Source organism: Trachypithecus francoisi, unplaced genomic scaffold, assembly GCF_009764315.1.
Source record: "Trachypithecus francoisi isolate TF-2019V2 unplaced genomic scaffold, Tfra_2.0 Lachesis_group10, whole genome shotgun sequence".
In the NCBI taxonomy this organism is placed as follows: Eukaryota; Metazoa; Chordata; class Mammalia; order Primates; family Cercopithecidae; genus Trachypithecus; species Trachypithecus francoisi.
In genome coordinates, this window is record NW_022681455.1 from 11,221,605 (window position 1) to 11,509,962 (window position 288,358).

The window sequence follows — 288,358 nt, forward strand, 5'->3', positions numbered from 1 at the left end:
CACCATTTCTCTCTAGACAAGCACTTATGTACTTTTTGTCCCTATAGATTAGTTTGAATTTTCTAAAATTTTGTATAAGTGGAAACATAGCATATGTATTCTTTTTGTCTTGTTTCTTTTTTGCATCATAATGATTTTGAAGTTCATTCATGTTGGCTATTTGTTGCAATATTTTTCCTTTTGATTTCTGTGTAGTATTCCATTGTGTGGATATACCACAGTGATTTTATTCATTCGCATAGACGAACAAACATTTGGGTTCTTTCTAGCTTTTGCTATTACAAAAAGAGCTGCTATAAATATTCTTACGTAAGTCTTTGTGTGGACATATGCTTTTATTTCTTTGGGGTAAATACCTAGAAGAGAAATTGCTAGGTCATAGGGTAGACATAGATATAACTTTTCAGGAAATTGCCAATCTGTTTTCCATAGTGTTTGTATCATTTAACATTCTTACCAGTAATGTACAAGAGCTACATTTGCTCCCCTTTCTTGCACCAACACAGGGTATCATTAGTCTTTTTAATTTTAGTGATTCTATTTGGTGTGGTGTTTATTTACTTTTTCCATTTACCTACATATGTCTTCTTTTTTTTTTTTTTTTGGAGACGGAGTCTCGCTCTGTCGCCCGGGCTGGAGTGCAGTGGCCGGATCTCAGCTCACTGCAAGCTCCGCCTCCCGGGTTTACGCCATTCTCCTGCCTCAGCCTCCCGAGTAGCTGGGACTACAGGCGCCCACCACCTCGCCCGGCTAGTTTTTTGTATTTTTTTTTTAGTAGAGACGGGCTTTCACCGGGTTAGCCAGGATGGTCTCGATCTCCTGACCTCGTGATCCGCCCACCTCGGCCTCCCAAAGTACTGGGATTACAGGCTTGAGCCACCGCGCCCGGCCTACATATGTCTTCTTTTATGAAGTTTCTTCTCCAAATTTTTGCCGAGTTAAAAAAATTTAGTTTTTTTGTCTCCTAAGTCTGATATAAGTCCTTGGCTGATAGATGTGATGTATTTTCTTTCATTCTCTGGCTTGACTTTTGGTTTTTTTAATGGTATCCTCAGAAGAATAAAAGTTTTAAATTCTGACGGAGTCCAATATATGATTTTTTTTCTGTGTTAAGTTTTTAAAGTGTTTCAAATATGGAACTTTTGTCTACTTAAGATAACAAAGATTTTCTCCTATGTTTTCTTCTAGGAGTTTTAAGTTTTACATTTAGGTCTGTGATCCATTTGGGTTAATTTTTTGGGTAGAACTTAAGGCACGTATTCATTTTATTTCATAGATGTAGTTGTTCCAGCACCATTTTTTTTTTCAGAAGACTTTCATTCCCTTATTGAAGTGCCTTGACATTTTGTAAAAAATAAGTTAATGCTTATATGTGTGAGCAAAATGGTACATGTTACATTTAAATAATTTGTCTGTAAATCTCAGTGGGATACCTGAATGAGTGAGCAACCATTAAAAATGATAATTACATGGTTACAAATCTCGTTTTCATTAAATACAGTTTGCTTTAAATTATTTCTTTATGACTATTCCAAAATAAATAGAAAAATTTTCTTTGATTCTAAAAACCACGTGACTGGTAACATCCATATTATGAAAACAAATCATCCTACATGTTACTGAATGTGTGGGTTTTTTGGGGAAACACAAGCCTTGTTCCAGATATTTGAATTAGATAGTGTTCACAGGTTCCAGAATTTTCTTTGAATGCAAATACACTTGGAAGTGATACATATATGACAAAAAAAAAAAAAAACCCTCAGTTTTCCTTAAAAAATCCAGACCTATAGCATTGCTAAAATAATCATAATTTAACTTTTTATATTAGGAGTACCAAAGTAAGCCAATATTTAATTCTGTGACAGAGGGGTATGAAAAAGAAAACCCAGTGGCTATGAAAACAAAGATCTAAAAATTTAATGGTTTAAAAATAGCCTCTACATACAAGATGGCAAAGAGTAATACAGATTGAACATTTTGGTTTTAAAAATGTGAAATGTCTCTACTTAGCGTAGATCAATCGAGTCAGCCATCTCCTAAGAAATGCACATTATACAATGAAATCTACAAAGACGCACTTTTAAACTTCAAGTGTTGTTGATTTTCAGCAACCCTCTTCCCACATAAACATTTCCTTGTCGTGTAACTTATGACTTTTAATCTTCTTTTGGCAGAGTAGGACTTTGAGAATTGTAATAGCAGTGGTTTTGAAAAGCACCTGCTATGATCATTTATTTCCACTGATTTTTTTTTAATCACTCTGAGATGCATTCTTGTTTTTTAAATCCTTTTCTGTTCCAATGATTTGGTTGTTTAAAACAAGCAAGCCTAATTCAGCCAGGCATATATTGCAAATAAAAACATGTTTCCAAATAGGCTGGAATAAAAATGCTCAATAAGAATTGGACCAAAAGATCATAGATAATGTGCTTTTTCTCTCGGTAATATGTAAATACGTTTACCCATGGTGTGGAAGTATTTCGCTTGCCCCATGAAGAACATGATGGCTTGTGGTGTTTGTGCTGTGTCAATACTAACAGGTGTGAGGAGACAGACTATAGAATGGATGCTGTGACTACCTGTGAGATAGTGGTAGGGGTTATACAAATCGGCCACAGGAAATTGTAAAAATTAGATGGACGCTGTGTAGCTAGCCACTCTTGAGTGTCAGGTCTGCATATGTGAGTTTTAAAGAAGGTGCAAGACAGCAATAAATTCCCTTAGACAGCAGGATACATCCTGGTAGCTCTGTAGTTCCATGATCAAGGACCTGGCCAGTTTCCCTCAGGTAATGGGGGTAGTAGCACCAAAGTGAATATTAAGAGTCAGAAAGGCCTCTACTTGTAACTGGGGGATCAAAGCATTCCCCTGTTTTGGTGAACAATCATAGTCTGATACGCCTTTGTGAATCCTTGCTGCAAATATGGTTTTTACAACTCTAAAAACATCTTTTGGAAAACCTCATGACTGAATCACTCACAAATGCAGAAGATCGAACAGCCCCAGGGAGGCAATTGCTCTCCTTTTATTGTAGCTGTCTCTCAGTATTAAAACAATCCAATCCTAACTGTGGTCCTGGCCTCTAAACACACAGGTTTCTCCTCCCTCCAGCACCTGAACTGTCAGAGCTTGGATTCACATATATATTCTGAAATTTGCTCTGCAAAAGGGCTTTTGGGCACTTGGCCATCATGTGTTTAAGATGATCAATTTTGAAAAGAGTTTTCAAAACAAGAATAAGTCGTGCTATGTCTCATGATTTGGAAGGTGAACATTTGCAAATATACTATACTTTTCAGATTTGGGAGTGCCAGGCTCAGAATCACAAGGACATGGAGAACAATATTATAACCGGCTGGTATGTTTTTTTTTTTTTTTTTTTTTTTTTGAGACGGAGTCTCGCTCTGTCGCCGGGGCTGGAGTGCAGTGGCCGGATCTCAGCTCACTGCAAGCTCCGCCTCCCGGGTTCCTGCCATTCTCCTGCCTCAGCCTCCCGAGTAGCTGGGACTACAGGCGCCGCCACCTCGCCCGGCTAGTTTTTTGTATTTTTTAGTAGAGACGGGGTTTCACCATGTTAGCCAGGATGGTCTCGATCTCCTGACCTCGTGATCCGCCCGCCTCGGCCTCCCAAAGTGCTGGGATTACAGGCTTGAGCCACCGCGCCCGGCCCCGGCTGGTATGTTTTTAACAACAACAAAAAAATGCAGCATTAGAAGGTGCTTACTAAGGTGCTTCTTAATTCATTTTTTTTTTTTTAATGAAATGCATCAGACAAACATCTACAAACAAACATGAATACACAGGCATACAAAAGCACGTGGACAAGTCTCTGTACAGTTTATGTCTTAGATACTTCTATGTATACATAAGAACCACTCAGGGGGGAAAAAAAGATTTCCCTCTCCAGCTCCCTGAATTTCTGAAAGTTGTCTAACCCTTAAAATGTTAAAATATTCCATTTTCATATAAAATATCTACAAAAATAGATAATTTACAAAAACCAGATAGTATTTCCAGTTTTCCTTAGTAACCATTAACGCAGTCCCCTTCCTCTTTTTTTCTTCTCAGAACGTTGCCATCTCCAGCAAAGAGCGCTTGAACAGCTGGGCATTTCTAGAAAGGTCTGTCACTTGGTGCACCATTTCCTGCAGGGCCGTGGTACTGGGGTAATGGAGGGCGGCCATCTTGGTGGCCATGACTATAGTCTTGAGCTGCTCGCAGAGCTGGTTGCTGGAGTTCATCACTTTGTTGCGAATGTCCTGGGCAGTCACCTGCCGTGTCAGCGTGTCTCCAATGAACACCAGTTTGTGTGCACTAAGGATGACAAACTTGCTGTGTGCCACGAAGATTCGCGGGGGCTGGGCTGAGCTGACACAACTGAAGAGGGCGTCAATGGCGTTGAGAAGGGAAATGAAATGGGTCTCACATTGGTCATAGTAGAAGCACAGCAACTGTCGATCCTGCGCACTCACGCCGCCGTTTGTGGTGGGTAGGCTCTGAGAGGGCTTCCACTTCGAGATGTCATTCTCCACGGGCTTTGTAATCTCTTGTTCCAACAGCTGGAACTGGCTCAGCTGCCAGGAAGACGAAAGTAGATCTCATTAGAGCAATGGAATGTGTTGCAGTGGAAATTAACCAGGGCTTGGAGTTAAAAGACAGGGATTTTAGTCCCTAATAACTGTTAGAGGCATGTGAGCTGTGCAGACTGGGTCAAGCTGCCTGCTTTCCTAAATTGTAAAATGTACACGTTGGGAAAGATGATCCTCAAGCTCAGACCTTTTATGATTGGACCACTGGTCTCTTATAACCTCTGGCTAGAAGGCAGCGTAGGGTTTAAACCGCAGCCCTGTTACCCATAACCTTTATGGAGGTAAAATAGTTAACGTTCACAAAGTGCTTAGAATAGTTTGGTCTGTAATAGGCTCTATGTAAATGTTTATTAATGTTGAGTGGTGGCAAGGGAAAACCATATGTAGTGACCTCCTTGTCAAGTAAGTCCCTGACAGTTTGCTCCTTCTCGGGGAAAGCCTCGACTATCTCAGGATGCTCAGATGAAATGGCCATTCATGACCCCTTTCTGTTTATCCTACTCTTTCTGTCAAGATTGATAGACATGATCCAGCGCTACAGGAAGATTAATACATATAAATATATGAGCACTTGAGGGAAAAAAAATTTTCTAAAGAAGTCTGAATGGGAATTGTGCATCATAATATTTAGTCCTGCAGAGCTGTTAAAACAAGGGGGTCTCACCCAGAGTCAGATGCATCAGGTGCTGGCTTTCTTCCTTCTTTCCTCATTGCTCCCAAATGGTGTATTATTTAAATTGCAATTATAATAATTTCTGGGGATTCCACTAAGACTCAGGAGAGAGCTCTCTTCTGCAGGTAAGGACTATCTGTGACCTGAGCGTAGGACTCAGTTAATCTCCCACCTGGAGGTAGGGATGAGCTGGAGCAGTGATCACCTCACTCAGCTTCTCTGAGAAATGCATAGCCAGCTTTACTTCTCTAGAATCCGTTTTCTTCTTAGGGATTGTTGTGGTTTCAACAAGTTCCCCAAAGCCCTGCAGTCTTACCTTGCCAGATGCCAAGGCAAACATAAACAGGTACAAGGTGATATTCCAAGATATTTAATCATAATGGATTATATTTTATATATCTTAGGCTTTATGCAAATGTGTTCATCAATATATCATGCCATCAGATGGGCGGGGGTACTTTCCCGTTTTATAGAGTAGTAACCGAAGCTTGGGGAGGTTACCTCACTTGACATAGTTGGTTGGCCAGAAATGATTAGAACTCAGATTTCCTAAATACAGCATGCCATTTAATGTCATTACATGCCATGTCACTCCATTTCATCTTGAAAGGCTTGTAAATAAATCCGCAATCCATCTCTCTTTATTTTTATGCCCTTGTCCTACCAATACTTATCATTATCTGCCCTACTCATATCCAACTTTTGAATGAACATGCCCTGCCCAAAGTCCTTAGTAGATGGGCCTGGATATATGTTGAAAACATTGAATTCTGCTCTCATACCCTTAGACTGGACCAAGGCCAGCCAAACCATAGGCTTGTGTTGTTGGCGAGAGAGAGGTAGAGACACATACGCACAGAGAGAGAGAGAGAGAGAGAAATGGCCCAATCAAAATGGCCCAATCAGACTCTTCCTTAGGAATCTGATGAACAAGAGACGGGAGCTAAACCACCAGAAGGGGAAGCTGAGATGAGAAGCCATCTATAGAAGCTCTGAGTGGCCATTTATGGGTTCCGCAAAGTTACAGGACAGCCAAATGAGTAGATAAGCAGAGAAAACCAGAAAATAGGGGAGAGTGAACAGATTTATAGAAAAAAAGCAAAGGAAGTACAAGAAGGAGAGAGAATTTACAGTTCTAGTTCTCACCAGACCGGGCTATATCTTCATTTTCTGTTACTGAATTCCCCTCCTATGACTCTACTGTAAACCTGCTTGCTTAGGCTAGCTTGAATGGGTCTTGTTTCTTGAGACCAAATGCCTTAACCCAAGTAGTCCTCATATGTTAGATACACAGGTTTAGCCTTTAAAAAATTGCTGTTTAGATGTAACCCAGGTACACCCAGATGAACTAGCAAGGTCATAAACCTTCTCTTTGCTTTTAAACCCCATTCCGTGCTTTAGAGCTGACCCTTGCCAGTGAGCTGGAAGAATTGAAATCATAATCTCTTGAAGTTACAACTCTCCTTAGTACTAGGTGGGAAATCTTTCCAACGCCAGGCAGCTTTTGCTCTGATTGAACTTACCTGATGATGTTCCAGCTGCATCTTGTTCTGTTTCATGATATTCTCTTTTTCCAATAGCTCTTTCTGTTGCCTCTCAAACTCCTCCTTACCCTGTTAATTTTCAACATAAAGAACATATTATGTCATCACTGTGATTCACTTATGCTAACAATTTCATTGACAGATGAGTAAATATTCTTTATTTTCCACTGCCTTGGCAACATCTCAAATGCTCAGTGAGGCACTGTGAACCCTAGACAGGGGTGGCAGAAAAATAAAGCCCATTGCCATATAGGGTGCCAGCTTTCTGGGGCACCTTACAGTTTTCAGAGAGCTACTCATGATTCCCTTAAAATCTCCTATATAAATGTACTACTTCTCTGAGTTCTTTTCTGATAGATTATATGTGAACCTGTAAACCCCTAAACGCAGGTCTAAATGTGGTCCAGCTCTCACTCCTAGTTCCCTCAAATCATCTATAGATTTCTGCTCCAAGGCAGTATTTCCCACTGTGCAGAGTCAGACAACGAGTAAGACGAATGTTCAATGCCTCCATCCTCTCTCTCCACTCCCTTCCTCAGCACCAGGTGAGGCCCAGTTCTCCTTGCCACACTTTCTTGCGCTCAAGGGAATTTGGCATAATAGTTACATAGTTCTCAGTATAAACTGTGACTCTCAGTCAAATTAAAAGAATGGCAGAATAAGATAGTAAGTCTAGTCCTAAATAATGGGTCTTGGTAGTTTTTTGTTTTTTTTTGTTTGTTTGTTTGAGGCGGAATCTCACTGTGTCGCCCAGGCTGAAGTCTAGTGGCGCAATCTTAGCTCACTGCAACCTCCGCCACCCGGGTTCAAGCGATTCTTCTGCCTCAGCCTCCCAAGTAGCTGGGACTACAGGCATGCACCACCACGCCTGGCTAATCTTTGTATTTTCAGTAGAGACGGGGTTTCACCATATTGGCCAGGCTGGTCTTGAACTCCTGACCTTGTGATCCACCTGCCTCAGCCTCCCAAAGTGCTGGGATTACAGGTGTGAGCCACCGCCCCTGGGCCACCGCGCCTGGCCAGTAGAATGTTTTAATCCCTCAAAGTGGAAGGGAAAGCTGGTGGAATCCCAGGTCAGCTTGGAGCTTGGTGGAATTCCCAATTGTAGGAGGCCAACTGTGATTGTCCAATGTCCCATACACAGATTAAGCTCCTAAGACAACTAGCTAATGCCCAGTGGTCCTCTAGGTAAGTCTGAGATGGGGCTAAGTTTTAAAGCAATTACACACACACACACACACAGAGTAGGGCTAGCAGGGGCCTTAGAAATTCTCCAGTGCAAAGGTTTTCTATTCTTTTTCTTAATGATGAAAACTTTTTTTTCAAAGAAAATATTATATGGAACTATACCTAAAACACAAATAGAAGTGGAGGTGGTAATATCATTAGAGGGCCTATTATCCTACTTGGTGAGTCTCCTCTTACCTGAGGTATCAATGGGATCTAATCCAGCCTCTTACACCATTCATTTTGCAAATGAGGAAATTAAGGCCCAAGGAGGTTGAATAAGTTGGTCACACAGTAAATGTCAGAGAAAGGGCTAGAGATGAGTGAGTACTCAGGACTCTCAGTCCAGCGTTCTTCCTACTCTACAACACTCCCTCCAATTTGTGAACCATGTGGATTAACATTAATCATGTTCTCTCCTTTGGTAGTCCAACCCAACATCCTTACAGGCATCTGTCTTAGGCTCCCTGCATGTGAGTGAGCGTAGGTGTTTTATGAGTTCGGCTGTTTTACCTGTAGGTGGACATAATCATAGTCATCCATCCAGCTCCTCTCAGAACCATCACTGCTGCTACAGTCAGGGGCCTGCTCCTTGCTCAGGCCTGGGGGCAGTGCCTTGTTGTGGGCCTGGGCCTTGTGGTCACCAGGATGCAGCGGCTGCCCCTGGGATCCACCGTGTGGGTACTCCGTTGAGTTCATGATGCTCTCCGGCCCGTTCTTCAGATGCAAGCTGCCAGGGCTGGGTCTGAAGAGGGTCTCTGCGTTGGTGTTGATGGTTGTGGTGAGCTGCTTGGCGTCATCGGGCACCGTCTTTGCCACCATCACAAACCGGTCCAGATCATCACACTTGTTTTGGGGCTTGTTGATGGCCAAGATATTCAGGGACCAGCTGCACTCATTTAAGTCGTGGCTGGTTTGACTCAGGATCTGGTGGGAATCTTCGACTCGTTGCAGCTCCCGCTTCATCTTGTTGTGCAGGATGAGTTCCGGGAGGCAGGCAGCATTTGCAACAGCTCCCTTAACAAAGTGGAGGTACTCCTTCAGGAACAGCTCCACCTTGTCCACTGCCGTGCGTATCTCGTTGATGTGTCTTTCCATATATCCATAACACCGCCAGTCGGTGGTGACCAGTGCCATTAGGCTGGAGACACCCGTCTCCAGGGCCTGCTGAAGCCGCTGAAGTCTCTCGATAGCTGTGTCTGGATCCAGTAAGAGCCTTTTGTCCTGAGCTGGGGAGGCTGACAGTGAGGACTCCTTGGAGGAGGTGGAAGACGTGGACATGTTACTCCGGGTGCTGCCTGTACTGGAGAAAGACAATCGGTTGATCCCATCCACCAAGTCCCGAGAGCCTTTAGCGTCCGGCGGGTTATGCAGAGGGACATCATAAACACCATCCCTTTCTTGGGGGTTTGCTTTCTCACTGGTTTCTGCTGGTGGCTCAAGAAACTGAACACCTCGGGGGACATCATATGCGTCATTGTGAGAGCCCACTGACTGTCCCAGTTGCGGGGGTGGGTGATTCGGGGACAGGCTCTGGTGCCGTCGAGCTACGGGTTCTGCAGCTCCTGGAATGTCACAGTTGTATTTTACATGAAGGTCCTTTCCTGCTGGCTTGGCGCTGGTTGGGGGAATGTCATAAACCCCCTCAGGTCTGAGGTCTGCCCTTCCAGCTTGTCTCATGGGAGGGGGGAAGTCATAGTCCTTTTCCCTAAGCCCTGCTTCATCCCGGCAAGCAGAGGGTGGAATGGCATATACCTGAAAAGCGAGTAGAAAGCGAAATGCTATTGATTGAGTTGGCTCGTGGGAGCACGCGGTCCCATGTGCTCAGTCCTATTTGCTGGCACTTTTTCGGTCGCCTTCCCCCGCCCCCAATGTTAGGCACTTCCAAGGTTCCCTGCTATTCTGCTGCCACTTCCCTTGTCCTTTGACAAGTGTGTCCACCCACATGTTCTTGGTGTAGACTTGCATGTGCAACCCTGCTGGTTAAATTGCTCACCCCTGTGTTTCAGTCCTACATTTCTGACCACTTCCTGGGTATCCTTTCTCTGCTAATCTGTGCCGAGCAGCAGAGTAAGACCGGAGGTCTCCCCCTGGTCTCTTCGGTTATTACATCAGCTGTGTGATGCTGAATGGGCTGCATAGGTGTCTGAAACACAGTCCCCTTGTCTGTAAAGTAGGCATTACCATGCTCTGTGCAGGCATACCCCAGAGGGTAACAGAGTGAGTCAAACGAGTTCACCCAAACATACAGACTGAGAAAACTGTCAAACCCTCTACAGGCCAGGCGTGGTGGCTCATGCCTGTAATCCCAGCACTTTGGGAGGCCAAAGTAATAGGATCACTTAAGCCCATGTGTTCAAAAACAGCCTGAGCAGCATAGGGAGATGCTGTCTCCACAAAAAATAAAATTTAGCCAGGCATGGTGGCATGCACCTGAGGTCACAGCTACTTGGGACACTGAGGTAGGAGGCAGCTACTTGGGAGACTGAAGTGGGAGGATTGCTTGAGCCTGGGAAGTCAAGGTTGCAATGAGCTGTGATTGCACCACTGCACTCCAGCCTGGGTGACAGAGCGACACCCTGTCTCAAGCAAAACATAACAAAACAAAACAAACCCTCTACAAATATATATTAGTACTTGCCAAACTGAACTAATTATCTTCCCTGCCAAAAGGTTCTCCTTATTGGCCTCCCAATGTTTTTTAGTTGCGGCTCCTCAATATGAAATCCCTAGAGCTATCTTTAATTAGTGCCTTTCCTTTTTTGCTTCCTTCCTTTACTCTCACCAAGACTACATTTTCCCCTTTTGGGTTTGCCTTTCTTGCTTTATTCCAATAAACTACTTACCCACCCTCCTCCCAACCCCATGCCCCTTGACACACAGATACACACACACTCACATTCCTTTTTGCTGCTTTGTAGTCACTCACTTACCCCTTTTGTAGGCGGGATGTCATATACCCCTTGAGGTTTTATCTCTCCCACTGGAACTGAAAACACAGGGCCTTTCACTGATGAGGGAGGGATGTCGTATACCTGGAGAGAAACCCATTAGTTAGCTAGAATGGAAATGTCTTATACTTGTCATTTTTTATGCTCCTAAGCACTTAATTATGCATTTATTTACCAGGTTGTGGACAAGCTTGATCTTTAGCAGTGATCTATGTTATAACAAATTGATTACCTTTTTTTTTCTTTATACATTTTGTGGTTTTTAACTTAGACTGAATATAAAAATGATTTTGGCCAGGCACGGTGGCTCACACCTGTAATCCCAGCACTTTGGGAGGCTGAGGGGAGCAGATCATGAGGTCAAGAGATCGAGACCATCCTGGCCAACATGGTAAAACCCCATCTCTACTAAAAATACAAAAATTAGCTGGGTGTGGTGGCTCGCGCACCCATAGTCCCAGCTACTCGGGAGGCTGAGACAGGAGAATTGCTTGAACCCCGGAGGCGGAGGTTGCAGTGAGTCAAGATCGTGCCACTGTACTCCAGCTTCATGACAGAACGAGACTCTGTCTCAAAACAAAACAAAACAAGAAAAAAAAAAAAAAGATGATCTTATGTGAAATATCTACACTGCCTGTACTTTAAAGTGTGTAGTTTAAATTTTCTACTTTCTGGCTGGGCGCGGTGGCTCACGCCTGTAATCCCAGTACTTTGGAAGGCTGAGGTGGGCAGAACACTTGCGGTCAGGAGTTCAAAACCAGCCTGGCCAACATGGTGAAACCCTGTCTCTATAAAAATACAAAAACTAGTCAGCTATGGTGGTGTGTGCACCTGTAGTCCCAGCTACTCGAGAGGCTGAGGCAGGGGCAGGAGAATTGCTTGAGGCTGGGTGATGGAGGTTGCAGTGAGCTGAGATCGAGCCACTACACTCCAGCCTGAGCAACAAAGTAAGACTTTGTCTTAAAAAAAAAATTCTACTTTCTGAAGTAAAACTGTAGAACATAAGCTCTCTTGGGTGAAATACTAGGATTTCCTGATAAAGCAAATCCAGAAAACATAATTTAAATAGCATTGGCAAAGGGGCTACTGGATAGAAAACCTAAATAAAGCTTTATATGACATATACATACATAATTTGTGAACTCCCTTTTCTCTACAGCCCTGGAGGAACACTACCCTTAGAAGCTCTTCTCCTCTTGTGACCTTGTTCTGGTACGCACCCCTTGAGTGGTATGGGAAGGAGGGATATCGTAGACGTCCTTTTGGTATCTGGATGGGTACTCGTATACGTAGCCATGGCCTGTCCTTACGGGGGTTATCACCTGTGGGAGAGAAGACACAAAGTTGTAAATTTCCAAGCCTGAGTCATTGAATCTCCTTGCCTCCTAACCAAGTACTCATCCCCCAACTCTCCCTCATAAAAAGATAGAAAGAAACTGAAGAAAGAAGACACAACAGGAAGGAGACAAGTAGACACCAGGTCAGTAAACTTTTTTCTTTTTTTTGAGATGGAATTTTGCTCTTGCTGCCCAGGCTGGAGTGCAGTGGCATGATCTCAGCTCACTGCAACCTCTGCCTCCCTGGTTCAAGTGATTTTCCTGCTTCAGCCTCCTGAGTAGTTGAGATTACAGGTGTGCGCCAACACGCTCAGCTAATTTTTTTGTATTTTTAGTAGAGACAGGGTTTCACCATGTTGGTCAGGCTGGTCTCGAACTCCTGACCTCAGGTGATCTGCCCACCTCGGCCTCCCAAAGTGCAGGGATTATAGGTGTGAGCCACTGCGTCTGGCCCAGGTTAGTAAAATTTTAAATCCCCCTTGAATCTCAATGAGAAACATATCCCTAAAATATCTCTATCACCCTTCCTTGTGATCATCTCAGAGTTCATCAGATAGAGTTGATGCACTGTAAGCATATTTCTAAAATATACTTTAAGGGATACTTGCGTGTAGCTTATGAAAGTCCTACAGGAGCATTTTGCATGTTAAGTACAGCATACTGAAATTTGCTTTAAGGTTCTAAAACGATTTGTAAAATGAATAATGCAAATAGAGTTCAGCCACTTAAAATTCCTCTCATGCCTTCCTCAGTATGCTTCTTCATTGGACATTATTATGATGACTGTAACTGTAATTCCACGGCTCACCAGAGTACTTTTACAAAGCCAATGCTCAAACTGTGCTATCCTTAGAAACCTCTGGGAGCTTTCAATCTAACTTATCAAACAAACAAAATACTGAGCCAGGGAGGCACCGGGAACAGAGTTCAGATCTCCTGACCTCTGGTCTCTAATCATTTTCCCATTTCCACCAGGAAAGAAAACATCCCCAACAGTACCTACGTCAAGGGATGTCAGAAGTCAAATAGCGTTCATCACGATGCTGGCATCTGGAACCAGTGCCAACAAAATGAATCTTACCTAACAGCCTCCTGTTTTTCGTATCTACATACTTCATTGGTGTGCTAAGCACCAGCAAAAAATTATTTGAACTTAACTCATTTTGAAACATAAGTAATCCTCCAAGGGCTTCTAAATGCTCAGGGTCTTGTTTCTGCCTAACCCCCACCCCTCAAGTCATTAACAGTGCCCGTGTCAAGCATTGCCCACGACATCTTTGAGGAGACCAGACATTGCAAATTAGGAAGAGTTGGTTGTTCCCTAAGAAACCATCAACTTGTTATCCTTTCTCTGAAGTGAAAACTCTGGCGTCAGGCTGCCTACAAAACTATGTGAAAAATGCTCCACGACCGTCTTATGCTGAAATGGGTGGAACTCAGCCAAATGCACCAATGCCCTTCTCCCCAGGGGCTCTAAAAATGCCTGAGTTCAATTTGGCTTTAAATCCCTACTGCTTACAACTGATTATTTCTTGCAGTGAAGGTAAAGGAGATTAGTATGCACTCAAAATTTCCATTAAGTCTCTCCACTGTCTTGGGTTTAAAAAAGGAACCTATTGCTTTGAGGTCTGTTGGCATGGACCTCATGGAGCATACAGAACCACTTTATAGAGTGGCCACTGTATTGTGCATAGCAAACTTTCCTTTTTAAAGCAGGATGCCCTTTGCTAAAGAAAAACACACTGTGTTCCTAATGCCCTTATATGATTGTTTTTTTTTTTTTTTTTTTACTCACTATTGTCCAGGAGAGAAATGAAGATTTCCCCTTAGTCTATTTCATCAACCCCTCTCCTTAGAGGACTGTTTTGGCTTTATCATAGCACCTGCTCATAGTGCAGCTTTTTTCAGCTTAAAAGTTTCCAAGAGTGGATTTTATCCAAGGTTGCCAACTTAGCAATAATGCTAATGGAAAACCAAGGCTGGTTATGCTGAAGTCCAACTTAACTGTTCCTCTTTTGTTTAAAAAACAGAAGGGGGCATGTCGGGCGCAGTGGCTCATGCCTGTAATCCCAGCATTTTGGGAGGCTGAGGCAGGAGAATCACTTGAATCCGAGAGGCGGAGGTTGCAGTGAGCTGAGATCGCACCACTGCACTCCAGACCTGGGCAAAAAGAGTGAAACTCCATCTCAATAAACAAACAAACATGCCAGGTGCGCTGGCTCACACCTGTAATCCCAGCACTTTGGGAGGCCAAGGCGCATGGATCACGAAGTCAGGAGATTGAGACCATCCTGGCTAACACAGTGAAACCCCATCTCTACTAAAAATACACAAAATTACCCGGGCGTGGTGGCGGGCGCCTGTAGGGGAGGCTGAGGCAGGAGAATGGCATGAACTTGGGAGGTGGAGCTTGCAGTAAGCCAAGATTGCGCCACTGCACTCCAGCCTGGGCGACAGAGAGAGACTGTCTCAAAACAAAACAAACAAACAAACAAACAAAAAACCCAGAAGGGGGCTGGGAGCTAGAGTGGGTGGCATTGGTGTCTGAAAATAGCACTAGGTGACATATAAACACATAGCACGATCTCAGAAAAGGAAGGCAGGGTCACCACCAAAGTGCTTCCTTGCCTTTGTGGATCCTCCCTGGCAGAGAGCGCTAATGCTTCCCGGTATTTAACATTTCACTTCCTGACAAATGTCACAGAACCCCAACTTGCTCTCTCTTTCTCATTTAGAGGATGCCTGTGGTCATCTGGTTTTTTAAAACTCTGCATTCCAAACCAGTCATTTTCCTTGTTTATGCATTCAAAGAAACAGATGGTGAAAACCACAGGGGGAAAAGCCAACTAGATACAGCAGCCCCTGCCCCCCTCCAGCCTTCCTGACATTACCATCTAATTCACGTTGGTCCACAAATGGCATTTAAATGGGACCAGCGTTTTGCATCTGGTCAGGCAAGGCCAGTGCAGCAATCCGCATTGTGACGTATGGAAGATCAGGGAGCTGGAAGTAGTCTACTTTTGGACATTCTCTGCCTCGACCTGTTGCTTAGGTCACTTTCATGCCAATTGTGTGTTCTCTCCTCAGAGGAAAAGTGCTGACTGAGCTGTACCTTACAAAGTCTCCAGTTTTGTGGTTCATTAAGGCTTTTTCTTGCTGCTTGACTTAAGTACACAAAAACCTTCCTACGATCTCTCCTCATTCCACCTCCCAGAACTGCCGAACTTCAGTCTAAGAGGCACGCCAAGGTCTGGTTAAGGGGACCTCAAGTTTGGAAGAATTCTCCTAGGCATTTGTTCGGTGAGGCATTAAAGGAATTGCTACACAAAGGGCATTTTTAAACTAATTTTCTCAATGAAATCAAGTCAGGTTTTCATTTCCTTTCCCCCTCTGTTTGCTTTTTTTTTTTTCTACATTCCTTTCATTCTATGTATTTATTTATAGTTACAAAGGCTTAGCCTTTGGAATTACCAAACTGACCTCTTAATTCATTAGTGTTGCCAGGAAGGGGGCTAAATTGTGAGGTCTCCTGGGGCTCTATGACCCAAAGCTACTGCAACTACTTTAGTGATTACTCGGCACAGGATTTGCACTTTCCATATGTGGATTTTCTGTCCCTAGGAGGAATTCAACCTTTCTCAGATATTAGTATGCCATTCTCAGTAACTAACGGGAGGGTCCAAGACAGAGACTTTGAGAAGAGCTATGAAGTCAAGAAGGGCAGATTGCAGACATTTAGAAAAGGAAGAATCCATTTAATACATCTCCAAGTCTGGGTCCCGGCAGGATAGGATCAAAAGCCCAAAGACTGGCGTTATGTTAGTTTTCTAATTAATCTGCTTACATAAAAACAAGAAAACAAACTCGGATTGCCCTGCCCCACACTTTGATGGTGTTTGATCCACACTGTTTTGAGTCTCAGATCCTGGCGGCATGAGTTTTTGGAGATGCTTTTGACACTTGCATGCCTCATAACTTTGAAAGCCATGTGTGCTGAAATTTTAAAGAAGAGGGTCTGTGTTTGGGTAGCAGAGAGAGATAGGGTGGTCTGAGAACCAACATGATGACAGTCAGCAAGCTGGATGAGAGGCCCTTAAGGGTTCTTTCTGATGTTTCTGCATCTGTGTTCCCTGAGCTGGTACCTATAGCAGAGCAAGGGTCCTATACTCATGCTCGAGGACCGAGCAAGTAGGGTGTAGGGAAGAAACAAGCCAGGCTGTGGTGCTGGGGAGACAGAACCCCCTGCTACCGAAAGGAGGATGACATTGTGCCTTGTGTTGCCAGATCTTTCATGTTTTCAGGAGAAGCCAGAATTTTGGAATTTTATGTGAAACCTGGTTTTCAAAATTGGCTTAAATTTTAAAAACAGTGTCTTGGCCAAACTAAACATGTCTTTGCCCTCTGGGCTGCCAGTCTTTGCCTTCATCTGTGTATTTTTGCCCTCCTTCCTCTTGGAAATCCTCTGAAGGCAGGGTCCCCATGCTCTGCACCAACTCCCTTCCTTGGCGAGAACTGAGCTGTCCATTTCCACAGATGCCCTGCACGCCCACACCTCTGTGTCTTCATCCATGCCATGTCCTTGTCTGAGACTCTCTTCTTTCTTTCCTCATATTCAAACTTTAATTGATTTTCAAGGCCTGGCTGAATGCCTTTCCCCCATCAAGCCCTTCTCAAACAGATAATATGTCTCTGTCCTTGGAACTCCGTGAGCCAGTGATCCATACATCTCTAATGGCACTTAATCACTTGTGGTTTGAGGGTCTCGATGCATCTCATCTCTTCTTCCAGCATTTTAAAGTCAAAGATCATTCCTTCTTCATTTAAATATAAACCACAGGGCCTAGTACAGTGTCTAGCACAGTAGATCTTGCAAAACTCTATTGAGTGATACATTAATCAACTAAAGGAAAACTGAAGGCTATTAAGCAAGATGGCATGAGGTCTGCCAGTATAGAATAAGCTTGATTTCCAGGTAAGCCAGCTCTGGGTTAAGTAGAACCCATGGGATATGGGGCAGAACGGTGCTCTATCAGCCATGTATGGTAGTGTTGGGCAAGAGAGGGAGCCAAGAAGGCAAGGGAAAGTTAGGTGAAGTTGAGAAATCAGAAACTGTAGAAGAATGCACCTCAAATTGGGTGAAGCCACTATTGGAGGGCAAGGAGGGCTGCCGGATGGTTTCCTTTTCCCCAGTTGAGCTCGTATGTGACATGAACACCTGGGTTCTTCTTAACCACAAACCAGAAACATGTGGAGGAGTGTTTTGGAAAAGAAAAACCAAAACAAACCCTGCTTTTTACCTTGACATCGGAAGGAACATACGTTTGCTTTAGTTCTGGGGATGTGTGATAGGCTCGTTCATGAGAAGCTGTGTGCCAGAGGCCATGGTCCCACTGTGTCTTTTTCTGTTGCTTATTGGAAGAATTAGGTCTGAAGAGGGAAGTGATTGACAAACAGAAGCTGGACTCAGGCAGAGCTGGATCTAAATCCCGGTTCTACCACTCACAAGCTATGAGAACCAAGGTTCCATTCTAAGCCTATTTTCTCATAAGTAAAATAGAAACTATACTTCCCTCATAGGCTCTATGAGTATTAAATGAGATCAAGTACATAAAGTACCTGGCATAAAGCCATAATAAGCCTTAGCTATTGTTATTGTAATTGTTACCTAGGCTATATAGGTTTTACCTTTCAACTTTGACTTCCAGAAATCATGAACTAGGTAATTGAATTAACCATCTTGCTGAAGACAATTTAGAAAAATGAAGAAAAGCTAGAAAAGATCTTCTTAATAGTGTCAAGAGTTAAAGGATAATAACTAGGTCAAACTTTGGGAGAAGAATTAATAGAGGTTAGACTGCTTTTCCTTGGGGGCATTTGCTGTTTTTTGCTGATCTGAAACAGGTTCCTGGGAGACTGTGCTGGGTTTTCTACAGCTTCTTTGGGTAAGGGGGAACATTGAACTATAGGGCTCACCAAAGTAGGGGCCCCAAACCACCCCCGACTTTGGGTTGGAACCCTAAGGACCGTATCCAAAATAAGGATTAACTGGAAGTAAACCCACCCTTGCACAGGCTGAAGACATCAGGGTTGCCAGAACATCTCAAAGCATGGAATCAGATGTATGCTTGCCTATGAGGCTGGCAGAAGGAAACAAAATTCTCTCTGGAGGCAGAAAACATCTTTATAGGCTTCACATTATTTCTACAAATGTATTAAAAATGCAACGTCCCACATACAATCAAAGATAAACAGGAATTCAGGGGACAAGACAAGAGGAACAAGACAAGCAACAGTCAATTCTTGCTTTCTAATGCAATAAGAATGTTATGTATATCTTAGTAATCACAGATCTCAAGGCTGTTTCCTTTCAAAATGTTTTATGATCAAATCATGGGAGAAAACATTAATCATGTTTTAATCATTCCTAAATTTAAGTCAGATAGAAAGAAATTAATCTTTAGGAATGTATAGCGCTCAAAGTGAGATCTAAGAGGCCGTGAGAATTTCAAACCGAAGCAGCAAATGGTAAGAGACAGTGGTCCTTGATGATCATCTGTAGAGTTCTTTGGGTTACTGTTTTCTGCTGTTCATATCAGTATTAGCATTATTACGGTTATCATCAGAGCAGTTCAAGATACACCAATGGGAAACCCTAGGAGAATATGCGTTTTTCCAAGTCTAGGAGATAAAGATATTTATCCAAGAGAAAGATGGCAAGGCTCCAAACTCAGGACACTTTATTAAAATGCTCATCAGATGAGATCTTTTCAGTGGAGGTTCACAAGCTGGGTTTGTTTAGAGGATTTCACCAACAAGTAGGACACTTGCCCATCTCTCTGGAATGCCTAAAAACAAAGCATTTTCTATCAAGACAACTTCTGCTCACATTGTGTCACTTGCTCAAGGTCTCAGCAAGTCTCCTTGGGGGCACTTCTTTTCTTGGGCATCCACTTCACCTCCTTAATACAGAGCTGGCTAGGTGCCTGGGATAGGGGCAGAGCAGTGGCAGCAAAGGCCATGTGGTCAGGAGCACTTCAACTTCTCAGCTGCGTGCTGCTAGCTCAATGGAGCACTAAGGGAAGTGGGAAGGGAGCAGACAGCTGTCACTCACAAAGGCCAATCCTTCTCCCCACAGCAATCCTCATATCTACGATGTTTTGCTATGTTTCCTTCTGATGCCAGCCCTGTGGGTCACCCACCTACTTATCATGACTTCTCATCGCTTCCAGCAACCCTAAGTAAGAACAAAGCAGTAAAAAAATGAAGCAGAAAAATCCTACTCTTTGAAAGGAAGAATTGGGTGGAGTGGATGAGAGACAGAGAGATGGGATGGAGAGGAGACTGGGTAAGTTCGCTAGTTGGTCATGCTCTAGTGACTTCTTATTTATACTTCTACATTATCTATCTATCTGTGTCTATCTTTGTATGCATCAAAAATTTAAAAATTATAAAAATATATACATTTTGTCATTTTAACAAGATTTTAAAAAACAATAAGAAATAGTACTTGAAAGGTTTTCTTCTAAGAGAATGATGGGACACAGACCTGTTCTAGAGTCTATGTCCCATGATTCTCTAAGTCTCTACAATCCAAAGCAACATTACAAATAGCCTGAATTGTGCAATTGTTTGCCTCCAATATAGATAATGCCTTGATTATTGGCAGTGGAGTTTACCCACGAATTTAGTAGGGCAGTAATGTGTGGAATCAGCTTCTTGTGTCCTTCCCTAAGGCCTAGTCAGAAGCTAGGTAACCCAGGAGGTGCTCAGGAAATAACAATGGGTAATTGGTGAGAAGTTAAAAAGTGTCCATGTGCCATAATGATTACAGATTTAGAACCTCACCATTCATAGTACCTATGATTCTCTGAATTTAAAAGTATGTTTTACTGATTAACAGTCATGTATTTGCACTTTTCTTGGCATATGTGCGAAGTAAAATTTGACTCCTTCCTGTCTATCTCTAATTCCTCCCCAGCCCCTGATTTATTTATATTATCTCTCTTTGTGTTTCATGAATTAACAAGAGTGTTTAGCTTTCCAAAACTGCCTGTTGGAAAGGACTTCTTTCACTTAAATGCCCTTGAAAAGCATTAACAGAGCTACCACAGTATTTATTAGACTTTATAATAACCTCTTTGTCTTAAATGAACTATTTGATCCCTTTCCTTTAAAGAAAACCCGAGGAAAAGAAACATTACCATTATCACTGCCTGCCCATAAGAACTGGGATCCAGTTTTCAGAAACTGTAAAGCTACAGAGGTTTGCCTGTTTAAAATCCGAGAGTACTAGTTGCTTTTCTATGACCAGAGGAAAAGCCAAATGTTGCCTACCCTGGATTTATTAATTCTCTGTAAATTTGTTCTGCCCAGCTTGGGTGTAGCGGTGAGCTCATTTATTTACTTGCATAGCAACAATATAATGAAACTGAGTCTGGCCTTAAAAATACACTCTCGTAAGCCGTGTCCATGGTTAACCCTTCCAAATGCTTCCCTTGTGCTCATGAAGTTTTTTTCCCATGTATTTTGGGGAGGTGATTTACTTTCTTTCAAAGTCGTTCTGACGCCTGATTTTATGCCAGAACCAAACCTTTTGCTAGCCACATCTAAATCACAGCCAGCTTCTTTCCCCAGCGAGGAAAAAGTCACAACTGGAAGCTCAGAAGTGGAGCAGTGGCGCTCTTGGGTCACTTTCATTTGACACAGCATTGGGCAGCAAACCCGCTCAATGGAAACAGTGCCCCGATTGTTAAGCCCCTAGCATGTCTCCCCTGCTGCTTTCAGGAAGCTCTTTGTGTAGCAAGTGCTAAAGCAATATTTAGTTATAGAGTGACCAAGCACCAGTGAGCAGCTAGGAGCATTTAACATGAAAGAACACGACGGGAAATGACGTCTGGGTTTCACAAGTGGTTGAGGTCTTTCTCAGAACAATGCCAAATACAAGCCTGTGACAAGCTGGATACAGCAAAGCCATTTTTTTTTTTTCTGTCTCATGGACTGAAATGTTCTTTGAATGAAAACTATGAAAAAGCACAGGTATTTTGGCTCTTCTGATGTCCAAATAAATTCAACAGGACACTGAGCACTACATCTACACTGGGAAATGGATTTTAGAGAGATGCCCGCAGACTGCCCTAATGGGAATGGGACTACGGAGAGGAGGTGAGAGATGAGAATTTGGGGATCCACATACCGATTGGTATCATTTCCTCCTAAATAGGAGAACTCTCATGGTTTCGCTGGAAGAAGAGAGGCAGTAGCTGATGAGCCCAACCACTCATGAGGCAGAACTTGGTGCCTGCTCTGAAGGTGGTTGTCGTGTCCAGAGACACCAGGCCTAAAATGTCTTCTGCAAAATCCAATAGGATTAAATAGGGGAAAATGGGCAGAAAACAATGAGTTCCAGGATGAAGTGCTTTCTTAGCTCTCGGTAACAAAACAGGGATGAGGGTGCTCCTTAGTGGGGAACTCTGGAAGTTTTTTTGGGTCCAGGACCTGGGTCTGTCAAAGACTGATTCTCACTGGCTCAGCACACTCCAGCCCCTGCCTCCTTGTGTCCCTGCCTGCTCCCGCTGTCTTTTGGCACAGCTCTGTCTTCCAAAGTGCACTGTGGTTCTGGATGGGATGGTGGGCTGGATCCTAAAGGAAGAGTGGGAAAAACCTGCAAAAACTTAAGGGTCAAGTTGAAATTTATAATCAATGCTTGAGTATCTTTTCTTTAAAAAAAAAAAAAGACTCTTGATGTCAGGCCATTTTTATTAAACTGTTAAAGTGATTCTGAGAAAGAATCAGATAAGGATATCTGCATCATAAAATTTTAGCAAAGATCATTAGAGATAATCGAGCGTCACTTGCTATTTCACAGTTGAGGGAACTCAAGTGGAGTTAGTTACTCGGGCTATTAATGACAGAGAAGTGAAGGAGATCGTTGGTTAGCTGGGCCAGCAGTGCTGCGGTATACCTTTCTCGATGCCCTGCGGCCTACACTAGCAATACATGTTAGACATTTTCCAGAAACCTACTACTTTTCTAATTTCACAAGTAAATTCTCTTTAAAAAAGGTACTTCCCTATATGACAGCCACAACTTGAAAACTGGGTAACTTGTGTTTTGGGAGGTGCCTCCACCTGGTTAAATGAAGTTACCCATTTGGAGGAATTTGAAGTCATTTGGAAAGACAGTCTTAGGCTAGGCGTGGTGGCTCATGCCTATAATCCCAGCACTTTGGGAGGCCGAGGTGGGTAGATCACGAGGTCAGGAGCTTGAAACCAGCCTGGCCAACGTGGTGAAACTTCATTTCTAATAAAAATACAAAAATTAGCCAGGCATGGTGGTGCACATCCATAGTCCCAGCTACTCGGGAGGCTAAGGCAGGAGAATCACTTGAACCCAGGAGGTGGAGGTTGTGGTGAGCCGAGATCGCGCCACTGCACTCCAGCCTGGGCAACAGAGCGAGGCTCTGTCTCAAAAAGAAAAAAAAAGAAAAAAAAAAGAAAAGAAAAGACAATCTTTCCATGTGGCAGAGAAAGCCAACATAGCAACATTCTCAGTGGTACTGGAGTCTAGACATCACCCTAGTGACCTTCTCGGGACTCCTGGATCAGCCCACTCTGAAACTGCCCACTACAGCTGGGTGGGAGGAGCTTCCATGCTCCTTAATTCAGATTCCCTCAGCATTGAGGCTACTCCCTGGACCTGAGGTGGGAGCCCTGGGCAGCAACTTTAATTCATCCTGCCAACAGGGTATGATTTAGCACCCAAATTGCTTATGAGGTGTCCAAATATGCCTTCTTCTTTAAGGGCTTGGCAACATCATCCTTCAGCCGGGATGTAAAAATCATTAGCATTGGAGTCAGACAGACGTGGGCTCAAATATCAATCCTCTCACTGGAGGCAGCAAGTTAACTTCAGCAAGTGAATTTCCTTCTCAGACCTCAGTTCCCTCCTCTGAACAGTGAATGCTTGTGAGGTGCACCTCACGAGGCTGTGGAGAGGATCAGGTGGTAGTACTTCTCTAGGATCCCTAACATGGAGCCAAGGCTCGAGCTGCCTTGGGGTCACCCCCACTCTGGTTCTAAAACTATCTTGCAAAATGAGACGGAAGCATGGGGTAATGACACCACTGAAGGCTGCACATTCAATTGATGGTGACTTTGAAAACAAAAACTCTTTCAACAAATAACTGGTTTAAGTGTGCCATGCTTTAAGAAAACCAAGTATTAAAAAAATTAATCAAATAAATCAGAGATGATTGTGGCATTGCTAAAGGCTTCTTTGCTTCAAAAAACTAATATACTGTGGGATCCCTTTAAAGAGAGGACTCCTTGGTACTCTTCAAATGTTAGTGGAGTTACATCCTATTTTTTTTTTTTTTTTGACAAGGAGTTTTGCTCTTGCTGCCCAGGCTGGTGTGCAATGGCGTGATCTCAGCTCACTGCAACCTCTGCCTCCCAGGTACAAGCGATTCTCCTGTCTCAGCCTCCCAAGTAACTCGGATTAACAGGCATGCACCACCATGCCCGGCTAATTTTTTTGTATTTAGTGGAGACGGGGTTTCATGATATTGGTCAGGCTGGTTGCGAACTCCTGACCTCAGGTGATCCACCCACCTCGGCCTTCCAAAGTGCTGGAATTACAGGCATGGGCCACCGCGCCCGGCCTACATCCGACTTTTGAAGAACACACATTGTCCTATGTGAGTGGCATTGACACACTTTAAACAGGAGCAGCACGTCTCTCTAGAAGTTATCTTGACAACGTTTAAGGCACAGCTAGTTAGAATGAAGTGCTTTTGATTGCTGACAGTTTCTAGTTCTGCATTTGCACGATGTATTCAAGCAAGTCTTTTTTTAAAGATTTGTACAACCAGGCTGGGCGCGGTGGCTCATGTCCGTAATCCCAGCACTTTGGGAGGCCGACGTGGGCAGATCACCTGAGGTCAGGAGTTTAAGACCGGCCTGACCAATATGATGAAACCCCATCTCTACTAAAAATACAAAAATTAGCTGGCGTGGTGGTGGGCACCTGTAATCCCAGTTACTCAGGAGGCTGAGACAGGAGAATCACTTGAACCCGGGAGGCAGAAATTGCAGTGAGCCGAGATTGCACCATTGCACTCCAGCCTGGACAACAAGAGTGAAACTCTGTTTCAAAAAAAGATGTGTTCAACCAATATTGTTTGTTTTATCATGAAATTAAATAAATAAATTTATTCTGTTCTCTCTCTCTCACACAAATACAGTGTTCTCCTACTTAGCCAGACGTCATATTAAAGCAGTCTCTTACCTCTTCACTCTGATAAGCACAGTCACTTAGCATGAAATCATTAAAAAAGCATGGTTAACCTCTGTTTGCTTTGGTGTGGGTTTATAAGAAGTTACTAATGCACTCTTAGAAATATGCATTATCTATAAACTTTAGAACGAAGTGCAATTGAGTTTGAAGGCTTTGGCACTGGCCAAACAAAAAGGACCTTTGTTAATTTTTAAGGAGGGGTGTTACAGTTTGCTCATTGCTTTGGCTTTGGTGACTTGTTTGAGAAAAGATACTTCTCATTTTCAAAGTGAGCTCATAAAGTCCTGCCCTTCAAGTGCTGAATGACCTCCAGTTTTGTGTAATATTAAAATATATCTTGAAACTTCAGGGGTGACATTTTAGATGGCAAGTTCAGTTCTCTGCATAGCCCTGTAAACCATGTATCGAGGCAAACAATTCATTTAAATTAGGATTATCTTTATGTAGAAACGTACAATTCTGGAACATAGTTGTATTTTATTGATTTACAAATGAAGAAACTGAAGTACCCTCTGCCCTAGAAGTATTTTTTGGGTGTGTATGTATTTTGTGTGTGTATAGGCAGGGAATAGGAGAAAGTGAGGTGAAGTCAGGGTTTAACTTTTCTGGAAGCTTTCATTTCCTCTAAACCTATTTTTTGCTTGTTGTTAGACAAGTCATGCTGCTAATATATAGCACTTAGTTGCCTAGTATCTGAGTGTCGCTCTGGGCAACCAGATTTCACAATGCCTCAAATTCCAATAAGGGAAGTCCTTGTTCCTTAGCCAACAGCTTACGGGTGTCTGCGTGTGTGTGTGTGTATGTGTATGTACGTGTATGTGTGTAATTTGTGATGACTCAGTGTCTAGGAAGGTACAAACATTGTAGCTAATCTATTTCTGTTTCTTACATTACCTTTCAGGAATGAGCCTGGAAGACCTGGCTAAAACCTTCGAATCATTTCCTGCCAACATTTGGCTGTGACCCATTTTGGAAGGTAGAAAATGGTCCTTAAAGATGATGTCATAGGATCTTGGTAAATCTCAATACTACTTGAGTTTTCCAAGTGCCACCTCAAAGCAATACTTACCCCAGTCTAGACCATCACACGCATTGCTATGTCAGACCATTCCATTTTTAAGAAGCTCTTGAGATCAGTGAAATATACAACATATTCTGGGACCATAGAGAAGGGAGAAACTGCTGGGTTGCTGGGAGGAAGCTTCATGAAGGGGATGAACCTTGGAGTGGGTTTTAAAGAACGGATAGGAGTTCACTGGGAGAATAGATGGGAAAGGCATTTTAGGTAAATCATCACATATGGAAAGGAAGTTCTGCTCCTCAGAGGAAAGAGTCAGGCCGGGCACAGTGGCTTATGCCTATTAATCCCAGCACTCTGGGAACCTGAATTGGGCATATCACTTGAGGTCAGGAGTTCAAGAACAGCCTGGCCAACGTGGCTAAACCCCGTCTCTACTAAAAGCACAAAAATTAGCCAGGCTTGGTAGCGCATGCCTGTAGTCCCAGCTACTGGGCAGGCTGAGGCATGAGAATTGCTTGAACCCGGGAACCGGAAGTTTCAGTAAGCCAAGATGGCGCCACCGCACTTCAGCCTGAGTGACAAAGCGAGACCCTGATTCAAAAAAAAAAAAAAAAAGGCTAGTTTTCCCCCTTAGGTGACCACAGAGGAGTTAACTAATCTTGTCTAAATTGGGCAAAATGCACAGAAGTTAAACTCTCAGATAAGCCCAACTTTATATCACTCATGCTTTGCCTCAAGGTACTCATTTATTGTGTATGAATAATTACGCTTACAGCACACAGGCAGTGACATTCTGAAAGGTCCTTCAGCGAGGGGAAGTGACTGTATATAATCTGACACCTCTCATACCAGATAGTAATGAGCTGGACCATGGGATTGGAGCAGCAGCGTGTGAGGGTGGATGTGTGATAAGATCAGAACCACCTTTCAGTTAATTAAAGGTTAACTCTAATTTAACACTTTGATTCTCGCTTCCACCTTGTTCGTTGGTTCACTGGGCTGCTATCTGTGGGCTGATGCTCTACCAAGTGCTCAGCCTATAAGCAGTCAGGAGGTAGCCATGGCCCCTGCATTGATGGAGCTTGTAATTTAGCCCCAAACTGATCTTCAGAAAGAGGTACAACAAATAGTTCCAGCAGTTAGAATAAAAGCGACACATCCAAAGAATAATCAGAGAAGCACACATAATTTCCCATGCAGATCAACCGTGAAATGAATAAGCTCAGGTGACAATTTCACTGATCTTTGAAGCAGAGAAACGAGACGATTTTAGATCTTTTTAGGCCTTTGGGTTTGAACATTTGTAGGTTTCATTTACCCCAAACCATAATCCCATAGTAAGTAGAACTTTTGCTGTTAAAAATTGAAAACTTTTTTCTTCTTTTATAATTCAGCTTTTCAAATTATTCGACTATGAGTAACTCATTTAATTTAGGATTGCCTATGGGTTCTTGGCAATCACGATGCATATTTAGAAATCTTTGCTAAGTGAGAAAAATATAACCTACATATTATTTTCTAATATGATGAAATAGTTATGAGCCCTAAATAGAAGAATTAATGGGGTAGACATGCTATGGTTTCCTAGACATTGGCTTAAATGTTTATTAATTTCTGTTTTGCAGTTTTTGTGTTTCATATTTTAGAGCCAAAAGATCTTTTATTCAGCTCTCAAACATTCTTATAGGCATTGGGCATGTTGCCTACAATGTCTAATGGATAAAACGGCCCTGTGCACAAAACCCAGAGTGAAAACGACCAATGAAATTAAGTAAAGGTGTCAGCGTATATGGTTTTCAGATAACTTGGAGAGTTTTTTTCCACCCTTTGCAGAATTCTTGTAGAACCAAAGAGAAAGCCACACACTCAAAAAGCACAGCATTATGTGTTAGCAAGAAAGCACTTGTACCTTCGGTGTGTAGTAAGAAACACAACAGGGCTGATGTAGTAGAAAATAAACTCTGAGAAAGGAAGCGCAAGGTGAGGGGAATGCATTCTTTTAAGCCCCTGCCATGCTAAGCACTGAGTCAGGGACTTTCTATGTATACTTCCATTTAATTCTCATGACAGCCCTATGAAGTAGTTAGGATCGTTCCCATAACACAGATGAAGAAACCAAGGCTTAGAGATGGTCGGTAACTTACCAAAGGATATACAGCTATGGAGAAACAACCCAGCATCAGCTGAACCCTGAAGGCCTTACTCTCTCCACAGTTCTCATACTGTCTGCTTGTTTCCTAAAAGGATGGGGATTTTATGACATATTTCTTTCTCTAAATGCTGATTTAATAAGTGATGAATGTCAGTTAGTGTGGAGGGGATAAAAGAGGGTGGGTAGAGGTTGGAGTTTCCAAGAGAGCAAAGCTGAAGTGATAGAAGGCAGAATTCACTGTCTTTTTTTTTTTTTTTTTTTTTTGAGACGGAGTGTCGCTCTGTTGCCCAGGCTGGAGCGCGGTGGCCGGATCTCAGCTCACTGCAAGCTCCGCCTCCCGGGTTCACGCCATTCTCCTGCCTCAGCCTCCTGAGTAGCTGGGACTGCTGGCGCCCGCCACCTCGCCCGGCTAGTTTTTTCTATTTATTTTTAGTAGAGACGGGGTTTCACCGTGTTAGCCAGGATGGTCTCTATCTCCTGACCTCGTGATCCGCCCGTCTCGGCCTCCCAAAGTGCTGGGATTACAGGCTTGAGCCACCGCGCCCGGCCCACTGTCTCTTTTGTTTGTTTGTTTCTTTTTTTTCCTTAAGTGATTCATTAGTAGAAAAAAGCAGTGCTGGATAAAACTTCCAAAGCCCACAGTCTGTAGCAAAATCAAGAGAATTTTGAACTATGGAAAGTCCCACATCATAATCAGATTGGAACATGTCCCAGCTCCTTCATGGTCCCTTTACAGTGTTTCTCGAGATCTAGTCCTAGGCCACCACCCCCAAAACTATGCAAGGAGCTCAACGATCCAGATTCCTGGGCCCCAAACCAGACCTACTGGATTAGCTTCTCTGAGGGAAAGACCTGGGAATCTGCATTTAAACTCACTGTCCCTACCTCTAGGGGTGATTCTATGCCCATTAACATTTTTAAACCCCACCCCGGTGGTTCAGAATAAGATTCCACTGCCTCCTCATTTTCTTATTCAAGAGCTTTTAAAGACCATAGCTTAAACTATCAAGCATATCTAGTTCTGGGCTCACTATTATCTTACAGATGAAATATTTAAAGAGAAAATGAGCAAATGGCTTCATTAAGCAAGTCAGTAAAACTGCTAAAATGCAAACTCAGAAAAATGAATAAGCCACGCCTGATCCCCAGTGCGCTGGGATTATCGCCTAGGGCCTAGGCTTAAGTCATTAGAATGATTCCCACCCACTGAGAATATCCTATACTCAGGAAGATGTTGACAGATGTTTTTTAAAGCAGTTGCAATTGCCAGGAAGGCTAAAATCACCTCCTAGCAGATAAGCCATCTCCACTATGAAAGAAAGGAAGGAACGGAGGAAAGGAGGAAAGAAGGAAGAGGGAAGGAGGGAAAGAGGAGAGGGGAGAGAGAGAGAGAAGAGAAGTGAGGAAGAGTGAAAAGAAAGGAAGAGGCTGCCACACTCCCATGGGTGTGAACCACTGGTCTAGGGTACATGGAGAGAGGCAGCCTAGAGACCCAGGATCAGGATACTGTGGAGAAGCCATTGGTATTTGGCAGGGAAGGTGCCAGGGCCACCCTCTTGCTCTCCCCATCCTGGCCATGTCACTACCCCAGACCCTGACTGTGCGATGCTTCAGGCATGACCTACTCTTCAGCCCTGGCTGCAACTCCTGGAAGGGCTGGCACAGGTCATTTTCAGAAGCTGATTTCCTCCTGCAGGACTCATCTACCTTTTGCTAAACAGAAAATGTTCTACTGAGTGTAGACTTAAAGAAAGTAAAACAAAACATGGAATGTGAGTGCCTGAGGGTCACCCCAGCACCCAAGCCCTTTGACATCAATCCAAGGGAAGATGAGTCAAAATTTCTGCCCTCTAGAAGGACAGGGAGCCATGGGGGAAGCCTGCAGGGCAGTCCCAGCAGATGCAAGGGGAAGAAATCTCAAGGCGTAGGCTTCTCCCACTTGGAGCTGAAAAGGTTGGGTCTGAAAAGGAAAACACGCTACCTTCCTGCCAAAGTCAACCGTGATGCAAGTTTAGAGCCCACCACCTCTCTGCCAAGCATTTCCTGTTCTGGCCTCCCCATCTGCCTCACACTGGCTCAGATGTGGGAGAGCTATTTTTAAGGTGCAAACAACCAGGACTAAGAATGAGAGAAGTTATTTATTTATAGTTACACTTTTCAACTGTTTTTTCCCCTCTGGAGATAGAGGCCAGGTTTCGTTTTCCCTTTGAATGTACAATTCCTAGGACAAAGAAGACTGAAAAGCCACAGGTCAGTTTATCACCTATAGGCAGGCATCATTGTCATGGGCAGTACAAGTCTAAAAGCTGTGAACCACCCTTGAGGAATCCCTCTTAAGGAACATACACTCAGCTCATGCCACATGCGTGCTCTTGAGAATTATTTTGTAAAACATGCTTTTTATATAAAAAGGTGATTCAAAAATGCATTAGTGCTTTTGTTGTTTAAAGGAATCCACCCGCACAGTCAGGGTCTGGGGTGGTGACATGGCCAGCATGGGGAAGGCAGGAGGGTGGTGGCCCTGGCACATCCCCTGCCAAACACCAAGGGCTTTCTGCACTATCCTGATCCTGGGTCTCTAGGCTGCCTCTCTCCATGTACCCAAAAATGCATTAGTGCTTTCGTTGTTAAAGGAATCCTTTTTTTCAACCGAGGATTCTTATAGCATCAAATAGATACTCCCTAATTTACAGAGGTTTGTAAAATCAGATTTCATATTAGATTTACTTGGGACAGGGCAGATCTATAGCTAGTGTTCTAAGGGTCAACAAGCTCTTTCTGGTATGTAATTGCATCTTTCCTCTTGTAATTCAGGGATATCTTCTTATCCAGTTAAAGTGGTTCATTCCTAATATCAAACCTTGCAGGACCCACTGGCATTTGCCAGTAAATGAAAGAGGAAATCCCTCCCTTGTGATGTTCACATAAGCATTATCTTGGTTGTGGATATTACCCCGATCAGTCCACTGACATTATTTTCCTGATAACACATGTCCCTACCTAGCATTCTCTTGGTTGCTTCTGTCTCCCCCACAGCAATGTAAGCATCACCAGGGCTTTATCTTTAATTAATCACTGTATCACAAGCATCAAAAATATATTAGATGCTCAACATTCATTGTTCAATTAGTGAATTTCTATTGACCTCAAATTGCTAAAGTATTTGGGATTATACAGGGTGTTGCAGAGCCCCCCCCCACACTGTATTTTTAAGTTAATTCCTTCTTAAATATCCAGGTTCCACTGTTTTCACCCACTACCTCAGGCATTATTATAAGAATGACTTGAAGGACAGGAGGATGGCTTCATTCCAATTGCACTAGTATCTATGCATTTTAAATGAGTCAAACTAAGCTGACAACTCTACAGAATGAGTTGGTCAGCATGACCTACTCCCAGTTTCCTCACTCTCACTACTTTGGGTGGGTTCCTTGTTCAGCCAGGCCACCGAGGTCATGATTCAGCTTTTGGCCAAGGAAGTATCCTTGTTGCATCATCAGGCTTGTACGAGATTTGGTGTCTGTTCCACTCCATGAAGAAACAGAAAAGATAGGAAACTATTTGAGCACAGACTGAAGGCTTAGAAGCTAATGTATGAGAAAGATGGAGAGAAACAGTTTAACAACCAATGTAACCCAGGATGACACAGGAACTTAGGAGGGCTGGAAATCAACCATACTCAGCACATGGTAGTTCAAAGAGGTTTTGCTGAATGATGGATGAATGGCAAAATCATGCATACATGATACCTGAGCTAAGGTATTGGTTATATCTACTTCTTGGCAGCTTCAAGTTATTATTTTGGGAACATTTCCAAATGCTCCAAGTGCAATGGGAAAAAAAATAAGTAGGAACAAAGATTTAGTTAGTCACTTACTCACCTTTTTACCCACGTGGGGCCCACTGGTTCCCCCAATGCTTCTCTGCACTGATGGTGGCACCTGATATACCTCTTGTTCTTGGGTGCCATGGCCAGTGGGGACTTGGTAAATTCCCTGATTTTGGTAGGAAGGTGGCACTTGGTAGATTGTGTCTCGGGGAGCAGCCTGCGGGTTTGGCACTTGATAGAGCTTCTGTTGGCCAAAGGTCTGCTGCATCAGTCCAGAGGCAGGCTGGTCGTGACTGGAGGTGGTCTCCTGCACGGGACCAATCAGAAGCTTCACCCGGTTGCCTGGGACAATGCCTTGTCGACCGTGTAAGGAGCACAGCCACCATCCTTCCAGTCCCCCTGTGTTCTGCTCTATGACGGTCAGGATGTCTCCCTTGCGAAAGGCCAGTTCCTCGGCACACTCTGGGACATTGTCATATAAGGCCCTTGCCATAAGATTCTAGGAAAGAAGGAAGAGAAGGAAACCGTGTTAGAAAATTGGATCGATCCCTTTAGCACCTAAGGCCCATGCTCTTATGGAAAGGCACACTTCCTGGAAAGAGAGAAGCATAAATCTAAACAATAGACTGTAAGGAGAAAAACAGATGGTGCAGACAAAAGACAGATACATACACACTGCGTCTGCCACCAGTGACATCAGACTGCCTCCTTGGAAAAGCTCAAAACACCAGAAGAGTTCTTTCCTCTAGCAGGAGATGCCGTGCCAAGGAATTATGAGTAGCACTGTTACAGAGTTAGAGCATGGTTCACTATAAAAAATGGTTTTCTTCCTTTTTTAAAGTGAGCTTAAGGAAAAAAAAATCCCAAGATATTCAGATGTACAACAATGAACATTTCTCAATATTGTTCTATACTGGAGGTGAAAAGAGTAAAAGAAATATCCCAAATAACACAGTACAAATAGCATTTATATTTGGAGTTGAAAAATCAACAGAAGTCCACATATATATGCCTTGGCAGGGCTTAGAAATTTTTGTTCTCAGATGACAGCAGCCTCGGATCCAGAGAGAATCTACGAGCAAGGCATATAGACATGCCATCAAGCATGGAGCATAGGCCGGCAGTCATCTACATCTCCAGCTTTGACAACGAATTTATTAACACGTAGGAGGATGCCAACTCTTCTCTTTCGGTCTTTTATGCATACCTTTCCTGAGGGCCCCTCCTCGCCCTCCCCTTTCGTCACCTACTTCTTGAATCTCGCCATTCACATTGGAAAAGCTGTGCCTTCCCCTTTCATGGGTCCAACACACTCTCCGTCTTTGTATGAAGGCCTGTCTGGCACATTCAGTACTAAGCAGACAGCCAAAGTAGGCATTCAGCAGAGAGTGGGCAGGCGGTACGTGCTCACATTCTTGGAGGCCTTTCAAAGGCTGGGAAGATTTCATTTCTTGGCGTTAGTAAAGTTTCCCAGCACGCGGGCAGCCATTCCCGCATGTCTGCCCCCTTCCCAGAGCACAGAGAAGTCGGGGACGTTGTTGATTCAGCACAAGCCCTTGGAACACTAAAAGTGATCTCTAGTGCTTTGTTAAGATGTTTGGATGCACTTGATGTCATTGAGGTGGAGCTCATTTATGGAAGAAGGGATTGCGGATTGGATGGGGCAGGTTCGTGACTTTATTTCATACCATGACATATTCGTGGGATTTTCGGCTGAGGTTGTCTGGACTTTTGCCCTCTGTTTTCTTCTCTAGCGACGTGGACTTGATCATTCAGCCTCGAGCTTTTCATTTCTTGGAGGCTGACTTGCACCACTCGCACCCCCCTGTGCCAGCCCCATTGCCACGGGTTCTGCGCATTTCCCACTCTGCAGGGCTGTGCAATGGAAGGGATCTACCCTCTACTCAGTAGTTGGGAAGGTCCAGTTCCGCTGCTGTGAGCCAGGTTTCTCTTAGCCAGGGCAATGAAAGGAGATAAAGCCATAGAGGACAGTCCTCAGGAAGCTTTGTGATACTCTTCAAGAATAAGGTTGAAGTCCTTGTTCTTGCTAGTTATGAGATCCAGGAATTGTGGGACACAGAGAGGTGCGTGGCCAGGGAAGCTAAAGGGAAACTGAGGACTGTGTGTTTCAGGGGAAGGATTCACTGGGTGGTTAATATTCCAGGAGGCGCTGGGTTTCATCTAACAATTAAAAGTTCACATACATAAAGATAAAATCAGGCAGCAGTTTATCCTGTTCATGGAACCACTTAAGGATGGTGTCATAATCCTAAAATTGCCTCTGTTTCTCTTCTCCCATCTTTTGGGTGTTCTGTATTTCACAAGAGAAATCATAGAGTTACAGAGGACAAGATTCTGGTCCTTTTACTAAAATGACCTCCAGGAAGTGATTCCACCAGAGTTGTACTGAGATTATTAAGCGGGGAGAGAGCTGACCACTCTGGCCTCTGTCTGTCCCTTTATTCTGGGCCCATTCAGCAATCGGGAAGCCCCGACATGAAATCAGAAGTAACAGAGTCGGACCAGTTGTATGAGAGCTGGGGGTTGGTAGCTGTGCAATTATATTGGCTATAAAGAAGGGAAAGAAGAGAAACAGAAAACAGTAGAAAGGCAAAGGGCTACAGATCTCATCAGCGTAAATCAGCTCAAAGCATTCGGAATTGGGCCACTTCCAACTCCAAGAGCACCATGAGGTACTGAAGTGGATCACCGGAGCATGACTGATCAGAGGCAGATAGAAATCCCCGTGCGAGAGTCGTCCTGGGCGTTCTTTGTCTCCCGTCCCAGTAACCTTCTTACCACCTGGTGAGCAGCCGGCTAATCTTTCTACACTGGCCCGTGAGCTGCTTTTCGGGGAAAACTCTCAGAGCCCCACAGTCTGGGCTGATGTAGGCACCGCAGGTGAGTCCTCCAGACGGGTTGTCAGGACTTCCCAGCGGTCCTCCTCAGTGCCCACAGAGATTAGGTTTCAGGCACCGCTTGACACTGCTGTTAGTAGCCAGGACCCCGGCACTAGTCTCACACCTGTTCACACACTGATACATATTCTCAGCCTTGGCTGAACAGGAGTATGAGTTGCTTAATATCTGTGCAAGCTACAGAGAGCCAATGTCTACATCAAACCACTCTCCTAAACTGAAGCTTACAGCTCCAGAGACCTTTAGAGATCACCTGGACACAATGCCCTTGAGTCACAGATGATGAAATGGGTCTGGGGAGGCCTATCATTTGCCCACGGCCACACTGTTGGCAGCGATGGAAAGAGAATTGCGCTCTTTCAGTTTAATCCTCTTTCCAGAACTTGAAGCCACCTTAGCTCAGCCACACAGCATCCTTGTTACTGGGCTCAGTTCCATTATATGATAACGTACTGAAGAGGACCGGTTCTTCTTTTCGTGTCTATGGAATAAATTGGGTATTTGGGGTCTTTGGTTCTAGCTGTGTTACTTTGTCAGGCAACAGCTCCCCTTTGGGCCTCAGTTTCCTGGTCCTTGGTAAGCTATGGTGATGTTTTAATTAATTTGCTAGATGGCCCTTGGGCTTCAGGCTCCCTCCCCGCCTTGCCTCCTCTCCATTCGCAGTCCAGGCTTGGTCCTATTCTAATGATGCTATTATGTATGTTTTATACCTATCTAATATTTATCTCACTCACGATTACATTTCAGAAGAACTGTTATCTCAAAGCAGTATATTTCTGAATTATGAATGAGTTCTTGTCACTGCAACCTCTTTGTTGAGTATCTGCGTACAAACAGCAATAGTGAAACCATTGGTTGCATTCAAGGGAACTTCTAAGACAACATATTAATAATGATACTACTTGATAAATTATGGATAAATCTCATCAGATTCCAACACAGATAATACATCAGCAAGCAGGGAAAGGCATGGGGCAGGAGTTGGGCTTTCGAAAAGATTTGGTGTTGGCGCAAGGTTTCAGTAAGACCTTAACAGCCAAATGAATTTCAGCTGGACCATAAACCATCTCATTCAAAAGTGCACATCACTCGTAAGTAGGAAAATCAAGAATGAATTCTTCTGTCAAGGAGGTGAAGGGACCCTCTCCTTCAGTGCAAAGGTGTGATTCTTTGAGGCCATAAAGTCAGAAACTGATGATCTGCTATCTTAGAAAAACTCCAGAGAAGCAGTTTCGTCTACTCAAGATCTACCCTTTCTCCTGCCTGCCCCACCACCTTGGATATTTATCTCCAGGGTAGGGAAGGTCAACACAGAAACAAATCAAGGAGAGATAAGAGAACTATGTAACTCTATATTCAGTTGGATGGTTAGTCTCCAGCCGCTGGCAGTTAGCAGTGCAGCTAGAGCTTGGCAAAATGCCAAAACAGTTAGGGCACAGAACTTGAAAGCCAGAAGGAACTTTAAACAATTACCGTCCAACCCTTTTACTTTACAAAAGAAAAAAATGAGCCTCAAGAAGTTAATGATTTGCCAAGTCACCTGGCAAGAAAGTCTTAAAGCTGAGACAGGAATTCAGGCCTTTTGTCTTGAGGTCCAGAATTAGGACAGAATTTAGTCAAGTGAAATGCAGGTGCAACACAAGCTAGCTGTGGCACTAATCAGGATTGGAAACCAGCATTTGGGATCGTGAGTCCTATCTGAGGGAACCCTGATTGCAGCAGCCTCTAGCCTTGATCCCCACCCCAAGCTTCCTTGAAACCGTCTTCTTCTGACCTCCACGATACCACTTTTTAGTTCTCGCTCTTCTCTTGACCACTCTCATCCTTATTCTCCATCAGAGACTAAATCTTTTTCCCATCCGTAAAGTGACCATGTTCCAAAGAGATTTGTCCTTTGCACTTTCCTCTTCTCAACTATGTGCTTACTCTCTACAGGAAATCTCATCTATGGGATGGCATCTGAACACACAAATATTTCCTAAAGCCATAGTTTTTGCTGGATATTTCTTCTGCACTCCAGTCCCTTATATCCAGTCTAATGGGCATTTTCCTCTCTAAAAGCAAGTGCAAACACCTTTTTCTCCTGCTTTGCTTTGCTTGGTTAACAGCATGCACACAGCTGTCCAGAAGGAGCCGCAGAGGTTTGTTATGTCTCTTCATGAGCTGCAATCCATCAGTGGGGCCCTGCTTTCCACCTCACTGCCACCCTTCATTCAGGTTCTTACCAACTTTTTTTTTTTGTTTTTTTTCTATAGCACAGAGATTGCTTCCCAATTGGCTTTCCTGCATTAAACTTCTTCCTCCCTCAAAACCCATCTTCCATTTAACCAGACTGGGTATCTATCCAAAGGCTGTTTCCCTTCCCAGTTCTCGATCATACTGTTTCTTTACAGTACAACTTGGATTGCCCTGTTCAAGACTGTGAACTCCTTAAGTTCAGAGATGCAAATTCCTTTTGCATTTCCAGAACTTTACCCCCGTATCCAAAACGAAATATAGACTCATTAAATGTTTGCTAAGTTAAAATGGATTCTGGACTCTGATTTCCTCATTGCCTGCAGGGAGGGTGAAATTGTTTTACTTAAAGAATTCAGCAAGACATTTGGTTAGAATTTTCAGATGGAAGTGGGGACAATGAATGAACCAGAAAGAGAAATGTCATGTCCAAGTCACTCAAGCCTCACAGCCAGAGACTATGCGAGACAGACAGCAGGAAAGCGCCTGCCCCTCCCTATTAAAACAGGATAATGACGCAGATCGGGAGCCTGACCCCCCTGAAACTAGTGTTTGCAACTACGGAGCAAACAGGAAGGCCAAGAGGAACTGACCATCCCAGTGAGATTAAGCACAATGGTCTCTTTTAAGAGCTTTTCTCCCTTCAGTGTAGCAATCTGCTTTTGGCACTAGGTGACAGAGCACCATTCAGACACTTTGCCAGACCACTTGGGTTCTGCTGTTCCTGGTTCCCAAGCTATGCCTGAGGAGAAGGAAGAAAATACTGTACAGTTGACCAGAACGCGGGTACAGAGAGCTCTAGGTCACATGACGACTTCCACCACTCACCCCACCTCCAACTGCTCCCTGCCTTTTTTTCCTTCCCTCACTGCTATCAAAATGTCAAGAAAGCTTATTACTCCTGTGTCAGAGAAACAATCTGCTTTTCCATATATGGAGAGGTGTGACTTGTAGTTTCCATGACCACTCATGCGGTCCTTTTAAGAGAAATGAGACACTATGTCTGGTGTATCAGCCCACTAAGACCGATAGCATCATCAATGGCCCAGCTTCCTCTGATTATTTTTACTTCATTCTATATTTGTCATGCAGGAGATCCTGCCATGGTCTCAGGGTTGCCCCATTCTCAATTACATTATTTTCCTGTACCCAATCCCCCAAAATTTTAGCCTGGACTCTTGTGGGTTTGTGTGCCTGCACACACAAATGCATGCAGAGGACAGACCCTGAGAAACAGACACATTCAAGGAAATGGCCATCGTCAAGGAAGTCAATCCTAAGGCAGGCGGCTGAGGGATGAACATTGTCAAGGTCAGTCTCGGGGCACAACGGGGAAGAGAAAGGCTCACGTGCTTTTGTGCATACTGAAGAAAACCAGCTTTGGTCTGAGGACTGCAAACCATTTTGGCTACATTTCTCCTCTCCTTCCCATCATTACCTTTGGGATAGAGGGGGATGTGGGCTTTCCCCAAAGAAGGAAACAGCCATAGTCAGAAAACATGGATATCTATAAGTATCAGGATTTTAATTCTCAGAATACTTGGTTTACACTTAGGTTCTTGCATCTGAAGATCTGGAATGTTGAATTTTTTGAGTTGGTTCCTCTTGAGATTATGAAGTCGCAGACATGAAGCTTTCACATTCAGGAGACAGAAGATATGATAAGTTATGATATGATATAAGATATGCTATGATATGCTAATTTTTTCCCAGTACTATTTGCTGAATGTGTTCTGACACACTTTTCACTAGATGAGCTGAACGAGCTCACAGAAAGGCAAGAGCAGGATCCCACTTTGTCCCACTAATCCCCGTCATCCTTCTGCCCACTGGTGAGGGGTGTTCAGCATTTCCCACCAAGGACTCCTCTGTCACCCAGACTGCATTTCAGGCAGTAATTTTTATTTTCTGTAAAGTACTTCTTTTAGACCCCTACGATGGTTACAAAGCTTACGTGAGTATCTTGGACCCTCTCTGAATCATGACATCATTCGCTTTGTCCTGAGTTCTCAAGTTTTCTTAGAGTTTCCAGCTTTGTGAACTTTAGCCATAGATTTCTCTTTTGAGCATGTCTGAGTAGGAGAAGGTTTGAGAAATGTGACATTAGATACCTGCCTCCCGAAGGTACTCTTTGGCATGGCAAGAGATGCTGTTAATACTCCCTGGATGTGCTATGGGGCAGTGCCCTGTGTGTGGTTGTGGATCCAGGGCTTGGGAATCTTAACATCTCTTCCACACTGGCCAATCCAATCTGATGAGGGATCATTTGGAACCCAGCACTATTTTGGTGGCTGATATACCAAAGTGAAGTTACTTTTTGAGAGCTGATGAAAAGATCCAATGCTCATTGCAAATTTGGATATTTGGATCTCAGAAAGAAATCTCTATCTGACGAGATTTGGTAACATGATATGGACAACATAGCTGTGCATTTAAAAAGGGTTTCCTCAAAAGCTGGGTTTCTCTCCTTCCCCACACTTGAATGAATGCCATGTATTCTTGCTTGATTTAGGGTTCATGCTAGACAGACACATTCATATGCTAGGATTTGTTTACTATGTAACCAACAAAATCTTAGGGCAAAAAGTTGGTAGGCAGATTGCATATATGTGTGTGTATGTGCAATGTTATAGTCAACTTCTATTATTTCCTGGCCCATGGTGGAAGATTCATTTGACTGCTGAGTTCTATTTTTCACTCGTCTTTGGGTTTACCGAAGCAACTCCTGAGAGTCTTAAAGAAGGTGGAGGCCAGGCATGGTGGCTCACGCCTGTAATCCCAGCACTTTGGGAGGCCAAAGCAGGCAGATTGCCTGAGCTCAGGAGTTTGAGATCAGCCTGGGCAACATGATGAAACTCCGTCTCTGCTAAAATACAAAAAATTAGCCGGGCATGGCGACGTGCACCTGTAATCTCAGTTACTCGGGAGGCTGAGGCAGGAGAACTGCTTGAACCCAGGAGGCGGAGGTTGCAGTGAGCCGAGATCGCACCATTGCACTCCAGCCTGGGTGACAGAGCGACACTCCGTCTCAAAAAAAAAAAAAAAAAAAGGTGGAAGAACACCTAGGTTTTTCATAGGTATTAGAACCAGAAGTCACCCATATCTTGAGCAGAGTTGATTAGTAAGAAGGAACCATTCTAACCCAGTCTCCTTATTTTACAGCCCAAAGGGTCTCTTATTAGATTAGCAGCAGAGCCAGAGCTAGCATCTTGCTCACCTCTTAATCTAGAATTTTTTCCCGCCAGACAAGGATGCCCTTCCTGAGAATCTTCTCCATCGTAGAAGTCAGCTCTGTTGCTATTAAGCCTTGGAATTTTGAAGCATTTGTCCTAGGTTGCCCAGTTTTGATAGATTTCAGTACAGTATCTTGGCAAGGGGTCAAAAATGCGAGGCAGGCACAAACTCTTTTCAGGGTTCCGTCCATAGATAAATCTGACAGGCACCATATAATGATGAAGGCCTGACACCCACCCACCCCCAAGATAGATTTTATTAACAATAAAACAACCATCTGGATTCCAGCCAGCATTACAGTATTGGCACTGGATCATATCTATCTGCCTGTCTAGACAAATCCCTCTAACATCCAGGTACTAAGGGAAGAGAAATAAGAATTAAGTTTTAATGGAGTAGGAAACTGCAATCCATACTTCCAAAAATAATGTCATTTCTCAAAGTCAAAATGCACAAGTTATAACATCTGATAAGGTGTTTGAAAGAAGAGAAAGAGGTTCCTATTTTCCATTCCCATCTATCTTATCTTCCTTCACCAAGCTATGCAGCCCAAGGTTATACCTAAATCCACCAATACAGATGCATACACATCCTGGCAACTCTTGTCCATCTTCCAGCCAGAACCGAGCTGATGGATATGGGATGCCACCCTCCCTGGAACTCTTTTAGATGCCACCTGACCTGGGTTTGGTGCCTGACTGGTATTATCTGCTTCACTTGTGAGGTCCTCAGAGAGTTTTAGAAAATAGATTCACACACTTGGCTGAGAGGTGTGTACAGTCATACACTGTCAACAATGCAGCCTCTAAGCTCTCTCCAGGAAGAATGTTCGAAGCTGCAGTTTCTCAGAAGACAGGGGAAAGGTGGCAGGAGCAAAGGGAACAAACAACCCTCATTGTGAAACTGTTCAGCGCCGAGGTGCAGAGACAAGCTCTTACACGCACATGTTTTACACCAGTTTATGAGAATAAAATAGCTTTCTTAAAGACCCAGCTCTAAATGCATGTTCCATGATGAGGTACATATTGTAGAGAGAGATGCCAGAGAAATACTTTAAAGTTGCCTTAGAGATGGTTTGATGGGTTTTACATTTGACTTGAATGAAACTCTGCACTTCTTAGTATTTTGTGGTATTCACTGAAACAAACTGGGGCTAGGCCTGTAAGAGGAAGTTGCTTTTTGGTTAGGACCTGTTACATTAAGCTCAACATCAGTAATGATAAAATTGTGGCAATCAGTTCTACAGGGGTATTTTTGTTCTTCTGTCACATAAAACCAGTAGGACAGTTATTTTTTAAGCAGAAGGAGTAGAAGAGATTAGACCACTGCTTCTCAACTAGGAGATTTTTGTCCCGTCTGGGTACAGGCAATGTTTAGTGGCATTTTTTAGTTGTCACCATGTGTGTGTGTGTGCGTGTGCATGTGCATGCACACGTGTGTTACTGGCCTCTAGTGGGTAGAATGGCCAGGGATGTTGCTAAACATCCTACGGTGCACAGGACAGCCCCTACCACAAAGAATGACCTGGCCCTCAATGTCAATAGTGCCAAAGTTGAGAAACCCTGGATAGAGGAATGGACACCAGACTGAATTAGGAGGGTCTAGCTTCAGACTTCACGTTTTAAGACTAAGGGACCACCAAATCTCTGCTTTTTGTGTCTCTGTTTCCCTGTCTGCAAAATAAATATTAATAGACATGTTCTTCTTTATACAAATATGAGGAATCATGAAATTATATACTCCAAATGCTGTGATTTCTTCAGAAAAAAGGGTCTCTATGAAATCAAAGCACAGTTATTATTAGTGTGCCAAGATGAGCTCATGAAATTGTGTCTTAAGAACTGTATTCCTCTCCCTGGAAAAAAAAATTCCTCCAGGAAAAAAAAAAAAACAAAAAAACCAGAAATGATCTCATCATGATTACACCTGCCACACCAAAAAACAGACACACTTCAGAGAAATGAAATTCTTTCCCTTCAGCAATGAACTAAGCTGAGTCTGTAATTAAGATCTTAATAAGGGAGGCAGAAGGCTCGATTCAGGTGCCGCGGGCTATGAGGCAAGAGCGCCCATGCCAGATTTAAAGCAAGAACAATTGGATGCAAATCCCCCGCACTGCTTGACACTCTCAGGTGTTCCAAACAAGTTTTCAAAATAGGCATGCCTTTATTTCTAAAGATGCCTATTTCTGTAAAGAAAAGGAAAGGGAGCACCTTGTTATTTACAAGTCAACGTCTAAAAAAAAAAAACCCCACAACATCTTAGATAGTTTCCTGCAAAAGGCTGCTGTAAGGGAGATGGGATAATGCCTTCGACAGTGGGTTAATCTCAGGAGCAGCTCTTGATGACAGTCTCTAGAGTGACTATGTGTTTCCGGACTCTTCCAGGCAGTCCCCAGGTTCAAATATCCTTTCCTTTGTCAGACCATATGTCCCATTTTTTTTGGTTTGTAAAACATGGATACATACTCACAAAAAACAAATATTTTTGAAACCAACAATAAAGGATGGGAATGCAAGTATTTTTCTTGATTATGGATCTGCCATGGTTGAATTTCCGATTTGGGAGAAAAAGAGCTAGGCACTGATAAGAATCTTAGATTCCATCAACGTATGTGTTCTCTAATTGACAAGGTGATCTTGTAAGGAAATGAGATCTATTCCAGGGCCTCTGGGCCTCTGTGAGATTGCCTGGAAGTCCAGCTCCACAGTGACAGGGGTTATTAAGAGAAAGGAGGCTGTCCGGTTGCGTGCATTTCTGCTATTCCCTTCCTCGAGACCATTTAAAGGTGCGCTTGTCATGCTGGGCTCTGAGTGGAGAGGGTCAGGGAAGCAGTGATAACACTGGACTTCTTCCCCAGGGGAGCACGCAGGGGAAAGAGGGCTCGACATGTTTCTAGGCCCATGCTGCTGTGCTAGTGCGGCCGTACTGAGGGTCCATGAACCCATTTCCTGCCAAACTCTCGGTCATGCCACAATGACTCGTAACAAGAACCAAAGAATAAAAGGAGAAAAAAAACCTCATCGACAGATGACTGACGTGTCCTGACACTAAAGACTCAGAAGTAGCTGGAGTGTCTAGAAGTTCACTTTACTGCCATTTTCTGTGTGCTGGCTTTGCCTGTTACGGTTATTTTGGGAGGCAGAGGGTGTTGGGGGCCAGATAAGCCCAGCTCATTCTTAAAGTGTCCTCTAGCTGAGTCCTCAGTTAGCCTCATCTCCTGTGGGAGTAAGGCATTCAATTAAGGAAAACAAATGGACTATTATGAATCATTGAGATTCAGACTAACTCACAGTTACCAAGCGGTAGCACAGGGTTTCTGCCTAACCAAAAAATACTAGGAAAAACATGAATGACACATCATGTTATCTAAATGCCTAATGCCTTAATAAGTAGACAGGAGATCTTGTTCAAATCTGAATTTTACTTGTGTTTTGGTTACTGCAACTTTCTATTGGGTTTCACAGATAATTAATCCATCCACTGCCCCCACGTCAACAACCCACACACAGCAAAAAAAGGAATTAAAATTAATTTCAAAATAGCTATCAAATATTTTTGTTGCTTGAAATGGTTTTACTTTTACATATTCGTGGTTGCTCAATCTTTGTTTCCGGTGGGCGTAGACAGAACATTTCACATGAGGGACGTTTTTGGCAACATCATGTAACTATTACCTTGACATGTGAGACATATCAGGGGAATTCTAATTCGCAAGACTGAGATTTACCAACAGTCATGACACTTACAAATCACTGGACCCAGGCTTTGACTGAGGATCATGGACTACCTATTTAGACATAATTTAAGCACCAGTAGTGGTTAGGGAGGGGATTAGGGAGAAAGATACTAGCTGTTTTTTTTGTTTTGTTTTGTTTTTTTGAAGAATAACTGGGATTTGGTAGTCCATTGTGGGGCCCAGGCATATATGTATTGGACACTGGCAACTGTAATATCTCCATGACAGCTGCCTGCACTCCCTACCTCAACCATGAAAAACTGCTCTCAACACCACCACTATCCATATTTCTGGAGTGCCTGTTCTATCTTCCGCACATCCACCTAGATCTCATTGTTTAGTCAAACTGTCTTCTAAGAGAGTCACCCTTTCCAGTGCAGGGTAGAAAAGGTCACCAACAAGGTCACTTATCTTAAAATGCAGATTGTTCTGGAAAATAGGCCTTTGCAGACTGTCATGTTCCCTAGCTGTGTGGAGTCCTCATTAGCCAGCAGGAATTACTGCAGAGAGATGGATGGAATGTTCAAAGTAAATAAGATGGAGGGGGTGTTGTTGGCAAAGTATAAACAGGGTTTTTTTGTGTGTGTGTGTGTGTCCCCTTTTCATGCCCGTACTCTTTGCAATCATCTATCACCTAGGAAACCGTCCGTTACTCTCTGGCATTTTAAGTTAGAAATATAGTATTTCTTCCCAATGGCCCTGTTTTATTTGTCTTGGTGAGAAGTCCTGGTAATTCAGCCTATATGTTCCTGCAGAGTATTGCCTTGGTCCTAGTGGTTGGCATTTCAAACCAATTTGTTTCGATTTCTTTCTGACCCTAAAATGATCTAAACATAGACAACCAAGACCTCTTACTTTACATTTATGTCATTCTAATTGACTGCGGTTGGATAAGAGATTTTACCCTGAACTTCTCATGTACTCCCAACTTACATTCTTTGGATTTTACCTTCGGTTTTTCAAATTGATGCCTTTCTCTTTTCCTCACTGATATTTGTGTTATGGATAAACAATTCTAGTGAATGTTTCCTCTTAAACTTTTATCTATATAAAACTTCCATATTTATATATTTGTATATCTTTGTGTGTATGTGTATATAACATCATATAATAGCTGCCATTTATTAAATGCCTACTATCTGCTGGAAAGGACAATTGTCATATATTATATCCTATAACTATCTGATAAGACAGGTATTATTCCCATTTTATAAATGAGGAAAAGGGGGTTTAAAGTAGCTTGCATAAAATTACACTGTTAGAAAGTAACAAAAGTGGGATTTGAAACAAAGTCCTTTTTTTTTTTTTTTAACTATACCGTATAGTGTTAAGATCCTCTTAAATGGCTATTCATGTATACATTTTTTCTTCTGTGAGCAAAGGCTTATAATTTCAGGAATATTGAGTCCAATGAATAATAATGAAGGAACCAACGCAAAAGAATTTTAGCAAGTGGAGCTATATGCTATTAGGGTCCTATGCTTACAATACACATCCAGGCCCAGGGAATACTCAACAATATTCAACCATCTCAACCTAGCAACTGGGATTTTGACATAATTCTGTCACCAAGTCTTGAGTACACACCATCCTTTCAACATGTATTGAGCATCTACTATACAAAGAGAACTGGAGCCAGCTAGCATTGTCTGCTTACTATATGCCAAGAGCCATAGTAAATACTTCATTCATATATTATCTCAGGTCTTGGAACAATAGTATGAGGCAGTTATTCTTATCGCTATTTTACAGATAATGCTGTAAAATGAGGCTTAGAGAGCTTAACTTGCCTAAGGTCACAGAGCTACAAGCCATAAGGAACAGAAATGCCTTTCTCCAAAGCCCATGCACTATCATGTCTCTAATACAAGAGCACAAAAGACCAAGTCTCAGCCCCCTCAAAACCTCACAGACCCTAGATCATGCTTTTTATTCAAGGACTTTTCCATCAATCTGCCTCTACATACAAATAACGGGTGGGTCTCTCATATTCAGTGGGGTTTACTTAAAACTAAACAGGCTCAGTAGGCAACCTATCTGAGTTACATGTATCCTTTAGATAATGATTTGATTGAAAGAGGTTAATAAGTAAGGTAGTGCTAACAGAGTAGGGCAGAGGAAAAACATAACAGCCTATTTTAGGGATTATAGGACAGTCCAGGAGACAAAGGTTTCAGAGTTTGATTGTTTAAACAGAGTGGCTGGATGAGGAGACTTTACTAGCAGGACTGACAGGCCACTCAAGTCATGCAAGCACAAAGAGACAGGCAGATGAATGCGGGCAGCGGACCAGGATTTCCCATAGCAGAATCTAAGGAGAAGGAAAAATGAGGGCTACAGGATGTGCATTAAAGATGTCACATCCATGTGTTGGAGGCGAGGGGGCAGCAGTAGACAGGTAGGGGTGAGGGGCCTGGGGAGTAGGGGGTTGGAAGTAAGACCTACCGAAGTCAGTATTAAAGAAGCATAAGGAAAGCCTGAAAAGAAGAAGAAGCAGAAAAAAAAAAAGAAGAAGAAGAAGAACCGGTGAGGTTATAAAAGCACGAAAGAGGGAGGAAATTTGCAAAAAGACCGGGCGCGGTGGCTCACACCTGTAATCCCAGCACTTTGGGAGGCTGAGGCAGGTGGATCACCTAAGGTCAAGAGTTTGAGACCAGCCTGGCCAACACAGTGAAACTCGTCTCTACTGAAAATACAAAAATTATCCGGGCATGGTGGCAGGCACTTGTAAACCCAGCTACCCAGGAGGCCGGGGCAGAGGAATCACTTGAACCTAGGAGGCAGAGGTTGCAGTGAGCTGAGATGGTGCCACTGCACTCCAGCCTGGGCAACAGAGTGAAACTCAACATCAAAAAAAGAAAAAAGAAAAGTGGAGAGGAAAGTGTTTTATTCAGAAAACTGGAGTGAAGGGAGAGACAGGGAGTCACTGAATTCTGAGAACAGGACTGACGTGTATCCCAGCAAGGAAAGGATGCTAAAGGAATCCTTGGTATGTTACGCACTGTGCAACTTGCTAAATTTGGTATTATCAGGCACCTTCAGTTCTCTAAAGGCTTTTATCTCTGTGTAGTTAAGCCATTTAGCTCTGCAAATGGGTTTGCTAAATAAATACATAAATACATAAATAACCAAGTTGATATTTTTCAAAGCATGTTTTAGTGCTTTTAAATCCATAGATCTCATACAAGGTTTAAAAAGGAAAAGGGCAGGAGTCCTACATTTGGATTGGTTGCAAAAATCATTCAGAGAAAAATAAAGCATTTTAAACCAAAATATAAAAGCAAGGAAATAATTGGGAATTTTATAGGTTATACATGACCATATTGACTAAATCAAAGACCCTCTGTCATTATTTTCCTCAGTCTTGCTTGAGAAAATACGAATACTTTCAAAGTCCCTTCCAAAGCACACGGTTTCTCAGCACACAGGTTCTCCTTTCCCTGAACTCCATTCAACCAGAACACAGGGCTCTCTGACTTTCAGAATGCAGCTTTCTTAATGGCATTGTAAGTTCCGTCTGTAATTTTTCTTCAGTCAAAACGTTAAAGAATGAATTTGTTGCATGGCAGACGAGATAAATAATTTAGAATTTTAATGTAGGCACGTAAGGGCTCAGAAATTTGGCAAAGCCACAAAAGCATCTCTGCTCAGCCATTAGCGGCCAGGCCAAGTGGCTGCTGAGCCCCCGCCAGGGCTGGGCCTGAGGTGGGCGGGGCCTCGGGCCTGGCAGGCACAAACGGGGCGGATTCTCGGGGCTTCTGCTCAAACATAACTGCTCAGAGATCTTTCCATCACCCTCCCGGCAAACAGCACAACCATCCACCTCCAGACCTTAAGGAGCGAGCCTTCACTGGGTAAGCAAACCAAGGCCATCGGGGCAATTCCCTAATCCCCCAGCCCCCGCCCAATTAAGAACATGCTCTGTATATGAAGGGGATTTTGTAGAAAACGCTTAATAAATGAAGCCCCCATAATTTACTATCACATAACCACAGACTGAATCCCTTCTAAGAGAAATGGAAAATTAAGTACATATGACAGTGACTGCAACCTTCCTGTGGACAAATAAAAAACATATAGGGAAATAAAGACAGACTAGATATGTACTAACCAGAAATGTCTGTCCGGAGTAATAGCTTACGTTCCACAGTTCTCAGGATTGTTGCAAGTATGTTGCTGCCTGGCCTGAAGCTGTGTATGTTAAGTGCAAAATAAGTGAAGGTTTGTTGTTCCCTAGTTGTGATCCCTGGGGCAGCCAAACCAGATAATCAGGTTAACAAGGACAAAAAATCTTCTAGGGCCTGTTTCATAAGTCTTTCAGTGAACATTTTAAGATCTGTGCTAAATTTACAGTGCATAGAGCAATGTAGTATTTTAAAGATAATTCTTGTCTCCAGGATTTTACAATCTAATAATTATCTGGTTTTACTACCTAAGTGGCTCAAGTTAAACAAATAACTGCCAAGAGTGCATTTCATTTTACTTTGTAGAGTTACTGTCTTAAAAAGAAATTATCCTGCAGGAATACTTGGGATGAAATAGTCTTAAACTTTCTGGGAAAAGAAAACACTAGCCATATTTTAGAGAGGTCAGCGATGGTTCTTTCTCTTAATAGTGGTTCAAGTCATGAGTTCTGGAGCCAGATCGCCTTAGTTCTAATCCCAGCTCACCACTTTCTAGCTGTGTGGCATTAGATAAATTACTTAACCTCTCTGTGTCATTTGATATTGAGTATAAAAATAATACCCACCTTATAGAGCTATTGGGAGAGTTGAATATGACAATCTTGTATTGTCACAGTAAGTCTCAATTAATGTTACTTCATTACCTTTGTGTCTCTCCTCTACTTACAATAACAAAATCCTTTCCTGAAGTAAAGTTGTTCATTATTAAAGAGAGAGAAAGAAAACTTTATAAAAAAGTAAAAGTGGATTTCTTCAGTTGTTGGTTGATTTAGTAGTCATCATAGGGCATAAGTCATTTGTCCGGTCAGAGAAGTTAACTTCTTTGCTGGTGAAGTTGCCCACAGGCTAATAAAAATCGTGTATTTACATCATTTGGCAAAGTGTTCAATACCAGTAAGGCCCAGTGGAGAAGCAGGTCTCTCCATGAATGCCAATTGCAGTTTACATTGTCAGTCACTTTATCGGTTGCCTTTAGATTTTCTTTCCATAAAGAGAAAAGCTAAACACGATGAGATCATTGAATACAAGTGACTTGAGACTTTGTCACTTTCGTCACTTTCTAGGTTATGGCACCCAATGTTAATTTCAGCCATTTATACTTTCCAATAATAGACACATGAACATACTTTCTCTTTTATTCTGCAAGCTAGTTCTTATTCAACAACAAGGAAAGGAGGAGCAAAAAAGTCACTCCAGGCTGAGTAGTATCTGGTCCTATCATTGTTCTAACTAAGGAAATATGGGGTGACCCACTTTAAGAAAGATAGCTTTCCTGCCAGGTAGAGGGATCTGTTCCTGGTTGCATCCTAAAGTCAAATATTAATAGTCTTCAGGATAACCCTTTCCTCTGATCTTCCCTACTGAAGAAGATAATAGAAAACTGATAAAACAGAAATAGCTGATACCTGTGTCTTCAGACAGTGGTAACGTAGGCATTACAATAAAGACTTTCGACATTTAGATTAAAGCTTTTGAATAAGATTCACAGTTTTTGAACAAAAGCTTTATTATTAAGGCTAGTCAGTGGCTATCAGCTAGACCAAGTATTTACAACCTTACATCAAAAAAGGATGGACCAGAAAAATTTAGAAAAAAAGCGAAGTAGCTTCCAGCTAGTATACAGTTAATATAAATTGTCAATCCGAAAGCCTAGCACCCTTGCCCAAATCCACCTTAATAATAACACTTTTGTTTAAAATAGCATAAAATAAAATAGTAGCACTAGCACTCATGTCTATTCATCATTCAAGAAAAATCCATGCCCAATTCATTGCAGTCTGCTTTCTTTGTGTCCCCTGGAAGCTGCTTGCCTCCTTAGATGGGAGTGACTTTAAAAAAAAAAAAGGAGGGGTCCGGGAATATGTGGAGCAAGTCAAAAATCCTTTTGGCAAGAAAAATACACAAACAATGGTGTAGAATGCATTGGAAAATAACGCTGCTGAAGTACTATGACTATGACACTCGGTAAGCTTTCAGGTACAGTGAACCAGCCTGAGCCTTCACACTCTCACCCCATTCAAACTCCAGTAAAAGTGTTTTCAAGAAATGGCTCATACTTATTTATTCCTACATCCAATATCACATAAGGATGTCAACATTTTCCATCCTCAGCTGTGTAATCTAGGCTTTTAATTTCTCCCACCAAAAGTGCATATGGCATACTCTTTCCAAGACCAAACGATTAAAGGAAAGGCTGGAAAACTTTGCACTAAGAGCCAGGCTGAGAGAGACTATGCAGTCCTCATTCCTCCCTTATTACGGCTCCCCAGGGCAGTGGAAGCCAGGCCTGGGGAAGCCAAGGAGACTTGAGCCAATGCCTGCCGCGATTCAAGTCAGACACCCTCTGATCTCCAGTGGCTGCTGTGAAACTGCTCCAAGTCTTAACTTCTCACCGAGGTATTTCCCCGGCAACTTTCAGAGCAATTGGACTCGGGTGTACTGTGAACCCCTGGAATGAGTCTCAAAGACCGGGTCTTTGCTTGCCTGCTTACATGCCAACCTCAGTGACCGAGACCCATCTTAGAACTCTCCGGGAGACACAAGGGACTGTCACAGTAGGGAACACGCATACACACGCACACACCCGCAGGCACAGCCTTCAGCTTGCAAGGAAACCTGTAAAAGGCACTCTCTTACCTTATACTTCATTTCGGCGGCGTTGAGTTGAGCCGTTTTCCTACACTAGTTAGACAGCATTAAGCACTGCAGTGCCCGCCCCTCCATTGAGTGCAGCACTAGGAGAAATCAAGAAGGTCCCGGGCAGAGCCGCTTGTCAGTCGCAGCGCCTCCCCGAAGTCTCTGAGCTCACTGTTGTGACTGAGGCAGGCTGATCGCGGACCTCATTTGCATGCCGCCCCGCCATTGGCTAGTGGGACAAGGTAATGCTCAGGCCCTGCCCACCCCTAATTCTGAAAAACTGACAAAGAACTTGTAATGTGATCTCTTCTTTTTGCTTTATCAGAGGGTGGAAAATAAAACAGAAAGTGGGGAGCCGTCTTGAACCCTACTCTGTCCCCCCGCCCCCGCCAAAGGAGACGACAGAAAGAAAGAGAACAGGAAAAGGAGATACATTCTTTTTAAGATTAACCCAAATTTTAAAGAAACTGAATTCACAAAAGCAGTCTGACAGTCGCGCTTCCTGTGATCTAGCAACTCCTTCATAAACCCATTTCGTTCCAAAGCCATTCACCTCACAATCTCTACATGAAACGAACTCCGGGAACAAAAGGTTTTCTGTCTCCGGGCCCCTTTTTACTAACCACCCCTGCTGATACCTCTCTCTCTCTCTCTGTGTCCCTTTTTCTTTCCCCCTCCTCCTGCCTCCTTTTTGTGTGTGTGTGACTGTTTGCTTTTTTTGTTCTTTTCAACGTTCAAAGTACTTCGCGATGTCAGTCTACAAGGAGCTGGAAGACAATTCTCCCTTAGTGAAAAGGAACCCTCTAGCACACGCACTCAGCGTTTTCCTGGACAGCGTCTCACCAGGGCCTCAGTTGCAGGTCACACATATTGAGCGACCTTCAGTGGCTTTGCTGAGGATAAAGGTTAGATGTGACCTCTCAGATGGGGTTGCCCAGTGCACGCCCTATATACATCATCACCGTCCGCTGAGTTCTGTGTTTTTTGACTGCTGGCATTTCGAGCTCCAGCTTTGAACGCTGCAGTGTTTTTCTTTCTGACCTCTGTCCTGAGGATGACCCATTAACCCACCAACACTTATTATCCAGGGAAACGAAAATGCCCACTGTTTGATGAGCCTGGTTTAAAAGACCAGTCAGCACAGAACATAATTTCTATAAAGGTTCCACTTTAGGATTTCTATAAAGAAAGAGAATCACCCAGAAAACAGAAATGCTCACCTTCTGCAACTCTTCTCAAGGATAGAGCAGTGAGGCGAAAAATTCCTTTTTCCTGGGCAAGACTGAGACTTGGTGAATCCAGACAATAGCTGTCCCCGAGTGGGATGCACTCCAACCAGACTACATGACTTGGATGGAAAAATCAGCCCTTATTATTATTATTATTTTTTTCCTGACCAAGTTGGATCAGAATCTGATTCCCTTCGCCTCTAACACACAAATTCCCAATGGATGAAAACTCTACTTTTATGATCTAAGCAAAAGGAATGAGAGAGCAGCTGTCCTACAAAAGTGGTTTCCAGATGCAGGGTTGGCAGGTTCATTTGCAGTTCAAAGTGGCACCGATTCCAGGGATGTGACCCCCCAGGCCATTCTAATGAGGTTGACAAACCTGTTCCAACCTGTCTTAGGCCTTGCTTTTCCTCATTCGTCCTTAGAGCAAAAATAAGCCTGAGCAAATGTACAAGGCCTTTCTGAACACATATTAAGCATGCAGCATATTGCATTGTAAAGATCTCCCTAAGAATCCTGCAGACTGACTGGAGAGTCGTTAGTTTGCAGGAAATCGTTTTTGGTGTCTGCCTGGATAAAGGAGGACAATGATTCAAAGCCCTTCCCATCTGTAAGATGAGTCTTGTGGCCTCCAAGAGATCTAGATAACATTCCTTTGGCTTCCTAAGTGGTCAAGCTGAATCCTCTTTCTGTTTTGTTTGATGAGTATCATTGAGTAAATGAGTGCTGTCCTATTATATTTTAATGTTTTCAAACAGTTTCCAAAAGTCTGTGCTGGGGGTTTTTGTAATTTCATTCTCTAGCTAGAAGGCTTGGTTCCCAACAAGTGGCCCTCCTGCTTTCCTGTTTCTGTCCTGTGAGGTAATTAAGACACATGTCCGGAAGTTCATTTCAAGAAGGTTTGGGTCAGTATATAGTTAGTTGCATAAAGGAAAGCACAAGGGTGTTGGAATCAGGTAAACCTGTGCTGTGCTGGAACCTCAAAACATTAAAAAAATTTTTTTTTTTGAGACAAAGTTTCATTCTTGTTGCCTAGGCTGGAGTGCAGTGGCGCAGTATTGGCTCACTGCAACCTCCACATCTCGGGTTCAAGCGATTCTCCTGCCTCAGTCTCCTAAGTAGCTGGGATTACATGTGTCTGCCACCACGCCTGGCTAATTTTTTGTACTTTTAGTAGAAACTGGGTTTCACCAGGTTGGCCAGGATAGTCTCAAACTCCTGACCTCAGGTGATCCACCCGCCTCAGACTCCCAAAGTGCTGGAATTCCAGACATGAGCCACTGTGCCTGGCCAGTTGAACTTCTTAATTTTGATATCCTTCACTATGAAACAGAGAAAATAATAATACCTGCTAACCTCATAATGAGGATTAAATAAGATAATGTGGATAGAATTTAGTAGTACTTGTTACACTGTAAGACTGTACATAGTTGCTTATTCTTATTACTGCTAATAGTTATTATTTTAATATTAATATCAGATTTATGATATATTATTTTGTTCATATTTTATATGACATTAGTGTTATATTCTATTGTAGATTATTATTTAATTATTGTATTAATTATAACTAGTATTACTGTTAGACTACTGTTGATAAGTGTGGTAGGCATTGAGGAAAAGTTGGAGGAAACCCTTCCTCTGTGTGCCATTCTTTCAGACGGCAGTTTTCTCACTGAACTATTATCACTAGAGTACCTAGCATGTGCCAGGTACCTTTTTAGGAGGGGAGGATACAGCAGTAGCCCAGACAAAGTTCCCATCTTCATGGAGCTTACTGTCTAGTGAGAGTTGAGGAAAATAATTAAATGAATGTATAATATGATTTGCAGTGATACATGCTATGAAGAAAAATTAAGCAGGGAAAATGGCTGGAGGAAAACAGATCCGGGTGGGACAGGATGTGTATTATTTTAGATAAAGTGGTCAGGGAAGCTCCTCTGAGGAGATGATATTTAAGCAGAAATCTGAATAATTTGAGGGATCCAGCCACTCAGAGATCTGGGGGATGAGCATTCGGGACAGAAGTGACCCAGGGAAAAGGCCTGCAGTAGGCATGAGCTTAGTGTGTCTAAGAGCAGCAAGCTGTCTGGTGTGCTTAGCGTGGTGTACACAGGGCTGGATGGAGAGGATGAGCTCAGAGAGGTAGGTGGTCGGGAGCTTGGATTTTTTCCTGAGTGTGACATGAAGCCTCTGCGGTGTTTTGAGCAGGGAGTAATCTATTTCCCTCTGTTTTGTTAAACACTCAAGGACAGCAGGCTGTCTTAATGCAGCTTAAATAATGCAGATAGTTGTTACTATATTCGTGTCATTTAGTAGGTTTCCCTCAAAACTCTTCAGGGAAACACAAATTGTCTCAGTGAATACAGAAACAATTCCCTTCCTCATTTATTACTATCCGATGCAAAAATGATATTTAAACTGGGCTATGTAATTGATTTAGGCAGCAGACCTAGTATTCCCATAGAGACCCTCCTAAAATTGGCTGGAACTCTGGGGCTCCAGCTCCACCTCCTGCACTTGCCAGCACTCTGGCAAGCATCCCTGCCTGTCATCCTTGCTGCCTGCTTGCTCCTCGACCAAGCACTCTTCCTTCCCAATGCTCGTGCAGGCAAGAGTCAGGGAAATGGCACCGGATGCCATTCTAATGATTTTCCAGCTGCGACTGGGCACTGGCATAAATACAGCAAAAAATCAAGAGGAAGCTAGAAGGAAGAAATATTTCTGTTGACAATGTGGAAGGAACCCACGTGACTGCTCTCTAAGAGTGAAGGGCAAAGAGTGAAGAGCATGTGAGGGCAGGAAGTGACTTTGGAAATCACCTAATCCAGTCACTCATAGAGAGGGCAGAGCTGTCGCTCAGAAAGGTTGAGTGCCTCACACAGGGCCCCACCAGCTTGAGTTATAACAGCAATCAGCGGTGAGGTCGGGCCCCTGAATCTCTTGGTCTGGTCTATTCTAATGATTTCTTTTTAGTGTCTTTGCCTAACTCCCTGCTGTCATCTATCTTCCACGTTGATCACTACATGTTTAATTCCTAGAATACAGAGCCGATCACATTACTAGCATGTTTAAAAACCTCTAATGACACTTCAATGGCTTAGCAAGCAAAATCCGGACACTTTGGTGTGGACCACCATCTGAATCCACCCTTTCTTTCTCCCTCTACCCCCCACCCGCATCCCACACTCTAGCCATACTTGGGGGTGTGGGGTTGGGGGGAACTTACTGATTCCAAGACAGGCTTGCACCTTCCTGACTTGCACAGGCAGGCCCTTCTGCTGAGAATGACCCCCCCTTCACTCTTTTGCTGTCACGTTTGGCCTCAACACTAACTCTTTTGTGTATCCTTGTCTACAACCCCCACCCTACCCACCTCGCCCTTTCAGAACTAATTCCTCCCTCCCTTCACTATGCCCTCATTGTACTGGAACACGGCTCTATTATAAGGGCTTTCCACGTTGTCTCATAATGATTTGTTGATGTCTGTTTCCCCAGCTCTGATATGTGCTCCTGGGGAACAGGGTGGTATCTTGTTCATCTCTGTGTCCCCTGTCCTGTTGTATACCTTAGAGGTGCATAAATGCTTGCAGCATCAATGAGTAAAAAGATAAATGTAACTTCAAAGAACGTATGTTTATCATGAGGTTCTGTTTGTTGCTCAGGAAGGGAACAGGGAAGACATATTCCCCTGTGTGTTTGAGTTTCGCTGTGAGTTTTCCATTTATTTAAAATGGTGTTAGGATGCACCTTTTCAGGGTCAACTCAAGGCCTGTTGCTAGTTCTGCGTCTATGAGCCAAGAATAGCTTTTACATTTTTAAGTGGTTGGGGAAAAAAACCAAGATAAGACATGAAAATGATGTGAAATTCAAATTTTGATGTCTATAGATAAAGTTTTATTGGAACACAGCCATCCCTATTCATGTAGGGATGTCTTTTGAGCTGTAATGGCAGACTCTGAGCAGATGCCACAGAGATGGCAAAGCCCCCAAAGCCAAAGAAAAAGTATTATATGGTTGTCTCTAGAAGTTTGCCGACCCACAGTCTAGATTAGTGCAAGGTACATCTATGCCTGAGTTCAGAATAAAGTACAGATCTCTCCACATCTACAGGAGAACAATCTGGAAGCTGAGTGAGTGCTAGACCAGAGGAACAAGTCCAGTCCTAAAAAGGAACCATTCTAGGGCCATGTTTTATCATTTCTAGTTTGACATTAGTTTTTAAAAACAATCTACATATACCAAAGTTATTTCAAAAATAATTAGAGGCAGCAACTTTTCCAGTCTTTTGCAAGTCTCCAGAAACCTCCCCAAAGACCAGCCATTGAGAGTTTTCTCCTTCAATCCAACTGACCCTTGGTTTTCTCCTTCCATCTAACTGACCCTTGGTTCATTCAGCCTTCACTGAAACCCTCCCAGGTGCCAGGACCCGTGCCAGATGTTTACAAGCATGAGTCCATTAATATTCATCTCACGTAGCAGCCCTGTGAGGTAGGTTGTATTGTTCTTACTTTACACTTCACAAAACCAAGACTGGAGAAGTTCTGCAGCATGTGCCAACTTACAGGGTGATGGCACGTTTGGTTTATGAACCCAGGTTTTCTGGTTTCTGAGTCTGTGTGGCCCTGACCATGGAGCTATACTGCTGCCAAAGGCTTCCTCTCTTCGTGTGAATGAATGAATTAATGCACTTCATTATCTGAGCACACATTTGTCTGCTCAATAAGGTCAAGTCTCCACCCTAGTGGGACTAAGCTCAACTAAGAAACAGGTATTGCTCTTGAGTTGTGAGGAGGGCTGATGCAGCAGTGTAAATGCAAACACACACACCCCTTACTCACCTGCACATTCGAGACTGTGTGTATGTAGTTCTTCTTTCATCACTCTGCCGCCCTTTGTGGCTCTGCTTACCTACATCCCATTCTGCCTCCCACTTGTACCCTATCTTCTTTATAAAAGCTTTCCTAGAAAAATCTCTCCATTGTTGCTCTCCTCCTTCCAATCTTCCTCTGTATCTCTGGACTCTCATCACCTGTGGCCTAAGTCAGTGCTTCCCAAATCCGATTTCCCTTAAGAAACAATAAGGAATGCTTAGGCCTCTCTCCTTTAAGTATGAGCCTCAGTAGGCTTAGTATGAGGCCATGGAATCTACCCATTTAAAGTGATCTTCATCCATACCGCACCCAGCGGTAGCTCACACTTGAAATCCGCGCATTTTGGGTGGCCAAGGCAGGAGGATTGCTTGAGCCCAGGAGTTTGAGACCAGCCTGGGCAATATAGCAAGACATCATCTCTACAAAAATAAAAATAAAAATTAACCAGCTGTGGTGCTGCATACCTATAGTCTCAGTTACTTAGGAGGCTGAGTGGGGAGGATCACTTGAGCCCGGGAGGTCGAGGCTGCAGTGTGACGTGTTTGTGCCACTGCAGCCTGGGAGACAGAGTAAGACCCTGTCTCTAAAAAAATAAAAATAAAAAAATCTGCATATGATCTCCAGTCAGTTTTATGTGTATGACACACCATTCAGTGCTTGGTATTACCTTGCACGGTTTCCTTTAAGAGAGTTGCTTCTCCACAACGAGATTCTGACCAATTTATAGAAGAGGGTTCTGTCTTTTCTTTTGTTGTATCCTGTTTTGCACCTATGTAGGTGACTGCATCCCATCTTTTGTCCTCTCAAAGCCCTGTGTCTTTTCTGTGCACACTGCCTTCACTGAATTCAACAGGGGGAAAAAATAAGCCACTTCTCAGAAGGCAAGGGAAAGAGCTCTTCTCATTTCAAGGCAATAAACCTCTTTTATCTACTGGACTGGTCAAGCTCTTGGAATGAATGAAAGTCTATTATTAGAGAAAAGCCTAAGAACAGTCTTAACGCTTGATTCCTTACGAGCTGTGAAATGGGGCTTTCATTCACTTTCTCTCCACTAATATTTTGGCACAAGAGACCTCATGAAGGCTACCCGACCTTACCCTCAGCTACCTCTTTAGCAACAGTGTCCTAGAAATACATTCTATTTTCTGAAAGACTTGTTAAGGTAATATTAAAAAAAAATAATAGGCCAGGCACGGCAGCTCACACCTGTAATCCCAGCACTTTGGGACGCCGAGGTGGGCAGATCACAAGGTAAGGAGATTGAGACCATCCTGGCCAACATGGTGAAACCCCATCTCCACTAAAAATACAAAAATTAGCTGGGCGTGGTGGTGCACACCTGTAGTCCCAGCTATTCAGGAAGATAAGACAGGAGATTCGCTTGAACCCAGGAGGCGGAGGTTGCAGCGAGCCAAGATTGCGCCACTGCACTCCAGCCTGGGCGACAGAGTGAGACTCCGTCTCATAAAAAAAAAAAAAGAAACTTGTTTCTGCAGATGGAGGGTAGTGTTTTCTAAAAAGGCTCCTTGACTCATGATCCCTGAATTTCTTCTCATTTGGTTCCCTCCTAACTCATTTTGCTCTCAAGGACAGGCTGCCTGGGGATGGTGGGGTGCTAGGCAGCAGAGAATGGAAGCGGTTTCTCTGGATCTTCTAGGTTACAGCAATGTGGTGGATCTCCACGCTGTGAAGACTTGACGAGGGCCTGGTGCCTCTTACCACTCAGCTGAGCTTGAGCAGGCTGTCGCTGTACAGCGCCTTACAACCACCACTCCTACTGAGCCCTCTTCCTGCTGCTCTCTGCCTTCTATCTCTTTGAGGTGGCTTTTAATTCTCCCAAGAATGAAATACTAAAATGGGATGTCTTAGGCCCCTCTTAGCTCTTGATAAACCATGAAATAGTACATGTAAAACCGTGTCACTACCATGCTACTAAAAATCCGGCCAGACCACCTAAAGTGGAGTGACTATGGGTAATATCTTGATTTGATGTTTAAAACACTGTGCGATTGTGAAGTTTTGATGTTTAGTGTTATTATAACTGTGGAATACTTAATTGCTACCTTTTTTCTTCAAAGAATTGAAAAACGTTGACAGATTAAATTAGGTGTTAAATAAATGCACTCGACTCCAGTGAAATGTGACAAGCAATTGTGAAGCTCTATTTTAGCGTTTTCTTTATATGAAGGACTTGGAGAAATTAACTTAAAGGTGAAGTGATAAGAAAAATTAGAAACGCATAAAGATTTAGGCTTAATTATCTCCATAAATGTGCAAGGTTCACATTTCTACTATTTATGTGCCCCCAGCTAGGTAAAGGCATAGAATTCAGTGGAAAAAAAGGAGTTTAATAGTGAAATGGTGCAGACTGCCTGGCAAAGCGTCTCTCCTGTTTTCTCTAGCCGTGAGATGTTCTGTTATTACATGCTTTAGTTTGTCCAAATAAACAACTTGTTATATGAAACTGTCATGGAAATCTTTTCTGTTGATAGAAACTTCACACTGTGGATTTTTACAAAGGTTGAGGTGATCTGTCAACATCAAATAAACAGGAATTCCATGGCTGAAATGAGAGTGGCTGTCTCCTCTTTCCGGAAGCACTGCCCAACACAATCATCTTGGTGCAAAATACCTATTAAATGACGGGGAGCAAAGGCATCAGGTCTTCTTCTTGCTATCCCTTTGTGTTCCTCTGTATGTTCCTACATTTGAAAAGTCTTCCTGACTTCTCTGGCATACATATTACCACTTTCTATGTGATATTATGTGGTATAAGACATGATCTTTCCTTCTTGCCATGGCATGACATCATGTGATATGATGGGACTTTGTAGCCCTCTTCCACTCTCCACGTCTTGCTATTGTCTAGTTGGACTAAGCAGAAAAGGCTTATGGATTATGTGCTTAAGCTTCCTAGATGGGTTGGATGTTCTGTTTTCAGTCTACTTCCGAGCTTTGCCATTCTCCAGTGCACACTGGCCTCTGGAAGTCATCTTCCACACCAGGCATCTAACATAGCTCCAGGGGCGGAGGTAGGGAAGGCACAGAATAGGGGGAGAAGGGAGTATTTTAAACACCAAATGACCACCAGTAATGCCCAGGGTACATCATTTCTTCAGGGACTGGAGATGCATTTTCTCCCCTTCGTGCCCTAAAAGAGCCCAGCTGACCCAGCCCTCCAAGATTTCCCTCCCGTGCCCCGCTTCTCTCATTGGCTGAGGCCGGACAATCTCCAGCAGGCCCCGGGCCCAGGGCCTCTGGCCTGTCTGGCCAGCCCAAGCAGCCGCCAGCTGGCGCTCATGAGCGCATAAAAGGAATCCGGATAATACAAGGTCTGGTGGGGAGGCGGGTGAGAGGAATGTGGTGGGGAACACAGCACACCCTGCACAGTTCAAGCCAAGCTTTTAAAGAGTTTGACTCGTTTTAGAAAACAAAGTGCTCCAGCTATCAGCAGTCTTTTATTTTGTCTGCTAGAGGAATGCCTTGCCAGAGTGGGCCGAGGACTGGGTGGTGGTAAAGACACCAGTGTCCACCCTTGACTTGCCGAACGGAATATGAACAGAGCATTCCTTTCTGCCCACTAAGCCCGGAAATAAAGAGCAGCTGTCTTCTTTATACAAAAAGCCGAAGGGGGGCCCGGCAAGGAGCATGCACAAGGCTTGAAGTCTTGCTCACTGGTACCCCTGAGCTTTACAGGCACTAAGTGTAAGTTCTCTTAACTTGCTAAGGCCTGGCACCTTGTGATTTCAGACTTGAGGATGTAGACGAGGGAGTGTTGCAAGGCTGTTTTTGAACCCAGGGCATGCAGTTCTCCTGATTCACGCTCTAACCCGCTTTTGGAGCTTCTGGTCTTAGGAGGGGTGGAGAGTAGTGACAAGAAGCAATGCTGTACCCTCCTGGGCCCAGCTGACAGAGGCCATGTCTTCCCCCCAGTTTTCATTTTGCCATCTTAAAATTACTCTACCTTTTCAAAAGTCATCACCTGTGCAGTTCTGGTCACTAGGCAAAAAAAGAAAAAAGAAAAAAGAAAAAAAAAGTCCTTCCTTTTTATCCAGAGAGCTCTGTGCAATTTTTTCTCTCCTCTCAAGCCCACTCTGGGACTCAGCTCCCCAACCATCCCCTCTCTCATGTGCCCCCTAATCTGTCCCACCCTTCTCTCTGCAAGTAAGTTCAGGTCTTCCTTACTCTGAAAACAGATTCACAGTTCCTTGTTCAAAAAGCTGGAGGCCAGACGAGCTTGTGGAATTCAGAATATTTCAGATTTTAGAAAGAAATTTAGAGCATATACCACATATTATAAGACACTCCCAGTGAAATCCATGGCTGTGTCCCATAAGCAAAAGCATGCATGTTTCAGCAATCGAATCTACAAAGAGTCATGCCAAGTGGGTAAAAGAATACACATCACCTCGGGCCAACTCCAGTCAGGCTGTGCTGCTGAGTGAGCTATCAAAATCCTCCAGATTTTTACATTTTGTTATTGTGGATGAGTGAATATGAGCCACAAACAATGTTCTCTGGGTCTTCAGGATCTTCCCTTTGCCACCTCTCCTTCCCCAACACTGACCAAGTGCCCTCTATCTTTCACTTGCCATGACCAGAGAGTGGGTGGTCCAGCATCCTGGTCTCCTGCTCAGTCCTCCAGGCATCTGCTTCTGACCCCTGTTCCACCAATAACCATCAAAGCCATTGATGCACAGAACAGGAGTAGTGTTGAAATTACTAGAAAAAACAAATGAAAAAGACTTGCAAAATGCCAGCCTTGATGATGATGATGATGAGCATTATGATAATTGAACTCAGCTGATAAAAAATCACTCCTCTCTAATGGCTGTCAGAGCTTCTAAGCACTAGTTCGCAATTTCTGCACCTACCTGTTGGTGAGCCTGTCCAGTGTGTGGCCTGGTGCAGGTCTGCAGATCACATTTGAGGAGTCCTGCTTCAGGGGAACCCCCAGCCTCCATTGTCTAAGCTGGGGACTGTTATCTGCCTGCCAACTCTTTGATCTCCCCTCAACTGCTGAAACTCCCTGTTATTTCCCCTGTTATGAAATCAGCTCCTTTGGTTTCCACAGCAGTGGGCTCTTCTGATTCTTCTACTTCCCTTGCCAGTATGTTTCAGTCTTCTTTTCAGAAGTCTTTCTTCAAGGTTCCATTCTCAGCCCCTTTTCCTTGTGTATTTTCTCCCTCATCTATGTCATGCTCTCCAATGACTTCTACTCTGATGACAATCACATCTCCTAACCTGTGTTCTGAGTTCCAAAACCTCATTTTCTACTGCACCCAAATATTCCAGAGGCATCTCATAAGCTCCTTATAGTCAAATATTGGGATGATTAATTTTATATATTAACCTGGATAGGCCATGTGTGCTACCCAGATATTTGATCAAACACTAGTCTAGATGTTAAATATTGCTATAAAGGTATTTTATAGATTAGATAACATTGAAATCAGTAGACTTTGCATAAAGTAGATACCCTTCACCATGTGGGTGGGCCTCATGTAATCAGATGAAGGCCTTCAGGGAAAAGAGACTGAGGTCCCCTGAGGAAGAGGTAATTCTGTTCCAGCAGCCTTCAGACTCAAGCTGCAACATCAGCTCTTCCCAGGGTCCACATGCTATGGGTCTACCCTGCAGATTTGGGACTTGGAGCCAATTGCTTGAAAACAAACCAATCTTTTACTTTCTTTCTCTCTAGACACACACACACGTGCATGCACGCAAACACATGCACACACACAGACACACACATGTCCTGGAGAACCCTGATTAATACACATATGAATGGTAAATTCCCTTTGAAACAGTGTCTGTTTTAAACCATTCTCTTCCCATTTATGACCCTACCAGTCACCTAGAATCAAAACCCCAGACTGATCTTTTCTTTCTCTCAACTACTTCCCACATCCAATCAGCTGCCAAGCCATATCAACATTTAAATATCAATATTTAAGACATAAATCGCCTCCTTTTCATTCATCCACAAAGAGAGAGTCAACCACCACTCAGGCCTGGTTGGTCATAGAATACATCCTCTTTTCTATAGTGATTAATCTGAGAACTGGACAGGTAACTCAGAGTCAGTCCAAGCTCTTCTTTGAGATTTGTATATGAAGCCTGGGAGAGAGACAGCTCCTCTGTCTTTGGATCATAGACTGTAAATTCGTGTTTGGTGGTGAATATCTTTTTCCCCTTGTAGAGACAGTCAATAGCAAGACAGAATGAGTCCATGTGCAAAAAGAAGCAAAGACATTTAGAGTGGAGAGATGGAGAGAGCCCTAATCCTGTTGTCTGTGCCTCTGGATCCAGCCATGCCTGAAGTCTACTCTTAGACAACTCAATTTAGAAGGCCATAAATACACTTTCCTGACTAACCTAGTATGAGTGATATTTCTTTCACATGCAATGACAGCGTGCTGACTAGCCCTCTACCAGGAAGTATTTTCCTAGAAGGCAAAGACTATACCTTATTCATTTGTACCCCTTGTGGCAGCACACACAGGGTCTTGGAGACGATAGATACTCAGTCAATATGCTGTGTTGAACTCCCAGCTTGTCTTTAAGGTATTAGCTACATTGCGAACTTTGTATGTGGGAGGAGAGGGAGACATGACCAAAAGGAGCATTTTCCATGGCTGCTATGATGGCAGAAATAGAAATGAGACTTATGTATTAGGAACATTCCAGGCTGATGGTGGTTTGGAGCTCGGTGACCCAAAGGCGAAGCAGATCCAGCCTTTTATTTCAGGTTCATTGATTTTAATCCACAACTTTAACAATGAAAGGAAAAGCAACACATATTTTCACTATTATGTGTAGGGCAGCAGCAGTGTTTTGTCTACCTGTAGATCTGTATAAATGTTTATATTACATTTCCTTGCCAATTAACTAGTACTTGTTAATCCCTACTGAGATGTCATTCACCCATCCACCAATACTTACTAATTGCCCAACATAATGCTAGGCACCTTGGGAGCTACAAAGATGAATAATACCTAGAGGCTGACCTACTTCTTAAATACCTATTACAGTAGCAGCCAACACGGCTGCAGGAAGATAAACTTGTGTTGGGGGAAAAAGAAATCACACCATAAAGTTATGTAAGTTTCTATTTTAAAATCATCTGGTTCTAATTTACTAAATTTAATGCTTTAGAGCCAATGCCAAAGTGCTACATTTGATTTGTGGAAATACTTTAGCACATTTTTCCATCGTGCTCTTGTACAATATATTTACCACCCTTTTGTTATGGTTAGAAAGATTATGGACCTTAAAAAAAGCCCTCTTTATGAGCTTGCTGATATTTTGCCATAAAATGCCATAAGATGGAATAAGTCTAGTAAACAATAATATTCACTTAGGAGCATTCCACATGGTTTAGTTTTTTTTTTTTTTTCTTTTTCTTTTTAAATTTAACAAGGATATCCATCTGGAAAATGGATATTTAAAAACTTTCACTATGCCAAACCACTTCTTTTCAGGGCAGACAGTTTTTTTTTTTTTTTGGGGGGGGGTGGGGGAACAGGCAGGGATGGGGATGGATATTTAAATAGCAGTCATACTGTGCTATACTGCTAACACAATAGTAATGTTAATATCAAAGGATAAAAGGATGCCATGGACCCAGACTTCCAAGAGGGGGCTTATAGAACATTCCAGCAGAATGAACTGAATGTAAGATATCAACCTAAGTGCCATTTCCGTACTGGCTTGGGGCCTGGCACAGGGCAGCAGGGAAGAGGGACAACTTGCCTCAGGTTGAGGGAGTTCCTGGGCTGCTTCCATCTCTCTCGTCCTCCCTGACAGGTTCAGTCCACTGCTATCATGGGTTCCAGTGACAGGCAAAGGCAGATGGATCCCAGGTCCCAGGAATGAAGCATCATGATGTGGTCCCCCAGGCCCCGGGCTTCACCAGTCACCTGGCAGGGCAGTATGGCCACTATCCTGTGGCCTATTATAGAATAATCAAGATCTCATGCCAGCATTTTTTGCTGAAGCCTCCCTGACAGACTGCGGTTTAGCCAATGAAGCCTGCCTTGAATTTTCACAGTGGCATTTAAAGCTCGAGTGTGGACCCATTTTGCTCCTGCTTTCGGGCTTTGCTCAGCTTACCAAAAATGAGAGGTTTTTCACTTCACACCCACAGAAAACAAGATGGCAGCCCGGGAAACTCCCCCTCTGCCTTGCAGCATTCTATGTCCTTAAAACAAAGGAACCTCATTTTTTTCAAACAGAGGCTAGACATCTCTTACAAAGGAAAGGTTGCAAAGGCTGGGCCGGTCAACATGTTTCCTATCCAACAGGCTCTCTTTGCCTCCAGTTACGTGACTTAGGATGCAGGAGTTCAGACGCGTCAGAATGAACGATGTGTGACTGTTCATGGCTTCCGGGCTTCAGATGACTGTGTCCTGCAACCTCCTACATCAAGATAAGGGTTGCTTGTGAAGGGACATGGACATTCTAATGTGGCTCTTCCCTGCCTAGCCAAACAAGATTTGTGCTCCCAACTCCCTTGCCTAGAAGTCCAATCTTCCCATCTCCCCTTGAAAACACTGCAATATGAAATGAAAGTTTAAAACAGTAACCAAGTAAAGAGAGCATCATGATCTCTCCCTCCTTCTGAATTCCTCTTTGGAATATCTCTTACTTTGCTCTTCCAGTCAATTCATTCCTCCCTGCATACTCAGCTCAAGTCTGTAAGTCTGTCCTCCTAAAATTGACTCCAGCCTCTCTAGATGAGCCCTTTTTCCTGAATTTGTACTATGCTTGAAGTCAGTTCTACCGGTTCAACACTGGGGTCACGGGGCCGTTGTCTGCCATGTATGAATCCCTAATGGTACTCCGCCTTTCATAACACTTGACCTTAGAAGTAGCCAATCCCCTATTTGACCCAAGCAATGGAAATTTGTTTCTATTGGGATATAATTCACCTACATAAAATTCACAATTTTAAAGTGTACTCTTCAGTGTTTTATAGGATAGTCACAGAGTTATAGCAACATCATCACTATCTACTTCTAGAACGTTTTCATCACTCCATAAAGAAACACCATGCCCAGCAGCCATCACTCCCCTTTTCCCCCCATGCTCCCAGACCTCTGGCAAATAGTCATCTCATTTCTGTCTGGCAATAGCAATTTATAACTGACTTCATGCATTTTTATTTTCAGACTGATTTCAAAGGCTAACACAAACATGAGATTGGCTGTTAACATTTTTGTACGTATTTCAAAAGATGACTTCAGTTGCATGAACACATGTATACATTTAACACATGCAAGGGAACATGGAGTGATAACAGCCAAAAGATGGTAATAAAATAGAAAAGAAAAGCAAAATTTGGGGTGTGTGTTGGTGATGATTTAGAAAGCTTTTGGAAAGAAAGGAGAAAGAAGGTCCCATGAAGATGGGAGATTATTCCTTTGTAGGCTTTCCACTGGGACACATCTAGTTTTCAGATTATTTTGATTTAGGCCAGGTATATTATCTTCATTTTTAACTCATGAAAAGTTAAAAAAAAATCTCTTCATTTTAAAGAGTTTTTTTAACTCTTGAAAGACAATTTTTGGGATATAGAGTTGAAAGTTTCAGGGTGTCATTTTTTTCTATAAGATCTTCCCAAAAGAAACATTTAAAAAGATGATGTATATACCACTGCTTACTTAAAAAAATATAAAAACAGTAGATTTAAGAAGGAAAAGAAAAGAAAGAAATAAAGGACAGCCTTTACCATGTAGAAGTCATGTACCAGATACAGCTAAGTGCACCATCTCTTCTCCATAACAATGAATCAGGGAGGGGTTAGTAATCCTAAATATGGAACCTGACCCTCAGGGAGTGACTGTCTTGCCCAGGATCACAGCAAAGATCTAACCAAGGCCCATCTGGCTTCAGACCTCATGCTTATAACCTTGTTATTGGTTTTGAACAACATTGCAGTTCTATATATTCTCAAACTGGTTCCCCAAAAGTATCCTAATAAGAAAATTGATGTTGTACAGAAAACAGCAATAGGTATTATTACATCTTCTGGTCTTGGAGAACAGCTGGACAGGGAAGCGGCTTGGCTGTTCTGCTGGCTGTTCAGGGTCCTCCTGGCTTCTGTGGCCGTCCGTTCTTAGTCGTAATATCAGAGACTTTGACCTGACACGTACCCAAGGCCAGGCCCATCCAGAATGGTCAAGTTCTGGTTGGCACTAAGCCCCCAGCACACCAGTGCTACCCTGATCTCACTTGGCTCTGGAAACTTGCTCAATGGGAGACTGAGGCCCCACCTTGGCCCTAGGATGGCCATGCTACCTGCACACGGCTCTCCTTACAGTATTGGTCTCTGAGGACTTGGTGAAGTGTCAGCCGTCTCTTTTGCCAGCTACCTGCCCTCTCCTCCTTCTGATCATTGAATAATGATGCTCCTCAGTCCCTGCCTTCTCCTTCTCTTCTCTCTCCCCAGCGTCCACAGTCATTCCAGCCGTTCACATGCCAATGACTCACTAGTTTTCATCCCCATGATGGGTAATTTTATATGTCAACATGACTGGGCTGCAGTGCCCACGTATTTGGTCAGACATTATTTTGGATGTTTCTGTGAGGGTGTTTTGGGGTGAGATTTACATTTAAACCAATGAACTTTGAGTAAAGAAGATTGCCCTTCATAATGTTGGTGGGCCTCATCCAATCAGTTGAAGGCCTCAATAAAACAAATATATATTGAGTCCTATAGGGTTAAGTTTGACTGGGAGTAACAGAAAAACCATAGAAGAATGAGTTTAAAAAGACAGAAGTTAATTTTCTTCTTATTTATTAGAATTCCTGGGTTGGTTCAGGTCTCTATAAAGTCTGTAGAGACCCAGGTTTCTCCTCCCTTGTGCTTTGAAGTCCTCAGTACAAGGCCCAAGGCAGCTCAAATTCTAGACATCACTTCTAAATGACATCTTCCAACCAGCAGGAAAGAAGGAGGTGAAAAAAAAGTGCCTCCTCCCTGAAAGGTGCTCCTAGAACCTCCATTCTCATCCCATTAGCTGGATCTTGGTCACATGGTCACAGCTAGTTGCAAAGGATGCTGGGAGTTGTAGTCTATATTCTAGGTGGTCATTTCATGACTAAGGAAGAGGAGATTGGGTATTAGAGGATGACTACTAGTGTTGGCCACAAGTACCTACTGGGTAAATATGTACAGTAGATCCTCCATAACTGTTTGATAAATGTACATGTGCCAGGTTTTGTCTGCCTGTTTGGATAGACCTCTGCTCATGGTAGGTAGTCATGCTAGGGCACTGGGTAATAGAGTGCATTTCCCTCTTTCTGCCTACAGGTTATGTTCTGTTGGCTCGCGTGGGCTTCTTTCTAGCCCCTGTGTCTGGATCTGCCCTCCTGATACACACATGGTGAATGTGGAGATCATGGTGAAGGCACCCAGAGATTCCTGCCACAGGCAGGTCTTTTCCAGCTTTCTCCAACCCACAGCAGTGCCTGGACCATAGCTGTCTGAGTCCTGAAGTGGGCGGTGAGCCCCCTCACTGCCTGCCACTCCACAGAAACAGATGTGCAAATGACTGGCTGTGGCCAAAGACACAGTCAGACATCCACCCCAGGAGTACAAGTTCCAGAAAGAAGACGGGAGAGAGAAGTTGAGACTAGAGGAGGAATGGGCCTCTGCTGGTCTTTCTCCCCACTGGCCCCTGTCCTTGGAGGTCAAAGTCAGTGTAAAGTCATAAAATTTTGTGAGATGCTGGCCCTGGGTGAGAATTAGAGCCCCCATGACAAGCACAGTAGCCAAAGCCTAAATCTAATTTGACATACCATGAAAATGAGGCAATTGTATGTTGGCCTTGCTGGAATCCCCATGTCACCCTCCATTAATTTCTTTGTCAAGGTAGTTTCCAAAATCTCTTTTCCTCAGCATCATAAATGCTAAGGGAAAACATCCTCAAGTGTTCTTAACACGCTTCAGGGGAGAGAGGCTGCTAACTGCCCAGAATCATGTCCTGAATCTACCGAAGACACTTTTGCTGCCTGTCCTATGACCAGAGAGTTCTCTGGTGTCCCTTCGCCGGCATGCCATTCTCTGCTAACATTCATCCAGTGGGAATCGCTCCTCCCCAGGTCCCCAGGAGAGACCTGGAAGCTGAGTCCAGCCCTGGCTTTTGAGCTTGACAATGACTGTTCCTTTGGGATAAAGGAACTGGAAATGTACTGTGGCTTGGGCACAGCGCCCCACATCCCATCTCTCATTCCGTTACACTTTGCCACTCCAGGATGTTTCGAAGTTTCCATTTGCAAATCAATTTAACAAGGTTCCAGGCTGAACCCACTGGTTAACAACATTAAAATGATTCTTCTTACTAGACTGGGGGAAAAAACTACACACCTGCAAATTCCTTACTACCTTTAATCATGAACTTTCAGCCAGTGTTCCATATTTTAATTTCTCTAGGTACTGGGCCTGTATTTTCCACCTATGAAAATGTCTCCAAAATTTTGCTGCTGTAAGGAGATTTAAGGAGATGATGGGGTATAGGATAAGTGACTGTTTAATTTGAGCTTTAAAGAAATATAACCTACAAGGGAAAGAATATATCTTATCCTTTAAAAATTGTTGTTGTATAACAACTGGCTGGCTATTATTTCATTCTCTTGACCTTAATTCTCTCAACATGGAAAAGTCAGTTCAAATGTAACCAATATGGTCAACCCCATACTAACATTTCAGGAAAGATAGTGGTTACAGGAATCAGTAAAGGTGTTTTGCTGTAGGCGTGGTGGCTGTTTTGATTAAATCACCTTTATCTCTTGTTGTCTACTAATGAGATACCTATGGTGGAGACATTTCAGAGAGCTTACTATTAAACAGATATGGATACTGGAGTCCAGGCTGGTTAAGTGAGGAGCATAAATCCATACTGCAGAGGAAATTGACAACCTTCCCTGTGCGGAAGTTGTGTCCTGAGGCGTCTTCCTCCATCATGGTCATGGTTTTCTCTCTCCTCTCTAACGTGGGCAGGACTCACATCAGGATCTCAGTTTTGGAGGTGAGAAAGCTGAGGCCCACTCATTATCTGTAGGCGTGATTTGCCAAGGCGGCAGGGCAGTTCAGACCCGACTCCAGCTTTCCACGTTCCAGTCCAGTGCCTCCCCCTCACTAGGCTCTTTTCTAGTGACCCATGATAGCCTCTGGCCTCAGACACGGTGCTCAACCACTTTAGGGGTTTAGGAACAGGGCTACAAGAGGAAAACAAAGCAAAACAAGGAGCAGGCAAGGTTTAGCTGGAGAATATGGTCCTTTCTCTGGTGTTTCTAAAAAGAAATGACCTTTTGTGTTCTAGCAGCCCTCAGGGTCTTCGACGAATTTCTCTGTGTCTCAGTGCCAGGGGTGGCTGAATGCTGGGGTCTCTGTGCTGCTTCATGTCTTGGCATGACTCTGTATGTGTGTTGTGGGGGGCAGATGGTGAGTGATGGGCAAAATTCTCCCCTCACCTCCTGCTTGCACGTCCCATCAATGCAAAAGCATATCTGGGTGCTTTCGCTCCACCTCAGGGTTGAAGGCTGTGTAGATTCCTGTCAAACACAGATTATATTTTGCTGCTCCATGTGAATCCGAGCTTGTGTTAATATCTTCTAGCTGGGCGCTGTGGTGCTCTCTCAGCTAGATCTTCATTTCACGTCTGTCCTGGGGCTCTTAGCTGTGCCAGCGGAGCCCTCCGGAGAGGCGACGGCTGTTCTCATTTTCTACCAGCCTGAGCATGTCATGAACTTTCTGGCTCACTGGGAGTTGAGAATACAGATGAACATAAAAATTGAGAAAAGCTATTGGACGCTCTAAGAGGATGCCAGTCAAGCAAAAGAATAGTAGGTTCCCATTGCAATATTGGAACCAGCTCTCACATCCCAATTTCATAGTTACTCATGTATTATCTCTGTTTATTTTGAATGCTTCAGCAAAATCTATGTTAACAGAATTCTTTATGGATCTGAGTAGGCTATCCATCCTTTAAACAAATTAACACTGCCCACAGCCACCTCCCATGTCTCCTGGAAACACGCCCTTCCATGGTCAAAGAAACGCTGTAGAGAGTAGAAGAGCGCTTGTAGGAAATAGACATCTTAGGTCCATGTCACTTACACTATTGAGTTATATAGAACCTTCTGCACAAGCAAAGCATTATTATCTTAATCAAAGTTGAAAATGACAAACAGAGGACAGAAATGAATTCCTAGCCTGTAGTTTCGTTTTCCCAGAAAAAAAAACAAAACTCTGTCTCTTAAATATAGGGTTTGTTTTTGAGTAAATTGGTTGTATGCCCCAGGGCCTAACTATTCTAAGAAAATACATATTTTACATATTCTAAAAATAAATAAATAAAAATTAGACACAGAGAAATGGAAGTGATAGGATTATATTTTTTTTCTCCTAAACTTCAAACAAGAAATCATTCTTTTGGGAAAATTGAGCTTGAGCTAGATGTTTTTAATGCTTTCCCAGCAGTTGCTTAAGAACAAAACATTATCTTGTGCGGAAACAGTAGGGGCATGAGAATGTTTAAGTATGTCTTAATGATTGAGGGGTCTTGCAAACATCTGAGTCATGAAGAAGTCAGGTCATAGTTTTTTAAGAACCTCTAGACAAGGATGAGGGTACGGTCAAAAGAAAACGCTTGGATTTTAGTTTTAACAGGTTCCCATCTCTTTGGCACTTTCATGAATGTGCGCCATCATTGAACTTACAAAACCTTGTCAAATCAAGCTGAGTTTCAACTCCCATTGATAAAAAAGAGAAAGTATCACATTGCAGGATTGTAAAGGAGGAAAAGATATAATGAAATCAAACAAGGCCTCCCTGCTTGTAGGAATCTGGCCTCCTCCATTGAGGTTGCGGGGAGTAAGTGTCCTGTAGCAGTTAATATTTCTGAAGGTAAAATTTGATCGGGGATACGTCTCATTCTTCACTTTTATTTCCTCTTACTTGAAAAGTCATATGTCTCCAGGAAAATTACTGGAGAATATATACCTTTTCTTTCGCTGTACAACCCCATGCCCTGGGACAAACGCATACTGCATGGGAATGAAAACGCATACTGCATGGGAATGAAAACGCATACTGCATGGGAATGAAAACGCATACTGCATGGGAATGAAAACGCATACTGCATGGGAATGAAAACGCATACTGCATGGGAATGAAAACGCATACTGCATGGGAATGAAAACGCATACTGCATGGGAATGAAAACGCATACTGCATGGGAATGAAAACGCATACTGCATGGGAATGAAAACGCATACTGCATGGGAATGAAAACGCATACTGCATGGAATGAAAACGCATACTGCATGGGAATGAAAACGCATACTGCATGGGAATGAAAACGCATACTGCATGGGAATGAAAACGCATACTGCATGGGAATGAAAACGCATACTGCATGGGAATGAAAACGCATACTGCATGGGAATGAAAACGCATACTGCATGGGAATGAAAACGCATACTGCATGGGAATGAAAACGCATACTGCATGGGAATGAAAACGCATACTGCATGGGAATGAAAACGCATACTGCATGGGAATGAAAACCTGAACTTATTTCAAATGTTCAAAACTGGTTTCCACGTTTAAATTTTATGGTGTTTTTTGAAATGGGAAATTTTAAGTGTGGGAAACTATGGTATCATTTTGGAATTTAAATCTTCTGTGGGAACATTATAAAAACTATTACCAAAGTCCATTCCTTCTTCTGGACATCACAGGCAGCAACACAAGTATGCTTTAATTGTGTATGTGAATGCAACATCAGGATTCTATAAAAAGAATAAAATAGATCCAGCATCCACCCTCTAAGACAACAATGACTCAGGCAGTGATATTACAGACATGCAGACAAACAAGGATACAGTGAGAAGGAATTACACATATCTGGTCATTGTGTACTTTTTTTTTTAATGACTTGTCATTTGGAGTCACCAGCTTATGCTAAAAGCATGAAGTTACAGTTGTCAGATAAAATACAGGATGGCCAATTACATTTGAATTTCAGGTAAACTATGAAGAACTTTTTAGTAAAAGTACATCCCATGAAATATTTGGGTTATATTTGTGCAAAAATGTAGTTGTTGTTTATCTGAAACATGTCTTTTTTTTTTTTTTTGAGATGGAGTCTCACTCTGTCACCCAGGCTGGAGTGCAGTGGCATGATCTCAGCTCACTGCAATCTCTGCCTCCCGGGGTCAAGCGATCCTTCTGCCTCAAGCTCCCGAGTAGCCGGATTATAGGTCTGTGCCACCGTGCCCAGCTAATTTTTGTATTCTTAGTAGAGACAGGGTTTCACTATATTGGCTAGGCTGGTCTTGAACTCCTTACCTCGTGATCTGCCCACCTCGGCCTCCCAAAGTGTGGCATTACAGGCGTGAGCCACCACACCTGGCTGTTTATCTGAAACTGGAGTTTAAATATAACTGGGAGCCCTGTATTTTTAAATATCAATTATTTATATTTTAAAAATTTTATTTCAATAGTTTTGGGGGACAGGTTGTGATTCTTTAGTGGTGATTTCTGAGATTTTGCTGCACCTGTCACCCAAGCAGTGTACACTGTACTTAAAGCCCTGTATTTTTATTTGCTCAATCTGACCACCTTACATGCAGAGAAATAGTTACTGCCATGACAGCCTTCTGGAGCAAGAGAAGAAATCCCACTGGGCCCCAGAGGTGGTGGTAACTTACTGCTGATTAGAAAACTCTCACAGCATTTCTAGCTTCTCTCTCCCCACGGAGAGAGACCCTCTTCCCAACTACATTCTATATCCTCTCTTAGAAGTCGGAATGAGTGGAATGAAAGTGGCACTGGTATCTTGGTGTGATCTTAGAATTTGTCCTCCAAGATGATTCCTATCACCTGAACTTTCACAAGTGGTATTTCAGTTTCACAAATATTTATTAAGCACACGCTGCTTTGCAGAACAATATGTTGGGTTGGGTCTCTTTTCTCAAGAAGTTCAGAGCCCCAAAGGGAAGACCAGCGTGTCTACAGCTGATGCTATTCAAGGCAAAGTGTGGGAAAACAGAGAAAATGCAACAGGATTCATAGAGTGAGACAAGTAAATTCTCTGAGGAGTGGGAGATGAGAGAAGAGTTCATGGATAAATGAGTGGATGAATGGGATTAGCCAGAAAGGAAAAATCTTGCGGGCAGAGATACAAATCAACAGCTCTGCATGCTGAGAGGACAGAATCACCAAAGAGATGCAAGTAAGAATGTGTGGTCGGAGGGATTCTCTGTTCCACCCCAGGAAGGGGTGATTCATTCATTCATTTGTTTATTCAGTAGATATTTATTGAATCCCAATGCATAAATTAATTGCATCGTGTAAAATTGTAAAATTGCAATTGCGTGAAGAACTATGTAAAGAAATTCATGTTGCCATGAAAGGTGATGTAGGAGGCATGATCTGGAGAGAGGTTGGCCAAGGCCTTTGTGAGAGAGGTAAAGACTGAGGAGAATAGAATTAGTCTGGTGACAAGAGGTGGTGAGGGCCTGGGAGGAGGAGAACTAAGGCAGCTGAAACAGCATGTGTGAAGGCCCTGTGGCAGAAGGAAGCACGGGGCATCCAAGGAATTGAAAGCAAGCTTGGCGCACAGGGAGCATGGTGGGATGTTAGGCTTGAGAGGCACAAAATTCTTTAACAGATCCCAAAAGGCCTTGCATGGATCTACATAGCCACTGGAGCCATGCAAGGCCTTTTGAGAACTGTTAAGGATTTTTCTCCTAATCCCGGAGCACTATGGAATCGTTTTATGTATTTAAGCAGGAGTGTAACATAATTAGCCTTCAGTGTGAAGGAATCCCTCTGGTTGCATAGGAGGGGAGATATTGGAAGGGAACCAGAGAGCTATAAGGAGACTGGTTAGGAGGCTACTGCAGAAATTTGGGCAGAAGTTGAAAGGACCCTATATTCTCCTGCTCTCCCTGTATCTCTCCTAATACTACTTTTTTTTGCTATGGAGGAATGCAGGAGTAACACCACTAGGCCCCCATCAGCATGCCCACACAGCATCTGGGTCTTGGCCCAGCAAAGTGAAAAGAATTTCCCAAGTCACTATGTATGGTTTTTGCTAGAGGCTGGTAGGGCATGGGGCATCATAACTGAACAAGAGCAACTCTCTGGAGCTCTGAGGGGATATTTCAAGCCTCAAAGAGTTAGGGGAATGTAGGCAGATTCACAAGCCACCTGGCCTTGGTGCTTCAGAACCACCTTTCCTATGCCAAGCACGTGCCAAGGCAGGGCCCCCATCTGGCTGGAATCTTCCCAGTGAGACCATCTCCCATTGGTTCCTCTCCTGCCAGGTGTATGTGCAGCAGGAGGGCAGAATATTTCTGCAATACTTGGCAAACTTGTGGGAACACTCCGGCCCACTCTGGTGCCACCACAGAGGCACCTCTGCTCTTGTTGGCTGTACTCACCAAACAATTATCAAGAAGTGTAGGTGGTATCTCTTTCACAGTATTTATTAGTATTTACTTTTTTTTTTTTTGAGACAGGTCTCACCCTGTCACTCAGGCTAGAGTGTGGACCTTCTGGCTCAAGTGATCCTCCCACCTCAGCCTCCCGAGTAGCTGGGACTACAGGCGCGTGCCACCATGCTTGGCTAATTCTTACGTTTGTTTTTGTAGAGACAGGGTTTCACCGTGTTGCCCAGGTTGGTCTCAAACTCTTGGCCTCAAGCGATTCTCCTGCCTTGACCTCCCAAAGTGCTGGGATTACAGGCGTGAGCCACCCTGCCCGGTCGAATTTGGATATATTTATTACAAACCCGGGATTCAATAGAGCCTTTGCAGTAGGCTGTTTGTATCAACAGATATGAATTGATTTAGGTGACATTCTGTCTTTTGTGCAAACTCAGAGCAGCCCCACGTGGATGGCATATTTGCAGGTTGACCCACTCTCACTCACCTTTTAACTTGACTGCAGACCAAGCCTCTCTTGGAGAAGCATTTTTCAACCTCCCATGCTCACGAACGCCAGGAAACAGGGTGACAAAGTGACGATAAGGATAGTAGGTCACTTTGGTACTCAGGCCCTGGAGAAATGTAAAGTATGGCCATTGGACTCGTGGTTCCAGACCGATACTGTTCTGGGGGACCATCAGTCACCTGTATCAGATCCTTTAAACAGTGGAGCCAGGGTTCCTCAACTTTGGCATGATTGACATTCTGGGCTGGATAATTCTTTGTTGTTGGAGAGTATCCTGTGCATTTCAGGATGTTCTGCAACAGCTGTGGCCTGTACACATTAGATGCCAGTAGCATCCACCTTCTTCCATTTTGACAGCCAAAAATATCTCTACACATTGGCAAATAACCCCTGGGAGGCAAAATTGCCCCTAGTTGGTTGCCCTGGTGTAGTCTTCCATCCTCATTGATCTAATGGGAAGACTAGGATCTGGAGAGGGAAGAGAGGGAAGAGTGCCTTTTGAGGGCCCATGAGTACATGGAGGCAACCTTGGAATTAGCCTAGTCCAGGTCTATCTAACAGCCCTTTTTTTTCTGAACTTTGCTTCTTTTTGTCAATGTTCCCATTCTAGATACTGCTCCTTACTTTTTCCTTTTTGTTCTAATTTTTTTCTGGGGTCACCTTTCTCCCAAGGTCTACCTGGAAACACTGAGATTTACAAAGTTGAATTCCAATGCAGCAGAAGAGCCTGGCCCAGGGAAAACTCTAAACAAGATGAGGGCTGAGGCTTCTCATTTCTGCCTTCCAGCAACCTGGCAGAGGGACAGAAACAATGTAGATTCTTTGTGTGTGTGTGTGTGTGTGTGTGTGTGTGTAGTGTGCACCAAAGTTTATCTTGTCTTATATCTTGTCTCTTTTTATTTCTTGTCTCTAGTTATTTGTCCCCTACTCATAAGCACATGTCCTTATATCCATCTCTTGTTTTTTGAAACTGACTCTGAAGTCTTCATTTACAGCAAAATATAAATACCTGATCATAATCACAAATGATCACCTTCCATAGAGTTGGAATATCCCCAAAGAGGCAAAGGCCAGAAGAAAGAGGGCTCAATTCTGTTACAGCCATGGAACTGTACTCTTGAAGCACACAATTACGGACTGTTTTCTAAATGAACCAAAGTGCAAACTGAAGGTAGAGAAACTCAAATTTTATCACAGCATCCCATAGCATACTTAAGAGTTGATTTCGCATTGTAGCTGCATTTTTACAGGGCTCAGAGCATTCAGCTATGGATGTTCTGAGCCTGGCATGTGCCTACCAGGGAGACTCAGGGGCTGAACCAGGCCAACAAGGCTTTCACATCAGCATTTTTCTCAAGAGCTGGACCCCAGCACCCTGGCTGGCTGGCTCTTCTCTCAGACGTGTGAATGCTCTTCTCTGAATTTTGCTTAGAGCAAAGTTCACTTAATACTGTAACATGTTTGCTCTCAAGAATTTTAAAGGAAGTGGTTTTGTGGGTTTTAATGCATTTTTTGCATTTAAATTTCAGGTCACTCAGCTATTGGACTGAAAAAGCCTTTTTTTTTTTTTTTTTTTTTTTTTCCTATTTGGCCTTCTTTGGAAGCCAGTTCATCATCTGAGTTCTCCTGTAATCTCAACTAAAGCTTGAAGGTTCTGAACTACCTGAAGCCAGGCAAGTCATAACACATCATTACTGACTTCTGGCCCTTTCCTTCAAGCGAGTGTGAAGCTGAGAGGGGTCATTAAACTCCCCCAGAGGGTAATGTCCATTGGGATGGAGGACACAAAGCCATAAACTTGTCAGAACTGATTGCACCTCAAAGCAAGGTAGTGCTTGTCAAGGGCTGGGGGAAAGGTTGTTTATGACTTCACAGGTCTCTGGCATCATCGCAGATGTTGTTTCTGTCGTAAGAAGAGCAAGAAGAGCTGCAATGTGAAACCAGAAAACAGACACACTTCGTTTCTCTCTGCTGTTGGTCTTTTCTGGGGAGACCAGTGGAGTCTGGGCAGGACTGAGGGGGACCCGGGTATCGGGTATATGACCAAGCCCTGGACAGTTCATGTGAAGGAGGAGGACCCAGCTCCAAGATCAGGAGGGAAACGTGCCTGACCTTTGTGCTGCTCTGCCAGGTGAGGTGTTCTTTTGTCTCCTCGCCCAGTGGCTGCAGGCAGGCTGAGAAGCCTTGCGGAAACAAGACACTCTGGCAGCAGGAGGGCTCTTTCTACTGCCTTTTCTCTGATAACCTTGCAGGGAGTGTTGTTTTGGCAAGCGAAGGTATCTTGGGGTGTACCCTCCACCTGGAGCCTGCTGACTCAGAAATACTCTCCAGCTCACTTAAGCTTAAAGACTTTTCGCTTCCAAAGGCCAACCTGGAAGGGGACAGCAATAGCTAATCTCAAGTTTTTAAAACAGCAGATGATTTCAGATTCCTGTAAACTAAGCATTGGATTGTATCCTTGGAAACAGCAGGACCCTATAAAGGCTTGAAGTTATAGGGTTGACTTTGAAGATGTGTTCTGTCTGTACAGCATTACCAAGGAGTACCACTGTGAATAATTTTATTAGTATGTGTAATAATTTAATCTTAGTGCTTTAGGCATGTGTTATTATTAGCAAAATTGACTGCTTATACCGTGGAATTTTGTTCATATGCTCTCAATTCGAAGCAAAAGACAAAAACTACCTTACAAAAACAAATAATACAGAGACATGTATGGTCTGAAACATATTCCTTCACTTCCCTTGGAGTTAGAGAAACAAATTGTATCTTTAGGAACAATCGATATAATTTCTAATTTTCCTAATAACAGAGGTAGGTATTGTTTTAAGATAGAGTGACCAAATATTAATATTAATCAGCAATTTTAAAGTGTAGGATGAGGATATTGAGAATGACGCCAATACCGTCAAACCTTTGGAGAGATCAGATTAGATGGTTGTCTGCATGGTATGGTACGAGTAGTGCAGTGCTTGACTGTGCCCTTAACACACACACACACACACACACACACACCCCACCACAGAAACAAAGATCCTTCTCCATGTGCTTGTCTCAGTGTCAGAAATCGTACCATTAGGGATTCGTTCATTTGGCTTATAGCATATAGCCTTTCTTTTAAAATACAAATAACCCTAGAAAAAGGGAATTAAATAACTAGTAGTCACTTACATTATAGAAATAATTGTTTTTAATATTCCTCCAGGCCTAGCATCATTGGCCATATATAAAAAAGGGTTCAAAAATATATGTTGGTATATAGACAAAAATAAACAGAGTAGAGAATGTACATTGAGAAGCTCCCAGAAGGCCTTTCCAATCTCTGTCCTAGCACACCAAAAATTTCCTGTGATAAAAACACTCAGCATTACAGTGAGGTGGTTAAAAACATGGTCTTTAGAATCAGGTGGAATTGGTTTCAAATCCAGAGTCTGTCACATTAGGGTGTGTGCCTTTGGGAAAATGAATCATTTTAGGTCTCAACTTGCCCATCAGTAAAGTGGGGTTAATAGTATATGTTTCGTAAGGTGTTGTCATGATAGACAGAGATAATGAATGTAAAGCCACATAGTAAATGTTCATGAAATGATGAAGATCATAAAGATGGTGATGAAGAAGATGATGATTTCTCATCCCACCCATTGTCACTCCAGTTCTGGGCATTGAGTGAATGGGCTTGAATTAAATGACTTATAGAAGTGGTAGAAGTTGAGCAGCATGTATGCTGGGGCCTAAGTAACTTGAAGATCCTGGACATCTGGGGTAAGGATGGTATTGAAGAGGAAGATGATATAGAAAGTGTGTTAGTCACGGAAATAGTCACACACTATTTCTCAGTTTTCTGTGCATGAGTCTTCACACCTATTAACCATTCTCAGTGCTGAAAGGATGTGATATTGTGTGTGAGCGTGTGTGTGTGAGCACACGTGTAAGCATGTGTGTGTGTGTGTTGCAAAAGAATTCTTTCTGGGGTTCATGTTCTATAATTCTCCGCATTTGATCATGTCCTGGTTGGCTCACTAGGGACAAAGAATGACAGGTTTTGAATTATTTTTTAATGACTATAAAAATGAAGCCATTTTGGAAAGTAAGCTCACATGTGGCACGAGATGTTTTGTGGCTCCCAGCAGTTTTCTTTTTGCAAGATTTGAGATGACTGAGCATCCCTGAGTACCAGAGCAGTGCTGATTAGCAATAATAATGATAATGGTGAAAATGTACATTGGTTCGCATCTTTTCAGATTACCAAGCATTTCCACATTCAGTGTCTCAGGTGGTTTACATAACAACTCCATAACATAAGCTAAGTAAGGGAAGTTATTAACTCCATTTTCTATATGGCAAAATGAGTCTTTACAGGATTAGTAACTTTCCCCCTGGTATTCTGCACAATCACAATTAGAACCTATGTCTTTGAATTCTTGGTGTATGTTAAAATCAGTCATAGAGGTAAAACAATGATGCTTAATATAGTAACTATCTTCCCACATTTCTGTTGATTTTCATTAGCATATTTATGTTTCAATTCATTCATTCAACATAAATTGAGCTCTTTGTCATGTGCAAGTTATTAGAAACACAAAGATAAATATGGCACAATCATTGCTCTCAAAGAACAATAAAGTTGTATCTTATCTGTTATAAACTATACCAAGTTTATGCTTTTAACTTTTCTAATTCAAAACTGGTGAGCATGATTGCCTTTATGGGAACAGTCAGAGAGATTATATGGATGTGGATCATGGAAAATCCAGAATATATGGCTCTTGTGACAACTTGTACCTTGTTTTTACCTTATTTTCTCTCTTTGCCTTGTTTTTGCTCTGCTAAAATCTCCAAACAACTAAAGTCTGTGTCAGTGAAAGACCACTTCGGCCCAGCAGTGAAGCTTGCAGACCACCAGACAGTCATTATTGCTGTGATGTGTTAGATTCTTGTCTTACCCTGAGGATGTCAAATTTGGAACTCAGCTCCTTGGAATAATTATTCCTAGCGGAAACCTCCACCTTAAACACCTTTCAAATTCCTTAACTTTATCCGACTTTGGAGCATTTCTTTTAAAGAAGAAGAAAAATTGAAAGCCTTATGTATTTTGGAATATGCCCCAGTGAAGAAAATTGGTGCCAAACATGTGCCCGGACCTGACTTGCAAAGGGCTGTGGTTTAATGAGACCCTTTGCTTTGCAGTCTGCTGACCCAGCTTCTGTTTGCTGAGAGTTGATGGTACAAAAGCTCTAGCTCTAGCTCTCAGATTGCCAGTGAAGCAGCGGAGCAAATTAGCAAGAAACTTCCAAAAAGAAGGCACAAAGACGCTTTGCTTTAAAGACTTACTTTCTCGGCAACCTTAAAATTTTGGCAGCTGCGTTGGTGACAGATTGTTAGCAACATTCTACTGGCCTAGCTGAACATTTGCTGTCCTTACCACCCTATACCCTCCCAGACTGTGCAATCAAGAGCATGCGGTCTAAATTCCCTCCCTGTCCTAAGGTGCCAACACACAACCCACCCTTTGGATAGTAGAAGAGGGAAAACACAGGCTTTGTTCACTTCCCAGATTCTCTGTGTGAAGCGAGTTTAGGAATTTATATGTGGTTGGAACAGGGAAATATGACTATTCTGGAAGCTGTATACCAGTGTGGTTCTACATTTCCAATTTGGCTTCCCTATCCCAGAATAGGGTTCTTAGAGAAAAGCATTCCCATCCTCACATCTCAGAAAGCTAAAATAGAAAAGTCTGAGTTAAACACAGTATACCTTCACTAAAAGGACAAGATAAGTTAAAGCCCAGTTAACTACATGGAAAATGGGTATGTGGATGAACAAAGAAGAGAGCTATTCATGGAATTCAGGTAAATTATGACATCTGCTTAATGTGAACGTCACAAATAAAATCAGGTGACAGTTAAAATGCAAAATCCTACATTAAAGTGTAAATTCTGGGCCAAATTCTCACCCAATACAATTTGATGGAAATTGTCTTATAGAAAATGAGTTATTCAGTTTTTTTTCCCATTTCCTGATGGTGAAAATCTGGGATAACTAATGTTTTAATAGGAAATCTAAAGGAAATGAACAGTATGACCTTGGCTAATTTTTAATTCTGATGATTTCATGATATGCATAGTAATTACATTTTTGGTTTTGTTTGACTTCATTTCAAAGCTATTAAATATATGTTCAATCCAGGGGATATGTTCCAGATAAACCATTGTTTGAATGTTAAAATTCATGTAAATCATATAAGCAGGCAGGATTTTGTAGCTTTTTTGTGTGTGTAAGGGGGAGGATTCTGATTAAATGTGAACAACGCAAAGAGGTTCAAGAGTCTGGCATTCATGATTAATAGTCTGCAGTAGATATTAGAAATCCAGACAGACTGAAGGCAAAATGCCTTCTCTTTGTAGACAGACTGTATTCTAACCTCCAAGGACTCTGCATATTTAGCCACTCTCAATTCAACTGCCTTTGCCAGCTCAGGCTTCATTGGATTAGAAAGTAGTGGAAAAAAACCCTCCCAGGAGTGATCGTCTCAAATTCCTTTAGTGTTTAATCTGTCTGGCGCATGGATGGCCCTCTTGAACTGCAGGGAGCACATGGCAGAGAGAAACGTCTTGGGCTGGCTGGCTTGTGCTTGGAAAGTGAAAGCAAGCTGTTATTTTCGCCTTCCCAATTCACATTCCTGGCCTTTGACATCATGAGGTCATTGTTTGGTTGGCTGGAAGGGTGTCACACGTGGATAGGTGCCATTAGGTCACATGTGCATAGGTGTCATTTTTGTCTGGGACATTTACACAGGGTACTTATAACCTCTTTTGGTAGACTGAGCCGTGTTGCTCTTAAGAAAGGAAGTTTTTTCTTAGTCCTAACCCAAATTTTAATGTATGCTTCTGTAAGCCTACATCCTTGCAAACTTTAGTCAAGATAGAGTCCATTTCCCTCACAATCATCCATGTAGATATCAGAGCATCTCTTAGTCTTCTTAGGTTCAAGTCTAGACTTGAGGTTTATTAGCTATCTGACCATGAGCATATTCCTTAATTCCTCTATGTTTCAGTGTCCTCATCTTTAAAGTAGGGACAGTAGTAGAACCTCCTTCATATGGTGGTTGTAAAAATTGAACAAGACCACTTGTGTCAACAACTTAAAGCAGTGCCATTCACAGGGAAACACTCAGTTAACACTGATTATTATTTTATCCTGATCTTACACTTATTTTTGGTATTTCCTTATGCATCCTTTTTTCCCCTGAAGCCCTGGAACACATTAATAGGGTTCTCAATATGGCCTCTTCATCAATAAATATTTACTGAAGACCTCTGTGGAGGATATTCTATTTTGAGAAGCTTTTTGTCACAATCTATAACTATTCATTTGGTCCGGTCTTTTCATGTGCTAAGACGTGTAAAACTGACTAAAAATACAGGCAACATTTAGGAGACAGAGTAGGCAAGAGCACACTGGGTGATACTTCTTGAAAAAGTTCGAGATGTCCATGTCTCGAAGAGTATGTACTACTTAATCCATACTAGAATGTACATATGGAGCCACGGGATAATTAATTCTTGGTTATTTGGTATGTGCTTTTTGAAATGAGCATACATTAAGAATATACAAAAGGACTTCTTTCGTACCCATGAAAGTCACCACAAGTGCAGTAGGAAGCAGGACTCTGGAGGTGGGGCTCAGACACCGGACCAAACTGAGGACTAGCTAAAACAAGGATGGGGCAACACTCAGTGGCAACACTCCAACCTTACCGCCCCTTTCCATGGTAAGGACTCGATGACTCAGAAGTTACTGCCCTTTTTCTAGAAATTTCTGCGTCATTTGCTCCTTAATTTGCGTGTAATTAGAAGTGGGTATAAATTTGACTGCAGAACTGCCTCTCAGCTGTTACTGTCAGCACACTGCCTAGGGGGTAACCCTTCTCTGCAGGACCAGCCATGGAGCTGTAACTGCCATCTCAATAATGCTATTTTCTTCTACCATCTTCTACCACCGCTTGCTCTTGAATTCTTTCCTTAGCAAAGCCAAGAACTCTCCTGGCCTAAGACCAGATTTGGAGACCCCTGCCCTGCACCACAAGCACCCAAAGGGCAGAACTAAATCGAAGGTCCTAACAAAGGAAATCAGACAGAAAGATGAGAGAGAGAAATGGTGGCTTCCTCAGGGAAAGGGGAGGAAGTGACTGCCGGGTGCCTTCTGGACTCCATGGAAAGCACGGAAGAAGGGAAGCGGCAGCCATCAGAGTTCCCCGGATCATGTCTGGGGCAAGGAAGGAGGGTCAGCCTCTGCTGCCATTCTTGTAGATGGAGAACGGACTTTGCAACCGGCTACCTCCCCGCCGGCAATGCAGACTGAGCCCAGGGGCTGAGGGGGCTGAACCGTGGCGAGAGGGCGCCCAACAAGAGCTGGACCCCCATCGCCTCCTCGAGGTGACAGGAGCATGCCCAGGCTGCAGTCTGAGTGAGATGGCGCCCCCAGAGGCGGAATCAGGGCTTTGTGAGGAACCACACGCCCCAGCATCCCGTGCTCATAGGTCACTGCTGGGGGAACCACCAGGGATGGTGAAGTGGTGTCTGTAAATATTGAGCGAGAGAAAGGGTGACCAAGAATTCAATCTCTAGCCCAGTTGTTTCTTGAGTAAGAAAGCAGGAGGCAGATATTTAGGAATGAATCAAACCTCAAGAAATACAGCATCCATGGGTTCTTTTTGCAAATAAAAAGTGTGTCTTGAAAACCAATCCAGCCAAATAAAAAATGAATCAAAATAAAGAACTCAGAAACTGAGAGGCTGTGGATTAGTTTAAAATAGAACTGAGACCAAACAATTTGGAGAAGAAGGCTGAAAAAGAGAATTTAAAGGTCACAAGTAAGTATTTTAGTATAACTAATCATACCGGTAATAGAAGAAAAAAGGTTGAAAAAAATATGTTAACTAACTTCCTCATCTTTCCTGTCAAAGAGTCAACAGTGAAAAGCACAGTTTAAAAATAGCAATAACTTCAGCTGTTTTAAGTTTTTCTGTTTGTTTGTTTCTTTAGAGATGGGGGTCTTACTATATTGCTCAGGCTGGTCTCAAACTCCTAGGCTCAAGCAATCCTCTAGCCTTGGCTTCCCAAAGTGCTGGGGTTACAGGTGTAAGCCACTGCTCCCAGCCAGCTCTATAGGTTTTGCACATTTTCTTAAATTATAAGGACCTTTTAAGAACTAGTATCTCTAGCAGTGAAGAAATGTAGAGAGTTCATCAGATTCTTCAGTTTTCAGTTTTTTAAAATCTGCTAATTCAAAGAAAATTAAATCAAACACTTCAAGTTTAAAATCACCTGAGTATCTTCTCATTGTTCTAAATGTCGAAACGACAGGATAATGAAACCTGGGTTATTTCGTAGAACTTCTGTGTATCTACCAGGCTTTATATCTGTTATATGGACAAGGAGAGATAAGTGGAAAAATGCTCACCAAATATCAGCAATGGTTATTTCTGTGTGGTTTCAGGTGAAGATTTCAGATGAGTTTTAAATTTTCATTTTTTTCTGGTTTTCTTGACGACTTGAATATTGCTATAGTATTTTCTGGACTTTAACTTATTTTGTTCTTTCAATAAATCTATACTTAAAGCTTTCCAGCATGTATGGATGGAAGCACTTTCCTCTATCCTGAAATAACAATTGGATCAATTAATGCATTGTCCTTATGACTGGTGATATTGGCAGAAAAGTTGTTCAAACTAAGACTGGTCACCTTTTTACAAAAGAAAAGGCAATTCTTTTGGAGGGAAGTTCTTTGGAGAGCAAGGAATTGGGGGAGAGGTGTCATTGGTCCAGATGAAATGTGGTTATTCAATAATACCCTAAAGATAGCTGTACTTACATGTTTACCACAGCACTATTCACAATCAGAAGGATATGTGATAAACTTAAGTGTCTATCAGTGGAGGATTAGATAAAGAAAATGTGGTGTATAAATGTGATGGAACACTCTTCAGCCATAAAAAAGAATAAAATCATATCTTTTGCAGCAACATGGATGGAACTGAGGCCATTATCTTAAGTGAAACAAGCCAGACACAGAGAGTCAAATACCACACGCTCTCCCTCATAAGTGGGAGCTAAAAAACCATGTATGCATGAACATAGAGAGTAGAATGATTGACAATGGAGACTTGGAAGGGAGAGGGGGTGGGAAAGGAGGGGACCAAGATAAATTACTTAATGGGTACAATGTATAGTTTTCAAGTGATGGATAGGCTAAAGCCCTGACTTGACCTCAATGTAGTCTATGCATGTAACAAATTTGTTCTTGGACCCCATACATTTATACAATAAATAAATAATGCCCTAAAGCAGTGGCTGTCACCTGTGGGTGATTTTGCATCCCCCCCCCCCCACTTACTCCAGGGAACATTTTTCCAAGTCTGGAGACTTTTTGGATTGTCATACTCAGGTGGATTTGGGGGAGGGGTGACAGTGCTATTGGTATCTAGTAGCATCTGGGGATGCTGACAAACGTATTGCAATGCACAGGGAAACTCCACAACAAATAATTATTTGGCCCCAAATGTTAATAGTGCTGATTCTGAGAAACCCTGCCCTAAACTCTTGAAAAAGAAGCCATTATCTACACAATTTCCTTATAAGAGTGAGCCTGGAAGCAGATCCTATTTTAGCGACGAAAGCTAAGATGCTAAATTTATTCTATCTGGCCACTAGAATTTTTAGCCAGGTGTATTTATTATTATAAAAGCAACTTTTCTGCTTTTTATTGGTCCTTTGTCTTCAACTACTGTATGGGTTTATATTTGTCACCTAGGAATGGGAGGTTGTAACCAGTGGTCTAAGTCTAAGCTGGGACAGTTGTAGTTTCCAATGGTGCCTTCAGTGACCTTGATGTAGGGTCTCTAATCTCAACCCTACTGGCTGAACAAGCGAAGTCAGGCTATTTGAAGTCTCTGGAAAACCAGCCAATGGTCCGGATCAATTGCATTCAGCAAGAAGTTAATACAAGAAGACTGGGTTCATCTTGGTGTGTGTGTGTAGGGAATGAATTATCCTCTTCTCATTCACTTTAAGGACCATTTATTGCTGTGAATCAGGAGCAAAGTATCAATAGATGGGAGTGAGGATTGCTTTTGTCAGGTGGAGATTTTGCTTTTAGCCCAGCAGTTTTCATAGCACCATGTCAAAGAGATGTCAAAGAGAAGCTGCACATGCTGGAATTACCTGCTGGCCTATGATTACAAACAGCCCTCATATGAAAATCTCAGCATTTCTGGCTGCTGCCTTCAATTGCTTTTTCTGAAATTGGTATCCCTTGATGTCAACTATTTGATTTCAGTCAGTCGTTTCTCTCTGGCAGCACTCTCTGCAAATGTGTCCTTTCAAGAAAACTAAACCTGCAAGTGGCTTGTAATGTACCATGACCTTATCATGTGAAGGACAAGTGGCTCTTGTGCTTATTACATAGCAGATGAACTGATGAACTGAATTCTTGATCTGAAGCTTTGATAAGGTCAGATGTCTTTGCAGAAGAAGCCACCATTCCCTTGGCTGCAGGGATGTGGTTCCCAACTATCTTTTCATAATGCCTTAAGATTTATACTTAGACTTTATTTTATATGGCTTAAGAAATGACTTATTAGTAAAATAGAATATTTTGATATTGGAAGAGAAAGCTGGGCTTTCAAGGCTGTTGGAGACATTGGTTTTCAACTAAATACATATGCTGATTGCTGTATATATTAGTAATTTTCAACAATGATCCTAGGGAACAAGGGCATGGGCAATTCATTAGACATAGCAATAATCAGAAAAAAAGGAAGCTATTATCAATGCCTGTAGAGATATGAGTCTTATCTGGGGGAGAAAAACGGCCTTTCTCCAGTTCTCCAAGAAACTATTTAGAAAATGGCCTTTCTCCAGTTTTCCAATAAACTAATTACCTTTGAATAGCATGTCTAAGGCTTATAATAGAAAGTTTATTTCTAAGTACTATGCTGTAAGAATAGATTGAATTTAAGTAGAGAAAAGTAAAAGGGGGCACCAAACTGACCCTCAGGCTTCACCCTACAACAGATTTAGACCATAGCAGAGTTGGGCCTCAGCTTTGCAGGCTCTGAAACTGGATGTCAGTGAGTCAAGGTAAAAATGGCATCTATAATATACTTTTTTTTTTTTTTTTCAGACAGGGCCCCACTCTGTTGCCCAGGCTGGAGTGCAGTGGTGCGATCTCAGCTTGCTGCAGCCTCAGCTTCCCAGGCTCAAGAGATTCTCCCTCCTTAGTCTCCCTAGTAGCTGGGACTACAGTTATGTGCCACCACTACCGCATAACTTTTGTATGGTTTTTTGATAGAGTCGGCGTTTCACGGTGTTACCTAGGCTGGTCTCAAATTCCTGGGCTCAATTGATCTTCTTGTCTTGGCCTCCCAAAGCGCTGTGATTACAGGCGGGAGCCACCACTCCTGGCTGAAGTCAGTGTACTTATAGAAGCATTCATTGAAATACAAAAAGAATGAAAGAACAGATATATAGAATAAGACTGAGTTAAAATTGTTGGCTTTTAATGATAATAAAGAATTTACCGACTGGGTGCAGTGGCTCACACCTGTAATCCCAGCAATTTGGGAGGCCGAAGTGGGCAGATCACCTGAGGTCAGGTGTTTGAGACCAGCCTGGCCACCATGGTGAAACCCTGTCTCTACTAAAAACACAAAAATTAGCCTGGCATGGTGGTGGGCACCTGTAATCCCGGCTACTTGGGAGGCTGAGGCAGGAGAATCACTTGAACCCAGGAGGTGGAAGTTGCAGTGAGCCGAGACTGGGCTGCTGCACTCTAGCCTGGTCAACAAGAGCAAAACTTCGTCACATATACACACACACGCACACACACACACATGTGCGCACACACACTACCAGTATTTGGGGAAAAAGGGCTAAATTGATATTTATTTCAACTGGCCCAAATGGGAGAATTATGTCATATCACAGGTTTTAAACTAGTTTCAGAGGTATTTAAATCTGCTTGAAATTAGGAAGAGGGATTTTACTTATCTGTAAGAAATTTCAGTAAAGATGAAAATTAAAATGGGAATTTGTGAACTTAGAAAAAGGTCAAGTATCTGAAATTTCTCATTACATAAAAGTGGTATTTGGCCGGGCGCGGTGGCTCAAGCCTGTAATCCCAGCACTATGGGAGGCCGAGACGGGCGGATCACAAGGTCAGGAGATCGAGACCATCCTGGCTAACACGGTGAAACCCCATCTCTACTAAAAATACAAAAACTAGCCGGGCGAGGTGACGGGCGCCTGTAGTCCCAGCTACTCCGGAGGCTGAGGCAGGAGAATGGCGTAAACCCGGAGGCGGAGCTTGCAGTGAGCTGAGATCCGGCCTGGGCGACAGAGCAAGACTCCGTCTCAAAAAAAAAAAAAAAAAAAAAAAAAAAGTGGTATTTTCGGCCGGGCGCAGTGGCTCAAGCCTGTAATTCCAGCACTTTGGGAGGCCGAGACGGGCGGATCACGAGGTCAGGAGATAGAGACCATCCTGACTAACACGGTGAAATCCCGTCTCTACAAAAAACTAGCCAGGCAAGGTGGCGGCGCCTGTAGTCCCAGCTACTCGGGAGGCTGAGGCAGGAGAATGGCGTGAACCCGGGAGGCGGAGCTTGCAGTGGGCTGAGATCTGGCCACTGCACTCCAGCCTGGGCGACAGAGCGAGACTCCGTCTCAAAAAAAAAAAAAAAAAAGTGGTATTTTCCTCTCGTCTTAAAACATTTAACAAAAAATCCAAACATCTGAGGTTAACTGTAATTCAGTGAAGTTAAGCCATTTACTACAAACAAAGTATCTGTTAAAGGTTTTGGGCTGGAAATGAGTGATGGCAGTGCAGGGTAGACCTTCTAAGAACTTCTGCTCCTCCAGCTCTGCTCTGGGCTTTGTCTGGTTAGGTGACAGGTCATTCTAGCTGCTGTGACAATAAATTTCTGACTTTCTCTGATGTCTTAGGCTATTCAGGGAGCTACAGAGAATTTGGGCATGAGGATTGAGAGAATTATAGCTATGCTACTTATTTTGGTCTTTTTCTGTAGAGTGTGGAAAACCTTTATTTTACAACACCATTACCAGATTTATAGTCAATCTGGTTTATGGACTATTTCATTCACTAAACACTAATATCTAAGTTGAGATTGGCAGAGGGGATATCACAGACCTCCTTGGGTGTCTGAATAAAGTATGACTTTTCTTTCCAGAAAATGCATACACAAAATTGCATACAAATGTAGATACAGGTTTCCGATAGCCCCTATGGGGCCATGCACTCAATTAAATAACTATTTTTTTCCCCTTTCTTGTGATTTCTTTCCTTTTTAATGCATACATAATAGATATGTGTAGTTTCTGGGTTGTTTTGGTCTGTCTTTATTTCCGAAGATAAATTCAGTTTGTGATAGTAAAATGGATCACTTATTAATTGGGTTGTGCCCAGTTAAATATCCAAGGGTGTTCTGAAGAATAATCTCTTTACTTCCTCTGAATTAAACCTAGAGTAAACCATTAAAAAACAACAGCAACAACAACCAAAACCAACAAACACTCTTGGGCGGATGCGGTGGCTCACGCCTGTAATACCAGCACTTTGGAAGGCCAAGACAGGTGGATCACCTGAGATCAGGAGTTTTAGACCAGCCTGGCCAACTCTACTAAAAGTCCAAAAACTAGCCAGGTGTGGTGGCGTGTGCCTGTAATCTCTCAGCTACTCTGGAGGCTGAGGTATAAGACTCGCTTGAACCCGGGAGGCAGAGGTTGCAGTGAGCCGAGATCGCATCACTGCACTCCAGTCTGGGCAACAGAGTGTGACTCTGTCTTAAAACAAGCAAACAACAAACCCACTCTCTTGTTGATAAACAAAGATAAAACACTCCCCTGATGAAAGGGGTTTGCCATGGGGCGCTTTCTTGCATTCTGTCAACTTCAATTAGCAAGCAAAGCTACAGTGTTCATTACCTTAGATTACAGTAGTGATTAACTGTAATTAAAGGGAGCTAGAATTACAGTATCACCAAATGCAGACTATGTGGTTTCTCTCTTTCCCCCGCCTCTTTTTCTTTTTTTTTTAATGTTCCAGGGATCTCAATATAGCCACATACAGTGATTTCTTGCCCCAGGCTTTTCCTACAATCCCAGAAATAATAGTAACACTTATCTACAAAAAATAAACAAGCAGGCACTTTTATGACAGCTGGAGACCTTGAACACACTTGGCCATGGCTTATCAGCCTCCAATGACGTAGTCTGAAGCAAAGAACCTCTTGGGCCTTTAACTTTATCGCTAATAGCAACATCCCCAGCAGCCTCACATCCACCTACAGGAGCTGGCAGAACCCTAGAGAGCAGCTGCTCTAATGCTCTCATCTGGTTCAGTGAAGTTACTTAACACAGCACTTAGGAAGGGTCCATTTCCATTCCATGCAGATACTCTCATTAGTTATTTACATTCAGTCTAGCAGGACAGACAAACAAAAAGAGACAGTTGAGGCTCCAAAGAGGGAAGTCAAAGAAAGAGAACAGATTGAGGATTTCAGGGAAGGCTTCTAGGAGGAGGTAATGCCTTAGCTGAGTATTGGAGGAAGCAGAGGGGTTAGATGACTGGAGAAGGAAACTGGGGACGAGAAATGGGGCATTCCGATCCCAGGTGATGGCACAGGCAAAGAGGAACGACAGTCAAGCATCAATCTTTTTTGGTCCATTCTTCAAGTTCAGATTCCTTTATTTACTTTTTTCGAGATAGGGTCTCACTCTGTCTTCCAGGCTGGAATGCAGTGGTGCTATCACACCTCAAACTCCTGGGCTCAAGCGATTCTCCCGCTTTAGCATCTCAAGAGTTGGGACCATAGTTGCTGCCACACCTGATTAATTTTTTTAATCTTATTTTTTGTAGAAATGGGGTCTCATTTTGTTGCCCAGGCTGGTCTTGAACTCCTGGCCTCAAGTGATCCTCCCATTTTGGTCTCTCAAAGTGCTGGGATTAGAGGAGTGAGCCACTGCGCCTGGCCCAGATCCCTTTGCGGATCCATTTTCCCTGCTTCAGCTGCCTTTGGCAGAACAGAAAGGTCTGCTCAGGCAGTGTGAAACTGGCCTTGTTGCAGAATGATTTGGTAGCATGGCTAAGTCTGGTCTTAACACTTAGCAGGTGCAATCTGAGCTCCTGCACTTCTTGGAGGGCAACTTTCCAGCAAGGGAAGGGCCAGCAGGTTCAGTCTAAGCAGCTACAAGGGCCCAGTGTGGGGAGGGGGTAAACATATCCAAGGAATCGAAGAAATCAAGATAAAGTCTTGGGCCTCAATGGCTTCATCTTCATAGTCCTCCTTTAAGCTTACCCCATACTTTTGTGTTTGGAAGGAAAAATGCAGTCTTGACATGGCGACATCAACTACATGTGGCTGAATCTGCAGCTTCATACATCAGGGAAGTTGTACGTCATCCATTCCAATGTTTTGACTTCCTCTCTACCTCTGCTCCCTCCTCTCCAATCTCAGCCATTTTCTCCAGCTGTTATTGGTAAAGAAATGATAAACATGCACATAGCTGAAGTATGACAATATTATACAGAGCTGCATTTGGGCCCCTGCTATGTAAACTAGGCTCATGTATTGAAAAACCACAATAAGCAACAAGACGCATCCTTTCTCTGAAAGCATGTTTCTGTCTAGTTCTACTATCAAGATCTTTTCCCAAGCACTTCCACTGGCCTTGGTGTGCACAGACCCTGGAGGTATGGGATGAGAATGGAGCTACAGAGGAGTCTCCAAGGGGCAGAAAGAAAAGCCATGACTGGGAGCCACAGTTGGAAGGATCATTTCTTTGTTTTCAGCTTCATCCTGGTAACATTTCATTGCATTCTCCGGTGTGCAAAGCGAGCGTTGTATACTCATACTCATACTGGGTGGTGGTTGTTTTTATATGCTCTTCATGACTGTCTGCTGGATTTTCCTCTGTCTTCTTTCCAGTTGGATTAATCACTTCCCTCTTGACCCTGAAACCATCAGCCTATCTGTGCCAAAACACCACCTCCCACAGAGATAGGGCCTGGTGAGTATATCCGTCACGTAGCTCTGCTTGTCTTCCAGTCTTCATGATTAACAGGAACAAGTGGCTCTGTGCTGGCATCCGAAAAAAAAGACACTCCTATTGCTTAACCATTGCCCAATTTAACTCACTTGACGAAGTGATTTCTTGGAAATTGGCTAGGTGAAGGTTTATTGAAAGAAGTATCCAAGATTATGATATTGGGAATTAAATAGCCATACGATTAACCATCTACTTTTCCTTATGTGAATGTACTTTACCTAATAGATACATTCTTGAAAATGTGTATCCAAGTTGAGATTAAAAAAAATTATAACTAGCACAGAGGTGTCAGCTACTTAAGACTCTGGTTAAAATGAGCAATTCCTTTGTAAATGAACAATCCCTTTCTAATTTAGTTTCTATAAGAACAAGTGTTCAAAAGGGTTGAATTTGCTAAAAGCAAGGGCAACCTGAATCATGACAAGTGCCACACAGTGCCACCAATGCTGAGGTGCAAATGGCCGGGAACTGCGCCTATCTGTGTGCGTTCATCTGTATTGCCCTTGACACAGTCCCCACCTGTGGTCAAGCCTTCTACTCCCTTTCCTGCCAGCAGATTCCACCCTGCCAGTGGCTTGATATGACTTCATTTATTTGAGGTTGTGAGTCAATATTATCAAGATCCAAATTACCCTGGGCATTGTTCATACAACGGAAGGCAGAAATGGACATCCATGACATGTAGGGCAACTGTTAGTAGAGCCTCATTCAATATGAAATTGTTCCCTGGAAAATTCCTCTGTTCACCCAGACAGCAAGTGATTCAGATGTCAAGATTAAGGAAAATGACTATGGGGGTGGACAGGCACTTTGAAGTGCTCTGATCTCTTTTTACATGATTGGTTTCTTTTTCATTAGCATTTTCCTAAGTCGAGCAAAGAAATGCTGCCTACCTGAATGTCACGTCAACATCCAAATGTGCTTTTCCTCTTTCTAATAATAGAAATCAGCCAAAGGCTGCAATGAACATGCTTACGAGATACTGTTTCCAGGCAAACTCCAAAAGTTGTTTTGAGACCAAATCCCTTTTCCACTCTCTCTCCCTCTCTATATCAAGCACAAGAACCAGATTAGAATTGGAGTTAGTATTTGTTAGGAGCTTTTCAGAGCATACCTTCATTTGCACATATCCCAATTACCAAGTTTTATGGAAGTAATAATGGAGTATTTTGTTATAAAGGGGTATGAGATAGGGCTAAATGACCTGGGCCGTCCCTGTTGTCAGGGAGTGTCCATGTCTTATGTTCTGAAGGATGATGTGGGCCCCACTCTTCAGACCCTTCCTTGGACCTGGAAGGGGTACCCAGTCACATCTCACTCTCCTGGCCCTCGGTGCAGACAGGGCTGCAGCTAGTGCCACACTCCGGGCCCCTTTCACCAGGTTGTGAATGCTGTAGATCAACCTTGGTTTCTCACAAGCACCCCTAGGTCTATCCTTGCTCTCTGGGAGTATTAATGCCTTCCTTATTTCCCAGTAATCAATATTCAACTGGCTCATTAATCCACTTCTGGATCTGCTGGGCACAGAGCACTGTACTCTCTGTTGTGAACACCAAGCTGAATAATACCTACTACATCACAATAATATATGACCTCCGACCTGTTAGAATGGCTGTTACCAAAAAATAAAACATGAAAAAACCAATGATGTATGTTGGTGAGGATGTGAATAAAAGAACCCTAATACACGACTGGGGAGGATGCACACTAGTACAGTCTAATGGAAAAAAGTAGGGAAATTCCTCAAAACATTAAAAACAGGACTACCATATGGCCCAGCAATTTCACTCTGGTCTGGATACATACCCACTTCTAGGTACATATCTACAGGAAATGAAATCAGTGTGTCCAAGAGCTCTCTGCACCCCCATGTTCATTGTAGCAGTATTGACAAGAGCCAAGTTATGGAATCAACCTAATGGATAATGGATAAATGAATAAATGTTGATGAATAGAGAAAATGCAGGACATACAGATAGTAGAATACTATTTATCCTCAAAAAAGGCCATGCTGGCATTTGTGACAACATGGGTGAACCTGGAGGACATTTTGCTCAGTGAAATAAACCAGACACAGAAAGACCAATACAATACGTTCTCACTTATTTGTGGGCTATACAAAAGTGGAACTCATCGAAGTAAAGAGTAGAAACGTGGTTAGGAGAAGCTAAGGTTGGAAACAGGAGGTACAGGAATTGAGGAGATGTTAGTAAAAGGATACAAAATTTCAGTTAGGCAGGAGGAGTAAGTTCAGAGAATCTATTGTGTGTCATGGTGACTATAGTTAATAGTAAAGTATTGCGTACTCAAAAATTGCTGAGAGTAGATTTTAAGTATTTTTACCTTAAAAAATGATATGTGAGCTAATGCATATGTTACTTAGCTTGATTTAGCCATTGCACAAACATTCAAAACATCATGCTGTACATCATAAACATATACAATTCTTATTTGTCATTTAAAATACATATTATATATATATACACACACACAAAATTTTTAAAAGACCCCCTGCATGTTCTCAGCTAGTAAATGGTCTAGCAAGGAGGCCGACGTGCCCACAGGCAGCAAGCTCAGCACCTTGTCAAGGGTGCTGGGGTAGAAACAAGCACAGAGCAAACAGAGCAGGTGTGACTGATGAGTTAATGGTTTACTTGTATTAATGCTCGTCAGTACAAGCTGCAAGCCGGGAAATTCTTCCAAACCACTCAAATCACTCAGCATTGGACTTTTTCTTGTTTTTTTTTTTTTTTTTTTTTTTTGTATTTTTTTTAGTAGAGACGGGGTTTCACCATGTTAGCCAGGATGGTCTCAATCTCCTGACCTCGTGATCCGCCTGTCTCGGCCTCCCAAAGTGCTAGGATTACAGGCTTGAGCCACCGCACCCGGCCGGGCTTTTTCTTTTCTAGTGACACATCTACTCAAACTAGGGGAGGATGTTCTTGGAGTTACTGACTTTGCTAAAGCAGCACCCACATTAAAAAAAAATGAGAACCGAAGATAGAAAGCACATATTTCAACCTCCCCAAACGGGAAGTTAGATTATACTTTAGATAATCACTACTTCAAAGTGTTTTGATCATAAGAAATCATCTCAAGACATCCTTAGATACTGATGGATCAATCTATAGTAAATTGGTGGAGATGTCATAAATTCAAAACTTCAAACAATATGCTAGATTTGGAAGTGGGAGATATCTTTCAGCTGTGCAAATAGAAACAGGGCTAGATTAAGAAATCTAATTTAAAAAACCTCCACCAATACCAATTAAAATGGAAATTACCTGGGAGAAAATGAGTCTTGATTAAGAGAAATGCCTGTGTTATAGATTTTTAAAGGCAAGTTAATTATTATTATTTAGCTACTACTTCATTGGCATTCATCATATGCTAACCCGCATCATTGGCTCTGTATGTGTGTCTGTTGTGTGTGTGTGTTTGTGTGTGGGTTGTGTGTGCGTTTGTTGTGTGTGTTGTGTGTGTGTGTTGTGTGTGTGGGTGCGTGCGCCCATGATGAGTTTTCTCTCCTTATCTAAAATGTAAGTTCCTTAAGGGAAGGGACTAGAACAGGAGTTTCCAGGGAGTGGGTACACAGAGGGTGCTGCTGTTGCTGCTACTTACGCTTTTGGCCCACCTGAACCCAAATCAGTGCTTAAAATCCTACCATGGCAAATCTCATTAGGGCTTTTTTTAACTTCAACCCCAGCTATTTCTGGAGGTCCTGGTTCTCTGATTCTGATGCTTTTGCAGAAGGGCATCTGAGTACTGGAGGGGAACAAGATTGATTCCATCTTCTCTCTTTACTCAGGAGAGCACAGTAGGAACATGTGTCAGGCTTCCAAGAGAAAACAGAGCCAAATAGTGGCCATTATTATAGCATAATGCATACGTGATGGGAAAAAGGGACTCAAAGGAATTTGGAAGGAACATAATGGAGTGACAAGAATAAACAGTTCAATTAGATTCTGGTAAAGGAATATGTCCCTGGTTATAGGATGATCTGGAAAAAAAATAAATAAACTAGTGATGAAAATGAAAATAAAGTCACTGCAGAGTTTCTAAGGCAGCAAAGCAAGTGTACCAGCACAGTACGAGAGGGCTCCAACGCCCAGTGGGTGCATCTCGAAGTGACTAATTTTCATTTGTAATATGGTGCAGTGGCAAAGCATGGGGCAGAACTAGCGCGCGGCATAGACATCCACTGGGAAAGCCACCAGCCCCTCAGCAATGTCTCTTGTCCTTACACTTAAAATGGAAGCTGCTGGAAGAAAAGGGTTTCTGCCTCTACTTGCACCACTGAGTACTTGATAGGTAATGAGACTGGTTTTGGAGAGCAAATGGAAAAGAATGGCTACTTAAGTCAATAGTGGGAGGTTGGAAGAATGAAACTTTTATTAGACAAAAGGTCAACATTCATGAGTGAGAAGAGAGGAGTGGCGTCTGGGGGTGGGGAAGTGGTGGAGGAAGAAATTCCAAAGCATGCTGCAAATGGGACGCAGGAATGTGGTTCAATTAGCAAAGGAAGTGAGCTAGGAGGTCTGAGTTCTAACAGGCATGGGCAGGAGATGGAAAAGAGACAGAGGTGAGCTGGTGAGGAAAGGCTCAGAGAGCAGCGTGAACCAGCCCACAGGGATGAGGCACGTTGCCTTCAGCCCTGAGATTCTCAAGGAGCCTAGGACATCTTAAAAAATTGGACTTTTGCCCATAGCAGTGTTGGACCATCTCAGTTTGGTGCTAAAGGTCTGTGGTGGAGGCACATTTCTTCCAGCATGTGGGGGCTTGAGGGGCAATTCTCTTTCTGATTCTACAGCGGATGTTGTGTAGCGTTCACCCACTCTAGGGCAATAGGGACTTTCTTTGGTGACTTCCCAGCTACAGAATGATTAGTAATAGCTAACTCAGCTGGTTCTTCACCATTTGCCTCCCTCCCACCCACCCAGATTCATTCTCTTTCTTCCCTTGCTTTGCTGTGGGAGTGCGTCTTGAGAAGCTGAACCTGAGGACCACTTCTTTTCCACTCCCTGGCGTCTCACTGGGTCCAGCCAGTGGGAGGGAGGCTCCTGCAAGAGGTCAGAGGCTGGAGGGAGAATGAGAGTCGGGTGCTTCCTCTCAGCTCCTCCCTGCTTCTCTCCACAGCCTCAGCTTTCCCTGGGATCTAATAACACAGCTTCTTCCCCTCCCCTTTCCTGCCCAGGCTAGTCAAGCTTCTCACTGTTGCCAGCCTCTGGGGACCACAACAGAATTGTGCTCTTTTCCCTGTCCACACCTCTGCCTCTCCTCTTTGATAATCTGAAGTGAATTCCGTGCCCTGCCAGACCCTGCCGGCTGTGCTGAGTGTTGTGATGTCCCCGGCCTTGTCCCCAGCCCTCTCTGTGCACTGACTCACTGAGTCCTTCCAACACCTATAGATGAGGTTGGGGTTCGAAAAGGTTAAGATACTTATTCAAGGCCACAGAGTTGAGGTTTGAACCTAGGTAATTGAGCTCTAGACCCCAAGCACTTAACCACTGATCCATTCTACCTCTCTCCTAGCTTGAGGTCACGTTGCTGAGGCACAGCTAAGAATGAGAAAGTTGAAGATTCAAAGAGCTCAAAATACATGTCAAAAAGGTTTATACACTAAAGCTTATTTGTAGGAAAATCTCTCAGATCATATTAACTATTATTTTGTGCATAATTCTAACAGATAAGATAATGGATTTCCCATCTCAGTGGTTCTCAGCCTTGGCTACTCAACACAGTCACCTGGGGAGTTGCAATCTGTCCTCATGCCCAGGCCATACCCCAGGCCAGTGAAATCACAGTTCTGGAGATGGAACCCAGGAGATTTCAGCATGCTGCCAACATTCAGAACCACTGTCCTAGCCCACAGCAGCAATTACTAGAAGGCAGGGATTACAGATGGACAGGTCGGGGGATGTAAGTAGAGAGTAACAGCTGACAGCTACACAAAGGGAGGCTAAAGAGTTAAAAAAAAAAAAAAGCAGAGGGAAAAAGAGTCTGATCTGGGTTCATTTAATGTCTGGGCAATCTACCCCTAGATCTGCAGACATCTTATTGTTTTTATTATAACATTGTACCCATTATTCTGAGCCAGTTAAAAAATAGAAATATTGCCATTACACTTGATTGAAGTAAAGGCAATAGATGCCTTTTGGAAAGTTGTCTTTATCCTAAAAGGCTACATCATTAAGGATGTTCTTAAATAGGGTAAACTTGACCTATCTGGAAGGTTCACTTAAAATATGATATTTCCAACTGATCTGTTGATGCCAAGTAAATGAGGAATTACTGCGGGACTGCACATGTTTGTCGGAATACTCACACCTGCTGACTTTCAGCAGATGAGAAATTCACTTGCTCCTGATTCATGCTCACAGATGACATTTTCATATTTCTTGGCCCTAATGTGGGTGCTTGGACAAACACGAGAGCTCCCCAGGCCATGGCAAAAGCAGAGGACGATGCCAGTGGCGCGTTCTGCTGGAAATGGTCCGCGGCACCGGGAAAGCAAAGGCTTTGTGTGTCTCAGCGTGGGCTGCGGTCTCCCGGTTGTTATTGTTGGTTGTTCTTTTTGGACTGGGGTTGGAATATTCCAACAATCTGTTCCTGACAGCAGACCAAACAACTTTTATTTCTTTCTTCTGTTTCTCGTGGCTGGTCTTCTTGTTTACATGCTTGCCTACGAAAGCTGATGTTGTGATGTGAGGATGGCTCGCAGGATATCAAGGCTGTCTCAGGGCTCCCCCTTTCATTAGTTGAGAAGCCGGGGCCAGGCAAGGGGAAATTCAACAATCGCCATTCCCACTGCAAACAAATAGCTCTTGTTCTCCTCCTGCTCCCCGCACCCCTGAAACTCCACTGTTGCTTATTCCTTCCCTCCAGTTCTTCAAGGACACTAGCACTGCTTTGCATTAGCTCACCTTGAAAACAAAGATGTCCCAGAGGAACATTGCGGGTGGCTTCCGGGAAAGGTCTTGCAGCTACAGGCTTGTCCAGGCTCAGCTCCTGCCTGGGCGGGATTCTCATCCTTGGCCTACTGACATTTGGGGCCAGATCGTTCTTCGTGGTGGGGGCTGCCCTGTGCATTATAGGACGGTAAGCATCATCCCTGGTCTCTACTCTCTAGATGTTAATTGCGTGCCTTCCCCCATTTTTGACAATAAAAAAAAGTCTCTATTCATTGCCAAAGTTTCGTGGGGGATACAATCACCTCCAGTTGAGAAACAACATGCCAAGGGGAAGATGTATGGAGACCTTAGCTTTCCAACTCCATCAGACACTGGGCACCCTGGGGCCAAGGAACTAAACTAACATCTCAAGGACGTTCACACCACCACTTGGCTGTGAGGTGTATGGGCTGTGGTCCTCTCTCTAAAGTATTTTCATATAAGTGAAGAGTTAGACCTGTTTTGTATGGATCCTGGATTGACCCGGAACTTTCCAGCAGTCAGAGCTGGCCAGGAGAAATGAGCAGCCTGAGGAGTGGCTGGCCCCCACCATGGGGAGGACTGGGTGTCTTCCATTTGCTTCTCCAGGACCATGTTCACCCTCTTCTCCCCTGCTCTGCACCCCAGAGTCTGATCTGCAGGTATTCCATTGGGCGGCTCCTCTGCCCTTTGGCTTCCAGTTGGGTGAAGAAGGAAGTAAAGTCTGGATATTTTCCCCCGCCTCTCTCATCCCTACAAGGTCACTGTGGCCTGGCTGTGTCCCTCAACCAACGGTCTTGACTCCTGTTGGAGGCCCCATGCTTAGAGCCCTCTTCTGCCTCTTAGGCATGGTGAGGGAGGCTTCCCTGATACTAGCCCTGGCCACTGCATTGCCCTTTGGGTTTGCTGCACCCTGGCCTCACTTGTAGCTAGTCCTGGCATCAAATCCTCTGAGTTCTTGTTACATTAGGATAATCTGGGTGTGTCCTGTATTTCTTTCCGGGATCTTGTCTAATACAGGAAGTCATGGGGATTTTATATTGAGGACACATGGACCTTCAAGGTCTCTTTGAACCCACAGATTCTACGACATGTATAAGTGTTCAATGGTTGCTCAAACACTAGCCTGAGAAGAAAAACCTTATCCTCTTGGCTGAGAGATAATGACTATTTATTCATAACTTCCTATATTTTATCATTACTGTGGAGGAAAGACAGGCGTGTTTATAACGCCAAATGCTTGTGTCGCAGATAGTATCGGTTGTTGAACCAAGAACCACCCTTTTGACTCTTCCTTCTTGCTTACAGAACCCCGACTTCTTCCACCTTCCTCGGAGTAGCCATGTCCTTTGAGAGGCTCTGGGCTCTTCCCCAGCCCCGTGTAATATTGATTTCTATCATTCTGCCTTCCAGGACTGTTGCAGCCAGACATGGGTGCATGGTACAGTTCTGGGTTCGTTGAAAAGAGTATTATGCAGGAGGTTGCTGGTAAAGTTTTTTCACTCTTAGAAAGAGACACAATTAAAGGCTATTCCCTTTATTCCACCTCTGGACATTGGTGCGAGAAGAGGTGATATATGGAGCTACAGTAGTCCCCCTTTTTTTCTTTTGCTTTTATCTTTTTAGAGACAGGGTCTCCCTGTGTTGCCCAGGCTGGTCTTGAACTCCTGGGCTCAAGGGATCCTCCTGCCTTGGCCTCCCAAAGTGCTAGGATTACAGAGATGAGCCACCATACCTGGCCAACAGGGTGGCAGAGCCCAAAGATGAAGAAACCTTTGTCCTTGATAAGTTTGAGCCAATGACTTAACCAACCTCAGGATTACTCTTTTTTAAAAATTTTTTTAATTTTTATTTTTTTTGAGGCAGTGTCTCGCTCTGTCACCCAGGCTGGAGTGCAGTGGCATGATCTTGTCTCACTGCAAACTCTGCCTCCTGGATTCAAACGATTCTCATGCCTCAGCATCCTGGGTAGTTGGGATTACAGATGCACACCACTGTACTCAGCTAATTTTTGTAGAGACAGGGTTTCGCCATGTTGGCCGAGCTAGTCTAGATCTCTTGGCCTCAAGTGATCCACCCACCTTCGCCTCCCAAAGTGCTGGGATTACAGGGATGAGCCACTGTGCCCAGCCCTCAGAATTACTCTTCTCCAAGAATTATATTATGTGATATCATAAATGCTTTTACTGCTTAAGCTATTTTTAGTCAAGATTTCTGGTACTTGACCTGTAGCGCAAGGTACCCTAATACACGGTTTCAGGTGTTAATCTCCTTCAATTCAGTAATAAATTGTAGAGATTAAAAACATCATCTGAACCTCTCAGTGGCTTTTGCTCACTTCATCCTTAGAGGATTTTTACTGTTTGACTTCCATGTTACCATGTTTTCCAGATACTCTCTTGACATCCCTGGCTGTTCCCTCTCACTGTCTTTTCTCTGATGCTCCTCTTCTCTTTTCTAGCAAGTCACTGCATGGGTGACCTTATCCAGTGCCATGGCTTTAATGGCCATGCAGACAGTGATGACCACAAATGGAAGTCTCTCTAGCCTTGACTCTTCCCCTGAAGCCCAGCTGTGTGTATACAACTACCCACTCAACACGAACCCTGGATATCTCATAGACAATGCCAACTTCACATTTCCAGAACAGACTTGCTCTCCTTCCTCCAACCTTCACTATGGTTCTATCTCTCAGTAAATGGCATTCTCCTTTGCTATACCCAATATTAGAGTCATGTTTTACTCTTTCCTTCTTTCATGGCATGGAACCTAAACCCTACATCCCATCCTTCAACATATATCACATATCTGTTTCTTGCCTGTTTCACTACTACCTTCTTTGTTCGTCTAAGCCACCAATATCTCTCTCCTGAGCTACGGCAACAGCTCCTCACTGGCTGTTCTGCTTTCCTCTGGCTCCCCTGAGATCTGTTCTGGGTATATCGGCCCAAGTGATTTTTCTAAACAAGGTCAGATCTTCACTTTCCCTCTGGACCTCTCCAGTGGTTTCGTATCTCACTTGGAATATACAGAAAAGTCGTTAGGATCACCTACAATGCCTTATATGGTTTGGCCTTTGGATGCCTCTCCAACGATCTCTTTATTGCAACTATACAGGCTTCTTTTATTTTCCTCAAACACTTTGAGCAAACTTCTACCTTATGACCTTGGCATTTGCCACTCCCATACCTGGAATGTTCTACCAGCTAGCCAGCTGTCACCTCACTCACTGTTTTCAGGTCTCTATTCAACCGTTGCAGCCTCAGAAAGAACTAGCATTCCCTGGCATTCTCCATCTCTATACCCTATTTTATTTTTTATTCTTGAAATCCCTTACTCCTTCACAACCTATTAGAACCTTTGTGTTTATTTGCTGATTACCTATCTCTTTGGCTTGGATATAAGCTCTGTAGAAGTAGGGATTTTGTTTTGTTCACTGTTGTATCCGTTGCTCTTTTTTTTTTTTTTTTTTTTGGAGATGGAGTCTCACTCTGTCACCTAGGCTGGAGTGTAGTGGCGCGATCTTGGCTCACTGCAAGCTCCGCCTCCTGGATTCATGCCATTCTCCTGCCTCAGCCTCCCGAGTAGCTGGGACTACACGCACCTGCCACCGCGCCCGACTAATTTCTTTTTGTATTTTCAGTAGAGATGGGGTTTCACCATGTTAGCCAGGATGGTCTCGATCTCCTGACCTCGTGATCCACCCGCCTCATCCTCCCAAAGTGCCGGGATTACAGGCATCCCCTGCTCTTAAAACAATACCTGACCATGGTGAGAGGGTGGTGAGGATTTGCTGAATGAATGAATGAATGAATGGCTCAAATGCTATCCTGTTATTGTAGATCATGGAACTTGAGGAGAATCTTGGTTCCCCCCAGAGGAGGGAAAAAGGCATTTGAGATGATTAGATTCCAGAGTTTTCCTCTCTAGCAATAGTCACCACATGGATGACCTCACCCAGTGCCATGGCTTTAATGACCATGGCAACCTCCTCTTGCAAAAGAGGAAAGATTTGGGATCTAATAATCTTGAATGCCTCTTTCTTGAATCTTGAATTCTTTTCTCTTTCTATTACTTTAATACCGTCTCCTACACACAAAGGTTAATGATTGTTTTTCCTTCAAAGGTAATTCGTGTTTTTATAGGGAACAAAGTCAGCAAGCACAGAAATGGATTTCCAATTAGACAGTTTGTGTCACCAAGCCAGGAGGGAGAGTTCACGTGTGTGTGTGTGCAAGGGTGGAGGATAGTAGTGGTGAGTGATGAGAGGCACGTAGAGCCTTCCTGGGTTTGGAAATCATATCACAACATAAAACCAGTCTAGTTTATATGAGAGGTGATCTGGTCACTTCTTTACTCTAGAGCAAGGGCCAGGGTTAGTGTAGATGCATCCTTATGAAAATGTCAGTTCTCTAACGATTGCAGGAGCAATGAGGAAATATAATTCATACAATCTCCTCCAGGGTTTTAGACCCCCAAGATAGGCCAGAGTGAGATTAAGGAAGCCACTAGTAAAGCTAATTGTGGTGGAGATTTGCCTATCATGGTGAGATCCTGCATAGAGATGTCTGACATAGCATCTTAAATACAGCATCCAAAGAATGGAATGTTCCTATTCAGGGTCAGGCCTTTTAAGAACAAACCTACTGGCCGGACTCAGTGGCTCATGCCTATAATCCCAGCACTTTGGGAGGCCGAGGCAGGCAGATCACGAGGTCAGGAGATTGAGACCATCCTGGCTAACACGGTAAAACCCCGTCTCTACTAAAAATAGAAAAAAAAAAAATAGCTGGGCTTGGTAGTGGGCACCTGTAGTCTCAGCTACTAGGGAGGCTGAGGGAGGAGAATGGCATGAACCCGGGGGCGGAGGTTGCAGTGAGCTGAGGTTGTGCCACTGCACTCTATCCTGAGCGACAGAGCAAGACTCTGTCTCCAAAAAAAAAAAAAAAAAAAGAACAAATCTACTTCCAGCAAACTCAGTTCAGCCTCGATTATTCAAAACAGTTGAGAAGCATACCTGAAGGTGTTAACCAGGTGGTCTAGTTTGCTACATAAGCAAATAATATCTACCCTTTATTGGATACTCATTATGTTTCAAATACTATGTTAAGTGCTATGAAAATCAATGATTGCTAATATTTATATATTCATGTCATAAATATAATATAAAAATTACTAACATTTATATATTAATATAACTAATATTTATTAGTTATATGACAAGAATAGTTCTAAGTCTTTAGTGAGCTTATTTTATTCTTATGAAGACTGTTCTGAGGGAGGTGCCTGTATTTTCTGCACTAAGCTGATCAGAAAACTGAGTTCTAGAGAGACTGTGAGTTTCCCAAGGCCATTCAGTTATAAGTGGTGCAGCTGGGATTTGAACCCAGGCAGTTTGCCTTCACAACTGGTACTATGTTAAACTGCATAAATGTTAAACTCACTTAACATTCATGACTTTAGGAAATAGGTGCTATCGTTTCCTTTTTATAGTCCCTGCATTGTGTTGCTGTAAGAAGCCTAAGCCTCTGGTGCCTTTAGCTTGTCAGTCTTGAAGGGGAAATTGATCATTTTCCTGACAGTCTGATACTGAGAAATGTTTACAGTTCTCTGTACACCAAAAACCATAAAACCACTGTTGAGAAAAATTGAAGAAGATATAAATAAATGGAGAGATATAATGTGCTCACGAATCCAAAGACTTAATATTGGTAAGATGTCAGTTCTTCCTAAATTGATTTATCGTTTTGATATCACCCCAATCAAAAGCCCAGTAGGCTTTTTTTCATAGAAATAAACAAATCGATTCTGAGTTTCATATAGAAACACAAAGGACCTAGAACAGCAAAAACAAAAAGCAAAACAAAAATCCTCAAAAGCAAAAATCTTTATAAAAGAAGAACAAACGTGGAGGATTAATATCGCTGGACTTCAAGAATTGCAAAACTATACTAATCAAGACAATGTGATATTGGCTTAAAGATTGACAAATAGATCAACGGAATAGAAATAGGCCTACACATCTATATGGACAACTGACTTTTGACAAAGGCACAGAGAAACTTTAGCAGATGAACAGTTCTTTCAACAAATGGTGCTAGTACATGTGGATATCAGGATACAAAATAGTGCACTTCAGTTCATACCTTTCATTATATAAATATTACTTCAAAGTGGATCAGAAATAAATATAAAACCTAAAACTATAAAAATATAAGAGAAAACGTTTGTGACTTTGGGTAGGCAAGGATTTCTTAGTTACCACACCAAAAGCATAATCTGTAAAAGAGCAAACTAATAAATAGGACTTCATAAAAATTAAAAACATCTGCTCTTCTAAAGATATTGTTATTAGAATAAGGAGACAAGCCAGACACTGGAGGCAAATGTTTACAATATATAAATCTGACAAAGTGATTGTAGCCAGAATAGATAAGAAACTCTCAATACTGAATAATAAGAAAACAAACAACCCAAATAGAAAATGGACAAAATATTTGACCAGACATTTTATTGACGAGGACATACACAGATGACAAATAAGTACATGAAAAGATGCCCAACATCATTAGGCATTAGAGAAATGCAAAGTAAAGCTACTAGAAGGTACCACCACATACCTATTAGAAAGGCAAGAATTAGAAAGAAAATCTGACCATAAAATGTGTTGGCAAGGATGTGGAGGAACTGGAACTCTCAAACACTGGTGATGGGAACACAGTTAGGCAGTTTCTTAAGAAGTTAGGAATGCACTGATCATATAATCTAGTCACTGATTCTTAGGTTTTTATCCAAGAGAAAAGAAAGTGTATGCCATACAAACCCTTTTACAAAAATGTTTTTAGAATTTTATTTCTAATTGCCCCCAGCTGGGAATAAACCAAATATCTATCAAAGGTGAATGGATGAACACACTGTGGTCCATCCATATGAAGAATACTACTCAGCCATAATGAAAATAAATGAACTATTGATACATATTACAACATAGATACAAATCAAAGTAACTATTCTGAGTATAAGAAGCCAGAAAAAGGTTATATAAGAGATGCATCATTTATATAATTTTCTGGTATATCCAAACCGATGTATGGTGACAGAAAGCAGATTAATGGTTGCCTAGGAATGGGGATGGGGGTAGGAAGCAGCAGAGGTGGGATTACAAAGGGGCGTGAGAAAACTTCTGGAGGTGATGGATGTGTTTGTTATCTTGGTTTTGGCAATGGTTCCACCAGTGTATATATATGTCAATATTATCAAAATTTACTTTAAGTGAAGGCTTCTCTATTTAGTACAATTGTCATTAATATGGAACTTTTCATGGTTATCTGGTTGGGCTCACACAATTTTTTTTTAAAAAAAGGTATAATTACAGATTAAAATAATTTATATTTTAAACATGTATAGTTTATTGTATGTCAGTTATGCCTCAATAAAGCTGTTTAAAGAAGCCAAGTAGGCTGGGCACGGTGGCTCACGCTTTTAGTCTCAGCACTTTGGGAGGCTGAGGTGGGCAGATCCACTTGATATCGGGAGTTCAAGACCAGCCTGGCCAACATGGCAAAACCTCATCTCTACTAAAAATACAAAAATCAACCAGGCGTGGTGACATGCGCCTGTAATCCCAGCCACTCAAGAGGCTAAGGCAGAAGAACTGCTTGAACCTGGGAGATGGAGGTTGGAGTGAGCTGAAATCGTGCCACTGTGCTCCAGCCTGGGTGACAGAGTGAGACTGTCTCAAAACAAAACAAAACAAAAAAGTAGTTAATGTCTATGGACATAGGTTTATACATTTCTGACAAGCTGGTATGAAGGCATAGTAGTGCACAAATCCACACACACACACATACACAACACACAAATAAAAAGTGTTATAGGGGCTACAGATAATGCTCTTGAGTTTTTAGGCAATATTCTTCATCCCCTTCATCCATTCTCCTCTACGTACTTTTCCTACACATTCCTATTTAATGTTCTGTTGTAAAGCCTTCTGACTTGGTTTTGTGTGAAATCTACTGCCTCAGGTGCACAAGCTTCCAGATGGGGTTGGAGTTGGCGGCAGAGAGTAGCAAAGGGATAAGGCTAAGACACTAATCCATCACCCAGCAGGTAAGAAGTGTCACTTAACCTTCCAGCTTCTGGAAGCTGAATTTTGTAATGAGCTGTCACTGTCTTTATCACCTAACAGTTAACTGCAACTAAGTAGGGTGGTATAAAACCTGGAAAGCATTACTCTGTCAACAGTACTGATATCTTTGATGAAGCTGTCTGTGGCAGGGTCCCAGGTACAACTGAAAATCAGCACATGGCCTGTTAAATGGTTTAGGTTCTTTCCATCCCTCCACTCTGCAGACTGCTCCTGCCTTGTGTTATGCCAATTGTTTGGTCAGATCACTAGAGGTGGTCATGTTGTTAGAACATCCTGATCTTTACTTTACACGTGGCTCAGTCAAAATTACACAGGCTGGTTCAGCCATAGCTCAAGAGGAGTATGGCGTGTGGCCTGGGGTGTTACTGGGCAACATTACTGCCTGTTTAGCTGCACGCTGTAGGGTGGTGTTTACCTTAAAAAGTACACCCTGGTCTAAGGTCTGTTAGGCTCATAAAAGTGATTTTGTTGGCATTCTTAGGGTGGAGTCAGCACACCACGTCAGATATAATTAAATTAGTTTAAAATACTCTATACAACTGACAAGTAGACCAGAATGTGTTGAGGCAGAGCTGCCAATAGTCTCACTACATGAGGAGTCAAATTATCACAAGGTTGCTTGGTGTCCACAGGATCAGAACAAGTGCTCCTAATAGACCTTAGAATGGTGCTGTCAATGGCTTGAGGCTCACAACAGGGAACATCTCATAAAGGGAACCATAATACTTTTGATCAATACTGCCAAGACTATGTTTTTCTTAGATGCTTCCATGTCCAAGGACTATGCCATCCAGAAGGCCTTTCTGACCCTCTAATTCTCCCTGTTTCCTGCTTCCTTGGCTGACCAACCCCTTCTGTTCACATACCTTTCATTCAATCAGGCACAATGCAGCCGCTTGGCATTCTGCTCACTGACTTACAACCATATACTCATCTTCCTCATTACTATACCCTGGATCAGTAGGACTGAAGTTTAAGAAGTTCCCACACTCTTCTATTTCACAGACAGATGGATGATTTATTGGCTTACTTCCATAATTAGCTAATTGCAGCCATTTTGTTTCACTAGTGTGTATGTATTGAATGTATGCATTTTGCTAATTTAACTCTGAAAGTTTCCTTACTTCCAAGTCCTTTGGGGCTATCTAACCAGCTTGCCTCTCCTCTCCTGCCATTGATTTGGTTCCAGATTTTGCCATAAACTAACCTATACTCAGCAAACCCATTCATCTTATTGGCTTCAAACAGGCTGTTAATAAAATGGATACAATATTTCTGACTCACAAGAACAAACATTTTTTGAAGAGGTGGAACAGTTAGCTTGAAAAGAAGAGCTTGAGATGAAAAACTGAACAATAAAAGCACATATCATTGAATTCTTCCATTGTACTCTTTTATATCTGATCTGTAAAATCTAGGAAGTATGATTATATTTTGGGAAAAGACAGCCAAATTAAGTAATATAATTCTGGTACTGCTATGAATCTATTTTCTATTATTATTGTTTGATTTTATGTGGTAATATTTAGGTTAAATCAGCACCATACTTTGCAGTCAAATGGCAGATTTTATTTTATTAATTAACTAATTTATTTATTTTTTGAGACGGAGTCTCGCTCTGTCGCCCAGATTAGAGTGTAGTGGCACGATCTTGGCTCACTGCAACCTCCACCTCCTGGATTCATGCCATTCTCCTGCCTCAGCCTCCCGAGTAGCTGGGACTATAGGCGCCCACCACGCTCAGCTAATCTTTTGTGTTTTTAGTAGAGACGAGGTTTCACCGTGTTAGCCAGGATGGTCTTGATCTCCTGAGCTCATGATCTGCCCGCCTCGGCCTCCCAAAGTGCTGGGATTACAGACGTGAGCCACCACACCCAGCCGGCAGATATTATTTGTATTTATTTTCTCTTGCTAGCTGTTATAGGTCGGGGTAGGGAGGATAAGGAAGGAGAGAAGGAGATCTCAGACTATTAAATAATTTGTCCAAGATCCTTAAGAATAAGAGGAACAACACGCAGCCTTTAATTATTCAATGCCAGATCTCCAGGTGGAAATTTAAAAATTTAGGCAAAAAATCCTATCAGTATATAACCTCCGTAATGGTAAAATCAGAGTTTAAAAAAATAGGTATGTAACTAACTGCTCCATTAGCACTGGTGTAGACGGTTCCACGGGGGCAAAGATGCATGAAGGTTTTCACACAGGAGTTCTTTCCACTAGCATTACCTCCTCCAGACAGCCTTAAGAATCCGTTAAGGAGACTCCTTTGGCCTATTTGCCTATGTCCATTTCCTCATTCTTTAGCAGGTGTTTGTTGGAAACCTCTGTTGTTTCTCACATTTGCTCGGAATTGCGAGGAGGACAACCTTTCAAGACATACGTTTTCATGAACCACAGCGACGCTTGCAAGTCAGGCTGATACCATCCAGACCTTCACTCCCCCGAAACGCTGTCTCCACCTTTTAAGCTATCTTGACAGAATGAAACACAAAATACAAGTCTTAGTAGGTGACTTCTGGCCTCCAAATAAAGCATTATGGGGTATTCTGTTTCTATTTTCCTTGACTTTCCCCCAAGTAATTTTATATCCCTTAGGAGCCAAGAAGCATTTCCTGTAATTAGGGTTGGCTACTGGCACTTGCTCCTTGAAGTATTCATCTGTCCAGCTCCCAGACCAAGAGGCATTGCCCTGGAACTGCTGGTTTTGCAGCAGAGTAGTCATATTCCTCCTCACCCTGGAGTCCTGGATAGAAGAGCAGGAAACAAAGCTCCAACTGTACCTTGAGACCATATGAACCCTTTTATCCATTAATTGGAATTAATAGGGATGGGCAACAGGCCCTTTGGTGAACACCGAACTGGGCTGTCACTGACTAGCTGTGGGTAACATGTCTTCCGGGTCTCAGTTGCCTCAACTGCAAAACCTTAAAAGGGGGTTGAAAGAAAGGCTCAGCTAACGTCTCTCTGAGGCAGGCACTCCCAGCAGCTGTGTTCTTCCCTCTATCTCCCTGCTTTCTTCGGATTTATACTGATGATGTGATTGAGTGCTGGACGATAGAGTGCCAGTGGAAGTGATATACCCTGCTTTCCAGCCTGCTCCCTAAAATGTCCCACACCCTCCCTCTTGAAGAAGAGGGAGTGTTTAACGTGCTGGATGTGAAAGGCCCTGAGATACTGGAGCCCCATGATGGAAGAGGCCCAGACCCCTAGGTCAGCTGTCTGGGAGAGTCCCTGACTGGCCCACTAGTGAGAACAGTGTGTTGTGCTGAGATGCTGAGCTTGTATGATTTCCTTGCTACTGCGGTTCACCACAGCACTATCCTCATGAAAGTGCTCTACTGCGTCCAGAATTCTGTGTATCTAGGGGATGGCAGAGCACAGGGCAGAAATAGAATGAGATTTTTAACACGAGCAGGAAGCACTCCATGTAAATCTACTGTTTAATTGGATATTGTACTCAAAGGTGCTTCTCTAAATGAGCCAGTAAAAACCTGAGTGGGAGTTGGATAATACTTAATGGATAGGGATGCGTAGTTTCGGCATAACAGTGCCTCTGTGGGTTACAGCACCCTGGTCAAACCTGGAAAAATAGTTTCTTAGAAAAGAATAAAGGCAAACTATGGGGAAATGGTCATGGAAGGCTCTCTCACTAATAAGAAGAGAACTCAGAATGTCTTGTTATTAGCAACATAGATCTCCAACTAAAGGGTTTACCTACCCCCACACTTGTGATGTTTGCATGGAGATGGTGAGTACAGGGTTACCTTTGAGTTCTCTGTCGTTGTCATATTTTTGCTGTGCTGCTTCCAGAATCTTTTTCATCATATAAAAAGTGATTAGGTCTGGGTGGCTATTGATCGTTTGGAGAAAATAGACTTACTTTAATCCTTCTTCAGAATGGATTCCCAAGATAAGATTTTCATATAGACTTATTTTTACTGAGTGAAAGTGCCATTTTCAAGAAACTCCCAAAACTTTATATTTTAGAATAAGTGAGGCCCATCTGTGGGAAAAGAAAGCCACAGAAGACACTGAAAAACCACATGACCCGGCGTTAAATCAAGAAAAGCGTCTGGTAGGCCTGGGAAAGCCTGTTTAAGCTTCGAGGTCACTTTCTGCATCTCAGCTCCTGTTTATTTTCTGGACCTTGGTCAGTGTCTTCTTGACAGTGTAATTTCTGCAGTGCAGCTGGACTTTGTGACCCGTAATCAAACCCAGAAAGCTTTCAGCAATGCCATCTGGGTGGGGGGGCTCCATTTTATTTGGTTTAAATGAAAAAGTTAAATCTCTATCCAGACATGCCCATTTGCAGGCCCAATGACTCTTCCACCTGCAGGATACTTCATCTTTGAATATGCTTCTCATTTTCCAGACAAGCTCAGGGGATCTGCATCCTCCAATAAAATTCCTGTCTGCACAAAATTGCCTTTTAGTGGTGATTTATAACTCAATAAAATGACATCTCAAAAAGGAGAATGGGTTTGAGTCTATAACTGATGTGATTTAGCATGTTTTGGCTTTAGAATACACAGTATTTACACAAGGGGCAGTGGTCTCTGTGATGTGATGTGGAGATGTACATCCGCAGAACCCATGACAAGGAGGGAGGTGCAAATGTCCTCAGGCATCCTCTAAGCACAGACCTCCCTGGGCTCTAATATAATGAATATTCTTACTGAGCTCAGCCTCAAGCAAAGGGCTTCATGGTTTCCTGGGTATCAGAAACATCCATGGAACTTGCTAAAATTATACATTCCTGGGCTCCACCCTAGAACCCATGAGCTAGATTCACTAAGAGCAGGGTGGGGTCCAGGGATCTGTAGTTTAACAATCTGTACAGGTGGTTCCAGTCACATACTTGAGAAACCACTTTAAGTTGAGAAACACTTCTAGTTTGTAATCAGTCACCGCAATGAACTATTTGCTGCAAAAAGGGGAAGGGAACAAACGCTTTTAAAATGCCTTTTTTGTGTCAAGGGTTGTTGCTAGACAATCTAAATCTGTGGTTGTTTTTTTGTTGTTGTTTAACTCTTGCAACAGTCCAATAAGATTGGTATTATTATATTCATTTTGGAGGTTCAGAGAGGTTAAGGATTATTAGCAAACAGCAAGGTAGAGATTTGAACCCAGACCTTTCTGGCTCCACAGTGCACTTTTTCCACTAACCCATGTTAGCAGCCCAGGTTTGGGCCAAATATTTTCGAGTTCATAGTGTGTTACCCTTTGATCTACTGAGAGATATTGTGAGAAATGTCTTTATTTTCTATGCCCCCCACTCAGCTTTATAGAGGCATATTTGACAAATAAAAATTGTATACAGTTAAAGTTACAACATAATGCTTTGATATACGTATACATTGTGAAATAATGACCACAACCAAGCTAATTGACATATCTGTCACCTCACACGGTGACCGTCTATGTGTGTGTGTGCTGAGAACATTTAAGATCTACTGTAGTAGCAAGTCTCAAGTATTTATTAAATACGGTGTTTTTAACCATATCACCATGTTATTTATTAGATTCCCAAGACTTGTTCATCTTGTAACTGAAAGTGTACTCGTTGACCAACATCTTTCCAATCCTCCCAGTCCCCCAACCCCTGGTAAGCACAATTCTACTTTCTGCTTCTATGAGTCTGACTTTTTAGATTCCATATATAATGTGAGATCATGCAGTGTTTGTCTTTCTGTGCCTGGCTTATTTCACTCAGCATAATGTCCTCCAGGTTCATCCATGTTGTCACAAATGACAGGACTTCCTTCTTCTTCAAGGCTGAATAGAATTCCATTGTGTGTGTGTGTGTGTGTGTGTGTGTGTGTGTGTGTCTGCATGTGTGTGTATCACATTTTCTTTATCCATTCATGTATTAATGGAATCAACACTTAGTTTGATTCTATATCCTGGTTATTGTGAATAATGTTGCAGTGAACATGGAGGTGCATAGAACTCTTTGAGGTACTGATTTCATTTCCTTTGGATATATACCCAGAAGTGGAGTTACTGGTTCATATGACAATTGTATTTTTCAATTTTGAGGAACCTCCATGCTGTGTTCCATAATGACTATACCAGCTGATATGGTTTGGCTCTATGTCTCCACCCAAATCTCATGTTGAATTGTGATCTTCAGTGTTGGAGGAGGGGTCTGGTGGGAGTGTGGATCATCGGGTGGATTTCCCTTTTGCTGTTCTCGTGATAGTGAGTGAGTTATCATGAGATCTGGTTGTTTGAGAGTGTGTAGCACTTCCCCCCTTTGCTCTCTCCCTCTCCTGTTCCAGCCATATAGGATGTGCTGACTTCCCTTTTGTCTTCTGCCTTGATTCTAAGTTTCCTGAGGCCTCTGCAGCCATGTTTCCTGTAACGCCTGCAGAACTGTGAGCCAATCAAACCTCTTTTCTTTATAAATTATCCAGTCTTAGGTAGTTCTTTATAGTGATGTGAGAACAAACTAATATACCAGTTTACATTCCCACCAACAGTATACAAGGGTTCCCTTTTCCCATATCCTCAACAACACTTGTTAGTGTTTTTGATGATAGCCAATTGGGGTAAGATGATATCTCTTTATGGTTTCGATCTGCATATCCCTGATGATTAGTGATGTGGTTTGGCTGTGTCCCCACCCAGATCTCATCTTGAATTGTAGCTCCCATAATTTCCACATGTTGTGAGAGGAACCTGGTGGGAGGTAATTGAATTATGGGGGCGGGTCTTTCCTGCGCTGTTCTCGTGGCAGTGAACAACTCTCACAAGATCGATGGTTTTGTAAAGGGCAGTTTCCCTACACAAGCTCTCTTGCCTGCTGCTATGAAAGATGTGCCTTTGCTCCTCCTTTGCCTCCTGCATTGGTTGTGAGGCCTCCCCAGTCATGTGGAACCATGAGTCCATTAAACCTCTTTTTCTACATACATTACCCAGTCTTGGGTAGGTCTTTATTAGAAGTGAGAACAGACTAATACAATTAGTGATGTTGCACACCTTTATATGTACCTTTTGGCCATTTTGTATGTCTTCTTTTGACAAATGTCTATTCAGGTTCTCTGCCCGTTTTTTTTCCAGCCAGGTTATGTTTTCTTGCTTTTATTGTATAAGTGCGTTATATTTTTCTGGCTATTAACCTATTATCAGATGGATGTTTTGCAAATATTTTCTCCCATTCTGTAGGGTGTGAGAAATTTCTTAAAAAGACAATGGTTAGTCCTTCCACTCACTTGAGGAGAGTAAATTTCAGATTTGTAGTGGACACTGGGGTCCAAGACCTGAGACCCACTTCAGGCTGAGTAGTCAATCATTCTGTCAGCTATGGAAGGGTTGGCACCTAGCAGCTTACTGCAGAGTCCCCTCTTGAGATTGTCCCCAGCTGAGGCACAGCATGCCTCCTCCCTGGGGTGGCCTGCTTACAGTGACTGTCCAGGAAGAGGCATAAACTTCCAACTACCTTGCCTCAGTTCAGACAACATGGAAGGACATCCCAGCTTTGGAGGGCCTCTGTGACTTGCTGGGGCCTTTATCCTGATTTCAACTTCTTCCTCTGCCTAATCCTGCTTCTTCTGCTGCTTTAACAGTTTCCCAAGAGCACTCTCCACAAACTTCTGGCATGCCAATCTCCATCTCAAAATTTGCTTCTCTGGGAATGCAACCTGTGGTGTTCAATCAAATTGTCCCTGTAGACGCATTACACTCACATTAGGCATGTGATGGACTGAATTGTGACCTCCATCCCAAATTCATGTTGAAACTTTAATACCCAGGAACTCTGAATGTGACTGTGTTTAGAGATAGGGTCTTCACAGAAGTAATTAAGTTAAAATGAGGTCACATGGATGGGCCCTAATCTAATATGACAGGAGTCCTTATAAGAAGAGGAGATGAGGGCACAGCCAAGCAGAGGGAAGACCACACAGGGAAAAGACGAAGGTCTACAATCCAAGGAGAGAGGTTTCAGGAGAAATCAACCCTGTGGACACCTTATCTTGGACTTCCAGCCTCCAGAACTGTGAGAGAATAAGTTTCTGTAGTTTAAGCCCCCATTCTGTGATACCTTGTCATGGCAGCCGAAGCGGATACAATAGGTGGATTTAGAGGTTCTTCATTTTGATCCTGATTCTTTCATTTTTATAGTTAAGGAACAACTCAGAAATCTAAACAGGTTAAATTCTCTTTTAAGTATAATGAAACAGGATGGTAATTCTCACTAGATAGTGTTTTCATATTCTAGACAATATGTCAGGATAATCATGTTTTTAAAGAGGTGATAAGGAGTATGCATTATCTCTCTCCATCACATCTCTCTGTTTACAGCATTTACCACAAACCTGGGGCAGATTTAAATACATGGTGTGGATCAGTACTTTGGACCTGCAGTGAACTTGTATTTAGTGAGAAAGAATGACAAAATTTTCTTTCTTTCTTCTTTCTTTCTTTCTTTCTTTTTTTTTTTTTTTTTTTTGACAGTCTCGCTGTATCGCCCAGGCTGGAGTGCAGTGGCATGAACTGGGCTCACTGCAACCTTAACCTCCTGGGTTCAAGCCATTCTTCTGCCTCAGCCTCCAGAGTAGCTGAGATTAAAGGTGCACATCACCATGCTCGGCTAATTTTTGTATTTTTAATAGAGACAGGGCTTCGCCATCTTGCCCAGGCTGGTCTTGAACTCCTGACCTCAGGTGATCCTCCCACCTCGGCCTCCCAAAGTGCTGGAATTACAGGCATGAGTCACCGTGTCCCCCCTGTAATTTTTCAAAATCTGTCAGTCAATACTTTCTGGTCCTCTGCGAAGCAAGGATATGGTTTGGCCTTTTTTCTTTTTCTTTTTCTTTTTTTTTAGATGAAGTTTCACTCTTTTTGCCCAGGCTGGAGTGCAATGTCATGATCTCTGATCACTGCAACCTCCACCTCCCAAGTTCAAGTGATTCTTCTGCCTCAGCCTCTCAAGTAGTTGGGATTACAGGTGCACACCACTATACCTGGCTAATTTTTGTATTTTTAATAGAGACAGGGCTTCGCCATCTTGCCCAGGCTGGTCTTGAACTCCTGACCTCAGTGATCCTCCCACCTCGGCCTCCAAAGTGCTGGAATTACAGGCATGAGTCACCGTGTCCCCCCTGTAATTTTTCAAAATCTGTCAGTCAATACTTTCTGGTCCTCTGCGAAGCAAGGATATGGTTTGGCCTTTTTTCTTTTTCTTTTTCTTTTTTTTTAGATGAAGTTTCACTCTTTTTGCCCAGGCTGGAGTGCAATGTCATGATCTCTGATCACTGCAACCTCCACCTCCCAAGTTCAAGTGATTCTTCTGCCTCAGCCTCTCAAGTAGTTGGGATTACAGGTGCACACCACTATACCTGGCTAATTTTTGTATTTTCAGTAGAGACAGGGCTCCACCATGTTGGCCAGGCTGGTCTTTAACTCCTGACCTCAGGTGATCCACCCACCTCGGCCTCCCAAAGAGCTGGGATTATAGGCATGAGCCACCACGCCCAGTCAATTTAGCTTTCTTTTCTTTAGATAAACTGTAACATGCTATGTCTGGCTGCTGGCTTCCTGCCCTAATTCAAAGGCGAAAAAGCTTTGTAGTTTAATTTTTTTTTAGGTTTTCATTTTTTCTGAGCCAGTTCCTTTATCCTTTATTGTCTCCAGTGGAGCATTGGTAAATGTTTAACTACCAGCTCTTTGAAAATGAAATAAAACAGAACCATCCTGGGAAAAGAATGCTGCAGGGTGCCAGCCTCTCTGCAGCCAAGGACAGCTCTTCAGGTGTGAGGAGACCTCTCTGCCTTCTTCCTTACACTGATATTAGTGCAGTTCCCTCAGGGCTTGCTTTTATTTGTTGAGGCTTCTTGTAAGGGGTTTAATTTTAAGAGTATTTATGAGTTTAGCACAGGCTTCCCCAGTGAATTTTTCTGTCCATGCCCTCACTCATGATGTCTTCATTGTCACCTCTGGAACCAGAAAATTCACAGCTTAAGGAAGCTCAGGTGAGCAACCAAGTCTAGCCCCATCCAGATTCCCAAGGCCCGTTCTCCCACCAGGCCTTTCCTTATGCTCTGCATCTCTCATCTCCTTCAATGATTTCTTTTGGCTGCACTGACTTGACTTTTTATGTGTTATAAAATTCAGGAAGCTTCTATTGAGGGCTTAGTAGGTGCCAAACACAATTCTGAGCAACATGCATATTTAATCTTCACAAGCCCTTCGAGGTAGGTACTATTCTCATTCTCATTTTGTAGGTGAAGAAAGTGAGGCACAAAGAGGGTTAATAACTTGTTCAAGGCCCTATTACTTGATAGAGGCAGGACCGGGATTCAAACCAGGCAGTATGGCTTCCAGTCCATATTTTTCTTTTCTTTTTATTTTGGAGACAGAGTCTTGCTTTGTCACCCAGGCTGGAGTGTAGTGGTGCAATCACAGCTCACTGCAGCCTCTGCCTCTGGGGTTCAAGCAATTCTCTTGCCTCAGTCTCCCGAGTAGCTGGGACTATAGGTGCGCACCACTACACCTAGCTAATTTTTCTATTTTTAGTAGAGAAGGGGTTTCACCATCTTGGTCAGGCTGGTCTCGAACTCCTGACTTCAAATCATCTGCCCACCTTGACCTCCCAAGGTGCTGGGATTATAGGCGTGAGCCACTGCACCCGGCCCCAATCCATATTTTTAACCAGCATCCTACCTGAAAAAGAGCAGTAGAAATATACATATGTGTAGTGTGAAGTGGTGTGTGTGTATCTGTGTGTATGAAAAGTTAAAGTTTAATAATGCGGAAAAATCACTCAGAAGTAATGGAATTAAAGACTTCAAAGGACTTTTTGACGCAACATAGATAATTCTAAAGCAAATTAAAAATTTTAGGTGGTGAAATTATGTTTTTTAGGTCTAGAATTCCAAAAGTTGAGGCTCAGCATGTATTGGAAATACCATAGAGCTAATGTTAATTGCAGAGATACAGCAGGAATGAAATACTGACTTGCTTCAGGGAATGTTTTTTCTCCCTGTCTCTCTCTGTTTTGGTCTCAATTTAGTAATGCTGGTTGAGTAGGTATAAAAAATGAGAAGAGAGACATTTTTTGTTTCACTAGTCATAGAGAAATTGGTATTTGTATTGAATGGATTGAGGATTCACAAATAAATATAGTTTGTTCCAGTTTGGATTACTAATTTGGTTTGGTGGAAATCTCTGAAGTATCCAGTTCTGTGACAGACTTTTGCCATAGAATCTAGTACTAGGGAGGATTTTTAAGAGGTCATTACCTTGACCTTAAAACATCGCAGTGAGTGGGCGATTGTCCAAGATGGCCAAATAGGAACAGCCTTGGTCTGCAGTTCCCAGCAAGATCGACACAGAAGATGGGTGATTTCTGCATTTCCAGCTGAGGTACCTGGTTCCTCTCACTGGGACTGGTTGGACAGTGGATGCAGCCCATGGAGGCCTGAAGCAGGGCAGGGCGTCACCTCACCCGGGAAGCACAAGGGGTCAGGGGATTTCCCTTTCTTAGCCAAGGGAAGCCGTGACAGACTGTACCTGGAGAAATGGTACACTCCTGACCAAATACCACACTTTTCCCACAGTCTTAGCAACTGGCAGGTCAGGAGATACTCTCCTGTGCTTGGCTCAGTGGGTCCCATGCCCATGGAGCCTTGCTCACTACTAGTGCAGCAGTCTGAGATCAACCTGTGACACTGCAGGTTGACAGCGGGAGCGGCATCCACCATTGCTGAGGCTTGAGTAAACAAAGTGTCACAGTGTAAACAAAGAGACCGGGAAGTACGAACTGGGCAGAGCCCACCACAGCTCAGTAAGGCCTACTGCCTCTATAGATTCCATCTCTGGGAGCAGGGCATAGGAGAACAAAAGGCAGCAGACAGCTTCTGCAGACTTAAATGTCCCTGTCTGACAACTCTAAAGAGAACAGTGGTTTTCTCAGCATGGCGTTCGAGCTCCAAGAATGGACAGACTGCCTCCTCAAGCAGGTCCCTGACCCCCGTGTAGCCTGACTGGGAAACACTTCCCAGTAGGGGCCGACAGTCACCTCAAACAGGTGGTGCCTCTCTGGGACGAAGCTTCCAGAGGAAGGATCAGGCAGCAATATTTGCTGTTCCATAGCCTCTGCTGGTGACACCCAGGCAAACAGGGTCTGGAGCTGACCTCCAGCAAACTCCAACAGACCTGCAGCTGAGGGGTCTGTAAGAAGGAAAACTAACAAACAGAAAAGAATAGCATCAACATCAACAAAAAGACATCCACACCAAAACCCCATCTGTAGGTCACCAACGTCAAAGACCAAAGGTAGATAAAACCACAAAGATGGGGAGAAACCAGAGCATAAAAGCAGAAAATTCCAAAAAACAAAGTGCCTTATCTCCTCCAAAGGATTGCAACTCCTTGCCAGCAAGGGAACAAAACTGGACAGAGAATAAGTTTGACCAGTTGACAAAAGCAGGCTTCAGAAGGTCGGTAATAACAAACTTCTCCAAGCTAAAGGAGCATGTTCTAACCCATTGCGAGGAAGCTAAACACCTTGAAAAAAGGTTAGATGAATGGCTAACTATTATAAACAGTGTACAGAAGATCTTAAATGACCTGATGGAGCTGAAAACCACAGCATGAGAACTTTGTGACACATGCACAAGATTCAATAGCCTATTCGATCAAGTGAAAGGAAGGAAATCAGTGATTGAAGATCAAATTAATGAAATAAAGTGAGAAGACAAGATTACAGGAAAAAGAATGAAAAGAAACAAACAAAGCCTCCAAGAAATATGACTATGTGAAGAGACCAAATATACATTTGATTGTTGTACGGAAAGTGACGGGGAGAATGGAACCAAGTTAGAAAACACTCTTCAGGATATTATCCAGGATAACTTCCTGAACTTAGCAAGGCAGGCCAACATTCAAATTCAGGAAATACAGAGAACACCACAAAGATACTCCTCAAGAAGAGCAACCCCAAGACACATAATTGTCAGATTCACCAAGGTTGAAATGAAGGAAAAAATGTTAAGGGCAGCCAGAGAGAAAGGTCGGGTTACCCACAAAGGGAAGCCCATCAGACTAATAGCAGATCTCTTGGCAGAAACCCTACAAGCCAGAAGAGAGTGGGGGTCAATATGCAACATTCTTAAAGAAAAGAATTTTCAACCCAGAATCTCATATCCAGCCAAACTAAGCTTCATAAGTGAAGGAGAAATAAAATCCTTTATAGACAAGCAAATGCTGAGAGATTTTGTCACTACCAGGCCTGCCTTACGAGAAGAACACCTGAAGGAAGCACTAAACATGGAAAGGAATAACTGGTACTAGCCACTGCAAAAACATGCCAAATGGTAAAGGCCATTGACACTATGAAGAAATTGCATCAATTAACAGAAAATAACCAGCTAACATCATAATGACAGGATCAAATTCACACATAACAATATTAACTTTAAATGTGAATGGACTAAATGCCCCATTTAAAAGACACAGACTGGCAAATTGGATAAAGAGTCAAGACCCATCGATGTGCTGTATTCAGGAGAACCATTTCATGTGCAAAGACACACATAGGCTCAAAATAAAGGGATAGAGGAAGATCTACCAAGCAAATGGAAAGTAAAAAAAAAAAAAAAAAAAAAAAAGCAGGGGTTTCAATTCTAGTCTCTGATAAAACAGACTTTAAACCAACAAAGATCAAAAAGGACAAAGAAGACCACTACATAATGGTAAAGGGATCTATTCACCAAGAAGAGCTACCTATCCTAAATATATATACACCCAACACAGGAGCACCCAGATTCATAAAGCAGGTCCTTAGAGACCTACAGAGACTTAGACTCCCATACAATAATAATGGGAGACTTTAACACCCCACTATCAATATTAGACAGATCAACGAGACAGAAGGTTAACAAGGATATCCAGGACTTGAACTCAGCTCTGGACCAAGCGGACCTAATAGACGTCTACAGAACTCTCCACCTCAAATCAACAGAATATACATTCTTCTCAGCACCACGTCATACTTATTGTAAAATTGACCACATAATTGGTAGTAAAACACTCCTCAGCAAATGTAAAAGAACAGAAATCACAACAAACCGTGTCTCAGACTACAGTGCAATCAAATTAGAACTCAGGATTAAAAAAGCCACTCAAAACTGCACAACTACATGGAAGCTGAACAACCACTCCTGAATGACTGCTGGGTAAGTAATGAAATGAAGGCAGAAATGAAGATGTTCTTTGAAACCAATGAGAACAAAGACACAACATACCAGAATCTCTGGGACACATTTAAAGCAGTGTAGAGGGAAATTTATATCACTAAATGCCCACAAGAGAAAGCAGGAAAGATCTAAAATTGATACTCCAACATCACAAAAGAACTAGAGAAGCAAGAGCAAGAAATTCAAAAGCTAGCAGAAGGCAAGAAACAACTAAGATCAGAGCAGAACTGAAGGAGATAAAGACACAAGAAACCCTTCAAAAAAATCAATGAATCCAGGGGCTGGTTTTCTGAAAAGATCAACAAAATAAATAGACTGTTAGCAAGACTAATAAAGAAGAAAAGAGAGAAAAATCAAATAGACCCAATAAAAAATGATAAGGGGGATATCACCACCAATCCCACAGAAATACAAACTACCATCAGAGAATACTATAAACACCTCTGAAAAGATCAACAAAATAGATAGACTGCTAGCAAGACTAATAAAGAAGAAAAGAGAGAAGAATCAAATAGACACAATAAAAAATGATAAGGGGATATCACCACCAAACCCACAGAAATACAAACTACCATCAGAGAATACTATAAACGCCTCTACACAAATAAACTAGAAAATCTAGAAGAAATGGATAAATTCCTGGACACATACATCCAACCAAGACTAAACCAGGAAGAAGTTGAATCTCTGAATAGACCAATAACAGGCTCTTAAATTGAGGCAATAATTAATAGCCTACCAACCAAAAAAAGGCCAGGACCAGAAAGATTCACAGCCGAATTCTATCAGAGGTACAAAGAGTACCATCCCTTCTGAAACTATTTCAATCAATAGAAAAAGGGGGAATCCTCCCTAACTCATTTTATAAGGCTAGCATCATCCTGATACCAAAGTCTGGTAGAGACACAACAAAAAAAGAGAATTTTAGGCCAATATCCCTGATGAACATTGATGTAAAAATCCTCAGTAAAATACTGGCAAACTGAATCCAGCAGCACATCAAAAAGCTTATCCACCATGATCAAGTCAGCTTCATCCCTGGGATGCAAGGCTGGTTCAACATATGCAAATCAATAAATGTAATCCATCACATAAATGGAGCCAATGACAAAAACCACATGATTATCTCAATAGATGCAGAAAAACCCTTTGACAAAATTCAACAGCCCTTCATGCTAAAAACTCTCAATAAACTAGGTATTGATGGGATGTATCTCAAAATAATAAGAGCTATTTATGACAAACCCACAGCCAATGTCATACTGAATGGGCAAAAACTGGAAGCATTCCCTTTGAAAACTGGCACAACACAAGGATGCCCTCTCTCATCACTCCTGTTCAACATAGTGTTGGAAGTTCTGGCTAGGGAAATCAGGTAAGAGAAAGAAATAAAGTGTATTCAATTAGGAAAAGAGGAATTGTCTCTGTTTGTGTATGACATGATTGTATATTTAGAAAATCTCATCATCTCTGCCCAAAATCTCCTTAAGCTGATAAGCAACTTCAGCAAAGTCTCAGGATACAAAATCAATGTGCAAAAATCACAAGCATTCCTATACACCAATAATAGACAAACAGAGAGCCAAATCATGAGTGAACTCCCATACACAATTACTACAAAGAGAATAAAATACCTGGGAATTCAACTTACAAGGGCTGTGAAGGACCTCTTCAAGGAGAACTACCAACCACTGCTCAACAAAATAAAAGAGGATACAAACAAATGGAAGAACATTCCATGCTCATGGATAGGAAGAATCAATGTCATGAAAATGGCCATTCTGAGCAAGATGATTTATAGATTCAATGCCATCCCCATCAAGCTACCACTGACTTTCTTCACAGAATTGGAAACAACTACTTTAAAGTTCATATGGTATCAAAAAAGAGCCTGCATTGCCAAGACAATCCTAAGCAAAAAGAACAAAGCTGGAGGTATGATGCTACCTGACTTCAAACTATACTACAAGGCTACAGTAACCAAAACAGCATGGTACTGGTACCAAAACAGATATTTAGACCAGTAGAACAGAACAGAGGCCTCAGAAATAACAACATACGTCTACAACCATCTGATCTTTGACAAACCTGACAAAAACAAACAATATGGAAAGGATTCCCTATTTAATGAATTGTGCTGGGAAAACTGGCTAGTCATATGTAGAAAGCAGAAAGCTGAAACTAGATCCCTTCCTTACACCATATACAAAAATTAACTCAGGATGGATTAAAGACTTAAACAGCATAAAAACTCTAGAAGAAAACCTAGGCAATACCATTCAGAACATAGACATGGGCAAAGACCATGACTGAAACACCAAAAGCAATGGGAACAAAAGCCAAAATAGACAAATGGGATCTAATTAAACTAAAGAGCTTCTGCACAGCAAAAGAAACTATCATCAGAGTGAACAGGCAACCTACAGAATGGGAGAAAATCTTTGCAGTCTACCCATCTGACAAAGGGCTAATATCCAGAATCTACAAATAACTTAAACAAATTTACAAGAAATAAACAACCCCACCAAAAAGTGGGCAAAGGATATGAACAGACACTTCTCGAAAGAAGACATTTATGCAGCCAACAGACATGAAAAAATGCTCATCATCACTGGTCATCAGAGAAATACAAATCAAAACGACAATGAGATACCTTTTCACACCAGTTAGAATGGCGATCATTAAAAAGTCAGGAAACAACAGATGCTGGAGAGGATGTGGGGAAATAGGAATCTTTTGCACTGTTGTTGGAAGTGTAAATTAGTTCCACCATTGTGGAAGACAGTGTGGCAATTCCTCAAGGATCTGGAACTAGAAATACCCAGTGATCCCATTACTGGGTATACACCCAAAGGATTCTCAATCATGCTACTATAAAGACACATGCATACGTATGTTTATTGCAGCACTCTTCACAATAGCAAAGACTTGGAGCCACCCCAAATGTCCATCGGTGATAGTCTGGATTAAGAAAATGTGGCACATATACACCATGGAATACTATACAGCCATAAAAACAGATGAGTTAATGTCCTTTGCAGGGACATGGATGAAGCTGGAAACCATCATTCTAAGCAAACTATCATAAGGACAGAAAACCAAACACCACATGTTCTCACTCATAGGTGGGAATTTAACAACGAGAATACATGGACACAGGGCGGTCAGTATCACACACAGGGGTCTGTTGCGGGGTGGGGACCTGGGGAAGGGGTAGCATTAGGAGAAATACCTAATGCAAATGGCAAGTTGTTGGGTGCAGCAACCCAACATGGTACATGTATACCTATGTAACCAATCTGCCCGTTGTGCTCATGTACCCTAGAACTTAAAGTATAATAAAAAAAAATCACTGTGATATGACAATCAAACTTGTATTTAATGCCTTCCAGGGAAATCCTTTTGTTGCTTATCAAATTATTTAAAGAAAACTTTTCTCGTTATATTTAACTTGGAATCTTTCCCCAGAAAGGAGATGGGGCTGTCCTTGGCTTGATGTGGTGCCCAGAGCTTTTTCATTTGTGTGCAGTTGATGGTTGATTCTCTGAGATACAGAAAACAGTCGATCAATCTCAACAGATAAGGGAATTCACCTTTTTTTTTTTTTGAGCACGAATTACTCTATATGCATTTTCTCATTTTATCCTCTGAATAATCTTCCTGCCACCATTTTATAAACGCAGAAACAGAGATTCAAAAGGGTCAGGTCACTGGCTTAAGGTCAACTCTACTGCTAAACAGAAAAGCAAGGACCAAAACTCAGATCTTTGCGACCCTCATTGCCACTATGCCATGCGACGATGCCTACCTCCTTTAGAGGCCAACTAATAGGTAAAATTACATATCATTTCTTCTATAAATTTTCATAACACCTTTAGGAAACCTTGGTTAGATAGAAAAATTGATTATTTTAATCCTACACTGTACCCCAGGCCAAGTTGATTTTCTTGAGGAATGGCCGAATGGAAGTTGAATGGTTTAAAGGTTACTGGCAAACAGAGAAACAAGGCACCGAAGAACTGGCTATTTCCAAACCTGAGCGATCAGCTTCTGAATGAGTAGTTCAGTGGGTATAACTTCCAGGCTTGCTCAGGCACCATTATGATAATTGGAATAATCAATCTGCATCCCAGAAGACTGCTTCCCCAGAGATTTCTGGATGGAAGAGGATGCCCTGTGGGCATCAGTGTATCCATGTAAGAAATTCACTTAACAAAGCAAAATCTGGCAGTCTAAACTTAACAGTATTTTCCCCAAATGTTAGTTGCAGGCATGTATGACAAAAAAAAAAAAAAAAAAAAACCAGCAAAAATACTCCCCACTGTTTTTATTATTATTGCAGGGGCTTTAAGCTGAGCAAACTGGAAAAAGGGGAATCACAAATTGTCTGTTTTTTTCTATCAGTACTCACCCTTGTCCACATTTTCCCCCAAGGAAAGTTGCAGCTCTGGATCTTGGAAAGGACAGTTCCGACGTTTTATTCTTCCAACCAGTTTCTTCGTTTTCATAACTCTACTTGAAGAACACGTGATGTTTGCCAGTGTCTGACATTACGGACCTCACAGCTTACTGAATCTGAAAACAGGAGACAGAGATGGAAAGGTTGGTAAACTCTGAAAAAAATTGAGATGCTTGTCATCATTTAAGGATTGCATCAGAGCAGTTGGAAAAGCCAAATCCATAGTCTCGTGAATGGAATCCATCATCCATTCATTCATGCAATCAAAGAAAGCATTTATGGGGTTCTTACTATACTTTAGTTGGAACTTCAAAGACACATAAACTATAGCAACGTCCTCAAGGATCCCACAGTCTCACTGAATAAACAAAAAAATACAGCACAATAAAATGTTACATCATTTTGGGTCAAATGTGCAGTGGATCCGGTGAGTAGACAAAGGAAGAAGGTCAATCTTGGATGGAGTCTTGAGAGATGGGTAGATGTTTGCCAGGTGTTTTGTATGGATAGTAGAGGTGAGAGTGACATTTCCTTGCCTGTAACCTACAGTTTTAGTCTTGTCATCGATTTCACTGATAGTTTTCTACTCTCCCATCCCTGTGGCCTCACCATCCCCCTTAAACCAACTTAATATGTTACTGCTTTTATCATTTTGAAGCCACAAGATGTGCCTGACTCTACCTCTTACCAGCAGCTTGTGAAGGTCACTGGAGCCATATGCTTTTTTTTGTTTCCAGAAAAGGAGAAAAACTAGTGTTTTGGAAATGTGGCTTTTCAATAGCTTAGACGCAAAGCCCAGAATTTGATTTTTTTGGGAAAAACATGGACTGGGCTTTCGGTGAGTTAGTACTGGCCAATTTTTCACTTCTCTTTCAACATCTTGCAGCTGGAAGGCTGTTTTGAGATGGTGTGTGTGTGTGTGTGTGTATGTATTTGTAGGTTATAGCTGGGATGTATATTCTTAGAAAAACCCTCATATTTAAACCACATAGGGCACATGAATATCTTTTTGAGAAATGGTAAGTGAATCTTTGTAAAAGGACAGTGTTTTCCTATCAAGAATAATGTAGGAGGTTGCTTTAAAAGGGGAAGCAGAAAAATAAGAATTGTGCCTGGCACATAATAGAAGCTCAGCAAACAATTTAATGAACCTATGCAGCTGCCCTTAGGAGGAAGAGAAGTCTTCCTAGAACTCCTTTCCAAACAGAATAATTGGGAGTTGGTCTCCTTTCGCTTCTACCAGGATGGGAACAGCCTCCTGTAATTTCAGTTTGATAAACACAGTATTTATAGTCTTGGCTAGGAGGGGGAAAAAGGAATTTTCCTCTGAGGCACTTGCAGTGGCTAGGCAAGAGGACACGGGCCCATGACTCATTTGCTCTGCCTGAACCCATGTGTGGTTTCCCCAGTATCTTGGCCCCACAAGGGATGGAGAACCAGAAGGGAGAGTTACTGCGTTTCCAGCACCCCGTCTACTGCTTCTTTAGGTACTCGCACCTTGAGGCATTTTAACTGCCCAAGGTGTCTGCGCTTATAAGACAACCTCTCAGAGCTGATTTGTCTATGGGGATACCATAAACTACAGTACCAGAAATTATATATATATATATACACACACACACACGTCATTAATTCTTTACTGGGAAATATAACACACATATAGAAAACTGTATAAAATGAATGTATAGCTTAATAAATTGTTATAAATTTAACTGCCACGCAGGTCAAGACATAGAGTACTGCCAGGACTCCAGAAGCTTTCCAAGTGCCTTTCCAATGCAACCTCTTCCTTTCCCATAAAGGAGGTACTACCCTTATCCCCATGCACTGGGGACTCTGTGTTGGGCCTTGTGCTTTTGGGCTTCCGTCTCTCCTCCAGCCATGCACTTTCTGAAGGGGAAAGAGGTCTGTGGGACCAAGAGACCACGCCCACCTGAGACCCATGTCTCCCTTTCTAGACCCCATGCCAAGGACCAGGACATTGGGACTTCCTGTTCAAATGATTCCAAACCTACTTCCTGGTCTTTGTGGGCTCGTCTTTAAGTCCTTCTTCCTGAGGGGAACCTGGAAGCAGATATTTGTAAAAGGCCACGGGTGAAGTTTAGACTTGAGGGCTCAAGAGTGATATATATGAGCACCAAGGCCCTTGGGTTATGGGATGGAGCAGGGCTGGGGCATGAGGGTGGATGGCTGGATCTAGGGGAGGCTTCTTCCTGTGGCACATGTTCTAGCAGGAAGATCCAAGCAGTCTAAGAATTCTAAGGTCCAACATGGTTTCTCAGGTCACTATGAAGAGATATTTGTCCAAGTAGGAGGATGGGACATCTTTTATTTAACAGCTTGTCAGTTTAATTTATAATTTTACAATACAATACAATATTAGGCCCATAACATGCAGTTCTCCATCTGTACTTTTACCTTAAGCCCCACAAAAAAGTTTTTTGTAATGCTCCAAGGAATCCTGTTAATTTATTATTTGGAAGATTGTCAGACATTGATCCTTTGTTTTAAACTCATGATAAGAATCAGATAATATACATTTTGAAGTCATGTCAAAGGAAAAGAATAATTCCATATGACATATATTGCAGATTTTTATTTGTATATAAACAAAGCAGTGTCTAAAGTATATTTATATGTCCTCAATTACTGAATGTGCCAGTTTTCTGTTGAGGGTGGGCCTGCCCACAGGTGACTATCCGGACTGTTCTGGTCATTCCCTCCTTAGTTTTCTCTGTGCTTTACTATGTCACTTGGCACTCCTATACAATAAAATGACTTCCCTGTTTTTAAACTTTGGATAAATGGATCACAGCATATGTTCTTTTGTGTGGGCTTCTCCCACTCAGCATTATGTTCGAGCAATGCATCTATGGTATTGCTTGTAGCTGTAGTTTGTAATTTGCTTTGCTGTATGGTATTCCACTGTATGGATATGCCAGCATTTTTCCATTCTATTAATAATGTTCACGGACAATTGTGTTGTGTCCAGTACTAGCCCATTATGAATAATAATGCTACGTAGATCTCTATCTGTTTCTGTTGTGTTTCTATGGAATTGCTGGATGACAGGTTTCCGTCCATCCCTCCCTGCCTTCCTGCCTTCCTTGTTTCTTTGTGTTGTCCGGGCTGCCTCAAGGGATTCTCTTTCCTCAGCCTCCTGAGTAGCTGGGACTACAGGCTCATAGCACCTTGCCCGATTTGTTTTCAGCTTTAACAGAAAATACCAAACTGTTTCCAAAGTGGTTGTATCAATGGACATTCTCGTCAACAAGGTATAATAGCTCCCATTGCTTCTGACAATGTTTAGTACATATTTTTTTTTTTTTTTTTTTTTGAGGCGGAGTCTCGCTCTGTCGCCCGGACTGGAGTGCAGTGGCCGGATCTCAGCTCACTGCAAGCTCCGCCTCCCGGGTTTACGCCATTCTCCTGCCTCAGCCTCCCGAGTAGCTGGGACTACAGGCGCCCGCCACCTCGCCCGGCTAGTTTTTGTATTTTTAGTAGAGACGGGGTTTCACTGTGTTAGCCAGGATGGTCTCGATCTCCTGACCTCGTGATCCGCCCGTCTCGGCCTCCCATAGTACATATTTTTTAAATGTTGACCATTTTGTACTAGGAATAATAGTAGTGTGTCACCACCCCTGTAAAACATTTATGGTTTGTTTCTCCATTATTTGTATATGAAGATACTGAAGTGAATATGGTAACTTAGAGTTTCAAGTTGACTGCTAATAATATTAGTAGATGTATAGAATAGTCATATCAATAATATTTATAATAATATCCATAGCTTTTATTTGAAATATGGCAGCTAAAGGAAGATTGGTGGTCTTAGAAGATTACAGTAATAAAATCCAAGAGGTAAACAGAGTCAGCCCATACGGCATTTTAAAATACCAGAGAAATGAGCAGACCGACCCAGGGATACATCGACATGCCGCCAGGAAGGCAGCTGGTACCAACCTCGTCCTTTCACAGGGGTGTGTGTCCCCAGAGCATGCTCTGAGCGTTGTGGCAGCACTGAGCACAGATTGCTGGATTGCCCAGCTGGGACCAGTCAGGACCACTGCAGAAGAGGGAGACCAGCTGGGGAGCCTGTCAGCCTGCAGCTCATTAGTATGCCACATCTGACAGCATCTGTTCCTCCAGGAAGCAGCAACAGCCATGTGCTCCAAAAGCAAGTGGCATGAGCAGGCCTCTTCAGCAGAAATAGCCACAGCCTCCTCACATGCCCACTTCCCTCTCTGCCCACTGAAACCCCTGAGCTTCCCCACTTCACCCTCCTCTTGCCAATATACTCAACCTCCTTGCCGTTTGTCCTTTTAATGCCTTGCCCCGGCCAAAGCCCAGCCTTGGATGAGCTCAACTGTTTATTTACTCTGCATCAATCGCCCAGCTATTGGGCATGGCTGGCAAAACCACACACCCTGCAGACGGTGCCACTGCAAACTCACGGTCACCAATGCCATCTAGATCCTTGTTACTGTCAGGCAGCCCTCTGTAGTTCCCTGGCCAGCTCACCTTCCTGTTCTCCTATTTTTCTAATTAAAATGAGAGTAGATTATCTTCTGCAATGCTACATTGAATGGGTCCTATTCTAGAAACAGCAGGCTGTTGCAGTTTATACACAGTGGATGTTTCAAACTTTCGCCACGTTTTTCAACGTCGCTGGTTTTATTGCCTGTCCATCTTCTGTGCCCCAATCTTAAACCCTGCTGTTAACCTCAGTAGGCAGTCTCCCCACCTGCTCCACAAAGAAAGCAGGGGCCCTCTGAAATGAAGTTCCTCAACTTCCCTCCTCCACATCTGCAGATTCACTTCACATTTCAACTCATCCCTTTTTCCTTCCCGCACCCTTGTGACAATAAGGAACATGTCTCCTCTCATGCCCAAGTGAATTCCTCCACCTGTCACTCAATGCCATCCTGTCCTGCCTTCTGCGGGACTTTTCTCCATATATGACCTCTCTCCTGGCTTGCTCCCAGCAGTCGTGCCTTTCCTTTAAGACCCTGAAGTCAGGTTTTCCCATAGCTGACTGAATCCTTTAGCTCGCATGGCCTTCATTCAAGCAGGGCAGGAGGGTTGAATTGTGTCCCCCCAAATTAATATGTTCAATTCCTAACCCCCAGTATCTCAAAATGGGACCTTATTTGGAAATAAAGTCATTGCAGATGTAATTAGTTCAGATGAGGTCCTACCAGAGCAGGGTGGGCCCCTCATCCAGCTGGACTGACGTCCTTATAAAGAGGAGTAATATGGAGAGGAAAGCTGATACGAAGAAACACGGGCAGATTCTTTCCTCACAGCCCTCCCAAGTCACCAACCCTACCGACCTCTTGGTCTCTTCCAGCCTCCCGAGCTGTGAAACAATCAATTTCTGTTTAAGCCCCGCAGTCTGTGGTGCTTAGTGACAGCATCCCTGGGAAACTGCATTAGAATTCTGCTTATTAACTTTTCCACCTTATGCAAGTTAGCGTGTTTCCCTCTGTAAGCTTCCATCTCTTCATCTAGAAAAGGAGATACAGGAGCACTAACCGCATGAGATTGTTGTGAACATTAAACAAAAAGAAGGAAGTACCACGTTAATCACAGTGCCTGGCTGTATTAGTTTGTTAGAGCTGCCATAATCAAATATCACAGACTGGGTCGGGCGCGGTGGCTTACGCCTGTAATCCTAGCACTTTGGGTCGGGTGCGGAGGAACTTCCAGTTCTTCTGTTTTCACTGGTGACAGTCTGGTGTTTGTTTTCTCTCCCTCACCAGAGGGGCTTTTCCAACATCCCTTGTTCTAAATCCTTTTTCCTAAACCCAGTGGACCACTTTGAGTCTGACTTTACCTGACATCTCTGCAAAATTTGACATCATTGACCATGTTTCCCCTTTTAAATGGTGCTCTTTCCTTGGTGCTAGTCTGTCTGGGTGTTTCTCTTCACCTCCCATCATGGCACTGAGCCTCCAGTTCTGTCCTCAGCCTCCTCTGCTTTCACCACCTGCAACCACAACTTCAGTTTCCACCTACAGCTTCAGGACTCCCGAACCTGTCTCTCCAGCCCGGGTCTTCTCTCCAACTGGCCCTGGACAGCTCCCCTTGATGTCCCTCTCCCACCTTGTGCTCCACCTCTCCAAAAGACACACCCCATCTGCTAATCTAAATGGATATTTTCAGCTTTGGTCTCCTCTCAGTGAATGGCACCACCACCCACACTAGATGCTGGGCCTCATCCTAATGGTTTCCATTGTCCATCTTCCCCATGGCTTTCAAGATGTCCTCTCAATGATGCCTCCCGCAGCGCTGTTGTACCTCTCCATTCCTCTCTGTCCCTACTGCTGTTATGTTCAGGCCACTTCCATTCTCATCTGGATTGCTGCATTGGCCTTTGAGACTTGGCTCATCTCTCTATAATCCTTTCTTCATGCTGCAGCCAGAGCTAATGTCTCTAAAATGTCAATTGTGTCATGTGAGTTCCCAATCCCTGAAGTTTTTTAGTCAACTGATGGAATTTTTAATATTATGGAATTACTATGGAAATGTTTTAAGTTTGATAATGATATTACGATTTTATATTATATATGTGTGTGTGTATATATATATATATATTAAAGAGTCCTTATCTTTTGAAGATTCACACTGAGTATTTGCAGACCAATAATCCAGTGGGGTGGGGAGAGTGGGGAGACAGTAAAACAAGGTTTTCCATGTGCTGAGAATTATTGAATCTAGGTAATTGATACTACTCTTTCTACTTTTGAAACATTCTACAATAAAACATTTTTGAAATAAAATCCCTAAACTCAAGCAAAACAAAAAGTACTGCAATGTTTTTCTTATTGTTCTTAAGACAGTGTCCAAAATTCTTAAGATGACTCATAAGGCCATGCATGATCTGGCCTCTGTCTACCTTTCTTTCAAGTGCAGGACCCCCAGGGCTTATTGAAGATTTGTGAAGTGGATGGATGGATGGATAGATGGATTAGTGGGTAGATAGAGGGATGAGTAGATGAATGGATGGATGAATAGATGGATGGTGGGTGGATGGGTAGATAGATGAATATCTAGATAGGTGGATAGATCAATGGGTGGATATATGATGGATGGATGGATAAATGAATAGATAGATGGTGGGTGGATAGATGGACGGATGAATAGATGAATGGTGGATGGTTGAATGGATGGGTGGATTAATGAATAGATGGATGGGTGGATAGATGGTGGATGGATGACTGAATAGATGGATGGTGGGTGGATGGATGGGTAGGTGAATAGATGGATGAGTGGGTAGATGGATGGATGGATGGCAAATGAATGAATAGATGGATGGGTGGATGGGTAGGTGAATGGGTGGATGGATAGATGGGTGGATAGATGAATAGATGGATGCGTGGGTGGGTAAGTGAATGGAATGATGGATGGATGGATGAATGGGTGGAAAGAGAGTAGGAAAGGATCCTATATTCCTACCCTCACTCTGCAAATAACTTTCTTTGAGACCTTTGACTTCTCACTCTCTTTGGATCTCAGTTTCCTCATTTGCAACAGGAAGAGTAAACAAGCTCATCATCATTTTTTAGGAGAGAGGTGCCAGTTTTAACTATTTTATTATTTTGGAAGTCACAGTAATATTTGTTTTTGAAAATTGTTTCACTGTTAAAAAACAAAAAATTTACATCTTCTGGCTTAGGTGGCATTTCAGATCCTTCCCAACTGCAATAGACTGTGATTACAGGGAGGCTTTACAAGTTAAAGCATATGGATTTGGTGAACACAGAGCACAGATTTTTCTCAAAAATCCTGATTTAGTAAAAGTTATGTTTTTCTAGTAAAGGAACTTGTTACAGGACACAATTCAATTTGTAAGCCTTTTAAAGACACTCATATAAAATATTTGCAAATTAGAAAAGCAGTCTTTTCTTGGACCATATGTTGAGATTTGGGGTTTAGAAGTATGCTCACTGTCCACATGTTGCAAGCAAGCACTCTACATAAACAGGACCTTTAGATGAGGAGATCCTTGTGGATTATAACTGTGACTGCTCCATCTTTGTTACCCCAGCTGAGCACCTGGTGCATATTAAGTGCTCAGTAAAATTTTGCTTTAAATGAGGACCTAGGATGAAGAAGACTCCCAGTGGGGCTCTGTTAGAATTTTCAGTGATAGGAAAGGAAAATAATTTCCTTCTAAAGAAAGGAGAGTGTGGGGAGAAAGCTAGAAATATGGATGAAGGAAGACGTACTCTTGGCTCAGGCATGGGTAAAAATGGAGGGCTTCTGCTTGTAGGGCGGTTCTCTCTATAGGTTGAAATAAGCAGGATTGAGCAAGGCAGCTTTTATGCCCCCCTCAAAATAGTCTAGATTGCTGATTTCCTGGCTAATCCGCTTCATTTCCTACACTGAGGCTTGTGGACCATCCAGTCTACTTTTTTTCTCATCCCTCCTTGGGTGTTTCTCTAGCCTTATATTTAAGGTCCTTGATGGAAAGCCACATGGCAGCTGCAGAGATACACCAGGTTTTCCAAACTTCTGTAACTCCCATTCAGCCATGTGCAGCTGGCAGCTTGTGATGGTGTTCACAGCAGGAAGAACTGTAACCTGCAAGTCAGGAGACCTGGGCTCTACTCTCAGGTATGCAACTTTGGGCAATTCAGCCATTCCTGAGTCTCAGTTTCCTCGTGTGTAAAATAAAGAGATCAGACAAAAATGCATCCTCGGTTTTGTATCTTATTTAGGCTATAACCTGGATATATAATTAGTGGGATACCAGAAAAGGCCTTTATCAGTTATGAATGTTATAAATTGAGTGAAGCTCTCTGGTTAGCCTGTCGCCAAATGAGTAGTGTCCTAAGGGAATGGAGACTGATCTAGCTCTGTCTTCCTGATGGTTCTTCCTGAGGGTAATTCTGGGCCCAGGATCAATGCAGCCAGCAGAGCTACTTCCTGAGCTGCTAACAGTATCTGAAGCAGAGGTCCGTTGAAACTACAGAGTCACTGACTTTTCTTCCTTAGCAACTTTATTTCCCCAGGCTGTGGAGTCCTACCAAGATTTTTGCTTGACAGTTGATGAGGGAGTCAGTCTTCTACCACATTGGGATTCACACAGTTTATTTTGGTAGGTAACTAAGGCAGAGAGAGATCATTAAACCCTTCATAAAACAGCCCATCAGCCACCTGCTTGCAGAGCAAAAGGTTGCTCTTTGGCAGGAAAGATCGTGTTCTTCAGCCCGCTCTTGGGTCTCATGCAAGATTCTAACAAGGTTGCCTGGGAAAACTTTTTGGTTATGATATATTTCTTTCCATTTGTATAAAAGCAACCAATAAATACCAGTGATCTTGTCAGGCCATGCCAAAGAAGAATTTGTTGGGATTTAATATCCCAATGCATTGGACGTACTTGAATTTGGCTGAACAGTCAAATTGGGTGGTTTGGCTCCATTTAACCAGTTTACATGTTGTTGGTGTATAGCTTTGCAAATGACTTTGGTTCTTACTGAATGATCACTGGAGGGGATTGGCTTATAAATGAATTCAAAATCCTCAGGTGTGTTTTAAGATCTACAAAACAAGCCTTTCCTTTGTTGTAAATGGGCAAGACTCAATAAGGAAAGTGAGATGAAAAGAGCTATTAGTTCATCTGTGAGGGCATCCAAATATGTACCCTGAAGGCATAGCAACACATCATTCATGCTTTAACGTGTTCTACAAAGAGCAAGATATTCCAAACTACTGCCAACCACCTGACCAGGAAAAAGGGCATGGTGGTGATCATGAAATAATTGAGGGTAAAAGGCAGGGTTATAAGTCCTTTAAACCCTTTTGAGCTTAGGTAATGTCTTGCTGGGCACATGGCTCTGATTCTTTCTCTGGTCTTTGCCAGCAGATTTTTAGGAATCTCCTGGCAGAAGAGCATTGCTTGTGGCACCTTCCACTCCTCCAGTGCTCTTGGACGCTGACTATTTACAAGGACTTTCAACTGCCTCCTTCACCCATCTGGTATTAATTTTGATTTCTTCGTTATTGGGTCTCTGATTCATCTCTATGCAGACCTCTGACTTTCCTGAAGGCTTTGCTTCCCCAGACAGGGTGCCCCACCCAAGTAAGTTCACTTGCTGTTTGCTTTGAAGTAAGTCAGGATCTAGAGTTCCGCAGCTCAGAGGACAAGACTATGATTCACTTTATTATCACAGTCAAGACAGAGAGGATTTCCTTCATCTCCCTTTACTCTCACTCCCACGTCTGATGGTCTCATCAGCATGGGATCTTGGCATTTCTAGCTTGTAGGAACTCCCAGCTCCCTTCATTCTGCCCTGTGTCTCCATCTCATTTGCCTCTGTCTTAGCTCACAGCCTCTTTCCTGGACTGTTGCAATTGTCTCCACATTGTATCCTAAAGGCAATGGGGTAGGCTTGGAAATCCTTTCATTGGGAATTCACTTGATTACATTTTCTTGCATAAGAATCACACTGAAAATAGTCGCTAATTCATTAAAGGGGCAGTTGAAATGGAGGTGGAGAGAAATCCATTATAAAGCTGTGCTCCAGATGAGAATTATAAGGAAGGTTCAGATTAAGCCGGAGACAGGTACAGTGAAGAGGAGAGGAAATGGATAGTTAGCAAGGAGAACCAAAAGAGCTTTAGTAACTGATTTGAATTACAAGGTGAAGGAGAGGGAGCCGTTGGTAATAAATGTCTCCTGGAAAAAAACTCTGGAGACTGCATGGATGCTAGTATCATTCTGAGAAAGAAAAAATTAAGAATTAAGTCTATGGGGGAAATGGCGAATTTGAATGTGGCATGTTAAGTTCCAGTTTCATGTGGAGAATGTCCAATGGAGAGAGAATCTGTAAGCAGTTATATATCCCACGTCTGAGATTCAGAGAGAGATAATGTTGAAGACAGAGATTTTACAGTCATGAGCTTAGAGCTGGTGGTTAAAGCAAGAGCGCTTAAACATCAGCCAGACAGAGCTTGTTAAATGAGATAGGGGGCCAGGCATGGTGGCTCACACTTGTAATCCCAGCAGTTTGGGAGGCCAAGGTAGATCACCTGAGGTCAGGAGTTTGAGACCAACCCGGCCAACATGGTGAAACCCTGTCTCTTCTAAAAACACAAAATTTAACTGGGTATGGGAGTGTGGGCCTATGATCCCAGCTACTCGGGAGGCTGAGGAAGGAGAATCACTTGAGCCTGGGAGGTGGAGGTTGCAGTGAGCACTCCAGCCTGGGTAACAGGGTGAGGCTCTGTCTCAAAAAAATAAATTTAAAAAAAAGAGAGAGGGGAAGATGGCAGGATCTTGGGGACTATCACTCCTAGAGGGCCACACAGAAGAGAGAGGGCTGGAGGAGATTCAGGATGGTGCGTTATTACACAAAGATGAGAGGAAATAACTTGACAATTAGATTTTGGAGATTCTTGAGATCAGTTTCAACAAAATGATAGGGACAGGCGCCAACTGTCGCTGGGTTGACCTGTGAATGAGAGATGAGAAACTGTAGACAGAGTCTAGACTTCTCTTTCTAGAAACTTTGCTGTAAAGAAAAGATTATAAATGGGAAATGGGTGATAGCATGCGTGACCAGTGCACCCGAGAACAGGAAGGCATATGTGATATAGTTCTATGTGTCCACCTGACTGGACCACAGGATGTCCAGACATTTGGGCAAGCATTATTCTGGGTGTTCCCATGAGGGTGTTTTGAGATGAAAGTAATGTGTAAATCAGTAGATTGGGTAAAGCGGGTGGCCCTTCTGATGTGGGTGGGCCTTGTTCAATCAGTTGAAGGCCTGAATAGAACAAAAAGGTGGACTTTCCCCTGAGTAAGACAGAAATCCTCCTGCTTGGTTGTCTTTTAACTAGAACATTGGCTTTTTCTCACTTTTGGACTTAAATGGAGACATCAGATCTTCCTGGGTCTGAAGACTGCTGGCCTTTGTGCTAGAGCTACGTGATCAGCTCTCCTGGGTCCCAGACCCTCAGACACAGACAGGAACCACACTATCAGCTCTCCTGGGTCCCCAGTTTGCTGACTCATCCTGCAGATCTTGGGACCTGCCCGCCTTCATGATCACATGAGCCAAGTTCTTACAAGAAATCGCTTTCTAAATATATATGTGCATCCTATTGGTTCTGTTTCTCTGGAGAACCCTGAGTAATGAAGCACAAAATGGAAAAGAAAAGAGAAAAATAGAAAAGAAGGAAGGAAGGGAGGGTGAGAGGAAGGTGTGTGGGGGGGATGAGAAACAGAGCCTGGGTGCTTTGCAAGTGTGGGGAGACGGCGGGTCACTGCTTCATTGTCTGTGATCTCTGACGGCATTGATGACTCATTCATGTTACATAATTAGAATTCACCTTCAGACTTTGCTGTCTTACAATTTTGTCTCATAGAAACAAGGCTTCCTAGCTTGGCTTGTTTTCTTGTTACTCAGGGGCTGTTGCTAGCATAAGGTCATACTTAGAAAACTGAACCCTCAATAAGATTACTCAGAGACTTGGCAGCTTTTTCCCTGGCCATTTTGTCTTTAAGTTAAAAAAAAAAAAAAGAAACAGCTCACTCTCCTAAAATGACATTACATGTCACTTTGAAATATGTCCTGTAGGCCGGCCCTGAAATGTATGGTCTTTCTGGATATTCAAGGGAGAGAAGTTTTGTTTTTAAAAATGTAAAAAAAAAATTGTTTTACTCTAAAAAAGTGTCTCTGATAACCCAGTTTTTAGGAAACTATCTGCTGAAAAGAAACAACAGGAGAGGTGAGAATTTGTCCAGTTTATACCTACTTCATTTCTGCCATTATCCTATTCTGGGATAACTTCAGAAACCACTAGGGCCGTTTAACCGAGAGACTTATTAGACACTTAGAGTTCATTATGTTTCTGCCTTGTTTTTATAATATTTTTGTTATAAAATTAAAGTGACGAAGATAAACAACTTTATTGGTGGCTGTGCAGATGCCATGTGCAATATCTGCCCAGCTTGAAAAGATTCCCCTGGCTCTTCTGCCCACTCAGAACAGCAGGACCCAAAAGCAGAAAAGCATCCCGTGCACTCACACTCCCACACACTGACACACTCACATACACACATGCACACTAACATACACACTCACACTCACACTCGTGCACACTCACACACGCACACTCAGACACGCACACTCACACGGAGTCACACACACTAACATGCACACTCACACACTGGTGCACACTCACACTCGTGCACACTCACACATGCACACTCACACGGAGTCACACACACTAACATGCACACTCACACACTGGTGCACACTCGCACTAACAAGCAAATACTCTCACACTGATGCACTCATGCACACACACACGCACACACACTCACACACAAACATGCACACGTGCACACAAAGTCACTGAGTCTCTCCAACTGTGAATTTCGTCGCTGTGAGCTTCCACCTTTACCTGTTGTAAGGATTGAAGAGAAGACAGGAAAAAATACTTCAAGAAAGAAGACCCAAATACAAGCAGCAATGGGTGACAGGCCCTGTATCCCTGGCTGTTCTGGGGTCTCCCAGCTCCTAGATGCTGTCCCTTCTGGGAGCATGGCTGCACTCCTGGGTCCAGTACCATGAAATGTGTCCTTCTCCTTACAGTGACCACCACCTGCCCCTCTTTCTCCCCCAGCCCACCGCCAAGCTGAGTTGAACTGTATTTTGTTACTCACAGTCAAAAAAATCTTAATTCATTAGGTTACAATTCTAAATATAAAAATATATCTTTCTTGGGTTGTATAATAAAGAATCGGGTTTGAGAATTTTGATGGTTGCAGCTATGGGAAGTGAGAGGGGGAACCTGGACTTCCAATTAAATAACCTTCTATACTCTCTCACCTTTTTCTTATCCCAGGAAAGTCTCAGGAACTCGTTGCAATAGGGACTGCCACGCCCTGTTGTGCTATTGGTGAAGAGAGGGTCACGCAGTGCCTACCATGAGCGATTTGTTCATATCTATCCAGATTGCACGTGCACACACCCACTCATCCCCAAACGCCATCCTCAGGAGTTTATGCTGCACACAGACTGGCACATGTGCAGAAAGACATAGTGCAGGGCTACTTGCTACGACATTGTTGGTGATAGCAACATATTGGAAGCAACCTGAATTTTTGTTAATAAAGGATTGACTACATAAATTATGCTAATCTATACAACTGGAGTACTAAGATGCCGTAAAAAAGAATGAACGAGGTCTTTATGTTTGGAAAGATCTCTAAGACATAATAGTGAGTGGAAAGTGTAAGGTGCAGAACACTGTGTTTTACAGGCTGTCGTTTGTGGGCTGACAACATCTATTCAAATGTGCTTACATATATGTTGAAAACACTTTGGAAAGAAAAACAATACATCAGTACCAGTGGTTTACTTGCGTGTATGAATGTGTATATGGCAGGGATGGGGTGGGGGCAGGTGGCTTAGGTACAAGACAGGAATAGCAAAGAGACTTTTTAACCACATACTTCTCAAGAGGTCAAAAAACCTGTTGAAGCATATGTTGTTAACCATGATATATATATATATATATATATAGAGAGAGAGAGAGAGAGAGAGAGAGAGAGAGAGAGAGAATATGAAGGGAGGGAGATAGGGAAGGAAGGAAAAAGAGAAGAAGAAGAGGCAGAGAAATGGAGGGGCAAAGAAAGGAAGGAAGGAAGAAAGGAGGGAGGGAAGAAGGGAGGGAAAGAAGGAAAAGGAGGGAGGGAAAGAAGGAAGGAGGGAGGGAGGGAAGAAGGGAGACAAAGAAGGAGGGAGGGAGGGAAAGAAGAAAAGAGGGAGGGAGGGAGGGAGGGAAAGAAGGAAAGAGGGAGGGAGGGAGGGAAAGAAGGAAGGAGGGAGGGAGGGAGGATATTGACTCTTTCCTGAAGTTACAGCTTAACAAATAAAAGCCAAGGCCACCAACACAATGGTTTGAGCAGTGAAGGACCACGTAGTCATGACTCCGAGAGGCTGAATTCCCTGCGCATAGTGTGAGTGAAAACCTAGGTGTGTTACATCACAGAAAGCTGTTTAAAGTGCCATGAGCCCGGTGAGGTGTCTAGGACAGACATACAATTGCTTGCAAACAAGTAGCAGAGCAATGAGCTGTGTTTTGTGTTTATCGGCAGGTTTTCTTTGTCTCGCAAGGGAGCTGGGAGAAACACAAGTCTGAAACTCAAACCTATCTCAGTTATTCCTTTCCCTTCAACTAGACCTGAACCTCAGGAGATCTGGAGTATGTGCTGAATTCTACTAGGAACTGAGCCCTCTGAATATTATTATTGTTTTGCTAATACTTTTTGCTGGAAAGTACATCAAACCAGGATGTGTTGTACCTCTTGCTTTGCCAGACTATTTAAAAGCAAAAGATATCCAACTTAAGGCTGATCCAGGTTTTTCATGATCTAGCCAGGGGAGACAAAGATTCCAGGAAAAGTCTCTAGGGAAGGCCAAGGATTTTAGAAAGCATCTGTGGACAAACAAATGCAATGTTAGTGGGCTAATTTCCATAATCAAATGAAGCTGATGGAAGTGCTTTGTGATTTGATGCCCATCAATGATAGACTGGATAAAGAAAATGTGGCACATATATACCATGGAATACTATGTAGCCATAAAAATGAACGAGTTCATGTCCTCTACAGGGACATGGATGAAGCCGGAAATCATCATCCTCAGCAAACTAACCCAGGAACAGAAAACCAAACACCACATGTTCTCACTCATAAGTGGGAGCTGAACAATAAGAACACGTGGACACAGGGAGGGGAACATCACATAGCAGGGCCTATTGCAGGGTGGGGGGCAAGGGGAGGGAAAGCATTAGGACAAATATCTAATGCGTGTGGGGCTTAAAACCTAGATGACAGGTTGATAGGTGAGCAAACCACCATGGCACACGTATACTTATGTAACAAACCTGCACGTTCTGCACATGTACCCCAGAACTTTAGAAAAAAAAAAGAACTGCTTTGTGAATTAGTCAGGTTCTCTGATGGGAGCTTGGGTCCTGGCACCTGAGGACTGAGCGGGGGGAACCCACACCCAGGCTGCCCAAACACACAGAGGCAGGAGAGGTCAAGGGGCATCTCATGGGTGTGGAGTTTTGGACATGGTATTGCCATTGTCAGACGTGTGGCTAAGCCTGCAAGGACGAGAGAGGAAGGAGGGAACCAACTCCTCTCAATGCTGCATCAGTCTGAGTGCTTTCAATCTCTCTCAGTCCTTCTCCTCTCTCTTCTGTTCTCTCCTTCCCCGACGGCTCTCCAGGAATCACAGAATAATGGAGTTCAGTGTTTCTCAAGGGGCAGCCACCTGCACCACTGTCACCGGAATTGCTTGTTTCAAATTCCGATTCTAGGGGCCTGCTCTAAACCTGCCTACCAAGGCTCTAGGGACGAGGCCTGGGAACCTGCATTGTTCACAAACACCCACAGGTGATTCTTACATGCACTTAGCCAGGGAAGCATTGATAGAAAAGGTCTTGGATCAGCAGCCAAAAAACCCAGGTTCAAATCCATTTACTACCTGGGTGGTCTTGGGCAAGTTATTTATTAATTCCCAGCATGGGAGTCAATACTATTTTATGGGAATTTTTTTTAACAGTTATAGGAGATATGCTGTTATGTTATAGGAGTTATTTTTTTTCTCTTTGAGGATTAAATGAGACAAAACATATGACAAGGCTGGCAAACACTGAGCATAGTACATAGTAGTACACAGTACCCTAGAGAGTTAGAAAAGGGATGGTGAGCTCACAAAAATCTTTGTAGGCCTCAGGATATATATATTTTGCAGTGACTTTCAAGGCTGACCTAAGTCTCTTTGGGTGGACACAGAGCAAGGAGACTGCCCACTGAGTGACTTTACTACACCCCCAGGCCTTACTAACTTGCCCAGGAGTGGGAGATACAGTGCTGGAAGGAAGACAAAGCAATAAAGAGACACTTTCAGAAAAGCAGGCACTGCAAAGACAAAGAACCATTCCGGCTGGAAGAGCATGTTGTGGGAGTGGCGTCCTCTCAGACGTGATCCTCCACCGGGCTCATGTGCTCAGTCACAGGTTCTCACCCAGGGTGATGATCTCCCACAGGGGGCATCTAGCAATGTCTGGAGACATTTTTGATTGTCACACGGTGGGGAAAGGGGGCTGCTACTAGCATGCAGTGAGCAGAGGCCAGAGAGGCCGCTAAACATTCTACGGTATATTGGACAGTCTTCCACAACAGAAAACTGGCCCCGAATGTTCATGGTTTCAAGGCTAAGAAACCCTGCTCTAAGCTAATGCAGAAGACTTAGTCATGGGTGATAGAAGGAGGCCCCTAGGTGGTTACACACCTCTGAGGGACAGCCTTTCGCTGCGGTCTTGCAAAGTCTCACAGTTGCACAAGGTCCCGGCGTCCTGCTCATTGGCGGGTCACCATTAACCACCTTGTACATCACATGTTCAACATAGCTAGTTTCCCGCCTGTTCTCATTATGATAAATCAGGAAAAGTATTCTTAGAACACTAGAAAAGCAGAAGTGTTGCTCTCTACAGGGCAGTGGGGAGGTTGCCTCACTCCTAGAGAATGTCTTGTTTTTACCAAGAGGGTAGAGGGATGAGAGGAGCTGGAAGGACACGCTGAGGAGCCATGTCCAGACACATGAAACGTACCTCACAGCCCCACAGAGATGCCAGGGAGGGCACTCAGTGCTTGGGATCAGAGCCATGTGGCCACTGGTTTCCAACGCCCCTTTGCTAGTATCTCGCTGCCGTGATTCCCTTGCCTTCATTTTGTGGATCTCTCCCGATACTGGCGGCTGAGTGTCTTAGTTAACCAGCGCTCTGGCTTTTCTCCTTCCACTTTGATCTTCCTGTCTCTGCCTGTCTCCTCTTTCCTGGCATGCATGTGCTCTGGGGCTGTACCTCTGGTAGTGAATCTCTGGCTGCCCTGGACTCCTGCTGTGCACACTGCCCTGTGTGCAGTTCTGGATGCCTGCTGTTCCTTCTCAGTGTACCACCCGATCCCGTGTGATCTCTTCACTGTTTTCATGCATGCTGCCACCCCACGTGCAGGGCCAGCTTCATGGCACATTGCCTGTGTGCTTGCATAGGACTTGGTGCTCAGAAGGACTTCTTGATGAGTTTCATGCTCTGCGGCCACCATATTAAAATTGTAATAATTTCCTCTTTAAACTTGTATTTTGTAAATGAATTCTGATGAGACAACATAGAAGGAACAGAAACAGGAGATACGTGTGCCCATCCTTTCTTGTCACCCCATTCACATGGAGCATTGTCCGTGAGCTCAGAATTCTGGTGTATTCACGATGTGTGGGAGTTCATGGAGCTTCTAAGTGACTACAAAGTTGCTTTGTCTATGACTGAGTTAGCTGGGGAGGGGAGGGACACTGACAGCCCTGAGAGGCCACACTTTCCATTTGAGAGCCAAAACTTGCTCCAAACACAAAGCAGCAGTGGTATTCTAAGAAACACATATGACCAAGGAAACTTGGTTTGTCCTTTCTTACTCCTGTTACTTCTTTGCATTTGCAAACAACTTACACTGAAAATGAAGACACAGAGAGAAAGGGAAAGATAAGGCAACCCATAGGCCTTTTTTTTTTTCAATTCTTCCTTACTTGTCAGTAAGACAAAGGTAGAGAGTGTTGATAGAATGTGTATGTATCAGGCCGGGCACGGTGGCTCAAGCCTGTAATCCCAACACTTTGGGAGGCCGAGGTGGTGGATCACCTGAGGTCAGGAGTTTGAGACTAGCCTGGCCAACATGTAAAACCCAGTCTCTACCAAAAATACAAAAATCAGCAGGGCGTGGTGCCGGGTGCCTGTAATCCCAGCTACTCAGCAGGCTGAAGCATGAGAATCGCTTGAACCCAGGACACAAAAGTTGCAGTGAACTGAGATCATGCCACTGCACTCCAGCCTGGGGGATAGAGCGAGACCCTGTCTCAAAAAAAAAAAAAAAGAATGTGCATTATTGAGAAGTGAAATGAAAGCATTGAATTAGTTTAGTGCAGCATTTTCCACTCTTCTGATAAGAATGAAATATGCAAATTGCATCATTTTGAACAATTTAGCATACAAATTAAATGCTCTTATATTTTCATTTAAAGCTGGCTTTGCACAATATAAAGATGAAAGGTAAGATTCATGCTAACAATTTAAAATTTTAATTTTCCTTTACTTAGACTGGCATTAAATAACAAATAAGAATGATTTTAAAAGCCTTGTGACAAGTCAAAAGAGAGACTGCAGAAGAAAAAAAAGCAGCTTTTATTCTAGTACCTTTCACAGCAGAGGTTGTTGTTTTTGTTCCTGCTTTTTAAAAAGGGCTCCTACATTTTCAGTTTGCACTGGCAAACCTTTTAATGAAACAGTAAAGCAAGGTTCCTTATATTAAAAAGGAGTCAATTTTAATCTCCCAGTCTACATAGACCCAATTTTCATTTTAACAAGTTTCTTGGCTGGGTGCAGAGGCTCACGCCTGTAATCCCAGCACTTTGGGAGGCCGAGGCGGGTGGATCAACTGAGGCCAGGAGTTCGAGATCAGTCTGGCCAACATGGCAAAATCCTGTGTCTACTAAAAATATAGAAATTAGCCAGGTGTCATGGCACATGCCTGTAATCCCAGCTACTTAGGAGGTTGAGGCAGGAGAATCTCTTGAACCCTGGAGGCTGAGGTTGCAGTGCACCAAGATCGCACCACTGTACTCTAGCCTGGGCAACAGAGCAAAAACTCCATCTCAAAAAACAACAACAACAACAACAACAACAAAAAACAACCAAGTTACTCCCAAGTCTGCTGGACTTTGTTATCAGAAGGTCTTGTGAGCCGGGTATTTAGCTCTGCTGTGACTTCAAAGCAACACAGGAATAAAGCACAGCTGCTGAACCCAGGTCCTCCCCTCTCATGATTATAGCTTGCTGTGGGACTCCACCAAAATTGCATTGTGTGTTTATGGCATCTAAGAAATTCTTGAGAGTGGTATTGATCTACCAATTAAACACACTGGTATGTTTGGCCCCATGTGGCAGACAAGGAAAAGGGTTTGGTTTATAGTTTCTTACGGGAAATATTTTCTTTCTCATGCTTAACTTTTATTGTTCACAGAGGTTTTCAAAGTATTGCCAAAGTCTATGAACACCATACTGGAGTCACCTGGATGTTCTGGACTTTCAGAGCTGCATGGGTGGTGTTTTACATTGCAGTTTTTTCTATTCAGTGTGGATTCATAGTTTTTAAATCATAAAAATTCGCCAGCTTCCCTCTGCCCCTCCCAGCCTTTGTCACTGAGAACATAGGAGCACGTGGGTGGCTGTCTGAGGCTTGGGCAAGGCCCTGGGCTTGCCTGGGGCCCAGCTGCCCCTGCCCCGTACCATCTTCCTTCCTCCTCCACTCAGGAACAAAAGGTCCCATGGTTCAGGCCATCTGGAGTTGGAGCTGTCATTTATAGTCACTTAAATGTGGAGGATGACCTACTTGTGAAAACATAGGAGATGGAATCAGATAGGAGGAACAATTTTGAGAACCATGAAAGAGAGAGAAAGAGGCAGAGTTTTGTGGCGAGGAAAGGGATGAATTGGCAGTTGGAGACTTGGGTTTTAGGTACAGTGACCATGTAATTTATTAATCAAACTGGATTTCTTTTGAGAGCGACAGGGATTCTACTGGTGATGGTACTGGGACAACAGGAGCACATAGGAACTGTCCTGGTGTGGCATGGCCACCATAGTTCTAGAGCACTAATCAACTGTCAGCAAGTCACTTCACATCTCTAGGCCTCAACTTTTGAAGAAAGAGACAATCGGGCTACAATTTCCTTAGTCCTTTTACCACTAAGGACCTCTTACTAATCTCTCTCCACAGTGTTCCTGATTTTGAAGTTATCATATCAGTTAGGTACTGAGTGACACATAACGAGTGCAAGTTCTGTCAATCAGAACTTTTGTCAGCATTGAAATAACCAGTTACTGCACCGTGTTCATACAGTTTTAGGCAAAATAAAGCTTGACATTTTAATACACCTGTGAGTCCTATTTAAAGTACATTGAACAGTTCTGACACCATTTTTGAAAATGATAATAGCTTTTGAGTCCCCTCCAGTATCTTCACAGTCAATAGACATCGAAGTCTGGAGGTTGAAAGCCACGTTCCTGGATGATCTATTGGTTTATATCCAGTTCTAGACTTCTCTGATCACCTGATAATTTCAGTACCTTGTACTATAAAATACAGACAGGGAAAGCTGATGGAAAATGAAAGAGGGCCTGCTGGGAGTCTGAAGCTGTAATTCAATAACGTGGGTCTAGCAAGAGGGCCTGTATGAGGATGTTAGATGGGGAAATTTGCCTTGGGGCAAATTTCCTCCTGGCTTAAGTCATCTTAATCCACACCTGGGAGAATTCTTAGGGTGTATTCACAACATTAGGAGACGAACAGGGAGCAGGAATGGAACAGCTGTGTAACAGCTACCTCTTTGCTTCTTTTCCACTCATATGAGCTCACTCTAGGGGGAAAATGGGCAGTCAAAAGCCCTCCACAGATCAATAACAGTGGGTAAATCTGAGGTCTGCAGAACCAAAGAGTAAAATAAAGAACAGGCCTGCTGCCTGCTCCCATGGGTAGTACTAGCATTCTAGTTTCTACGGCAATAAGCTTGCAATGTGCTCAGTGGGGGCAGGGCCACCCACCACGTGGTGCCCGGGAATGCATGCGTTGGTGGGTGGATGGTTGTGACAATGACCAGAGGAGGACACCACTTGCATTTCGTGCCCTGTTGTGTGCTGGAGACACTCCCAGAAGGAAGATTCATCCCACCCAAAATGTCAAAACCATCTCCACTGAGAAATGCTGGATACAAGAATGGGCTTTACATTCATACATATCAGGAATTATTTGGATCCTGTAACAGGGTTAAAATCATCCTGGACAACTTTCTATGGTGCCAGACCCTTAGGCAGAACTTCCAGATGGAGCACATTGATTCTAACTGCTCCTGGATAAAAGAAAAGAGCACGGGTCATCTCAGAAGGCACTGGGCAAGCCACCCCAATCTTAATATATACTAAATTTTGGGCATAGGGATGGCTTCTCTTGTCTCTCAGACTCGACAGCATTGTTGAACCATTGTCTTCATTTACTTACCAGATGATTGGCATTGTCCTTCAAAGCAGAACAACTTGAGCTAAAGCTAAAGGCTGGTGTGCAGCAGCTGGGCAACCCTTCATCTCTACTTTGCCTTCCATGCTAAGTGTTGACTTCTGCTGAGTTTTATTTCGTTCATTTCAGCTAGATGTGTGTGGTGAGTAAACTTTTTACCAGTCTTCCCCTGGAATGGTTGAGTCAGCTCTGGTGTGAGTTAGTGGCCCCAGAGGGGAACAGGCCAAGACGCCCTCTCCATGAGATATCTCCTAAAAGGAAAGAGGTCATTGATGACCCACAAAGGAGTCCAGGACCATAAATATTTCAGAATTCAGTTTTCTTAAAACCTTAAATAATGAAAAACATTTGCTTGTTTAAGCCTTTTAAGTCCTCCCATCTTTGGATTTGAGCCCCTGTGCCTGGCTGTACAATTCCATGGTGAGGCACAAGCATGACATCATGTTCAGGAGGAATGCGCAGCACATGAAGCCTTGCCTGGGTCAGAGAGAAGTACTAAGCTCTCAAGAGGGCCCTAAGACAAATACACAAATGTGGTCTAGCACATGTCAAACACCCGTGCAAGGGCAAACATCTTTATGACTTTGGTCCTGGGAAGAGAGACCCGGCCTGGGATTAGAATTTACAGCTGACAAGCTGCTGATGAGGCAGTAATGCCATTCAGCGTGGGAATGGCCACTTTGGGAACCGGGAGCTTAGCACACTAGGCTGCAAGTCTCAGAGTGAAGCCCAGAGGCAACTCCTTCACCTTGACTGGAATAAGTTAACTCACCCCACAACCTGTCCCCTGGGACCTTCCTCTTCCTTCCTTTGGAGTTATAGGCTTCCCTGCAGTTCTTTAGGGTTTTGACACACAGGACAATTTAACATCAAGGGAATGCCCCAGTCGGGGGAAGAATATCTTTCTTGGCTATAAATGTCACTCTGAAATTCTTCTCAATTGTAATGTTTTAAGATCATTTACAATGTGCCTGCCCTGCCCTGTGCAGTGTCCCTCCCCTCTTAGAGCTTACAACTCATAAGCACACTTACAGACGTCCTCCCTGATCCCCAGAGCTCCAGCCAGCTTCAGCATAGACGTCCCCTAGGGGACATTTGACAATGTCTGGAGACGTTTTTTGATTACCACAACTGGGTGGTGGGGGTGGCTGTTACTGGCATGTAGGGGATAGAGGCCAGGGATGCTTCTAAACATCCTATAATGCACAGGATGCCCCCACCCTCCCAACAAAGAAGAATCCAGTCCAAGATGGCAGTAGTGCTAAGCCTGAGCAACCCTGCACTGGGGAAGGCCTTGCCTTCGAGGAAGCCAAGAAGGAAATTATTTAGATTTGCACCATCCAGTGGAGCTTCCTGTCAGACAAGAAATGATCAGTATCTGTGCTGTCTGACGTGGGAGCTACCAGCCACATGTGGTTATTGAGTGCATCAAATGTGGCCAGTGTGACTGAGGAAGTGAGTTTTTTATTTTATGTAATTTTAATTAATTAAATTGTAATGGTCCCTTGCAACTGGTAGCTACTCTGTTAGACAGCACAAGTCCACACAATGAGAGCTTAGAAGCACTGAGATCACCTGCCCCTAGTCAGATGTCCTTTCCACTGGTTTATGACTGAAAGTCCACAGTTAGACACTCCTTCCTTAGCTAAGACTTTAACCTGTATTTGTATGACATTATCTGTAGGAGGGAGATGACTTTTAACTTGTAAAGAGCTGTTGCTAATTTGATATGACTCATGGATCTGAAAGATATTTTGGTGGGAACAGAGAGCACTAAGGGGCCTAGGGTAAAAAACAGGACCCCGTGAGAATGACCAGGGTGTAAGCTTGGGGAGGGGCTAACTAGGATGTGGGGAGGGGGGTGCGGGAGCGGGAGACATGGGCTAGAGATAGCAAAGGCAACTCATATACGTCTGCTGAGACTAGAAGCCAATTACTCAGCATTCTCATCAGACTCACGTCTGTGAAAACCAGAGCCAAAGAGTGCCAGAAAAGACAAGGTCCGTGACAAAGGGCAGCCTGTTTCTTGCTCTCTCTCCCCCTCCTTGTGGTTCTTAGTCTAAGTCCTCAAGCACTGAAATATTTTGGTGCCTCCTCCCATGTGTAAACCCAAATTAAAGCAATACTAAACCACAAAACATAAAATGATTTTTCTTTTTATCAATTATAAAATTCTGGATAAGTCCATGAAAGCCTCATTGTTCTGATTTCGGCTGGCACCCCAAGCAAGTAAGCACCTTGTTGTTAACCTAGCACTGCTTTAGGATCTGAGTATTAGGACTCTTTCCTCCGTAATCCATTGTTTATCTAGTCTATTGTGCAAATTTTCACAGATGGAATATTGTGTAGACACTCTAAAGATTCCAGAGAAGAAAGCCACTAACCTCACCTGGTAAGCTCGATCTACCCGTGTTTCTAGAGACAGAAAAAAATAGCTGAAACAAATCAAACCAAACCCAAAACGCTCTCTTCCTAAATGTTCTGCAGGGCTCAAATGTAAGCTCCTGGTAGTATCGGTTTTGGTGATCTCCATGGGGAACAATGGAGATGGATCTTAAACACTGAGTTCACCAGAATTATGGCAGTGAAGGGGAACTGCGGTATAAGAATTGCTAAAAAGATAAAAATTGTTCTGTCCAGAGAGGCGCAAGTTGAGAGAGATGTAGGGCTGAGAGAATAGATAGTTGTGAGCATTTACTCCTCCACAAATCAGGAGTTTTTCTGAAGCAACAGGGTGAGGAGGAGGTGAGGGGTGTGGAGAGGAAGGTAAATAAATTTAAAACGGTAAACTAGTAAAAGGAAGTATTATATAAAACAGTGTGGTGGTGGTGGGAGTGGGGAGGAGATATGACTTAAGAATCTTTTATCCCAGTGCTAAAGGGTGCAAAAATAAGAGTTCAAAAAAATGTTTAAGTGTAAAATGAGAGTTCCATAACAAATCATTGACTGGAGAAACTAAAGATGTTTAAAGCTAATCTCATGAGATTAGCATAGGAAGGTGCTCCATCTCCTTCCCGAAACGACCCCTTGCCATTCTCCAAAATGCAACACTTAGTCCTGCCTGATTATGAGTCTTTGGGTTTCTTTCATATGGCCACTCTTGTTGTGGAATAAAGTCAATTAAACCTCACGGTTAAGTTTGCAATTTACTGACATTTGACATAAACTGCTTTTACGGGTTGGTGCTGAAACAAGCTGAGAAACTCAATCCCTCCCTAGGTAGAACTGGGAGCTTTCCTGTGGCAACAGCAAGCCCAGACATATGGGGGACTGGAGGGGAGCTGTAGTTCAAATGCAGTAATAGCTGTTTTTAAACTGATCCGCTCTAAGTCTTTGAGTGCAATGGCTGATTATTGGGTCAACAAACATGAAAAGCATTGTCATTGGCCCAAGTTTGAACCAGAAGCAGCATGTCTTTCATGAGCATTTAGGATGAAAGATGTAAGATTAGAAAAAAATGTTGGTAACAGTGAGCATCATTTGAGGGTCTTTGTAATGTGTGTTTTGCCCTGAGAGGAAAAGTAAGGCAAGATCTATGAAATGTCCTTGATCTTTTTGAAACCTAGAGTTGTAGGCCCTGCATTACCTTCATGTCTCCATTACAAGAACTGCCAGGTTGGTTTTCCAATGAGCCTTTCAACTCTCAGCTTAATAAGACTGTGACCACGTGGTGCAGTGAACAATGGTTCAAGGACTACCTCACCGAGTGTGAATTTGACTACATTATGCCTATTCTTAAAACACAATTCATCAATGGTTCTCCATTACCTCCAGGACTGGAAATCTCCTTGCTAGGATGTACCACTCTCTTCTCTTGCCTCACATTGAGCTACGTCCACTTCTCCAAATGCTCCATGTTCTCTTGTAACACCACAGCCTTACACATGCCATGCCCTCCTTTTAGAATCATACATGCCTTCTCTGTGAAACCATCTTACTAAGCAGCTCTCAAATTAGATGCTCCTTTGCACTCTGTGCTTAAGTTGTTTACAGCACACATCATGTTCTATTTAAGTGACCTCCCAACTAACCTGTGAGATTCCAGAAGCTGGGGGAAGGCGCTCTAGAACTGAGCTTTCTGCTAGCTGCTGAGAACATGCAGGCAATGGCACGTTCTCAGCATCTAGCACCATCCCAGGCACAAGTGGGGCAGAGGTAGATCTGTGCTTAACGACTGAATGGATGAGTTTCAGCGAACAGTGAATGATGGGGAGCTTTTCAACAAAGCCACACCCCATGTTTTCTCTTCAGCAGAATAAATGCTGCATAGAAGCAGTTAATAGTCCCCCTTACGTCAGCTCAGCACATAGATATATGAGAAGTCCCACGGTTTCCCATAAGCCAAATAAGACAAAGTAAAAGCAGTAATGTTCCATACACTTCAGAAAAAGGAAGGAAGGAAGGAAGAAGGAAGGAAGGAAGGAAGGAAGGAAGGAAGGAAGAAAGGAAGGAAAGAAGGAGGGGAGGGAGGGAGGGAAGTAAGGACAGTTTTCCCATGAGTCTACTGTCAGTGAAAGATATTATTTAAATAGTACTTTTTTCTGAGGCTTTGTCCATGAGCACAAAGAAGAAAGTAAAATATATTGGATTCCGTCTATGATATTAAAAGAGGAACATCTTTCAGTTCCCAACCAATCAAAAGACACAGGTTGTGTTTCAACCAGAAGCCATTTCTGAAGAGGCACAGGAGCGTAGGAGATTTCCGTTAGGCAATGGAAACCAAACTGAGCCTGACATGAAAACCTGGGTTAATTAGTCAGTTTCTTTCCTAATATCTCCCCTAACATTGCCTTTTAAGTTTTTGGAAATGAAGACGCTTGATTATTCACCTCAGTTGGATTTATCGTGCCTCACAGATACTGACTCCTTTTGCTCTTCCTCCTCTTGCTGTGGAAAGACTGAGCAGAGGAAGTGCTCGGACAGGCATGCCCTCCCAGAATGTAAGAAAGCCATCAGGTGAGTGGCAGGTGCAGAGACCACAGCCAGCGCCACACAGCCTGGAGGGGGCCTCCCTCCTGGCGAGGAAGGCTGTCTCTACTTGCTCCTCTCCGAGAATGCTCATCAGGTGTGGCTGGGGGTTTTGGCAGCCTGCAGCTGTGTTTAGGAGGGCATTTGCTTTATCTACCACATCCTTTGAGGATTTCATTGCAGGCCATTTTTATCCACTTTAATGAATGCTCTGGCAGCTTGTGAACGTGGGGCTGCGTCTGCATGCCCTGAACGGTGATTATGTTCACCGCTGTTGAGGTTGAATGTAATATATATTCACGGATCCTTCTGCCACCTCCTTTTCACAGAATGGACCCTCCAATTCTGGCCAAAACAAGAAGAAAGCTGTAAAAAGAAGGGCTTTAGCCCAAAAGTTGGGGTTGTTCAGTTTTTTTCCTTTCCCTCATACCCCATTAGCTAATTAATCACCTCCTACTGCTATTTATAATTCCTTAACAGTTTTCAAATCTGTCTTCTAGATTAGCTAAATAAATATATATAGCACATCAACCAAAAATCAAGTTCTATAAAGTTACTAATAGGGAAATATATAAAGTGGAAAAACTGTTTATAAAACAGTTGACTAAATGACTATATATGCACATAGATATGATTTTGAAAAGAACTTCATAGGATACACAAACATTAATAAGAATGCTTATTTCTGGATAATTAAGGGGTGATTTTGTTTTATTCCTTACACATTTTAACTTTTTTAATCCCAAATTTTTTACAGTGAGTATGTATTATCTTTTGTCATCTGAAAAAATAAAGAAGTTAAAACAGAATTAACTGAATTTGTACAAATAGGAGAAGATAAGGGTGCCCCTGTTTTCTCTATTCATGCCACCACTATCACAGTTTAGACTATTGGTCATAATTTTTTTCTCACCTGCAAAAATCTCCTTGCCTGTTATTTTCTCTTCAATTTCTTTCCCCATTATTCATTCTCTCTGAAAATACTAGGTTGGAGCAAACGTAATTGTGTTTTTGCATTGTTGGAATTTGCTGTTTGATATTGGAATACATTCTTAAATAAATGTGGTTATGTTATACATCATTTTAATGAGCATTTCTCGCTTTATGTTTTTTTGCTAATGATTCATTACTTGCTGTTTATTTTATGTTTATTTTAGACTATGGAAATGATGTCAAACAAAAAGCAAATTCAAGCAAATTTTTAATTCGAGTTCAAAATGAGACGTAAAGCAGCAGGGACAACCCGCAGCATCCACAACACATTTGGCCCAGGATGTACAGTGCAGTGGGGGTCCAAGAAGTGTTGCAAAGAAGACGAGAGCCTTGAAGATCAGAGTGTAGTGGCCAGCTATTGGAAGTTGACAATGACCAACGGAGAGCAATCATTAAAGCTGATCTTCTTACAACTACATGAGAAGTTGCGGAAGAACTCAACGTCCACTATTTTACCGTCCCTTTGGCATTTGAAGCAAATTCAAAGGGTGAAAAAGCTCGATAAGTGAGGGCCTCATGAGTTGACCAAAAGTAAAACAAATCACCGTTTGGTGGTGTTGTCTTGTCTTGCTCCACACAACAACAATGAACCGCTTCTTGATCGGATTGTGACATGCGATGAAAAGTAGATTTTATACAACAACCAGTGATGGTCCATTGTATACAATGGTCACGGTCACTGTGTGGTGATCTACTGCCAGTCTGATCCACTACAGCTTTCTGAATACTGGTGAAATCACTACATCTGAGAAGTCTGCTCAGCAAATCAACGAGATGCACGGAAAACTGCAATGTGTGCAGCTGGCATCGGTCAACAGACAGGGACCAATTCTTCTCCACAACAATGCCCGACTGCACGTCATACAACCAATGCTTCAAAAGTTGAACCAATTGGGCTACAAAGTTTTGCCTCACCCACCATATTCACCTGACCTCTTGCCAACCGACTATCATTTCTTCAAGTATCTCAACAACTTTTTGCTTCCACAACCAGCACTATGCAGAAAATGCTTTCCAAGAGTTTGCTGAATCCCAAAGCATAGATCTTTATGCTACAGGAATAAACAAACTTATTTCTCATTGGCAAAAATGTGTTGATTGTCATTGTTCCTACTTTAATTAATAAAGATGTGTCTGAGCCTAGTTATAAGGATCTAAAATTCACAGTCCCAAACCGCAATTCCTTTTGCACCAATCTAATAACTTTCAAAAAAGGATATCTGACCAAGTGACTCCTCTAAATATTCCAGGGTTTCCTGGAGGATAAAGAAGTCCCAAATCCTCAGGCTGAAGATAAGATCCTTCAGAAGCTCGTCTGCACCTGAGATTTACTTCCAACTCCTGTCTCCATTCCTGGTAACCAGGAGTCTGTCTGGGCTCCCTCGCTTAAGACATGACATGCCCCAGGACTCCCTTTTCCCTCCTCACCTCCCCCTGCCCTCACCTCCCTCAGAGTCAGCCTTCCACAGTCAGCTTTTATGACACTTCTCATAGGACACCTTTCTCGGCATCGCCAGGTAGAGTTAAGGGTTTTCTTTCTGCCTTGGTCACAGCTCTACATTTACTATGATATATTGATATAATTACAGCCATGTGCCACTTGACCATGGGGACATGTTCTGAGAAATGTGTTGTTAGATGATTTTGTCATTGTACAAAGCGCACAGAGTGTACTCACACAAACCCAGATGGTAGAGCCTACTACTCACCCAGGCTATTTGGTCTAGCCTATTGCTCCTAAGTTACAAAAGTGGACAGCATGTCACTGTGCTGAATATTGTAGTCAATGGCAACACCACGGCAAGTATTTGTGTATGTAAATACTTCCTATCTAAACATAGAAAATGTTCAGTAAGAATATGGATATAAAAGGTAAAAAGTGGCACATCTGTATAGAGCAGTTACTATGACTGGAGCTTGCAGGACTGGAAGTTGTTCCGGGTGAGTCTGCGAGTGAATGTGAGGGCCTAGGATATTACCGTACACTACCATAGACTTTATAAATACTGTACACTTAGGCTGCACTACATTTATCAAACAATTTTTCTTACTCCAATAATAAATTACCCTTAGCTTACTATAACTTTTTTTACTTTATAAACTTAAGAAAAATTAAAACTTCTTTACTCTTTTGTAATTAAAAAGAAAGACACAAGAACATACATTAGCCTAGCCCTACACGGCGTCAGGATCAGCAGCATTGCTGTCTTCCACCTCTACATCTTGCCGCGCTGGAGGGTCTTCAGGAGTGACACAAAGGGACCTGCCATATCCTAGGATGTCTTCTTGGCTGAGCACGGTGGCTCACGCCTGTAATCCCAGCACTTTGGGAGGCTGAGGCAGGCAGATCACTGGGTCAGGAGTTCGAGACCAGCCTGGTCAATAGTTGAAACTTTGTCTCTACTAAAAATACAAAAATTAGCCTGGCGTGGTGGCAGGCGCCTGTAGTCCCAGCTACTCGGGAGGCTGAGGCTGAAGAATCGCTTGAACCCAGGAGGCATAGGTTGCAGTGAGCCAAGATCATGCCACTGCATTCCAGCCTGGGTGACAGAGTGAGATTCTGTCTCAAAAACAAAAACAAAACCAAAACAATGCTTTCTTCTGGAATACTTCCTGAAGAACCTGCCTGAGACTATTTTAAAGTTAATTTTTGAAAGTAAGGAGAAAGTGTACACTCTAAAGTAATGACTAAAAGTATACTATAGTAAAAACAAACTAGTAACATAGTAGTTCACTATCATTATCAAATATTATAGACTGTACACGATTGTATGTGGTGGCAATGCAGTAGGTTTGTTGACACCAGCATCACCACAAACATGTGAGTAATGCGTTGTTCTGTAATGTTAGGATGGCTACAATGCCACTAGGTGATAGGAAATTTTCAGCTTCATCTTAGTCTTGCGGGACATCGGTCCTATATACAGTCTGTCGTTGACTGAAGCGTAGTCACTTGGTGCATGTCTGCATTAATTTATGTGTCTTTTCTCCAACTGAAGGGCAGGAGGATGTTCTGTCCAGCTCCTTCCCTGGCTCTCAGTGCAGCATCAGGCATCAGTAGGTGTTTAATAAACATTGTTGCGTACATAAGCCTTTAGCTGGCATGGATGGGGAGGGAAGAGCAAGGGATCTGAGTTTTGTTTCATGGATTTATTGCTCTAACAAGCTGTTGTTCTTAGCTAATCAGGTTTAAGCTCTCTTCTTTCCTCAGAGGACAGTAATGCATTAAAAAATATTAAGGTATTCAATCATACCAGTGTGTACTCACTTTATACATCTGGGGCATGAAGAGATGCATGTTACTACCTGTGCCTCATAGACACATAGCAAAATACCCACCCTCAGTAAGCAATTTAACTCTGGGTAAGTGTCCTTCAGTGTCATGAGTTGAGTGCTGTCCCCTCCAGATTCTTATGCTGAAGTCCTAAGCCCCAGTGCCTCAGAATGTGATCTTATCTGGAAATAGGGTAGTTGCAAATGTAATTAGTTAACAAGAAGTCACTAGAGCACACCCCTAATCCAATATGACCGGTGTCCTTATAAAAGTGGAAAATTTGGACATAAACACATATGCACACAAGGACAGTGACATATGAGAATGAAAGCAGAGATTAGGGTGATTCCTCTACAAGTCAAAGAATGCCAAAGACGGCCAGCAAACACCAGAAGTTAGGAGAGAGCCATGGGTTCTCCCTTGCAGCCCTCGAAAGGAGCCAATCCTCCTGACATCCTTGATCTCAGACTTTTAATCCCCAGAACTGGGAGACAATAAATGTTTGCTGTTTAAGTCACTCAGTTTGTGTGTGTGTGTTTTTAAAACAACAGCCCTAGCAAACTAATACTCTCAGGGATCCTTAAGTGAAGCATGAGGAAGAAGCCACTTTCTCCTAAATCTCTCTTACTGAACTATCATTTTGAAAGCCATCATCTGGGATGATTCTGGAGCCCTTTGCAAATGGGAAAGGAATGGACATATTCCAGCTCTTTTAAAAATTAAATTAGGCCGGGCACGGTGGCTCACGCCAACAATCCCAGCACTTTGGGAGGCCAAGGCGGGCGGATCACGAGGTCAAGAGATCGAGACCAGCCCTGGCCAACATGGTGAAACCCCGGCTCTACTAAAAATACAAAAATGAACTGGGCGTGGTGGTGTGTGCCTGTAATCCCAGCTACTCAGGAGGCTGAGGCAGGAGAATTGCTTGAACCTCAGAGGCAGAGGTTGCAGTGAGCAGAGATCGTGCCACTGCACTCCAGCCTGGTGACAGAAAGAGACTCTCCCTTTCAAAAAAAAAAAAAAAAATTAAATTATGGTTGTTATTTTCTTTTTTCCTATTCTTTTTAAATTTTTCAACTGATAAATAAAACTATCTGAATCTAGGTGTATATAGAAATAAATTCAAAAGATATAGACTGAAACATAAGTCTCCTGTTTATCTTCAGTCCCAGCTACCCGATTTCCCTCCCCCACAGGCATCCTTTGTGTGTACAACCTTATGTATGTGCAAATGTATATTTCATTTTTCTCATAATTGTCATACACTATACAATTATCTATATATTGCATTTATCACTTTATTATAGACATTGGAGATAACTCACTATTAAAATATCAAACATGCCTCATTCTTTTTGATGACTGCATACTATTTCTTTGATGGATGTATTTTCTGCCCATTTAAAATACATTCTCAGCTGACTTTCTCAATCAAAACAAACAACATTTCCAAGGTAATCAGTTCTCAGTCTGGATGAGGCTGAGCCTTTCCACTGCTCTCTCCCCCATTAAATAAATGGATACTCTTTCTACCTGAGGTTGTTGGATATGCCTCAAACTCTATGAAAACTTATTTTCTCATGTTTTATACAGGTGTAGCAAAGCAGAGCAGCTTATGTCTGTTGTGCAACTGGTGCATCCTGCCCCACTAGATCATATTGCACCAAGTTTTTCTCCTCTGATGAACTATGCTAAAAATGATCAATTGGATACACGTTATGCCAGATGAAATGTGAGACAATCTAGATTCATCACAACCTTTGATTAGTGTATTGATTGCCTTCCTGTGACCTGAGGGTCATTATTCACTTTCTCAATTCTGCTGGACTGAGATTTCAGGACTTGCCTGGGTTCTCTCTGCTTTTCTAGAACCTTTCCTAAATTCTCATAGAAGCAACTGGGAAATGCTCCTTATTAAACAAGACTGTGCTTGCGTTTGTCATCTAATTTCCAAAAATAAGTTAATAAAGCCATTCAGCTCTACGGTAATGATATCCTACTTCATAGGGTTGATTCCAAATGTGAGCTTAAGAGGATAATAACCATGTTGAACTCGTAATTTTCACTTTGAATTTAAGAAACTCTATTTAAACATTAGTGATGGCCGCAAGTTCAGGTGACCTTCAGAATTCCCTTCCCTTTCCACAGTCTCTGTATCTAAACCAGTCTTCAAACCCTAACTCATTGTCTCTCAACAGTCTTCAAAGATCTCCTCAGCCTGAATGAATAATGCCTCAGCCTTCCCTCCTTATGCAAGAGCTGACAGTATGGACCTCTACTTGGCTCTTATTTCCTTCAGTCTTGTCTTTGAGATAGGTTTTCTAGGCCAGCTGCACATATCTCTTGAGAATCAGAATTGAGTGTGGTACCCTTTATTCACAGACCAGACCAAGGTCAGTGTCCACAGGGTAAAGTAATAATCATCAAACATTCAGCCTCTCAGATAGTAATAGTTAACATTTGTAGAATGCTTACTTCATACGCACTGGGTATCATTTAGAGAATTTTACAGGAATTATCTCATTTAATTGTCATAATATCTTTTACATAATAGGTATTCTTATTATTTCCATTGTAGAGAAATAAAGAAAGACAGCTGAAGTCACTTGCCTAAAGTCACACAGCTAATCAGGCTTTAGATGATGTGATCTTCCACACTAAGGTACCTGTCTGCTAGCAAGCCCCAAATTCTAGGAAATGGATAAAAACTCAGCCATCGACCTTGAAAAATTCAGAATTTTAATTAGATTTTCAAGTTGAGTCAATAGATTTTCTCAATGGCCTTCTGATTCAGCAGCCTGCTTTTGTCCTGGAGGTGTTTCCAAGAACTAGGGTGATCCTGTTAAAACCCAAATCAGTTCTTGGCCCCGAACTTTCCAATGACTTTTCATCTCACTAGAGTAAAAGCTAGAGTTCTGATAATGGCCTATAAAATCAAACAGCGTCTATCCCACCACCATGCCTCTCTGACCTCCTGTCCTACTCTCTCTGTCCTTAGCTCCTGTGCTCAGCCATGTGGCCTCCTTACCGTTCTAAGCCAGGCATGCTTCTGCCTCTCACCCTTTCCATTGATGTCCTCCTGTTTGAAACTCTCTTCCCCTAGTTAGTTATCCCATAATCTTCTTTGGAGTATGACCTAAAGGGACACTTCTCAGGCTACTGACTGTGATGGAATAACTAGTTTCAGACTATTTCATCCCCTGTAAACAATTAGAAAACAGGACAAGGTATGTGAAGCAAGACAGTTTTTAGACAATGGAAAATAAACAACACCAGACTGCAAAAATGGGGAGATGGGAGTGTGAGGTGAGCCCCACAGTAGTCCAGCTGTCTGCCTGGAGACTTGAATTTGAGCAGAGCACAAGACTCTTGCTAGGCTGAAGAGGCAGGGATCAGAGTTTGAGGTAACTGAAATACCTGGAATCTGTGCAAAGAGAAAGTCCTAAAAGTCCATGCATGCATGTGGGAAGCCCCTCCATGAGTCCGCGGCTGAGGGCTTGACGGTATATGTGCAGGCAAAACCATGTGAGGCTTGCCAGATGTCAGCTGCTATGAGATTGAGACTGAAACAATTTAACAGAGGTTGAGCAGTTCTGGGGGTAAATATGCAAGCATTTAGATTAAAACTAAAATTGAGTTCCTCAGTCACACTAGTCACATTGAAGTATTCAATAGCCACATGTGGCCAGCAGCTGTCCTATTGGATGGTGCAGACATAGAACACTTTCTTCATTGCAGGTACTATTGACGAGGGCTGAGCCAGAGCTTCTACAATGTAACATTCACAATGCCCGGTATTCAAAGATAAATCACTAGACATAAAAACCAACAAAACCCATACAAGAGTAATGTAGTCCATAGTAAAAAAAATAAAAGCAAAGGAACCATTCTAACATGGACCAAATGTTGGATTTAGAAAATAAAAACATTAAAACATACATATTTTACAATATATAGTCAAAATATATATTAATTAATTCGAGAAAAATGGTCCTAAGTGGTGAGTAGATGAGGAATTTTTAGTAGATAAATGGGAACCATGAAAAGAAACAAATGGAAATGGTAGAATTATGTAATGCCTGAAATGAATCACTCACCGGAGGAGCTTGATAGCAGGGTGGAGATAGCAGAAAAAGTGAAGTTGGAGACATAACAGTAGAAAATATCAAATCTGAAGAACAGAAATAAAAAATATTAAGGAAAATGAACAAAGGGTCAAAGACCTGTGGAACAATATCAGACAGTCTAACTTACGTGTGTTTGGTGTCCCAGAAGGAGAAGAGACAGAGAGAGAGAGAGCAGAAAAAAGTATCTGAAGAAATAGTGACCAAGAGCTTCCCAAAACTTTAAAAAATGACTTAAAAATCCACGAAGCCGGCCGGGCGCGGTGGCTCAAGCCTGTAATCCCAGCACTTTGGGAGGCCGAGGTGGGCGGATCACAAGGTCAGGAGATTGAGACCATCCTGGCTAACACGGTGAAACCCCGTCTCTACTAAAAAATACAAAAAACTAGCCGGGCGAGGTGGTGGGCGCCTGTAGTCCCAGCTACTCGGGAGGCTGAGGCAGGAGAATGGCGTGAACCCGGGAGGCGGAGCTTGCAGTGAGCTGAGATCTGGCCAGTGCACTCTAGCCTGGGTGGCAGAGCAAGACTCCGTCTCAAAAAAAAAAAAAAAAAAAAAAAATCCACGAAGCCCAAGCAGGATGAAGATAAAGGAAGCCCCCTGTAAGACATCAGTCAAATGACTGAACACTAAAGATAAAGGTAGAATGGTAAAAGCAGCCAAAGAAAAAGACATATACAGGGGAACAAAGTTAAGAATTATTACTAATTCTCATCAGAAACAGTAGAGGCTAGAAGACAAGGAGTATTGAAGTAAAAATCCTTTTCACACAGAATTCTATACAAATTTAATAAAAATAGGCTTCAAAATCAAAGGTGAAATGAAGACATTTTCAGATAAGCAAAATCTGAGAAGATTCATCATAAGCAGATCTGAACTACAGACAATGCTAAAGGATGCTCTTCAGTATAAAGAGAATAGCACCTGGAAGAAACCACACAAAGAATGAAGAGTATTAGAAACAATAAGTAACTGAGTAAACAAATTATAAAGCATTCATACAATAGACTCAGTAATAAAAAAATGACTGATAAATGTGGTAACATGGCTTAAACAAAGCAAAGGAAGCCACATTCAAAAGACTTAACATGCATAGTTGCATTTATATTAAATTCTAGGACAGGAAAAACTAACTTATTATGATGTATATAATATCTGTGGTAGCTTGAGTGGGAGTAGGAGACTAACTATGAAAGAGAAAGAAGACATTTCAAGGAAATGGAAACTTTCTATAACTTGATTAGGGTAGTGGATGTATACATTAGCCAAAAGCCACTCATCTGTACACTTAAAATGTGGGAATTTTACAGAAGATAAATTATACCATGGTAACACTGGTTGAGAAAAAATATATAAACTCTTAAAAAAGGTAACTTTGGCCCAGTGCGGTGACTCACGCCTGTAATCCCAGCACTTTGGGGGGCTGAGGCGGGTGGATCATGAGGTCAAGAGTTCGAGACCGGCCTTACTAACATGGTGAAATCCCGTTTCTACTAAAAGTACAAAAAACTAGCTGGGTATGGTGGCATGCACCTGTAATCCCAGCTACTCAGGAGGCTGAGGCAGGAGAATCGCTTGAATCTGGGAGGCAGAGGTTGCAGTGGTGGAGATGGCGCCACTGCACTCCAGCCTGGGCAACAGAGGGCGGCTCCATCTCAAAAAAAAAAGAAAAGAAAAGAAAAAAGAAAAGTACCTTCTCAATGAGGCTTTCCCTGAGTACCCTGTTTAAAACTGCACCCCACTACTCCACTACTCCCTAGCACATATCTCTGTCTAACACATTGCATATTTTTGTCTTGCTTTACCTTCCCTTCTAGAGTGTAACTTCCATTTGGGCAAGAACTTTTGCCTGTTATGTTCAGAGCTGTGGACCATACCAAGAACAGTGCCTAGCACATAATGCGTGCTCAATACATTTACATGAATGAATGAATAAAGGAATATATGAATGAATGAATTTACCTTCTTTACTGTTATCAGATGTAAGAGGAGTAGACAGGCTAAAATCATACTGTACTAATATGCTATGAAACTCAAGACACCAGATTTTAGTCTAATTCCAGTTTACAGGGCAAGAAACCTAAGTAAAAGGGTATTAAACGTAGACTAAATACATGGGCCAACAGTTGGCATGCTATGTAAGGTCCTTCATCTAGGCTCTCGGGTGAACTATAGATGTTTACAATAAAGGTAACCAGATATTTGTCTGTACTTTATCCATTGGAAGATAGGGGTGTTTTAGGGAATTAGGATAAGGGGGAGAGAAGTGAAGTTATTTCTCAAGAGACAGGGTGAGTAGGCTGCTATCTATCACCAAGCAAGCTACTACATTCAGGCCCCTTTTAAGTTCTCAGGGAATTCGTAAGTATCAACTCTTAGGTGTAGTGGGCTCATGACACTTGGGTTGCATATATCTCTGGCTACAAAAATGTGCTGATAAGAATGTGTGATAGACATAATATTCTAACATGAATGTGAGCGCAATTCCACAGAGTTAGAAATCTCACATAGCATCAAATTCCAGACAGTTACAAAAATTCACCTCGTCCACTCTGTTGGAAAGTCCCCGCTATTGAAGATGTTATCATGGAGAAAGAGGGCACCTTCAAAGTGGCAAAAGGCTCAGATAGGAGTGGGGACAAAATATAGCAGCATCCCATGGCAACACATTCCTGTCCTTAGCATCACACTCTTCCAAATAAAAGATCAAGCTGCATTTAAGTTTCAGGTGGGGCATGTTTATTTCAGGTAAGCAGTTGATAAAATAAGATTCCAACCTACAAAGTCATGTGGATGACTCTGCAGTGTGTGACCTCAATGCCACCTCCTTCGGGGCAAACTCCAGCCTATGGCTGATCTCTACTGCACTTAGATGGCTGCTTGGTGCTGTGTACAGGTTGTTAGCCAGCACTGCATCTCTCCTCCCCTGTCTGTCATAAGCACCAGCCTCTCTAGCCCTGATGTTCAGAACACAGCTACCTTATCTCCTCATCTGCTTTTATTACTAAAAAAACCCTTTCATTTATTGTTTTGCCATCTCTCTTTCTTTACCCCTACTCTCTACCCATTATAGAGTCAGTATTCAAGAAAACTGGAGATTGGGAAACAGGTGTGGAAAAGAGTCAGGAGTACTCATACTTCTCATTCCAAGTCCTTCTGATGGTTAAAATTATAAATGCCAGTAGTCGACCCTTTCAATACAAAGGAAAGGAATTTGGGGGAATTCTTGTGGAAGTAGAGAAGGTATTTTTGTAAGATCTTGTCTAGAATAGGGTGGCAGAGAAGGGGGCTTAGAAAGAGGGACCGGGGTGAAGCAGGATGAGAAGCGGGGTGAGAGTAAGAGAGAAAATAAACTTAGAGATTCTTAGAGAAGAAGGAGGAAGAAGAAATCCACCCAAAGGAATATTGAAGATAACTCAGCAGGGAAGAGCTGGGGGTGGGGAATGAGAGATGACGATGAGCTGATCTAATGCTTTAAATCTGAGCCAAGAAAACTGAGTGACAAGGAACGGTGACATCTGTGACTTATTTTGGCAGTGTCTTGCTTTGGGCAGTGTGAGGGAGTGTCAGGGTTTTGAGTTACTTGTACATGGAGCTGTCTTGGTTCTCAGGACAGCAGTAGAAGAGATGGAGCATCAAGGAAGACAGCAGGTGAGAGAGAGAGAGTGTGTGTGTGTGTTTGTGTGTGTGTGCTACATTTGAACACCTTAAAGGAGACTCGCCTCCTGCCAACTATATATGGAGCCAGGATCTCCCCACATCCCTATGCTGTGATAGCTGCAGGGGATCATGGCTTCACATCCAGGGGAACCTTAGATCATACAAGATGGGACCTGCTCTTAGCTCTCCTGTCTTCTACCACCATGTTTCCAAAGAGACTTCCTGGAGGAGGAATGATCTTTTCACCCTCATCAACACTGGTAGAGGACTTTTCTCTGAGTAGAAAGTACGTGACACATCATGCATTGGTTGCAAACACCAATACAGTAGGAAGTAAAGCAGCATTTTAGCTGAGATCAAAGGCCAAGTCGGTGTGAGAGATAGAGCATAAACAATTTCCAAGCTTATCTTGTACCACCATTCCCTGGCTCATGCCTTGCAGGCCAGCTGGCCTTCTGGTTGTTCCTCAAACACAACTTCTGCACCTGCTCTGTTTGCATAAAAGCTCTGATCTCAGACCTCCAGGTACTCTGCCTCCAGGACCTCCATGTGTAAGGCATCTCCTACAACACCATGTCTCATTTTTAGGTTCTTCATGGCACTTGCCACTCTCTGACATGGTCTAGTGTGTTTATTTATTTCTTTGGCTTCTTTGTGTCTCCACCATTAGCATATGAGCTCCATGATAATAGGGATCTTGTCTATTTTCTCCAGCACTGGGGACAGTGTCTGGCACACAGAAAGTGCTCAGTAGATTCTCTTTGAATGAACAAACATGGCTGTGAATATAATATTTGTACCTTTTATATTCCATGGAAGGGCTTTGTTCTGCACCAGGTACTGATCCAGTAGATTCTCCCAGTCCTACTATTCCACGTCATGATGGTGGCAGCCCTTAACTAACTAAAGAATGTGGGAGACCAGTGCTAACAGTTCAAGACCCAGTCAAAAGAGCAACGCTGTTAATTAAGGGAGCGAATGTCTGTGGTTCACTTTCGTTGTGCTGTTACAGGAAGGTCGGAGGCCCCCCGCCCAGGTGAGTTGAAAGCCCTCTCTTTACTGGGTAAAATAAACCCGATTATGATGGATACACTAGAATTCACAGGCAAAGATGGCTTGGCTCTGTCTTTGATTCATCTCCATAGTTTCTGTTTGAGGCTGGCCTGGACTGTCGTCGGGGAAGGAGGGGGCTGGGGAGGACTGGAGTTACAGATAGGATCTGGACTGGCTGCTGGCTGAGCAGCTACCTTCAACTTTTCAAGGCTCTTGACTTGCTTTGATCACTCAGCCAGTAGCTGCTCAGGGCAGGAACCCTGAGTTTGTGCTTAGCAGGGTCCCGGCTCATGGGCACCCATGTGGAGAGGATGTGCAAACCTCTTTTCTCTGTGGGAGCTCACGCTCAGCTGGCTTCGGCCCAGAGCATCTTAGTCAGGACTGGCCTGAAAGTTGTGTTGCGAAAGGTCAGCCAGCTTCTCCTATTACCTGTTCCCCAAACTCCATCTCTATGCTCCAACCCTTTCCCCTCATCCTTCATGTATCCCCATGGGCTAAGAGGCCCCAAAGCACAGCTCACCAGCCTGCTCTCCTCAGCCCTCCCCACCGTTCCCCTCCACTCTCCAGCTTCACCTCAGATCCTTGTGTTTCCACCAGAAGAGCAGGCCCAAGAGGTGTGGGGTGGAGAGGAGCACTGGGGTACAAAGATTGGATGTCTGGCCACTTCTTTTTATCTTCACGAGCTGCAACTCTGGGCAAGTCACTTCTCTCTGAGACTCAGTTTCTGTATTTATAAATCTGGGATAAAAATCCCCAGCCTACTACAAACCAAAAAAAGCCCAGGACCAGATGGATTCACAACCAAATCCTACCAGATGTACAAAGAAGAGCTGGTTCTATTTCTACTGAAACTCTTCCCAAAAATTGAGGGGGAGGGATTCCTCCCCAATTCGTTCTATGAAGCCAGCATCATCCTGATGCCAAAACCTATCAGAGACACAAGAAAAACAAAACAAAACAAACAAACAAACAAAAATAACCACTTCAGGCCCATATCCTTGATAAACATTGATGCAAAAGCCCTCAACAAAATACTAGCAAACCTTATCCAGCAGCCATCAAAAAGCTAATCCGCCACAATCAAGTAGGCTTTATCCCTGGGATGCAAGGCTTGTTCAACATACGCATATCAATAAATGCAATGGATCACATAGAACTAAAGACAAAACCCATGTGACCATCTCAATAGATGAAAAAAAGCTTTCAATAAAATTCAACATCCCTTCATGTTAAAAACTCTCAACAAACTAGCTACTGAAGAAACATACCTCAAAATAATAAGAGCCATCTGTGACAAACTCACAGCCAGCACACCACTGAATGGACAAAAGCTGGAAGCATTCTTCTTGAAAACTGGAGTAAGACAACGATGCCCTCTAACACCACTCCTATTCAACATAGTATTGGAAGCTCTGGTCAGGGCAATCAAGCAAGAGAAGAAATAAAGGGCATCCAAATAGAAAGAGAGGAAGTCTATCTCTGTTTGCAGATGACATGATCCTGCAGCTAGAAAACCCCATAGTCTCTGCCCAAACACTCCGTGAGCTGATAAGCAACTTCATCAAAGTTTCAGGATACAAAATCAATGTACAAACATTACTAGAATTCCTATACACCAACAACAGTCAAGCTGAGAGCCAAATCAGAACACAATCCCATTAACAATTGCTGCAAAAAGAATAAAATACCTAAGAATACAGCTAACCAGGGAGGTGAAAGATCTCTACAATGAGAACTATAAAACACTGCTCAAAGAAATCAGAGATGACACAAACAAAGAGAAAAACATTCCATACTCATAGATAGAAAGAATCAACATTGTTAAAATGGACATACTGCCCAAAGCAATTTACAGATTCAATGCTATTCCTATCAAACTACCAATGACATTCTTCACAGAACTAGAAAAAACTATTTTAAAATTAGTATGGAACCAAAAAAAGAGTTTGAATTGCCAAAGCAATCCTAAGTAAAACGAACAAAGCAGGAGGTAACACACTACCCAACTTCAAACTATACTACAGGGCTACAGTAACCAAAACAGCATGGTACGAAAACAGACATGTAGGCCAATGGAACAGAATAGGGAGCTCAGAAATAAAGCCGTTCATGTACAATCATCTGATCTTTGATAAAGTTGACGAAAACAAGCAACAGGGAAAGGAGTTCTGTTCAATAAAGGTGCTGGAATAACTGGCTAGCCATTTGCAGAAGATTGAAACTGGATTCCTTCCTTATACTATATACAAAAACCAACTCAAGGTCGACTGAAGACTTAAATGTAAAACGCAGTATTATAAAAACCCTGAAAGACAACCTAGGCCATACAATTCTGTGCTTAGGAACTGGCAAAGATTTCATGACAAAGATGCCAAAAGCAATCTTGACAAAAGCAAAAATTGACAAATGCAATCTAATTATACTAATGAGCTTCTGCACAGCAAAAGGAACTATCACCAAAGGGAACAGACAACCTACAGAATGGGAGAAAATATTTGGAAACTATGCATCTGACAAAGGTCTAATATCCAGAATCCATAAGAAACTTTAACAAATTTACAAGAAAAAACAACACCATTAAAAATTTGGCAAAGGACATAAAAAGACACTTCTCAAAAGAAGACACACATGGACAAACAAGCATATGAAAAAAGCTTAATGTCACTAATCATTAGAGAAATGCACATCAAAACTACAATGAGATACTATCTCACACCAGTCAAAATGGCTATTAACAAAAAATAAAAAAATAACAGATGCTGGCAAGATTGTGGAGAAAAGGGAATGCTTATATACCATTGGTGGGAGTGTAAATTAGTTCAACCATTGTGGAAAGCAGTGTGGGGATTTCTCAAAGGCCTAAAGACAGAAATACCCTTTGACCCAGCAATTCCACTACTGGGTATATACCCAAAGAAATAGAAATCATTCCATCATAAAGACACATGCACACGTTATGTTTATTGTAGCACTATTCACAATAGCCAAGACATGGAATCAACCTAAATGGCCATCAATGATAGACTGGATAAAGAAAATATGGTACATATACACCATGGAATGCTATGCAGCCGTATAACAAAAGGAGAGCATGTTCTTTGCAGAAACATGGATGGAGTTGGAAGCCATTATCCCCAGCATACTAACGCAGGAACAGAAAACCAAACACCGCATGTTCTTACTTATAAGTGGGAGCTAAATGATGAGAACACATGGGCATATGTAGGGGAACAACACACACTGGAAACTAACTGAGGGTGGAGAGCGAGAGGAGGGAGAGGAGCAGATAAAACAACTAATGGGTACTAGGTTTAGTACCTGGGTCACCAAATAATCTATACAAAAAACCCTCATGACATGAATTTACCTATGTAACAAATCTGTATATGTACCCCTGAACCTAAAGTAAAAGTCAAAAAAAAAAAAAAAAATCCCTGGACTATCTAGCTCAGAGAGGCTCTTACTTTGAAAGGGACAGTGGATAGTGTGCAAATAGAAGGTCACATTATCCTTCCAGGCTGAGATGTTCACAGTTCATAGTTCTTGAGTAACTGGCCTGGGCAATACAGTTTGATCTAACACACAATAAACTAATTGACAATTGGCTGTTAATGGCCAAAGAGTGCAAGGGTTATACCATTTACATGGTATACAAACAAGGTAACATATCTATCTCTCCAATCTTTTCACGTATATCCAGTCCTAAGGAGGAAATTATTGCAGGTACAGGATTTCAGTCTGACCTCAAAAGGCAACACCTTATGGGAAAAGAGGCCGTTGAACACTCAAGCCACGGTTTTGACAATTGTCCTCTTGGCCAAGCTCAAGGGTATACATACAAAGTCTTGTATCATCTGGGCAGGGCCAAAGATGCTACCAGAGGCGACCATCACCATTACATAACTCATTATTTTGCAACTCTTGCCTCATCCAAACTATGTTTTTCTCTCAGTTCAGTTTCTCTTTCTAATGACCTGATTACAAATTGCAAAGGCCAGGCAGACCTGGGCAACCCCAAACAGAAGTCTCATCATCTGCTTTGGCAACTTCCTCCATGACTAACTGTGGGAGCAGAAATACAGACTCACAGACTCTCTGAGTGGACAGGATCTTAGAGGTTGGCAGGCCTGGTCTTCCCTCAATGTCACTGGTATATCAACACAATGATTGACTTATTGAGCCCCTACTTAGTGCCAGAGGTCATGGTGGGTGCTGGAGGGGATATGACTAAGACACTGAACAAGGCCCTGCCACTGACCTCACAGTGGGGAGACAGGTGAGTGAGCAAGTGGTCGGGATGCCCTGATATACATAGCGTAGGTAAACACTCGGGGGCTCATGTCAGGGAATATCACCCAGGGTCGGGGGTGGTAGGCAGAAAGCTGTCTTGGCAGAGGCGGAGTCTTTCCACACTCCCTTGTCTTTCTTGATATATAATTGGCAAACAAAAATTTATACAGGGTAAAGTGTACAACTTGTTTTATGTGTGCATCGTGGACGCCACAATGATCAAGTGAATCAGCATTCCTATCACCTCACAGAGTTGCCATTTTCTTTTGAGAAGTGGATTCTTAAAGGGAGAAAAGAAGTGAGCTGGCAAGAGATTCACAGGTGGAAGGGGGATGTTCCAGGAAGAGTTTACAGCATGTGCGAGGGACATGAGCCAGAAAGGAAGAGAGATGGGAAGAAGGAGGGGAGAGACAGAGAGGACCAAGTGACGAGGACCAGGACGAGGAAAGAAAGCTGAGCTCTTTGCATATTTAGGGAACTGCTAGGAGTCCCCAGGCTGGAATGTGAAGTTCAAGGCCAGGAGCAGAGGGAGCTGAGGCTGGAGCAGTAAGATGGACCAGTTCAGGAGGGGCTTCGTGGAGTTGGGATTTCATCCTGATGGGGTTCAGGACATGCTGTCCCCCAAAATAGAACATTGGCATTTGAGAAAACAGCAGAAGCAGGAAGGCCACTCTCACCTTCCCTTGTTCTACCCTTCTCTCTGAGGCAGGTCATCAGTCCCAGGAAGGATTTCCTGACTTTCCCCTGAAGTAGGAAGTTGGACCTTGGTGTGAGTGATGTCCACATACTCAGAGGAAAGGAACATCCTTATTTCTGAAGACACAAGGACACAGAGGAGAATCTGAGCCAACAGACCTGGCGACATTCCCTCCAGGTTATTACCCTCTTTGCTCTGTCACACCTCTCCATGACTGTCCACTCTTCATCCAACCCAGCATAGCAAATCCACAGGTTTCCCTGTTTCTCGGAGTCTTCATTTCCTCTCAAAGGCTTCTGTGTCATGTAAAACTTATACTCTATGTGTTTGTATGTTCTCCTCTTGTTCATCGGTCTTTCATTATAGGGGCCTCAGCCATGAATCTAGCTGTGGGTGAAGACATCTTGCCAGCCCTACAACCCCAAAAGCAACAAGGGACCCTGGAGGGTTGTGAGCAACACAGTCATTGGGGAACACCAGATGGCTACTGAGGTTTCTCCAGTGGCCCATGGGCGCCAACTTCTTTCACTGTAAGGTGAGTCAAGCGGTTCACCCATGTGTGTTCAAGGGGGGCCCAGAGCTGCCTCCACACAGACACAGGCAGGAGCCCTTTCCAGTCTCCCTGCTCTTCCACTGGCCATGTTCCCAGCCTCGGAAGACTTTCTGAGCCTACCCTGCCCCAAGTTTCCTTTTCTTCAGGGTTAACATGTCTAATCCCTTCTCCATTCTCTAGAAAAGTTAGTTGTCTACACCACAGGCATTCCTTCAGCCTCTGGGTGTCGATGGAGCATACAGATCTTGTCCTTGTGGGCAGTGTAGATGTTTACAGACACCTAGCCCACTTGCTCTGCCATTTCATCATCCAATTTGGACGTTTGCCCTTTGGTTAACTCATTCACCCACAGCGGCTCGGTGGCTGGCCTCTTTCTCTTCTCTTTTGCCTATTCCCCCCAGAACATACACTTTTTATATTGCTTTAGTTAAGCCTCAAGTTTAATCATTTTGTTGCTTTATATAACTTCTTCATCTGAAGCTAAGAATATCCTAATTTAGATACCCTAATGTACACCAGCAACATGGCATCACGGTAAGGAATGGTCCTGTCAGTCAGAAAGACCAGAGTTTAAATTTTGGCTCAATTATGTAATACTTTTGTGACTTCAGGCAAGTGACTAAACCTCTTTGAGCTTCTGTTTCTTCATCTCTATAAGGCCATCAATATCTAGCTTTGTGAGCTGTGAAGATCTCAGTTAATATAGGTAACATCCTCGTATACAGTACCACGAGCGATCCAATGCCTATTAAAAACAGAAGTGGCAGCGGTAATAGCAATGATGATCTCGCTCTTCTACTTACAGGTGTATAATCTGGGTCTCATTATTTAATCAGAGCCTCAGTTTCTCCATGTATTAAAAGAGAATAATAGCAACTGTTTGGCAGAGTTATTTGAGGATTCAATGGGATAAAGGCACATGCGGCACACAGTAGGCTCTTCAAGCATGAATGTGTCCTTGCCTTTCTCCCTCCAGTGGATTCTCCTGTCCCCTTGAACGATCACCTTTATTGCTAGGCTTTCACCTTCATCTCCAGATGTTCCCGTCAGGTCCCTGGCTCTTTCTGGGTGAACATCCTCTGAGAACATCGGGATCCCCTTTTTGGTTGACCAAGATCAGATTGTTATTTTTCTGTCCCTGTTTTTCTCTTTCCTGGCTGTTAGGGGCTGAATTGTGTCTTCCCTCCCCACGAAAGGGTATGTGGGAGCCCTATCTCCCTGCACCTGCAAATGTGACTTTATTTGGAAACAGGGTCTTTGTAGATTTCATCAAGTTAAGATGAGGTCATGAAGATGGGCCCTGATCCAATATGACTGCAGTTTTTGTCAAATGGGAAGAGAACGCTGGGAGACATAGAGGGAGAAGACGGCCCTGTGAAGATGGAGGCACAGGTGTTAGAAATGCCGCCACAAGCCCAGGAATGCCCAGGGCTGCTGGAAGCTGAAAGAGGCAAAGAAGGATCCTCCCTGGAAAGTTCAGAGAGAGTGTGGCCCTGCCTGCACCTTGATTTTAGACTGCTGGCCTCCAGAACTGGAAGAAAATCTATTTCTGTATCTGAAGTCACCCAGTTTATGGTACTTTGTAACAGCAGCTCTGGGAAGCTGACATAGTGGCCCCACTACTAGAGTCCATAGGACTGAAATGTTTATTAGTTTGTAAAATAAATATTTCTAAAGTCCACCTTTAACATGGAAAACCTGGTGACTCAAATTGGAGACGTGTTACATCATTATACAGAAAATGAAATAGATTGGATGGAATCAGGGCAGGGTGATTAAGAAGAAAAGAAAATTGCTTAAAAAGACCCAAGCCACCACCTTGCTCATGGATAAGAGAAAACAACTCGTCAAAGTTGAAAAGGATTAAATGAATGTCAGGGCAGGAAGAGTGATGGGGGCCATAATTCAACGGTCTCGAGCTGGCATTTTCATGCTGATTTAATCTAAGATTTCAGCTTGAACAAGGGATAAGGTTTACAGACTAAAAATTAGCCACAAGGTATAACTTTACCTCTGGCTTAACAGAAGACTGAAAGAATAAAGCAAGCAGCTGTGTCAGAACTTGCCAGGCAACATGAAATACTGTGGTTTGAACAAAGCCAAGTTGAGCTGAGAATGAATTACAGGAAGAAAGGCAGGAAGAAAAAGAAAGAGCTCCGGGGCTATTTATTCTTTGTGTACAGGACGCACTGAAGAAAGTACTGAGTCCGACGTCACCAACCCAGCTGGAAAACGTGGGGGCAACCAAAGCACAGAGAACATGAGTCACCAGCTCCTCGCTCTCAAGAGCTCCATATTTGGGAGCCCAGCAAAGGGCTTATCATTTTTCGGATGGAGTCCCATGGGTTCTGGGGCTGCTGCTAGCTTCAGCCAAACGTGGTGCGTGTCTTCAAAATTAGAACTGACAATGATGCAACTTAGTGTTTCAGGGAAAAATAGTACCTAGATCTCAGCAGAGCGGGGGCAGAGGAAGACACGGGCTGCACGCTGTTGCCCGTGCGTCAGCCAATCAGCTGGTCAGCCCTCTTGAACTGTTTAAGACTACCATGGACATTTGCTGTTTTCACCTACTCAGCATCCGCTCCTCTGCTTCTAGGAACCATCTTTTGACTTTCTTCTGGGGGACTTGCATTTCTCTATTCTTAGACCCTGGTGCCAGGGATGGGTGCATGGCCACAGTTTGGACAGTTAGAGTATTCCATTGTCCTGGGGGCAGCAACTGGTTTAGGGAAGGGGCATAGCGCAAGTCAGCCCAAACAGAGTCCATCCTAGGGACTTGTATAAAAGCTACTGGGGATGAGATGCCGTCAGCTGGGTTTCTGGGACGATGGGGGTGTATGGAGCTGCATCTGACCATCTTGCTATGGGTTCAAAGAGGGACATGTCCTGATGAGATGGAGCCCCTGTATCCAGTTGTGCCTGAAGCTCTTTTCTGCTACCTAAGCTGATATACTCCATCCTTTTGTTTTCTTTTACTGGCAAACTAAAGAATTCTGACTAATACACAGATCTCAGTAGGGCACAGTAGGCGCCATAGCAAACATCACACAAATATATGGAAACTAGAGAGAAAATATACATAGTATGGTGGGTCTGAAGTCAGATAGAGGAGACATGGACACAGGTATAGTCCAGAGTATTTTAGAATACTTATGAGTATTTCAAAACACATAAAATAAGGGTATTACTCCCTTAAATCCTTCTGGAATGAGGGAATAAAAACAAATATGGTTTTTAAAAGAAAACCATAGTAATTTAGTAAGAACGTCTCAAGGGGGCTAGAAAAATTTTTTAAAAAATTAAAAACCAATAGTAATTTGAATTATTCTTGCAGTAATATGGCATAATAGCAACAACAACAACAATAATAAATCAGCCAAAATGCAAGAACTGTGGGTGTAGTGCAGTCTCCGACCTAGGGTGACGAATTCATCCTGGTTGGTCTGGGACTGTCACTGTTTTAAAACTGAACGCTCTAATTTCTGGGAGACCTTCAGTCTTGGGCAGACCTGGATGGTCAGTCACGTGTTTTCAGGTCATTTTACTTTTCTGAGCCTTGGTTTCTTCATCAATGAATGGGGCCTATGTGGCAGGAGGAGGTGGTGGTGGAACCATCCATGGTTTTCATACCATATTTTTGAGAGCTTTAGATTATATATATATATATATATATATATATAGAGAGAGAGAGAGAGAGAGAGAGAGAGAGAGAGAGACAGAGTCTCGCTCTGTCATCCAGGCTGGAGTGCAGTGGCGGGATCTCGGCTCACTGCAAGCTCCGCCTCCTGTGTTCACGCCATTCTCCTGCCTCAGCCTCCCTAGTAGCTGGGACTGCAGGCACCTGCCAACAGGCCCAGCTAAGTTTTTGTATTTTTTAGTAGAGACGGGGTTTCACCATATTAACCAGGATGGTCTCGATCTCCTGACCTCGTGATCCACCCGCCTCAGCCTCCCAAAGTGCTGGGATTACAGGCATGAGCCACCATGCCCAGCTGAGAGCTCTAGATTTTTATAAAGGGCTGCAACGGCCACTGCAGAAAGGAAAGTATGAAGCAACTTCACTTCTGCTGCAGTCAAAGGAGTTTCTTTTCTATGTGTTTCAATGGAGATCTGCCTAACATTTGTAAGGGGTGGGGAAACCTGCTCTCTGAGGGACCTCCCTCTAGAATTGCATGATTTTTTCTCTTTGTTAAGGGGCAAATGGCTCTTATAGACCACTGGTTCCCACACCTGGCTGATCCTAAGAGTCACCTGGGAAGCCTTAAAACTAATTACTAACTACCACACCTGGATATTTCTACTCCGTTGGAATTGGGTGGAGCCAGGGATCTGTATTTTTAAAAAACCTTTGCAGGTGTCATACATATAAATTATTCACAAATGTCGGTATGCTAACTATCATTAATAATATATTACTTTCCACACATCTCGCAAATGGCCAGAACACATCTTTGTTTGAGACACCATGTTCCCACACATCTTACATTTTCCATGCATCAGGAAAGCTTGTTAAAACACAGATGGCTGGGCCCCACCCCCAGGGTTTTTGTTTCAGTAAGACTGGGCGGGGTTAGAATTTGAATTTCTAAGATACTCCCAGGTGGGCGTCTGCCACCTTCAGTAGCATCCAGTAGCATCATTTTAGACCACAGGTTCACTTGAGTGTCTTGACTGGTCTCTTTAATCGTTGTCATCATTATAACCCACACCCCACCCTTTCTCCTCCCCCGGGTATAGCACTCAGTAAATTATTGATGAATAAATGTGTGGATAAATGTTTTATGGCCTTAATGACGTGACCTTTCAACCATCTTTCTAAAGAATATTGTGAATTACACCCCTTCGCATGTAAGAAAAGTTTCTGCTGGTATCTAAGGAATATTGTCTCACGGGACCTCAGCTGAGGACATGGGTGGGGCAACAGGATTTCCTGCTCTCAGCTTTAGAGACTTTGTGCTGAATACAATGAGGCGACTGCCGCCTTCTCTTCTGGAGCCTCTAGCCAAGCCCACTGGGGTATCTTCAAGGCTCCATTTTTTTGGAGCTCCATTTTGCTTCGTTTTTCACTTTTGTAGGCTGGCAGATTTCCTTTTCACCCACCAATTCCTTTCTGGCTTTCTTTAGCATGTTGTCATATTTAAGTTTTTAAATTGATTTGCTGGGATATTACACAAGCGTCTTCTTGCTGCTCTAACACTTTACTCCTGCAGATAAACTTGTCATTATCCCTCTGGAAGCCCCAAATGACCACTCCAATCCCTGCGCAGGCCCTGATCACACCCGCATCCTTTGGCTTGTTTTTCTTCTCCGTTGGTGCTGCCACAGCGGCAGGCAGCTTGGCACTGTCTTTCCACACATCTTCAGCAGTCTGAGAAATGTTTCTTGGACTACAGAGACCTATTCATGGCCACAACCCAGACCTCAAGGCTAGGCACATCCCAAATAAAGTTAGAAAGGAAGAGAAAGCCACTGACCATTATTAACCACTAAATAGGGAGCGCCCTGTCCAAGTTCTGCAGGAACATTCAGAGGGTGTTTAACTGGCTTTGCAACTTTTATGTAACTACTTGGAATCAGAAACAACACCCAGAAAATAAATACAAATAATAAAGTAACTTTTAAAAAAGATTCCCTCTCTTTTCAGGCTCTTGCTTCCGTGCTGATTATGCAGACAGTCGATTAATTAGTATCGAGACCCACTGTCCCTAATAAAACAAGATGTGTGCACAAACAGGCAGGAAGCAGAGGGCCTTCCCAACTCCTCCTCGGAAAGAGAGTTTGGTTCTGACCAGAACATATACTTATGGAGAAGTAATCTTTTCTAAGTCAGTTCTACAAGAACGGCCTAGCTGAATGGCAGTGAGTCTGTGGTGATGAGTGAAAGTAGCCTTCTCTGCCTTTCTTCCACCCAGGCTGTTCCTATGGGTCCCGCCTCCAGAGGCAGCCATTCAACTAAAGAAGCTACTGGGGCCCGGCGCGGTGGTTCAAGCCTGTAATCCCAGCACTTTGGGAGGCCGAGACGGGCGGATCACGAGGTCAGGAGATAGACACCATCCTGGCTAACATGGTGAAACCCCGTCTCTACTAAAAATACAAAAAACTAGCCAGGCGAGGTGGCGGCGCCTGCAGTCCCAGCTACTCGGGAGGCTGAAGCGGGAGAATGGCGTGAACCCGGGAGGCGGAGCTTGCAGTGAGCTGAGATCCGGCCACTGCACTCCAGCCTGGGCGACAGAGCGAGACTCCGTCTCAAAAAAAAGAAGAAGAAGAAGAAGAAGAAGAAGAAGAAGCTATGGGGCCGCACGGTGACTCACGCCTGTAATCTCAGCACTTTGGGAGGCCAAGGCGGGCGGATCACGAAGTCAGGAGATGGAGATCATCCTGGCCAACATAGTGAAACCCCATCTCTACTAAAATACAAAAAAATAGCCAGGTGTACGTGGTGTGCGCCTGTAGTCCCAGCTACTTGGGAGGCTGAGGCAAGGGAATCTCTTGAAGCCGGGAGGGGGAGGTTGCAGTGAGCTGAGATGGAGCCACTGCACTCCCAGTCTGGTGACAGAGCAAGACTCCATCAAAAAAAAAAAAAAAGCAATGACTCTACTATTACATAACGTCAGCAGCACTGCAGGAATAACACCCTTTTCCTGATGTCAGAAGCTACAGAAACGCCTGCCCGTGCAGAACGCTCCTCCAGTGCAAACTGTTCTGGAAGGCTTGGCCACGTGTGCCCTGGAAGGTTCTAGAATCTTTTTGGTGTTGGATTAATGACATTCATGTTTCAGAAAACACCTCCAAACCTGGCTGAAGGAAAACTGTGTTAGTGAATAAATAAAATGGAACGTTTCAAAAGTTTTCCACTGAGAAGCAGTTTGAAGAGTCAAATCACCCTAGAGGAAAGCTGGATATTTTCTTGTAGGTAGCCTTGCAGGCTTTTGTGAACATGGGAGGTGGTGGTTGACAGGGTGGTTGGAGGAAGGACTAAAACTGACCTGTGTGTCACTCTTAATAATTGCCTGTTGATTTAGAATCAGGACTTTCCCCCCGGGTTTTACAAAATACATGTAGTCTTCCATGAGAAAGATTATGAGATGATGGGGGTGCGGGGAGTGTTGCAAGGAGAGTTTTAAACAACTGTTACGATTCATAAAGACCGAGGAAATTCAAATACTGAGAGGGGGGCTAAGGCACACCAGCGGCAGGCAGGAAGAGTGAGAAAGGCAGCCTTGCTGTGCTTAGCTATGTATCTTATCACGGGGGAGAGGCAAACTGTGCAATTCTCAAAGTTCATCTTCTTAATGGTGAGTCAGGAACAAATATTTTGTAAGAGACACATTAAGTCTGAAAAGCTTAGAGAGACTTGAGAGAGCTTCTGTATATAATGGAGAGAATTTAAAATTCCTGTTCTACTCTGTCCTGTTCTGTTCTCCAGGTAGAGTGGCAAGCTGGCAAGCCCCCCAGAAAGGAAAGGCTAGAGGGATTTCAGAGACAGAGAGCCAGCAAGGGTTTCACGTGGGACAGGGTGGAGGAATGTCAGGGGAGGGTATATATTTATCTCTGTGCTGGGAAACTGTTGGAGAAACAAGCTGAAGCTTTCTATAAAGCTTTCCTGTTTACCCTTGAAAGAATCAGAAGCAAATGGGCCTTTGCCCAGGAGGCTACAGGGGTCATTTGCCATACTTGGATTTCTCTGAGAAAGCGGATAGAGGAAGCCTCTGCCCAGTGTCCTGGAATTATGAAGACATACCCAAATGGCTTCAGAGAACAAATGCCTATCTGTCCCTATTTCACTGTTAACTTTTTGTAAATTCACATTAATGGAGATAACCACAGATACGCCAGTTCAAAGTTATCTGTAAGTTCCTCTCATTCTCTGTACAAACTTTACTTTTGCCCCCACGTTCTTCCAGCCATCTTCCTTTAGAACGATGGCTGGAAGTCATTACAGCAGCTCCTCAATGGCTGCTTCCGCCATGGTTAAGGCAGAATTGAATAATTTTCTCTTTCATAATATCCCAAACAAGTTGCCACAGGTTGTTAACCCTGGACTCCAAGGAAACCCATCCTATAAGATTGGCGTCCAACCTGCGAACCACTGTCTTTGTCATGAAGATGTTCTCTTGTTGAGGGAGTTTAATGTATTGGTGCACCATTTTGTTGCCAGATAGCAAGTCGTTTGAGACCTGTTTCATGCCATGGGGGACAAACCACATCTTGAAGTGGCATGGTTGACAACTGCGTCAAAAAATAAAATAAAATAAGGCCTTATCAAATAATCCTCTGAAATTCCTGCCTGTATCATGAAAGGAGGATGTTTGATGAGCAGAAGTTGGTGTGGGATTCATAACTAAACTGTCCATCTGTGGGAGAATTCTGCAGGCTTCCATCACTACTGTGTGACACAGCGAAGAGACGACAGTCCTATCCAGCTCCCAAATCTGTGGTTCCAGGGCAGTGCTATTGGAACGAGGCTCAGTCTTGGGTGCCACTCAAAAGGGAAAGTGTGGATGGATTAAAGAGCGATCAAGCAAAAGAAGCCTCCATCAGGGTGAAGAGGGTGTGACTTATGAGGAAAGGGGTCAAATACAGAAAGTTTTGTAGAGCAGAAGAACTCCCAAAGGAGAGTATGAGTAAGAGTCTGCTAGGAATTTAAGAAGAGTCTTTGGGAAGAGCAGAAAATGAATAACCCACACACGGGTGAGAACTGTGTGGTCACCACTTAGCCAGATGACATGGTTTCCTCTGTGTCCCCACTCAAATCTCATGTCGAAATATAGTCCCCAGTGTTGGAGGTGGGGCCTGGTGGGAGGTGATTGGATCACAGGGGCAGATTTTCCCCTGGTTGCTGTTCTCCTGATAGTGAGTGAGTTCTCATGAGATCTGATTGGTTAAAAGTGTGTGGCACCTCCATGTTCTCTCTCTCTTCCTCCTGCTCCAGCTATGGAAGATGTAGTTGCTCCCCCTTCGCCTTCTGCCATGACTGAAAGTTTCCTGAGGTCTCCCCAGAGGCTGAGCAGATGCCAGCATCATGCTTCCTGTACAGCCTGCAGAACCATGGGCCAATCAAACCTCTTTTCTTTATAAATTACCCAGTCTCAGGTATTTCTTTATAGCAGTGTGAGAACTGACTAATACATCAGGGAAGGGTACCACTCCTTGCCTGCATGGAGCATTCAAGAAGCAACAATGAGCACTTTGGTCTCCATATTCTGTGGGCAATGGAAGAGAAAGAACAGAAAAGGCATAGAGAGGAGTGTTCACCCAGATCCTAGAGGTGGACCAAAGTAAAACTAAGGTATCAGCTTGTTTGTATGTATGACTGTATGCGTACATGTGTGTGATGCATGAGTGGTACTTTTTTCTTATTGCCATTTACTTTTGGGGTACTCAAGCTTTATTTGAAAAGTGAAATAGTGGAGGAATGGTCTCCAGAAATAAGCAACTTGTTCTGGAAATAAGAAAACAGCCTTTGACAAGGCTGGTTTGGGATTTTGTTAGAGGACACCTGTGTCCTCAGACAGCAGTGTCATGGAGTCAGAGTTGTAGGGATGGGGGTCCTGGTTAAAGTCTGGCCAAACTCTAGATCATATCCTCTTTATCTCCTGTATTAGGCCATTCTTGCATTCCTATGAGAAAATGCCCGAGACTGGGTTATTTATAAGAAAAGAGGTTAAATTGGCTCATGGTTCTGCAGGTGTACAGAAAGCACAGAGGTTTCTGCTTCTGGGGAGGTCTCAGGAGGCTTACAATCATGGTGGAAGGTGGAATAGGAGCAGGTATGTCACATGGTGAAAGCAGGAGCAAGACAGAGAAAGTGGCAGGGGGCAGGGGGAGGTGCTTCACATTTTCACACAACCAGATCTCACAAGAACTCACTATCACAAAGATAGCACCAAGCGATGAGGGATCCACCACATGATCCAAACACCTCCTACCAGGCCCCACCTTCCGCACTGGAGATTACAATTCAACATGAGATTTTTGGGTGGGGACAAAAACCTAAACTATATCATCCCTATTCACAGTGGATGGTTAGGAAATGCTTATAGCTGATGAAAGAAAAAAACCATGTCATTTTTATTTAAGAAACTTAGGAGTATACAAAGAACATTTATACAATCTAATTGCGACCCTAAAGAACAACATTCAACATTACATTGGAAACTTTAGGAGTTTACAGGAGGGAGAAAGCACTGGGGGCTGAGATGGGCTGGGGTGTTCAAGAAGTAGGTGGTGTGTGAGCTGAGCCTGGCATATGAAGAGAAAGGAGAAATTAGTCTGAGCAAAGGCAGAGGTACAGATATTCAAGGAATATTTAGGGGACTGCATACCAGAAAAAAGTCTTCATGAACTCTGCTGTGCTGATTGTAATGAACTGAATGGCTGTATCACCTCCAAATTTATATGTTGAACTCCCAAGCCCCAATGTGATGGTGATAGAAGGGGAGGGCTTTGGGAGGTGATTACATCATGAGGGTGAAGCCTCCTGAATGGATGTAGTGCCCTTATGAACGAGATCCCAGAGAGCTCTCTACCTCTTTTGCTGCCATGTGAGAATACAATGAGAAGGCAGCAATCTGCCACCCAGAAGAGGGCCCTCACCAGGCACCCTGATTTCAGAATATTAGCCTCCAGAACTGTGAGAAATAAATGTATGTTGTTTACAAGCCACCTAGTCTATGGTACTCGGTTCTAGCAGCCCAAACTGATGAGGACACTGACATAATTCCATTTTCATCCCTCTGTCTCTCTCTATTCTCTGTGTTCTGCCTCTTGCTTCGCCTTTGCATGTCTTCAGCCATTTAGTCGCATCCGTAGACTCAGCTAGTAGCAACCAGGGTTACCATAAGCACTTTGATCCTTATATTCTATAAGATTCCCATCTTATTTTTTTCTAGATGCCCTTATTTGTTCTTTAACTTATGGTATTAACCGCAGTCACACTATTCTTTCACTATAACTTTTGCTTGCTTTTCTCACCAAAAGGAGATGTTTGTGTAGATGTCAAAATCTGGCACTGCGTTGACTACAGCCATCTGGGAAATAGCCACCTACTCACTTGGGGTAAGTCATGAGCTGCCAGACCCAAAGATGAAGCTCTTTGATTAAATGGAAGTGCATTAGCATTTGAGTGTTAATGGAGCAGACCTTTAATAAACAGTCACCATGTGTGAATTCTATTCTTGGATCTGTGGGATTAGAAATGACTAAGTTTACAAAATTTTCATTTATTGGAAGGGACAGATGTATAACAACTAACAATGCTAATGTTGAAATAAACGATTGCTCTAAGACTCTGTTTCATCTTACTCTATGTCCATATGGCAATCTGCATTGATGATGCATATTTTTTAACATAAAATTGAAAGGATTCTTCTAGCCCTGTTCCCATTTTGAAATCCTTCTTTTTTAGAAAACAAAAACAGAAACAAAACAAAATACTAAAAGGTACCTCTCAATTGGTTGCAGTCAGTGACTTCATTTCAGTGCACAGACTTAGGTGGTGCAACTGATTTGACATCTACTACAGTTGCTTAGCGTTCACAGCTAGCTATGGACATTCTGCTGCCCTGCCCATTGACATGACCAAAGACCAGAAAACCTGGAGAAAGGTAAGATAGAGGTAATCTTATGATTGAAGAGATTGATTAACTACTTCTTTGCATTGGGAGAAGTAGGTGGGAGAAATTTCTTCATCAGATTTTTTTTAAGCCTAAAAATGGTTTACGATGGGATGATTTCAATTACGGTGAGATGATTCACTATCTAGAGATTATGGAAGAAAATTCTTATGCCTTTGTGGATACATATCCTGAAAAATGAAGGCATCAACAAAACGCGCCTCATGGAGTGAGGCTAAAATATGCTCATGTAGGGCATTACCAGACCATAAATGTACTCTGAGTAAGTTTAACCTGAGAAAGAAGCAACTGATGGTGCTTACAGCTCCAAGAAGCTCTGTCTTCAAAACACAACTGGACTGAAAGGCTCCATCTGCTGTGAACCTGAAAAGGGAGGGACCCACCAACTCCATATCCAGTTACAGTTTGAAGAAGGATGCTATTTTGCTCATGTTTGAGTGATGTGAATAGATGCATGAACCTTTTTGGGGGAAATGTGAATTCAGATTCCAGTTGGTCCAATTTTGACTGTGTAGTCTTTCTAAACCTCAGTATTTTTTTCCACATATTAGTAAGGACTAAAAACATCTGTAGGGCTTCCCACAAATAAGGCACTGTTCTAAGCAATGGATATATATTACCTTATGTAATCTCACGGCAATCAAAAAGTAGCAAGTAGAAGAGTTCACGTAGCAGGCCTGAGAATGCTATCTCAATCCTGCTTGCAAGGCTGGCCCTTGGCTGGCATCTGGGAACATGTGAGGGGTTCCTGCTGGTCCGTGATATGAGTGGCTCACTGTGACTTAACTGTGTGTGCAAACAACACGGTTTATGCTGAACACCTGCTTTCCTTCTGGGAGTCTGGAATTTGTTTATATGCCAGACAGAGGGTGTCTAAGTGACCAGCTCCAGATCAAAACTCTGGCACTAAGTCTCTACTGAGCTTCCCTAGTAGGCAACATTTCATACCTGTCAGAACTCGTTGCTGGAGGAGTTCGGTGTGTCTGGTGTGACTCACCTAGGAGAGGACTCTTGGTAGCTCATGCCTGGTTTCTTCTGTTGCTTTCCCCTTTGCTGATTCTGATTTATGTTTTTGAGGTAATAGAACTTAGCAGTGGGTATGACTCTATGATGAATCCTGTGGGTCCTCCTAATGAGTCATAGAACCTGGGGGTGGCCTTGGGAATCCCCCCGAAAGGTGCGTGACATTATAATTATCTCCATTTTAAGGTGAGGAAGCTGATTCATGGAGAGATGAAGTAACTACACCAAGGTCACACAGCAGGTACACGGCACAACCAGGATTTGAACCCAGGCAAGCTGGCTCCGAGCTTTTGCTTCTAACCCCTAAGGAGGCTCCAAAGTTCCCTCATTAAGTGGTCGTGAATGAAAGCAGGTATGTTCACTCAGTACACATGAAGTGCTCAATAAGACGTAGTTACCCTAGTATATTAGGATGTAATCTCCCATCCCTTCTACCTGCTAACTAGAAATCTATCATGAATTTTTCACCAACCCACTAACAAGTAGAAAGTCCCTGAGGCTGAAATATCTTTGAAGAAGAGGGAGAGAAATGGAATGGATGTCATGCTATTTTTTAAAACAACAATATCTATTACAGTACAGTTCCTTTATAAGCCAAATGGAGCCTCTGCATTTCCTCTCCTCTTTCCTTACCTGATGCCTGGCCTCTCTCACCCTGGCACAGAGGTAAGAGCAGTGAGGGTCAGTGTAGCAGGCTGGGCATTCAGAAAGACTGACTGGAGCGAGAGTTGGAGGTGGGTGGGCAGATTTAGGGGAGCCCTTCTCATGATAGCGACTATATTTTCTGCCACTCACCCCCCAGATGGGAACACGCTGTCTGACAGAGTACTTAATGTTCTGTTTGTTGAAATCATTATTTCTCAATCACCCTCACCCCTCCCTATCTTTCAAGTGCTCTAGTTAGTGCAGAAACATCCCGTTTCTTTCCATTGAGGAAACCAAGTGACCCCAGCATTCCATAGACCTATTCTTGTCCTACTTTCAAAGAAAAACAGCTCTTCCTGCTGACCGCCTGCCTATAATAAGTCATAGCTTAGTTGGTAGATCTGAATGTCCTAGTTAGAGATAAGTTGGCTGAAGCACAGTACATCTACGTGTAGAATTTGGAGGAAGGGACTGAAGAAAAATATTGTAATTTTAAAACCTCATCTTCACCCTACACTCCTTGAAATTCTTCTTCAGTAGAGAAGCAAAGCTTCTTATGTATAGTAAGAAATATAGATTAAAAGGTAAATAGCAGAAGAGTAGTGGCTTGGAGTTATATTAATTGAAATCAATGAGACCAAATCCTTCCCTGCAAGCACATTTTGATGAAGTAAAACTAGAAGGAGTCCATGGATATTCAGTACTTAAAAAAAAAAAGGCTTGATCATAACAAATGCCAAGAAAAAGAAGAAAGAAAAGAAAATGGGGCCAGGCGCAGTGGCTCACGCCTGTAATCCCAGCACTTTGGGAGGCTGAGGAGGGCGGATCACTTTGAGCTCAGGAATTCAAGACCAGCCTGGCCAACATGGTGAAACCCTGTCTCTACTAAAAATACAAAAATTAGGTGGATGTGGTGGCATGCATCTCTAGACCCAGCTACTCGGGACGCTGAGGCTGGAGAATCGCTTGAGCCCAGGAGGCAGAGGTTGCCATGAGCTGAGATCGTGCTACTGCACTCCAGCCTGAGTGACAGAGCCAGAGACAATGTCAAAAAAAAGAAAGAAAGAGGCTGGGCGTGGTGGCTCACATCTGTAATCCCAGCACTTTAGGAGGCCGAGGTGGGTGGATCATGAGGTCAGGAGTTTGAGACCAGTCTGACCAACGTGGTGAAACCATGTCTCTACTAAAACTACAAAAATTAGCCGGGTGTGGTGGCACATACTTGTAATCCCAGCTACTCAGGAGGCTGAAGCATGAGAATAACTTGAACCCAGGAGGCAGAGGCTGCAGTGAACTGAGATGGTGCCACTGCACTCCAGCCTGGGTGACAGAGAGAGAGAGAGAGAGAGAGAGAGAGAGAGAGAGAGGAAGAAGAAGAAGAAGAAGAAGAGAAGAAGAAGAAGAAGAAGAAGAAGAAGAAGAAGAAGAAGAAAGGAAGGAGGAAGGAAGCAGGGAGGGAAGGAGGGAGGGAGAGGAGAAAGACAGAAAAAGAGAGAGAGAAAGAGAGAGAGAGAAAGAGAGAGAGAAAGAAAGAAAAGGAGAAGAAGAAGAAAGGAAGGAAAGAAGGAAGGAAGCAGGGAGGGAAGGAGGGAGGGAGGGGAGTAAGACAGAGAAAGAAAGAGAAAGAAAGAGAGAAAGAGAAAGAGAGAAAGAAAGAAAGAGAGAGAAAGAAAGAAAGGAAGGAAGGAAGAAGGCAGGGAGGGAGAGAGGTAGGGAGGGAAGGAAGGAAGGAAGGAAGGAAGGAAGGAAGGAAGGAAGGAAGGGGATTTAGGATGAAAAACTGGTAGTAGCAAAGGGTCACTTCATACTTACCATAGATTTTCTCATGAGATAGCCATTAGAGGTTAGCACTTTAAAAGCAATGTGTGAGAGGTAGAAACCAAAACAGAAACTGCCTATCTTGAAGTAAGATGCATTTTAATCTGATGAAAACTAGTGTCTTCACACCAATGACGTGTGCTGAAAGGATGCACAGCAAGGACTTGCCTCGTCATTGAATGAGCTCTAAGCAAATGACTTAGGAGACCCAGGCTTCAGTCCTAGCTGTGTCATCTAATCAGTTGCCCAACTTCATGTGAGTTACCTCATCTTTCCCACCGCAGTCTCCTCAGTTTCACTATCTGTAGAGTGGGAGATACAATAAACATGCCCCAGGACCACTGTGAAACTGAAATAATATGATGTGAGTCAATGTAGTGAGTTAATTGTAAAATAATATCTAAATCTTGGCTGTTAATATTTTGATCCAATGTTGTTACCTAGCACCAAGATTGAAAAGATAAATCAAACATTAACAAGAAAACCTAGGTTATTTTTCGCTGTACTGAACATTAAGAAAGGAGGGTCACATCGAGAGAAGAGCCTTATAAAGCTCAGTTAAAAATGGAAAGGGCATTGCAATGGACTCTATGATTGGTTAAAATATTAGCCTTTCTTCATGAATCCTTCCTCCTGGGTTTGTCTGGTTCAAATCACACACAGTGGTCTAAATGGGCAGTAGGCATCCATTAAGATTTAGGTCAGAGCCTCTGAGGTAGCCAGTGATTTAGTTTCTGGGATTAAGGAAGACAAAGCCTTGCTGGTGGCTGGATAAGAATAACATTCCTTTCGATTGTGATCATCCTACATCAAGGAAATGTTTGAAATGTAGGGAGTCTGTTAAAGTTATTATATGGTCGAACTTTTGAAAAACACAGCAGCATAAATGTGTTTTATCAATCTTTACTGTTGGTAAGAATCCTGGAGAAAGGAAATTTGACCAATCTCCCAATCTAGTTTACTCCAAAATGGATCATCAGTCTAGAGGACCAACTGCGTCTATCAGAGTCAGATCTATCTGCCAAGACTCCCCACTCCCCTCACTATCATTCACACGTCCTGTACTTTCTTTGCAAATGATACAGACTGTCATTAGGTTTAGAGTAAGCTGCAATTAGCAAGTCTCTAACTTCTCTTACAAGGAATGTATTTTTCAGTGAAAATTTTTGTAATGGTTCCTGTCTGATGTTTAACTTTTTCCTGGAGACCAAACTCCCCAGCCCAATCATTGACAGTAGGATTCCAGAAGTGAATGGCATCCCTTTGAACCAACTAGTGACTGTAATTTCTTAAACCTAGCTACTAGCCATTTCAGCACCTTCTACACAGCACCCCTTGCAAGTAAGTCCTGCAGAGCTATGAAATTCTGGCCTTCTTGTCTGAACTCTCGGGATTGTATAAGACTGGACCTTAGTTCTTAAAAGGGCTCTTCAGTGTGGTCAGGGGTAGTGATCAAAAGCGTCAGTCTCAGGGACCTACTCACATGTGTTTTCGCGGGTGAGGCTGGTCCTGTGTTTGCCAGGGTCAAGCAACTCAATTACCAAGGGCCTGCTTGGAAGCTCCTGTGCACAACCTGGCCCTCGGTGGCTTCTCACCTTGCTCTTGGGCCTTGATGGCTGTTTGCAAGCTGGAAAGAAGACACCAGGGCTGGGGGGTAACCAGAAACCCAAACAGATGGAGAAAAGGTTCAAAAAGGCAAAACAATGAAGATTTGTTTAATTTACTGATAAAATAAAGTAAATGTAATCTAACCTATCGACTATATTTATTCCTGTGGTTCTTCATTAGCACAGAAAAATTAAGAATTGTTTATATTTTAAAAGTAATCCAATGAATCTTTCTTCTATTCCTGAATGAGTCACACTGAAGTAAGTACCACAACTCTTGGATATGCTATTAATCAACACACAATAAAACAAATGATCGCCATGGTTTTCCAACTTTAAACCCACTTGGAAAAAGTTCCACGCCGGTGGAACTATGCCACCACCAGCACACATATGTATGGGCTCCACACGAATTTGTTGACTGATGACTGACACACAGAAGGGTGTACAGAATAATGAAGGAAAGCTAACTTTAAAACATCCTCCGTCTATTTCATTTGAGTGCTTGTACCTGTCTGCTTATGTTTATCATCTACTCATGAAATATCATTTCGGCTTTCTTTACAGAGATTGGGCTGAATTTAACTGGATCATTTCGTGTATCCTATAAGCCTTTGGTTTTTGTTTTCTTCTTGCTCTTTTGGAATTCTTTCTTCTGTCAAACCCTACTCATTCTTTACATCCCTTTTCTTTTATGAAACCTCATTCCCTCTCCTCCTCTTCTTCCCACTCACTAATATGTACTGAGCACTTAATGTGTCAGATACCACTTTAGGTGCTGTGTGTGTGTTGACTCATGTAACACTCAAAGTCATCCATCGACTCATAAAACCTTCAAAACCACTGGTGAGGTAGGGCTCTTATTACCTCCTTTGTGCAGATGAGAAACTGAGAAACAGAAAAGTAAAGTAATTTGCTCAATAGCACATGGCAGGGGGGTGGTAGAGGTCAGATTTGAACTCAGGCCATTGGTTCTCTCTTAAGCACTCCAGCCTTCTTGAATCTGCTCATTTCCTGAACCCTGATGATCATTTCCCCAACTTACGTTGCTTGATAATTGCTTTTTTTTTTTTTTTTTTGAGGCGGAGTCTCGCTCTGTCGCCCGGACTGGAGTGCAGTGGCCGGATCTCAGCTCACTGCAAGCTCCGTCTCCCAGGTTTACGCCATTCTCCTGCCTCAGCCTCCCGAGTAGCTGGGACTACAGGCGCCCGCCACCTCGCCCGGCTAGTTTTTGTATTTTTAGTAGAGACGGGGTTTCACCGTGTTAGCCAGGATGGTCTCGATCTCCTGACCTCGTGATCCGCCCGTCTCGGCCTCCCAAAGTGCTGGGATTACAGGCTTGAGCCACCGCGCCCGGCCTGATAATTGCTTTGTGAACGTTCCCATGCTGCAGAGAAAGAATCTCCTTAAAGAGTCTGCCCATGACTCTTTCTTACATTGCTTAGAACTTTTTTTTGCTTTGCTGTTTATTTTTGTCAATTATGAATTCATAAAATACAAATTATGTATTCACAAACAAGAAAACAAACCAAAACAAAAATGGTCAAAAGATAAGCCTGATGAGGGGAGAAGAATTATTATTTTTAAGTAAAATAATCTTAAAAACACATTCCTACTGTTAAATTTTATTAGGAACTCCCCACTTCTCCAACCATTGCTTCTGTCTACCACACAACCTGACATGCATGAGTGATTGTGCACGTGCACGCACACAGGGTTTTTAAAATTTGAGCCAGTTTTCAAGCACAAAGCAACATAAACTCATTTTTAAATATCCAAAGACAGACGGTGTCTACTTCAGAAAGTGAATCTGTCTTATAATCCCAACCCCAAAACATTTAAAAATATTTGGAGGTCTATATTTTGCTAGACTTTTCTTCTAAATGAGATAGATAAAAATGGGCTTGTACTGTATGTTCTTTTGCATTTGTTGCTTTGTATTTGGTTCACATCTTTTCATATCTTTGTGTATCTCCTCTTTATTCTTTTTCACCAGTAGCACAGTATTCCACAGTGTGGACTGCCAAACTGTCATAAGGACCCTACTGATGGACTTTTGGATTGTGTTCATGTTTCCAATATCATGCTCAACTGCATTTCACATAGCCTCAAAAGAAAGAAATCTGTGCTAGGTTAAACTCAAATAGGTGGTGTTGGGCCAAGTAGCTCTTCTGTGCAATTAAGAAAGAAATTACTCAGCAGATAGAAAGTATGACACAGAGGAGGCTAACACTTCTCTAACTGGGTATTCAGGGAATATCGTTAGGGATGTTAACTGAGGTACATAAAGCATCTTTTCCCTAAGGAATATTTCATTTAATGATGAAATAGACACATCTCTCTGCTAAATCCTGCTTGCAGGAACCCAGGAGGCCAGTCCCTGAATCACAGGCCTGCTTGGAATAAGACACTGCACCAAAGCTCTGCTGATGTGTTCCTATGCTGAAGCAGGCAGTGAGGAACATTGAAAAACGCTCTGACCAAAACCATTCTTTGCTCTGCTATGTCCAGTAGAGCTTTGTTTTTCAATCAGGCTGTTATTCAAATGCTGGAATGGATCCAAATTTGCTTTCCTGAGGAAAAGCCTGCCTTTGCCTACAGCACGCACACACTGCTGGAGGGGGTGGGCTTCTGGCCTCTCCCAGTGCCAGCCGGGCCTGCTGTGCTCCATGAGGTGTGCAAGAGGGATGGCTCCCACCCCTGTCTTCCCCAGACCTGCCTTCCAGTCCAAAGGGTCCCCTCACAGACCCACTGGCTGTACACAGCTCTGCTCAAGCCGCCTGTTCTTCCCCTTACCATCTCCTCATGCTTTTCTATGTCTTTCCCATTTTGCAAGGGCCATACCAGCTTCACTTCTGAGCAGGCTTCCCTGCTTCTTTCTCTGCCTGGTAGCACCGGTCCCTCACGCTCACCTGGTGATCCACTCACTGGCTCACTCACTCGTTCCTTCAGCAGGTGTCTCTCCAGCACCTCCCATATGCTAAGAACATAGCAGCGAACAAAACAAAGTCCTTCACCCACCCACAGAGCCAATGGTTCAGAGGAAGAAACAGACCATAAGCCAGTATGTCAGTCTGCACTGCATTGGGTGGTGTTGAGGACAGGTGAAGATGGGGAGGGTGACAGAGGTGGCCCCGGGGCCATTTCGCATGGCATGTGGGTGGGGGGGCTGCTGGGTAAGGTGACCTGTGGCCCAGAGCTGAATGAGGAAGGGGGCGGAGTCTGGCAGGGATCTCCCAGAAGGTCCTTCCAGGCAGAAGGACTGTCAGTGCAAAAGTCCAGTGTTGGACACTTTCTTGGCCTTTTGGGGAAACATCAAAGAGGCTACTTAGCTCTTTTAACAAAAGACTATTTTTTAGAGCACTTTTAGGTTCACAGCAAAATGGAGAAAAATGTACAGAGATTTCCCATATACCTCCTGCTCCCACACACACATAGGCTCTCCCACTGTCGACCTCCCTCCACAGATTGGCACATTTGCTAACATCAATAAACCTACATTGACACATCATCATGACCCCAAGTCTACAGTTTACAGTAGGGTTTGCACTTGGTGTTGTACATTCTGTGGGTTTGGGTAAATGCACAGTGACACGCGTGTACCACTATCGTATCATGCAGAGGACTTCCACTGCCCTCAAATCTTCCATGCTTCACCTATTCATCCCTCCCTCCCTGCAGCCCCTGGAAACCACTGCTCTTTTTACTGGTACCATAGTTTTACCTTTTCCAGAACGTTCTAGTTAGAATCATACAATATACAGCTTTGTCAGATTGGCTTCTTTCACTTAGCAACATATTTAGCTCTTTTTTAAATGAGATTCTTGTTTTACAAACATATATGTTCTTTGTTCAACTCAAATGTGAGATTTTTTTAGAGTAGTGGGTTGAAGGTTGTAGATAACAGGTGAGAAATCATGATGATGCTTTCTTAGAAGAATTCCTCTCTTTGAGGTACATCAACGTGTGCTATGCATCCCTGTGTCCTCCAGCCCTTACCTAAAACTTTAATTGGATTATTAGCCCTAGCCTGTGACATGCAAATATTCTAATTAAAGTCTGATACTTTTTTCTTTTTTAAAAAATTCAGTGGATACATAGTAGGTGTTTACATTTATGGGTTGTATGAGATATTTTGATACAAGCATGCAATGCGTAATAATCACATTAGGGTATAGGGAGGTCTCCATGACCTCAAACATTTGTCCTCTATGTTACAGACAATCCAATGACAATATTTTAGCTATTTCTAAATGTACAATTAAATTATTTTCGACTATAGTCATCCTGTTGTGCTAGCAAATACTAAGTCTTACTCATTCTTTCTATGATTTGTACCCATTGTCTATCTCCCCTACCCTGCCCCCCATAATCCCACCCTGCAACACTACCCTTCCCAGCCTCTGGTAATCATCCTTCTACTGTCTGTCTTTATGAGTTCAATTATTTTAACTTTTAGCTCCCACAAGTAAATGAGAACATGCGAAATTTGTCTTTCTGTGCCTGGCTTATTTCACTTAACATAATGACCTTCCATCCATGTTATTGTAAATGGCTGGATCTCATTCTTTTTTATGGGTGAATAGTACTCCACTGTGTATATGTACCACATTTCCTTTATCCATTTATTTGATGATGGATACTTAGGTTTCTTCCAAATCTTGGCACTTGTGAAGAGTGCTGCAATAAACACGGGACTGCAGATATCTCTTTAACATATTGATTTCCTTTATTTTGGGTATATGTGAGTGGGATTGCTGGATCATATGACAACTCTATTTTTAGTTTTTTGAGGAACCTCCAAACTGTTCTCCACAGTGGTTATACTAATTTACATTCCTACTAAGAGTATATGAGGGTTCCCTTTTCTTCACGTTCTCACCAGAATTTGTTATTGCCTGACTTTTGCATATAAGCCATTTTAACTGGGTGAAATGATATCTCATTGTAGTTTTGATTTGCATCTCTCTGATGATCAATGATATTGAGCACCTTTTCATACACCTGCTTGCCATTTGTATTTTTTCTTTTGAGAAATAAGACTGATATATTCTTTCAGGGCATAAATTAAGAATGCAACCCTCCTCTGCCCATGGCCACATATGTCATGTGAGAGCAATCTGGCATAGTTACTCCAATTCATTTTTTTTTTAAATGGATTCTCAGTTCTAAACAACATAAACTAATTTCTTTATTTCTAATGCTTATCTTTGCTTCAGTCAAAAAAAACCCCAAAACACAGTGAAGGAAGAGGTCAATTGAGTAAACCAGCTACTTAAAGCCAACAAAGAATACGACATCATCAAGCAGTTCTGTCTTCCCAAATCAATTCTTTTGAAATCAAACACCTTCATTAAGTGGTTCTTTGAACTGTTTTGCCATAAAAATAGTAAAAAAAAAAAAAAAACTCGTGAAGAAAATGAAATAACTATGTACAAAATACCTTTGTCACTTTTTAAAATACAATTGTATACAATTTGTTAATCTTCATTGTCCTTTATAACTGAACTACATGTGCTTTTGAAAGCTACATAATGAATAATATGTTGTATATAATTGTTAAATGTGTCTATGGTCATCATATAATTTAGACCTGAAGTCCTCAGTAAAAGACGAAGTCCAAGAAGTCAGAACCTCTGTTCCTCTTTTCACTACACCCCAGTACCATATGTATATGGGAGAATGGATTTGATTGACTTAAGTTGTATCTGCAGTGCTTCTTGAAGGCATGAAAACTACTGCAAGTGTTTGTAATTACTTGGACCCCCACTCTCCCATAGGTAAGCTCCTTGAAAATAGGAATGTTGTTCGACTGGCTTTCCTGCTGAATCCCCAGCACCTAATATGGTGCTTGGCCCATACAGAGTCCTTAACAGATGTTCAATAAATATTAATAACTACTAAATTATTTTCTGAAATGAGATACAGTATCTGAAATGGTTAATTTTACATGTTAACTTGGCTAAGCCAAGGTACCTAGATATTGATCAAACATTCTTCTGGATGTCACTGTGAAGCTATCTTTTTTAAAAGATTAACATTTAAATCAGTAGGCTTTGAGCAGAACAAATGACCCTCCATAATGTAGGTGGACCTCCAGTCAGTTGAAGACCTTAATAGAAAAAAGAGCGACCTCTTTGCATTTATTATATATGTATATATACATATATATGTATATATATACAGAGAGATTTATTTTATGAAGTTGGTATATGTGTATATATACTTATATATACACATATACATATATTATATATATTATATATATATTTAAAAAATACACACACACACATACATTCCATTGGTTCTGTTTGTCTGGAGAACTCTAATATACCCACCTTACTCCTTTGCTCACTCAATCAATCAATATATGTCATTTGGCAGAGATCACTCTCACCCATCAAGACCTCACAACTAGTAAAGTCAAACCAGTGATACTACCCCTGAAGTACACTCTTGGCTTTAACTTCTCCACTCCAGTGGAGTGACAAAGAGCATTACCTCCTTAACATTTCGATTCTTCTGTGATGCAAAGCACCTGCACGAGGAACAGGTGCAGAGAGGACACTGTACTTGCTAAAGCCATGTCCTGATAGTGTGACAGAAGGCACCAGCTTACTACTGTGCTTTGAGAAGAAAATGCTTCCCATGGTGACGCTAAGCTGCTGATAGTCTCACTTCCTCTAAATATTTCCACTCTTTGCAAGTGAAGCTGTGGGTGGGGAATTTCAGAGTCATGGAAACTAGTCGAAGGTTACTAAAGGTTCATGGACACTACTATTTGATAACTGTGTGGTAGCTGCATAGTCTCATATGCTGTAAAAAAATGTGAATATAAAAAATACATCAATGAGAAGCTTATAGATGAGCACTATATGAAATCTGGTTCTCTTCAGGATCAAGCAAAGTGATGAATCTTCTTTGAACCCAATCTGCTGGTCTAGGGAACAATGCTTTTGTAAATTAAGTATTCATATAGAACTTTTCCCCAAGGGTTTATCTGGAGGAGAAGTGACAGTGAGAGTGAAAGCCTTAATTTGCCCACAATCAGCATGGGCTGGCCCAGTCACAAATTGTCTGTCCAGGGAGACTCTTTTTTTCCTTTTTGTTTTTATTTTTTAATCTTGGGGAGTCACTTCAGCCCTTTCTTCCTCTCCCATTTAAGATCCCTTCCCTCCTTTGATGTCCCCTAGCTAAAACCTGTTTCTAACTTGAGGCAAAGCTTCACTTCTCTGCTCAAGTAGTTTGTGCATGAAACAGGTATAAATTTGGTGGCCGTTGTGCCTTCCTGAAATCCTAACTCTGAACCATCATTTTTGTCAATGACTTAGCACTGCCAACTAATAGAAATGATAGACTGTCATACATTCATATAATAGGATACTATCCAGTTGTGAAAATGAATTACCAACATCTCTTGGCATCAACATGGATAACCCTCAGAAACATCATGTTCACCCTAGAGCAAGTCTTGGAAGAATGCATATATATAATTACATTTTCTTACAGTTTCCAAACAGGCAGAAATGGACTATATGCAAATTGCATATATACTTATGTATATATGTCTATGCATACACTTAGACCTAGGAGGTCAATCAAAAAGTAAAGTAAGGGAATGACTAATAAAATTTTAAGACAATAGTTTCTTTTGTGGTAGGTGATATAATTTGGATGTTTGTCCCCTCCAAATCTCATGCTGAAATGTGATCCCCAATGTTAGAGGTGGGGCCTAGTAGAAGGTATTGGATCATGGGGGTGGTTCCCTCAAGAGTGGCTTAGCACCATCCCTTTGATGGTGAGTGAGTTTTCACTCAGTTAATGCACCCAAGATCTGGTTGTTTAAAAGACTCTGGGACCTCTTCCTCCTGTCTCTTTCTCCCTCTCTTGCCATGTCATATGCTGGCTCCTCCTTCACCTTCTGCCATGATTGCAACCTTCCTGAGGCCTCACCTGAAGCAGATGCCAGCACCATGCTTTCTGTATATCCTGCAGAACCATAAGCCAATGAATCCTTTTTTCTCTTCCTTTCTTTCTTTTTTGTTTCTTTCTCTTTCTTTCTTTCTCTCTCTCTTTCTTTCCTTTCTTTCTTTCTCTTTCTTTCTTTCTTTCTTCCTTCCTTCCTTCCTTCCTTCCTTCCTTCCTTTCCTTTCTTCCTTTCTTTCTTTTTCTTTCTCTCTCTCTTTCTTTCTTTTCCTTTCCTTTCCTTTCCTTTTCTTTCTTTCTTTCCTTCCTTCCTTCCTTCCTTCCTTCCTTCCTTCCTTCCTTCTCTTTCCTTTTTCTTTTTCAGATAGAGTCTCATACTATTGCCCAGGCTGGAGTGCAGTGGTACAACCTTGGCTCCCGGGTTCATGCCATTCTCCTGCCTCAACCTCCCGAGTAGCTGGGACTACAGGTGCCCACCACCACGTTCAGTTTTTTTTTTTTTTTTTGTATTTTTAGTGGAGACAGGGTTTCACCGTGTTAGCCAGGATGGTCTCAATCTCCTGACCTCGTGATCTGCCTGCCTTGGCCTCCCAAAGTGCTGGGATTACTGGCATGAGTCACTGCGCCCGGTCCCCACTTTTTTTGTTAATAAATTATCCAGCCTTCAGTATTTCTTTATAGTGATGCAAAATGGAATAACACAGAAAATCGAAAATTAGTACTGAGAAGTGGAGCATTGCTATAAAGATAACTGAAAACGTGGAAGTGACTTTGGAACAGGGTAAGGGAGAGGCTGGAAGAGTTTAAAGGACTCAGAAAAAGACAGGAAGATGAGGGAAAGTTTGGAACTTCTGAGACTGGTTAAGTGGTTGTGACCAAAATACTGATACAGATATGGACAGTGAAGTTCAGGCTGATGAGGTCTCAGATGGAAATGAGAAAGTTTTTGGGAACTGGAGTGGAGTCATTCTTACTATGTGCTAACAAAGAACTTGGCTGCATTGTATTCATGCTCTAGGGATCTGTAGAAATTTGAACTTAAGAGTAAGGACCCAGGGTACCTGGTAGAAGAAATTTCTAAGCAGCAAACCATTCAAGAGGTGACTTGGCTACTTCCAGCAACCTAAATCACATGTGGGAGCAAAGAAGAGACTTAACATTGAAACTTATATTTGAAAGGGAAACAGAGTGTAAGAGTTTGGAAAATTTGCAGCCTGGATCTGTGGTAGAGAAAGAATCCAAGTAGGCTGTGAAACAATCACTTGCTAAAGAGATGAGCATGACTAAAAGGAAGCCAATATCCAAGACAAGGGAAAAAGGCTTCAAAGACATTTCAGAAATCTTGAGGACAGCCCCTCCCATCACAGGCCCAGAGGCTTAGGAGAAAAGAATGGTTTCAGGGGCCAGACCTGGGGCCCTACTGCCCTGCTGAACTTCAGACTCTGGCTTCAGCCTCAGCTCAAAGGGGCCCAGGTACAGCTCAGGCCACAGTTCTGGAGGACTCAAGCTATAAACCTTGGTGATTGCCACGTGGGGTTCAGTCTGCAGATGCTCAGAATGCAAGTGTGAAGAAGGCTTGGTGGCTTCCACCTAGATTCTGGAGGATGTATGGGACAGCCTGAGTGCTCAGGCAGAAGCCTACTTCAGAGGCAGAGGCACCACAGAAAAACTCTTACCAGGGAAATGCCAGGGGAAATGTGGGGATGGAGCTCCCACACAGAGTCCCCACCAGGGCACTACCTAGTGGGGACTGCCACCCTCTAGAACCCAGAATAGCAGATTCACTGGCAGCTTGTACCCTTTGTCTGGAAAAGCCACAAACACTCAACTTAAACCCACGAGAGCAGCCATGTGGGCTGCATCCTGCAAAGCTGCAGGGCCAGAGCTGCTCAACGCCTTAGGAGTCCACTGCTATAACAGTGTGCCCTAAATGTGGGATGTGGAGTCAAAGGAGATTATATTTTGGACCTTTAAGATTTAATGACTACCCTGCTAGGTTTCAGACTTGTGTAGGGCCTCTACACCCTTTCTTTTGGCCAATTTCTCCCTTTTGGAATGGTAATGTTTGCCCAACATCTGCACCATCATTGTATCTTGGAAGTAACTAACTTGTTTTGATTTTAGAGTCTCACAGGTGGACAGATTTGAGTCTTAGATGAGACAGGACTTTGTACTTCATGCTGGAATCAATTCAGACTTTGGAAGACTACTGGGAGAAGATGATTGTATTTTGCAATGTGAGAAGGACATGAGATTTGGGAAACCAGGGGCAGAATGATATGGTTTAAATGTTTGTCCTCTCCAAGTCTCATGTTGAAATGTGATCCCCAATTTTGGAGGTGGGATCTAGTGGAGGTATTGGAGCATGGGGGTGGATCCCTTATGAATGAATTAACACCATCTACTTGGTGATGAGTGAGTTCTCCTTCAGTTAGTTCACATGAGATCCGGTTGTTTAGGCCAAGTGCAGTGGCTTATGCCTGTGATCCCCGCACTTTGGGAGGCGGAAGTGGGTGGATCACTTGAGGTCAGGAGCTCAAGACCAGCCTGGCCAACATGACAAAACTCCATCTCTACTAAAAATACAAAAATTAGCTGGGTGTGGTGGCACGCACTTGTAATCCCACCTACTCAGGAGGCTGAGGAAGGAGAATCACTTGAACCTGGGAAGTGGAGGTTGCAGTGAGCCGAGATTGTACCACTGCACTCCAGCCTGGGCGACAAAGTGAGATTCTGTCTCAAAAAAAAAAAAAAAAAACAACCTGATTGTTTAAAAGAGTGTGGCACTGCCCACCTTTCTTGCTCCCACTCTTGCCAAGTGATGCTGGTGCCCCTTCATCTTTCACCATGATGGTACGCTTCCAGAGGCCTCACCAGAAGCAGATGCCAGAACCATGCTTCTTATACAGCCTGCAGAACCAGGAGCCAATTAAACCTTTTTTCTTTGCAAATTACCCAGCCTCAGGTATTTATAGCCACACAAACATAGACTACCACAGTGGGCATTGGGGGAGATAGATACAATTGTTTAGCGGCACACAGTATGTTTTCAGGGTTGGGTAGTGGGGTAACAGGTGGATGTGTATTTATGTTTTTATTCCTATTATTATTTAGAATATAGGGATACCTTATATATACTTTTTTGTAGTATAAAATGTTACAATATTTAAAAAATTTCTTCAGTTAAATTTATCTAAATTATTCACCCTCATGTATCACTTTCCTTGGAAAGTAGACGGTTTTGTAGTTGTTTTAAAAAAATTCTCATTCATCGACCTCTAGTTAAGTGAAATACAGACCTTCAGGAACCAGAGCTTTTAATCTGAAGCAAAAGTGAAAAGGAATGCAGATCAACAAATACCTTCACCCATCCCCTTGGTTCACATTGCTGAATTACGTCGGAGTCCCATGGATTCTTACTTAGGGTGGAACTACCATACAAGGGAGCTTGTGTTGTACCCATTTTTAAGAGTCTATACTATCCTGCATCACTGCTGGGACATTTGGGAGCCATTGTGGGCAAAGTGAAGTTGTATATTTTGAAGACCAAAAAAGCCAGTGGCTAACAAGGGCAGCTTGGACCCCTGCTTCCTGGGATATCCACAATCCACACAATTCCAGCCCAGTGGCACAGGCCAGGCCACAATCCCAGGAAGGCACTGGGAGACGCAGACGTGCCCTCAACTAGCCTGCGTTCTAGTGTGGTTTTCCTAGTCTCTTAGTTAAACCCCATTTTCCAGGGTTTGCCATATTCTGTGTGCTGTCAGAACTGTCAGCAATGAGTTTTTCTTTAAATTAACTCACTTTTGGGCTGGGTGCGGTGGCTTACACCTGTAATCCCAGTACTTTGGGAGGCTAAAGTGGGCGGGTCACCTGAGGTCAGGAGTTTGTGACCAGCTTGGCCAACATGATGAAACCCTGTCTCTACTAAAAACACAAAAATTAGCCAGGCATGGTGGTGGGCACCTGCAATCCCAGCTACTTGGCAGGCTGAGGCAAGAGAATCACTTGAACCTGGGAAGCAGAAGTTGCAGTGAGTCACACTGCTCTCTAGCCTGGGTGACAGAGCGAGACTTTGTCTCAAAAATAATAATAATAATAAACTCACTTTTTAAAAAACTTAAATACATTTATATTTTAAAAGAAATGTTTATACCACTCCTACAAATTAAAAAAAAAAAAAAAACAGGCCATTGTAGTTTAATATAAGGTAATCATAAAAAACAAGTACAGGAAAATAAAGCCATGTTAATAATTTGTAGCTAGCTACCAGTGCCTGTTGATGGCTCTGAGCCTCAGATCGAGTTTCTCTTTGTTAAAACGGTAAGGAACCAAGAATTAGAGAGGCTTTAAGATCAGGCTCAATGTGACTTCATGCTTTGTCTATGCATCTTTTGCTACACAAAATTCTCCTATTTGTATTTCACACTTCAGAAATGTTGATCAAATGAGTTGTGAAGGTGACAGATAAGCAGGACAAAGTGAAGGTCATTTGCAGTAGGACACATCTTCGTGCTGCGCTGGTTTGCATGGTGACACGTCGAGCCTAAGGTGCTCTCCCTGAGCTGTGCCTGTGCCCTTTCTCCAAGCCAAATCCAGAAGAAGAGAAGGGGGATCCTTGAATGGATATGTGAGAAATCAAAACTCAGAGTCTAAGGTCAAATGGAGATAGAGCTGATCATTGGAGAACAGAGTACTGAACTCTTTAAGTACCTACAGCAGGAGGTGGCTGGTGGTCTTAGCTTGGGTTACCCCAGAAGTAGACCCAATGCAGAGGACACGTAGTTTAAGAAATGATCCCAGGAAGCACTGACGGGGAATGAAGGAGTATACAGGGAAGGAGAGAAGCTATAAAGGGCCCCACCACCGTGGGCAACTGGAGCTTGATCCCATGTAGATTATTCCACTCAGGACTGAGGGAGCTGGAATATTTACAGCCTTTGAGGAGTTCATTTCTAGGAATTTTCATCTGTCATTTGGGCAATTGCAGTTGGCCCTATGTGACTTGGAGAAAGCTCCCAGGTCATGAGATAAAGACTCAGGTTGTCAGCAGCCAGCTCAGTCAGTGAGGCCTGGAGGAGGGAGGCAGGACACTGACTACTTCGGACACCCCTTCTCTGCCAGATGCTTAAATGTTTGTTATCCAATCTAATCCTTACCACAGCCATTCAAGATAGCTCTTTCCCCTTATTTACATGTAGAGGAAGAGGCACCGGGAATTACATCATTCGACCCGTACAGCCTGTCCTCTCCTACACCTCTGCTTCTATCTTCCTAGTCTCCTACTTCTTCTTCTTCTTCTTCTTCTTCTTTTATTTTTGAGACAGGATCTCACTCTGTCACCCAAGCTGGAGTGAAGTGGCACAATCATAGCTCACTGCAGCCTTGACCTCCTGGGCTCAAGCAATCCTTCCACCTTAGCCTCCTGCAAAGCTGGGACTACAGGCACACACCACTGCGCCCAGCTCTCTTGTTTAAGTGGTGACATACAAAGTGACAGCCACTAAATAGCTGTTAAATAAATTAACCAATTAACAAGAAGTGGTGGAGCGCTAGCTAAACACTGATTTCATATCCTTTCTTTTCCACCAACTCTACTTTCCACATTCTTAGAACAGGAATGTCCTTGAAAGTAACCAAGCTTGGAAGAAAACAGAAACAAAGAAGAAAACTATTTGGCTGATTTCCAGGATTCTGTCATAGACAATTGCTCTTCACACCCAATTCTGGGTGGGAAACCAGCTTCTGGGCAGGGGAAGGAGGGCCTCTTTATGCAGGAGTTTAAATGACTAGAGTGCCTACTCTCACTTCTCAACACAAGCAAAGGGAAAAGATTGGTGGCCGATCTCTGCATAGCTTGGAACTACATATAACCCTTTCAGAACAATCGTCCCCTTTGTGATTATACATGGTCTCCATTTTGAAATAATTTCAGCAAGATAAAAAGGTCGCCTCAAGTCTTTCGTGGAAGAAAGGCAATTGAATGAATGAAGGAAGGAAGAAATGAATGAATGGGTTAAGTGAAAGAATAAACATAGAGAAAAGTAAGGATGGAACTCTTGGGCGGCCCACTATGGACAGGGAGAACACAATGTGCTGTCACTTGTCCTCAGTCCCTTGGAGATGATGCTAATGACTACAGGGATAGGATACACAGAATCCAGTTCTCAGTCACCATTTCTCGCCAGTCAGGACTCATGCCCAAAGAGGCTGAAAAGGACGTAGATGATTCTAATCCATCATAAAGAATAAGTGACGGCTCACACCTTGAAGTACTGAAATAATTCAGGAAAAATAAAAGCTTAGTTGCTGTCAGGTAAGCTCTCTGACAACAGTAAGAAGAGGGGAGGGGCCATGTACTTACTCACCAGGAAGCACCTACCCAGAACAATTGCAAAAGTAGAAATCATGCGGGTTTGAATGTTGCACTAAAACCAGCACCTCCAGGTCAACTCGGAGACCTGGAGTCACTCATTCCTCTTTTGGGGCACGTGGAGATCCTCCCTGCCCCAGTTGAGGGGTGTTCACAGTGGGGAAACACCACCAGATGTCTGGCACCGACTCAGGAAGCAGGAGCCTGAGTGAGTCCCTCCTCTCCCACAGGCCACAGCAAGTGGCTGAGAACTCACCCAAGGGCAGGATGGCACCGTCGGTGGATCATCTTGCCTCCCTGACGCTCTGGCCCTCTCTCTGGGCGGGCAGGCGGGAGGTGACAGCTAGTCCTGCTGCAGGCTCATGCTTCCCTCTCCATGCAGCGAGCGGACTTGCTTCTAAAGGCAGCTGTAAGCATTTCCCTACTGAGCCACCACACACGTCGGATGTGAGTGGCGTATGTATATGTGTGCTTTTCCTTCCGGTTGCTGTGAAGTGATGTTGTCTCGGTTCATTTCCTCTCTGTGCCTCTTCTTTTTTTTCTCTGTCACATTTTCTGATTCGCTGAGGACACTTTGTAGTTTAGGGACAGGTAAGAAAGCTTGTTCTCATCTGGCTTCTTTGCTATTTTTAGAAAGGTAGGTGATCTTTAAATTAGTATGGCAAGGAAATTTGTCAAAACGTATTTTTCTACGTGGCATAAGCTCCTTCCTAGGCTGCACTGAAGCAAAAGTTAGGCATTTCCAAGCCAACTGAATTGGGATTCTATGGTTTTATGGACTTCGTATGTTGCAAAGGGTTCCACTATTAATTGACACAAAACATTCTTTCATAAGACAAGTGTTTATTGAGCTTGCACACTGGAATAGACACTATGCTAGAGGCTAGGTGCTCAAAGAGTTTCCTACTTACATTGTGGTATGGAAGCCTAGATCTGCGTATGTGGAAGGGAATTTGAAAGCCCAAACCTTTTGTCTTCTTCATTCTGTGCTTTCGAGTAGCAGACAAGTGGCTCTGAGACAAGCCTCCTGGGTCTGAATTATGACTCTCCTCTTTAAACACTTCTGGCCTTTCTGTGCCACGGCCTCCTCATCTGTAAAATGGGAACAGTCACAGGAGTATTGTGAGAATTAAGCGTATTAGTACATGTAAAGCACTCCAAGAGTGCCTGGCACAAACAGAGTAAGCACAACGTAAGTGTTTGCTATGATCATTAGTGGCAACTTTGTATTATTATCAACTGAGATCTTTGCTATTTTCCTACCCTTCCTCATTTTCCACTCCTTGCTCGTGCCTAGCAAATGCCTTGGGGACATAGAGGGTTGAGAGGAAAGAGAGAGAGGTGGTTTGAATAATGGATGTTCCCCAAATGATCCTGTGGTGCCTGATGTTTCTGCTCCAACTCCTTCCTGCTCCATCATGAAGACAAAGAAAGGGCTGCCCTTGGTCCCACCCATCAGACTCAGTTCATGTGTGTTGAGCTCTTGTGGCATCTCTTTTGTTGTTGTTTTGTTTTGTTTTAATTTTCTGTAAGACTTCTCTGAAATTCATGTAATTTTAAATGTTTGAGCTGGTTCAAATCTGGCTAAAGAATATTCTGCTCATACAAAGATGCCACACTTAAAGCAATAAACACAGCTCAGTGCCATGTACAGTTGGGTCTTATGAATAAGTCAGTAACAAGAACATCGATATTAATCATCATACATATATTGTACCTGTTAAGGGCAATTAACAATATTCATCAAGGTATGCTTTTATTCTTCCTTCTTCTCTGTCTCTCTCCTTACAAAATCATTCCTGAGTACATGCTATGTATCCACATGGTTCCAGATTTGAGTTAGAATTATTCTACTCTGAAGTTTTTATTTTATAGTACAGAGTATTTATAATAAATTGATGGAGGCAGAGAAGTCTGGATAGTACATGTTTTATCAAAATGTCCTTTTATGCATTTCCCAATATACCGTATCAGTTAAGGAATTACTTTCTTCATTAGGCATTTAATTAGTACAAATTTAAATGTATAAATTTTAGAAAACATAATTAATAATTTTATGGTGTGACTTGAATATTAATGCCATCAAGTTGTCTGCATAAGTCAGTGACACTCTAGAGATATTAAAAATGCTAAGCTTGGACTCCTTTTACATAAAATACTTGAGATTGACAACCTTATTATCCTGAACTCTGTTCTTTCATCTTCATCCTATGGCTTCATTTCCCACTTTGAGCTGCCTGGACCTCCCACTGCTGAGTTTTTCAGAACACACACACAGAGAGAGAGTGCATGTCTTTCGAGGCAAACTAAGGAACTGAGACTTTGTCCAAAAACAGATCAGACTTATTTTAGAAAAACAAGTTAAATATTTTTCCCATTTGCAAAGATGCCGGTTTTCTATGTCTGTTTTCCTACTTACAGTGCTAGATTTTCTTCTTCTTCTTTGGTTTGTTTTATTTTCTTTTTGATTAGTAGCAGGTTATGCTGCATGTCAACATTTTGGCAGACCACAGACGATTCTGACAAAAAACAAACAACTTTAATTTCTAATCACTCTGTCCAATGAGGACAGGGCTTATATTTTCATCTTCATTTAAACCAGCTTCTTGATTGCTTTAATTAGCTCCTTCAAGCCATCTCAGTTAGCTGGAATCTTGGTTTGCACCACAAAATGCTTTACAACTACCTGTGAAGCAGTAGCCAAACCCCAGGCAACTGTTTTGAATTTGTTTTGGAGGTCTGTTCCAAGGAGCAGCTGTTGTGGAGTGGAGGATGAGGGTGGAGGAAGGAAAAGTGAGGAGAATTTGAGAAGACTGGAAGGTTGAAAAATCTATGACCAAAGTGTGTGCACGTGTGTGTGTGCACGTGTGTGTGAGCACGCATGCGCATGTGGGTATTTATGATTCCATTTGCTTGACTCATTCCCCTCCACAATGGAAGACAGTATGAGCCATGGGGAATCAACTGCCCACTGAGGAATTTAAATGAAAATGCTCAAGGGCTGGTCTGGCAAATTTTAAGAGCAAAGTTGTCTAGTATTATAAAGGATGCCTCCTCCCTTCTTGGGAATGGGAGCTTGTCTTGTGGTTTTTATTTTTAGATGAGGACATCAGAACTCAAAAAGATCCCGGTCATTTTTCCCCATTCATTAACTACCGCACACCTGCGAAGTCTCCCCAGCTTTCCCAGGCATTCTCGATACGTCACTCCACAGGACACCCTGCAGAACCCTGTAGCTCAGTGGGAGATAAACCAGCAAGATACTATTTCTGCTAATTAGTTCATTCATGGTCTTAAAAGCATTATTTAACATGTGCTAAAATAAATAAAAAACAAATGAGAATCCGTTTCTCCCCTAAGAGAGATGATAGTCTGGAACGCATGGAAGAATGAGCCTTACTCACCTTCTTCTTCTGCTCTCTTGCCCTTATAAACCTATTTTTCTCTCTCCCCTAACAGGACACCTTTGTTTTTGCCTCTCTGTTCTCCCAGTCCCTCAGCCAAGTCCTGGGCTCTCTAGCCCTCCTACATTGCCAGAACTCCATGACCTATTTCAGCAATGTGTACAATGTAGATTTCCTTGTTCTTGTTTTGCAGGGTCTTCACCTTGCCCATTTCTATCCCTGTCCGTCCACTTTCTCTCATGCACCAAAGCTATCCAGACTCACTGGGAAAGTTAATAAAGGCAACTTGTTTCCTTGCAAATTCTCCCCAATAACCTTAACTGAGGCGCTTCTGCTGCTCAAGAATTTTCCTTCTCATCTGCTGTCTGTCAGGTCCCCTGTGGTATCCTTTCCAGACTTTTCTCATGTTCTAAAAGCTCTAAGCCTAGCCGTTGCCTCCTGTCATGCCTAGGGTGAGGTATCCTAATGGGAGCTCTTTCAGGATGCCTTGTGATCCCTGCAGTTTCACCATTTCTTCCATACTGTTCCCCATTCTCTGTTCATTTTCAGTCCTTTGAATTACGGCTTCAAGCATCACCACCCAATTAATAACGATAGTAATAGCTACCATTTTAAATTTATATCAGCAGGAGGCAAACCACATTGGCAAAGATGAAACCATTCTTCTAGTCATAGAACAGCTGCTTGAGAAAACATGGGCACCTAGAAGAGCAAAACGAAGAAAGACTGAACACTTTTAAAGACAGAAGTGATGGCAAAGTGTAAAGGTTTTGACTTATTGCAAGCTTTCACCGCATTTAGGAATCTGGCAAGCACATATTTCTCCATGGTTTACACCCTGTTTACCTATCTTTCCACTAGATAATAACCATCTTTGACTTCTCAAAAAATGCTTGGTAAAACTTAATTAGTGCTAATCCCTCTATAACTTTAAGACAAAATTTTAAAATCTACAAGTAATAAATGTATCTTGTAAAGAACTAATATTGCAGATGAAATTCTCCAAAGTGTCTTTGCCCATCAGCCCTAGTTGTAGTTTTCTCTCTTGCTTTGCCCACAGGGAACCTTCGCTATCGGTTTGAGGTACGTTTTACTAAGACATTTTCAGGCATTCATATAAATATATGTCACCACTGTCAATTTGCAGTTGTGCACATGTGTACCCTTGCCCTTGAGCATGCGTGTGCACACAAACAGAACCTGAGACTGAAACCATCATACCGTACTATCCTCGGTTTCTGAGGGAACTGTATAAACTGCTGTTCTGGTTTCACATGAAATAGCAACTTGAAAACAACATCTTATTCACGAGAATGTAAAAAACAAAACTGCATTGCTGCTTTAGATGCTTGAAGAGGTGAGGCTCCCCAGTTTATCTGAATTTCGTCCGTTTGTTTTCTAAATACATAAAAATGTGGATTCACATCCAGCTGATTTACCTCTGGGTAGAGATTCCTGGATTAAATACCAAAGGTCCCTCTGCTATTTGATAAAATGATTTTGGGGATTTTTCCTTTTTGCCTTCACAATCACCTAGCCAAAACATCAAGTCAAATCACAACTCTTCCTTGATACATACATAAGCTGCCCCTGACAATCACCCCAGACACAGGGAGGGATGCCAAGTTCCGTGATTACTTACATCCACTTTTTTCTCCACAATGACCAACTGTTTACCTCTCTCCTTCCTTGGACGTTTCCCTTATCCTGAATTTCGTAGCAGCCTCCATTTCACAGTCCCATATTGTGGGTTAACTACTTTCTAAATTGAGAAATATTTTTTACTGATCTCTAATAGTTAAAACTCCAGCACTCCCTGTTTATTCCCTTTAGTTTTTATGCAATTATTTTTTTCTCAGACAATGGAAATTTAAACTGGAAATCCAACTTACCCTTCCTCTATTTTCACCACAACTTTTCTTATCTTATAAACAAACACCTATGTCCACGTTTTCCTGGCCGTCCTAACTCAGTTCCTTAGTTCCATCTTCTTCTTGGCCTCTTTCTCTTCTTTCTTTCATACTCAGTTGTCCTAAAAAATTTGTCTACACTTCCACACTTTTCATTCCTTCCTTCCTCACTGCATTCCTTCCATCCTGACATCTGGTGCCCCCAGCTCTCTGCTGAAATCATCTTTGCTAAGATCACCCTCAGGAACCTGGATGATAAACCAGTAGACACTACAAAGTCTTTTTCTCTGCTGCACTGAAAGTGGTTGACCACTTCTTTCCTCTCAGGCCCCTCTCTACTTCTTTGGAGGACATCTCTTGCCTTGGTTCCCCTCTTACTGGTTCAGTACACTTCACCACTTACTGCTGTGGTGATTCACCCTTGGGCCTCACACATTTTCACTCTTCTGCTTTCTCTATGGGTAGGTTCATCCCATTTAAAAGAGGGGCCTTCTCTTCCCACACTTCCATTTGTCCTAGTTCATTTGCATTGCTATAAAGGAATACTTGAGGCTGGTCACTTATAAAGAAAAGAGCTTTATTTGACTTATTGTTCTGCAGGCTGTACAAGACGCATGGTGCCAGTGCTTCTGGGGGAGGGACAGGAGGGCCTCAGGGAGCTTTTAGTCATGTTGGAAGAGGAAGGGAAGCTTGCATGTGCAGAGATCACGTGATGAGAGAGGAAGCAAGAAAGGGCGGAAGTGCCAGGCTCTTTTTAACAACCAGCTCTTGTGGGAACTAACAGATTAAAAACCCACTCACCACCCTGTCAAGGGAAGACACTAATCTAATCTGCACTAATGAAGGATCTGCACCCATGACCCGAACACCTTCAATTCAACCCCACTTTCAACATTGGGGGTTAAATTTCAGCATGAGATTTGGAGGGACAAACATCCAAACTATAGCATCATTCATGTCATTACCACATTCTCAGTCCCTCTGCCCCCAAACACGGCAAATCTTTTCCTCACTGCATCTTCAAGCCAACCAGTCACCATATTCTGTGTTGTTGTTTTTCTTAATTAAATCTCAAATCAAATCTTGTTGACTCATTCAGTTCCCTCTCTGTGTATCCCTTGCCACTTTCTTAGTTTAGACATTAATTGCTCAGACTGTTACAACAATTCCTAGCTGCGAGGTCCTCCTCTGGCCTCTATAGAGTACTGCTGGCAACATGGTAGGTGTTGTGGTTCAGATTTTTGTGTCCCCCCGCAAAATTCATATGATGGAACCTAATTCTTAAGGTGTTATTATTAGGAAGTGGGGCATTTGAGAGGTGATTAGGACGTGAGGACAGTGCCCTCATGAATAGCATTAGTCCCCTTATAAAAGAGACCTGAGGGAGCCTGTTGCTCCTCTCACCACAAGCAGACCCAGCTGGAAGGTGCTATCTATGAGGAAGAGGGACCTTGCCAGACACTGAATCTGCTGTCACCTTGACCTGAGACTTCCAGCCTCCACTACTGGGAGCAATCACTTTCTGTTGTTTGTAAGTTACCCCGTCCTAGTTATTTGGTATAGCAGCCTGAAAGGGCCAAGACACCAGGTCCTCAGGAGATACTAATTGAATGAACATCTTCAAAATATGAGACGTTTCCATAGACAAACTTCATATCTTCTCATGTTCACTTTCTGCTTAAAGACTTTTACCAACTTCCTGTTGCCTACAAAATAGAATGGAAATGATTGCGCCGGTAAATGGCAGTCCACTCTTCTCTTTACATTCTCTCCTGCCTTGTCCACCTCTGCAGTGCCCTTCACCTTCCCATCACATCAAACTGTGATTCACCCTTGGGCCCCACACATGTTCACGTTCCTGCCTTCTCTGGATAAGTTCATCCCATTTAAATCAGGGACAAGCCTTCTCGTCCCACACTTCCATTTGTCTCAGTCCATTTGTGTTGCTATAAAGAAATATCCGAGGCTGCTAATTTATTAAACATTGAGGTTGCTCTCTGTCCCCTCCTATTCCATAACTTCTCATGGTTAGGGCATTGGAAAGGCTGTTCCTCTGCCTAGACTGCCCTTTCTCCTTGTCTTTCTGGCAACCCCTTGGTATCCTCTGGACAGAATCATCCTTTCCTCCTTCACTGTCACCAGGCCCTCTATATAGCATTAATCACGTAACGTCACAATAGTGTATCTCTATTCCCTGGACTTTGAGGCTCCAGAGGGCAGGGAACTGTTGTTTCTTCATTCTGGAGATCAAACTAAACAAAGTACTTTTGCAAAGTAGTCCATGGAGGTTTCTTATCAGAATCACCTACGAAGCTGGTTAAATGTAGATTCCCAGGCCCCATGACTGAGCTGCCAAATTCTGTCTGTCTGGGTAGTGGGACTCTCCTAGGTAAATCTTGTGCACATAAATGTTTGAGAGCACATCTACAACATCCAACACATATTTGCTGAATAAAAACATGCTTAAAAATGTACTGAGATCCCTACTCCTAAAATTCTGCTCTATTTCCTTCATTCCTCTGGGATGTAGTTTGGCTGGGGACAGGCCCAGGTATTTGGTTCAGTCATAGATCAAAGTGACCTAAATGGGAAACAGCTGTGTGTTATTCCCCAACCATGCCAGGCAAGTACCTATTGTCCTGTCCAAAACGCCAAATTAGGTTTAGGGCCATTCAAAGTCCGGAAGATGGTTGGCTGTGATAAGAACTAACAAATTCTTGCTCAAGTGGGAACTGGTTTTGCAGGGCATACTCTGCATTTTTAACTCACTAAAGCCAGGTTCTTAAGTTTAAGTGGTTCATAAGTATCTTCTAATGAGCTGCACGGTTCCATTTGCTGTGCTTGTCATCAGTATTGATAACTCTAGTATCAGCTAGTAGCCCTCACCTGTTGACATCGAGTGGATCGTGAATGAGCTTTTTAAGACTTTAGGTGAGGCTGCTGGGAGACTGTAACAATAGACAAGCCTTATTTTGGCCACAAACTCTCTAAAATGTCCTTTTTAATCTTGAGCGCTAGCAACACAATTTCGAGATCTGTCATAATGCACCATACCAGGACCCAGGAAGACTTTAAAAACATATATCATCTGAATGACCTCAAGACTACACGACATATAGACAACACATATTTGTTGTATATATGTATGTATTATGTATCATTACTTACCAATCAATGGAATCTTTTTTTTTTTTTTGAGACAGAATCTTATTCTGTCGCCCAGGCTGGAGTGTAGTGGCGCGATCTCGGCTCACTGCAACCTCTGCCTCCCAGTTCAAGTGATTCTCCTGCCTCAGCCTCCCGAGTAGCTGGGATTACAGGCATAAGCCACCATGCCCGGCTAATTTTTGCATTTTTAGTAGAGACGGGGTTTCACCATGTTAGCCAGGATGGTCTCGAACTCCTGACCTCATGATCCACCTGGCTCACCCTCCTAAAGTGCTGGGATTACAGGCTTGAGACATTGCGCCTGGATAATGAAACCTTTTAAAAAGTCCATGTAGATCCAGCAGTCCCACTATGGGATATATATATATATCCGAAGGACTTGAAATTATGTTGAAGAGATATCTGCACTCCCATGTTTACTGCAGCACTGTTTATAACAGCTAAAATAGGAAATTTTCCTATGTGTCCATCAGTGAATGAATGGATAAAGAAAATGTGGTATATACACAAAATGGAATACAATTTAGCCTTAAAAGGAAAGAAATCTTATAATTTGCAACAACAGGGATGGACATGGAAGACATTATGCTAAGTGAAATAAGCCAGGCACAGAAAGACAAATAGTGCCTGCTCTCACTCATATGTGGACTCTAGAATAATTTAACTAATAGAGAGTAAAGTGATGGTAAAATGATTTTTGCTCCAAATAATGTAAAAATACCAGAAGCTGGAGGTCAGGGAATGCGGAGGTGGTAGTGAAGGGGTAGAAAGAGTTAGGAGGAATAAATGATAAGTATTTAAGGGGATGGATATGTTAATTAGTTTGATTCCAACATTCCATGTTGTATACATACACCATAATATCACTGTGCACCCCATAATTATATCTGATTATAATTTGTAAAAAAATAAATAAAAGGACACACAAATATGTAGAAATACACTGATATCATACACAGGTGAATACCTATTTGTATCTGAGATATGGAAAATAAAGACACCAGGAGTGATCTGAAATTGCTCTTTCTGGTTCCTTTGTGGAGGAGTTAAGACCTGTCCATGGCATCCAAGAAGAAATAGGATATGGATTGGCAATTAAGCCACCAGCTGGATTGCTCAGATAATGCCACAGTTAGGTGGAGCCTTAGAGGTAATCTAACTTAATTTAGTACATATTACTTATTCTTTACATTTCCATCATTTCTTTATTATAGAAATAACATACAGTCATTGTTGAAACCAGAAAAAATACATAATTTGAAAAGATGGCAAAACCAGTGTTACACTGGAGAATATATTCTTTTAGACATTTTCCCATGGATAGGCAGTGTTAGCCATCAGAATGTATTAGTTTTCTTTGCTGCTGTAACAAGTTACTGCAAACTTAACAGCTTAAAACAACACAAATCTCTTATATTACAGTTCTACAGGTTAAAAGTTTAACATAGGTTTAACAGGGCTAAAGCTAGGGTGTTTGGCAGGGCTGTGTTCCTTCTCTCTGGGTCGGGAAGAATCTGCTTCCTTGTCTTTTTCCAGCTTCTAAAGGCAGTCCATTTCTTTTTAGAGGCCCCTGTCTGTTTCTGCTGCCACTCTTGGTATCTCTCAGATGACCCCTTCTGGCTCCTTTCAACATCCTTTTGCTGCTTGGCTTGGCTTCTGCTGTCTCCTGCTTCCACCAGCTGCCTCCTTTCCATGAGTCTCTCGGTTTCTGGATCCTATTGCCACTTGCATTTCTCTCTGTGTCATTTTCAAGTTCCCTAAAAGAAAGTATCTGATATAGTTCATTGTTTGCTACAGGGCACTGGGCAACCCTTATCGTGTAGAGGTTCCCACTGTGTTATCTTTCTGGCTGCCAGCCAGCTTGCTGGTAGCTGTCTTCAAAGACAACTGCCATTTCCTGGTTCCATCAGCCAAGATCATGGGGTCAAACGTGACAGTCTGCACGTACGAAATCACTCACGGTCACCTCCCTCAGCATAGCATCACAGGCATGGCAGGCACAGAGAGACTTTTCTCCAAATCCTGGTCTGGAATTTTCTTCCTGGCTCACCCCTGCATATACTGAAGCTGAGCCATCTTGGGGGACCACAGCTAGAACGATGTAGCTGAATGAACGAGCGTGAGAAGGGGCCAAATGGGAGGAAGACATCAGTCCCCAGAACCAAGACTGAATATGGACATTTGGAAAACAGTTTAGTTAACTGCACTCAGTACTTCAAGGCTCTAATTACTGTTCTTTAACATGGAGGCCACATTGGCATTTGAAAAGTTCTAAAATTATGTCATTTTTATCAGTAACCAGGACCTCAAGTTGCTCCCACAAACCACACAGGGCCTTGCAAAAAGAGCTTTGGGAAGGGGACTCTGATGTTTCTACATTTTGCACCCACTGGTTTCTCCAGTTACATTAGCTCTGAAAGGGGTGCAAAATGGCCTCATTAACTGGGGAAGAATGAGTCTAAATGAGTTTCAGAAGGAGAAAAGGTCTCTTGGGTCCACTGAGCCCTGCCACCACCCCCCGTTCCCCCACCTTCCTAATGGAAGAACGCTGCTGGAAAAGTGTCATCCGATATTTCCCACAAAAATGTGTGCTGTGGCCACAGCTCAGAGATGCCAACACAAATCTCCAACGCAGCCACCTCCTGACTGAGAACACATTCTGGGCTGTTTTTAGTTTGAGCCTCGGTAATCGGGGACAAAAGCTGATTTAATTTTAATTAATTACATGGGAGTGAACGGCCATCTGATCCGTAGGGGTCATAGCACATAATGTCCCCAGGGGCACTATGCCGGCGGAGCGTTGGGAGGAACTTGTCTTTGTGGTATGCTACATTTTCTCTTCCTGTTGCACTTTTAGAGAGAATTCTCTAAAAATGATTGTGTCCTCAGCCTCCTATACTTTATAATAATTAACCAAATTCATTCATTTTTACTTTTTAAAAATAACAGTCTTCCTGCCGCCAATCAAAAAATATTTTTTGAGCAATAAGCACTGTGTTCAGAGTTGGAATGAACTGGTGAGTAAAAACAGACATGGTCTGGGAGACTATGTAGATTGGATATTTTTACTCCAAATAATGTAAAAATACAACTTATTCTGGGTTGAACAATAGATATTTGCTGTCTCATCAAGCAAGAGACCAGGGGGTAGGGTGGACCCAGCACTGGTTAATTCAACAGTTCCATAGAAGTCTTCATATCAGCTTTGGTCTGAAGTTCTTGGCTCCCTCATGATTGCAAACTGTCACCATAGCTCTAGGCGGTGCATTCCCAACCACATCTAAACGAAAATAAATTTAAAAACCCAGAAGGAAGGCCCACTCTTCTTTGGATCCCTGTTTCTTTTTGAGAGATGATTCCTTTCCTAGAAACACTCTTCCTCCAAGGCTCACTCCCCAGCAGACATATCCACAAGTCCTAGAGGCAGAATTGCATCCCAAGCCTGTTCCTAAGCCAGTCAACAACAAAGCAAATGAAATGGTCCTAATTGGTTTAGGACCGTCACATTTTACCTCCTGGGGTTAAGAAAAGGCTCAGTCTGTGCCATAAAAAGAAAGGAATTCATGTCCTTTGCAGGGACATGGATGAAGCTTGAAGGTATCATTCTCAGCAAACTAACCCAGGAACAGAACACCAAACACTGCATGTTCTCGCTCATAAGTGGGAACTGAACAATGAGAACCCATGGACACAAGCAGGGGAACAGCATCCACCAGGGCCGGTTGGGGGATGAGGGGCAAGCGGAGGGAGAGCATTAGAAAAAATACCTAATGCACGTGGGGCTTAAAACCTAGATGACGGGTTGATAGATGCAGCAAACCACCATGACATATGTATACCCATGTAACAAACCTGCACATTCTGCACATGTATCTTGGAATGTAAAGTCAAATTTAAAAATAAAAATTAAAAAATAAAAGGTTCAGTCTTTCCCAAAGTACAAAGATGCCCCATCCAGAAACACAATTCAGGACCCTTAGCAGGGAGAAAGGATAGTTATTGGATTAGAAACCCGCAGTGGCTGCCTCAATAACAGACTTCCGGATGACCTGGGAGGGAGGGGAAGAAACACTATCCACCCCCAGCCCTGCTCCCTAGTAAGCGCAGAGTCAGGAAGACCAACATTTTAGGGTCAGCATTGCTACTTGGTAGTTGTTAGATATTGGATTAGTTGTTTGGCCTTGTGGAACCTCAATTTCTGCATCTGTGAAGTGGGAAATTACACCTATCTCACTGGGTTGCAGTGAGAATCAAATATATTAGTATATGCAAATTACCTGGCAGGCACCTGGCCCATAGATTTGTCCAATAAATACCATTTCTTTGCCCAAAGCCCTTGGGCAGGTTACAGTCTCACTTGCTGGGTAACTGACAGGTCAGTCAGCTCACATTCTGATTATTAAGCATTATGATAAAGCTATGTAAAGAGGCTTCCTAGGGGAATAAATAACTATCACAGTATTTAGGAGCCACTAAGGTCCTCCAAATGCTTTTCCAGATCCAATGGGTGCTTTCCACTTCTTTCTCTTACCTTACCTTTCTGCAGCATCACTCCTCTTGGCAAGTCCTTTTCTTCTTCCCTTTTCTTTGAGATGGAGTTTTGCTCTTGTTGCCCAGGCTGGAGTGCAATGGTGCGATCTCAGCTCATTGCAATCTCCATCTCCCGGGTTGAAGCGATTCTCCTGCCTCAGCCTCCCAAGTAGCTGGGATTACAGGTGCCCACCACCACGTCCAGCTAATTTTTTTGTATTTATAGTAGAGACAGGGTTTCATCATGCTAGTCAGGCTGGTCTTGATTACACGTGTGAGCCACCACACCCAGCCGTCAATTCCTTTTCCTCTAAACTCTACCTTGCCCTCTTGCCCTGTGTTCCATGACAATTTTCTCATGGTTTACTATCTACCTCTCTAGCAACTCCTTTTCATGCTCCCTTCCAGGGTCCCCTTTTTTTTTTTTTTCCCCAAACTGTGTTCTCACCCTCTGTTTCAATCTCACCTGTCAGTTCCTGAGGTGACGTCTCATCGTTTCCCACACTTTCAACTCCTATTTATATGTGCATGACACATAGGAGACATTCAATGCACATTGTTTTAATTCATTTTTTATTCAACAAATATTTATTGAGTGTTACTATATGCCTGGTGCTGTTCTTTATGCTGGTGATAAAGCAATAAACTAATCAGACCAATCCATGCCCTCATGAAACTTACATTCTAATGAAGAGACAGACAATGAGTAAATGAAGTAAACATTTCATATGTTAGATGGAGGAAATGCTGTGGAAAAATGTAATGCTGGGTAGGTAGGATAGGGCGGCCATGAGCAGACCCTTCTATTCATTATGGGGTCCCTGGGAATGCCTCCTTAATAATGCAACATTTAGGCACAGACTTAAAATAAGGGAGGGATTATACCATGAGGCAGGGCAGGGGCAACAACAAGCACAAATGCCCCGGGGTGGGACGGTGTTTGGCATCTTGAAGGAATCATCATTGGGCTAGAATGACGGGAGAAAGAGGATGAAAAGACCAGGAAGGCAGATCAGTCAGGTTGCGAGGGCAATGTTAGGGCTTTGGCCTCTACCATGAGTGAAACGGGAGCTGTTGAAGATTCTAAGGAGAGGAGCGATATAATCTGATTTATGCTCCTAGAAGGCCACTGCAATAATCAGAGTGAGAGATAGTGGGGGCTTGAATCAGGGTGGTGGTGGTAGAGTAGTGAGAAATGATGAATTTGAGTCATAATTGGAGGTGAGACCAACACTGTCTTCTGTTGGATGTGGGAAGTGGAAGAAAGAAATCAAGATGGAGCTCAAAGGTTTTGGTCCCAGTAAACAGAAGGGGAGTTGTCATTTTCAGCGATAAGAAAGACCGTCCTGGCACAGTGGCTCACGCCTGTAATCCCAGCACTTTGGGAGGCTGAGGCGAGTGGATCATCTGAGTTTGGGAGTTCGATACCAGTCTGGCCAACGTGGTGAAGCCCTATCTCTACTAAAACTACAAAAAAATAGCTGTGCATGGTGGCGCACGCCTGTAATCCCAGTTACTCAGGAAGTTGAGGCGGGAGAATCGCTTGAACCTGGGAGGTTGCAGTGAGCCAAGATCATGCCACTGCACTCCAGCCTGGGTGACAAAGTGAGACTCCATCTCCAAAACAAAAGAGAGAGAGAGAGAGACTGTGGGGGAGCACAGAGGGAGTGAAAAAACAGAGATCAACTTGGTGTAAATTCAATTCTACATGGTTATTAGACGTCGAAGTGTAGCTGTTGAGAAGGGCATTGGATTCGTGAATGTAGAGTTTAAGAAACAGGTCTGGATTAAAGCTAGAACTTTGGAAGTCATCAGCACCTAGTGGATTTCAAAAGCAGTGATGCCAGATGAGGTCGCCAAGGGTATGCACTTAAAACAGAGAAGCACACCGAGGACGGAGAATCGGGAATGCCACTATGAAGAAGTCAGGGAGAGGAGGGAAACCAAGAAAGGGGACTAAGGAGTGGCCCTGGAGGAAGAAGGACAACCATGAGTGTGTGAGGTCCTCAAGGGCAAGTGCAGAGAGAGAGGCCAGGAGGAGGTGAAAAGTGTGTCCCCTGCTGATAGAGGGAGTACGATGGAGGCTGAGAACACAGTGGTGCATTTAGTGATGTGGATGTCATTGATGACCCTGATAAAGCAGTTTCAACAGTGGGTACAAGAGAGAATGGGAAGAGAGAAGGTGAAGGCAGAAGTATAGGCAACTCTGACAAGGAGCTTTGCTGTTAAGGAGAGGAGAACGGGGTGATAGCTAAAGGACGGTGTGGAGTCAAAGGAGGTTTTACATTTGCTTTTAAGATAGGAGATTCAATATGCTTGACCAATAATAGAAATAAGCTAATAGACACTGACATTTTTATGACGCAGTGGAGAGGGAATAGAATTACTGAAATGACGTCCTCGGGAAAGGGAAAAGGGATGAGACCCAGAAAACTAACAGAAAAGTTGGTTAGTTTTCATCAAGAGAAAAGGCAGATTATAGGCGTGGGGATGTGAGTTCAAGCACATCCTCTTCTCGCTGCTTCTGCTATTTCCACGAAATAGAAAATAAGGCCATCAGCTAAGACCTAAGTCTGTGCAGGAGGTGATGAAGGCTCAAGGAGAAAGAATGGGGTGTGAGATAACCACTTTGGAGGGTAGGAGAGTAACGGACTCGGGGAACGTGGTAGGATCACTGGTGGGTAAATACTGAGTCAACATTGGCTGTTGCATGTTAACTCTACAATCTGTTTTGAACCCTGATATCTCGCCTGAGTTCAGCCTGCTCTTCCTATAGTCCCTGTTTTCGAGACTGTCACTCCCATGCACCCAGTTTCCAAAGCAGAGAGCTGGGAGTCATTTAAAATTCCTTCCAGTAAATAAATTATCACTCCAGTTGGTGACCACATTTTGTCACTTCTAGCTCCTTAGTATTTCTTAACTTTTCCTCCTAAGTTCAGAGCCTTGCCAGTTCTCACTGGATTAGTTAAGTAGCTGTCACGTTGTTATTGCTTAGGCTATTTCCTCCAGTAGACATAAATTTTTAAAATTCAGCTCAACACTCTTCAATAAATGGTGCTGGACAAACTGGATAATCATATGCAGAATAATGAAACGAGACCCCCATCTGTCACATATACAAAAATCAAATAAAAATAAATTAAAGACTGAAATCTAAGACCTGAAAGTATTAAACTACTAGAAGAAAACACTGGGGAGATGCTCTAGGACTTTGGTCTGGGCAAAGGTTTGTTGTGTAAGATCTCAAAAAGCAAAGGCAATCTAAGCAAAACCAGACAAATGGGATTACACCAAGCAAAAAGGTTCTGTACAGCAAAGGCAACAATCAATAGAGTGTACAGACAACCTACAGAACAGGAAAAGATATTTGCAAACTATCCATCTGACAAGAAATTTTAAAACAGGATATATATGGAACTCAAACAACTCAAGAACAAAAAAAAATTAAAAAATAGACAAAAGATCTAAATAGACTTTTCTAAAAAAAAAAAAAAAGAAAAAACATAGAAATGGCCAATGGGTACATTTAAAATGCTCAACACCACTAATAATAAGAGAAACGCAAATCAAATGAAAACCACAGGAGTTCCATACCAGCCTGGGCAACATAGTGAAACCCCATGTCTACTAAAAATACAAAAATTATCCAAGCATCGTGACACATGCCTGTAGTCCCAGCTACTTGGGAGGCTGAGGCATGATAATTGCTTGAGCCCAGGAGGCAGAGGTTGCATGAGCCAAGATCACACCAGTGCACTCCAGACTGGGCAGCAGAGTGAGACTCTGTCTCAAAACAAAACAAAGCCCAAAAAACAATGAGATGATATCATCTCATCCTACTTATCAAAAAGACAGGGAATAATGGATGCTGGCAAAAATGTAGGGAAAAGGGGAACCCTTGTACACTATTAGTGGGAATGTAAATTAGTACAACCACCGTGGAAAACTAGATGGAAATTCCTCAAAAAACTAAAAATAGAACTACCATATAATTCAGTAATTCCACTGCTGAGTATATCTTCCAACGAAAGGAAATCAATATATCAAAGAGATATGAGCACTCTCATGTTTACTGCAGCACTATTCATACTAATCAAAATAAGGAATCAACCTAAGTGTCCATCAATGGATAAATGGATACAGAAAATGTGGTATATGTAGACACTGCAATATTATTCAGCCATAAAAAGAATGACTTGAGCCCAGGAGTTTGAAACTACTCTGGACAACATGGCAAAATCCCATCTCTCCAAAAAATTAAAAACTTTAGTGGGGTGTAGTGGCATATGCCTGTAGTCCCAGCTACTCAGGAGGCTGAGGTGGGAGGACTGACTGAGCCTGGAAGATCAAGGCTGTAGTGAGCCATGATTGCATCCCTGTTCTCCAGCTTAAGTGACAAAACAAGACTCTGTCTCAAAAAAAAAAAAAAAAGAAAGAAAAGAAAAGATAAATCTTGTTTTTTACTACAACATGGATGGAACTGAAGGTCTTTACATTAAACGAAATAAGCCAAGCACAGAAAGACAAATACCACATTTCTCACTCTCATATGTGGGAGCTAAAAGAGATTGATCTCATGAAGATAGAGAGTAGACTGGTGGTTACCAGAGGCTGGGAAGGGTAGGAGGGTGGGCGGATGAAGAGAAGTTGATTAACGAGTAGAAATATACAGTTTGATAGAAGAAATAAGATCTAGTGTTTGATAGATCAGTAGGGTGATTACAGTTTACAATTGTTTGTTTATTTCAAAATAGCTATAAGAGAATAATTTGAATGTTTCTAGCATAAAGAAAAGATAAGTATTTAAGGTGATGAATATCCCAATTACATTGATCTTATCTTTACAAATTATATGAATGGGCTGTGCGTGGTGGCTGACACCTGTAACCCCAGCACTTTGAGAGGCTGAGGTGGGAGGATCACCTGAGGTCAGGAGTTCGAGACCAGCCTGGAAAACATGGTAAAACCCCCAATCTACTAAAAATGAAAAAAATTAGCCGAGTGTGGTGGCACACACCTGTAGTCCCAGCTACTGGGGAGGCTGAGGCAGGAGAATTGCTTGGACCTGGGAGGCAGAGGTTGCAGTGAGCCGAGATCGTGCCACTGTACTTTAGCCTGGGCAACAGAGCGAGAGTCTGTCTCAAACACACACACACACACAAAACCAAATTATATAAATGCATGAAATTCTCACAGATACCCCTGAAATATGTGCATCTATTATGTAGCAATTAAAAATAAAATAAATTCAGCTCAGCGAACACTAAGGACATTCCATGTAGGAAATGAAGGTGAATAATACTGAGTTTGTGCCTTTGAATAGCTCACAAATTATTTTAGGACACTAGCTCTCATTTTCTGAGAACACTGGAAGAGAATGACGTTTTTTGGAGGAATAGTATAGTTCGGTTTTGGACACTGGCAGCTTGAGATGCCTGTGAGATGTCCAAGCGGGAATACTGAATAGTTTAGCCCAAACACACTGTGTGATTGTGTGGTCTAATATTACCCCTTTAGTAATTATTTGGTGTGGCCCAAGGCGCGTTCTATTCACCTGGGCTCTTGATAAAATAGGAATGGGGAGTCAGTAGGTCTGCAGGCTTCAGGGTCTGTAACTCTCACGAACTCCCAGGTGATGCCAATGATACTGATCCACAAACTTCACCTTGAGGAGCAAAGGTTAGGAGACAGAAACCCAGGTGGCTAATTTCAACTTCATGTGTAAATTGTTATAATAAAAAGGAAGCTACATGAGCGTAGTTTATTTTTGGCAAGTGGATTGGGCAAAACCATGCAGGTTCTTCACTGGCAGGTGGAGGAATGTGTACTTGATTCTGAAAAAAAGACGTAGGACCGTGAAAGAGGCATAATTGGTTCTATGCAGAATGCTTTCTGAAAGGCAGCCATGTGTCAACTGCTATCCAGGCAGCAGAGATAACAACAGTGAACCATGAACAGGAAACCCAGGCAGCTTACATCCTGGAGGGAGGTGGAAAGATAATAGCAAGAAAACAAATAAACAAAGTCATCTCAGATGATCGAAGTGCTGTAAAAAAATAAAAATAGAAAGCGTAATGTGATGGATTCTGGGATGCTGCTCTAGTGGGAGGTAATTGTTGAGCCAAGAACTAACCATGCAGTGGAACCAGTCATGCAAGGATACGGGGTACAGCAATAATGCGCTCCTTTTCCTTGCAAAGGAAGAGGAAGCCTGCGGCCTTGAGGCAGGAGTGAGTGAGGAGGCAGGTGAGGATCAGTTACATGAGTGTTACTGGACCCTGGGGAGCAGGAGGGGAAACAGTAGGAAATGAAGATCAGCAAGGACCAAGTCATGCAGGGGCTCTGAAGCTGCAAAAGAGAGTTTACATTTCATTTTAAATGTGGGAACAAAATAATTCAATTTTTTAAAAAGATAGCCAGAATCATAGATAGCCCTTGCTATCTTTTTTAAAAGGTGGCAAGCACGATCAGTGCTGTGCTATAGAAAGATGAATCTGTCAGCAACATGTGGAACGGCCCGCAGAGGAAAGAGAGACTCTTTTGAAATGCTTGCAATTGACGGTTAAGGAGAGCCTAAATGGGAAGTCAGACTTGCCCTTCCAAATGAGGCTACAGGAAGAGACAAACAAGATTCAAATAATAACCAACTCTCTTGATCCCAGGCATGCAAGGCCAAGAGTCTCTCAATAAGTCCCTCATTTAATCTCCACGACCCCACAATGCTTGTTAGAAATGTTGGTTTCCAGAGTTTTAACCTGGACCTGCTAAAAGAGAGACCACAAGGCCTCTAGTTGTCAATACATAACTGAGGCAGGAGAATAGGGTCTGGAGTTACGTAAGTAGTTCCTCGCACTAAGTCAAATGAAAAACTCCAAGTCTCTATGACCAAGTAAATAACTTTGTAACATCACTTCATCCTCTTCATTTGCATAGGGTGTACACCAAGTAACCAATGGGAAACCGCTAGAGGGTATCTAAACCCTGGAAGATTCTGTAACCAGCTCTCTAGAGCCGCTTGCTTGGTCCTTCTCCCACCCTGTGGAGTGCTTCCGTTTTCAATAAATCTCTGCTTTTGTTGCTTCATTATTTCCTTGCTTTGTGTGTTTTGTCCAATTCTCTGTTCAAAACACCAAGAACCTGGACACCCTCCACCAGTAACATAACTATTTTGGGCAATTTTTAAATTGAGGGGAGGATGGAATAAAAGTGGGCCTCCACTGCCTTCTGCCAAAAGGGAATGAAAATGCTTATTATTTTCTGAGTGCTAGCACAGCTCTCTCTTACCCTTGGTGCCTTTCTTTAAATGCTGCAGCTCAACTTACAGCATGAGTAGAGAGATGGGAATTGCAGGATGAATCCACTTTAAACACACCGACTAGCACATGTACCCCTGAACCTAAAATAAAAACTAAAAAAAAAAAATTAAAAATGATTACAATCATGTATATTAACACTGTTCTGGTGATAAGAATATTACGAAAGTTAACTACTCGATGTCTCGATCCTGGACAGTGTTATATAAACATTGCTAACATTAAAAAAAAGCAACTAGCAGGATGCTGGTACCTCCTGAGGAAGCTTTGCTGCCTCTTGCAGGGGTTGGTTTATTTAAAGCTAAGGCCAACCTTGGGGCAACGCTTTCCCCTGCAATCCTCACGTGTATTTTAACGTAAATGAGTTTCAGATCCTTTTTGAGAGACGATTTTGCCTGGGAAACCGGACAGATCTGGGTCTAGAGTGCCTGGTAAAGAACTTGGGGGAATAGAATGGGGAAGGGGATAGGGGAAGGAGGTGGTCCACTTCACTTCCTTCACACATTTGCCCAGAGCCAGGAAACAGCTCTCGCCCCCTTCCTGAGCAGAGGGCTCTTAAAATACTGAAGAAGAAAAAAAAGTGGGTTTATAACTTTGCATTATTTGTGCCTGATTAGATTCTAACCTTAAAATATATACTTCTTTAAAAGGAAAACTCTTTGATCTGCATTTTTGACCCTTTTTCCCTTGGCTTAGCTGCTAGGCAGCCTTCTGCCATCTCCAGACCAGAAAAGCTTTCCTGGGCACAGGGAAGCCACAAGGCACAGTGGGGAGAATTGTGTGCTTCAAATTTAACGTCATAGAAATAGGGAGATGACAGAAGTGGAAGGAAGGACAGTCACCACTCCCCGGGCACGGACAGTGTGCCCTGCTCTGTGCGGACATTTCTCCTGTAGATTAACACAACGGCTCCCCACTTTCCTCCGGTTTTCCTTGGAATCCCCAAGATTGCAGATTGGCTCAAATGGTGACCATCCGTCATGCCGAGTCATCTGTGTAAGTAGTAGCAATACCTAATATTTACCGCCCTGGTAACACACGCCACGTGTTTTCCAAGAATTCCTTCACTGAATACTCTCAACACCTTCAGAGATGGGTCCTCATTTTCAAATAAAATTACTGACCCCTAGAGATACTGAATGACTTGTCCAGAATCAACAGGGCCATGAGTCGATCCTAAGCCACTAGATTCTAGAGATCATCTGTTTAGCTCTTATGTGACAGTGCTTTGACTTGTCAGGAAAGGCACAAAATCATACTTGCTCTGGGTAAAATTCCCTGCTAATTTTATGTTTGAGGTCTTTAGGCTTTTTTTTGGCCCCCTTTTCTCCCTAAAAGCATCTCCGTTTCAACTTAGGTACCCAAAGCTTTGTCATATTGTGTTCAGAACTGGTTCCTTCTGGTGGGTTCCTGGTGTCACTGACTTCAAGAAAAAAGCCAGAGACCCTCGCAGTGACTGTTACACCTGGTAAGCGCAGCACGCACCCAACCACTTTCCGTTGCTGGCTGGGGTGGCCAGCTTTTATTCCTTTATTTGGCCCTGCCCACATCCTGCTGATTGGTCCATTTTACAGAGTGCTGATTGGTCCGTTTATACAGAGTGCTGATTGGTGTGTTTACAAACCTTTAGCTAGACACAGAGTGCTGATTGGTGCATTTACAAATCTTTAGCTAGACAGAAAAGTTCTCCAAGTCCCCACTCAACCCAGGAAGTCCAGCTGGCTTCACCTCTCAATATTATATATGTCATATTATATATCCCACTATCACCACCACCTCTTTTAAAAGATTAACCCAATAGGATTTATTCATTTATGTTGCTATGCCTTCTAGGCACAAATGTATTTTTGGACTTTTCATCTCTATGAAACATTTTTTTTTTTCTTCTGAGAATTTTCATCTATCAAGTAGCAGATCCATTTGCCTCTTGACCATGGTTTTGAGATGTCTTGGAATACCTGGGTGTGGAAACCTTCTCTCAAGAGTTTCCTGCTTACCTGGATAGGGTGAGCCTCAGAACTAGCCACTGGATGTATGTTCTCTGGGAGATGTTGAGCATTCATTCATTCATTCATTCATCGAGTATGTATGATTGCTCTGACTAGCACTGGATACTCTGGATATCAAAGCAAACACTGCTTCTTCTACCACAAAGTTCACAATGCACAGTCGAAGACTTACATTAAGTAAGCAATTTCGATGAAAAATGCATGGTTCTCAAACTACCTATTGGGTACAATATTTGAGTGATGGGTACACTAGAAGCCCAGATTTCACCACTATACAATTCATCCATGTAAGCAGAAACAACTTGTACTTTTAAAGCTATTGAAATTTTTTAAAAAGGGGATTGTAACAGCCTTCTTCATAAAAAAAAGAACAGTCCTTGTCCCCATTTGTCTTTTCTTTCCTCTTCCTTTCTCCCACCATTGGCATACCTTTGCCCCAAGGCTCCCAGATGCCCTGTGTCTATACCCTTCTTTCCTTCCTGATACCAGCATCCTGGCTTGGACCTCTCTATCTCACTTCTGCCTAAGGGATGATCATCATGTTTGACACAGCTCATTGTCAGCCAGGAAACCCATAGCGGAGAAAAAAAACCATTTTTCTCTGCTATGAAACTTCTGGTCATTTGAAACATGCAGGACTGGGGACAGCAAAAAGAACAGAGAGTAGTTGGTGGTCAAGATCACAATGCCCATTAATTCATTCATGTATTCATTCAGCAGATATTCATTAAACAGTATCTGCCAGGAATTGAGACACAGAGAGAAAAAACACGTAGTTGTTGCATAGTAGTAAGGTTATAAATGTCTAAAGGTAAGAATCCTCTCTATCATCTTCATGCCTCTGTCCCTGATATTTAACTCTCTCCGTAGCACAAGGTGGGCACTCAATAAATAGTTGTAAAATAAAAGCATGAACTCATATATTGGCAGAAAATACAGGTATGTAAAGAACTGTAGTAAAATGAGATGACCATTCATTCAACAAATATTTATTGAATGTCTACTAAGCGCTAAGTACTATGTTAAGCCAGACAGGTGCAGTCCTTGGTCTTAAGAACTTCACAGTTAAACATTTGCATTGTAAGTATTAAAGCTGTGATGAGTGATGTGAAAAAGGCCAAGGCCTGGAGAGCATGTAACAAGATGTTTGCCTGGCACATGTGAAAGCCAAGTACCCCCCAAAAATGTCAGATTACATTTCAAAAATGGAAAGATTGATATAGTTGAAGCATTTTAAAAGAGAGAAAAGAAAGGGTAGGAAAAGATGAGGTTAGAAAGAAAGCAAAGTTTGGATTCCCAGGGCAATTGAGGAATGCAGGGCTTATCTCAAGAACAATGAGAAGCTCCTCTAAGGTTTTAAGCAGAAGCAAGGTATGGTAAGTTTTAAATTTCATAAAGTTACTCTGCCTCGAGGACAAAGAATGTGAGGAGATCAAGAGTGTAGGCTAGGTGCGGTGGCTCACGCCTGTAATCCCAACACTTTGGGATTACAGCATAGCCAACATGGTGAAATGCCTCCTCTACTAAAAATACAAAAAATTAGCCTGCTGTGGTGGCGGGCACGTGTAATCCCAACTATTTGGGAGGCTGAGGCAGGAGAATCACTTGAACCCAGAAGGTGGAGACTGCAATGAGCCCAGATCGTGTCATTGCACTCCAGCTTGGGCAACAAAAGTGAAACTCTCCCTCAAAAAAAAAAAAAAAAAAAAAGAGTGGACAGTTGGAGACCAGTTGGGATGCTACTGCAGTAATCTAGGTATGGAGTGGCATTGTCTTGGACTACAACAGCGATATTGCAGACAGAAAGAAGTAGACTGATCCTAACTATATCTTGGATGTAGAATTGATAGACCTTGGTAATTGGATGGTGGGTTGGGCTAGGCAATAACAGCAGGGAGAGGGGCCGTCAAGCATAACTCTTAAGTATCTTGCTTGAGCAATTTCATGAATGTTTATGTCATTTTTTGACATTTAAAATACTGGGGAACAATCGTGTTTTTGGAGAAACATTATTAAGTTGTGGATACTGTCAACGAGATACCTGTGAGAGACCTAGATGGAAATGTTGAATAGTTTAAATGATACTAATTAGGTGACTGCCTGACCCAATATTATTCCTCTAGTAATTAGGGGTGTACGTATGGCCCAATTTAAATCAATCAGAATATCATCATGCCCAGACCACAATGACTGATTCCTAGAAAAGCCATATGAATCTCACTGGACCAATTTAATTACGTCTCTTAATCTGAATGGGGAGAACAAATTTTTATACTCTGTTTGCAGAGCTGTGAACCTGTAAGTTCAGAGCTGTTGATGAACATGTCACCTCTATGGGGATGATGTTGGCTTGAAAGAATGAGGGTACCATACAGGGAGAGAAGAGGCAGAAAAAAAGACTACTGAGAATAGAGGCGTTCCCTTGCTTCTGCCCCTAGCTTGGTTACACACGCTGAATTGGTATTTGTCTATTAATACATTTCTTTCTCTGTCTCTGTCTCCCTTTCTCTTTCTCTCTCTGTGTCTCTGTCTCTGTTTTATTTTAGCTAGTTTTCAGTGGTATTTTATCATTTATGATCATTCATGATAGTGCTAGCAATGTAAGTATGCAGTTGGATTTGCAATTTCTCTTACTCAGAAAGAGATTACCTGCACACCTGTTGTTGAAAGTTGTAGATATTGATACAGAATTTGAAGCCAGGGAGTGAATTAGATCACCAAGAAAGAAAGAGGAGTACTGAGGTATAAACTCTAAGAATTCTAACACTAAAGTTTCAGGAGAGGTGGATGAATTCTCAAGGAAATTGGAAGAAATGCCTCAAGTCATTGGAGGAAAACCAATAGTGTGGTGTCTAAGAAGCCAAGGGTGTTTTAAAGAGGTGATGGTCAACTGTATAGAATCTTCAAGACAGGGAAAAAGTGCAACAAGAACTGGCAATCAGCCATTGGATTGGGTAGTACAGAAATCATTGCTGCATTTTTCCAAGAATAACTTCAGCAGAGTGGAGGAGTCAGAAGCCAGTTAGAGTGAATTGAAAAGGAAATGGAAGTGAGGAAGTAGAGTCTGAATATGGAAGCAATTCTTTTAAGGATCTTAGCTGTGAAGGGGAGAAAATGGAAAGGATGGCAACTGGAGAGGGAGCTCCAGAAAGGATATTGTTCACTTTTTTTTTTTTTGATGAGAGGGACTAAAACCAAATTATATTTAAAGATCTATTAGAACACAGAGGAAGGAGCAGCTGAGTAGAGAAAGGTGAGTAGAGAGTAGAGAAAGATGAGTAGAGAAAGATTTCCACAAGGAGATGATTTTGAGCTGGGTCTTAAATTGCAAGCAACAATTTTCAATAAAAGAAGCCATTGGCTGTGTGCGGTGACTCACGCCTGTAATTCCAGCACTTTGGGAGGCTGATGCGGGTAGATCACCTGAAGTCAGGAGTTCGAGACCAGCCTGGCCAACATGGTGAAACCCTGTCTCTATTAAAAACACAAAAATTAGCCAGGTATGATGGTGGATGCCTGTAATCCCAGCTATTCAAGAGGCTGAGGCAGGACAATCGCTTGAACCAGGGAGGTGGAGGTTACAGTGAGCTGAGATTTTTCCATCTTTAAAAAAAAAAAAAAGAAGGCATTGCATAGAAGAGGAAGATTGTATGCAAAGACACAGTGGTGTGTTTGGAGGATGTTCAATAGGTCAGGGCATGAAAACCTTTAGCTCTGGACCCTGTTAGGGAGAAAGAAAAATGCCAGAAGACCTTCTGTACCTTTTATCTTTGTTCTTAACTTCATCTTTAAAATAATTAGATCAGGCCAGATTATGTTTAAGGTCTAATCCACTTTTAAAACCCATAGTGGCTGTTTCATTAGATTGACAATACTCACAGAAATGAATAATCCACTGCAGACGTTTCCTGAAATTATGCTGTATAACGTGTGGTGAGAGGCTCCTAGGAAGTTGGAGGCTCAGCCCAAAGTGGCCCACTTAGAAAAAAAAATTGTGAAGCATATTTGAAGTTTATTGTGTTTTACCTTAAAAGTTCATGTACATCCTATTCTGGAATAGATCTGGCATGATTTTCTTAATAAAGTGTTTTATTATTATTCATTAATGCCCCAGAAAGATAGGCCAGCCTCACCTTTTGGATTTAATTATTTCCTGGTAGCTACTTACATAAACTCTGAGTAACAATGAAAGTCCATGCCTGGAACCTATTTTCTACTCTGAGTCTTCTCACTTGCCCACTCACTGCCACCTTCACAGAGGCACAGTCTGAGCACCAGCTCTCTGCAGAAGTGAAATATGGTGGAATATGGGGATGAGAAGAGGAGAGCAGTAAGAGTAGTTTCACTGGGTTAACTGATCTGTATCAACATCCTGGGCTGGAGAGAATCAAGTAATGGCATAATGAACCTTAGCATCTTAGCTGTTCACATACCACATTATTCACATTCACATCCACTTGGCTGTGTGAATTTTCTTTATACAAGAATGTGAGAGGCCAGGCACGGTGGCTCATGCCTGTAATCCTAGCACTTTGGGAGGCCGAGGCAGGCAGATTTCCTGAGCTCAGGAGTTGGAGACCAGCCTGGGTAACATGGGGAAACCCTGTCTCTACTAAAATACAAAAAAAAAATCAGCTGGGCGTGGTGATGGGCGCCTGTAGTCTCAGCTACTCGGGAGGCTGAGGCAGGACAATTGCTTGAATCTGGGAGGCGGAAGTTGCAGTGAGCAGAGATTGAGCCACTGCACTTCAGCCTGGGCAACAGAGCGAGACTCTGGTCTCCAAAAAAAAAAAAAAAGAATATGTGATATAAAACCCACATCATATTGCCTGAAAGAAAAAGGCAACACACATTAATTGGATTCTTGGCAAAAGACTGAAAAAATGTCCCAGAACTGTTGAAGCAAGTTATTTTTAGACAACTTTACTGTAAAATATGTTGGTTCCTCTGAATGAGTTCACAGTGTACACTGCACACTGCTTTGGTCTGATCCTCTTGAACAAAAACACCTCCATTTTTCCTTTTTATTACATAATAAAATAAAATGAGCAGTCTCCCAGCGCCGTCCCAGAAGCACTCCTCCACTGAATGCTCTTTTCTTGTTGGCTTCTATCTACACATTTGCCTTCATGTCAACCCTTTGCCCTACTTTTGTAACCTAAAGACATTAATAGAAACTTAAGTTCTTTCCACCATTCATTTTGTTTTTTAGTTGTCCCCATTTTTAACTCATGAGGTCACTCCGTGTTTCCTCAGATTTCCTATACTGCAGCCTTCTGCTATTTTTCTAATAAAACAGCCGAGGACTAACACTTTATATGGCATTGCAAGGGAAGAAGGATTAAGCCATTGGTAGTTACAGAGATCTGACTTTGTGATAAGAGATCTGCCAGTGATTAGAAGACCCCACCTAGTTGGTCTTAAAGTGGAATTAGTCCAGATGGTGCCAATGGGAATTAAGGGACTGCATGGTCCCAGAGCAAACACAATACCTGTCTTTTGGATGCTCTTAATCTCAGGGGCAAAGGAGGGAAATGGGGCTTTCGGAGGCTGAGCCACACATTCCCCCGTGATTATAGTGGTAAATACTTGTGATTCAAAGTGACTGTTTATCAGATACTAGAAATGTCTTTTAAATCGTTAAAGGAGTATAAAGGTCTGTTTGAGAGTCCCATGTTATTGAAATTAATAGGAGTGTTAAAGTCATTTATACATATTTCTGAGACTGCATCTACAGAGATTTTCAATAATCTTGGTTAAATATATATCTTTGGGAAGAAACACAAGATTCGTCTAGAAAGCATGGCTTGCAGATAAATGTGTTTTCCTTGTGTACCCTGCTTGCTTACAGAACCTCTTCTATGTATAGCTGGACAAATTTCAGGCAGTATATGCAAATAGGCATACTAAGAGTGCTTACTTCTTCGTTTCCAGTTTCCTAGAATTTGGCATCAGAGTTAAAGTAGATTCTTGGTAAATGTAGTGTTTTTAGGTACTAGGAAAATCAAGAGGCTCTCTGTACTCACAAGGTTTTACCCCTTACATTATTCCTTATCAACTTGTCTGATGACAGGAGGGGCATGGTGGCTCACGCCTGTAATCTCAGCATTTTGGGAGGCTGAGAAGGGAGGATCACTTGAGGCCAGGAGTCTGAGAACAGCCTGGGCATCATAGCAAGACTCTATCGCTACCAAAAATAATTTTTAAAAATTGTCTGATGACAGATCCATGTCCAGTCTTCAGCTTTAAGGTCAAATCTTTGGTGAAATGCACAGAATCTGATTGAAATATTTTTTGTATTGTTATCATTCATTATATTTTAATGTAAATGAACATTCTCAGAGACTTTGACAAGGAGTAGAGAAGAAAGCTCAGGGGACTGAGTTGCTGTGGGTGATAATGAGGAAAGCATCTCTGAGAGTGAAAATGAATACATCCCGACAGCTTACTTCAACAGTTATTTATGGGCGGCCTCGCTCTCATTCATGAAACTAGCGCATTGCCTTCAAAGAGGAGGAGCTTCCAAACTTTGACATCCTATGTGTGCAAATAGGAATGGAGTGTATAGTATCCTGGAATCTAATTCCAGCTGCCATTTTTGGAGGCTCCCTCTTGTCGGCATGCATCAATCTATGTAAATGTGGGCAAATCAAACTTGCCGCCATTAAGAAGTCTTGCCGGGCGCGGTGGCTCAAGCCTGTAATCCCAGCACTTTGGGAGGCCGAGGCGGGCGGATCACAAGGTCAGGAGATCGAGACCATCCTGGCTAACACGGTGAAACCCCGTCTCTACTAAAAAATACAAAAAAAAAAAAAAAAAAAAAAACTAGCCGGGCGAGGTGGCGGGCGCCTGTAGTCCCAGCTACTCAGGAGGCTGAGGCAGGAGAATGGCGTGAACCCGGAGGCGGAGCTTGCAGTGAGCTGAGATCCGGCCACTGCACTCCAGCTTGGGTGACAGAGCAAGACTCCGTCTCAAAAAAAAAAAAAAAAGAAGTCTTAGATATGTGCATATAATGCATGTTCTTCATGGTCAACTTTCTTACTGCTGGATGACAGAATTGACTTTTAAGGCTGAATGATGCTGAAACTTCTTGTCATGTTACAGAGTTTGCATGTAGTTTTCCTTTCTTTTGATATCTTTGGTTTTGGTGTCAGGTAATACTGGTCTTATAGAAGGAAGCCTCTCATCATTTATTTTTTGGAAAAGTTTATAAAGGGTTGGCATTCTTCTTTATATGTTTAGTAGAATTCACCAGTGAAGCCACTTGGACCTGGGTTTTTCATTGTGAAAAGTTGCTTTGTTGTTGTTGTTGTTGTTGTTAATTTTTATTACTATATGTGTAAGGAAAAAGAAAGATTAGTGGTTGTCTAGTGACCTCTAGGTAGTGACTAACTGCCTAGAGATTTCTAGGAGAATCACAGGGTTTCTTTTTGGGGTGATGAACATATTCTATAATTAGATTGTGGTAAGGTTGTGTCATTATGTGAATACTCTAAAAACCGCTGAACTGTTAACTTTAAATTCTATGCGAACTAGTATGTGAATTATATTTTTGTAAAGCCATTTAAAAAACAGATATTGATACTTTTCATCCTCTCTACTGCTTCTCTTTTTTCTATATTATTAATTTCTGCTGTCTTTTAAAACTTCTTTGGATTTGCTCTTTCTTAAACTTAATTATGTTTACTTTTAAAATTTATTCACTTAAAATTACATGTTTACTTTAAGAAGCACTTACAGCTAACATTTTTATAAGTAGTACTTTTATTCTGTTGTAAATATTTTTTAATTCTGTCATAGATGTCTATGTCCCTAAAGTCATAGGCTTAAAATACTTATGCTATTTGAATATTTTGCAACATTTACTATGATTTCCCTTTTTGCCCTCATAAGTTACTTAAGAAGACATGTCAAAAATTTTCCAGATATATGTTTGTGTTTACTATCTCTTAGTGAATTTCAGTTTTTGTTATTATGTGTAGTTATCTTTACTTTTATTAATGTGTTATGTCTGAAATTCTGTTTTATCTAATACTGATACTGTTACACAAAATTTCTTTGCTTATGTTAAAATAAAAACTTTAGACTAATTAAATTTGGCAGTTTATTTGAACAAAGAAAGATTCATGAATCAGGAGGCATTCAAGCCAGAAGGGGTTCAGAGAGCTCTGCCTAGCAATACATGCAGCAAGCTTTTACAGGCTGAACACAGAAGCAAAGTAAAGAAATCACCTGATTGGTTACAGGTAAACTTCTGCTTTATTTGAACATGGTGTGATGTGGCACTTTCCTGTTTGGGCATGGCATAGTGAGCTGGCTGCCTGTGATTAGCTGAAACTCAGCTACTTGCTGTACTCATAAATTAAGTTTCAGTTTGTTTATACATTAAGTTAGGTTGCAGTTTGTTATGTAGGAATTTAAAGTATCAACACAGCCTCAGGCCAATGGCCTTCTACTTATTTAATTTAACAATTATTAATTGCAAGTTTCCACTTTTCCCATTACTTTCAATCTTTCTGTGTCATCTTGCTGGAGATTTTGTTTAATGTTTCTTATAGACATCAGATAGCTGGCTTACAAAGTTCTAATCTGTTAATTTCTGTCATTTATCAGATGAATTTAATTCATTTTCATTGTTATAATCACTGACATATTTGCATTTATTTCTACTACCCTATTTTCCTTTTACTACCCATTTTTATTGGATTTAAAAAATGTATTTCCATGCCTTCTTTTGGATAAAGCTCTGTTTTTTTTTTATAATATCCTCCATGAATATTTCCCCCCACTCTGTTGGCTTGGAAGCATTTCTATTATTTTAATTCTATTATTTTTGGTATTTCAATTACCATCTCTAATCTTCGACTATAATATTTTTCCTAACATCTAAATTTATTGAGAAAATTTCTGAATGTTTCAAAACCTCTGGGTATATTTAACTACCTATTAAATAACTACCTCCTAGAGATTTTAAAGATTTCCCCCCAAAATTGCTAAAATAGCTTTTAAAATTGTCAACACTAAATTAATAAACTGACATAATTTGTTAATATTATGTTTACCACTCTTTCTTGCATTCTATATGCCTTCCCTCTGGTCTACTTTTCTTTTTTCTTTTTTTTTTTTTTTTTTTGAGACGGAGTCTTGCTCTGTCGCCCGGTCTGGAGTGCAGTGGCCGGATCTCAGCTCACTGCAAGCTCCGCCTCCCGGTTTACGCCATTCTCCTGCCTCAGCCTCCCGAGTAGCTGGGACCACAGGCGCCCGCCACCTCGCCCGGCTAGTTTTTTGTATTTTTAGTAGAGACGGGGTTTCACCGTGTTAGCCAGGAGGGTCTCGATCTCCTGACCTCGTGATCCACCCGTCTCGGCCTCCCAAAGTGCTGGGATTACAGGCTTGAGCCACCGCGCCCGGCCTACTTTTCTTTTTACTTAAATATATCCCTTAATATTTGTGCTTATGAGCTGCAATTAATGGTAAACTCTCTTGATCTTTCTTTAAGAGTCTAAAATTGCCTTTATTTCTTTTCTTTTCTTTTGGTGGGGATGTGAGGATGGAGTTTTGTTCTATTGTCCAGGCTAGAGTGCAGTGGTGTGGTCTCGGTTCACCACAACCTCTGTCTCCTGCGTTCAAGCGATTCTCCTGCCTCGGCCTCCCCGAGTTGCTGGGACTACAGGCATGTGCCACCACGCCTGGCTACTTTTTTGTATTTTTAGTAGAGACGGGGTTTCACAGTGTTAGCCAGGATGGTCTCGATCTCCTGACCTCGTGATCCACCTGCCTCAGTCTCCCAAAGTGCTGGGATTACAGGTGTGAGCCACCGCTCCTGGACTATTTCTTTTCATTTTTCAGATGATAGTTTGGGTATAAAACTTTAGTCTGAGTTAATTTTACTTAGGATTTTGAGCATATAATTTTCTGGAATCCTGGTACCTATAGTTGCTGTCAGTTTAACTGTAAGTCCTTTGTAAGTAACCTTTTTATCTCTAGTAGCTTTGAAGGGTTTCCCTCTATTTGTTCTCAATGATTTTAGTCTCACTATGTATATTATCTTGTACAATTACTATCTGTCTATACCTCTGGGTGCTTGGACTTTGCTCTAAAGCCTCATGTCTTTCTTCAGCTCTGGAAAAACATCAGGAAACATCTCTTCAAATATTGCTTTTCACCTTTTTGGAAAATTCTATTAGCCATGTATAAGTCAGATCGTTCATTTATCCTCCAAATCCTTTATTTCGTCATTTTTTTCTCTTTGTCTCTGTGATGCATTCCAATGAAATCCTCAGTACTATCTTCTAATGCCCTTGTACTTCCTATACAATCTCTCTGCCAAGATTTTTTCCAATAAATTTTGTTATGTTTAAATTTTTTACATTTTTTAGATCCACCTGTTTTGTTTAATTTATTCTTATTTTTGTTTGCCAATTTTATATCTTACTTTCAGTGGATATTATTCTTTAACTTATCTCCTTTATTACCCTAAATTGCCTATTTTAAAGCCTTTGTTGGACTATTTTTGTACTTTCGTCAAAGGCATCTTCTTCTTGGTGATTCATATTGGCTTTGCATAGCATTTCTTTGTTTTTGGTATTATGGCTTCTAGGCTCATTTTAAGAAACAATTAAACCTTTTTGGTTTTTGTTTTTCTTCTCTACCACTCTTTCCTCTCTAGTTTTTGAGATGGCCTCCACCGAGCTCCCTGGGGCTCTTTAACCAAAACATGTCTTATGTTGCAGATTTCAGCTTCATACAATTTAAGGATTATGACTCAAAGATTATGAAACCAAAGACTAAGACTTATGGCCAATCTGGTCATAGAGCCAGCAGTCAGTTTCAGATCCTGGAGATGAGGCCGTTTTATTTCCTACCAAAGAGACAATATTCCCAGGAAACAATCAGCAGAAACTTCCCTAGACTTTTCTGTTTGCTTGTTTAAATTAGAGGGATTTCCACCCCAATCTCTGGCTTGCTTCCTGTTGCCATTTTATAGAGAGTAATTTTAATTACCATTACTTCAGATGAGCCAAATTCCCAGATGTCTTTGCTTGCTTCCTGCCCCAGAAGCAGGCCCAGAGCTTTGTGTATACACTACTGAGTGCCTTGTTTTCCGGTCCAGGTGCCTGGTGTGGTTCATATAAATTTTTGTCTTGCTTTAAACCTACTTATATCATTTTACTTACTTATTCATATTTTCCTGTCATTGTTCTTGTTTGAAGCAGAGTTGGGTATATAAGGCATATACTTACTAATATAATCTTGATGCCCTCTTAGGTGAGTCTTCTATAAATATAACATGCAAATTCCTTTAAAAATTCCTCGGGGTCAACTGAATTAAACACTTTCTTTGTTGAGATGTCAGCAAGATGGTGGAATAAGACTTTCCAATACTTATCCCTAAATAGAAACTTCAATCTGAGTAACTATCCACGCACAAAAGTACCTTCACAAAAGCTAAGAAAACCAGGTGACAGATAATAGTACCTATTCTGTGTGTAGCACAGAAATAAGAAAAGACTCGTTGAAGAGAGTAGGAAGGACAGTTTTACATTACCTGCATCATCCATCCTCCAATACCAGGCAACACAGCGTAGAGAGAAACACCCTCTGCTTGAAGAAAGGAGAGGGGAGTGAGCACTGGAGTTTGTCTTGAACTCCAACACCAGGGCTACACCAGTAAAACCCAGTGCTGGGCAGATCCGACAGCCCCAGACTTTAAGCTGGTACCTGAGGATGGAGTCTCCATTCCTGCCTCAATACCAGCAAGATCCTGCAGCCTCAAGCTCCAGGCTGCTCAGTGAACTTGATCCTTAGCCCTGCTCTACCACCAGGCTTACTCTAACAGTCCAAGACTCTAGATTGGCCCCAGTGTGAGTGGCCCCGCTGGCCCCAAGGTTTGGGTCTGCCCCAGAGCCAGGCCAATCCTCATAGATGGAATCTCCAGGCCTTCTCTAGAAACAGGACTCCCCAGTCCCATAGTCCCAGGTTTCAGGCTCACTCAACATCAGGCCAGATTAAGGTTCCAGGTTAGCCCAGAGCCACGTTGGTCCACACAGCCCCAGGCTTCAAGCCCACCTCAACACCAGATTGACACCCCTGGCCTCAGGTGCCAGGCCAGCACCCGTGGACACAAGTTCCAGGCCTGCCCATTGTCAGGCTGGTCTCTGCAACTCCACCCTTTACGCTGGCCTATGCCAGGATCCAGGTTTGCTCACATGGACTCAGGCTCCAGTCTTGCCCCAGCACTAGGCCAGACCCTGTGGACTCAGGTTCTAGTGGTCCCAGGCACCAGACTCATCCCAGCACTTGGATAGCCCCTCCATACTCAGGCTCAAGGTCTACCCCAGTACCAGGTCAGCCACAGGGGACCCAGGCTTCAAGTCAGGACCCCACAGTTATAGGCTCCAGGCTCACCCTTGCAGATCCAGACTATAAGTACATCCTCTCAGACTCAGTCAACAGGTATATTACATTGGCTACAGGCTCCAGACCTAGCCTGGACCCAAGCACTAGGCCCACCTACCTGCTGATCCAGTTACCAGACAGCTTGCCCAAGGATTCCAAAAGCAAGCCTACCTGTGGACCATGACAGATGGCATTCCTAGAATCTCTGAGGGGACGGACTGGTGAAGTAATTTCCCAGACAAAGCCAGTCTGCAAAGAATAAGTAGGAGATAAGCACCTATTTCTCCAAATGCACAGACACCAACGTACAATCACAAGGATCAAGAACAATCAGGGAAATGTCACCACCCAAAGAACTAAATAAAGCACCAGTCACCAATCTTAAAGAAGTAGAGATGTATGAAATGGGTGACAAAGAATTCAAAATAATGGTTTTAAGGAAGTTTAACAAACTTCAAGAAAACAGAAACAACAAAAATCAGGAAAATAATAAATTACCAACATAAGATATTAAAATCATTTTAAAAATATCAAACATAGATTCTTTAGTTGAAAAAAGAATGAAATAAAAAAATGCAAAAAAAAATAAAAAGAGAAAGTCAACAGCAGAATTGATCAAGCAGAAGAAAGACTCGGAATTGATCAAGCAAAATCAAAGACAGATTACTTTAAAATACACAAAGGAGAAAATGCAATGAAAAGGAATGAAGAAAGCATATGAGATTTTTGGGACAGCATCCAAAGAGCAAGTATTTAAATTTTAGGAGTTCAAGAAGGAGAAAAGACAAAGGGGTAGAAAGTTTTTTTTTGTTTGTTTGTTTGTTTGTTTGTTTGTTTTTGAGACGGTGTCTGGCTCTGTCGCCCAGGCTGGAGTGCAGTGGCCGGATATCAGCTCACTGCAAGCTCCGCCTCCCGGGTTTACGCCATTCTCCTGCCTCAGCCCCCGGAGTAGCTGGGACTACAGGTGCCCGCCACCTCGCCCGGCTAGTTTTTTGTATTTTTTAAGTAGAGACGGGGTTTCACCGTGTTAGCCAGGATGGTCTCGATCTCCTGACCTCGTGATCCACCCGTCTCGGCCTCCCAAAGTGCTGGGATTACAGGCTTGAGCCACCGCGCCCGGCCAGTAGAAAGTTTAAAGTGAAGTTTATAGCAGAAAACTTTCCACACCTGGAGAAAAAGGTAAATATCCAAGTATGGGAAGGTCAAAAGTTCTCTAATTCAATTATACCTAAATAAGACTACATCAAAACATAATAAAATTGTCAAAAATCAAAGACAAAGAGAGGATCCTGCAAGGAGCAAAAAAAAAAAAAAAAAAAAAAAAAATATCACATAGGGCATTTCAGTAAGGCTAGCAACAAATTTCTTTTTTTTTTTTTTTTTTTTTTTGAGACAGAGTCTCGCTGTGTCGCCCAGGCTGGAGTGCAGTGGCGCGATCTCGGCTCACCGCAAGCTCCGCCTCCCGGGTTCCCGCCATTCTCCCGCCTCAGCCTCCGAGTAGCTGGGACTACAGGCGCCTGCCACTGCGCCCGGCTAGTTTTTTGTATTTTTAGTAGAGACGGGGTTTCACCCTGTTAGCCAGGAGGGTCTCGATCTCCTGACCTCGTGATCCACCCGCCTCGGCCTCCCAAAGTGCTGGGATTACAGGCTTGAGCCACCGCGCCGGCCAGTAGAAAGTTTAAAGTGAAGTTTATAGCAGAAAACTTTCCACACCTGGAGAAAAAGGTAAATATCCAAGTATGGGAAGGTCAAAAGTTCTCTAATTCAATTATACCTAAATAAGACTACATCAAAACATAATAAAATTGTCAAAAATCAAAGACAAAGAGAGGATCCTGCAAGGAGCAAAAAAAAAAAAAAAAAAAAAAAAAAATATCACATAGGGCATTTCAGTAAGGCTAGCAACAATTTCTTTTTTTTTTTTTTTTTTTTGAGACAGAGTCTCGCTGTGTCGCCCAGGCTGGAGTGCAGTGGCGCGATCTCGGCTCACCGCAAGCTCCGCCTCCCGGGTTCCCGCCATTCTCCCGCCTCAGCCTCCGAGTAGCTGGGACTACAGGCGCCTGCCACTGCGCCGGCTAGTTTTTTGTATTTTTAGTAGAGACGGGGTTTCACCCTGTTAGCCAGGAGGGTCTCGATCTCCTGACCTCGTGATCCACCCGCCTCGGCCTCCCAAAGTGCTGGGATTACAGGCTTGAGCCACCGCGCCCGGCCGGCTAGCAACAAATTTCTTACCAGAAATCTTATAGGTCAGGAGACAGTGGAATAATATACTCAAAGTGTTGAAGGAAAAAAAAGTTGCCGATCGAGAATACTGTACCCAGCACAGTTAACCTTCAGAAATGACAGAGATATAAAAACTTTCCCAGACAAACAAAAGCTGAGGGAGTTTGTCACCACAAGAACTATCTTATAAGAAATGCTAAAAGGAGCTCTTCAAGCTGAAAGAAAAGAACACTAGTCACAGGAAAACATTTCTTTTTTTTTTTTTTTTTTTTGAGATGGAATCTCGCTCTGTGGCCCAGGCTGGAGTGCAGGGGTGCGATCTCGGCTCACTACAAGCTCCGCCTCCCTGGTTCACGCCATTCTCCTGCCTCAGCCTCCCGAGTAGCTGGGACTACAGGCGCCCGCCACCACCACCGCCTGGCTAATTTTTTGTATTTTTAGTAGAGACAGGGTTTCACCGTGTTAGCCAGGATGGTCTTGATCTCCTGATCTTGTGATCCGTTCGCCTCAGCCTCCCAAAGTACTGGGATTACAGGGGTGAGACATTTTTAAGTATAAAAATCACTGGTAAAAAAAATACAGTTAAATTCAGAATACTCTAATACTGTGATGCTGGTATGTAAATCACATATCTTTTGTATGAAGTTAAAAGACAAAACTATTAAAAAATGGTTACAATAATTTAAGTAATATGCAATATAAAAAGACATAAATTGTGACATCAAAAACATTAAATGGAGAAGGATGGAGCAAAAGTGTGTTCTATTGTATGAAATCAAAATGAAGTTGTTATCAGCTTAAAATAGCCTATTATAACTAAAAGATGTTATATGTAAGCCTCATGGTGACCACAAAGCAAAAACCTATAGTAGATACACAAAAGATAAAACGTAAGAAATCAAAAAGACTACTAGAGAAAAATAATCTAGTCACAAAGGAAGATAGCGAGACAGGAAGAAAAGAACAAGATTATTATATTAACAACCAGAAAACAATCGACAGAATGACAGTAGTATGTCCTTTACTATCAATAATTATCTTGAATGTGAATGGATTAAATTCTCCTATCAAATGATAGGAGAGTGGCTAATGGGCAAAGAAATAAGACCGAATTGTACACTGCCTACAAGAAACTAACTTCATCTTTAAGGACAGACATAGACTTGAAAGTGAAGGGATAGAAACATATATTTCATGCAAATGGAAACCAAAAGAGAGCTAGAGGGTAGCCATGCTTGTATCAAATAAAATACACTTTACATCAAAAACATTTTGTGCTTTCTTTTTTTTTTTTTTTTTTTTTTGAGACGGAGTCTCGCTCTGTTGCCCAGGCTGGAGTGCAGTGGCCGGATCTCAGCTCACTGCAAGCTCCGCCTCCCGGGTTCACGCCATTCTCCTGCCTCAGCCTCCAGAGTAGCTGGGACTACAGGCGCCCGCCTCGTCGCCCGGCTAGTTTTTTGTATTTTTTAGTAGAGACGGGGTTTCACCGTGTTAGCCAGGATGGTCTCGATCTCCTGACCTCGTGATCCGCCCGTCTCGGCCTCCCAAAGTGCTGGGATTACAGGCTTGAGCCACCGCGCCCGGTCCATTTTGTGCTTTCTTAAGCTTTAGAGGAGCACTGTCCAATAGAAATATAATGCCAGCCACATATGTACTTTTAAATTTTCTGGTAGCTATACTAAAAACATAAAAAAGGTAAAATTAACTTTAATAACAGATTTTATTTAACCCAATATATTCAACATATTATTATTCCAAAATGTAATTCATATGAAAATTAGTAAGGTGTTTTTGATTTTTTTAATACTAAGCGTTTGAAATCTGGTGTGCATTTTATACTTACAGCACGTTTCAATTCATAGGAGCTACACTTCAAATGCTTCATAGCTACATGTGGCTAGTAGCTTTCATATTAGATTGTACAGATTTAAGAAAGTTTATAAAATGATAGTAAATTAAATCACTACCATCCCTTTGGCTTTTATTGGACCTTTTTGTTCCAAGAATTTCATTAAGTGATTAAGACATACAGGGCAAAATTTATATAGCCTCAAAAGCTGTGTATTTCTCTATATTATACTTATAATTACAATGCTAATATGTTTGAAGAACTCACGTTAACTTCTCTTTTTGAATCAAGGAAAGATTGTGAAGTCTTATGTGTACAAATTTATAATAGAAACAAGATCATTTATATTATCAATTCTGAAAAACTGGTTTCTGTAAAATCAAGTTTTAGTTTTTCCCGGGTGAGATGAAATGAGAATATAAGATTTGAAATAATCATTACATTAATTACTTAATAAGTTAATTAAATACTTAAACTCTATTTACTACCAAAAAAATTTAGAAAGGCTGGAAGGAGTTAGAAGGGAGTCAGCAGTGTAAAATATGATGGAGTTTTATGGGTTTGTATAAAATTATTTTTAGTTGAGGTTCATTTTCAAACCCTCCCCCTGCTACAGACAAAGGATATTTGGTTTTACTGAATGTTCTCACTAAGATTTTGATACACTGTTCACAGTCTGACATCCCGAGTATCTCAGGCAGCTGGGTAGATCTGTTCGGATGCAAGAACTCCCTGTCATCTATGTGGGTATTAACAAACCTTGGTACTTCTGGAGAAAGTAATGCTCTCAGAATACGTTGTTTCATTATTAAGTCCCTTGTTTTCTAAAGCATAGGACCATCTTCTCTCAAAGTTTTGAAATCACACTGCTTTATAAAACTGCTTATTTACATGGCTTAGAAACATTGATAGTTCATCAACTAGATTTTGTGGCCAATCTTTAGAAATGCTCATTTGTCACATCTTTTGAAACCCATCCTTTCATTGGTAGCGATTTTCCCTGGTAATTTCCAATCACGTCATATTTAATGCAAACAATATCAGCCATCACAGAGGTCCATAGCCCTTTCCTCCTGGGAGTCTCCAAATGGTTTCCAGATTGGTGGGGTGGGAGTCGGTGTTCAAAACCTCCTTAGGAAGAAAGAAGGGGAGGGAATTCATTTCCAATCAAGGTAAGGGGAAGTGAGGCTCACAGGATCAAATCATTATCCGCAATCATTCAGTCCATCTGTGCTGTAACATTTCCCTTCTGACTGCATTTCCAACAAACTGAAACACACCTATTTGGCAGGGACTCCTCTCATGCTGGCTGGGGAGCCATCATATTGTCATCACAGCTGGCTATGACAGGCTGCAGGAGTTTAGAAATTGTTCTTGACATGTTGGGAAGCATTTTTATGTCCTGTCATCACGAATGCATCATTTCCTTGTAAATAGTACTGCCTGCCCTCCGGTTCTTGCCATCTAGTTCCATGGTTTATTTTTCAGTAGCTTTGTCTGTTTATTCACAGGTGTGTTTCCAGCCCCAGGCACTTGATAGGAACTTAGTAACAGTTCATTGAATGAAATTATGGATTTATGTAGAAGAACAGTTAAGGAGAGTTAGAGAAACCTATGCAAAAATCACAGTAGTTTATTAGCTGTAAGATGTTGGGTAAGTTGCTCAACCTCTCTGGTTTTCAGGTTTCTCACATATGAGATGGAGTAATAATATGTATCTTTTTGAGGATTAGATGATGTAAAACTCTCAACTAAGCACAGAACCTGGCTTACAGTAAGCATTCAAAAAAGGGTGGCTACTTGAAAAAATACAGTACTCTTTCAGTGACTCCTCACCTGGAAGGTTAAAACTCAGAATCCTCTCTTCAATTATGAGGTTTAAACCTCAGGGCTGAGTCCCATTCCTTCACCAGCCATGGGCAGTGACCTGGGTATAGCCCTGGTTTCCCGAGTCTCCAGGGCAGCAGAAACCTGCTCAGGGTATTCCCGGCAAATCTAAACAGTCTTCAAAAATACCTTGTTCCACACACCAGGGCCACAGGCTTGCTTTATATCACAGCGCAATGGGGACGATTTCTGAGGAGGAGGAGGCACTCATGATACTCCACAGCATGGAGCTTTCAACAAACAGATGCAAAAATATTGGTTCAGCCCCTTCTAGCTGGGGATTGTTAGACTGGTTTTGCTGAATGGTGCTTTTCCCTTATTTGGGCAGGTTGGGAAGTTGGGGACCAGGGGTTGCATTCCTGCACCCCACATTCCCAGCTCCTTTCTACCCTTGGTGTTGAAATAGGAGATTTGGAGTGGCAATAGCTCACTCATCCTGCTCAGTCCCTGTGCTTCTGAAAGACAGATGTTCTTGGCTGGGCATGGTGGCTCAAGCCTGTAGTCCCAGCACTTGGGGAGGCTGAGGTGGGAAGATCATGAGGTCAGGAGTTCAAGACCAGCCTGGCCAACCTAGTGAAACCCCATCTGTACTAAAAATACAATAATTAGCCGGACATGTTGGCGGGTGCCTGTAGTCCCAGCTGCTCAGGAGGCTGAGGCTGGAGAATCACTTGAGCCTGGGAGGCAGAGGTTGCAGTGAGCCAAGATCGCGTTGTTGCACTCCAGCCTGGGTGACAAAGCAAGATTCCGTCTCAAACTAAATGAATAAATAAATAAAAAGATAGATGTTCCTGCTGCTTCTCCTCAGGCTTTCTGGAGGAAGCACACTTCTGAAAGCAAATAAGTACTAAATGCAGAATCTTACCAGCTCCTTAGAGCACACAAGGAATATTTTAGCAATAATTTTAAATAAATGGCACTTTACAAATGCAACACTGAACTGATAAGCACTCCTCACACCGCAGGAAGTGGGTGTATGTCGCAGCGTTTCAAATGAGTTAATGATATAATGTCACAAATTAGGCAAATATATGAAAGTCTCTTTTAAATTGTTTGCGCTTCTATACATGTGAGATATTGTTGTCATTACGCATACTCATGCTATATTTTTTAGATTAAGGAAAGGGAGGTAAAGTTATTTCAGAGGCAGGGTGTGCAAATAATGATTTCTGTTCAAACACATGTGCATGCACAGTCTTTACAAGGCTCTCTCATGCACTAACTTCTCCCCTCTGGACTCTGGACAGAGAGTGGTCATGTGGGAGCCCTGACCCCACATAAACTGTGCCCATTCCTAGCTCTGGCCTTTGCTGACCCTCCACTCAGGAATGCTAGGAATGCCCTCCCTCTCCTTCCCTGTCCCCAGGCTCTCCATCTACCCAAATTCTGCTCAATCATTTGGACTCCCATCTTAGCACTTGGGGAATCCTTCCCTACGCATTTCAGTGATCTACCTTCTACTTACTCTAAACTTCTGTGACATGTTTGTGCTATCCTGTTTTTATAATTGGAAGTTTGTTTCTGTAACCAGTTCCCTTCACCCCACTCCCTTCATTGCTTCCCCACCACTGACCCCAACAAAGTAGAGGGTGTGTGTGATTCTTGCACAGAAAGGTTATACTTTCTTATATTCCCTTTTTCTCTAATGGGAAGAAAGTATCCAAAATGACCCCCTGGAGAGCGATGTACCCAGCAGACAGAAAAGCAGCCTTCAAAAGCTTCTGCAGGGCTTCGTGTCACTATCTATGGTTCCATGGTCCTGACTGACCCTGAGTGTCTTAACCAGGTGTTTGCGGTCCAGAGGACCTGGAGTCCACTGGAGGGTGAGCAGAATTGTGGGGTGAGGAAGAATGTGAGGCCAGTGACACTGACACCTTTCAGTATGTTAATGTAAAGCATGAATTCTGTAGAAGAGAATTACACTGTATTAGCATGGAATAGACTATGCTGTATTAAGAAAATGTGCCTATTTCTTGACACTGAAACAGATGGCATGATCTCCAAAAGTAATACTAATTTCTGTTATGGTTGTGTGGGGAGTGTTTGTGTGTGTGTGTGTGTGTGTGCACATGCACACATGCATTTGACTCCAGTTATCTGTGAGATAATGAACAAGTCCCTCTTCTGTAGCTCATGGTAGGGAGAGACAGCACTTTAGAGTCCCTCCTGAATCCCATTCAGACCCAAAACTTTGAGCACCTGCTCTGTGCCAAGAAATGCTCTATGGAAATAAATCAGTTCCCACCATCTAGGAGGTCGCAGCCTGCTCAGATGTAAAAGAACTCCATGAGGGCTAAGGCGCAGAGACACACAGCTTCGGGAGGCGTGGGATGGGGGCTGATAGTTCCAACTTAGATGAATAAGAAGGTTGCAACATTGATATGAAAGCTAACTATAGAAAAAATTCCTTCTCCTGCAGTGTGAACAATTTCCTGTAACTATTTTATTGAGAAATCTAAGCTCATGAGGGTTTTTGTTTTTTGTAGCTCTCCTGACCAACTTGGTTTTTTAGTATTTTTCTGTTTGTTTGTTTTTGTTTTTTTACTATCTTTGAGATTATTGAGTTTAGCTGAAAATCCACAAAAACACCACGGAAAGATCAGCTCTCCGCATACACAGGGCCTGCTTGGGAGAACGCTGGCATAGTCCAGGCGCCACATCACTTCTTCTCTTCCTCACACTCTCTCAGTGCTCAGAAACTCCTAAACACACATACACACACACTCTCACATATACACATCACACATGCTCCCCCACACCCCCATATACACCCCCAACACCACACGTACACACGCACACTCACATCACACATGCACACACACACACTCCACACACACATCCATACCACATACACAAACACACACCCCTCACACCCCATACATACAATCTCCAGCACCACGCATATACACACACTCACATCACACATGTGCATACACACTCCACACACACACCCCACATGCACACACCCCTCACACCCCATACATACACTCCAAAACACCACACATACACACACACTCACATCATACATGCACATACACACTCCACACACACATCCATACCACATACACATACACCCCTCACACCCCATACATACACTCCCCAACACCACACATATACACACACTCACATCACACATGTGCATACACACTCCACACACACACACCACATGCACACACCCCTCACACCCCATACATACACTCCCCAACACCACACACACACTCACATCACACATACGCATACACACTTGACACACACACACACACCACTCATACCACATACACACACACACACGCCACACATCACACATACACACCCTTTGTGCTGTGAGACACCACAGTGCGAAGGCCCGTGCGTACCAGGCCCCTTGCAGTCTTCCTTCCCATGACATGACTGCGAGGAGAGGGGAGATGGGGCGATGGGTCTCCCGCCTCAGACCATTTTCAGCAAGAGCAGCCTCCTGGGGCTCTGAGACCTATCCCCCTTCCCAGTCACATCTTTATATCAAAATTGACTGTAAACATAACAATCCTATGACTCACTTGGAAACATACATAAGAAGTTTGGTTTTTAAGCAATTTTCCCTTTTTCTAAAGGTTAAAATGAGGCAGGAAGTGCAGAGCATCACAGTACCAAGCCGATGGCAACCGGGCCCACCCGGGTCCCCATAGTCAGTCTGGCCCTCTCTGCAGTTCTCCCTGGCCACACCTCTCTGTTTACTCACAATTCCCTTTTGCTAACTACAGGTGAAGTGGCTTGGGAAGTGATTTCAGATGCCTCCCTCCAGCACGCACTCTCCTGCCCAGTCCACCCCAGCTGACTTTTCTCAGGCTTTGCCCCACAGTTGGCCTCTTGCACTCTGACCACCCTCTCTCCCAAAAATACCCTGGGTCTCCCAGTCTCCTGGCTCGACTCACCTGAACCCCCTTACCTGAAGAAGTAACCCCTTTCCCCTCCCCACTTCCCTAGCTGCAGCCAGTCCTACTCCCTCCAGAAAGTACTGCTAAAATCCTGCCTTCTTTATGAAGTCTCCCCCAGTCACCTAGCCTGGAGTGTCACTTCTCAGCCTGGAAAGGCTTTACTGTCCTCATGGGTGTTAATTTCATTTGTTTATTTGACAAATATTTGTTGAACACTTAGAAGGTACTAAAGACACCATGTTAGATGTGGGAGATACAGTGCTAACAGCAACACCATGAACAAGCTTCCTGTTCTATGGTGAGTCCCCAGGCTGGCTGCAGGTTCTTTGTAGGGTAAAACGGGGTCTAAGAGCTCTTTGCACGTCTCAGAAGATACTAAGAATTCGATGAGATTTACTGGACCGATTAACTAACAGATGAATACATTCTTTTTTAACACAATGCCGTGCAGAGTTTGAAACAACACTGTCAATGACCCCTCTAAGTAACTAAGGCTGAATGTGGAATGAATAGGAAAACATTTAGTCCTTATTTTAAATATCAAGTGATTGTTTTCTGCATCAAATTTAGAATTCCGGTTTTGCCAAACACATCCCAGGGAAACAGGCTGGCCCCTGAGCCAGACGGCAGTTGTAAACATCTCTTCTTCCTGTTCAGAGACAGTACTGAATTCCAGAGCTGGGCCTGTGAAATCCCAGCTCTCCTCTCCCTCTAGGGGTTAGAAACAAATCCCTGAGGGTGATTGTGTGTTTAGACATCAGTGATGCCCAGTGCTGGTCCAGCGGTTAGCTCACCACACAAACCACCAGGAAAGGGGTTGAAAATCTTAGAGCAAAGGGAACACAATTACTCAACGGTCCAGAATCTCAATCCCATAAGCCAAGTTATGGTTAGCCACATTGCTTCATTATTGACCTTATTTTTTGGTACATATATTCTTACTTGTACACTGTGTCTTTTTCTTTTTCTAATCAGCCTTCTTCCCACCGACATGGATTGTGCTGAAAGATGACAAATATTTGTATGCTGACAGTTTTCTACAGCTTATGACCCAGTTCTTGATGGAAGAAAAATAAACACCATCAGCTACTTCCTTCCTAAAAGCATACTATTTTAAAGGAACTTGAGATTTTGTTTATAAAACTACACTGATGGTTATGCAACCAATGAGATCTATATTTCTGGTACATTTCCTTTCATGCAGACTCAATTAAAATGTTCAGACCTCATAGTAATCTTTACATTTTGTGGTTTACTTGACACCCTGGTGAACCTTGACATTTACCTGAAAGTCAGACATGCATTTTAAGGTATCAGGAGAAAAAGACTTTTCTTCTGAGGTAAAGGAGGCAATGTGAGGTTGGTTTCCTGTCTTAAATTAGCATTAGATCATAGGTTTCTAGGGGTGCGTGGAGTGGGGGTGTCCCATGACATCAGGTGACCAGAGAGATGGAGCAATAGAAGCTCATGAATCACCTGACAGCAGGGGGGATATGGAACAATTCTTTCAAGTCTAGCTGGGACTGTTAACACCCATGCCAGGAAGAGCTGTGTCAGTCTTCTGTAGCCCTGAGCTAGGCAAGGCATTGGATTTCTGGAGAGGCCTCTCTTTGCATGCCTCAATAATAAAAGACTATCTTTGTTTTTGTTTGTTTTCTATTGCTATAACTGAATGTCACAGACAGGGTAATTTATTTTATTTTATTTTTAAAGATGTTTATTTGGCTCGTGGTTTTGGAGACTGGGAAGTCCAAGGGCATGGCTACAGCTTTTGGAAACAGATTTCGTGCTGCTGTACATGGTGGAAAAGCAGGAGGCAGACATGAGCACAGGCGACCGTGAAAGTGAGCTGAGCTTGCTTTTTGAACAACACACTCTCATGAGAGCTAACGTGTTTCTGTGATAATGGCATAAAGCCATTTGTGAGGGTTCTGCCCTCACAGCCCAATCACCCCTGAAAGGCTTTGCCTCTTAATACTATTATATTGGCAATTAAGTTTCCAACACATGAAGTTTTGGGGCACACATTCAAAACATAGCCCATCTTAGATAGGTCTCTAATTACACAGTGTGATCAACCACAACTAGAGCCCAGCTAACTGATCACAGGTTTGATTAAATAAAGAAAGATCAGTTTTGTGGTTTATTGTGATCCAGTCCATGGCATCCAGGTGAGAAATTAGTCAGTTCTGCACCATGCATTTATTTCTCTGTTAGTATCAGTAAAAGCTGCGTTACAGACTGAATTTTTGTGTCCTCCCAAAATTTATATGTTTATGTCCTAATCCCCAATACGATAATATTTGGAGGTGGGACCTTCAGGAGGTGATTAGGCTTGGATGAGGTCATGAGGATGGTGCCCCCATGATGGGAATAGTACCCTTAAAAGAAAGAAGAAAAGAGCAAAGCCTTTGCTCTCTCTTCCATGTAAAGATGCAGCAAAAAGACAGTCATCTGCCAACCAAGAAGTAAGCCCTTACCAGGCACTGAATCTGCTGGCACCTTGATCTTAGACTTCCCAGTCTCCAGATCTGTAAAAAATCAATTTCTGTTATTTAAGCCACCCAGTCTATGGTATTGTGTTACACAAACCTAATCCGATTAAGACAAGCTATTTGAATCCATTGGAAAAGAAAGGACTCATAGCCAACTCTTTTAAAAACCTTCCTCTCTCTTCTCCTTATTCACTTTTATGCACTTCAAATGTCTAGTATTTAATCAGCATCTTTTTATGCACACTTCTATTCTCTTTCTATCTGTTCCAGTATCCTTTTCCACCCTCCTGCCCATTTCCCCTTTTATGTCATTGCCTGGCTACATCTTACTGCATGTGCATCAAGACTCAGCTCAGGGCCAGGCACGATGGCTTGGCTCACATCTGTAATCCCAGCACTTTGGGAGGCTGAGGTGGGCAGATCATAAGGTCAGGAGTTCAAGACCAGCCTGGCCAACATGGTGAAACCCCTTCTGTACTAAAAATACAAAAATTAGCCGGGCATAGTGGTGCATGTCTGTAGTCCCGGCTACTTGGGAGGCTGAGGCAGGATAATTGCTTGAACCTGGGAGGCAAAAGTTGCAGTGAGCCAAGATCGTATAACTGCACTCTAGCGTGGGTGACAGAGCAAGACTTAGTCTCAGAAAACAAAAAAAGAGACTCAGCTCAGGTATCTCCTCCTGCATAAAGCCTCCCAATGCCCTCCTCTCCCTCACCCCTAGCCTGGCCTGGATTCTGCACATCCCCATAGCACCCTGTGTCACCTCCTACCAAAGCCTCTATTCTCCCCTGCTTTACTTTTCACTCCCTCTCACTAGACCGTGGGTTTCTCACTGAAGGTGGGAGTATGTGCCGAGCTCCAAGAGTAGAATCTAGAGCAGCAGGCATAAAAAAGTGTTTACTGAATAAAATGTGCGTGTCAGTGGAGCCCTTGGAACAGAGATCTTAAGTCATCAACATAAAGGGATGTCATTGCGCAAGAAAGGACCGGGGGAACGAATGCTGGGCAGGGGTTAGGGAGCAGATTCGAGTACAGCATGGACGTTCGAGTCAAAGTGGGGCCCCAAATATTTCTAGAACTGTTGAGATAAAGGCTATGAAGTAACAGAGGAGTTTGGAATGGAACTGATTTTATAAGTCCAGAGTGCAGAATGTCAGGAGGAGACGAAGTTCAATATGGACCATCAGAGACTGTAGAATATTTATCCATCTGAACAACAACTCTTTTCTGGGCTGAGTTGCGTCCTTGAGAAAGTTGAGCTGCTTTCTCAAGTCACGCTCTCCTCAGACTTTAAGTTGGAAGATAAGAGAGGTATGGGGAGAAAAATGAGAGGCTGGATTTGGTACACACCAGAATTTTTCCTGGGCATTTACCGTCCCCCCTCTCTCCTCACCCCCAAATCAGGAAGCCTCTTTCTCTTCCGGGTTTGGATGGCCCAGCAAGACTCCCAGATCCAAGAAGGCCATTCATGTCTAACACATCTGCCAACAGGGGAATGAGAACACTATGTCCTCGCCCTGGTCACGCCTCTCCCTCCTGGGGCTTTAGCTACCCCACAGTTTCATAGGAAACTCTTGTTTCTTAGGATCTAAAGGTTAACTTGAAATTCATTTCTGATGAAAAACGTAAAAACACTCTGGAAAGCTGAGCTTGGGTGTTTTACCTTAGGTTAGCTTCCAAGTCCAGAAACTCTGCAAACTATAAAAACTGTAGTGATGGATTTATGTGGTTCCCTGACCAATACAGATATTTGTAATAATAATAATAATAGAGGAAAAGATAGCACAACCTCAGAATTTTTTCCCTTTACTCAGCTGAAAATTAAACCAGACAGGCAATTACTAAGGTTTTGCCATAATATGTAATATGTGTACACCGCATTTATGGCACATTACATCTTACATGGTTATTATTCTGCATTCTTCATCCAATCATCTTATTCCTTCTGGTATTTTTATGTGGTGAATGACTACAAGCTGAAAGTCAAGTGAGAAAGGCACTGGTAGTGCAATAAAACACTGACTCAATAAAGAAAGGGCTATTTAAAATGTGGCCACCACTACAGTGGACCACAATTGGGGGTGTTGACAGTGAATTCCTGAAGACTGGAAAAGTACTAAGGTATTAAAGCAAAAAGCACCATCTGTAATACTATTTTTACTGCTCTGACTCATTCTATAATTCATTCTACTATCATGCCACAATTATAACTCATTCCTCTCTCTCAAACGTCAAGATTCAATAGCTTTTTGAGTGCTTTTTTAATGCTCTCTGCACTTAACTAGAAAAAAAAATCAAAAGAGGAGAATTTCGTGTTAAAATAGATATGTCATATTTTAAAATATTTTTTTAGACCTTGGAGAATGCTATTGTATATTCTGACCTATTATTAGAGGAAAAGGAAACAGTTCTATTAATACTAAGTATAAACTCAGATCCATTTGGAAAGCCCTTTCAACTGATTTTCTAAGTTGTGAGTCACTAGCTGCTTTTGGTGTTTGGTGTCATTTACTGGGAACTAAATTGAATCCTATTTTGGGTGTATCAGCAAAGATATAGTGGATTATAGTAAGTCAGGCTTCTGTTCAGATTTTTTTTTGTTCTGTTTCAAACAGTGTTTGGTCTATCTTTTCTTTCTTTCTCAATTCCCTAACTTCCTCTATCTTTTCTTTGGGAGCTAATGTTTTGTTTTCTTTCATTCCTTTCTTTCATACTTGTTCTAACTTCCCCCTTTTCTCTTTTGGAGAATTTAAATGATTACCACTCAGCAGTCTGGATTTTTCATTCTAAAGATAGAGCTCTGCCACTCAGCTGAGCAGGTGGCGGGTACAATTCCACTTCCTACGTCTATTCTAAATAGTAGAATTTTAAGAGAGAGGTTTCATATTTTTTCCCCAATGTTAGAGAAAGTAGCCACATGAAGTATGTTAAAACTGAAGGGCCTAAGTACAACTTATTGGCATAGTAACTTATCTATAAGTTATCATAACATATATAAGTTATCTATTATAGTTACATATTCAACCGTGTATTCTGACTTTGAGATCTAAAAATCAGCATGCATATGTTATGAACTATTATGTTCTGACCCACCAAAGACTAGTAAATGACAAAGGAATCTGTTGAAATATGTAACTTTTCCATAATTACTAGGTATAGTGAACTAGTTAAACAAAAAATGTGAGATCAATTATTGCCACTCTAGCTCAATGTCTAGTTCAAAGTGAGGCTCCAAAGGTCATACTGAATCAAACCACAAGAATAAACACATGATCAAAATGAAATACATAACTGCCTGTTGGAATAGACTTCTCCCAGATGCATACTTCTCTCACATTTTGGGAGTGTTTTTAGAGCCAGGCTCTTCTCACCCTCTGGGGCATGTGTTAGTTGAAGACTTATTTTTGTGAACAGATTGTAATATTCTGAAGGCAGTGATTATGTTTCCTACTGCTTAGTGTCCTCTATAGGGCTAAGTGGTGAAGCACAGTGCTCTAAAATAGCAGATGACCAGGAATGTTTGCTGAATTGGAAAAATAAAACAAAACAATTAAAAGGAGGTGCTGGTCCTTCTTTACTTTACAATTCTAGACTCAGTTATAGAACCCTGGCCATAATCTCAGCAACCCAAGCTTTATTTCTTTTTCGTTTTTCTTTTTTTTTTTTTGAGACGGAGTCTTGCTCTGTCTCCCAGGCTGGAGACCAGTGACATAATCTCAACTCAGTTCAGTTCACTGCAACCTCTGCCTCCTAGGTTCAAGCCATTCCCCTACCTCAGCCTCCCAAGTAGCTGGGATTACAGGCACGCGCCATCACGCCCAGCTAATTTTTTGCATTTTTAATAGAGACCAGGTTTTGCCATGTTGGCCAGACAGGTCTCAAACTCCTGACCTCAGATGATCCACCTGCCTCGGCCTCCAAAAGTGCTGGGATTTACAGGTGTGAGCTGCTGTGCCCAGCCCCAGGCTTTATTTCAAGAAAGCATTCTCCAGAGGCTATGAAATGCCTCTGAAAATTCCTTGCAACCTTGGAGTAACTCAATCCAGAGCCTAGACACTTGATTCTGGTCCTTAATTTTCTTATCACTCTCTGTAAACATTGAATAAATTACTGACTCTGTGTTGCCTTAGCAAACAGAGTTTGTGTACATACTGCATCATGGGGAGTTAACAAAACCAACCAATTTCACAGTGGCTGCTGTGATCAGGACAACTAACATGGTTGACTAGAATGGATCTTAGAGGAAGTCATTTTTCTTTTGCCAGTAACACATGCATTCTTGTACATGAAGCAATGTATGGCTGACAGCCATCAGCTAAATTACTCAACAGCTCCTCTTTGGTGCAATGCATTGTGTTGGAATCTGATACCCCGAATTCTTGTCCTCAAGGCATGGCCAGGACATTGGACTTTAGGTAAGTTAGGAGTTCTTCTTGGCTTGCTTAGGCACCCAAGGAGCAGTGTGTGGAGAAGCAAAATTCAAACAGGTGTTATAACAAGGAATTCAATTCTGTACAGTGTCAGAATCAAAGTGACTCCCACATCATGATCCAATTTGAGCACTGCTCCTTGTGGGCTATTTGGATACTTCCAGGTGATACTAGAACCCTCTGTAGCTTCATTGAATGGAAAGAGCAAGGAACTTAGGATAGCCAAACCTGGCTAAAAATTTTGGTTCCAACAATTCCCAACTATGTGAGATTTTGAGCAAGTTACTGAAATTCTTTCAGCATTAGTCTCCTCATCTACAAATTGGAAATTATGAGTTGTTGTTGTTATAGATTAAATGGGATTATGCCAAAAAGCTCTTAATATAATTCATGCCATTTAGCAAACATCAAATAAAAGATAACTTTTTCTCCTCTTCCTTTCCCTCTCCCATCTTCTCCTCCTTCTCCTTGCTCTTCTCCTCCTATTCTTATTCTTATCCCTATTCTTCCTAATCTTCTTATTCTGTGTCTATACTGGGGAAAGTACTCCGGCATGGAAGGCTACATCCATCCTGCATAGAATCAGGTGTGAGGAAGGCCATAGGCCTCTTCATGGCCTTGTGTGTGTGCACACACATATATGCAAAGGCAAGAAAAAGGTTTGAGGTAGAAGGGGAAGATGGCACAGATTTTTTGAGGCAGGGATATTATCTCACACAACACGGCACCTGAATAGCCCCTGCCCAACCAGTTAACACTCCTTGAGCAGGGAGCTGGTGATATACTGATTTGGTCTAATTGTTGTCGCTCTGCATTCTCCTCAATTCCTGTGCCCTAGGACGGTATGTGGAAAGAGACAGGTAGCATTTTACTAACAGATGATTCTGCATCCTCATAAAGACCACTCTCAAGTTAACGGGCTTCAGGGGGTGCTGCCTCCAACCACGCCTCAACCAACCCTGGTCCCCTTCTGCTCACTCCAGGGGGCCCTACCAGACGGGCTTTCTGAGATCCCCATGGTCCAAGGCCTTTCTCTTGGTTACTTCATATTCTAAATGCTGGGGCAAGGAACACAGTAGACATTAATGATGGAGAACTTGGCAGACAGGAAAAACAATTCCTGTGCACACCAACTATTTGTAGCTAGGTCACCAAATTTAAGCTGCAAGAAAGAGGTAGATAAACACAAAACTAGACGAAGAACACATTCATCTATTTATTTAGTTAACATTATTATTATTTGTTATGAATCTATGAATCTATTATTTATTTAAGATTATCATTTAGCTAAGACTGTTTGCTAAATCTCTATAATTATAATCCCTGCTATAACAGGCACTGGGCTAAAAGCTGAGGTTGTAATGGTAAACAAATCACATAGAATCCCTACACTCATGCATTTATAGTCTGGTCTGGAATTTTATGGCCTTGATGAGTAAACATCCACTTATCTCATAATATTTCAGCTACTAGTGCCGTGTAACAAATTATCCCCAAATTTAGCAACTTACACTAACCTTTGTATGGTGCTCATGGCTCTGCAGTTCAGCAGTTTGAACAGGGCACAGCATTCCCTAATGCCTGAGGCCCAGCTAGCAAGACTCAGTGACCAGGGGCTGAAATTATCTGGAGGTGTCTCTGTTCATTTGGCTGAGTTCTTGCTGGCTGTTACCTGGGAACCCTGTTGAGCTGTTGCCAGGAATACCTACATTATGTGACCTCTCTAACAGGATAGGCTTAGGGTAACTGTGTTTCTCAGGTGGCAGCTGGTTTCCCCTAGAGCAAGCATCTCAATAGAAACAGGCAAAAGATGCATGGCTTTTTCTGGCCCTGCCTTGGAAATCATTGGCCATCACTTCTCTCACATTGTATTGGTTATTAAGGCTGAATAGACTCTGGGGATGGAGAATTTGAGTCCTTTAACATCTGCTCACAGCTAATGATGAAGGAGAGGCAAGGTAGGAGCCCATGTGATAGGAGATACAGCTGTGGGCATCTGTAGAAAATACAATCTGCAAAAATGACAGTGTTATGGTAGGGGAAGAGAGGGGAATGTATGAGGACCTTTAACCCTCATTGGGAAAGTCAATCGATAATTTTTCAAAGAAAATGTCCACCAAGCTGAGGACCAGTGGAAATTAACCAAACAAAAATTACATGTAACATAGTATTTTAAGCAAATGAAATAACATGGGTGAAGGCCAAGGGTCTGTTGAAAGCCTAGGCCATATGTGGAACTGAAATACTGTCCCTGTGGCTGCCTTATAGGGTATGAGGGTGGTATGTAGTCAGGGAGGGTGTGACAAAGTTGGTAGAAGGGAGTGTAGCATAGTGTAGTGAATTCTTATAATTTTATGTTGCTTCAGCATCCGTTTGGAATAAAAGCTGGACTTTTTCATACCCAAACCAGGGCTTCACCACCCTTGACATGGTTTCCAGTTATCTTCTCAACTCCTCAAAGTGGTCATTCCAGATATTTGCCTTAAACAACCACCTCCTGGTGACCACCTCCCCGTAGGTCAGCTAGATACAACCTGCTTGACTCCCCCCACACCCCACATGGACTGTGCAGGGACCACCTCTCAGTCACAGTGCAACACCCCAGAGCTCATACCTGCTTGCTGTAAACCCACCACTTAGAACTCATCATGGGAAACCTGTTTGGGGAAGGCCCTGGACTCCAGTAAAAGCTTTGGCCCACAGGTCTCTCTGTGTCTTGCTCCCCATTTGCTGATCATGCGTGTTTGTCCCGGATAGCTGCCCTCTTTCCCTTGACCTTGTGAGACACGCGCTCTGTGCTCTCTGGGATCTGTAAGGAATACACTGCCTCTGGTAGACTGTGTGTTGTTGAGTTGCTTCCTCTGTATCTCACCTGAGGAGCACATCTGAACCTAACTTCTTTCCTAGTCAGAGCTCTCTAGAGCGTGGCTATCTTGGCGGGAATAAACTGGACACAAGTTAGACAAGAGCACAAGGGCATCTTCCAGAACAAATGAGTTTCCTGTTTGAGAGACAGCTGGTCACAGGTTGGACACTTAAGCATGAGGCAATGAGCCAGGATAAAGAAGTATCCTGTGAAAGGCACATTGTAAACACCCATAATCAAATCCCCTGGAGCCCCATCAGCACAGGGCTAGAGTTCCTAGCCACTCTAGAGACAGAGACCTCATGACTAAATTAGAGAAAAATACAATGTGTATGTGTTTTTGGAGGATAAAGAAATGAAGCTAGAGGTAAACAAGGTTTACCAGAACATGAAGGTTTTGGTGAAACATACTATGGAGTTTGAACAACAGTCAGTTGGGGGCAGAAAGAAAACATTTATATTTTGAAAGTATATTTATTATAGGCAGCACACAAATGAGTACAGGATTCAAATGCAATCAGCCCTTAATTTTCCAAAATTCAAACTCTGTCACAGATAAAGATGCGTATGCTGGCCATGAAGAAGAAAGTGTAAGCTGCTTGTTTGTCTTCTATATTATTATTTTAAAATTTCAAATGAAAAGCCCTCTTTATTATCCTAAAGAAGTATACTTAAAGCTCACGGACTCAGACACTATTAAATTTCCTCCCACTCCTCAACATATAAGATTCACTCATATAAGATTTTTCCGATTCCTATGAAAAGCACTGGTACACCTGAAATATTGCCCTAAGGCCTTATGTTAAATATCTTTTATTGCTACTATCATTTTTCATAAATATGGAGAAAATCTTCACTCCAAGAGAAAATTTAAATCCCCAGTCACCAATCTCTTCTCTAGAAAGAATCAAACTTTCCTCAAGAAGGGAAGATGCTGAGTAGGAGATGCCATCATCATAAGACATTTGATGACACTGTGGTCTGCATGGCAAATGGCCATTTACTCTATGAAACCATTCATTTCCTGCACTGTGGTTCCCATGTGTTTGCCCTCTTGGAACAATGATGGGAAGTTTCCTACCATAAGAAAGACTATGACGACAGCTACATGTTGCTCCTCCTAGATTTGGAAAAGGTCCCATGGTCCTTCATGCATTAGATGGATCTAAAATAAGAAGTCTAGACAGTGGAAAACGTATATAAAACTTGAGTTTGTTCCCTATTATTTAGTATTGTAGAATGGAAATCACTCAGTAATCTTCCCGCTAATCAAAGCAGAATTGAGGAAGTAGGCAAGAGTATAAAGTACATATGTAAAAGTAAGGTAATAAATCTTAGGTAGTTTTCCTAGTTCATTATTAGCTACTTCAAGTTTTTTTAGAAGTGGATAAGATAAAAATTATATGGAAGTGAATAAAATTGCATTTATCAAGTTTGAAAGCAGCTTGTTTGTAACATTCAAGACCATTCACTGCCCAATAGACTTTGATTATAGCCAGTAAATATTTAGTGGATTTAGTCAGTTTGATACTTTGCCAGTTGATGTGAGGTCACAGCAATTCTATTTTATCTTTCACTATATCCCAACACAACAGGTGTTTTACACCCTTTTATTTGAAGAAACATTGGGAAAACTTACTATTTAGGCTTTGTTCTTCTTACCCTCACTCGTAATATCCTACATTTCAAAACGAAGTAGTAGTGTTCAACTTTGTTCTTCTTCTCTGCATTTTCTTTGGATACTCTAAGTCACTTGAATTTCTGAGTGAATTTTAGAATCAGCTTTCATTTTCTGAAAAGAGAAAAAGACAAAAAAATGCCTCTGGGATTTTGATTGAGATCAAAACAGAGCAATTTGGGGAAAACTGATGTCTTAACAATACTAAATCCTCTAACCCATGAACAAAGTCTCTTCATTTTTTTCCCCTCTAATTTCTCAGCAAAGTTGCATCATTTTCAAAGCAGATCTTTTGTCAGATTTATCCCTATATATTTCGTAATTTTTGTGCAATTGTAAATAATGCCATTTTTAACGTTTTTTCCATTTCCAATTGTTCATTGCTAGTTTGTAGAAATACAATTAAATTTTGTATATTGATTTTATATTCTAAAATTTGCTAACCTAACTTACTGGTTCCAGTAGTTTTTTATAGATTACACTGTCTTTTAAATATAGACAATTATATTGCCTTCAAAAGAAATGTTTTTCTTCCTTCTCAATCTTGATGCCTTTTGTTTCTTCCTCTTGCCCTATTACACTGGCTAGATTCTTCAATACAATGTTGAATAGAAATGGTTGCAGCAAGCATCCTTGTCTTTTCCTTCATGTCAGGAGAAAGCATTCAGTCTTTCATCATTAAGTTTGATGTTAGTTGTAGGGTTTTTTTGTTGTTGTTGATGCCATTTATCAGGTTGAGGAGAGCCCCTTATATTCCTAGTTTGCTAAAACGTTTTAATAGGAATGGAGGTTGGATTTGTCAGAGGCTTTTTCTGCATCTACAAAGATGATCATGATTTTTCTTTTTTTGTTTGTTATGGTGAATTACATTAATTGTGTTTAAAATGTCAAACCACTCTTGCACTCCTGAGATAAACCTCACTAGGTCACAGTGTGTTATTGTTTTCATTTGCTGTTAGATTAACTTGTTAAATTTTTGTTTAGGAGTTTTACATTTAAGTTCATGAAAAATATTGATACACAGTTTTCTTATCTTACAATGCTTTGTAATGTCTTTATCAAGGTAATTCCAGCTTCATAGAATGAGTTAGGAAGTGTAATCTGCTTCTCACTTTCTGGAAATGTTTGTACAGAATTGATATTATTTCTCTCTTGACTGTTTGGTAGAATTCACCAGTGAAGCCATCTGGGCCTGTAATTTCCTCTGTGAGTTTTAAAGTACAAATTTAATTTCTTTCATAGGTGGAGGCCTATGCAGTTTTGTTTCTTCTTGAATGGGTTGTAGTAATTTGTGCCATTTAAGAAATTTGTTTAATCTAAGCTGTCATGTATATTGACATAAAGTTACTCCTAATATTCCCTTAATATCCTGTTAAGATCTGATACAGTTTGCCTGTGTCCCCACCCAAATCTCATCTTGAATTGTAGCACCCATAATTCCCACCTGTGGAAGGGACCCAGTGAGAGGTAACTGAATCATGGGGGTGGTCTTCCCCATACTGTTCTTGTGGTTGTAAGTCTTCTAAGATATGATGGTTTTATAAGAGGAAACCACTTTTGCTTGGCTCACATTCTTTTTTTGCCTGCTGCCATGTAAGATGTGCTTTTTGCCTTCTGCCGTGATTGTGAGCCCTCCCCAGCAATGTGGAACTGTGAGTCTATTAAATTACCCACTTTTAGCTGGGCGCAGTGGCTCACGCCTGTAATCCCAACACTTTGGGAGCCTGAGGTGGGCAGATCACAAGGTCAAGAGATTGAGACTAGCCTGGCCAACATGGTGAAACCCCATCTCTACTGAAAATACAAAAATTATCTGGGTGTGGTGGCACACTCCTGTAGTCCCAGCTACTCGGCAGGCTGAGGCAGGAGAATTGCTTGAACCCAGGAGGTGGAGGTTGCAGTGAGCTGAGATTGCGCCTGCACGCTAGCCTCGGCAACAAGAGCGAAATTCTGTCTCAAAAAAAAAAAAATTAAATAAATAAGTGAATTACCCAGTCTTAAGTATGTCTTTATCAGCAGTGTGAGAGCAGACTAATACAATTTGGTACTGGTAGAGAGGGGTGCTGCTATAAAGATACCAGAAAATATGGAAGCGACTTTGGAACTGCACAATAGGCAAAGATTGGAAGAGTTTGGAGGGCTCAGAAGAAGACAGAAAAATGTGGGAAAGTGTGAAACTTCCTAGAGACTTGTTGAATGACTTTGACCAAAATGCTGGTAATGATATGGACAATGAAATCCAGGTCGAGGTGGTTTCAGATGGAGAGGAAGAACTTCTTGGGACCTGCAGTAAAGGTGACACTTACATTTTAGTAAAGAGAATGGCAGCATTTTGCTACTGCCCTAGAGATTTATGGAACTTTGAAATTGAGGGAGATGATTTAGGGTATCTGGCGGAAAAGATTTCTAAGCAGCAAAGCATTCAACAGGTGACTTGGGTGCTGTTAAAAGCATTCACTTTTTTTTTTTTTTTTTTTTTTTTGAGGCGGAGTCTCGCTCTGTCGCCGGGACTGGAGTGCAGTGGCCAGATCTCAGCTCACTGCAAGCTCCGCCTCGCGGGTTTACGCCATTCTCCTGCCTCAGCCTCCCGAGTAGCTGGGACTACAAGCGCCCGCCACCTCGCCCGGCTAGTTTTTGTATTTTTAGTAGAGACGGGGTTTCACCGTGTTAGCCAGGATGGTCTCGATCTCCTGACCTTGTGATCCGCCCGTCTCGGCCTCCCAAAGTGCTGGGATTACAGGCTTGAGCCACTGCGCCCGGCCAAAAGCATTCACTTTTAAAAGGGAAACAGAGCATAAAAGTTTGGAAAATTTGCAGCCTGATGATGCAATAGAAAAGAGAAAAACATTTTCTGAGGAAAAATTCAAGCCAGATGCAGAAATTTGCATAAGTAATGAAGAGTCAAATGTTAATCGCCAAAACAATGGGGAAAATGTCTCCAGGACACGTCAGAGAACTTTATGGCAGTCAGTCCCATCATAGGCCCGGAGACCTAGGAGAAAGAAATGGTTTTGTGGACCCAGGACTTCCCTGCTCTATGGAGCCTAGGGACTTGGTGCCCTCCATCCCAGCTTCTCTAGCCATGGCTAAAAGGGGCCAAGGTACAACTTGGGCCGTGGATTTAGAAGGTGGAAGCCCAAAGCCTTGGCAGCTTTCATGTGGTGTTGAGCTTGTAGGCATGAGGAAATAAAGAATTGATGTTTGGGAACTTCTGCCTAGATTTCAGAGGATGTATGGAAACACCCGGATGACTAGGCAGAGGTGTGCTGTAGGGGTGGAGCCCTCATGGAGAACCTCTGCTAGGGCAGTGTGGAAGGGAAATGTCGGGTGTGATTCCCCATGCAGAATTCCCACTGGGACACTACCTAGTGGAGCTGTGAGAAGAGGGCCACCATCCTCTAGACCCCAGAATGGTAGATCCACCCACAGCTTGCACTCTGCACCTGGAAAAGTTGCAGACACTCAATGCTAGACCATGAAAGCAGCCAGGAGGGAGGCTGTACCCTGCAAAGCCACAGGAGTGGAGCTGCCCAAGACCATGGGAACCCACCTCTTGTATCAGTGTGACCTAGATGTGACACATGGAGTCAAAGGAGATCATTTTGGCACTTTAAGATTTGACTACTCTGCTTTATTTCAGACTTACATAGGGTTTTTAGCCCCTTTGTTTTGGACAATTTATCCCATTTGAAATGGCTGTATTTACCCAATGCATGTACCCCCATTGTATCTAGGAAGTAACTTGCTTTTGAATTTACAGGTTCACAGGTGGAAGAGACTTGCCTTGTCTCAGATGAGACTTTGGACTATGGACTTTTGAGTTAATGCTGACATGAGTTAAGACTTTGGGGGATGTTGGGAAGGGATCACTGGTTTTGAAATATGAGGACATAAGATTTGGGAGGGGCCAGAAGTGGAATGATATGGCTTGACTGTGTCCCCAACCAAATCTCATCTTGAATTGTAGTTCCCATAATTCCCATGTGTTGTGGGACCCAGCGGGAGATAATAGAATCATGGGGTGGTTCTTCCATATTGTTCTCGTGGTAGTGAATAAGTCTCACAAGATCTGATGGTTTTATAAGGGCAAACCCCCTTTTGCTTGGCTTACATTCTCTTTTTGCCTGCTGCCACGTAAGATGTGCTTGTCACCTTCCACCATGATTGTGAGGCTTCCCCAGCCACGTGGAACTGAGTTCATTAAACTTCTTTTTCTTCATAAATTACCCAGTCGCAGGTATATCTTTATCAGCAGTGTGAAAACAGACTAAGACAATATCCATGGAATATGTAACTATGTCACCTTTGTGTTCACAATATTGTCCATTTGTGTCTTCATTTTTCCTGATCGGTTTGACTAGACTTCTACCAACTTTATTACCCTAAAGAACTGAATTTGGGTTTTATTGATTGTATTATTCTGTTCTCTCATGACTGTAAATAAATACCTGAGACTGGGTAATTTATAAAGATGTTTAATTGGCTCATGGTTCTGCAGGCTGTATAGGAAGCATGATGTTGGCATCTGCTCAGCTTCTGGGAATGCCTCAGTAAACTTAAAATTATGGCAGAAGGTAGAGGGGGAGCAGGCACATCACATGACCATAGAACAATCGAGAGAGAGAGCAAAGGTGCTACTCACTTTTAAACAATCAGATCTTGCAAGAATTCTCTATCATGAGAACAGTACCAAGGGGATGGTACCAAACCATTCATGAGAAATCCATTCCTATGATTCAATTACTTCCCACCATGCCCCTCCTCCAACAGTAGGGGATTATAATTTGATGTGAGCTTTGTGCAGGGATACAGATGCAAATCATATCATTGATCTTCTTTTTTTTTTTTAATTTCACTAATTCTATCATGATTTTCATTATTTCCTTTCATCTGCTTACTTTGAGTTTCATTTGCTCTTCTTGTTCTGGCTCAATAAGGTGAGAGCTGAGGTTATTGACTTGAGGTCCCTCTTTTTTTCTAAGTCAGGTGTGGAGTGGTATAAATTTCCCCTGAAGTATTGCTTCAGTAGCTGCCCACAAATTTTCATCTGTTGTGTTTTCATTTTCATTCTTTTAAATATAGTTTCAATTCCCCCCTTGATTTCTTTTTTGTCCTGTGGCTTATTTAAAAGTGTGCTATTTAGTTGCCAAATAATTGTGGATTTTCAAAGATTGCTGTTATTTATTTCTGGTTTAATTCTATTGTGGTCAGAGAATTTACTTTGTATGACCTAAATTCCTTCAAATTTATTAAAACTTGTTTTGTATCCTGAAATATGATCTATCTTATTAAACCGTTTTCATTTTTAAAAAAATGTGCATTCTGGTGGGTGAAGAGTTCTTTAAATGTCAATTAGGTCAAGTTGGTTGATAGCGATGTTCATGTCTTTCATGTCCTCACTAATTTTCTGTCTACTCATTCTATCAATTATTGAAAGAGAAGTATTGAAATCTCTAGATATAATTGAGAACTTGTCTATTTTTCCTTGTAGTTTTTATCAGGTTTTGCTTCACGTATTTTTAGCTTCTGTTATTAGCTGTGTAAAGTTTTAGGTTCTATTATTAGCTACTTAAAGTTTTGTTATGTCCTCTTTAGGAACTGACCCAAATATCATTATAAATGGACCTTCTTTATCTTTGATAATACTTTTTGCTCTGACAGCTACTTTATCTGATATTGGTATAGCCAGTCTATTTTTATTTTTATTTATGTTAGTACAGTAAATCTTTTTCTTTTTTTCTTTTTATATATTTGTATCTTTGTATTTAAAATGTGTTTCTGGCAGGCAGCAAAGGGTTGAGTTTTGCTCTTCTACTCAATTTGACAATCTCTGTCTTTTAATTCAGGTGTTTAGATCATTTACATTTAATGTGTTTATTGATATTTTTAGATTTAAATATATTATACTATGTGATGTCTATTTGTCCTTTTTTTTTAAAATTCCACTTCCCTCTTTACACCTTTTTTTTGGATTAATTGAGTATCTTTAAAGCTTCATTGTATGTTTTTTGTTGGCTTGTTACCAATAACCTCTTGTTTTGTTCTCTTAGTGGTTTCTTTCCTATTCATATGATACATCTTTAACTTAACATATCATGTCTTCAAATAATATATCACTTCATGTAGAGTGTAAAAATCCTGTAATAGTATACTTAAACTTCTACCTTCCCAGCCTTTTTGCTATTGTTGTCATATATTTTACTTATATGTATAAAGCCTCATACTACATTGATATTATTTTTATTTAGTCAGTTATCTTTTAGAGATATTTAAGCACTAATAATACCATATTTACCCATAGAGTTAATTTCTTATAGTGTGGATATTATGATGATGCATTCTTCCAGCATTTGTATATCTGAAAAAGTTCTTATTTGCTTCATTTTTGCTGGGTGTAGATTTCTTAAAAGATATTTTTAATGAGTATCGATTTCTAGTTAGCAGAGTTTTTTTGTTTTCTTTTAGGGTCTAAAGACATTATTTCATTGTCATCCACATGCTTTGTGTCTGATGAGAAATCTGCTGCTGTCCTTATTTTTGTTCTTTTGTAGGTAATACATTTTTTGTCTGTGGCTGCTTTTCAAGTTTTCTATTTATCACTGGTTTTGAGAAATTTTATTATGACACATTGTGTGGTAATTTTATCATGTTTCTTGTGACTGGCATTTATTGATCATTTGTCTGTGGATTTAATTTTTATCAAATTTTTGTCTATTGTTTTCTTAAATATTTTCTGTCTGTTCCCTCTTCTCACTCCTCTTCTTTGGAGACTCCAGTTACATGTATGTTAACTCACCTGAAGTTGTCCCACAGCTAACTGATGCTCTTCTTATTGTTTTAAATTCTTTTTTCTTTTGTTTTATTTTAGTTTCTATCTCTATGCCTTTAAGTTCACTAAACTTTTCTTCTACAATATGTAATGCTGTAAGTCTTATGAAATGTATTTTTTATTACAGACATTTTAGTTTTCATCTCTTGAAGTTGGGTTTGGGTCATTTGAATACATTTTCCATGCTACTTCTTAACTTTTAAACAGAGAGAATACATCTGACTATTGATGGAGAACCTATGCTATCACAAAGAACTTCACATTTAAAAGGGTCCCAAACTTATTTTAGTGTTCTGCAATTACCATCTTGTAATTCCTAATAATTTAAATTTGTTTAAATGTTATTTTTAATTGTGGTAATATACACACAACATAAGATTTACCATCTGTGTTAGTCTGTTTTGTGTTGCTTATAAGAGAATATCTGAACTTGAATAATTTATAAAGAAAGAGGTTTATTTAGTTCTCAGTTCTGCAGGCTATACAAAAAGCATGGAACCAGCATCTGCTTTTGGTGTGGGCTTCAGTAAGCTACCACTCATGGTGGAAGGCAAAGGGGAACTGACATGTGCAAAGATCACATGGTGAAAGAGGAGACAAGGGGTGTGGGAAGGACCAGGCTCCTTTGAATAACCAGCTCTCATAGGCACTAATAAGAGTGAAAACTCATTAACCCCTGAGCGAGGATAGTAATCTAATCATGAAGAATCCACCCCCGTGACCTGAACACCTTCCAGTTGGCCCCGCCTCCCAACACCACCACAATGGAAATTAAATTTCAACATGAAATTTGGGGACAAACCATAGCACTATTGCATCCATTTTTGCATCTATATTCAGTAAAGTACATTAACATGATGGAACCAATCTCTAGAACTCTTTTCACCTTGCAGAACTGAAATTCTTTCTCCATTAAACAACTCCCATTTCCTCTCTCTCAACCCTTGTTAATTACTATTCTATTTTCTGTTTCTTTGAAGTTGACTACTCTAGGTATCTCATATAAGTGAAATTGCACAGTATTTGTCCTTTTGTGGCTGGCTTTTTTCACTTAGCATAATATCCTCAAGGTCTATCCATATTGTAGCATGTGTGGCATCTCCTTCCTTTTAAGGGCAAATAACATTCCACTGTATGTATACAGCACATTGGGTGAAAATTCTGAAAAATATTTTTGAGAAAGGGTTTCCACATTTTCATTTCACACTAATGCTGCAAATTATGCAACTGGTCCTGATTTTATTTAATTATACAAGAATTTTATTTAAAAAAACTGTAAAGGAATACAGTAGAGGAGGGGAAATTAATCAATAGTGTATGCTTCACAAGACTACTTTCCATAGTCCAAGAGAAAATTACACAGAGTTAAACCCTTCATAGATATACACCACATAGCCAGCCTTGCCCCCTGACCCTTGGGTTTACCTCCCTCTAAGGAGGCTTTTCTTTCTGTAACAACCAGAGTGTGAGTCCTCATCTTCCCCTTGGAAAAACCCCTCCCCTACTCACTGGTATCAGTCATGTCCAAGAATTCTCATCCTACCCATTTCCACATCTCAACCAGTGCAATCCCTAGGACAATATTTTCCAGTAGGAAGTTTCCCAAGTTAAGCTAGGATATCACTGGGACATAAGAGTTTTCCTAAGGACAGTCAAGATAAATATTGCCACTCTGAGTTCTCTCTGAGATCAGGTCAGTGCTCTCTGAGATCTCCCTGGTAGTGTAATGTACAAATATGCCTTCCTCAGTCATCTCACAGGTAATTCTTATCTCAGGAGAGACATTAAGTTCCAGAAACATCACAATTGAGATTTGTAATAAAGATGAGAAGTTTCTCTAATGACAGTCAGTTGTGCTTAGGCTGCTCCCACAGCCGATGACAATATATATTATTTTGTCCACAAGTGACAGGCTGCCCTTCGTCTCCTTTCTAATTCCAAAATTTGAACAGAGGCCCAGAGTACACAAAAAGTGAATCCTAGCAAATACAGTCATCCCTCGGTGGCCCTGGGGGATTGGTGCCAGGACACCCATGGATACCAAAATCCACAGATACTTAAGTCCTTTGTATAACACAGTGTAGTATTTACATATAACCTATGCAAATCCTCTTGTATATTTTAAATCATCTCTAGATTACTTATAATATCTAATACAATGTAAATGCTATGTACATAGTTATACTGTATTGTTTAGGGAATAATGACAAGAAAAAAAGTCTGTATATTTTCAGTGTAGACACAACCATTCATTTTTTAAAAATATTTTTAATCCATGCTTGGTTGAATTCATGGATGTGAAACTCATGAATACGGAGGACCAACTGTAAAACTTTTTCAGTTTATAGAGCCATTCACTTTTTGGGGTCCTCCATGTGGCCAAATACCTAGATGAGGCTTTGACCTAAGGGTTTTGCTGCACCTTAAGCAAATCACATTTTAAAGCAGAACATACTGATACTTTTTGTACTTAAAAAGCGAATCAGAATTAAAGTAGTTTCATAATTTTTAAAGCAATTCCTAAGGTCTAGAGGATGGGATGCTGCAGAGGGCAGCGGAGTGTGTGTGTGTTTGTGTGTGGTGCGTGGGGGTGGTGTGGGGGAACGTGATGCTGCTCATAACATGAGTTTAGATGAGCGAGCCTGTGAAATTGAATTGGGTGACAAAATAATCCTTAGGGAAAGCCTGTTAGGTGGTTGGAATTCTAAGTATAAATGAAAGGGGTCAGACCTCATTATGATAAAAATGCAGTTTTAGCTTCATGATTTCAGCTAGTGCTTTTGATCTGGCTATTAAAAATCCTGTAAAGATTTTAAAGGCAATTTGGTTCATTTAATAGATTGTCTAGACCTGAGCTGAGCAGTGGGGCGGTTTGGGTCATTTAAAACGTGCTGTACATGTAAAATTCCCACTTGATTTTGAAGACTAATGAAAAACAAGAAAGCCAAATATTAAAAACTACAACATTTTGTACATATTGGGTTAAATAATATGCTATTATAATTTTTTTTTTTTTTCAATTTTAACTGTTTATTTTTACTTTGATTTTCCTGTGGGGTTTTTCCAGTGAAAACCAAAAAACCTGTTAGAAATTCCAACACTAGTCCTTTACAATTTAGAATTCTAAATTCTAAAAGAGTTGTAATGCTTCTTTTTAGTTTTCACATGGAGCTACTACATTTAAAATTGCGCAGTGGCTTGGTTTTGTGGCTCACATTAGGTTTCTATTAGACAGCACAATCAAATTAGAACTCAGGATTAACAAACCCACTCAAAATCACACAACTACATGGAAACTGAACAATTGCTCCTGAATGACTACTGGGTAAATAACGAAATGAAGGCAGAAATAAAGATGTTCTTTGAAACCAATGAGAACAAAGATACAACATACCAGAATCTCTGGGACACATTTAGAGCAGTGTGTAGAGGGAAATTTATAGCACTAAATGCCCACAAGAGAAAGCAGAAAAGATCTAAAATCGACACCCTAACATCACAATTAAAGGAACTAGAGAAGCAAGAGTAAACAAATTCAAAAGCTAGCAGAAGGTAAGAAATAACTAAGATTAGAGCAGAACTGAAGGAGATAGAGACACAAAAAAACCCTTCAAAAAATCAATGAATCCAGGAGGTAGTTTTTTGAAAAGATCAAAAAAATAGATAGACCACTAGCAAGACTAATAAAGAAGAAAAGAGAGATGAATCAAACAGATGCCATAAAAAATGATAAAGGGGATATTACCTCCAATCACACACAAACACAAACTACCATCAGAGAATACTATAAACGCCTCTACGTAAATAAACTAGAAAATCTGGAAAAAATGGATAAATTCCTGGACACATACACCTCCCAAGACTAAACCAGGAAGAAGTTGAATCTCTGAATAGACCAATAACAGGCTCTGAAATCAAGGCAATAATTAATAGCCTACCAACCAAAAATAGTCCAGGACCAGATGGATTCACAGCCGAGTTCTACCAGAGGTACAAAGAGGAGCTAATACCATTCCTTCTGAAACTAATCCAATCAATAGAAAAAGAGAGAATCTTCCCTGACTCATTTTATGAGGCCAGCATCAGCCTGATACCAAAGCCTGGCAGAGACAAAACAAAAAAAGAGAATTTTAGACCAATATAACTGATAAGTATCGATGTGAAAATCTTCAATAAAATACTGACAAACCAAACCCAGCAGCACATCAAAAAGCTTATCCACCACAATCAAGTTGGCTTCATCCCTGGGATGCAAGGCTGGTTCAACATACGCAAATCAATAAACATAATGCATCTCATAAACAGAACCAATGATAAAAACCACATGATTATCTCAATCGATTCAGAAAAGGTCTTTGGCAAAATTCAACAGCCCATTCATGCTAAAAACTCTCAATGAACTAGGTATTGATGGAATATATCTCAAAATAATAACACCAGTTAGAATGGCGATCATTAAAAAGTCAGGAAACAACAGATGCTGGAGAGGATGTAGAAAAATAGGAAAGCTTTTACACTGTTGGTGGGAGTGTAAACTAGTTCAACCATTGTGGAAGACAGCGTGGCAATTCCTCAAGGACCTAGAACTAGGAATACCATTTGACCCAGCAATCCCATTACTGGGTATATACCCAAAGGATTATAAATCATGCTGCTATAAAGACACATGCACACGTATGTTTACTGCAGCACTATTCACAATAGCAAAAACTTGAAACCAACCCAAATGCCCATCACTGATAGACTGGATTAAGAAAATGTGGCACATATACACCATGGAATACTATTCAGCAATAAAAAAGGATGAGTTCATGTCCTTTGCAAGGACATGGATGCAGCTGGAAATCATCATTCTGAGCAAACTATCACAAGGACAGAAAACCAAACACAACATGTTCTCATTCATAGGTGGGAACCGAACAATGAGATCACTTGGACACAGTGGGGGGAACATCACACCTGGGGGCCTGTCGTGGGGTGGGGGGTAAGAGGAGGGATGGCATTAGGAGAAATACCTAATGTAAATGATGAGTTACTGGGTGCAGCAAGCCAACATGGCACATGTATACCTATGTAAGAAACCTGCACATTGTGCACATGTACCCTAGAACTTAAAGTATATATGTAAAAGACTATATTCAGTAGGATTTTATTAATTAGGTATGTTTAGAATATACTGTATGCATTAACTTTTCATTTTCTGAGCAAAAGTTTTTTGATTTTGGTATTTGGTTAATAAATGAGCAAAAATTTTATTCTATAATATTTAGAATACTTTAGAATTCATTTGGTGTTTTTGAGCAAAAAATTTATGAAAGCATATATAGCTCATTTATTTTTCTTTTCAATTGTGTGAAGGTATAATTTGTGCTCATCAATTAATATATCCTGTCATGCCTAAAAATGATGGGTTTACACTTTTCTATTGTCCTATTATTTAACATGAAAATCTTCTTAGGGACTTTTTAAAAAAGTTTCTAAGAAGTTCCTATTTTGTTAATTTTTTTCCAAGTTGATTTAGAAACTTTTTGAATGCATCTTAAATTTTTTTTTTTTTTTTTTATTTGTTTTTTGAGACGGAGTCTCGCTCTGCTGCCCAGGCTGGAGTGCTGTGGCCGGATCTCAGCTCACTGCAAGCTCCGCCTCCCGGGTTCATGCCATTCTCTTGCCTCAGCCTCCCGAGTAGCTGGGACTACAGGCGACCGCCACCTCGCCGGGCTAATTTTTTGTATTTTTTAGTAGAGACGGGGTTTCACCGTGTTAGCCAGGATGGTCTCGATCTCCTGACCCCGTGATCCGCCCGTCTCGGCCTCCCAAAGTGCTAGGATTACAGGCTTGGGCCACCGTGCCCGGCCGCATCTTAAATTTTTTTGAAGAAATAGATTTTTTTCTTTGTGTGCTATAAAGTACTCTGATATTCCTTTAAAATACAAGTATCAGGTAACAGAGCTAACATCTTTGTGGAAACTGCTTTTCCTGTGTAATTACCTTATTGCACATATTGTGTCTGGGAGAAGTCACTAAATTTTCTGGATATTCTCCAAAATGTCTTTACCAGTGTTTAGCATTATAATAGGAATCAAGTCTTTTTTTTTCCACTAAGTTTCAGATCTTGACTGTACTCTTTAATAAGTGTAGTACACAGTTTGTCTTTGCAATGCAAAACCTCAGTCATGTGCCTCCCCACCGCTCCTGGGGGTTAATATTAGGAATTAGAGTAAGTCAGTGAAATATGGGAACATATTTCATGATCTCACTCATGGCCAGCTTGAGAGGGCCTGAAATAACTACTGAGTAAGAAATAATGTTAATCTTACTTGAATTCTCCTAAAGTTAATTGTGATAATGGTTATTTTTCTACTAGGTAAATCAACTGCTTTATTGAGAATAGATGCCTAAATGAAATCCTGCTTATTTCAATCTATTTAATGTATCTTTAACATTGAATCAGCATTAGAGTTGTGGCTGTTATTATTATTATAATTTAACCTCAGTTTTAATATCATATTTAGATCTAACTATTTAACAGCTGAACTCGTAATAGCTGCACATGTTGAGGGCTGCTTTCTGCTAATACCTTTGATTTTCTGTCTGGGGACTTTCTTTCTGACCACTGGGGCATGAATGCCCTGCTCATACAAACGCTAAGCCAGGAGTGCAGGGGAATTAACTTCAGAAACAGCTCACAAGCAGTATCAAGGGGGAAGCTAGTAATGACACAGTTTTCTCACCCCTTCATCTGATTAACTTTGAGGCATATTCTACCTCGGTACTTTGCAAAGTTTATCATTTGGGGATCCTGTTAAAAATTCACATCCTGATTCAGTGGATTTGTGGTAGAGCTTCAGATGATGATGATGATGATGATGATGATGATGATGATCCACTTTGAGTAGCAAGCTCTACACTGTCTCTCAGAATCCCCCAATGGAATTAAGCTTCATTTGCCCTCAATGGTAACTTTCTTGATTATTCTCCTTTGGTTGGTTTTCTTCCCATGCCTATTTCTCATTTCTCTATTCCCCTACCAGTGTTTCTTACTTGCATGTGAATTCTTATTTCAGGTTGCTTCTGGGGTAACCCAAGCCAAGAATATGCATCTATCTATTTATCTATCTGCTCACCTATCCATCCATCTGTTCATCTACATCTATCCATCCATCCATCCATCTATTCACCTATCTATCTAGCTATGTAATGCATTCATCTATCTTCTATTTGTCTATTTATGTAATCTATTTATCTATCTTATCTATCTATCATGTATCTAATATATTCATCTATCCACCTACCTATTCATCTACTTAATCAATTCATCTATGTATCTATTTATCTATCTAATCTATTCATCTATCCATCTATCTATCTAATCTGTCTACCTACCTACCTATCTGGAACACAGCAACACAGCACAGCCTCTTAAAAAATCCAGTAGATTGAAGAGCTGAAAGAGAAAGAATGAAGACATAGAAGACATACGAGAGGGGGTGGAAAGGAAACGTTGATGACTACCAGCTAAAGGGACTTTTTCTTCCTTCTTGTGTCATTTTCAACAGGATATGGTATCGTGGAGCTGCGGTGAAAGAAGAGACTAGGCAGTCAGCTATGGTTACATAAACTGGGCAGCTCCGTAAGTCCATGGAGGGATCCCCTGTCTACTAGGAAAGATGGACAAGGACTTTATGCCTGATTCTATTATTCAGGGCACACTGCTGACAGGGTTGGCCAGTGAGGCCATAGAGAGAAGGCAGGCCAAATGCTAATCTTGGAAAGGACGGAAATCAGCATAAGTAGAGAGACACAGTGTGAAGTGGTAGTGAACAGCGGATGTCACACTGTGTGGGCTTGTGGGTCGGTCCTGTTAAAGGGAGGAAAATCAGTAAATGGGCTTGCAGATGGTTACCCAAGATTTCTTCATGACTTCGTGCAGCCTGTACAATGGATGCTCTTTATCTTGTGGGAGTGTAATTGAGAGCCCTGGACTTCCTCAGCTCAGATCCCAACTCTGCCACCTCCTGTTTATGCTGCCTTAGCATGTGTATTCAACCTCTTGAAGCATCGGTCTTCCCATCTATGTAGTGGGGACAGTAATTCCTATCTCCTGGGATTGTCATAATAATTAAATGAGATGTTTTGTACAAAGTGCTGCTTTCATTACAACTGCAGGATAAGAGAGCAGCCCTGATATTGTAAATATTCCCAAGAATGATGAGGAAATAATAGTGGATCTTTTACTTGATTCCGGCATTATGAACACACATATATATACACACACACACACACACACATATGTTTAATAGCATATAGGTAGAAAGCCACAGGAGCGGTAATACCCTGATTATGTAAATCAACCCCAGCTCTAACAACTAAAAAACTCTACTACTGCTCTTAGCTATGCATGAAATCACCCCCATGAAACTTTTCTTTGAATAAAGCAAACATCTGTTCTTGGTGGAATGCAAAAGAGAAACTTTATTTGAAGTTCCTGCTTCCCCTTCTCATTAAAAGTATTTTGAGCACTACTAAAATAGTTTCCACCAAAAGCACTTTTCATGCTCTTCAGTTTCTTAGGTTCACTGGCCTGAGAACCAGCATTCAGCATTCTTAGTCCCACCATAGCTGGGAGTCTGGGGTCTGGGAAAGGGATAGAGTCACTTTGTTTTTGCCATCAAGACCCTCTGATCGCCTTGGATGGTCTCACCTGCTTTTGCTTCTTTCCAGTCCTGACAGGTTGATATTCTGGAAGCAAGATCCTGGAAGGCCAAGGACAGGTCATTTCTTAGGACTGTGCAAAAGAAAATCAGTCTTTACAGTAAGCTATTTGATTCCAGTAGTTCTTTCATCTTAGTCTTTTGAAAGCAACTTCCCCTCTTTAACCAACACCTGCCATGGCCTCTTCATGGGCCGAAGAAGGTGAGTGCTGATGGAAATCCCAGATGTGGCCAAAACTCCCCAGCAGCAGACAGGTCAAAGGTCTTTTGTACCCTTTCCCGTAACAGGTGGCACTTGATCTTCAGAGTGGCCTACACTGTTCAAGAGGGTTTGAATCATAAGACATTTGGGGTTAAAAAAAACCTGTCATTTTGCAATTTTGATTTTTGTAGAGCCAACTACAATGTATTTGAAAATTGTGTTCTTGAAATAAGCCTGTAATAGTAGGTGTCAAAGGTATCAGAGATAAAGCGTCTACTCTTTTAGTGGTGTAAGTTGTGCTTGTTTCAAATTAAATTTCCTTGTAATATATGATGGATAATTTAATACAAATTAAATTTCCTTGTATGTGTGTGTGTGTGTGTGAGTGGAAGTGTGTAGGCAGTCAGAGAGGGAAGAATAAAGAATTCATACTGTCTAAATAAATGAATTAATTAGTGAAATCAATAGATTCCTGTTTGCACTATACTACAATTTTTAAGGTTAACCAGTTGTTAATTAATACACTGGACTTGAAGGAGACTCATTTGTGTTGAAACATGAAATGTTTGTCTCTCTCCTTCTCCCTCTCACCTGGAAAACATGAAAGATCTGCAGCTCACAAAAACTAGTGTAATTTAAACACACTTTAAAAGAATTGATAGGCAGCAATTCTAACCTAAAGGGCTCATATCGAAACCACTGATCACAGATATCTAAATAGGTCCTAATTAATGAGAGAGGGCAACCATTTTCTGCTTGAGGAAATTGCCCAGGTTCCAAACTGTAGACTTGACCTTCATAAGCCATGAAAAAACATGGATTCAAATACAGAGACCCTAGGCTATTTCCTAGAGCTCCAAAGATGTCATTGGAAACAAAAACGTTCCATTTGACAACCATGAGATTTGACACTATTGACCTACATGGAAGGTTTTAACACTGCCACTCATTCTCCCATATGTAAAGGGGTTCAGCAGGATGACCTTCTCAGGCAGGCATACATGCATTTTCTCCACACATCCTCCTTAATTCAAGGGTCCTATGTGTGGCTCCCCTAGCAAAGAATCAAAGGCCAAAGGTGGGTGGCCCAGACTCTTTCTCGTACTGGGGAATACAGGCAGCAGCTGCAGCATATCACTGAGATTGGCTGCTGACAGGGAAAAGCATTGATAATTTCATCAGGTCTCACAGATCACTAACAACAGAATACCCTCCCGCTAATTGGTGGCCACTGTGACCGCCATAGTTGGTTTGACTGAAATCAGTATTTAAACAATATTTTTAAATTGTGGTGAAATACACGTAACATAAAATTTACCATCTTAACCATTGTTTTAGTGTATAGTTCAGTCGTGTTAAGTATGTTTACAGTGTTGTGCAACCAATTCCAGAACTCTTTCATCTTGCAAAACTGAAACTCAATCCCCGTTAAGCAATTCCCATTTCCCACTCTCCACAGCCCCTGGCAACTGCCATTCAACTTTCTGTCTCTACAAATTTGCCTACTTTAGGTACCTCATGTAAGCAGAATCATACAGTGTTTGTTCTTCTGTGACTGACTTATTTCACTGAGCATTTTGCTCTCAAGGTACATCCATGTTGTAGCATGTGTCAGAATTTCCCTTCTTTTAAAGGCAGAAGAATATTCCATTGTATAAATATACCACGTGTGGTTTATCCATTTACCTGTCAATGGATACCTGGGTTGCTTCCACCTTTTGGAGACTGTGAATGATGCTGCTATGAATGGGGGCATAGAATCAGTGTATTTAATTCTAACACTAAAAGGCTCATATTCCATCGCATGACTAACCCACTCTATGATCCTCAATAAGTCACGTGTTTTGTAGCGAGCATACGATTGTTCTAATTCAGGGATCCCTTTGGACCCATGATACTCATTAATATAGCTGAGTGGAGTTAGAGAATCTGTAGGCATGGAGCAGAAAGAAAGGGAACCAGTCTAAAAGTTGATGTAAATTTAAATCTTGGCCTCCTTAGCACTAAATTTTCATTGCCCAGACTGTTCTAGCCAAGATACACTGAATGAATATTACCCAAGAGTTCCACCCTTATTGATAGAACAGTCATGGCTAACACTTGCACAGTGTTTAAAATGTTCTAGACCCCATTTTTAAGCTACATACACTATCATCATCATAACTGTTTTACAAATGGGAAAATGAGTCTGGGTGGTTAAGTCCCTTGCCTAGTGTATGAAGTCAGTTGGGGCTGGTGCTTGAATGCAGGTAGTTTCACTCCAGAGTTCACTCACTTGACCATGACACTGGGGATATATATGGATAGATGTATCTGGGAAAGTGCATGATTGGGTTTTTTGACAATCAACGAGAGGAGACATCTTAGAACTCCAAATCGATATTGTTAAAAAATGGTGCAACAACATAAAATAGAAAGTCCTCTGGTTTTTAAATTGCACACAACTAATTGGAATCCCAACTCAGCCAGCGGCTGTTTGATAACAGTGACCAAGTTTTTATTCTCTTGGCTTCAGTTTCCTTATGTGAAAATGAGAATAACAATATTCACATAACTCAATTGTGGAAAATTAAGAAAATAATGTTGTAAAGTGCTTAGCTTATAGTAGGTACTCAATAAATGTTAGTTCTCTTCAGTCTTTTGGGGCAAGAGAAGAATATGATCTCAAAAAACAGAAATATGTTGGCTGGGTGTGGTGGCTCACGCCTGTAATCCCAGCGCTTTGGGAGGTCAAGGCAGGCAGATCACAAGGTCAGGAGATCGAGACCATCCTGGCCAACATGGTGAAATCCCATCTCTACTAAAAATACAAAAATTAGCTGTGCATGGTGGCCCGTGCCTGTAATCCCAGTTACTCGGGAGGCTGAGGCAGGAGGATTACCTGAACCAGGGAATCGGAAGCTGCAGTGAGCTGAGATCGTGCCATTGCACTCCAGCCTGGAGACAGAGTGAGACTCTGCCTCAAAAAAACAAAAACAAAACAGAAATATGTTTTCATAAAGGCATATGTTGCATAAACACTTTTTAAAATTATTGCCATTAAATATGAACACTTACCACTTTATTTTTCTCGTGTACAAGGAACTTAACATTTGGATTGCCTCTTTCTCTTTTGCATTCTGCCAAAATCTGTTCACAAATGCAAGAGACATGTAATGTTGGAAACCTAACAATAGGTCCTAGTAAAATCAACCTTGTATTTTCTTCAAGTGAAGAAAGAGCTTTAAATGACAAGACAGGGACTCTATTAATGGGCTAAACCTACATTCTCTTTCCCTTTGCCCCAGAATTCCATGCCTTTGAATATTTGTCATAAGTCAGTAAGGGAAGTGCTGTCTCCCAGGCTTCACCCAAGGTCATCGTTTCGTTTTAGCCGTCACATAATCAAAGTCTTGCCTCTTCTTTTTATTTTTAAAAAAGTGTAACAATTTGATCAATAGAAAATGGTATAAGTACATTTTTTGATAAAAATAATACTCACATGAAAGCTTAGATATTATTTGTACAGTTAGATAAGTTGATTCAAAAATGATCCTTATAAGCTCAATTGATTCAATAATAGCCACACTTGTTAGGATAATGTTACACAAGGAAAAATGTCTTCCCATTGCCTCAGTACTCTTTGCTTTGAAGACATACACAGTAAGCCACCAAGAGACCAATGTGAGATGCACAGAAATTCAGATCTGCCACTCTTAAAAGGAAGGTAAAGAAGAAGTTTCTTCACTGAGATTAAAGGATAGCATATTTCTCTATGTGGATATACTTGCATCTCCATACATGTATAGACAACAAATATTTCCATGTTGTTTCTCACTGTTACCCCTCTTTTCTTTGTAATGTTTTTCTTTGAGCAAAAAGTTTAACTCTTCAATTTGTTTCCTCTGTATGATGTTTAGTGATTGATTTCCATTAAATATCAAAAGAATGGCAAGTTCAAAAAAGCTTAAGAAGCTATGGAACTGTCTATAAGATGGATTCTATTTTCTGTTTGTGGACAAAATATGTTGTTATCCACATTATTGGAAGTTCCAGCCTACAGAGAGATAAGGACATTTGATTGAGTGTGAAAGGTAGGAATGGAAGTGTGGGTTGTTTTTCCTCATTGGACTCTCTTGTTGATTTCCAGTTGGCAAAATGCATGTCCAGCCTCCAGTGACAATGCATGGAGGGTTGGTGCTTTACTGAATGAAAGTGTTAACTGGAAAAATTTCCCTTACCTGGAAATGGATGAAGTCCTATAACTTTTAAGACATGGCTCTTGTTGTGTATTATGGTAGTTTGTGCTTTCTGATATCTTTTATTTCTCTCTTTCTTTTTTTTGTGTTTTTGAGATGGAGTCTCGCTCTGTCACCAGGCTGGAGTGCAGTAAAGTGATCTTGGCTCACTGCAACCTCCGCCTCCCAGGTTCAAGTGATTCTCCTGCCTCAGCCTCCCAAGTAGCTGGGACTACAGGAGCGTACCACCATGCCCAGCTAATTTTTTTTTGTATTTTCAGTACAGATGGGGTTTCACCATGTTGGCCAGTATGGTCTCGATCTCTTGACCCAGTGATCCACCCTCCTCGGCCTCCCAAAAGTGCTGGGATTACAGGCGTGAGCCACCGTGCCTGGCTCTGATTATCTTTTCTTGAATAACCATATCCCTCCTTTGGAGTGACTGGATGTCTCCTGTCAACATTTACATCAGATCATATTTTTCCCTTAGGCCAACTCTGCCTACAATCACTCTTGAACTATTAGGTTACTGCTATAAAACACTATTCACAAATTTTAAAAGGTAATTACTATTTGCATCTCTAAGTTCTCAGGAACAATTTTGTTGGTTATTCTGCACCTTACAATATTAGAGTCTATTCCCATTTTAGAGACAAAACTAAGCATGAGATAGGATACTGACTGGCTGAGAGGTTAGCAGTGAATTGCGGTTCAAGGTGAGAATTCACAGACTTTGGTCCACTGAGCCATGTTTCCCATGCTTACATAGCTGTGAAACAGCTGCAGTTGAAACTCTGAGAAATATTCTCCGCAAAGTGGAATACTTTAAAAGAACCAAAATCTCCCTTCCCCTCTTCTCTTCATACAAGAATCTGCCCCATTTCTCATAGCTAGTCACCCTCCTTGGTTTGAGCACCCTGGGACAGCAACTCATATTAGATCCAGTATCTCCATTTGACAAAACGTGCTCCTCCCAGTAGGGAGAGCCCCTAAGAAGCTACTACTTGGGCTTTGACATTGGCCAGCATTTTGGGACAAGGGTTTTCATAAATAATTTTTTAAAAGGGAAATACTGCATTCCTTAGTAGCTAGATTATTGAACTGGAAGATCATGAGCCTTGCCCCTATAATTTATAAATCGGTTTAGTCCTTTGCATCCCAATGTGTCATCTCTTTGTTTTTTACCTCTGTCATTTTTTTCTTTCTTTTCCCCTTGCTGTCTTCTTTCTCTCTGTTTATGTTTCTATCATTTTTTTTTCTTTATCTCATGTTTATATTTCTGCCTGGGCTGTTTTTCTATGTTTTTTCTTTTTACTTCTTTCCTTGCTCTTATTTACATTTTGCCATAATTTCAGTGAATATTTATTGGACAACTATTTCAAACTAAGGAGTGGGCTGGATACTAAAGAGAGAATTAAAGTCTTTGCCCTTCAAGAAAATCAGCACCTTTGTAAAATCTGTTGTCTCTCTTTTAACTAACCATGATAGAAAACCGAGTTATCTTTCCTGGCTTTGTCTTATGTTTCTCACAGTTAACTGAAAAAAAGAAAGAAAATTAAGTATGTTACATTTCCTATTGCAAAGAAAAAAAGGATCATCTAAGTGGGTTTGTTTTTTACCTTTTTGTGACACTCAGTTGATTTAATATATTTTACACCAATGGGCCGTGGCTGAAAACAACAAAATGAAACAGTGTATTCACCTCCACATGATTCTCTTTCCTCTGGCATGAAAAACGTGGTAGGCTGGTGAGGTGGCTCACACTTGTAATCCCAGCACTTTGGGAGGCCGAGATGGGTGGATCACCTGAGGTCAGGAGTTCGAGACCAGTCTGACCAACATGATGAAACCCTGTCTCTACTAAAAATACAAAATTAGTTGGGCATGGCGGCGCATGCCTGTAATCCCAGCTACCTGGGAGGCTGAAGCAGGAGAATCGCTTGAACCCAGCAGGCGGAGGTTGCAGTGAGCCAAGATCGTGACATGGCACTCCGCCTGGGCAACAAGAGCGAGACTCTGTCTCAATTAAACAAAAACAAACAAACAAAATGCTAGCAATATGGGTCAGGTTCTCTGAGATCCTATTGGTTCACCTGTCTCATCAGTAAGCAATGAAGCAGTGCCTTATGGTTGGCTTATACGCAGACACCTCGGGTCTTTCACATAGTGAATTGTGTGAGACCAACAGTCCTCAGCCTCGGGCTTGCCTCAGAACCACCTGGAGGGCTTGATAAAGCACCTGTTTCTGGGTCCCACCCCTGGAGTTTCTGATTCAGTAAGTCCAGGCAGGGACCTGAGAATCTGCATTTCTTACAACTTCCTGAGTGATGCTGATGTTGCTGCTCCTGGAACTAAATAGTTCAGAGACAATTTTGCTGGTAGAGTGTTGGTGGCAGATCTGTTCACTTATCCTCACTTTTTTTTGTTGTTGTTCAGAATAGTGAATCTTTGATATAGCTTGAATGTCTGTCCCCTCCAAGTCTCATGTTGACATGTGATCCCCATTGCTGGAGGTGGGGCCTGGTGGGAGGTGTTTGGGTCATGAGGTGGATTCCTTGGGACAGTTTGATGCCATTCTCACAAGATGGAGTGAGTTCTTACTCTTGGCTCCTGCAAGATCTGGTTGTTAAGAGAAGTCTGCTGCCTCCTTCCTCTCTCTTTGGCCTCCTCCTCTCTTGTCATGTGACTTATTTGCTCCCGCTTTACCTTCCACCATGAGTAGAAACTTCCTGAGGACTTCACCAGAAGCTGAGCAGATGCTGGCGCCATGCTTCCTGCATAGCCTGCAGAACCATCAGCCAAGTAAATCTGTTTCCTTTATGAATTACCCAGCCTCAGGCATTCCACTATAGCAATGCAAATGGACTAAGACAACCTTTTAAAAACTATGAAATAAAAATATCATTTAATACACTATTCTTTGTTTTCCTGTGAGCAAAGAGAATAAACATCATTCTCAAGAGTCTCAGAACTTCCAGCCTTGGCCAAGATCCAAAGGGCAGGGGGCCCTTCATTAGATGCTACTTGGTGTTTGCACACCTCTCTCAACTGTCACAGGCATTGCTAAGGAGGTTTGGAGTCAACTCTGGCAATACTGTTTTTTTAAGCCAAGGAGCAAAAACATGAGCATGACTCAAATTATTAAATGTTGACTTTAAAGGCCTCCTGCTTTTACTGTTTTTGTAATTTAAAGAAATCTAATCCCTTCAAATGGCCCTGCTGTGCCTCGCCCTGGCATCATGTCTGTTTGGGCTTTGGATTCAACATTAAGATAATGATTTAAAGGGAAAAAAAAAACCTTAAATGCTGGGGTTTCTTTTAGACCCAGGGCATGGACAGGCCAGCCGTGTGGGTGTGGATGTAGGACATACGCATGTTTCCGCAAAGAGCACATGTGTGAGGGAGAAATGGGGAGCACTGGGGTCACCCAACTTATGAAACAGAGAAAGACTTTATTGCTTAAAAACCCTAAGGAACAGGTTGGTAGGTGGCTTGGGTGTCACAGGAAATAATTTGGGGATTTAAAAATTCCTACAAAGATGTTTACTTTTTATTTTTATTTTTTGAGATAGAATTTCACTCTTTCATCTAGGCTGGAGTGAAATGGCATCATCTTGACTCACTGCAACCTCCACCCACCCGGGTTCAAGTGATTCTCCTGCCTCAGCCTTCCGAGTAGCTGGGATTATAGGCGCCCACTGCCACACCCGGCTAATTTTTGTATTTTTAGTAGAGACAGGGTTTCACCATGGTGGCCAGGCTGGTCTCAAACTCCTGGCCTCAGGTGATCCACCCACCTCAGCTTCCCAAAGTGCTAGGATTACAGGCATGAGCCACCACACACAGCCTAGAAATTATGTTTAAATGTTATTTAATAGATTGAAGCCTCCAAGAAGACAGTGTTATTAACTCTGATTTCCAATTCACTCCAGTAATAGTGAACGTTTGCTTCTCAAATGAGAATCTTCTTTATTTTCTGAGACTAACTCTAAGCTGTTATAATATTTTTCTTTTTCTTTTCTTTTTAAATTTTTATTTATTATTATTATTATTATTTGAGATGGAGTCTCGCTCTGTTGCCCAGGTTGGAGTGCAGTGGCACAATCTTGGCTCACTGCAACCTCCGTCTCCCAGGTTCGAGTGATTCTCCTGCCTCAGCCTCCTGAGTAGCTGAGATTACAGGCACATGCCACCACACCCGGCTAATTTTTGAGACAGGGTTTCACCATATTGGACAGGCTGGTCTTGAACTCCTGATCTCATGATCTGCCCTCCTTGGCCTCCCAAAGAGCTGGGATTACAAGCATGAGCCACTGCGCCCAGCCAGTATTTTTCATTTGAACCAGAAAACATTCACTGTGAGTACTGAGAGTTTTTTTTACTTACAAATATCATACTATTTTTTGTTTTTGTCTTTTTTAAACACAGAGTGTCACTGCACCCTGCCTATGCCATCTTTTAAATTTATTCAGTGAACTCAACCTCTGGGTCCCAATGCAATGGCATAGAGAACATTTTATTTCAACTCATTCGTCTTGTCTGTCCATTTGTTCTTGGCCTTGGTAGAACTGGAAAGCTCCTGACACATAGACTTGACTGGGAGGGGGGAAATTTTAATGTTACAACCAAAGAACCATAGGAAGGAATATCCCAACTCTCTTCCCAGGGACTCATGTGATTTCCCCAAGAGGCAAACACAGAAGATCACTTCATCCATCATCTTCTTTGGTCTTTAGAGAGCACAGCTTTTCCGGGACATGGATAGAAACCCCAGAGACAATTGAACTCGTCGAGAAGGTGATTCCTTGTGCTGGGGACCAGGCTAACCCTGAATAAAGGAAGTCTTACTCTCACTGTAGACTGTTTGCAACCTGTTTAAATCAAAGGATTTAATCCGCACTGCAGCACACAGCTTATTTGTGATCATTAAGTGAAGTCGTGAAGAGGGGAACAAATGTGTACTCAGAGATGCAGCCAATGTCATCCCTACGTGAGACGTGTTTACTGGCTTGTGTGTTAAAGAGTAACTGGACTCCTATTCTTGTAGGCTGAGGTTTCTCTAAACTCCAGTTCTGCCTTCCCAGTCAACAGAGGCTAAAGATACTAAGGAATATTTTTTGTTTTGTTCTTCTCTGTACATAGTCTTTCAGACACCCAGGTTTTGCAACTTCACTACCTCTTCTTTGCTATTGTTAGGAATAAATACCAGGGAGGTGGTGAGGGGATAAAAGAGCATACTGAAAAGGGGATGAGACAGGAGAGAGGATGACAGATCCAAAGCTCGAGGTGGGGAAAGAGCTTACTTGAATGATTTAAGACCCAGAAAAAGATGAAGACAGATACCCTGGGTGAATGTATCAGAGACTAGAGGATGGTGAATCACCTCCAGAAAACCTGTGCCTCAGGCCTGAATGAAGCAGAATTCCTAAAGTCAGCCAAAGGAAGACCAGTCTGATGGTTCACAGAGGTGACCCAAGGAGGCAGCCAGCACAGAGGCCAGGTAGGAAGTGCTGTAATAGTGGCTGGCCCCTGGCAGTGCAGGAGAATCATCTGGAGCTTTGGGAGACTGCCAAGGCCTAGAGAAACACATATCTGTTATGAAGTTCAGAAACAGGCAGGAGTAAATAATATATGTTTTAGATATATATACGTACATTTGCATATAGGTATAATAAAAGCATTTTCAAAACAAAGACGTGAAAATTCAGGGTCATGTTTATCTCTGGTGTAGGTAAATGAATGCATTAGTTGAGGATCACATGGATAATAAACTAATTATGATGTCCTGGCTCTTAAAGCAGGTGGCAGGTTCACGGGTATTTGTTACATTATTAAAATCGGACTATATGAAAGATGTGTCCATGCAGTGGTGATGCATGTGCCGTGAATCAAGATTCGAATGTTTCCAGCTCTAAGCACCTGAGATCTGATTTAGAAATTTACTAATGCTACTATTAAAAAATTAGGACAGCTATTATTAGGCCATCCTAATTTGGATGGCTACTATTAAAAACATTAGAAAATAAGTGTTGGTGAGGATGTAGAGAAGACAGAACCCTCATGCACTCTTGGCAGGAATGTACAATGGTGCATGCAGCCAGTTTGGAAAATAGTGTGTAGTTCCTCAAAAAATTAAACATTGAATTACCACATGCTCTAGCACTACCATTTCTGGATATATATCTAAAATAATCACCATGCGCAGTGGCTCATGCCTGTAATCCCAGCATTTTGGGAGGCTGAGGCGGGTGAATCACTTGAGGTCAGGAGTTTGAGACCAGCCTGGCCAACATGGTGAAACCCCATCTCTACTAATAATACAAAAAATAGCCAGGCGTGGTGGTGGGTACTTGTAATCCCAGCAACTTGGGAGGCTGAGGCAGAAGAATTGCTTGAACCCAGGAGGCAAAGGTTGCAGTGAGCTGAGACTGCACCACTGCACTCCAGCCTGGGCAACAGAGTGAGACTCTGTCTCAAAAAAAAAAAAAGTAAATAAAATAAAATAATTGAAAATGGGGTCTTGAAGAGATATTTGTACATTCATATGTATAAGCAGCATTATTCACAATAATTAAAATGGAGTGGCAACACAAGTATCCACCGATGGGAGAACGGATAAGGAAAATGTGGTCTGTACATACAATGGAATATTATTCAGCCTTAATAAGGAAAAGAATTCTGACCCATGCTACAACATGCACGCACCTTGAGGACATCATGCTGAGTGAGATAAGGAGTCACAAACAGATAAAGACTGCACGATTGTGCAAATATGAGGTATCTAAAGTAGTCAAAATCACAGAGACAGAAAGCGAATGGTAGCTGCCAGGACCTGGGGAGAAGGGGAATGGTAAGTTACTGTTTAATGGGTACAGAGTTTCAGTTTTGCAAGATGAAAAGAGTTCTAGAAATGGATGCACAACATTACCAATGTATTTAATACCCATGAACTATGCACTTAAAATGGTTAAGATGTCAAACACATATGTTATGTGTTTGTTACCACAAACAAATTGTTTTTAATTACTAACGTACAGGGCTTAACCTCAGATATCCTGATATAAAGGGTGTGAGGTAAGGTCCAGACATCAGTATCTGTTGAAAACTTCTCAGTCGATCCTGGTGTGCAAACAAGTTTGAGAACCACTAAGTTCTAAGAACACAAAGGGGAGAATAAGTGGTTTCCCAAAGAACAGGAGAAAGTAAGGTCTGGGAAGACTTTACAAAGAAGGCAGCACTTAAGCTGGGCTTAGATATACAAGTATGATTTCGACAAATGCATATGGATTTTCTGGGCAAAGAGAAAAACCACAATAGGTTCTAGGATGTACAAGGATTCATGGCATGTGCAGGGCAGCAGTGAAGCCTCCAGAAATTGCATGTGGCTACATCAGAGGGTGAATGGGGCATGCATAGTAAAGAAATGCGATGGGAAGAGTAGACTGGGGTGAATTATATACGGCCTGAGTGCCACATAAGAAATCTGAATTTTCACACAGGCAGTGGAAAATCAGCAATCACTTTTAATAAAGAAAGTGATATTTTAAAATATTCTTAGTATTCAAGAAATACAAATTGTAATAGCATGGAAGAAAAAGTCTTGTAGGCCAGGTGCAGTGGTTCATGCCTGTAGTCTCAGCCCTTTGGGAGGCTGAGGCGGGTGGATCGCTTGGGCCCAGGAGTTTAAGACCAGCCCGGGAAACATGGCAAAACTCTGTCTCTACAAAAACACAAAAATTAGCCAGATGTGGTGATGCGCACCTATAGTCCCAACAACTTGGGAGGCTGAGGTGAGAGTATCACTCCAGCCCGGAAGGTAGAGGCTGTAGTAAGCCACGATCACGCCGCTGCACTCTAGCCTGGGTGACAGAGTGAGATCCTGTCAGCAAAGGAAGAAGAAGGAGAAGAAGGAGACGGAGAAGGAGAAAAAGAGGAGGGGGAGGAGGAGGAGGAGGATGAGGAAGAGGAAAAGAGGGGGAGGAGAAGGAGGAGGAAGATTAGGAAGAGAAAGAAAAAAGGAAAGAGAGAAAGAAAGAAAACAGAAAGGGTGTTGTAAAAAGAAATGTAAAATAGAGACTAGAAGGATGGTTACCATAGGCTGGGAAGGGTGAGGGTGGGGGGCATGAGGATGGTTAATGGGTACAAAAAAAGTAGAAAGAATGAATCAGACCTAGTATTTGATACACAATGAGGGAACTATAGTCAATAATAATTTAATCGTACATTTAAAAACAACTAAAAACGTATAACTGAATTGTTTGTAACACAAAGGATAAATGCTTGAGGGGACGGATATCCCATTTTCTGTGATGTGATTATGACTCAGTACATGCCTATTTCAAAATATCTCATGTATTCTATAATGAGAATTTTGTGGGTACATCTACTATGTACCCACAAAAATAAAAGTAAAAATAAATTAAAAATTAATAAAATTAAAAAAAATGGAAAGCAGGGCCTTCATTAGTAGATTACCTAATAGATCAGATAAGAATAGTCAGGGTCTGATTTTACAAAGAGGCTGTGAGCACTGAATTGTTTGAATGATGGATTTGAGATACATTTTGCAGGAAGAATTCATGGGGCTAAGAAAGGAAGAGGAACACGAAGATGGTGTCAGTGTTGCCAGTGTGCTTGACTGGGTGCATCATAATGCTTTTGATCAAGCTAAGGAACGCGAAGAAGAGTCCCATTGGTGGGTATTGAGTTGGACGTGTCTAGGGAAAGCACATCCTTGTTTGCAGTGAGTTGCAAACAAGGCTGCCGCTCAGGCATGAAGTCTGGGCTGCAGACACAGATCTGGAAGTACTCAGTGGAGAGGCAAAGCTAGAGGAAGGCCCAAGGAGAGTTTTTGGACAGCAAAGAGAAGTTGGCAATGGGTTCAAGAGCCTGGAATCACCAGTTTTTAAAGGGTGGGCCGAGGGGGAGAAATGAAATTAAGAAAGAGATGGAAGCAGTTATCAGAGAAGAAAAGAAAAAACTTCAAAACTGGACCACTAAGAGATTCAAAGGATGCAGAAAGAAGGAAGGGGATCA

At 42.3% G+C, this 288,358-nt stretch overlaps 1 protein-coding gene and 2 long non-coding RNA genes across 5 annotated transcripts; 1 reads left to right on the forward strand and 2 right to left on the reverse strand.

The window, feature by feature from the left end:
* Window positions 1-1,893: 1,893 nt before the first annotated feature.
* On the reverse strand, window positions 1,894-203,753 carry NEDD9 (neural precursor cell expressed, developmentally down-regulated 9). 3 transcript variants are annotated; one of them, XR_004438548.1, is made up of 9 exons: window positions 126,451-126,614; window positions 92,010-92,181; window positions 31,670-32,116; window positions 12,205-12,306; window positions 10,967-11,068; window positions 8,547-9,788; window positions 6,786-6,875; window positions 3,681-4,574; window positions 1,894-3,362 (listed from the first exon to the last, which is right to left on the reverse strand). XR_004438548.1 is itself a non-coding variant. In XM_033216219.1 (8 exons), exons 2-8 carry the CDS (start codon window positions 126,460-126,462, stop codon window positions 4,065-4,067), a joined length of 2,505 nt encoding a protein of 834 aa, XP_033072110.1. In that variant the 5' UTR covers window positions 126,463-126,614; window positions 203,542-203,753; the 3' UTR covers window positions 3,737-4,064. The 3 variants fall into 3 exon arrangements, 2 of the variants coding, with proteins under 2 accessions (XP_033072110.1, XP_033072111.1); XM_033216219.1 differs by lacking the exons at window positions 1,894-3,362; window positions 92,010-92,181 and adding an exon at window positions 203,542-203,753 and having other exon boundaries at window positions 3,737-4,574; XM_033216220.1 differs by lacking the exons at window positions 1,894-3,362; window positions 92,010-92,181; window positions 126,451-126,614 and adding an exon at window positions 50,565-50,737 and having other exon boundaries at window positions 4,024-4,574.
* LOC117086728 lies at window positions 72,604-75,320 on the reverse strand. Its single transcript, XR_004438550.1, has 2 exons — window positions 75,263-75,320; window positions 72,604-72,911 (listed from the first exon to the last, which is right to left on the reverse strand). It is a non-coding gene; the product is annotated as an uncharacterized LOC117086728 (long non-coding RNA).
* On the forward strand, window positions 77,235-81,954 carry LOC117086727. Its single transcript, XR_004438549.1, has 2 exons — window positions 77,235-77,768; window positions 80,487-81,954. It is a non-coding gene; the product is annotated as an uncharacterized LOC117086727 (long non-coding RNA).
* Window positions 203,754-288,358: the final 84,605 nt, after the last annotated feature.

Coding starts and splice junctions, on each gene's coding strand:
- NEDD9 (XM_033216219.1), bottom strand. Junction 12,307..31,669: donor GGCCCCACGTGGGTAAAAAG/GTGAGTAAGTGA, acceptor TCTCTCCCACAG/GTGATAACCCCCGTAAGGAC. Junction 6,876..8,546: donor ATGATTATGTCCACCTACAG/GTAAAACAGCCG, acceptor GAAAATTAACAG/GGTAAGGAGGAGTTTGAGAG.